Source organism: Rhineura floridana, chromosome 2, assembly GCF_030035675.1.
Source record: "Rhineura floridana isolate rRhiFlo1 chromosome 2, rRhiFlo1.hap2, whole genome shotgun sequence".
NCBI lineage: Eukaryota > Metazoa > Chordata > Lepidosauria > Squamata > Rhineuridae > Rhineura > Rhineura floridana.
The window spans coordinates 4,426,946-4,670,738 of record NC_084481.1 but is presented as its reverse complement, the minus strand read 5'-3'; the positions used below and the strand labels follow the sequence as shown (position 1 = coordinate 4,670,738).

The 243,793-nt window shown below is 41.2% G+C and overlaps 1 protein-coding gene across 5 annotated transcripts; it reads right to left on the bottom strand.

Annotated features, from left to right (window-relative positions):
• Positions 1–1,915: 1,915 nt before the first annotated feature.
• On the bottom strand, positions 1,916–156,782 carry IQCA1 (IQ motif containing with AAA domain 1). Of its 5 annotated transcripts, XM_061607656.1 has the most exons (19): positions 156,047–156,781; positions 153,933–154,260; positions 147,419–147,538; positions 145,139–145,330; positions 143,229–143,300; positions 130,779–130,984; positions 91,279–91,363; positions 86,419–86,556; positions 83,147–83,222; positions 78,587–78,693; positions 70,009–70,101; positions 56,561–56,631; positions 55,076–55,158; positions 47,280–47,387; positions 42,893–43,092; positions 23,191–23,277; positions 17,079–17,256; positions 8,273–8,511; positions 1,916–2,766 (listed from the first exon to the last, which is right to left on the bottom strand). In XM_061607656.1, the coding sequence occupies exons 1-19, from the start codon at positions 156,055–156,057 to the stop codon at positions 2,605–2,607; spliced, it is 2,556 nt and encodes an 851-aa protein (XP_061463640.1). In that variant the 5' UTR covers positions 156,058–156,781; the 3' UTR covers positions 1,916–2,604. The 5 variants fall into 5 exon arrangements, with proteins under 5 accessions (XP_061463640.1, XP_061463641.1, XP_061463642.1 ...); XM_061607657.1 differs by lacking the exon at positions 143,229–143,300 and having other exon boundaries at positions 156,047–156,782; XM_061607658.1 differs by lacking the exon at positions 23,191–23,277.
• Positions 156,783–243,793: the final 87,011 nt, after the last annotated feature.

Sequence of the window (243,793 nt, the reverse complement as noted above, 5' to 3'; positions counted from 1 at the left end):
TTAGCCTTGCTGACTGGGGCTGGTGGGAGTTGGGAGTCCAAAAACATTTGGAGGACCACAGATTCCCCATCCCTACCCTAGAAGGTAGAGATGAACAAAATGTTTATTTTTACCACTGTTCTGGTGTAACTGCATTGGCTCCCAATTTGCTTCTAAGACCAATACAAACTGCTCAGTGTTACTTTTGAAGTTCTTAATCGTTTGGGTCCCAGATCCCGTGCGTATCTCTTGGTTCATTCAGGTCATCTGGAAAGGCTTTCCTCTGCAGTCCTCTCTTTACTATCGTGAGAACTTACACCATGTGTAATTTCCTCCCATAAGAGATGTGACTTGTCCCTCACTATAGCTCAGCACTTAATTGGAAAGGCATCTCATAAATATTATAAAGTTATGAGAGTAGAAGTTGGGCAGGACCTAATACAGGTGCAGTGAACTATGAGTGTCTATTAGAATGGTGAAAGCTGTCTCTCCACCTATGCTCAATCCATAAATTTGTAAATAGGCATAAATATTATGAAATGCCAGAAAGCTCCCAATGACCTCATTCCAAAACCAAACTTGTGCCTCTGGAACTTCTTACCGCTTGGAAAATGTAAGTATAAAAAATAAATACAGATAATTGCCAGAGCTTGTGCAGGGGAGGTACAATTTGGGATCTCTGACGAATGATGCTTTCTCATACATTATATATAATGTCCCATTCTGAACTGGCTTGATATATCTTCTTATATAATATTTTTTGTAAGTGTCATGCTACATGCTTCTCTGCAGGCGCAAGTGCTTTAAAAACTTGGCTCTTTGGACAGGCCTTTGGGATCTCCGGGGTGGGCTAATTTTTCTGTGATTGTTTATTGTTCTGTGACAATTATTTATTGATTGCCCTACATAGTTTTACGGCTGCATTAGTGTTGACTGCATTGTATTTTATTCTGTTTTTATATTGTATTTTATTGAATTTTATATGTACGTCGCCTAGAGTGGCTTCGGCCAGATAGGCGACACAAAAATTAAATTTATTATTATTATTATAAGTGTGATGCTGCGAGCAAAGCAGGATGGGTGTGAGTTGCCAAGTGGCAGAACAGCACAAGTTGGGGGAGTTGTGCAAGGTGCCCAGTGGTGGTGGCGCCAGTGCCCATGGCAAGCAGGTGACTGAGTGGGGCAGTGGCAAAAGTGAGCAAGGCACCTGGTGGTGGCTGGCCCTTGCTGGTTGGTGGGGGGAGGAATCCATGGAGGGGAAACCCATGGGGGGGAGGGAGGGAGACCCGTGGGGGAGAGGATGGGCTGGTGACCTGTTGGAGGAAAGAGAGGGGAGTGCTGGTGACCGGTGGGGAGGGAGGGGAGTGCTAGCGACCAGGGAGGGGAGTGCTGGTGACCGGTGGGGAGGATTGAGGGGTGAACTGGTGAACAATAGGGGAGGGGAAAGTGCTGATGATCTGTGTGCAGGGAAGAGTGCTGATGACCTGTGGGGGGGGGAGAGGGAGCACTGGCAACCGCTGAGCGGGAGGAGCACTGGCAATCTGTGTGCAGGGGGAGGAAGGAGGAGCGCTGGCAACCCATGGGGGTATGCTGGCTACAGCAGGAAGGGTTGGTGAGCAAAGCAAGCAGGGCAGAGAGCTGTCTTTTAATATTATTGGAATCTGTATGCAGAGTCATCAGTTTTTGTATGTAAGTAACTCCAGCCAATCCAAACACATTTGGACTTTGGGCCCATTGGTTCTGGAATATGTGGAACCTGAGACCCAGACACCTCTAACTTTAAATATAATTACCAGGTTTTTGCATCAAATATTCAGTGGGGTGATGGGATACAATGTCTTGAAATGGCACAAACAAATGAAAATAGAAAGCAGCCTTTTGACTTCTAAACATTTTATTGAAAAGCAGAATGCATTAAGACATACACATACTGAAAACATTTTGCAAGGCATAAACTGATAGCATGCTCCTTCCCAACACAAGAGTGAAGCACCCACACACAGAAGTATCCCCCCCATAATGCTCAAATGAGTTTCTGTCCCTCCCACTCCGCATGCCCAAGGAATGGGAGTTTGTGCCTCGCCTATCTCCATCCAGCTTGCTTGCTCTCTCTCCCTCCCCACATGGGAAGTTTCTCAAGCTCAGAATACAGGGATCTGTGGCTTCCCATTCTTTGGACTGTCCTAGTGAGTTGCTTATGTGCTGATCAAGAAATAGGGCTCTGTTGACCCCAATGGAGATTCTCTTGTGTGTAGAAGCTGCATCTTCATTTGGTGAAGCCAAGAAATGATAAAAAATGAGTCTAAATATGCAATTACATTTTAGGTAGATTACCATTAAAATTCATCTATCCTATCTGAGCTTAAGTAGCTTTATAAGAAATAGCCTAAGTAATAATAATGAAATTCAGTGGTCACTAATTTTACCTTTAAGGAATTCAGTGTCACACTGATGCCTTGTCCTACAGGTTTCAAGGAACACTTTTAGATATCAGCCATTCTGGAATCAAGCAGAGACTTGTGCGTTTAAGGAAAGACTTTCCCCCCAACAGCTGCTCTCCATAGCAATAGATTATAACTCTAGAACAGTGCTGAGTATTAAGAGGGCTTTTCAATGGAATCATTACTACTTTTTCTTCTTCTTCTTCCCTTTTTTCCCTTCCTTCTTTTTCTCTTTTTCCTTCCCCTTCTCTTTTCCTTTCCCTTTTCCTTTCCCCTTTCCAGTATCTTCATTCACAGTCAGTGACTTGATTCGGGCTTTCCCCAAAGGAGTCTTTGCATACCAAACCTACAAAATCAGATGGAAACATTATTTTTAAAAGAAGCTTGAAAGTATGCAAGTGACATTTCTTTTTCTGTCTGCAGTAGTCCTGTTCTTACAAGAATCCTAATTGTGGGTGGCTCATGAAGAAGCAGGATCACAGTCTTTAAATCTCCCGAGAAAGAAGAGTGGCAATCATCTGCTTGAAGTGGCTCATTAACATGGATACATAGCTGTGGTACTTAAGTTGCTATAGTTATGATACCATTACAATCTCTGTGATCAACCCTATTTCCCAGGATATATAACTTTAGTCAAAAATTCTGTTCTTTGAAATTCGGCAACGTAGCAAGATGCACAAATGAGCTTGGTTATCTGATTTCAGTGAGAGAAAAAAGTTAACTGCTGTAGGTTTTCCTGGCATTTTGTCTTACAAAAATTAAATAGGGAATGTCAACTAAGAATTTTAATAGTGTGAAAACCAAACTGAAAGTGAAGGGGGCTACAATTGCAATTGGATGACTGAAAAATTTAAAAATTATGAAGGTTCTTATCAGATATTATAGGTGTGAGACTTGGTATTAAAATATTGTCTGGGGATATTTCAGGCTTATCCTTGGAACATTGCCACTATCCGAACAATTATGGAATGGTTGGTTTTTGAAATTGCTGAAATGGAATCTTTCTTGACAGCCAAAATTTGTTGAATGAATGGCATATTCATCTCAACATGCTTGGGATAATGGGTATCTTTCATTGTGTACCGGAACTCTTACTATAAGCATGTCATGAAATACTTTTTCTTTTGGTAATCTTGCTTTGTGAAATAACAATAAAAACTCCTGTTCCTTGAGGGACTTTTGAAAGAGGGATGCCTGATCCCATAGAAGGAATGTACATTTGAAATGTGATGTGACTGAATGTTGGACTTGGACTAAGGAAAATCAGAAACTCTTGGAAGAAAGGTAGGCTATAAATGTAAATAAAAAGATGTGTGTACATGTACTGATGAGACATAAACTAGTATCTAGATAGCTGGTTTAGGTGCATGCATGGATATGTTAAGTAGGATATTTAAATCTTAATTTGAACAGTAATCTCCCATATCATTTTGGAAGACCCCTCAGGTTCAAAACCGGTGCCATGTGGCATGGGGTGGAGACTGTTTAACAAGCACAAACCTAAAGGCCTCTTGGGCATATGGAACTAGTTGTGTGATCTTTTGAATCCTAGACACGGGGTACAAATGATGGGTAATGATAACTGCCTCACATTCTTCCAGTACAATAAGGAAGATTAAATGACACGGGTGAAGCAGGCATTAAAAACACGGAGATGGAATGCAGGCGCTATCAGTGTACAGTATATTATAGGATGCAGTGGCTATATGTCGATACCACAAGATGAAGTGGGGAGCATAGAGAGAATCTGATCCTGCTTGCTTATAGTTTCTGCATGGTTTGACTCTTTTGCCTATTTTATTAATAATTTATAATACTGAAACGATGGAGCACAATGTAAGGTAGGCAAGGAGAAAGGTTAAGTTCCTCACACTGTTTCATGTTAAAATGAGGACCTCACCATGAAGAATCACCTTCATCTAAGCACTCCATAGTGCATAGTCCTTCAGAATTTTATTATATCATTATCATCATCATCTTGAAAGAGCCCTGTGACCATTATTTCCATTTTAGATTTGGGAATTAAGTGTTTAAATGTTGCTTTCATAGTTGCCAAAAATAATCCTCCTCTCCATGTGGGCAATCCACACAGCTCAGAATAAAGGTTAAATACCCCCTATTATTATTCTTGTCTTTATTTATCCCCCGCCATTTTTCCAAAACTGGAACTCATGGCAGCTTCCAGATAAAAAATACATATAATTAAAAGCATACAAAGTCTACATTGAAATAAGATTAAACTATTTCCAATATTAAAACCATACACACATATAGCTAAAAAAGTTCAAACTAGTTTAAAAATGATATAATAGACATTAGCAATGCAGCACCCTTCGCGCCCTATCCTTAGCCTTCAATTCCAAAGGCTTGTTGGAATAGGAAGGTCTTTGCTTGTCGGCGGAAGGACTGCAAAGAGGGGGTCATTCTTACTTCACTAGGAAGGGAATTCCAAAGCCTAGGGGCAGCCACCGAAAAGGCCCTCTCACACGTCCCCACTAGTCGTACTTGAGAAGATGTGGGTATTGAGAGAAGGGCCTCTCCTGAGGATCTCAGGGCCCGGGCAGGCTTATACAGGGAGATACGGTCTGATAAATAGCCTGGACCTAAGCCGTATAGGGCTTTATAGGTCATCACCAGCACTTTGAATTGTGTCTGGAAACAGACTGGCAACCAGTGGAGCTTTTTTAACAGGGGGGCAGTATGGCCCCTGTAACCAGCCCCAGTTAACATTCTGGCTGCAGCATGTTGAACCAACTGAAGTTTCCAAACAGTCTTCAGAGGCAGCCCCACGTAGAGCGCGTTACAGTAATCTAAACAGGATGTAACTAAGGCATGTGTCACCGTGGCCAGATCAGACGGCTCAAGGAACGGGCGCAGTTGGCGCACTAATTTTAATTGTGCAAAAGCACTCCTGGCCACTGCAGAAACCTGGGACTCCAAATTTAACGCTGAGTCCAGGAGCACACCCAAACTGCAAACCTGTGTCTTCAGGGGGAGTGTAACCCCATCCAGCACAGGCTGTATCCCTATTCCCTGATTCACCTTACGACTGACCAGGAGCACCTCTGTCTTGTCTGGATTAAGCTTCAATTTGTTCACCCTCATCCAGTCCACCACTGACGCCAGACACTGGTTTAAAACCGAGACAGCTTCCTTGGAATTAGGTGGAAAGGAGACATAGAGTTGGGTGTCATCAGCATACTGATGGCACCGAACCCCAAACCCCTGGACAACCTCTCCCAGTGGTTTCATGTAGATGTTAAATAGCATAGGGGATAAAACTGAGCCCTGAGGGACCCCACAGGTCAATGGCCAAGGGGTCGAACAGGAATCCCCCAGCACCACTTTCTGGGTTCGTCCCTCCAGGAAGGAATGGAGCCACTGCAAAACAGTGCCCCCAAATCCCATCCCAGCAAGGCGGCCCAGAAGAATACCATGGTCGATGGTATCAAAAGCCGCTAAGAGGTCCAGCAGAACCAACAGGGATACACTCCCCCTGTCCAGTTCTCTGCGTAGGTCGTCCACCAAGGTGACCAAAGCTGACTCCGTCCCATAACCAGGCCTGAAACCAGATTGAAATGGATCCAGATAATCTGTTTCATCCAAGAATCCCTGGAGCTGGGAGGCCACCACACGCTCTATTACCTTACCCAAAAATGGAATACTGGACACTGGCCGGTAATTATCCATTATGGAGGGGTCCAGGGAGGGCTTTTTTAACAAAGGTCTTACAACTGCCTCCTTTAGGCAACCTGGAACTCTGCCTTGGTGTAAGGAGGCATTAACCACTCCCCCCCACCCACTCAGCCAGTCCCTCTCTGGCACTTTTTATAAGCCAGGAAGGGCAAGGGTCTAGCAGACATGTGGTGGCTCTCACCTCTCCAAGGATCTTGTCCACATCCTCGGGCTGTACAAATTGAAAAGAATCCATCATTATTGGACAGACAGGAGCCAAAGTTACATCCCCTGAAACTGTATCAATTATAGCGTCTAAGTCGGAACCTGTGGTAGTCTGAATGCCTGTAACATTAGCACTCGAGGGTTGGCTGCACCTAGGACTATGAGAGGTTGGCATGGTAATGTACATATTCTGTAAAAAGCACTTATATATGCTCAACCATACATGTTACCTGCAAGGTGAGGCGTTACTGGCATCAACTATGGGTTGGGAGCTGCAATCCTAACCCCACTTACCTGGGAGTAAGCCCCATTGAATTCAGTAGGACTTACTTCTGAGTAGAAATGGTTAGGATTGTGCTGTGAGTAGGTTCTTTGTCTTAAGGAGTACCCCAGCTTGTAGTTATTTGTCTCTTGATAAACTCCAGAAAGATAGTTGATGTAGCAAAAACAAGGTCTTGTGAAACCTCAAAACCGTACAGATTTGTGGTATAAACATTTGTGAACTCTGCTCACTTTGCTACATCTGCAGTTATTTCATATATCTGATGAAGTGGGTTCTTCTAACCGATGAATGTTTGTGCAACCATAAATAATTACAGTTATGTTACTCATGAAGGTGCCATGAGACTTTAGTTGTTCATAGTGCAATAATTATCCTTCAGGAGCTTAAGTGTAGTATCAAGGGACTAATGATAGTAAAACAAAAAATGTAACGTCTCTCTCTAACTGGAAGAAACAACCAAAAACTTGATGTGAGAAAGATTACCAAAAAAAAAAAAAAAAGCCCCTAAACCATGCAGAGATGTTGCTGTGCCTAGAGAAGACACTTCGTAGTTCTGTTCAGTCTGAGCAAAGATAAAGATACACTCTTAAGAACCTTGCATATTATCTGAGGTTTGGGTGCTGCTGGTTGTAAAAAGTTCTAAATCTGATTATGACAGGTGAGTACAGGTGAGCCATATTTTGAGAGAGGAGCCTTTTCTAATGTATAACTGATACATAAATATCAAACTGGCCCTATTAAAATGTGATCTTTTGGAGCTGTTTAGAATTGAGTTTGTTTGTTTGTTTATTTATTGCATTTGTATACCACCCCATAGCCGAAGTTCTCTGGGCGGTTTACAACAATTAAAAACATTAAAAACAGATATACAAATTTAAAAACGCATTTTTAAAAAAGCAATTTAAAACACATGCTAAAATGCCTGGGAGAAGAGGAAAGTCTTAACCTGGCGCTGAAAAGATAACAGTGTTGGCGCCAGGCACACCTCGTCAGAGAAATCATTCCCCTGAGGAAGAATGAAAATGTCTGAAATCTGCTGTAAATACTGGACAACTGTATAACCAATTTCTCACCAAACCATTTTCTTGCATCAACTGGTTTTGCCTTCTCAACCTTTTACCAAAATGGATGCTACAGAATATCAGGATGCATTCTCCATTATTGTATTTACTTCATTTATTTTTAAACTTGTATCCTGCTCTTTGTTGGAAGGCCCCTGGGCGGTTTACAGCAAATACATACATAAAACACAATAAGGGCTTATTCACATATTTGGAAATGTATGTAGACAGAATGTACGGTGGGATAGCAGGACTGGCTCTGATTGCACCGTTTAACTTCACCCCAGTGGGTGAACACAGCATCTACCTGCGCCGTATATTCACTGATTGCATTGCAGGTATGCTGGATACAGTGCAGTCTTTATCCCCCCAAATCAGGATGGTTTAAATATCACAGACATCAGGCATATCTGCATCGCAATCACCATACACATATTGTATGCAGGCATTATGCCAAACCTCTGGAGGTGAAGTGAAATCAGAGATTAACACACATTTCCAAATGTATTATCAGGCCCTGGGGCAAGCCTTACTTTTGAAAGCGCTGTGCAACACGCTATTTTTCTATTTAACTAAGGTTAAAAGAAATATTATCAGGCCAACTTAACCTTCAAAGTTTCTTCTTCCTCCTTGTATACTGGATTTTGCCTAGCTAGGCAAGTCAGGAATTCAACAGCAGTCAGTGGCTTCTTGTTCAGTTGCATCAGGCGTCGTTCCGTTAAGACTGATCGAACAGTGTTGATTATATGTCCCTGAGTGTAACCATCAGAAACCTGTGCCAGGCAACTGATGTTCAGTTGTTTGGACAATAACCCTCCATACTGTTGAATGATGTGCTTCCATAAAACTGTCCAATAATAAAAAATGTAACCAGAAAGTTATGACCTAAACGTTCAGAAACTGCTTTTGTTACTATACAAAAATTAGTAGTAGCATTAATAGTAGCTGTCAGAATAATCAGTTTGAGGATCTGATTTTATTGCATGCCTACTTGTTCAAGAAACAACTAAAATGTTTGGTACCCCATGCTAATTTTGCAGAAGACTCTGGAGTGATGGACTCTACAATGTCAAAATTGTAGTTCAGCATATCCTGATGCCATCCACTTTTTTAAAATAAGCCACAAACTTTGTCTGCATGTGTAGGATCATTCCCAAGACTGGCTCACCCTGAAAAATGCTCCCAAACGCTCAACTTACAATGACTTCACCACAGGTCATATGGTGTATAAATCTGCTCTGCGTGTGGCCATTTTGGTTGGTATCAGATGGCATTATTTTTGCAGATTCTCTATAACCAGAAATTCATAGAGTGCCTCAAGGTATATTAAAATATTCTTGCTTTGAAAATGAAGATGACCAGCTCTGTGGTAATTCCATTCGATAATGCCCTCATCGCACTACACTATAAATTGTAGCTTGCCTAAAACCAAGTAACCTTGGAGTAAATATGTCTGTCCATTTTTCCATATTTGACTAAGATCCTAGTGTACTATACATCATAGAGATGAGAGTGATCAGTCTTTTTATCAGTATACAAATGCTGCACAAAGGAGAATGCCCTGTGAAACATATTCCAAATGTAGTTCTTGCCCTGCTTTGCATGTGACATAAAGGATAGTTTATGGTTATGTGTGTAAGCCTCAGGGTCTGCATGCTCCCACTCCCTTCTTCTCCTCTGGAGATTGGAAGCTTCCACGTCTGTTTCAATTAATTAGGGTTATTCATTATGTCTGAACACAGACAAACTGTAGTACATCTACAGGATGTTAACTTAGGAGCTGACTTCTTGGGGCAGAAACCTAGTTTTCAATGCTACCCAAGCAGGAAAGCTTGAGGGGACACAGTAAACCAGGCTAAACTCCAGTTTTGGAGAAGGGGTAAAAAGGAAACCCCACCAATATATACAGTGGGAGAGTCAGCGCAGTTTTAAGAAGGGGATGCATACCCAACAAGCTCTGTTTCCCTAGCTTAAAAAAGGTTAGTTTGTTACAGGTGAAAAAAAGACTCACCTTGGAGGTTCCAGTCTCCTGTTTAGATTAAAAGCAGCTAAAAGCTAGGCTAGCTTGTCCAGGCTAGAGTGCAAGGAAACTATAGGGGAACTTGCATTGATAAAAGTGTGTTGTTGTCAGCAAATAAAACAATAAAGGCAAAGCTAGTTAACTTTTCTTAGTATCATTAGTAAAAGTTCTTAAACAGGCCTCTCTCTCAGGAAGAAAGGCTGAGTTAACAAGATTGTTGTTGATTGTTGAAATATCAGCCTCACTTAATCCACTTCCTTGGTGCACTTTGTTGCACTCCCCAACAACAAAGGCTAAACTGCCTAACAGCAGGGATTTAAACCACACCCCCTGAACTCACTGACTGGCAGCAATAGCTGGAAGCAGCTAGCCACACATATAAATTTAGAACACCCTAATGAGGGAGCCTGCTCTAGCTGATCCTCTAGCTCAGCCTTTCCCAACCAGTGTGCCTCCAGATGTTGTTGGACCACAGCTCCCATCAGCCTCAGCCAGCATTGACAATGGTCAGGAAGATGGGAATTGTGGTCCAACTACATCTCGAGGCACACCGGTTGGGAAAGCCTGCTCTAGCTGATGAAGCATCAAGGCCCCAGCTGACAAAGCATTATTAAGGTGAGTTAAGCGGCAGAGTGAGTTAGGCAGCAGGACAAGGAGGTCAGGGCACTCCACTCTGCCCCTCTGTCCCCTGACCTGAACAAAACCTTAATTAACGGAAAAAAACTACAAAAACAATTATGCAGGTAGGAAGCCAGCCGGGGTGTGGGGGCTTTTGAGTGCTTGTACTATCTGTAACATGTACTACTATCTACTTATTGGACAGAAGTCATGGGTGTGTCCTTGGTGCAATGAGTTCCTGGCTCTCTGAGAAAAAGTTTGTTTTCTTGAGGCCAAGATGGCTGACCTGGAGTGACTGAGAGAGGCAAAGAGCTTTGTGGATGAGGCCTTTAGGGACATTATAGCTGTGTCCCACTCCAAGAATAATAGCTCTTCTGCTATCATGGAGAATGAGGGCCTCAAGGAAGGAGAGTGTCTATCTGAAGAAAAAGGAAATGATCCCTTAGAAGGACCCATTCCTTGGGGGACAAGCAGCTATCCTCTTGTGTCGATACTTCTCTGAGGTGTGAAGGGATCCTCGTAGTGGGTGATTCAATCATTAGGAACATAGATACTGGGGTGTGTGATGGGCATGCAGACCGCAGGGTGATTTGCTAACCTAGCGCGAACGTTGCAGATATCACCCGTCATTTAGATAGCTTGGTAGGTAGTGCTGGGGAGAGTTAGTAGTCATGGTGCACATTGGCACCAGTGGCATGGGGAATGCAGCCATGAGGTCCTGGAAGCAAAATTTAGGTTGCTAGGTAGGATGCTGAAAGCCAGGACCTCCGAGGTGGCTTTCTCTGAAATTCTACCAGTTTCACACAAAAGGCCAGCCAGATAAGCACAGCTTTATAGTCTCAATGAGTGGATGAGACTATGGTGTCAGTAGGAGGGGTTTGCATTTGTTAGGCACTGGGGAACATTTGGGAAGAGCTGGGCCTGTACAAAGGGATGGGCTCCACTTGAACCAGAATGGAACCAGACTGCTGGCACTTAAAATCAAAAAGGTGGCAGAGCAGCTTTTAAACTAATTGTGGGAGGAAAGCCAACAGAAGCTAAGGAGGATCCAGTTCAGAATAAATCTCCCCCCGGGATAAAAACAAGAAAAGATGAAAATGTAGGCCTAGAACTAGGCATTGTGAGTGCAGGGGTACAAGACAGCAATTCAGAAATGCAAAATCACCACAGGCCAAACCTAAAGTGCCAAAGATATTTGAAGAGAGACACTGTATATAAGTGTCTCTATGCTAATGCTAGAAGCCTCCAAACTAAGATGGGAGAACTGGAGTGCTTGGTCTCAGAGGAGAGCATTGATTTGGTGAGCATAACGGAAACCTAGTGGAATGGAGAAAACCAGTGAGACACGGTTATTCCTGGATATAACTATATCGGAGGGGCAGGGTAGGACATACCGGAGGTGGTGTTGCTCTGAATGTGAAAGAGGGCATTGAATCCAGCAAGCTAGAAACCCCAAAAGAGGCAGACTCCTCCACAGAATTGTTGTGGGTTGTGATACCACATTCCAAGAGTAACATAGTACTGGGGACTTTCTATTAAGAACATAAGAACATAAGAAGAGCCTGCTGGATCAGGCCAGTGGCCCATCTAGTCCAGCATCCTGTTCTCACAGTGGCCAACCAGGTGCCTGGGGGAAGCCCGCAAGCAGGACCCGAGTGCAGAACACTCTCCCCTCCTGAGGCTTCCAGCAACTGGTTTTCAGAAGCATGCTGCCTCTGACTAGGGTGGCAGAGCACAGCCATCATGGCTAGTAGCCATGGATAGCCCTGTCCTCCATGAATTTGTCTAATCTTCTTTTAAAGCCGTCCAAGCTGGTGGCCATGACTGCATCTTGTGGGAGCAAATTCCATAGTTTAACTATGCGCTGAGTAAAGAAGTACTTCCTTTTGTCTGTCCTGAATCTTCCAACATTCAGCTTCTTTGAATGTCCACGAGTTCTAGTATTATGAGAGAGGGAGAAGAACTTTTCTCTATCCACTTTCTCAATGCCATGCATAATTTTATACACTTCTATCATGTCTCCTCTGACCCGCCTTTTCTCTAAACTAAAAAGCCCCAAATGCTGCAACCTTTCCTCGTAAGGGAGTCGCTCCATCCCCTTGATCATCCTGGTTGCCCTCTTCTGAACCTTTTCCAACTCTATAATATCCTTTTTGAGATGAGGTGACCAGAACTGTACACAGTATTCCAAATGCGGCCGCACCATAGATTTATACAACGGCATTATGATATCGGCTGTTTTATTTTCCATACCTTTCCTAATTATCCCTAGCATGGAATTTGCCTTTTTCACAGCTGCCGCACACTGGGTCGACATTTTCATCGTGCTGTCCACTACAACCCCGAGGTCTCTCTCCTGGTCGGTCACCGCCAGTTCAGACCCCATGAGTGTATATGTGAAATTAAGATTTTTTGCTCCAATATGCATAATTTTACACTTGTTTATATTGAATTGCATTTGCCATTTTTCCGCCCATTCACTCAGTTTGGAGAGATCTTTTTGGAGCTCTTCGCAATCCCTTTTTGTTTTAACAACCCTGAACAATTTAGTGTCATCAGCAAACTTGGCCACTTCACTGCTCACTCCTAATTCTAGGTCATTAATGAACAAGTTGAAAAGTACAGGTCCCAATACCGATCCTTGAGGGACTCCACTTTCTACAGCCCTCCATTGGGAGAACTGTCCGTTTATTTCTACTCTCTGCTTTCTGCTTCCCCCCCCCCCGATCAAAATGCTCAGGGAGATCTTGAGATGACAAATGAAATTAAGGAAGCATTCAAACTAGGAAATGTTGTAGTAACGGGTGACTTCAACTATTTTGACATGGAACACATATGTAGCCAGTCTAAGACAAAGAAGCAAAATTTCTAGATACCCTGAATGACTGTGCCCTACAACAGTTAGTCATGGAACTGACCAGCGGGATGGTGACCCTGGAGTTAATCTTAAGTGGCACCCAGGATCTGGTGCGAGATGTAAATGTTGTTGAATCTATTGGGAACAGTGACCGTAGTACTATTAAATTAAACATACATGTAAATGGCCAATTGCCAAGAAAATCCAACATGGTCACATTTGACTTCAAAAGAAGAAACTTCTCAAAAATGAGGGGACTGGTAAAAAGAAAGTTGAAAGCAAAAGTCCAGACAAAACTCCAAAATGCTTGGGAGTTGTTTAAAAACACAATAATAGAAGCTCAACTGGAGTGCATATTGCAGATCAGGAAAGGTACCACCAGGACCAAAAGGATGCCAGCATGGTTAATGAGCAGAGCCAATGAAGCTATTACAGACAAGAAGGCTTACTTCAAAATGGGTCTTGTCTGAATGAGGAAAATAAAAAGGAACACAAACTCTGGCAAAACAAATACAAGAAGACACTAAGGGATGCTAAAAAAGAATTTGAGGAGCACGCTGCTAAGAACATAAAAAAACAATAACAAAAAGTTCTTTAAATACATTCAAAGCAGGAGACCGTCTAGGGAAGCAATTGGACCCTTGGATGAAAAGGGAGTAAAAGGTGTGCTAAAGCAGGATAAGGAGAAGCTAAATGAATTTTTTGCATCTGTCTTCACAGTTGAGGATTTAAGGCAGATCCCTGAACCTGAACTAACATTTGCAGGAAGGGAGTCTGAGGAACTGAGGCAAATAGTGGTGACGAGGGATGAAGTTCTAGGCTTAATAGACAAAATTAAAACTGACTAATAGCTGGGTCCAGTTGGCATCCACCCAAGTGTTCTCAAAGAACTCAAATGTGAAATTGCTGATCTTCTAACAAAAATATGTAACTTGTCCCTCAGATCTACCTCCATACCCGAGGACTGGAAAGTGGCCAATGTAATGCCAATCTTTAAAAAGGGATCCAGGGGGATCCTGGAAATTACAGGGGAGTTAGCTTTACACCTGTCCTGGGAAAACTGGTAGAAAGTATTGTTAAAGATAAAATAACCAAACTTATAGAAGAACAAGTCTTGCTGAAGCAGAGTCAGCATGGCTTCCGCAAGGAAAAGTCCTGTCTCACAAACCTACTAGAATTCTTTGAGAGTGTCAACAAGCATATAGATAAAGGTGATCCAGTGGATATAGTGTACTTAGATTTTCAAACAGCCTTCAACAAGGTACCTTACCAAAGAGTAAGCTTAGCAGTCATGGAATAAAAGGAGAGGTCCCCTTGTGGATCAGGAATTGGTTAAGCAGCAGGAAGCAGAGTAGGAATAAATGGACACTTTCCCCAGTGGATGGCTGCAAAAAGTGGAGTCCCCCAAGGATAGGTATTGGGACCTGTGCTTTTTAATTTGTTCATCAACAATCTAGAATTAGGGGTGAGCAGTAAGGTGGCCAAGTTTGCTGATGATACTAAATTGTTCAGAATGGTTAAAACAAAAAGGGATTGTGAAGAGTTCCACAAGGACCTCTACAAACTGAGTGGATGGGCAATAAAATGGCAAATGAAATTCAGTATAAATAAAAAGGTGTAGCACCTGTGAAAAAGGCAAATTCCATACTAGGGATAATTAGGAAAGGCACTGAAAATAAAATTGCCGATATCATAATGCCATTGTATAAAAGTGGATAGACAAAAGTTTTTCTCCCTCTCTCGTAAGACTAGAACTCATGGACATTCAACGAAGCTGAACGTTAGAAGATTCAGAACAGACCAAAAAAAAAGTACTTCTTCACGCAATGCATAGTTCAACTGGCCACCAACTTGGATGGCTTTAAAAAAGGATTAGACTGGTCCTGCTTGTGGGCTTCCCAAGGGCATCTGGCCGGCCACTATGTGAACAGGATGCTGGACTACATGGACCCATGGCCTGATCCAGCAGGCGCTTCTTATGTTCTCATCTTATCTACAATTTAGGGAAACAAGCCGAAGTTGACTTTTATTGTTCAGTCCGCTACTGATGGTATATTTTTTGGGTGGGGGGAGAGGCACATGTAAAATCATACAAATTCAAGAGCATCCATTTGAGTTCTACTGGATCCTACCAAGATCCCTTGGAAAAGCAAAGAATTTCGATGTGTATTTGCTCTCTGCCTGTTAGGGGTGGGGAGAAGCAAACAGAGGGGTGATGCCCATGGCATTCTCTCAAATCCAAGTTTGTCCGTAAGTTCAAAAAGGCTGGTGACCCGGAGAACTCCATGTTTTTTCTCTGACAGTAAAGCCTTGTTCCTTCATTTCTTACTCCCTCACTTGTGCATCGTCCATGCACATTAGCTGGAATTCCTTTCTCTGTCGCCAGTTCTATCTTCCTGGATTGTTGAAAGGTGCCAATGGTCCATCTTCCCAGGGTGTTCCCTGCATACATGCAGATTTGCCAGGTCCCTAATATAAATTCTCTTCCTTGGAGGTGTACCCTGTCCGATTGGAGAACTCTTCCTCCCCCTGGTCCCCTCAGGATCAAAAATAGGAATTATTTTGAAGAAAAATTGTCGTCTTCTGAATACCATGGTTAATCCTTGCTCCTTACAAGAAAGTTTGAAGATCCTTTTTAAGATTGTTTAGCTTAGGTTCTTTAGAGAGTTTTGTTTCTTTTTTATGCTGCCTGTCTGTTTTCTCCATCTTCTATTATATATTTTGGAAAACTGTTTTCTGTTCTCTATGCACCTGGACACCTTTTAAGATATCATAACCAAATTTTGCATGTTGGTTCCTGAGATCAAGAAAAAGGTTTTCCATCAATACAACTGGACATCATCTTGAATCAAGATGGCGGTCTGAATCTTTCAAAACTGCACTGATTTTTTTGGTTTCTTATAATTCCCAAGTAATGCCAAATTCAAGGCTACTAATACCTTATAATTCCTTCCCTAACTTCATAGAGCTTCTTAATTTGGACCCTGTAGTTTGATAAGCCCTTACATGTTTTCCCATTCTTCCCATTGCTGGTTTATATTGGGGGAAGGTAAAGGAAATGGAGGAATGACTCATCCTGGTTACCCTGCCTCTGGTTGGAAGTCAACTTGAGCTTCTTAGGGTGCTTGACCAAGCACAAAGTAAACTGAGAAGTGGTGGCAGTTTCAATGGGGGTCTGAGGAATGAGCTGACGGCCACAGCAGTTTTGATACATCCTCCCACTTGACACCCACCCCCAATGATTTATACATGGACAGCGGTTATGTGAATAAGCAAAGGTGGCTACTATCTTCATGTTTAACTTGGAACTCAATTAATTTTTAATGTACCTCACAAGTGAATTTAGCCTAATTGGGACCTGAACAACAGTTTATAATCCAGAAATGAAAATTAGTAGCACTAGAGCCATGAATTATCTAAGGGCTCTTTTCCATGTTTTGCCCCCTGTCAAAACTTTGATTAACAACTTGAAGGTGCAAACAAATCTGAAATTGTAATGAACTGAGGCATTTTTTTAGGTTTATAAGGTCTGTTTTTTTTTTTAAAAAAGTCTTTAAAAGTACACTAAATTTAATGGAAAAGTGCTACATTATGGACAAAGGCTGGGATCCAAAGAGCCCTGTGTACTGAGTGGAAATGACTGTTATGCATGCATAGGGGAAGGCGGAAGAGGTTTTCTTCCTGAGTGCATTCTCTTGTGCCCCAGTGCACACCATTCTGGAGGATGTACCAACCTCAGGAGTCACTTTGGTGGTGGCTGAGAAACTCTTGTGTGCACCACACATACACCACAACCAACCTAGCCCATTCCTTATAATGCCTATTTAATATACTGCATTTTACAAACATTTTGAGCATATGCTTGCATAAATTAGCTTTATGTAAATAGCACTTTCATCATGTGTTTTCATATACTTGCCAAATCTTGAAGCGTAGTCTGGTCTTGGAACTAGAATGATTTTCTTATAAACCCTGCAAAAGGGCTTAAGGTCTGCATCAAAGGGACGTTTAGTGGTTCCTACTATCAAGATTCTGTCTTCAATTTTCAGGGTTTTCAAAATTTTAGTAAGTTGCTTTTTCAAACGTTTAGGTTCCATCTTCCAAATAAAATACAAGTAAGTGAAATGTTAGATAGGACTAGGCATCATGGGAAACTTTTATTTTGACCTATGCATACATCTGGCTCTACTCTTCCAGAACAATCTCACTAGATTTTATTGTTATGAACATTTACCTTTGGTGCTCGACTTCACATATATTTATAGGAATAGAGTCTGGGAGTCAATGTTATATGTAGGGATGGAAAGATCTACCAGTTTCAGTTCTCTCAGTTTCTCATTTTTCCAATCATAAATTCAGTTTTCCACATTTCCGCAATTTGTAATTTTTTAAAAAAATCATCATAAAATTCAACATTTTAGTATGAATTCCTCCTAATACACAGTTTGGTAGACAATTTTGACTAACATACATATTTTGCCATTTCTCATCACAATAATACAGTTTTGCATACTCTTTTCGTATATTCATTTTTATGCTTGCTTTCCACTAATATATTTATTCTTGCAAACATTGGTTGGTGTACTGCCAAAAACTTTTGAATAAGTGCGAATTTCTTAGGACGGTTGTGTTTTGGCTCTCATATTGTTTTGGAAAGTACAAATTTGATAGATTCAGCTTGAAATGTGAACTGAATCAAAATTCTCACCCATCCCTAGCTATATGGCAGGACTGTTTCTGATTACAATAAAGCACAGGTTTTTTGATAGGATGCACAATTTTCAGAGCACAAATATGTGACATATTTGTCAGGATTTGTCATGGTGACTCAGTACTTTCTTTTACTGTCTAGACTCCTTTACAGGTTCAGATCAACCCTTATTAAATTTATACATTAAACGCTCAATCCTGAGATGCTTGCTTGCTAAAGCTAAGACTAATATCTTTGGAATAATTGCAAGATTGTTATCGTGGTTATATAACAGTTGAGCCACACTATATCTAACTTCAGTATCAAAGTAATGTTGCTATACCATTACTGTGATGCTCCAGGGGTGCTGTAATACATATGTTATCCTGCATATATAACAGTTGAGCCACACTATATCTAGCTTCAGTATCAAAGTACTGTTCCTGTAGCATTACTGTGATTTTCCAAGGGTACCATAATACATACGTTCCTATTTCAACAGCTTCTTTCCTGATGTGTCAGACTTTGGGACAAAGCTATTAATGTACATTCTTACCACAAGAAACTGTATGTAAATACATACATTTTTTACAAATTATGTAATAATTCATACCACCAGCTAGCCATTAAGTTGAACTGCAGTGGTATACTTAGGAGTAAAAGAAAATGGAAAAATATAATGCAATGCTTTGAATCCTGGGTTCTAGCCTTGAAATTTTGTTATGCAAGACTTATCTCAAATCTAAACCAAACTTTCCCCAGATTCAGCAGAAATCAAGTGTATTCTTTTGCAGATTGGATTTTCACCTGTTAAAGTTCTCTGGTCCTGTCCATGCTAAAGAAATGGTTATTTCCAAAATACATATTGAAAGCTACTTTTTGACTCTGATAAATAGCAACTTTGTAAAAATTGCAACTCAATTTGACAGATGTATTGGTTAATGAATTGAATGCTGCTTTAGTAGACTGACCAGGATCTGGACTGGAATAAGAGCTACTCTGTTAACACACAGGGGTTTTAAAAGTCCCCCCTTCAAGCTGCAGTCCCATACCAGCAGTAAATCCTGCTTACGGTTAGGGGCCCCATTAGAATGGCACCTCATTAAGGTACAGAATAAACTTTTGTGCATCTTGCTATGAACAAGCAGTCTGCTTGTGGGTGCATTTCTTACAATGCTATGTGTAGATTCACCCCCTTTCATTATTTCAAACTGAATAACTGCTTTGGAGAGGAGAAAGGGCATAGCTCAGTGGTGGAACATCTGCTTTGCATGCAGAAGCTCCTAGGTTCAATCCCTGGCATCTCCAGGTAGGCCTGGGAATGATTTCCTGCCTGAAACCCTGGAGAGCCACTGCAGTAAGTGTAGACAATATTGTACTAGATGGACCAATGGTCTGACTCAGTAAAAGGCAGCTTCCTGTGTTCCTAGGGTTAGGACTTCACTAGTTCCCAGCCAATTAGTGCTGTGCACGCAGCTTCTGAAAACAGGAAGGTTTACTCTGGAACTTTGATCTGCACTTGATATATAGGAAGATGGCATGTTTGATCAAAATGCAGGGCCACCACTCAGTAGACCCTTAGCTTGAAAATCTCAGGCAAGTAGAATTTTCTCATTTCAAGAATGGCACAATTCAGCCAATGATAACTAGTCTCACCGATATCAATGGTGGAGATGTAATCATTTGCTAAATTCTCCCTTTGAAATCAATGAGATGTACAAAAAGGCTTTATTTTTACTGGATACTGGAATCACCAAATGGTTACACAAAGGGTAAAAAATCCAGACTTGGTCACAGTTCACTTAAGTGTCTATGTGATCGCTTTTTGAGGTTAACAGTCTCTTTCAGTTTAGGACAAGAGATATAAACATTTAACAGCATACCTACCGTTGGAACAATTTCTGTTGCTATAAGAGTATGTAAAAGACCTAGTAACACATACAATTTTATCTATTCAGTGGGATCAGTGTGGCAAGCTGTTTAAACTAATCTCAACCAGCAGAGGGCATTAGTCACCTCATAGCTAGGTTCAATATTTACATGCAATTTTTGAAAAGGTTACATTTATTACACCTGGGACCAATCAAACTTAGAACAAAAAACAAATAACATCTGTGGGACTATAGCTTCTTTTCAACTGATATCCAACTGATACGCTGCTAAGCAAATTTGCTGTTTTCATTTTATCATGAAACCAATCATGAATAGAGTAACATAATTAAAATAATCAGAAGATAAAGAGTTTCAAGACCTGAAGCTTCATACATTCAAAAACAGCTGTGCTTGGTCAAGGCCCAAGTTTTTCTGTAGAATTTGAGCATTTTACATGACTTGTAAGTACTGATTTAAAAAATAAATCCAGATTTCAACATTTTTAATAAGAATTTGGCTTCAACTTTCCCTATAAAGTTACCATTGTCTCTATTTTAAAATTTGTTTCTGCCCTCTTGTTTGCCTTTTACACCAATTTGACTTTTCCATTTCAATTATGCCCAAGGGAAGAATTCTGTTAAAGAGAAGTTAACTTAAGTTTCATGATAAATTCATAGAGGATAAGGATGTCAATGGCTACTAGCCACAATGGCTATGTTCTACCCCCCACTGTTGAAGGCATTATGTCTCTGAATACCAGTTGCTGGGAATCACAAGTGGAGAGAGTGCTATTGCATCCAGGCCCTGCTTATAGGCTTCCTGTGGGCATCTGGTTGACAGTAGGATGCTGGACTACATGAACCATTGGCCTAATCCAGTAGGACTCTTCTGTATTTACACCAAGAATATATGGTTCTGATAAAAGATATGATCTGTTTTGGATTTCTCATTTTCTAAGATTACATGACAACAATATAATTGTGCCACAGTGGGCGAGTGGTTCCCAGGCCTGAGAAATTGGTCAACTGCCTGGATGGGGCTGCACTCCCTCCAAAGGAACAGGTATGCAGTCTGGGGGTGTTTCTGGACCCAGTTTTGTCACTGGAGGCTCACACAGTCTCAGTGGCTAGAAATGCCTTTTCCTAGCTGGTGCATGGTACGACAGCTATGACCATTCCTGGACCAGGAGAGCTTGGCCATAGTAGTTCAGGCATTAGTGACTTTAAGACTGGATTACTGCAAAACACTCTACGTGGGGCTTCCCTTGTGCTTCACCCAGAAACTGCAGTTAGAGCAGAATGCTGCAGCATAGTTGCTGATAGAATTGAGACCCTGTCAGAATATAACACCTCTGCTCAGAGACCTGCACTGGTTGCCAGTTTGTTACCAGGCCAAGTTCAAGGGGCTACTATTGGAATATAAAGCCCTTAACAGCTCAGGACGAGTTTACTTGCGGGATTGCATAACCCCATATGTGCCAGCTTGCCTGCTTCGATATGCAGAACTGGCACTGTTACATGCGGCACATAATACTGGTTCTGCGCTTGTAAGAAATTGCAGCAGCTCCTACACTTTGGAACTCCCTGCCTATTGACATCAGACAGGTGCCTTCACTGTATTCTTCTGAGCACCTGCTTAAAACATTTCTGTTTACGCAATCCTATCCAGACACATAGATGTTGATGTGTTTTAATCTCTTTTTAATTTACTGCTGTTTTAATTGTTTTTTAATTTTTTAATTACTTGTTTTTAGCTGCCTGTACTGATAATTGTAATGTTTCTTGTAAACCACTTAGAGGTTTTTTTTAACAGTCAAGCTATATATACATTTTGTTAAATAAAAAGGCTATTGAATGCAAAACTGGTTTATATATATGACAGTTTTGAAAGCAACAAACAGAACTTCACTCAAGCTTGCTCTGGATCACTACAAAGATTCCATTAATCACCTAAAAATGAAAACTCTTGTTTGGTTAATCACAATTACGTTCATATATATATACACAAAAGGAAAAAGCAAGACTAGTCACTTAGTGTTGTGATGTGGTGAAATACTCTTATTTTCACCAGTTCCAGTTCACGCCTGGCTATGGGCCTGAATTGACCTTGGTCCCCCTGAGGAATAACCTTTTGTCGAGGACAGGAGAAGTGTGACCCTGTTATTTTTACTTGACCTCTCAGCAACTTTTGATACCAGTGACCATAATATCCTCCTAAACCAGCTCTGTGAGATAGGTATTTGGGGGGCACTGTTTTAGTGTTTCTGCTCCTATCTCCAGGGTCAGTTTCAGAGAACAGCATTGGGTGATTATCTCTCAGCCCCCTAGTAGTTATGCTACGGAGTGCCACAGGGTACCATTTTGTCCCCGGGGCTGTTTAATATCAATGTGAAGCCACTGGGAGCAGTCATTTGGAGAGTTGGGATGAGGTGTCATTGGTACACTGATGATACCCAGTTCTATTCCTCTGTAACATCTATATCAAGAGAGGCCGTGCAAGCTCTGGACTGGTGCCTGGAATTGGTAGTGGGCAGGAGGAGGGCCAGTACACTGACTTTGAATCCTGGCAATATGGAGTCGCTGTGGGGGGGCAGTTCCTAAGTCTGGATAATTGGTCAATTGCCTGATTTGGGTGGGGTCGTACTCCTCCTGTTGCTAGATGCCCAGGTCACCTCAGTGACTAGGAGTGCCTTTTGCCAGCTTTAGGCTGGTAAGACAGCTATGGCCATACTTAGAGTGTGATAGCCTGAGCACTGTTGTCCATGTCCAATGTGCACTATGAGGGGCTACCCATGAGACTGACCCAGAAGCTGCAGCTAGTGCAAAAAGTGGTGTCTCAACGGCTCACTGGGCTGGCCTATCATCATTATATTCATTCAATGCTGAAAGAATTGTACTGGCTGTCAATTAGCTACTGGGTTAGGTTCAACGTGCTAGTATTGCCATACAAAGCTATATACAGCTTGGGACTAGGATACTTAAAAGGTCATCTCATCCCCCTACAAACCCAACTGATCATTGTGTCCTACAGAAGACGGCATCCTGCAGATACCATCCCTTCAAGACGTTCATTCCACATGATGTTGGAATTGGGCCTTTAGTGTGATGGCACCAACCCTTTCAGACAGGCGCCTGCTCTGCTGCCTTTCTGGCGCCTGCTAAAAACATTCCTCTTTCAACAAGCCTTCTGCAGTCTTTATCCCAGTTGATATCTGTTTTGGAATTGAATTGATTTTATGCATGCTCTATTCTTTTAAACGTCTTTGAATTTATAATTGTTTTTATAATTGTTTTTATTTATATGCAATTGCCTTAAATGCTTTATACAGGTAACCGTTTTACATGTTCTTATATTATAAATGGCTTCAGGGTGCCTCATGAGAAGTGATCCATAAATGAAATAAATAAATAATACTCATTTGTCCGTCAACTTGCGATTCTGGTACTACAATATGAAAAACTGGATCTACCTCTTTTTCAGCTTTAGGCACCCTTTTGTAGAATGTTTTCTCTGTGTCTCCAATCCAAATGACTGAAGGCTGTAGCTGTTTGGCAACCTGAGAGGTGAAAAATCGAGTTTCAAGTCATAGCATGTGTTAAGTACAGTACAGATGGGGTTTCTTCCTCCTAACCTAGCAACATGTTCCAGGTATGGGAGCTTGTGACTTCCCAGACCTGGAATATCTTCCTCATTAACTTCAGTCAAAGGAGCTAAGCTGCGTGCACATTTCTTGTATGAGTGGATCAGCTCCCACAATCCCCAAGTGCAAGATTGCTTTACAAGCAAGAAGAACAAAGGGTTTTGTGGCACCCGAAATACTGTCTGACTTATTGTGGCATAAGATTATGTAGGCCAGAGCCTACTTCATAAACTGTATGAAGTTGTCTCCTCAGTGAGGAGTACAGAGAGAAAACGGAGGAAAATATATGTGCATCTGACAAAGTGGGCTCTGGCCCATGAAATCTTATGCCACAATAAATGTGTTAGGCTACTTGCATACATTTTATTCTAGAATCAATGGAGAATGAGTTCTTGTTTTTTCCATCTAGTCCACACACAGTCTAGACCTATTGCATTTTTATTGTTATTTTTGCCCCTGAACAGCACTTGACCATCGGGTTCAATCCGAAAATAAAAGCTCATTACAGATTGCTTCTGCTTGAAAACAGATGGAGGTGGTCCCAGCAACTGGGAGGGGGGAGTATATCCACACCTGCCTAATTATGTTGTGGGTGGGCGTATACCAAGATAGCATAATCTCATGAAGTGGACGGTTTTCAAGCACTTATCTGGTAACCACACCCACCCATCTGGATGGCAGGATCTACCATCAATCTAGATTGAATACAGAATGTTGAGGATGACCATGAAATGATTGTTTTGAGAAAACCTATATTTTTGTTCTACAAATGCATAAGTGTACACACGGCTTTAGTCTTTAATGTGCCGCATAACTCTTCATTTTTGCTGCAACAGACTAACATGGAATGTATTTTTGGAAAGGATTGACCCCAGATTGAAACAGATGCTTTTAGTCAAGTACAGAAAGAATAGAAGCAACAGAAAAGGAGGGGGAGTAGCGTTATACGTCAAAGACAAATACACCTCTATGGAAATCCAAGAGAGCGAACAAAGGGGTCCGGTAGAGACCATTTGGGTAAAAATAAATGGAGAAACAAATAAAACCGACATGGTAGTAGGTGTCTACTACAGACCCCCTGGCCAAGAAGAGGTGGTAGACGAGGCCTTTCTCAAATAAATCTCTGAAATCTCAAGGAGGCAAGAAGTAGTAGTGATGGGGGACTTCAACTACCCGGATATCTGCTGGGAGACAAACTCTGCGATGCACAAAGCCTCCAACAAATTCCTGATGGGCCTTGCTGATAATTTCCTCTTTCAAAAAGTAGAAGAAGGAACAAGGGGATCGGCAATCCTGGACCTGATCTTAACTAACACAGATGAATTGGTCACGGGAATTAAAGCGGTCGGTATCTTGGGGGAAAGTGACCACATAATGCTGGCATTTGTGATTCTGGGGAAAGCCAAAGAAGAATATAGTCAAACATGGACCTTGGATTTCAGGAAAGCCGATTTTAGCAAGCTCAGGAAAATGATGGGTAGGATCCCGTGGCTAGATAGACTAAAGGAAAAAGGAGCCCAAGAAGCATGGGAGTTCATGAAGAACGTATTACAAAAAGCGCAATCGCAAACAATTCCAAAGAGAAAGAAAAATGGAAGACATCGGAAAAAGCCAATGTGGCTACACGGAAGACTGGTGGGGAAGGTAAAAGTAAAAAAGAGCATGTATAAAGAATGGAAGGAAGGACGCATCACCAAGGAAGAGTACCGACGAGCGGCTCGGGCTTGCAGGAATAGCGTAAGGAAAGCTAAAACCCAGAACGAGCTGAGGCTGGTGAGGGAAGCGAGGAACAACAAAAAGGGGTTTTTCAGATATGTTCGAAGCAAGAGAAAGACCAAGGAAATGGTGGGACTGCTGCTCAATGAGGATGGCAAAATGTTGACAGATAACGAGGAAAAAGCAGAACTGCTCAACGCCTATTTTGCCTCCGTTTTCTCCCAAAAAGGGAACAGTGTGCAACCTCGCATCAGTAGCAATCTCAGTAAGGGGTCAGGACTGCAGTTCGAGATTGATAAGGAGATAGTCAGGAAATACCTAGTTAACCTAAATGAGTTCAAATCTCCAGGGCCTGATGAACTGCATCCCAGAGTATTGAAGGAACTTGCGGATGTACTCTTGGAACCTCTTGCCATCATCTTTGAGAAATCCTGGAGAACGGGAGAGGTGCCGGAGGATTGGAGATGGGCAAACGTCGTCCCGCTCTTTAAAAAGGGTAAAAAAGAAGATCCGGGGAATTACAGGCCGGTCAGTCTGACTTCAATACCGGGAAAGATATTAGAACGGATAATAAAAGAGTCCATTGGCAACTATCTAGATGACAATGCTGTGATTAGTAGGAGCCAGCATGGGTTTGTCAAGAAAAAATCCTGTCAAACTAATCTCATCTCTTTTTTTGATCGGGTCACTAGCCTAGTAGATGGTGGAAATGCTGTAGATGTCATCTATCTAGATTTCAGCAAAGCGTTTGACAAAGTCCCCCACGACCTTTTGATTAGCAAACTGGTCAAATGCGGACTACATGGAAATACTGTCAGGTGGATTCACAACTGGCTGGAAAACCGTACTCAAAGAGTGGTCGTCGGTGGCTCTGCTTCGGACTGGAAGGAGGTTTCGAGTGGAGTGCCACAGGGTTCTGTCCTGGGGCCGATACTCTTCAACATTTTTATCAATGACTTAGATGATGGGGTGGAGGGAAGCCTTATGAAGTTTGCAGATGATACGAAACTGGGAGGGATAGCTAACACAATGGAAGACAGGAATAAAATCCAAAGGGACCTGGATAGACTAGAAAATTGGGCTGAAATTAATAAAATGACATTCAATAAAGACAAATGCAGGATTCTGCATTTAGGCCACAAAAACAAAATGCACGGGTACAGGATGGGAAATACCTGGCTTAGCAGTAGTGTGTGTGAGAAGGACCTTGGAATTGTACTGGATCGGAAGTTGAACATGACCCAGCAGCGTGATGCTGCGGCAAAAAAGGCAAACGCGGTTTTGGGCTGCATAAACAGAGCTATAGTTTCCAGGTCGAGGGAAGAAATAGTCCCACTATATTCTGCATTAGTCAGGCCTCATCTGGAATACTGCGTTCAGTTCTGGGCGCCTCATTTTAAGAAAGATATAGACAAGTTAGAGTGGGTTCAGAAGAGGGCGACGAGGATGATAGCTGGTATGGAGAACAAGTCTTATGAGGAAAGGTTGAAGGAACTTGGCATCTTCAGTCTGGTGAAGAGAAGGCTGAGGGGTGACACGATTGCACTCTAAGTACCTGAAGGGCTGTCACATAGAGGAGGGTACAGATTTGTTCTCTGCTGCCCCAGAGGGTAGGACTAGGTCTAATGGTTTTAAGTTGCAGGAGCGTAGATTCAGATTGGACATTAGAAGGAACTTCTTGACAGTAAGGGCAGTTCGGCAATGGAACTGACTGCCTAGGGAGGTGGTGGGATCCCCTTCGCTGGATGTCTTCAAGCAGAGGCTGGACAGCTATCTGCGGGAGATGCTCTAGCTGTGGATTTCCTGCTGTGAGCAGGGGGTTGGACTCGATGGCCTACAAGGCCCCTTCCAACTCTATGATTCTATGATTCTAAGTAGTATTCAGAATTTTATTTAGAAATATTTGCAAATAGTTAATGAATTACACAATGGTCAGAAATTAGAGAATGAACTGAAATTCTATTTCACTTTCTAATTAGGTAGAGCACACATTTGCACATCATGGTAAACCACAGTTTAGCATATTGTGCATGAACAAGAATGAGCCTAAGGTTTGAGTGCTCCCTTCTTGTTTTACCATGTGGATGAGAGTAGTACTTTGGAAGCAGGGGCAAGGAGTTTGGACTGACAAACTGAGGTTCATATTGAAAATGAAATGAACTGCCTTCAAGTTGAACCCGACTTATGGGGACCCTATGAATAGTGTTTTCATGGTAAGCGGCATTCAGAGGGGGTTTACCATTCCCTTCCTCTGAGTCTGAGGGGCAGTGAGTGGCCCACGCCCACCCAGTGAGCTTCATGGCTGTGTGGGGATTCGAACCCTGGTCTCCCAGGTCGTAGCCCAACCACTATGCCACACTGGTTCTCAAGGTTCATATTAAGTATGGTTAATTTCAGACAAGCCAACTTCAAACCATACTTACTGAAGCTGGCTTGTTTAAACTAACCAGAGTTAAGATTAACCACAGTTCTTGATCTTGACATGACTATCCATGGCTAAGCAAAAGCAGAAGCTTCTGAACTCCTCCTGTTCTGCAGGAGGAGGATGGGTGGAGGAAATGAGCCTGAGGTTTCCCACAGCTCTTTCCTGCTCGTGCACATCATGCAAACTATGTTTTAGTCTGATGTGTAAATGTCGCTACCAATGTACCCCAAGGAAAATTTACAGTATCCACATATTACAAAGGCTTTTTTTGCAACTGTAAAGTAAGGTGGTATCTCTATCATACTGCAAACTAGAAGTGAAGTATATTGAAGCAGAAGCTAGAAAGCTGGCAAAAGTGTAGTAGCTAAGAGGATGAGCATACTTTAAATCTTGCAGCTGCTATGGTTTCATGCCTGAGGCAAACCACTTTTGCTAAGCCTCAGTCTCCCATCTGCAATATGGGGATGACAGTACTAACTTTTTTTTATAGACTGTTGTATTTTAAGTGACTCTGACGTGCTATTCAAATTATACGTATTATTATGAATAAAGATGTACCTCTTAAGGCATCGTACGTGGGTATATCCCAAATCCATCACTTCATTTGTCATCAGTTTCATGAAAATGTACATTGTACACTTGTTCACATTTGTTCACATGGTATTTGCGAAGAAGGTTTAGAGATAATCATTCTAATTAATCTTCACCACAAATGTGTGTCATGTATGAACAAGTTCTCAGGGTCAGTGTATATCCTACTGAAGGCATTGTCAAATCCGTAGCCATAAGGAATACCTTTTTTAGCTGCTGCTTCAAATGCACTAGGGTTTTAGATTGCAGCATGAGAAACGTGGACTTCAAGATTTTTGCTTTGCTTGCTAAGTGTAGCTATGGATGGACTTGTATGATTATTTTTTCCATCGTCTAGTCACTTCTTGCAGTAACTCCTTAGTATTGTCTGCAGGACATTCAGCAGACAAGGCTACCAGCAGAAAAGTTCCTTATCAATCCTACCATGTAATGAATGTAAAAACTAAAATAAAAAATCTCCCCTTCATGGAAAAAACTGAGCTGCATAAAACTACCCTGAATAGAAATTCTCTGAAAATTTCGACTGTTAGTACTAATCACAAAGTGGCCTTATAGCTGTATCTGTTAAGTAAAATAAGTTCTGAATAGCCTGGTTCATATGTCACGGTAAGCTAAACTAACTGTGACTTATTGCAACTGTGCAAAAGTGCTGGCTCCGGGATAGGAGCCCACACCTGCTTTGCTCCTCCTTGGTCCTTTTAGATCAGCTCAGCACAGCAGCTAAGCCAAGGTTTGCTTAGCATGTTGGCTGAATCCAGTATCATGGTAAAGCTCTCTTGTCCTTAACCCTGATCTGTAGCCAAGAATAAACCTTGACTGCAGAAGAAGGCTTAACCACATTCCCAGGTTTGAACAACATGCTAAGCCAGACCTTGGCAACTAAAAGGACCAGGGAGGAACAAATATGCTGTGATCTCCTTCATGGGAGCCAGCAGGTTCTTGCTAAACCATGGATTGGTTTAGGATTATTTGCAAAAATGGTCATTGTACAGATAAGCATTTTGATTATCATTTTTCTGCTGCTTTGGTTTTTAGCAGCTGTTGCAAGGAAAAACAACAAACATTGCTACCATGCAAAATAATTATGGATTTTATTTGATCAACAAGCACATCTGATATGCTTAGAAAAGCCTAAGAGAAATAAATCTCATTTTGAAAACACTGCAATTTTAAGCTGAAGAATGTCAGCAATCCTAAAATGATGAGAAAGAAGGAGATGAAGTCTTTGACTTCGAGGTGTTTCTACGTATTTCCCACTCTTGTTCAGAAAAGCATGTAAATGTGACATGAGAATACCTTTTGGAATATCTGTTTTGCTTTGATACATTAATTACTTGAAAAATAATCTTAAACACATGACCTAAAAACAGACATCAGTGGCATTCTTTCTCAACACAGAAGAATCTAAGGAAAATCCACATTTTAGCTTATACATAATAAAGTCACTAATTATTTCACCAATTTATTTGATTAATAATTCCAGTTCAAATTAGTGATTTTAAAAATATATGCTGTTGGGAGTCCTATTTTTCATTCTCTTCCTGCAACAATTTTTGTTTTTTTAATTAATTTCTTCTAAGGAGCTGTTGAATTATACACACTTTCTCTACAAGGAAGCTTCTTCAGTAGTCACTGTTGTTAGACAGGTGTAGATCCAAAAGATTACTGTCTGATCCCAGGTCTTTGTATTTTTTGTTAGGTTTGTATTTTTCTTCAGAGGGATCATGTTAAACGATTGGGGAAATGCATGTATCTTAAAACAAAATAGGGAGTGAGCTCACTTTAAATTAACACTCGGATAGATCATTTATATGAATGACTTCTGTTTCCTAGTTCACAAGGAGGAATTGTGAATGAATAGATTTGCCTATGTACAGAACAGGGGTATTCTGTTGTCTTGACCTGATCAATATCCTGCAATTTTGCTACATTTTTTAACCAACTGAGACACCCATAATCCATTGGTATCTGATTGAAATTGTTGGCAGATATGTAGCAGACTGTATGTTCCAATGAAAGTACTTCATTTGAATTATCCACGGGTAGTTTGAATCTATGGATAATTAAATGGACTATGCAATTAATTTATAATTGAAATTTTATTAGTAGTGCTATGCTCTTCATTTTGTTGAAGTCACCAGCAGATGGCTCCTTAACCTTTCTAATACTGCCTTAAGTGAAGACTGTGACAGCATTTCATGACAGATGAGGCCTGTTGTTCTTAACTGCTTAGTCTTCATTTCCAGCATGTGTTCTGTAAAACCAGCCCTTTAATGCTTGTTAGCAAAAGTTTATTCCTTTGTTGCTTGTACTTAGGTTGTGATTGCAGTCTGTTTCTAAATTGCAGCAGAGGGACAGTTGCAGTTTGAGGCTTCTATTATGTGTGAGCAATTTGTAGCCTCAAGACTATTTCTGAAAATCCTAGTGTTTTATTTGTAAATTGACTTTATCTCAAAGTTGCAGAGAAAAACTTAAATATCAAGGGATATAGGCCTACTTGAAAGACTCAGAAACTAAATGAGAAAATAATACTGCTTTTATGTAGTAAGTTATCTCATGCTTTGCTCAGTAATCTCAGAATAACATTTATATTGAAAATATTGGAGAGGTAGCTGTTTTCAGGAAAAACAAAACAATGAAGAGTGTTGTGTCTAACATGTATTGTAGCATACATTTTCATAGGGGAAACCCTACTTCATCAAATGGTGATAATACTGAATTTTATTCAAATTATTTTTATATTATTATATACATTATAAGCACACAGTAATACAATGAAAGGACTGCAAGTTATGAGGTAAAAATAATCATCTGCTTATACAGATATACAACTATAGTGACTCAAGATTTATCCCACAGATCACTTCTTTCTACTTGGTGCCTCTTAGATATTTATACTGAGTATTCTTTGTTCCATTTCCTTTGGTGCAATATATATCTGTTCTCCAGTGTCTTTGATCTGGCCAACTAACACAATATAAACATTAGATTTGTTCGTTTACTCAGTGTTTATAAAATAATGACATTAACTAAGACATTCCTATGTAAATATTCTTCTATCTCAAGATAATGTAAAACCACCTTTTAATTGCGATAGTAATGAGTTTCTTCTACAGTTTATTTAAATTAAATTTAGCTAGTATGCTAACTGATATGGCCAGCTGAAAACCAGATGATTATAATCATCTGTAATAATTCAGCACACATCATCTTAGAGCTACCAGTGCCCCAATCCCTCTGGAAGAATTAGTTAATTAAAGGAACATGCCACATTTTCCAACCTCATAAGGTTAATACCTCTGTCCCAAAATCTAGGGGTATGAAGACATTCACTATCTATTCTTTATCCTTTCTACAGTAGTGTTATCTCACACTTGGCTCAACACTCATTTATACTAAATACTGGCATTTATACTGAAGTGTTGGTAATATGCAAATTTATTTACATTTAATTAATTTGGTACTCAATCAATTTAACAGCATACTTATGAAATTTAAATGTATTTGCATATTACAAACACTTTAGCAGAAATGCTTGTATTCAGCATAAATGAATGACAAGGAAAGTGTTCATTAACACAAGAAAAGTTACCACACTTTGGCAAAGATGCAAAAGACCACAGTCAGGGTGTGTATATGTGTGTGGAAAGTTTTAAAAGCACTTTCTGAGCAATCCTAATCCCCAACCTGCAATGCTGGAAGGAGTTATGATGAAGCAGAAGTTTTTGTCAGGGTGCAGAAGTCAGGTGACGGAGCCAAGGACTGCAAATCAGAAGGGGAAGGATGCAGGGCCAATCCCAGAAGTGCTGCTACCTTTTGAGCCTGTAGGACCAATGTCCCTCCAGCCAGAAGATGTAGGACTGCCATCCTCAGACTTGGAAGATTCTTAGAAGACCAGAGGCTTCCCTGTTCTGTCACAGTAGGAAACTACTACGATAGCTGGGCCCCTTTAAGCAAAGTAGTACCTTCCAGTACAGGTGGAGCTAACAATTAGAAGGCAACTGTGGCTATAAGGCTGAGTCGCGGTTTGTTCCTTGTTAAGGCAATACTGGAGCTCTGCTTTCAGCTTGAACCCTTCCCTACTTTGTGTTGCCTCATTTTGCCCTTTATCTAGCCTGAACCTCACCCTGCTCCCAGCCTGAGTTCTGCCTTGCTACGTCATGCCACAGTCTCTCTCTGCTGTGGTCTGCCACCATGGAGACTTCCTACAATCAATGAATGCAGAACAAAGCTGGTGATGGATCTTCTGGATCCAAAACTGGCCATTTTTTGCTGATGGCCAAATCAAGCCTCCTCTGCTGCACCAGCATAGAGCTGAAGCAGCAAACAATTGGAAAATTACTGTTCCCTCACCTTCCACCCTGGCCGATAGGGCTGTGGATGCAACAATGATCCCATCATTCCATTCCACTCTGTCCCTAGTTTGGAATATTCTGCCCATGATATGGCATGGAGGGAAGATTTCTTTTTTTAAAAAGTGAAAGCCCTGTAGATATTCTTGGGTGTGCCTAAAGCAGCTACTTGTAAGAAGAAAACATTGCTTTTAATATTTTATTTTTGGTAACTGTCCTATAAAAAAGACATTTGGTCTTACCGTAAAATGGTTTTCTCTGTGCATGTTAAAAGTTGATCTCAGGTGGGTAGCTAGCTCCACCTAGTGGTTGAAGGCAGAAGAGTGCTAAAGAGGTTTTTTTTACAAGGACTTCCTGCTCTGTGCAGCTCCTTATTTCAGTTTTTGATAACAAGCCAAACAACAGGAGGAAAGAACAAAGAGAAATAATAGGAACCATCAACATGAAACAGGAGACAACAGCACTCATACGCTCTCTACTGTAGGCCTAAGATGAAAAAGACAGTGATGGCAGCCCAGCTCTCCTAGGGAGTGGCCCTGAGATCAGCTTTTGACATGCACAGAGAAAACCATTTTATGGTAAGACCAAATGTCTTTTCTCCTATGCATGGAAAAGCTGATCTCAGGTGGGGCATACCAAAGCTGACCCGTGTAGGGTGGGAACATTGCTGGGCTGATTATACTAGTGATCTGGGAGAAGGTGCTGTAGCACTCTCCTCTCAAAAGCTGCCTCTGTTGATGTATATGTGTTAATCTTATACTGTTTATTAATTAACGTATTAGGTGAGGCCCATGTAGCTGCTCTACAAATCTCTGTGATAGATGTGTGGTGTGAGAATGCTGCCAATGTGGCTGCTGTCCTAGTTGAGTGGGCCACTATCTTGGCTGGCTGGGCTAACTTTGGAGAGGCATAGGCCAGTGTGATACATGCCTTGATCCATCTAGTGAGCATGGACGAAGACACTTTCTTCCCTAAAGATGATGGGGAAGGAGACAAACTATCTGTCTGATGGAAATGTTTTGTTTTAGAGAGATACACTTTCAGGGCTATTCGCACATCCAGTTAATGCCACACTTTCTCTGTGGGGTGAATGGGATTAGGACAAAAAGAAGGAAGTACCAGGTCTTGCTGACAGTGGAAGGTAGACAGTACTTTAGGATGAAAAGAAGGGACAGTACGCAGGACTACACTATCCTTATGAAACACACAGAAATTCTTGTCAACAAACAGAGCATTCAACTCAGACACTCTCTGGGCCAAAGTAATGGCCACAAGGAACAAGACCTTAAAGGATAGGAGCAGTAGGAAAATTTGACTAAGGTGTTCAAAGGGGGCTTTTCTAGGGCCGTTAACACCTTGTGTAGATCCCAAGTTGGGTAACGATGGATCATAGGAGGTGCCGATGCCATTGCCCCACGTAGAAAACACCTGAGTAACAGATGAGATCCCAGAGGTTTCTCCGGAGATGTAGACAGAACCGCCCAAAAGGGCTGAAGCCTGGCGTCTGGGAGTGTTCGGCCTAAGACCCAAGAACAAGCCATCCTGTAGGAAGCAGAGAATGTCGCCTCTCAATCTCCAGACATGAAGTGCCAGTCATCCCGGGTCTGGCTGAAGAAGCTGTCCCTGCGATAATAGACCTTCCCTGAGGGGAATTTGCCATGGAGGATCAACAGATTGACGAGTTCCGGGAACCAGGGTCTTCTTGGCCACCAAGGAGCCATCAGTAGAACTCTTGCCCTTTCGGCTCTGATCTTTTGAAGTACCCTGGGAATGATCGGAAGAGGTGGGAAGGCGTAGAGTTGTCCTTGGGGCCACTAGGACATCAGAGCATCTCTGGCTTCAGCCTCTGGTGTCATGTATCTGGAGAAAAATCTTTTCACCTGGTGGTTGAGGTATGTGGCAAATAGGTCCACCTCGACTCTGCCGAAGCATCTCACTGTTTCCTGAAAGGCCAACAGGTGAAGCTTCCATTCTCCCTGATGCACCTTTTGCTGAGCCAATCCACTTGGCAGTTGTCCTCCCCCTTGAGGTATTCCATGAGGATCGAGTCCACATGTGTTTCCGCCCACTGGAACAGCAGGGAAGCTTCCTTCTGTAGTTGTGGGGAGCATGTGCCTCCCTAACAATTCAAATGTGATTTGGCCAATATGTTGTCTGTCCTGACCAGCACCACCCGCAACCGTTTGATCTCCACGAAGTGCCTCAGGGCTAGCCTAATTGCACGAAGCTCCAGAAGATTGATTGGAAGTACTGACTCCTGTGGTGGCCAAGTCCCTTGTATCATCTGACCATCGCAAATGGCTCCTCAGCCTATCAGGCTTGCATCTGAGGTGATCAGGGTCTGTGGAGGGTCCTGGAACAGCACTCCCCTTAGTAGACTGGGTTTGTGCACCCACCATAGCAGGGAGCGATGGACCACTGGTGAAAGTGTTACCTTCTGGTGACGCCTGGCCGCAATGTCATTTTGAAAAGGCAGTAGCACCCACTGGAGTGGTCGAGAGTGGTGACGAGTCCATGGAGTAGTCTGATAGGTTGAGACCATCAATCTCAAGATACCTGCCAGATGCATAAGATCCGCTGAAGGCGAAGATAGGAGCAGTGTGACAGCTGTTATTATCTTGTCTACTCTGTCTTGAGCTAACATTATGAGTCCCTGCTGCGAGTCTATGGTGGCCCCCAAATGTGTTATGCAGTGGGCTGGACAAAGCTGGCTCTTGGTTGGTTGACAAGGAAGCCGTGATCCTTGAGGCATGCTAGGGTGATGTGCAGATCTTCCCAAGCCTTGTGGAGGGATGGAGACTGGAGCAGAAAGTTGTCCAGGTAAGGAAAGGCATGGACCCCCTGGATCCTGAGGTGTGCCACCAGAGCAACCATGATCTTTGTGAATACTCTGGGGGCAGATGCCAGACCAAAGGGCATGGCCCTGTACTGAAAGTGATCCTCCCCCACCGCAAACTGGAGGCAACGTCTGTGAGGAGGAAAAACAGGGACATGCAGAAACGCCTCCTTCAGATCGATAGATGAGAGGAAGTCTCCCTTTCTCAATGCCTCCTTGATGGACAATAAAGTTTCCATGCGGAACCTGCGGTATTTTATGAACTGATTTAAGTTCTTCAAATCGAGTACCGCCCTGAAAGATCTGTCGTTTTTCGTGACGGTGAAGAATACTGAGTAGATTCCTGAGAACCTCTTGCCTGTTGGAACGGGCTCTATTGCCGCAATCTGCAGAAGGTGGGCAATTGCTTAAACATCTCCGCTTGTCTGGAGATGTTGAGAGGGGAGAGGGGATAAACTTGGTTGGAGGGAGGGAGATGAATTCCAGTCTCAGTCCGTATCTGAGGTTGTGCAGTATCCATTGCTTAGAAGACGTGTCCCTCCAGCGGTGGGCAAAGTGCTGAAGGCGTTCTCCCACCTGAGGGACCCTGGTGTCAGAACTGATGCTTATTTCCCCAAGACTGGGATCCAAAACCCAATATATTGGGGAAACGTTGTTGGCTTTCAGACTGGGTACGTTGCCTATTCCAGAAGGGACGGCTGGTACGGGACTCCTTTGCTCTTCCGAATGCCCTGGAGCCTAGAAAGGACTGGGAGGGCAAATAAGGATGGAAAGGTCTATGGAAGAATCTTTTGTTGTCTCGTTTTTTGGCAAAAGGCATAGCTTTCTTCTTTTCCTTCGACTCCAAGACCCCAGATAGGACGTTGTCGCCAAATAGTTTGCCACCCATATAGGGCTCAGATGTGAAATTAGTGTGGGCTTCAGTATCAGCCTCCCAATGGCGTAACCATAGAGACCTTCGAGTGAAAACACTCGCTGCTAATGACCTTGCCAAAAACTGCATGGCGTCCATGGATGCATCTGCCATAAAGGTCACTGCTCTTGAGATTTTCAGAAGAGACTTCTGGATTCGAGCCAGATCCTGCTGTGGGCCGTCCAATAGGTCCTCTAGCCACAGCAGAGATGCTCTTGCAAAGACCAAGGAGGCTGCTGCTGCTCTGATAGAGAGCGCACTGGACTCATGAATCCTCCTAAGGCCTAGATCCAATTTGCAATCTGACGAATCCTTGAGGTGGGCATCTGAGTCTTTCGGGTTCAAGGACAGAGTTAGTAAATTGACTGTGGGAGTGTTGACCAGAGGAACCTTGAGTTTGTCCATGATGTGTTGTTCCAATGTATAGTATTTGTTGGCAGTTACAACTGATTTCTTGAACCACAGTGGGGCATCAAATTCGGACTTGATCACTTTAGGCAACAGTGATGGAAGTTTTAGCACCCTTGACTTGGGTTTTGGGTCTGGACACACAGCTGAAATTCTAGATGCTGAGGGAGCTGGAGGATCTTCTGGAGAATTTAGGTTCAGAGCTTCCATTGCCTTGTACAGGAATGGAAGGAAATGAGCCTCCTGGAAAATCCTATTGGTCACTACTTCCTCTGACTCCGAATCTCCACTCCATTCTTCCTCATTGAGGACCATCAGCTCATTTTCTGGGTCCACTGTTGCCTCCTCCTGAAGTTGAGGACGCCTGCCCTGTCAGGCGGCATAAAGGTCCGGTGATGCCCTGCCCGGTGTTTGGGGCACATTTGAAGAAGAGCAGAGTGTAGTGAGGCCGTGCGCCACTTGCGCTCTTGAAGGTGGTGGAGTGGGTGCTGTGGCTGGTGTGTCCTGTGTGGGGTGTGAAGCCTCAGCTGCTGATGTGGAAACATCTCTGGCTAGATCCATTAGGAGAGAATCTCTTAGCTGTTCCTTTAATTGTTGTAGCATGTGCTGTGATAACTGAAACTGTAGAACATGAGTGTGGGTTGTGCACCACCCCCTGAACTTGGAGTTCCTGACGTGAAGAGGGTGAAATGAAGGATGCTTCACCCCTCATCTCCTGTACTGCTTGGTGAGATGTAGCTGCCTCGAGGAAGCCTTCAAACTCCTCAGGAGAAGACGATATAGAAAAATGGTGGGCTGGAATTGGGTGCCTTCCTCCTTAGTGTCCGGTTCAGAGCGGGAAACACGAGTCGGAGACGAGGGTGCAAAGAACTCTTGCTTTATTAACGTAATGGATATATCAAAGGCTGAGCGCCTCATAGAAAAGATCCTATGCTAACTCACTACAAGTCCCTAACTACTCTCTAGACATGCTCTGCAACGTGTGATGAAAGTTGACTCAGCGCCCCATTCACAGCACGGCAGTCTTAAATAGGAGAGGTCTTGGAGCGTAACCCCTCACTCCGTCGCACACACGCCCTCTGCCCTGTCCACTTCTCCCTATGTTGTGAGCGCGGTGAAGGGGGGCAAGCCTCCACGGGCTCATCTGACAGAACAGGGTCCTTATCTGCAGGCGGGGAAGCATCGGGCGGGGAAGCATCGGGCGGGGAAGCATCGGGCGGGGAAGCATCGGGCGGGGAAGCATCGGGCGGGGAAGCATCGGGCGTTTCTAGGATACTGCTTGGCACAGGAGGAGTTACTGCTCTTTCGGAATCCTCCCCTAACGGCTCTGTGGGGGTGCTTGATGGCTGAGCACTGTCCCATTCACAGGCCTGATGGCTGAGGCGCCTGCAACTCATGCTTTCCCCCTCCTTGATCCTAAGGAGAGAGGCTGGGCTCAGCACCCTTGGGCTCAACACTTAGACAGGGATTCCAGTTCCCTCTGTGACCTGCACATGTTGCTATGAGCCTCCTTTGGTGCACAGGGGGTGCATCACCAGGCCGTTGCTTGTCGTGACTGGTTCCCCTACTTCTCTTAGGTGCTAGTCATTGTGGAGCTACCCTGCCCGCGACAGTACACCCCTCAGCCACCTTGTGCCTGCTGGAAGAGGAGCGGGCTATGGTTACCTCTGCCTGGGATTCAATAGAACCTAAAGGCCCTAGGGCCTGGTTGGATAATGGCGGAGGCACGACTTCCATTGTAGTGTGAGGCTGAAGTGACCTAGGTTTCTTTGGTCTGATTTGCGTGTTGCCTTCCCCTTGGGTGCAAACCATGCTGTAGGTTTTATGGGGGCTAAGGGCTGTGATAATAGCAGGGCCATGTGCTGACGAGCTGCAGAAGGGGGCAAATACACTTCCCCCATGGCTGGAGCGTCCTGCTGAGGCCTTCCATGGGTGAGAGGATGGAGGAGGGGGTGGCAGGCACTTGGCATCCTAGGGAGCACGCTGCAAGAGGCGTCCCCGCTCACACCATGAAAGGAGGAAGCCATTCGGGTGATTGCCGGTAGACAGGCACAGACGTGCCTGAGAAACGAGGCTGGGGGGGCAGAGTCCAACAAAGAAGACAGTGGTCTCGCAGCTGAAGCAGTGGGGTGGCTGCTTCGCAGTTGGCTCAGCACCGTTGTGAAGTCTCAGGGGGAGGAGAAACATAAAACGACAAGCCCCTTTTTGTTTGTTTTAAACAAGACACATATAGGAAAACAGTAAAGGAAGGAAAAGGTACAGACACACAATAGGAAAAAACCACCAAACTATACAGGCCTGAACGCAGAGAGCAGTTAGATCAACCGTTCTTGGTGGAAGGCAGAAGAGAAACTGAAATAAGGAGCTGTGCAGAGCAGAAAGTCCTTGTAAAAAATAAATAAACCTGTTTAGCACTCTTCTGCCTTCAACTGCTAGGTGGAGCTAGCTACCCATCTAAGATCAGCTTTTCTATGCACAGGAGAATTTCCTATTTCTGTGCTTTGGAACTCCCTGCAGGTGCCCTCATATTGTTTTATATGCTTGCTGAAAACTTTTCTTTTTCAAAACCCTATCCAGACACATGATTTAGGTACCTGTATTTGTTTAATTTTTTTATTGTTTTTGTTCTCAATTATGATGGTTTTATGTATATTGTTTTTAATTGTTTTGGGGATTTTAGCTATGTTTCATCTATAATGTTTATTTGTACACTTCTTGGTTAACTTTTTGATCAAGCAATTTATACATTTTCTAACTTTCGCCAGAGCCAAAGTAGCTTCAGAAAATGAACATGTTCTAATACAATTAGTATTGTGGCTATTGAAATATGTATTGAAATTAGTTCGAGAACCATCTGCTTCAAATCCCTATCATTCCTATTCAGAAAGCTGTATCGGTTCAACTTAAGGGTTAATGTTATTGCGTAGATATGACAGAACTTTAACTGGTTAGCTGACTAACTTTCTGGTTAAATTTACAAAAAAATTGAATATTACCAGCACTTGCTAAATATGAATATTTAGCATATATGAATATAGCAGATCCCACCTATAGGGAAACCTATGAACACGAGTATAGATATTTGTGGTCCTTTAATTTTTATATTTTATAGTCCATGGAACTCCCAGCCACGATAACTCCAAGTTCCTCAATGTGACCCTTTTCTGCTGCCACCATTCCCTTGCAATGCCTTTAAAGCCTCTTAGTAGCTTGGTAAAGTAGGTTTAGGAATGAGATTGACACCAACACTGGAGACAGAACCTATTATCAATGGGATATTTTGTAAAGGGAATGCCAATATTTACACTAGAAACTGTCATCAAGCACATTTAAGATACCAGTGTAAATATTGGTATTCCCTTTACAAAATATCCCTTAATTAATAGGTTCTAAATTGCTTTTACCTCAGGCCAAATTCCCCAACCTCCACACCACCCTAATTAACTCAGTCCTGTCCAACTACTGAGGACAATCTGCCTCTGACCCTAAAGCTGCTTGGACAGTTTAGCTAATTTTGAAAACCCACTTGTCTAACCTCCTTCTGGTAAGACCTTTGTGCAGACTCAGCCTAACACAGACATCAGCTCCCTTTTTCTGATCTTCACTGGCAGCAAGGTATAGATTATCACACTGGGAAGGATTAACTTAATATTCAGGCATCAGCAATCCACTTTCATCTCAGCTGTCTCTGGTTTTTGCCTTGCACCTCCCTCATCAACTGGCTCTCCTCCAACTGACAGTTATTTTTATCAACTGACAAGTGAAGTGTCCTTTTGTACTCTAGAACTTCTAGCCAATCAGAGTCTGTTGCTGCTCAAATAAATCAAAATGAATTTACCTAATCTAGATCCCGTTTATAAATACTGGCAGCAGCCTATATCTAATATAGCTTTCTCTTCTCTTGATTTCATTGGGAGTGTTCAGCATGTGCTCAAATATTTTTCATAGAGATGAACCTTTGTTAATGTTAAACATGCACACACCTTTGGGAATGGGGGGCTCATGACACTCTTCCTTTTCTGTATCATGAAAGAAGGTTGCCTTCATATCTAGAGTATTGCTCAATTCTACTTGGTTTTTGACAAAACTTGTAACTTTGAATAGTGTTTACAAAACCTGATAGGAAAACTTATTCAGATATCCTACATCGGAATAATATTAGTTACATGACTTAAGGATCTACCATGAAGTAATAACCACCAGCCAGTGGCTTATTTTTGGACAAAAATTTGCCTAATGGTCAAACTCTGCTTCCCGTGGATAGATTTAAATCAAATCTTAGATCTTAGTTACCTCACCATCGCTGTGAATTCGAAAACAATACTTGGCAATTCTCATGGCTCTCATGACACAGAGTGGTAAGCGGCGGTAACGCAGCCGAAGCTCTGCTCACGGCCGGAGTTCGATTCCAATGGAAGAAGGAAGTTGAATCTCCGGTAAAAGGGGTCGAACCTTCCATCCATCCGTGGTCAGTAAAATGAGTACCCGGCAAGAAAGGCCGGGGAAGAAACTGGCAATCCCACCCCATATAGACGGTCTGCCTAGTAAACGTCGCAAGACGTCACCCTAAGAGTTGGAAACGACTCACACTATAAGTGCGGGGACACCTTTACCTTTACCTTTAGTAAGAATTACTGGAATCATACAGTATGAGTAAGGTCTACCTTTGGGTCTTTTTGAGTTCTTTTTATGTCCGAAATCTGGACTTTAATGGGTTTGCCGAAGGAGTCTTCTGCCAGCGTGGGAACGTTTGGTACTTAGAGCACAGTCAGATGAATAAGTCTTTCAGTTGCTGGCCATACACACTATATCCAGAATAGTCAAATGAGGTGTGGTATGTGCCAGATGCTCATGCCTAGCTATCATTAAGGGTCTCAGCTGTACTGCTCTAAACTGTCATAGGTAGGTGTTCTTGCATGTGTGTGATGGGGTGCTGTGTGACATGACTAAATGTTCCTCCTTCCAAAAATAGCCATCTACATAGAAAGCTAGATGTTAGGGAGAACATTCCTGTCTCCTAATTGAGCAGAGCAGAGGGAGCTGTCTCCTCTGGTCCAGACGACATACAAGTGAGCCAGTTCTCAGATAGAGAGTGAACAGAGCGAGGAACAGGGAGAGCTAACAGGAGTTTGGCAGGGAGGTCAAGGGGGAAGTCCCTAACAGAAACCAATTCTTGTAGCGCGCACCACATACCAATGGGACTCTTCTGTTAACCTTCAACAAGGACAGGAGAAAGCACAGGCCGTTCCAATACAAGCAGAAAAAAAGAAACAAAAGATAATAGACTATGGATGGAAAGGACACTCCAGTGGGGGTGATCTGCAGGATGTATGTAATGTTTGTTTTCTTACTTGAGAACAACATGGCATACACATGCAACAAGTGCAAGCTGGTGGCACTGTTGGAAGAAAAAGTGAGAGGCCTGGAGCGGCAGGTGGCTATACTCAAGAGTATAAGAGAGGACAAAGAATTCTTGGACAGAATGCTGGAACAGCAGCAATAAAGAGAAGTACAGGAGGTGGAAGAACAGCAGCATGTTGAAGCAGGAGCAGAGAGTGTTGAGGAGAGGAACAACAAAGTAGAGGAAATTCCATGGAAAAGGGTGACAGGAGCAGAAGAGCCAGAAGACAGGCTGCACCAGTGGAACTACGGAACCAATTTCAGGCACTTGAGAATGAGGTTGGAGGACAGCCTGCTGAGGAAGAATTACAGGAGACCCCATATGACAGCGACACTGATTTTATATTTTGGAACGACAATTTCTAATATGCAGTTGTAAAGCATATTTTAACTTTCTGATCTGTTGAACGTTGCCTTGACTAGTAACATAGCATGGGTTAGAATATTGTACTGATTTGGGTGATACATTGATACAATACAGATTCCTCTGTGGGTTTTCTTTTGAAAATTAAAAAAAACTAACAGTTAAAACAAAAAGGTATAATAAAGACCTATCAGGCAAGGTAGAAAGACTGAAAAATGTGGGTATATTTACCTTACAATAATAATTAAATCGTTTGTGTGTGTATGGGATGAGCTTCAAATATGTAAAAGATTCAAACAAGATGAATGAGAGATAACCTTTTAGAGGCTCCTGTGAGCATGATACAAAAAATAATTTATAACCGTATTATTTATTGTTTATTACAATACTACTACTACAACAAATCAAAATGAAATACATAATAAATGATCTATTAGAACATGAAATAAAATACTATATAAATAAAATATAGTTTTTTGTAAATTTACAGAGAAAATTTTTAAAAAAGGGAATCTCTATGTCCTACCTTAAACACCATATGAAGCATCATTTGCAGACCAGCCTTGCCAGGGTATTTACCAGCAATATTAGCTGCAGATAAATTGAAGAAGTTGGCTCCTGTTTCAGTGCAGACAGCATGAATAAGCATCTTTTTTCCTACTCCTGCAGGTCCAGCCAACAGCAACGCTTTCACCAGAGGGGCTTTCTCATGTACAGACTGAGAACCTATGGAAGTAAAATGTAGACAATATATATATATATCCAGTACATAATTCCCAGGTTCTGTGGGATGGGAGAGACACAGCAATTAGCATAGCTGAGAAAGACTTGATAATACCGTAAGTCAAACAAGAGTTTTTGCTTTGAGGTCAGGAGCTGGATCATACAGGGTTATAACTAACATTAGACATACTCAGAAAAGACCCACTGAACTTAATGGATTTAAGTCCATTGATTTCATTGGGACTATTCTGAGTATGATTAGCGCTTCCATCCTTACCACACTTTCCTGAGAGCAAGCCCCATTAAATTCAATGGGACTTACTTATGAGTAGACACAGTTAAGATTGCGCTGTTGGTTGGATATCACCCACAAACTTTTTAAAAACTAGTCTTGTTTCTAAATAGTTTAGAAAATTGATAAGCATAAGAAAATCCATCCATCTTTCTACAAATAATATGTCTAGTGATGTTATCTCCAGAAAATCAGGCAAAACACTTGGCAAGTTATGTACTTGTAGGCCCCATTAATTATCTCATTGAAATCAACAGGATTTACGAGTGTTTAACTTTGACTAGATTGTGCTCTTGCTATTTGGGGGTTTCCAACCCTAATCAGCCCTTTTCTGGTCATGTCTTATGCACTCTGTTAACCTGGATCTGCTCTAGAAATGTGTAAACTGGCCCAGTTTGCAGTGTGATAGGATGTTTCTTTCATACAAGTGAGTGGGTCAGATTCAGAGAAGAGTGGATGGTACTCTGCTTGCAGAACAGGACATCCCTGGACCCTTCTCCTGCTGTAGCTCCCTGTCCTCTCCAAAAGCCACTCAAGGGATTCTACAGAATGGCGTGGGAAGGGCAGTGAAATCCAAATAACTGAGAAGGAGCTGCTTTGTGCAAGCGGAAGTGCCTTGTCACTCACACAAGACACCTTTGGATCCAAGCCTATATATTTTGAAATGTGGGTTTCAGAATGCATGCCTTGTTTCTCTGATACAAGAAGAACCGATTTCTTTCTTAGTATATTTGAACCAGGTCATAGTGCAACTTGAAATTGGAGATAACTGAAATTAAGATTCTCAGCTATGTGTAGGAAATAAATCCTAATCATATGTACATGTGGTGCATACTTTTCTCCAAAGACATTTGAAATATTTATTGACTTGTTCTCATCTGAAAAATAGCTAAGAGGTAAAGTAGGTAGAGCGATTCCTAACTTTATATATTTTATTTATTTATTTATTAAATTTATTAGTCGCCCATCTGGCTGGTTGTCCAGCCACTCTGGGCGACGTACAAGATAAAAAACAATACATTAAAACGTTAAAATTTAAAACCATAACAGTAGAAACCTAACCCACCCCAAAAGCCTGCCTGAAGAGCCAGGTCTTCAAGGCCTGGCGGAAGCTCATCATAGAAGGGGCAGGAATAATATATAAGAGCAGGAAATCCAGATCACATATTAAAATTAATTTATGTAGCCCAATCCTATGCTTGTTTATGTGGAAATAAGCCAATTAAACTCAAGAGTAAGATTGGGCTGCAAACGTCATAGAAAAATGATGTCACTGGGTCTCCCAGTGCTTTAGGTAATGAATTCCATCACAAAATTTCTTAAGGAAGGATTTACTGAAATTTTGATGCAAAAGAACTCTCTTTCTCACAAGATTTTGATTTGGCAAATTGTTAATGTGCTTGTATTTACACTTTACATTATAGATTCTTTTTTCTGTTGTGTAAGAATATGAGCTTTCACATCACTCAGATCTGAATAGAAATGCGGACTTGTTGAGTGACATCCAACTGTGGCTGCCTATCCAGTCATGAGGACTTTCCCTTCCTCTTCTCCTCCTGTGGGGGACACTCCAGAGCAGATTTGTAGGGGGAGCGCAGGGGCTGTGAGGGGAAGAAAGGAAGAGGGCGTCCCACTGTGCAAGCAGAAGTCCGCTTGCATGACTTCAGATATCAACCAATGAAACAATTTTTTGTTGGACAAGGTAGTTGTTTAAAATGTTGCAAGCCTTTAAGTATATACATCACCAAGTATATGAATATAACATCTGCCTTTTTTTCTTGCTCTGAACATTTGCATTTAAAAATATGAGGGTTAAACTTTAAAACCTTTCAGATCTTTAATACATCCTACTAAAACATCATTTTCTCTATCCTATAAGCCAATCCTAGTGTAAAACATGATGGACATGGGTCTGTATCACATGACAAATGTTATTGGACTAGATCAACCACATAACCTTTGTGATCAAGAGATTTGGGTCTAATACACATCCCAACTGCAAAATTTCCATTAACAAAGCTTGATTGCTCAGCTTATATGAACTCTGAACAGTAAGTAAACTGATAAATGGCATCTGTACTCATTTCAGGCCAATAGTTACTCATCATAATGTTCCAGCCACTTCAAACACAAATAAAAATGTACAAAAAGTGTTGTTATAATTTCTTTAGAAAAGATCTGCATTAATAAATAACATTCTGTTTCCTGACTCCTGAGCAGGGCAGAGGGCGCTGTCTCAGCTGGTCCACAGGAGGGGAGAGGAGATGCAACAGAGTGAACAGAGCGAGCGAACAGGGAGAGCAAACAGGAGTTGGACAAAGGAGCTGTAGCGAGGAAAAGAAAAAGGCCAAGAGGGCTGTGAAGCCGTGTGCTCTGAAGGGCTCCATAGCAGCTTGATTGGAAGAGGTGTGGCCTGACAGCTATTGGCTGAAGGGCGTGGCCTGAGAACTGCTGAGGGCAACAAGCAGCAGCTGTATGTGCTGGGACTTTCATTCTGTTTCCTGACTCCTAACTGAGCTGAGCAGAGGAAGCTGTCTCAAGAAGGATGCAGACAAACTGGAACAGGTTCAGAGGAGGGCAACAAGGATGATCAGGGGACTGGAAACAAAGCCCTATGAGGAGAGACTGAAAGAACTGGGCATGTTTGGCCTGGAGAAGAGAAGACTAAGGGGAGATATGATAGCACTCTTCACTCTTCCAAGTACATGAAAGGTTGTCACACACAGGAGGACCGGGATCTCTTCTCAATCGTCCCAGAGTGCAGGACACGGAATAATGGGCTCAAGCTGCAGGAAGCCAGATTTTGACTGAACATCAGGAAAAACTTCCTGTTAGAGCCATACAACAATGGAACTAATTACCTAGAGAGGTAGTGGGCTCTCCAACACTGGATTCCTGCATTGAGCAGGAGGCTGGACTTGATGGCCTTATAGGCCCCTTCCAACTCTACTATTTTATGATTCTATGATCTCTGAATGAAATTAGCTTCCTTGCCTATAATTCTTGCTTTGTCCTGATTATGATTCCTAAACTTGGGACTGAATTTAAACCTGTTTTAAAAAGCTCCCTCTTATGTACAAGTGATACTAGATAATAATTTCTGCTTCTTGGTATATGTTTGGGCGGCTGTTGGCTTCCAGTGCACAAACTGTATTAGTATTTATTTTCCTTTCATTTCTGGCCCAGTCACAGTTTAGGACTGGAATGGATTATAACTGCCAGCATCTGACTATAAGCAGATAGATATAATGACAATAGTTCACTTCTGAAATCTCTCAAACAGGGAAGTAGTGAAATATTAGAGCTGAAGTGAAAGGGCTTTTTTAGACCAAGGGTTTATGCTTAAGGTTATCCTGCAATAATCTTATACTATGCAGATTGTACTTTTAAGAAAACAACCATATTAGGTTATTATTAATAATTACTGTTTTTTAAATTGACAAAGAGAATTAAAAGTGTTTTCTGCGATTTATGAAATGAGCTCTAATTCCACAAATGCTTCCATTGTTTAATAGCAAGACGTATTAGGTGGCTTGTAAAAGGTAAATGGCAACCTTAGCCCTTCCCCTAACTTGATTAAATTTAAACACTGGAGCTTCTATTAGCTATTACTTTCCCCCATGACTTCCTTTATATGCTACAGTTCCCAGACTGTTAACATGTAAACAAAAAACGACAATGAATTAGCATGTCAAACACAGTAGAAGCCACACTGTTCTTTTAAGTATGCTATTAAAATCATCCTCTCTCAGTTCAGAATACTTAATTGAAAAAGAATTCTGTAGAATGTTTGCAACCAAAATCAATCATGCAGTGGCATAGCTAGTAAAAATATATGAGGCTGACAAGAAGCAAAGCATGGTATTCTACCCTCTGGCAATTTCTGCTGTGATCTTACCTAATGGCAATATACCATACAGTGCTATGAGCTGTCTGACATCTGTGAGAGAGGGCATTGGCTCTACGTCTACCTGTCGAAGTGTAGTCCCCAGATAGCTGTACTCACCTACAGGGAAGAGACAAAGGCTTAATATGCAATATTGTATTATTACAAAATGCATAACTCCAAAAATTAGAAACTACTAGGGAATACAAATATAACATCCTGTTAAGCCCTAATAGGTTTTGGAATGCATCCCCCAACATGAATACAAAAGAAATATAGAATCAAGATTTCCCTGCTGGATGGCTCAATTAACAATGGCAGTCACTATGGTCCCAGAGATAGCATGTTGGATGTCCTCTGGCTTTAGAGACTTGCCAAGGCCACTCGCAATCAAACCTTTGTTTTTGACCTCAAGTGGGCTCAAGTTGCAGGAAGCCAGATTTCGACTGGACATCAGGAAAAACATCCTAACTGTTAGAGCCATACAACAATGGAATCAATTACCTAGAGAAGTAGTGGACTCTCCGACACTGGAGGCATTCAAGAGGCAGCTGGACAGCCATCTGTCGGGAATGCTTTGATTTGGATTCCTGCATTGAGCAGGGGGTTGGACTTGATGGCCTTATAGGCCCCTTCCAACTCTACTATTCTATGATTCCATGACCTATGAAATCTCACAGGGGTGCTGTAAGGATTAAATCTATCTATAGTCTGTTTGTGAATTCTGCCTACTATATGATATCATTTTGATGTACTTGCCAATTGATGATGCACTTGCTTATTGTATTGTTAATTGAAAGAATTCATAGATTTCTAGAAAAATACATGAGGGTCAAAATTCAAGCCCAAACTCACTAAAATTGCAGGTTGAATACTCCCTCTTCTAGTTGTTGAGACATCACAGAGTATGGAACCCATGGGCATAATCACAGGGTCAAGAAACAGTAACATGGGGTGAGGAGAAATGTCTTAGAGTACTATTTATTATCAGTAGTAGGGATGTGCTAAAATGTTGCCCAATTCGGATTTGGTACCGAATTTCCCATTAATTCACATTTTCTCTTTCATTGCGGATGGGATTTTTATGTAGGGATTTTCCATGGATATTTTTGAAAGTGGATATTTTTTTTAAAAAATCAGCCTCTAAAATACTGATATTAAGAATGATGATTTTATATATATTTCCTTTCATTTATCAATATTTCCTTTCAAAATATTGACATTTCCTTTAAAATTATGTTTTGCGAGGGGAAAAAATTGATCAGTAAAAGCAGTGGTTAGTGGACAAAGAACAAACTGAAATCAACATAGGCCTGTTAGGTCAACAGAATGCTTTCAAACCGGCACCAGCCAACAGATCGCATTCCTAATCAGTAACAACATAATCTGTACTGATACCAGGATATATACACTGTTATGCAAACATTTTTAGTATTTATTTATATGAAAGCATTTTTAAAAGGTTTTTCTTTTACAACTCTTTAAATAAATGCAACTCTATAAACAGTATATTAAATCTGTTGGATCATGATAACAGAAAATATAAGGGTTTTATTTACAAGCCCGTATCACGGAATTCATATAATGGCTAAGATAATGAGGTGTGATCCAGACGGTTATTAATTCAAATCTCATCTCAGTTACAAACTCACTTGGCATCCTTAGGCAAGCCACTAGCTCTCAGCCCCCTATCTTCAATACGGAGAGATGATACTACAACCCATTCATGCAGATTTGTTGTTAGGATATTGTGGCAATGTGCATGAAGCACTTTGAACATTGGAAATACCATATAAATGCCAAGTATTCTGACTGGTTTAGCTGTCCTTTAATACTAAGGACTTGTATATTTGGCCGATTTTTTAGTGTTAAGAAAACTTAACCAATGGAGAAACTTGGCAAATGCTGGCATCCTGTACAATAGCAAACCCTTTCTCTGAATGTGGGTCGTTATATCACCAGAAGGTACAAACTAGAGCAAGGTGAGGAACCTCCAGCCCATGGGCCAAATTTATCCTGCCAGGCCTTCCTATTTGGCCCATGAGCCCATTTTGGCCAAGCCATGCCCAGCTATCCTACCCGATATGATGTCATAGGCTTTGTACTTAATTGGCACCCAACAACCAGCTGATTGTCAGGGAAGAGGCAAGCACAGGGCTTGCAAAGCTCCTTGCACTGCACTTCCCAAGTGCCTGACATGGATGTTTGGGAAGTGCTGCACAAAGAGCTTTGCAAGTGCAAGAAAAAAAAGCTCCTTTCTTTTTTTTACAATAATTTTTATTCAAATTTTCATAAAACATAGAAAACAAAATCATAAAACATTCAAAGACAAAAAACAAAACAAAACAAAAATGATTAAACAAAAAAATAAAATAAAATAAAATGTTGACTTCCCATTTGTCACATATCAAATCAGTTATAGGTCTACAATATATAACAATCCTGTCTCTTAAATCATATTATAAAATCACTTTCCTCCAGTAGTTATCTTAATTAATCATCAAATCTCATAAACATTACTTTATTCTTTCCACAAAAAGTCAAAGAGAGGTTTCAATTCTTTAAGAAATATATCTATCAATTTTTCTCCAAATAAACATGTCAATTAATCCATCTCGTTAATAATTATAATAATCTTATTGTCATAACCATAGTCCAAATAAACATTTCGATTAATCCATCTCATCAGAATCTGTTAGGTCCAATAATTTCAATAGCCATTATTCCATTATCCCTATTAGTTCCATCTTCCATCTTCAATAGTCCTGTTAAGTCCAGTAATTTCAGTGTCCAATCTTCCATTATCAGTATTCCATAATAATCTTGCTGTTGTAGCCATAGTCATATAATAAGAGTCTGATGGGAATTTCCTCTATCCCAAATATTTTCTTGCCATCCATTCTGAATAAGTTGCTGAAATACTGTTGTAAAGTCATATCTGTGTTCTTCTTTTTTACAAAATGCACTGGCTCATCTCTTAAGAGTTTTTCCATTGTCACATGGCTGCAGTTAATTCCATAGATTTTCTCTATATCAAGCTCCATCACATCATTCCAGTCCAGAAGATTATCCAAGCCATTGATAACTTTATCTCTAATATCTTCATTAATTTCTTCAGAGATAACGTTAAATTCCAAACAGTAGATTTTATTTCTAAAATCCATAAACTCCAGATCTTTTTCCAATTCCACATTTGTTCCAATCTCCAGGGCTTGTATCTTCCCTTTATTTTTTCTTTTCTCATCTCTGATCTCATTCTCCTCTCTCACAGGGTCCCCTATTTCTTTAAACTCCTGCGTCATTTTGCTCAGTTCAATTTTCAGCTCCTTACTACCCTGTCGCAGGGTTTGTTTCGTTATCTCAATCTCATCCATTATTTTCTGAAACATAATTACTTCCAGATTCTCAGCCACTTTCTTGATTGCCATTTTTAAAACCACGAAAACAAAGCAAAACAAAAATAAAGAAGAACCACTTCTTATTTCAGCAACAATTGGGTTAATATTCCAGGCTTGATGACATCACAGTATAAACAGAGCAACCTGCCTTATCTCTCTTGTGCAAGAATGCAAAACAAATTTAGTTCCCAGCATCAAAACAGTTAGTGGCGTCGTGAAGAAGCAGATTCGTCAAAGTAAAATAGACCAAAAAAAGAATAGTCCCAGACAATATAATATTCCTCGGAATAGAAATCAGGAATAGAAATCCCTCTTCTGTTTATTATCTTTAGAATGCACTTCCAGGACAGCTTTTTGCGACAGAAACAGAGATAAGCTGTTAATTTCGTGAATAACAGAGAAGAGCTATATCTCACCCAGAAGTTGTCCAAAGCCAATCTGACAAATCTCCTTTTGCTGCAACAATTTAAACCAAGTAAAAAAAATAATAGAAAGAAGGGTGCTTGCCTGTTAGTCCGTTCTCTCTTTGAAGAAAAGATAAACGTATCGCTTAAGCAGATAGAGCTTGTTAGAAAGTCCGTCCGGCATTGTTGGCTGGACCTTATCTCATAAATTAATGAAATCCAGTCCTCCCAACAAAAACAGGCTTTGAGGTTGATCTCTACGTTTCTCCCTGCCCGGGAGAAATTTCATCAGTCAAAAAAAAAAAATGTTCTGACTGATTTATATCTGAATAAGCTTCTTTTGAGGCGGGAGCCCGTCCCAAAAGCAGGCACAAGCGAAGTCACCCTTCCCGGAAGTCGAAAAAAAAGCTCCTTTCTAAAGGAACCCGTTTGCCTTCAAAGTGCTTCCCTCAGTGTTTTGAATACAAACTGCTTAACTGCTTTCTTTGCAAAGACTTCAATGGGGCTCCCTCTAACTTAGCATCCACTTATTGTCAGTCAAAGGAAGCCTCTTTGAGATGCTCTTAAAGAAAGCTGTGCTGCAGCGATCTCCTTTGAACTTTGGCAGGTGTCAGTCACTTGATGTCATTATGCTATCCTATGATTGACAGGTGGGCGGTCCTACCCACCGGTCAGAGTTAGCCCACAGTGTGTAGGGAAAATCTGGTCTATTGGGCTAAAAAGGTTCTCCAGCCTTGCATTAGAGGAAGGTATTAGCAGGCTGGATGGAAACCCAAGGTATCTTTAGAAAACAAAACAACCCCCTCAATAATCCAATGTTCAGTGGACTGACTATACTGACTGATTATTGGGAGGTGGAGGGAAGAGAACAGAATGGAGTATTTTTGAAAAAGACATAGCTGGCTGGCAGGAGCCCTGAACAGGAATACTCCACACTCCAATGTTTTGTTGCCAGTTCCATTTGTTGCTAATCTTATACCTAAATCCTAAGGCTTGCCACTTAAAATAGCAGCTACTAATGCAGGGGTGGCCAAACTTGCTTAACGTAAGAGCCACATACGATAAACTTCAGATGTTTGAGAGCCACAAGACATGAACAAATATTACACACAAATATTACACGCACATTTTTATTGTTACATGCACATTTTGTTACAAAAAGTTTATATAAATATTAAGAAATATATGTACGTAATAATATTTATTCATGTATGTAGTTTTTAAACTGTTAATTTGTATTAGTTTCAATAATCACAAAGTACACACATATATATATCAAAATCCTGAATGATTATTGTTGTAACTATACTGAGCATATTTAATATGGTAATGAACTACGGAAACATCTAAGAAAAATATGCAAATTTGCATTTCATTAACATAAAACGAGACCGCCAAAAATAAAAATAAAAGGGGTAAAAACAGATTTTAATGATACTTGTCTTATAATTATAAAGCTTGAAAACTTTTTAGTTACCTTTTATATTAATTGTGATGCAAAAAGGAACTCAGCCAACATATTTCCGCGAGCCACACATTAGACGTCGAAGAGCCGTGTCTGGCTCGCGATCCGTGGTTTGCCCACCCCTGTACTAATGCATCAGTGCAAAGACCTTGACTGACATGATAACGCTGATGCTATACAGAGGCAGTCCTCAGGAATATTTTGAGTTTGGTACTGAGATGGCAAGTACATAAATGCAAAGTCCCAAAACAATACGAACATTTAATGTAAGTTGTAAGTGTTCACATAGCCATGGGGGTCTACCTTGTATTGTTTTCAAATATATCTGTTATTTTCAGTGTTGTTTTAAGCTGTGTTTTAGCTGTTTTTATTATACGTTGTACATCACCTTGAGATGCATGTGTGAAAGGTGATAAACAAATAAAATTTGGTGAACAGTCTATTTAGGCTGTCTGTTCTATGAAGTTGGGATAAACAGAGATACAGAATCTTATGCCGGGAGCCATTGTGATTGTCCTTAACTTACTAAGTGTCCTCAGAAACATTTGTTGGATTATTAAATACCAAATATTCTGTAGCAAACTACAGTAAGGGCTTAAAGGGATAGATGGCAGAGAGAGAGCAGAAAGCTCTCTTTTTAAGTTAACAGAGAAAGGGGAAAAGTGGGGACCAGTCTAACTGACACACTGGCTAAGCAGTGAAGTGACCAAAATAGAATATGACTCCCAATTCAATATTCCAAGTAGATTATAAAGACCTGCAAAATGAACTCTCCAAATTAGGTGAATGGGCAACTAAATAGCAATTATTTATCGATGTAAATGAGAAAAAAAGACCCCTAAACAGTCTAGAAAGGACCTATAAACAGTGACTTCCAAGAACCTAAGAATATTGAGCATGTCAGTTAGTGCAGGGAACAAAAATGGCGATGGGAGAGGACTAGCCTGCTTGAACCCTTAGCAATGGTTCCTGGGGGGTGGCAGGTGTGCCCTCCTAGCAGTGGGAGCACTGCATTTGTTAGGATGGGGAATGGCAGAGCTTCTCTGAACTCACCTCACCTCACCCCATCCCCATAAGCACAGCAACGCCGCCGGGCGGATGCCACTGCTGCCACCCCCACCCCCTCAGGAGCCATTGCTGCTAAACCTCTAAAATCTTACAGCAGCCTGCAGGTGGACATTAGGAACAGAATGATGTGCGCCACGAGGCTGAAAGCTTCCTCTCCCTGCACCATAAGATATTTCAGGACAGAAGAAAGGGAAAGGGAACCTTTATCCTTTTCTCTTCTCGAAACATCTCCTCCCAGCAACTATATAGCAATAAAGTGCTGAACCTGAGCCCTTTAACGTAAGAATAGTGGGAAAGAAAAAAAGAGTCCCTTTTTCTTTTTTCACTCCTTAAATTGCATGTTCAGAGTCAGTATACCACTAATACCAGTTGATGGAGTGGAGTCTGGAAGCTTTCCCTCAGAGATCATCGCTTTAGTATTCCCTCAATCTTTCTATTCTTGGGATGGTAATGGGGACCAGCTTTAGTCCTTCCTGCTTTTCCTCTCTTCCAAGAGTCATTCTTCCCAGCTCAGCAGGAAGAGCTAACAGTATACACAGCTCAGCAGCTCCATGCCAGCAAGTCAGTCTTATTACCCACTGAAAGTTTGGGAATAAGTTGAGATTGCTTCGGTCCAAAGATGTCTACAATCATTTGCTTTACCAAATAAACTGCAGGAGGGTTTGGTTAATGAGTGCCAGCTGCCCAGAGAGAAACTTCCGAGGAAGCCAGCAGCTAGTCCATAGCTTGATTAGTCTTTTGCCTCCATACCCAGGTCGGATGACTGATTTGCACATCAGGACCAGAAGTAGTTTGCATGATTGGAACACAGTATAAAAGAGAGCCAGCAAAGTGGCACCAATAGTGGAATCCACTTCTACTTTCTCAAACATTTCACTTGATTTGAACCATGCTTTTAAATGAATGCTGACATTCTTCTACGTTTAGAGCTGATTTGGATGTTACTTTTCTCCACCCAGGTTTTAAAAGCATGTGAGGGAAGCAGCCTGGAGAAGGCTGGTGTCAGGACCTTTGTAATGGCAAAGGGGTCACCTGTACCATGCTAGGTTCCTGCGACATTCTCTGAAGTGTACACATCGCCTGCATTTATCTAACATTTGAAGCCTTTACTCATTGCTTCTCAGGAAACATTTTTAAAACACTATTAGGGAAACATTACTAGAAGTAACTATTAATTTACTGTTTGCTGCCAGATATACGTAGAAATGGCAAGGTATCAGAACTAGAAAATACGAAGATTATATGCTGAAGAGCTTTATTTTAACTTGCATTTTGAGTCAGCAGTTCAGATTAACTCTCCTATTTTGAACCAGCTAAATTGGTATGAAGATGCTGTTGTTTATTTATTCATAGACTGCTCTATCCCAGACATTCAAGGCAGGTTGCGTAACATTGTCATTTATAAATACTATATGTAATTCCAGAGCAAATCAAGGTGTTTTTTTTTATTGGCATATAAAGTTTATACTTTACCCACATAATCGCTGAGTTTCACTTTCCTGGCTCTTATTAATATCCCTTCTTCTACCAGCTCCTGGTAGAGAGAATCAATGGTCCTACACAGAGATACATAATTTAAGTAGACAACTAGATTTGCAGAAAAAGTTCACAAATCTTCTCTAAAAACACTGAGTAGACATTTGTAATGTCTGCATATGGCTAAAATGAACAATAATGACATTCATTTTTAATGAAAACATGCCCATTATATACGTTGTAACTGTAACAGTATTTTCTAGCTATCAGGGGTATGAAATATTGGAACACTAACAATATACAGTAAGGATTAAAATATTTCATAGAAATTTGGAGTTTGAACATTTCCCCCCACACAGGTTGTCTCACATTACTTCAGGGCTGCTTCAAACATCACAATACTGTTCAACAGCACTGAAGAATTTATGCTAGTCGTTCCCATTCCTGCAAACACATTCATAGAACAAGACACGCAAGTTCTTAATGAGGGTGTTTTTTTTAAAAGGAAGGATTGTGAATTTTGAAACTCTGGAGGCAGCTCTGCAGAGCTAGTTAGTGGTATAATATCACAGCATTCTGTCATGCATATGAGTGAATCATGGGAGCACTCTTATGTTCTTACAACGTAATGTTGGCAGTAGTAGCCAGTGATGTTCAGAGCATGGGATGGCCTCCCTTCACAATTCAATGTGGCTACAGAGGCAAGCAGACTGTGGCATTAACCATTTGGTAGGGAATTGAATTTAATTATGCTGTTTGCCTTACCATGTGGCGCTTTGGAAAATCTCAAGGAAAACATTGAAGGGCGTTCAGATTTGAAAAGCCAGATAATTGGCAAAGGTAGTGAAGCTATATCTATTTCTTATTTATTTATTTTTGAAATTTATAACCCACCAATGTTGCTTCAAAGAGCCTCCAGAGCAGCAGGTAATATTATGTACACTAAGCTTCCCACTGTCAGCCCAGTATGCAGCAAATCTATAAGACAACGCCAAGGGTTTCTACTAGTCTGGATACTTATGATTTGTTTTATATCATGAAGAAATGCTGCTTTGTTCAATTATTACAGAAGGATTGGCTCGTGTCCTATTTCAGGGATGTTAAAAACAGATGGAAAAATCTGATACATATCTGAAACTACCAGGTGTTCCTGCACCTGCCAAAAGGAATAAAATTTAATGACAATTCTTCAAAGAACCATTAGTGATACGATGAAAATACACGGAACTAAGGTCAACAGTACATATAACCTAAAATGAACTTTCTGCAAATTGGTGGTTAACATTTCCTCATCTAAATTTCTTTATATTTTACATCCATTTAAAAAGAATCCTATGTTAGATTTTCCATAATTGCCAAAGAACTGGAGGTATCAGGTTCACACTTAGGTATACCAACTTTGACTCTCTTTTGTGTTTGAATAAAGCAAAAAAAGAAAGAGATGTGTCAATGTGAACCTCAGAGGAGCAGGTGCATTTTTACCTGTCACGAGTCAGATCTTTCTCCTTCTTAGGTTTTTTCTTCCTTCCACCCTTTTTTCCTTTTTTCTTTTTCTAAGAATCATAAATGGAGACAGTCAGCAAAGGCAGTATTTCTACATCGGGTTAAAAGTTTACACGAGATTTTGAATTGTTTTAGTGGCTTCTTTAGTGATTTAATGTGTAGAGACAGGATATATCTGCTGATTATACAGCCACAAGAGTGGCTGTATACTAGAGCCAGCATGGATTTTTCGCATTCCACAATGTTAAGTTGAAAATACCCCCATGCCATTCTGATGCTTCCCATAAGCTCATTTCAAAACAAAACCTTACAAAACTTATAGTCCTGAACTCAGAAACGCTTGCTTAACAGCACTCTAAGTTTTCATGGTGATACACAGAACACTCGGGGAGAATTGAGAGTGAAGGGTGCTGAGAGTTGTTATTCCCCTGACAGAGCTCCAGTGGCCAGAGTGGTTTAACAGTCTGCCCCTCTTCTGGGGATTGTAGCTCTGTGAGGGGAATAGGGCCTCTCCTAGCAACTCTCAGCACCCTTCACAAACTACAATTCCCAGGATTCTTTGGGGAAAGCCATGACTGTCTAAAGTGAAATAAAGGTCTGGTGTGGATGTGGCCAGGGACAGCTTTGGTTTAAATTTGGGTGGAAGACTACATGTGCCTGCTGTAGAATAAAAAGGTGGGGAAAACGCTGAAAAACAATGATACTGTCCACAGTGTTTTCTTTTAGAAAGGAAAGGGGCTCTCCCTCTGCCCATTGCACACCCACCCAATCTCCTCCCCCTCCCCCCTCCCCCCTCTGTCTCCTCCCTGCCCCTCCGCCAGATCTGTTTTACCTATCCTAACCATGACTGTACAGGAGTAAATCCCATTGAACTCAAAAAGCATGTAAATAATCAAACTTGCCCTCCTCCTCTCTCCTATCCCCTTCCTCTTGCCCCTTCCCTCCCCTTCCTTCCCTCTTCTGTCCCCTCCCGCTCCTTCATGGTCAGTTTTGCCTATTCTAAGTATGATTGCATGGGAGTAAATCACACTGAACTCAATAAGCATGCAAATGATCAGACCTGCCTTTTCCCTTCCCCTCCCCCCTTACCTTCCCCCTTCCCCCTCCCTCCTTACCTTCCCCTCCCCCTCCCTCCTTACCTTCCCCCTCCCCCTCCCTCCTTACCTTCCCCCTCTCTCCTTCTTGTCCCCTCTTCCCTTTCCTCTTCCTTCTCCCCTGCCCACTTCAGCACTCACTCACTCACTCTTCTCCTCCTCCCCCATGGTCAGTTTCACCTATCCTAAACATATTGCAGGTGAATAAATCCCACTGAACTCAATAAGCATTCAAATGATCAAACCTGCCCTGCTCCTTCCCTACCCTTGCCTTTCTTCCTCCTTTCCCCCCCCCCATCCCCTGTGGTCAGCTTCACCTATCCTAAGCATGATTGCAGGGGAGTAAATCCTCAATTAAATTGTTTAATTGACTGAGTAAATTATTGACTGAACTCAATAAGCATGCAAATGATCAATCCATTCTTAGCAATCTTGCACAGGATCCCATTTCTTACCTCCCAGATTAAAAAGCAGAGAAATTCACTAATATGCAAAAATCCTTGCGGTTTAAGAATGTACCTATAGCCAACAGATATTTCTATCAAACTTTAAAAAGCAGGGAAATTGGGCAGCTATAGTAAATGCACCAGGGGAGCAGGAGACCTGACCTCCTCTCAGAGATACTGTACTGCCTTACAAATTTGTCAAAATGCAAACACAATTTGGGTTGGTCTTTCACAGTCCAATCCACTTCCTGTGTAGCTTGGAAGAATTTGGTAACATGTGCCTCTGAGCATATGGTGAGTGGTGGCAACACCTGCACTCAGCCCAAATAACAGAAACAAGGCATGTGCTGTGCTGATCTTGTTTTAGCAGGGAGGAAGCAACAATATTAAGACAGCTGATAGTTCAGATAATCACTTTAAATATGTTTGATTTACTTTACCATTTTAGTGAAGTTTCCTATAGTAAATCATTTTCTTTTGCTTCTGTTTCTATGAATATGTGAAGTACAGCAACACTTTGCAAAATTTACACTAAAAAACCTCAGAAAACAATTGTGGAATAATGGCACTGATTATTCTGCAGAATAGTCTCCAATGGACATGAGGAGTGTCTTAGTCTGCACAAGATAAAACAGTGGGAGATGAAATATGTTCTAGCAAATTTCTAGGTTTGCTTTGTTTTTAATTGTTCATGCCCACCTTTCCTTAAATGGAGTGCTTAAACATAGCACACTGAAAACATGCATCTTGGGCAGGCCAAGTTTGTCTTTTCCAACAGCTAGATTCATTGCCTAAGTAGCAACATATTGTAATCAGTCTGATTTTATATCAAACTGCAGTTTCATATTCAACTGTTAATGCACCCAAAATAGAAACAGAACATAACCTCCAGTTTGAAACACAAAAGGCTGACTTCACCATCATATGACATTGACCAATAAAAAGGCTTTGAAATTAATAAAAATAAATTTGACATAGATTTCTAGGGTGATACCACAGCATTCTGTCATGCATATGAGTGAATCATAGGAACACTCTTATGTTCTTAAAACATAATGTTGGCAGTAGTAGCCAGTGATGTTCAGAGCATGGGATGGCCTCCCCCCACAATTCAATTTGGCTACAGAGGCAAGCAGACTGGCATTAACCCTTTGGTAGGAAATTGAATTTAATTATGCTGTTTGCTTTACCATGTGGCGCTTTGGAAATCTCAAAGAAAACACTGAAGTGCATTCAGGTTTGAAAAGCCAGATAACTGGCAAAGGTAGTGAAGCTATATCTATTTCTTATTTACGAAATTTATAAGGATTTCTAGGATGAATAATGAGAGCAACATAATGTTCTAGGTTAGATTCTCTGTAGAAACAATAGTAACACAGGAAAGAAAGTAAGAAAAACACCAGCAAACATACAAAAATATAATTCTCCATCTTTGGAGATGGCAGGTGTTACCACCACTCACCATATGCTCAGAGGCACATGTTACCAAATTCTTCCAAGCTACACAGCAAGTGGATTGGACTGTGAAAGACCAACCCAAATGGTGTTTGCATTTTTACAAATTTGTAGGGCAGTACAGTATCTCCGAGAGGAGGTCAGGTCTCATGCTCCCCTGGTGCATTTACTATAGCTGCCCAATTTCCCTGCTTTTTAAAGTTTGATAGAAATATCTGTTGGCTATAGGTACATTCAAACTGCAGCATGCCAACTTTTCACATTTTTATGTATATAGTGAGACAGAGAGATAATTGTTCGAGTAACCAGATATTTAGCTGAAGTATCAGGTAATTAATGTGTAGAAGCTCTATTGATGCATCATTGGTTTGAGCATTGCCAGAAAGTACATCTTATCAAAATCAAACACCAAGCTTTTTTTTTTAAAATAGTATATTACAATATTACGATGCATACATCTGGTATAAGTAACAAAGTTTAATACTTGTGGGGTACATAACACAATAGCAGACTAAAGACACTGAAGATCTACATTGGTTTCTTCCACCCCACCCCAGATTTTTTTCTTGAGGGTCTCTAGAAATGGCCCATTATCTTTTCCCAATTTAAAAATGATCACATTGTGAAGATTAGATCATTTCTACTTATAGAAACAATGAGCATATGTTTAGCATATGGGCCAACTGTTAGCTTCCTCAAGGCAATTTCTCCACTAGAGTAATTTGAAAGTTTTATATACAGTATTATTGCGGGGAAAATCTTTTTAATTAACATCAAGATTTACAGAAAAACTGGCATGTGTTGAGTAGAGACTAAGAAAATATTTTATTTTGTGTTTTTCCTATGTGCTCTACCTCATGGAAAAACTTTAATCCCCCTCATGAATCTAAATGACATATTTAATGAAAATAATAGTAAGTAAGTAATTTATTGTTACAGCCCATTGGCCAAGCATAGATAAAAACAGTACAAACATTAAAATCATATTAAAAAAATACATTGGTCAAGAATAACTTGTTAGTTCTTCAAATTCTAGATTGGGTTCAGTATCAGAATATACACTATTCTAAAATTTATTTAGAAGTATTATTATTATCAAGTCTGGGTATATTTTGTGAGTTTTTCATAATATTAGATCTAAGAAGTATAGCTGCTGCAGAGAATTTTGCTATTGAGAGTGATATTTTTGGAGAGTGATCTTCCAGAAGGTATTGATCCAAAGCTATCCATGGTTTATGTTCTATATTTGTGATTAAAGGTAAAATGAATTGTTGTCGAATAACGTTATAGAACAAACAGTAAAGCAAGACATGGATATTATTTTCAACCACTCCCTCTCCACATGGGCAGTGACGATCTATGTAAGGGACCTTCGCATAGCGCCCTTCTAGGAGAGCCGAGGGAAGAACATTTAATCTTATCATGGTAAATGCCTTACGGTATTTGGGAATATTTAGATTGGACAGATATGGCATTGGAACATAACATCTGGGGTTATATCTTTGATTTTTAACTAATAATAATTGATGTTGAAAATCGGTATCTTTCAAACGTTGGCGTATATTTCTTGAGGCATTTTCGAAACCAAGTTGTTGAACAGTATGGAATGAAAAGCCTAATTTTGAAAGTTTATCAGATATTAATTGCGCCCATGGCGAATGAAAGTTATCTATTAAAATATCAGGGGATAAACCTAGTGGATTGAAAAATAATTTTAGCCATGTATTAATTCTATAAAACCAAATCTTAGATTCAATAGTTTGAACTCCTGCCTCAAGTCGAAGTATGCAGTTAGGTATGCATTTAGGTAGGGCCATTATTGTTCTTAAAAATATATTTTGGACTACCTCAAAGTCATTAAATTTTATGTTTACACTTGCTTGAGCGCCATATGTCATTTGAGGGATGATCTTATTATTAAAGATTTTGAGGGCTGGGATAAAAGCTTGCCCTCCTTTAGTATAGTAGAATGTTAGAAGCGCTTTCATAGTTCGATGGGCATTGAGAGTCATTGATTTGCTATGTAGGTGATGCGAGCCAGAGGATTGAAATACTAGGCCAAGATATTTGTACGATTGAACTTGCTCAATCGGCTGACCTTCAATTTGCCATCTATGCTTTGATTTTTTCTTAGTAAAAGCTATGATTTTAGTTTTTTGGTAATTGATTGTAAGGTATTCAGCGGAGCAATATTTTACTAGATTCGCTAAGAGCCGTTTTAAATCTATTGGTGACCTAGATAATAGTGCCACGTCATCTGCATATAGTAGAGTGTTTCTTGGTTTGTTGGCTAACATTGGGGGGTGGGAAGAACCTGGGGCTAAATTTGAAACTATATCATTTATGTACAGATTAAAAAGCATTGGAGCTAGGACACAACCTTGCTTGACCCCTTTTGTTGTTGGAACAGTATTAGAAAGATGCCCCTTAGTACTACATCTGATCTGAAGAGAGGTGTTTTTATAAAGACCTTGAATCAATATAAGTAATCGTCTATCGATTCCCATACTATTAAGTTCACCCCATAAGCGAGGACGTGATATAGAATCGAAAGCGGCCTTTAGATCAACAAATGCCGTGTAAAAGGCCCCTCCTTTTTTTCCAGCATATTTGGCTATTAAATGATGTAATACGAGGGAATGGTCAATTGTCGATCTTTTTCGTCGAAAACCCGCCTGTTCGATTGCTAGGATGTCGTTTTGCTCTATCCAGGTAATTAGTTTAGAGCGGAGATGCGCTGCATAGAGTTTACTTATTATATTGATGAGACTAATTGGTCTATAATTAGCCGGGTCATTAGACAGTCCTTTTTTATAAATTGGGACAATCGTATGAAAATAATAAAAACATGGTAATTCTATCAAAACAGTTAATTAGCAACAGTCCTCTTTACTTGCACATTTATTTGTATTTTTCTTTGTGGCTTTTCCTGAATAATGAAATGACATTATTTAAGGAATCCAGGTTAGCAGGAAAATTTGGTGGACATATACGTTTTGCATTCTTGAAGACTGCACTTTAAGCTCCCAATTGTTATTTGCAACTGTGTCTTTACCTGCCCCACACCTGACATCACATATGACATCAGGTGTGGGGCAGATGGGCATGTTTGTGGAAACTGGCCTTGTGGGTCAAATTATGGCCCATAGGCCAGAGCTTCCCCATTTCAATTTGTTGGGCCCCAGTAGTCTCTAGGAATGTAATTTTCCAAAGGGCTATTGGTTGCAAAACCTAGGAGCTTGGTACGCCAGGAGCTGGAAGGGGAAGGAGGAGAAACTTCCCACCTTTCCCTCTCACATGTCACTGTGATATGCTGTTACTTCTGTGAGATTGCCAGCATGGTAAACTAAGGTGGGAAGGATAGGCTTTGGGGATGAGTCAATGAGTTGGGTGAAGGGGGCTGGATGGGTGAATGGAAGTTTTGGTCTAAGTGACAGGAGAGGTAGGAGGGTATTCTTCTATATGCCAGGTTAAAATCCAAGCCACATAAGAATTTGGAGGATTATAATGTTCACCTTGCATCTGTGGTAAGGATTACATCCTGAGACTCATATTTAAAACAGCTGCATTGGGCCCAGTTCAAGGTGCTCACACTAATGCCCTAAATGACTTAGGTCCCAAATATCTGAAAGACCACCTCCTTCCCTACATACCCTCTCAGGTGTTGAGATCAGCAGACAGGGCCCTTTTTGGTAGTTCCACCACCATTGGAAGCTTGGAGGGTGGTGGCCTGGGCATCTGAGCAAGGCCTCTATGGCTCCATTTATGCCCCATGCAGATTCACACAAGTGTAGGCAGCTCCTGAAAGAATCTGGTCCCAAGCTGTTTAGGGCTTTACAGGTAGTCATCAACACTTCAAATAACTAGAAATGCACTGGCAACCAATGCAACTGATACAGAAATATTGTTACATATTTTGATCACCTAGCAAACAAGCACCTGGATTCTGTACCAGCTGAAGCTGCACCATGTAGAGAAGGAGTGAGGAACTTCTTGCCTGTGAGCCTAATTACATCTGCAAGGCCTCCCCAATTGACCTGTGATGCCATTTTAGGCAAGCTACATTTGCCTTCCCCTACAACTGGTCATATGACATCATATGCGGGACAGGTATAAGTGGGTTTTGCAGGCACTGCCAATCAGCTGATTGGTGCTGCCTGCAAAGCTCCTTGTGAAGCATTTCCCATGTACCAACTATCAGTGCTTGGGAAACACTATGCAAACTTTTTTGCCCATGTGGCTTGATTTCAAACTGCACAGGGGTGTTTGGAGATAAAGATCTGGCTCGCTGGCCAGATCCAATTTACTACCACCTATCTAAACTGTCTTCTCTCTATTATCCATATTAGATCATGCAAATACTCATGTTTTGAAAACAGGCTTATTTTTTCTATTATAGCGAGCTCTTTAGTTGAAAGATGATGACATATGGTTGAGATATCAACACTACTTTATCCTTTCTGATTTCTTTGAAATGGTAGTTGACCAGATTTCCTAAAGAATAATTTTAAGATAATTCAATAAGGTTTAATCTTATATTTTTTTAAAAACCATGATAGGCAGTATCCATGGTCCTTCCCTGACCTTCTGTCCTGGCATCAACAATTCTCTCCAATACAGAGATTAAGATGTTTAGATGTTTTAACAGCACAGGCTACATACAAATTTAGTGGTATGCTTTCACCTCTCATCTTCTAGCAGTTAAGTGCAAGGGGCTCCCTAAGCAGCAGGCAACCTCTGTGAGGTTTTGGATTCCTATTTTGAACTCATATTGTTGGTCATTATTACTACTAGGGACAAGGTTCAATATATCAGGTTTTTTAAAAATAATAAAAAGTCAAATGTTTCTTTTCCTTTCTTTGAGAGATACTATAACCACTGCTCAATTTTTGTTTTAGACTTCAAAGACATCAAGTGGTTGTGTCTTTTGGAGACCATTAACTTATCCTTAGACCAGCCTTTCCCAACTAGTGGGCCACCAGATGTTGTTGGACCACAATTCCCATCTTTCCTCACCATTGGCAATGCTGGCTGAGGCTGATGGGAGTTGTGGTCCAACAACATCTGGTGGCCCACTAGTTGGGAAAGGCTGCCTTAGACTAATTTCCTTATTGCAGGAAACTCCTCATTAATATTGCTTCCTCTAACAGTCTCATCCAAATTTTCATGGTTAGAAAATACAATTATTTTCTGTTACAATCCACTTAAAAATATTTTAGTGACAAGATAATTACATTGGCTCCAGGCATGTCAGCACTAGTTTATTCTTTCACACAAGGGTTTCTGAATTCTTTGAACTGGTAGTTGACCATGCTTCCTAAAGAATATTTCTAAGATACAAGGTTTCAACAGGTCCAAATTCTCAGCAAAAAAAGTAGTAACCAGGTGCTTTCATGACCATCCATCCTGGAAATGTGCCCTAACCACCTCATAGCCTTGTAACTGTTGTCAGAACTATTTTTTCATCTCCTACAACAGAAGAAAAGGTAGATGTGTCTGACAATAGCTACAGCCTAATGGACATCATGATGATATATTTGGATGCACTACTAAGCTGCAGTTTAGTGTCATGAAAGCAAGCCTGCTTGAACCTCAGGCCCCATGACTCTCATAATCCATCACAGCCATGAGGAAGAGATTGGAAGCATCTAACTGCAGTTTGCTATTACACCCACACCTGTAAAAACAATTACTTTACATTATGGCTTGTTGAAACAAGCTGTGATTGGAAACCAGTTCATGGTCTGATCTTGGTCTGTTTCAATAAACCATATTTAAATTTAGCACAGTTGATCCAGCTCCAACGTAAAAATAAACTGTGATTAGTTTAAACTCGGAAGTGAATGGGTTGTATTCAACTAAATCCTACACAGAGTAGACCCAGTGAAATTAATAAACCTGTTAGTCATGTCTATTAACTTCAATGAATCTACTCTTAGCATTTAATATCACCCAATGCTGTCAATCTCCTTCTCATGCTATACTGGAGGAGAGGTGAGCACTGAAGCCCAAAGCTTCAGTAGGCTTGTTTCTGTTAACACTAAACTATTGTTTAGCATGGCATTTGAACTGGGCCTATAAAGGGGTAGGGAGAGATTATGAAGTAGCTGCAACATTCAAATACAACTTTGTCAAAACAGACATGTTTTCCTACAGCAGTATAGGAAAAACGTTACCTGCGAAGTAGTCCTCTCTTAGCTATAGCCAACCTGATTTTGCATCATTGTAATGTCTCAGGCTAGACCTGTTTCTAGATCCATTGAAATAAATGATAAATAAAAACCACGACATGCATCCAATCCACTCTGCCTGGCTGTATTGCTGCTTCTTCAACCTTATCCCCATGCTTTCTTGTTTTCTGTTATCTCTCAGTAGCCTTTCCTTCGAATCTGTTTGTTATGGGAAGGTTTCTGGCTAGCTAGAATTCTTTTATTTGCTATCCCTGTTGGGAAATTGTGTTTCCTGCTGTCTAGTTAGTGTGACTGATGACTGGGCACCAGCGAATCAAAAGCTGCTGTTTTCTCCTCTCTGACTAGGGGCTTGTCTCTTTGTAATCTCAGTTTGATCATCAGGTACTCCCCTAGAGTTATTTTCTGCAGATTCTACTACACAGTAAATGTGAGTGGATGTTAAAGAATCCCCCACCCTCAAAAAAAAAATGGCCTGTGCAAACTGAACACTTTGCAAAGAGGTTGTTATAAAAATCAGGAATATAATGTAGCACTCAAAGCTTGGAGGGTGGGGGAATGCCTGCTTTCCTGGCTTTTTGTGTGTGTTTTCATTTGCAGTGTCTCATTACCCCATTGAGTGCAACAGGATTTACTTTTCAGTAGACATGGTTAGGATTGTGCTGTAAATCAATGGGACTTTTGAGTAGACACATAGGATTGTTGTAAATCCCCCCTCCTATGTTTTAAGCAATTAGGCAGGGCTTATTTAGGTGTCACTGCTGTTATTTGGCAGGAAACTAATACTGATTTTTTTAAAAAAAATGTTCTGCAATGACCAACTGGTTTTGACAATAAACTATTATATGGGGTGTATGTATTTTTACATCTCCAGAGTGTGTGTATGGAGTCTTTCCAACAACCCTATGATGCAGGTTAGGCTGAGAGTTGGTTCAGTCAAGCTGCACATGTTTAAAGCTCTTTTTTTGGTTGATAGCCGCTCCTATCTTTTAATTTGCTGTAAAATATCAGGACTGTGGAATGTTTCAGTTAAAGCAATGGGGGGGATGCCTTGGTGCATGTTTGTCCCCCCTCACTGCATGGACTGTGAATATGTCTTTTTTTTGTATCTCTGTTTTCTTCCTGTGTCCTTCCTCCCCCTTTTATTTTCGCAACAACCCTGTGAGATGGGGAGGCTGAGAGGGGATGAAAAAACTTTGTGGATGAAAAAACAAGAAGTTGGTACTGAAAAACATGTTCCAAGTAATTTATTCATTATATGATGCCATTTAATTTAGGGCTGCCATATGGATATTGTTCTTTTTCAGAAGCATATGGGTATTGTTGAATACTGTTTTTGTTCGTAAAGAACTTAGACTGTTTATTTCCCTGTTTGAAATTTGTTTGAAAAGTTTTTTTTAGCTGCTCCCATCTTTTAATATTATTTTAACATTTAAATGTCATTTAATGATTATGATGCTTGAACTATTTATTTTCCCTGTTTGAAATGTGTTTTTAGCGGATGCTATCTTTTATATTATTTTAATATTTAAATGTTATTTAATTATTATCTGTTATATGATTATGGTTTTCCAACTATTTATAACTGTTGTAAAATGCCTTGTGAGGACAGGAACTCTGAAAGGCAGGTTAAAACATGTTAAATAAATACATCTTAAATCAAGCCTGTGGGTTCAAAATAACTGTCCATATTGGTAATATATGTACATAAGCAGCAGTTCATGCTCACAGAGGTGGGCTTCAATGGTGCTAGAAGCAGCTCCAAACATAAGTACTGCAACCGTTGAGCCCACTACTACTCCCACATCATTCACCATTGAAAGTGAGGTCTGAGCGGGACTTACAGGGACCGATGATGCCTAGCATTGTGGCACGGTGGTCCTCTCTGAAATGTTGCTGATGGCCAGTCAATGAACAATATCTAAATAATCTCCACACTATTTACTGTCTGCTCTGTGTCTCAACCTGTTGCCTATGAGGGATATGGGAGGGCAGTAAATCTACTGACACAGAGAAAAAAGAAGGATCTTTTTAGGAAATATTTAAAAGAAACAGCAGGACATCTCGGGAGAAATTTACTTAGTGATCAAGCCAGTGTTAATATACAGAACAGGAATGGGAAAACAATAAGGCGCGTAGCTAACCCAGAGAAAGACTGACTAATGCACACAGAAAAATTGAAGTAAAAAGACCAAACACATAATCACCCACATTAAATAAAAGCAAACACAAGCCTGTGATGAAGATGGACAGAAGTGAGGAGTGAAAAAACACATGTCTGCTCCGGACCTACACAGGGAATGGACCGGGGGGACATGCCCAATGGACAAAGACTACTGTGTTTCTAGTCTCTGGCCACAAGAGGGCAGCATAACCCACCATGTCATGTGTTCACCACCTCTGGAGAAAAAGTTTCTCACATATGATGTGTATCCTATTTATATTACATTTGATGATCAAGTATACCAAATACTTTTTCAAAGTTCTGCTTATTTTCTTTTAAAACACATATTACTGCTTGCACATGGTCATTTGATACCTGGATAAGTATTTCAGAACTGCACACATTTCAGTTACTTCTTTTTACCAGGGAAAGACCCTATTTTGTTGTTTTTTTCTCCTTGGCAAATCAATGGTCCTACTTTTGTTCCTATCGTTGACATGGGGGTGCCTTGTTAAAGTTTTGTTACTCTGAGTTGCTAGCAGAGATCAACTCTCTACACAGAGTCTCTTGAAGTTAAGTCTCTAAATGGGTGTGTGTGTAGATGTATCTTGTGTCTATTACACATGTAGGTGAAGATGTATCAATAAACCCTAAAGTATTAAAATCAACAAAAAGTCTTCTGGCACCTAAAGAATCAGGCCTGCCATTTCACACACACTAACTACAACAGCATATTGTCAGACAATTATGTTTTTGTAATACATCTTTCACCAAAAGGAACAAACATTATGCTTGGCTTTTAAATCAGTGGAGGAGCAGCTTCTGAAAAGTAAATGCATACAGCACACATAGACATATTCATCCAGACGGGAAGGCTTTTCAGAACAAAAATGTCTTCAGTTGTTTGTTTCCGGAGAACACAAGAGTGGCATTCCATAGAACAAGGGAGCCACACTGAAAGCCTGCTTCAAGTTACCGTGCAGCAGCTGTATAGAGCCATATATGTTAGTACCAAGGCTTTAAACTTGGCCCAGTAGTAGATTGGCAGCCAGGGCAAATCCTGCATGCAAGGTGTTAAATGCTGGTGGTAGTTTGCCGCCACAAACAACTTAGCTGCTGCATTTTGCATCAGCTGCAACCTCCAGACCAACCTCAAGGGTAGCCCCACATAGAACACATTGCAGTAATCCAACATGAAATGTGCTACATGATAACTATAAATACAGCACAATCGGAGTATGTTAATTTCAGTAGTGTCTTTCATAATGCAGATGAGATATAAGTGGTTCACTTGCATCATACTCAGGCTTATGTATGTTTTACTTCCATTCTTTAACTTGCTCCATTCCCAAGGGCGTACAATTTAAAGGTCTCCAGGTACATCCATAAGTTTTGTATGTCTTCATGTTTCACGGACATGAAGTCTGTACATGCAACTTTCATTATTTGTTCTTACCTGAACTGCTTTAGGTGTTGGGTTCAACCTATTTGGTGGGCTAACAATGCTTCCCAGGAGCTGTCTTATGCATTTGCAGTAGAAAGCTCTTTACTACAAACTGAATTAAGATTTTTTTTTCTGAGAAAAATTACTTAGCAAATTAAACTTGTATTTATTGTCCAGAACAGAAATGGTTCTGGAGGACAGCTAGCCATACAAATGAAGCAGGGGAAGAAGACAGGCAGTGGACACTAGGAGAGCAAAACAGAAACCTTCTGGAAGCAATATGTTTGGTATAAAGGCATGCAGGAAATTGCAAAACCTTTATCTTTATTCCTACCCCATGGATAGCTGTGAATTATCTCAGATACCATCAGTTTGCATGTAACACTGAGTAAAACCATGACCAAACTTGCAGGTACTTACAGGAAAAATCACAGTCACTTATGCCTTAACCGGGTCTCATGGTTGATCTCGCTCAGACAAACCACAATCAATAAAGCCAAGAACAACTCTTGGCTACAGCTTATGGTACCAATAGAATAACTGCTTGTGGTGTAACTTGGCAGCAGATAATGTCTGTACTGGTTCCTAGTTAATTAGTAATTCTGCTTCCAATAAAGACTATAAACTTCTACTTACCTTTCCTTTTTTGCCTTTTCTGCCTATTTTGTCTGTCTCTCTGTCCACAGCTAACTTTAAATTCTTTAGTTCCTGACGCATTAGCTCATCAACCTGTTTGGGCAGATACATACAAGTAGTCTGGAATATCATGCTTCCCCTCCTCGTCCTTTTTTTCAGCCAGAAAACACAACTCTTGTGCTGGAAATAAAGGCCAACAAACATAATGGTTAAACGAACAATTTTGTTCCTGTATTGTATTGATAACAAATACAGGAACAAAATTGTTCATTTAACCATTGCAAAAGTTCATTATCCCCTGATGAAGGCCTGTGATTACGGGCTGAAACGCGCTGGGCTTTTTTGAAAAAACCTTACAATAAAACCAGTTTTCCAAAAAAACCCTCAGCATTCTGGTCTTTGACCCCTTTTTCTACGTTATATTGGATGCTCACCACCCCTTATCGTCAATACCACCTGTGATGGCCACCTCCCAACCACTTGTGGGTCCCATGCTATCTGAAGGAAGGGAGTTCTTGGCTAACAGAATGTACTCCTCTACTCACCCACCTTTAGATACTTGCTGCCACCAGATGGGGGGAATTTGACTTCAAGGTGGCCCATATCAATCAGTCTAATTTTTTTTTACATCTTCCTTGGGTCTCTCCAAAGCCTTCCAAGGCAGCAGAGTTTTATGGCCTCTAGGGGTCAGGGTGTTAAAATAAGGAGAGCCACACCAGCTTTATGAAACAAGATCTAAAGTATACTAGAACAACAGCAACAACAACAAAAAAAAGGAGTTCAAGAGATATATAAGCAATGCAAAAGTTACAGAAAACCAGTATATTCCCTTTGGAGCAGAACAGCAGCAGCAGCAACAACAACAAAACCCCCCCAGCATTAAACACAATCCTCTGGCTCTATCCTTAAGTACTTTCCCTAAAGATAAATAGACCATTGGTCTCACCTGAAGGGTGATTTTCCTATGAGGACGGACATCACAGCGGGGGTATTAGCTCCACCTATCGTACGAAGGCAAGAATGTCTTTGAAGTCAAGACTAGGGGCGTCCAGTTCATTTGCAGCGAGTCTAAGGAGAAATATCTAAAAATACAAGAACAAGGCCAACAGACCTGGCAGCAGGAAAATAACACAATAGTACCATGCATAGTAACATGACTCCAACATAGCGGTATAACAGAACTAGAAGTCTTGACTTCACTCTTAAATTTAAATATAATAGCGTAACAGTAATATTTAACACATTAGAAAATATATAGTCATCCTCCAACTGGGAGGGCCGTGATGTCCGTACTCATAGGAAAATCACCCTTCAGGTGAGACCAATGGTCCATTTTCCCTATGAGTCCGGCCATCACAGCGGGATGTACCAGAGCAGCCCATACAGGGTGGGACCACATGCTAGTCCTGATTAAGAACCTGTTGCAACACTCGTCTGCCAAAAGAAGCGTCAGCAGAGGCATAGCGATCAATTTTATAATGCCTTATAAACGAGTGTGGGGTAGACCAGACTGCAGCCCTACAAATATCGGCAACAGGAGCATTAGTAGCAAAAGCAGCCGAAGTGGCAGCTGACCTGGTAGAATGAGCCGTTATACTAGCTGGAACTGACAGCTTCAGAGACTCATAAGCTAAAGTGATACATGCCCTTAACCAACGGGATAAGGTAGAATTGGATACTTTATGTCCCATAGACCTTGGATGAAAGGATACAAACAGAGACTCCGTTCGTCGAATCTCTTGGGTCCTAGACAGGTAGGTCTTGAGAGCCCTCCGGACATCTAACGAATGCCGAGCCTTCTCGAGAGGATGGGTAGGATTCGGACAAAAGGAAGGCAAAACAATGTCCTGGTTGCAATGAAAAACCGAATCAACCTTGGGACGGAAGGATCAGTCTTCAGCACAACCGAGTCCTTATGGAAGACGGAGAGGTGTCGAGCAGAAGACAATGCGCCCAACTCCGAAACACGTCTGGCAGATGTGATTGCGATCAGGAACAAGACCTTGAAGGACAGTATACGGAGGGGCACAGTCCTGATGGGTTCAAACGGAGGGCGTTGCAAGGCCTGCAGAACTTTCGGCAAACTCCATGAGGGAAACCGATGGACAACAGCCAGAGAGTGTAGGGCGACTCCCCTCAAAAAACGTTTGATGAACGGATGTGAGGAAATAGGAGCTCCAGTAGAGGACACTGAGAGAATGGACGACAGAGTAGACGCATGTCGGCGTAGAGTGTTGGGTCTAAGTCCCATCATGAAGCTGCTATGGAGATATTGCAGCACCTGTTGCATGGTGGCCTGGGAGGGATCGTGGTGGTGGAACTGGCACCACTTGGAGAAAGCCACCCAAGTATGTTGATAAATACGAGTGGTAGATGGTCTTCTCGAGGCCAAAATAATATCAATCACAGCGTCAGACAGGCCAGCTAACCTCAAGTGTCCCCGTTCAAATGCCACGCTGTTAGATTGAGCCAAGTAGGGTCCTGGTGCCATACTGGACCCTGGGATAGGAGGTCTGGCCTGACTGGAAGTGTCCAAGGCTCCATCATTGGTATTGCCAGAAGATCTGAGAACCACGGTCAGCGTGGCCAAAATGGTGCTATCAGAACCAGCTGTGCCCTCTCGGTTCGCGCCTTCCTCAAGGTTTTGGTTAACAATGGTATTGGAGGAAAGACGTACAAGAGACCGTCTGGCCACGGTATTGTCAGAGCATCTATTGCTTCCGCTGTTGAATCCAGGTATCGGGCAAAGTACCTGGGAAGCTGGCAATTGCGACTGGAGGCAAACAGGTCGATTGAGCATTCGCCGAACCGACTCTGAAGACGATGGAAAATGGCTGGGTGAAGTTTCCATTCCCCCAGAAAAACCTGTTGTCTGCTGAGCCAGTCTGCTGTCACATTCCAAATCCCTCTGAGATGTTCTCCTTTCAGGGATTGTAGATGATGATCTGCCCAGACAAAGATGAGGGAGGCTAGGTCCTGCAGAGGACGAGACCTGGTGCCCCCGTTTGTTCAAATGTGATTTTACACACGTGTTGTCCGTTCAAATGAGGACATGGTCCAAAGGGAACAGAGACTGAAAATGAAGTAGAGCTAAATGTACAGCCTTTAGCTCCAGCCAGTCGATGCTTTGAGTCTGCTCTGTGGTGGACCAAACCCCCTGAACGTACTGGGAGTTGCAGTGGGCTCCCCAGCTGATGAGACTGGCATCTGTGGTTACAACAGTTCTGTGTGGTTCTCTGAACGGCGTGCCCTTGGAGAGGTGTTGGGACCTCGTCCACCAGCGGAATGATAGGCGCAGCGCGGGGGTCAAGTGAACTTTGCGATGGTTGGAGCTGGCAATGTCCTGTTGAAAGGGCAGTAGAATCTATTGAAGATGCCGAGTGTGGGCTCGAGCCCATTGCACAATATGGATTGTAGAAATGAACATTCCGAGCGCCCTGGCTAGAAGCATGACATCTGCTGATGTTTGTTGCATCAGGGACCTTGCGATGCTTGTGATGGCAGTGATGCGATCTGGAGCCAGGAATACCATTGCCTGCAGGGTGTCCAACATTGCCCCTAGATGTAGTAGGCGTTGAGTTGGTTGGAGATGGCTTTTGTCGAAGTTGACAAGCCAGCCGTAGGTCTCTGCCCTGGAAGCGTCGGTTCCAGGAGCCCCTGAATGAATTGGGGTCATAGGATCTGAAGTTGTGGCCTCGTCCTCCTGGCCGCGTTCCTCGAAAGGACTGGTTAGTACGGAAGGAAGGAAAGCGCCTGGAAGGCCTGTGGTCGATGTTCTGGACAATGGCCAGAACCGGTTTGTGGGCGTCTTTGGGATCAACCAGCACTGCCTTTAGAGCTTCCTTGCCGAAGAGTAACGATCCGGAGTAAGGAGCCCTGGACAGATTCATTCTGGCCGCCCTGGACAGATTCATTCTGGCCGCTGAATCAGCTTGCCAGTGGCGAAGCCAGAGGGTCCGTCGAGCGACTATCTGAGCCATCATGGCTCGTGCCCCCAATTGAGTGGTATCCAAGGTGGCATCGGCCACAAAAGCTGCTGTCTTACGCAACTTTACCAGTGACCTTCTGTGGGCGACAGGATCAGGGCTAGTGTCCTCTAGAAGATCATCTAGCCACATCATAGCTGCTCTGGAGAAAATGGAGGCTGAAGAGGAGGCACGCATGGAGAGGCAGTGGCCTCGTGATTTTTGCGGAGGGCGAAGTCTATTCGTCACTCAGTAGTGTCCTTTAGTTGGGATTCCCCTTCCCTGGGCAAGAGAGAACGTGAAACGAGGCGAGCGATTGGTTCATCTATGCCAGGGACGTCTAACTTGGTGGCAAAGTCCGGAGCTAGGGCGTAAAAACTGTCAGCCAGGTTCTTGAAGCGGCGAGAATGGAATGGGTGAACCCATTCTTCAGAGGCCAATTTGGCAATCGGGTCCGGCACCGGAAGGTAATGTTCAGTAGGTGCAGGGGATTTGAGAACCTTGGCCCCTTTGATGGCTGGGGTGGAGGAAGTTGAAGGCGCAGTCTGGAGACCAAGGGTATTAACCACCCTGCGTGCCAGGGGCTGATAGTCTGAGGCATTAAACAAGCGATACGATGTATCCTCCTCATGATCTGAATATTCGCTTCAGTCATCTCCTTCAACGTGGTCAGTGAAGGATGATTCCTCCGCATACGAGGCTTCGTCAAAAACTCTGCCTCTGGCTACATCAAAGGGGTTAGGTGAACAGGAAGGATGAGCTTCATGACACGCACGTTGGTCCATGTTGAGTTGGGGTATGGCAGGAACTTGTGGTGGTGACTGCATTTGGGTGAAAAATGCCAGCATGGCTTGAAGTTGGAAGGGGAAATCAGGGGACGGCAGCAGCCCAGTTGTGGTAGATGTTTGTGCCTGAGTGGCTATTGGAGCAGATGTTTGGGACGGTAAAACGGAGGGAGGCTGGTTGGGCGAAGGCTGAGTATGGAAGCCAGCAAAATCTTCCTCGTCAGAGGAAGCAGCAGGGGAATGAAGTATGTCGCTTATGTGTGCCTGAGTTGCTGTGGTAGTGGTGGGGGTTGGCACAGAGGCATAGCGTGGCCGCTTTGGTTTGCTATGGCTTGAAAGATGTTTTGTCTTAGCCATTGCTTTAATATGCTTAGGCTTAGTCGCCTTAGAGTGTTGCGGCTGGGCTGTTTGTGACATGCCTGGCTGATCTGGTTTGCTATGGCTTGAAAGATGTTTTGTCTTAGCCATTGCTTTAACATGCTTAGGCTTAGTCGCCTTAGAGTGTTGCGGCTGGGCTGTTTGTGACATGCCTGGCTGATCTGGCATCATATTGGCTGCTTGCGACATGCCTGGCTGTTCTGCCATCTTATATTAACTTGGGTGCAGTACACGGCCACAGAGGGGGCAGGATGTAAAGACCTGAACTGGCACAGTGTACGACCACAGAGGGGGTAGAATACACTGGCAGATGGCTAAGTGCACGGCCACAGAGGGGGCAGGATGCACTGTGGTATCAGCGTTAAAACAATATAGGCTGTGTAATATAGGCTGTATATTAGGCTTGGTACACGGCCACAGAGGGGGCAGGATGTACAAAATATAGTTCAGATTAGTGCTGTAGGCTGGATTTCAGGCGTGGTACACGGCCACAGAGAGGGCAGGATGTACTGAATATAATTCAGATTTATTAGAAGTCAGGCACTGATATTAAAGCTCCAGCCTTGATGATACTGAATATAATTCAGATTTAGTACAAGTCAGGCACAGATATAAAGCTCCAGCCTTGATAAAACTGAATATAATTCAGATTTAGTACAAGTCAGCCACTGATATAAAGCTCCAGCCTTGATAATACTGAATATAATTCAGATTTAGTACAAGTCAGGCACAGATATTAAAGCTCCAGCCTTGATAATACTGAATATAATTCAGATTTAGTACAAGTTAGCCATTGATATTAAAGCTCCAGCCTTGATGATACTGAATATACTTCAAATTTAGTACAAGTCAGCCACTGATATTAAAGCTCCAGCCTTGATAATACTGAATATAATTCAGATTTAGTACAAGTCAGCTCCAGCCTTGATAATACTGAATATAGTTCAGATTTAGTACAAGTCAGCCACTGATATTAAAGCTCCAGCCTTGATAATACTGAATATAATTCAGATTTAGTACAAGTCAGCTCCAGCCTTGATAATACTGAATATAGTTCAGATTTAGTACAAGTCAGCCACTGATATTAAAGCTCCAGCCTTGATAATACTGAATATAATTCAGATTTAGTACAAGTCAGCCACTGATATTAAAGCTCCAGCCTTGATAATACTGAATATAATTCAGATTTAGTACAAGGCAGCTCCAGCCTTGATAATACTGAATATAGTTCAGATTTAGTACAAGTCAGCCACTGATATTAAAGCTCCAGCCTTGATAATACTGAATATAATTCAGATTTAGTACAAGTCAGCCACTGATATTAAAGCTCCAGCCTTGATAATACTGAATATAATTCAGATTTAGTACAAGGCAGCCACTGATATTAAAGCTCCAGCCTTGATGATACTGAATATAATTCAAATTTATTACAAGTCAGCCACTGATATTAAAGCTCCAGCCTTGATAATAGTGAATATAATTCAAATTTATTACAAGTCAGCCACTGATATTAAAGCTCCAGCCTTGATGGTACTGAATATAATTCAAATTTAGTACAAGTCAGCCACTGTAAATTTGTGTGTAAGGAAGCCCTGTAAGTCTGTCTACAACACACATACAACACACATACAGATAACTTGCAGGGAAGGTATCCGTTGGTTAATAAAGGGGTAACAAAAAAGGCGGGAAATTTGAATTCAACAAAAATGGCGCCCGGAAAAAAGAGCGGGAAAAAATGATCCGAAAATGGCGGAGGGGGAAGAAGCAATGGCGGCTGACTGGTAACGAACTGGGGGAAGGGCTGCCCAGCACAGTCTCGCAGGGGGAGGCGCGGGGTCGATAGTCGCACTTGCGGCTCTAAAAAACCCCAAAAGGAGACTGCCGAGAGACGCCTGTGTTGGGAAAGGCAGCAGGAGGGAGGCCGCTGTCGTCGCCGAGTAAAGGGCTCTCCGTGGCGAAATTAAAGTCACGGAGAGAGAGGGAGAAAGAGAGGGCAGGAAGCCGCAGCCGCAAGCTCCCACCTGGGAGAGAACCGCAGCCGCGGTCTCTCCAAGAGCTCCTAAGAGCGCTGCTTGAGACAGCCCAGCAGAAGAAAAAAATAGAGCCGCGAGCTCCCGATGGATGCAACAGAGCCAGGGGGAAGCTCAAAAGCGGACAAAAACGAAGAGAACCGCAGCCGCGGTCTCTGAGGAAACCCTCAAACAAGCCTCAAACAAGTAAGGGAAATAAGCTTAAATAAAAAGCGGACAGAAACGAAGAGAACCGCAGCCGCGGTCTCTGAGGGGACCCTCAAACAAGCCTCAAACAAGTAAGAGAGATAAGGTGAAATAAAGGCTCAAAAAATAAAAGGCTTAAAATTGGCCAAGAAACGTAGAGAACCACAGCCGCGGTCTCTGAGGGAACCCTCAAACTTAAATGGAAAGTTAAACACAAACAGGGAAAGGAAGGACTTCAAACAAATACGCGAAACTTAGCTAAAAGCTACTTGCTACGCTTAAGATCCAATCTTGTTCGTACGAAGGCAAGAATGAACTGGAGAGTGGGAGGGGCCTGACGCCCCTAGTCTTGACTTCAAAGACATTCTTGCCTTCGCACGACAGGTGGAGCTAATACCCCCGCTGTGATGGCCGGACTCATAGGGAAAATCTTATGCAAGCTCTTTTGTTGTCTTCTATATGAACACTCTCTTTGCCAACTCTTTCCCCATCGTGCTAAAGACTTTGTTAGCTAGGAGTCTCACCTTGAATAAAGGCCTCCAGACTGTCCACCTATTGATATAACCTTAAACTAACTGCCCCCTGCCAATCACTGGCTCTGCCCAGCAGGCTACAGGAAGTCATGGTGCCCCTTAGACTGGAGACATGCCAGACTGCTTGCCTGTAATGAAGTCTGACTTCCTTTTCATTTGAGCCCCCAGGCTAGGTCATTTGTGCAGGTTACCTCTATAATCTCCAAACAAATGGACAAGAAATATATGTATTCCCATATAATACACAGCTGTCCATATAAAATCAGAGTTCACACTTAGAGTTTGCCTAAACAAAGCTCATTTTCTTCACACCACCTAAAAGCTCTAAGATCTTATTCTCACCTCATTCTACTTCATGTGTAGACTAGACCTGAGATAATGCACGTAAAATGCTATATAATTGCTAAAGAATTATGATTATTACTGCAACAACAGAGTGCTCAGGGCCTTAAAGAAGCCAAAAATGAATCCTTCCACGCACTATTGGTAAGTGACATGAAATCAGCCCCCAACTCCCCCAATTTCTATGCAGAGTCGCTCTCAAATGACTATACCTTAGCTACTCTATAGCATAGAGTTAATAGATAAAGGCACACTGATGCTAATCTATAAATATGCCTGACAGGTTTTTACTTCTGTATAGGAATCCTCTTTGGCAACAACCACTGTTTGTTATAAATGGCCTGCTAGTGTAAGTTCACCTGCACTCTGATCTCTTCTTCCACTTCTTTCCTCTTTTCCTCTTTGATCAGTTCTGGGTCGTACTCCTGTGAGAAGTTCCATCCTTCATCTCTGTTCTGCCAAACATCTATTATCCAAGAACAGAAAAGAAGGGAGAAAATAATGACTTTTTTTAAAAAAGTAGCTTTATAGTGATGCTTAGTGTGATACCTGGGTAACAGTAACAGGCCTCCGTATTCTTACAGCTCAATCCTATACATGTCTACTCAGAAGTTTTCAATGAGGCTTACTCCCAGGTAAGTGGGTATAGGATTGCATCCTTAATCAAGTTCAGTGCTTGGTCTCATCTCCTAAAATGGAAAATTAACCTTGACTGTAATGAGTCAATCCATTTCAGTTGCAATGGATTAGGTTGATCATTATATAGTTATTCCATTGTAAATATAAAATAAATGATGATAAAGAAAAAAACACTCCAGCTGAAATTTAACGTTTTTAATGTCTCCATGAGAGGAGGAGGAAAATGACATATATATCTTCTTAGTGAAGGTAGAACACCAGTAGAGTACTACTGCACAAGGCCTGCTTGAATCCTTCTAGGAGAAAAAGCAGGACATAAATTTAATAAATAAATAAAATAAAAACCACAAGACTTTTACAGCTACAAATTTCATACATGGAAGATGTTTCTTTGAAGGATTTATTTTTTAACTTTTGTTTCTATTTATATGATCATTTCCCCAGTTACAATTTAAGAATTATGATTTATCCTTGCAGAGTTGTTACTGGACAAGAGAAACACGGCTGTTTGTTGCCTGTGTGCCTACAAAGGAGAGGTGTATTGCTTGGAGCATGCTTGTAAATGACCTTGGAGCAATATGCCCAAAGAGTGCATAATTAGTCTCTCACCATTATCCTTGACCAAATTTACTCAAAATATTGGGGAAGGGGGAAACATAGCACTCCTAAATATACACAGGCCACTTCTCATGATTGTGCCATATGCGTCCTCTTCTGACATGTTCTCAGCTGCACTATAAAGAAGGACTGGCACCACATGACAGCACTGGACACACATCTCAATGTGGCTTTGGATAGGCAAACACTGTTTGGGTTTATGCATCACTTCTCGTGAGGACTGAATAGCTGATTTGGATCAATGTACTAGCAAAAACATTAATTTAAACAGCCATACTGCACTAAAGCATGAAAAGGACAACTGGTAAATGGCTAATTTTTATTTTTTAAAATAAAAAAATTGTTGTCCCTTTTGTAGAACATATGACTTGATCTGAGTGGAATGATAAACTGGAAGAAATGAATCACTGCAATTAACCTATGAAATTAGATTACTAAAATAGATTTGAGGGTGTGTTTTTTAAATCAAGTACTTTGATTTGGATAATTGAGGCTTCACTCACATTACAGTAACAAGATAGAATAAATTCTCTGAGTTATCAACCTTTGGCAATAAATCCAGATGGCATTTAATATGCATACTGAGAAGATCTTTCAGGTTTAAACTGAAATAATCTTTGACTTGTGGGAATTCACTCTGATTCTCATTGCAGTTTCATGGCAAATGTTTAGCAAGTAATTCTCATTTGCAACCAAAGATGGGAAATGTTGAAAGGCATTCATTTCTTTAAATTTTCTTAACCTTTTAAGTAACATGATGGATGCCCTGAAATATTTCAGCAGAGAAAGTTGACTTGCAATAGTAGCTAGAAAGACACTTCCATCAGGGTTACCACTGTTTGGAATTTTAGCCTGGGGGGAATAAGATGATTATACAGATTACTGTGATTTTTAAACACTTTCCTGGATGGGTCAGCAAATTTTAAGTGATACGTTTTCACACAGGCACTAGAATCTAGTTATTTATTATCCAAAGATGGACCACACTGAGTTTTAATGAAACAAATTATTTACTGTCCTTACCATAACTAGATTAATGATACTATTTCTCTAAGGACAAATCAACAAAAGGCTTTATGTGCCTGGCAATTATCCAAGTAGTTTTAAAGAGTCAGTTGGTGTACTGCTTCTTTAGTGTAAAAGTCAGGTAGCTTGTATGTGTTAAAAACCTTTCAATGAACCGTAAACCACATGCTTCTTCTCTACTTTAAACGGAAGGTCAGAACGTTAAAGTCACCATGTTTGCATGCAATAACTAGTATGGTGTGTATAGAGTTACTTTTACATGTATTAGCAAGGCCCTGCACTGTATTTAAATACATTGGAAATATGTTTACTATTCAACTGGCAAAAATCTGCAAACTCATTTAGTTTTATTACTTGAATCTCAGAAAGAATATTAAACACAGAACACACAGAATATACCACGGCTCCTATATTTTTCTTCCTCATTTCCCTTCCCAATGTAAATAATAATAAAATAATAGCAAACAATAAAGGTCACTGCAAAATAGTAAAAACACAAAACAAGGAATCTTGTTTAAGTAGGGTTCATGCACTTTTAAATGACCATTGTCATGTTTCTGGCTTTGGAGTAAAATCTGAACTACTTGTTCTATATCTGTTAGGCTGTTCAGAAGTCTGTTGTGATTTAGAGTAAGCAACTACACAGAGAACTCTCAAGCTATTGTCAGTCTTTAGCATAAGTAGTGAATATTCCATGTTTGATTAAGTGACCCTGGGATGGCTTCCAATAAACAAGGATCCTTTACAGATAACATATTTTTCCAATTTCCAGAGGAGTAGCTGTGTTAGTCTTGCAACAAAAACAACAAAGAGTCTTGAGATCTAACTATTTTTTTATGACATAAGCCTTCATAAACTATAGTCCACCATCAGATACACTAAATATTATCCTTAGTTATAGGTCCATATGCACATGGCCTGAAGGGGAGGGATTGTAAAAAACTGAGGTAAGAGGAAAACTAAATTCAGAAAAGTAGACAGTGGTAATTATGTACTTAACACTAATAATTCACAAAACAGTTCTTGATGACACAGATATTCTGGCATTGGTAAGTCGATTAACACATGTAATATGCCAAAAATTCTTTGTTTCGGTTCAGTCCAGAACAAGTGACTATTGGCTGTAATTCAGTGGTTTCATGTAATTGTGAATGACTTCTGCTAAATACTTATCACCATCTGTACTTGTCTGCTCTTTATTTCCTTCTGACCTCAATTATTAGAACCCCCCCCACTATGTGTATATATGCCTATATACAATTGGTATTAAACAGTAAGAGCTATATAAACATAGTATATTGCACCTGTAATCACCCAAAGACAGGAATAGTAGGTTTGAGACAAATGCACCAACTGCCTTCCTCTGTTCCGCCAAATAATTTCCCAGCTCCTAGCACAGGCTTGAAGAAATTGTGGCCCATAATTAAACCAAATGCCGCCTACCAGCCCTGCATCGTGGTTTGGCAACCCGCTTTTTTTTCAGTCCAAGAAAGGTTTATGGCACTCCTGGTGGGCTCCCATTAGGGAGGGAAAGATCTGCCTGTTTCGTTTCTCTCCGTTTCTCATTTTTCCAACGTTAAATTCAGTTCTCTACATTTCTACAGCGATCTGCGATCTTTTTTTAAAAAAAATCCTCATGAAAATTCTCCACCATTTTAGTGCGAATTTCTCCAAATAAACATATTTTGTAGGCAGTTTTGACAAAGGCGCACATTTTTGCAAGCCCTTTCTCATCATATCATGCCTTTTGTGTGTTATTTTCACTCAGGTATTCATTGTTATGCACACTTTCCCCTAATAGATGCATTTTCATAAATGTTTAGTTGGCGAACTGCACCCCAAAATTCTAACAAATGCAAGTTTTGCAGGATGGCTGTGTTTCAGTTCTCATATTGTTTCAGAAATTGTGAATTTGATAAAGTCTGCTTGAAATGTGAATTTAATCAAACTTCTCACCCATCCCTAGCTACATACATGACTGGTGGGTTGTATTTAGCATTGTGGATCACAAGTTGTCTAGGCCTCCTCTAATATATCTATGTTTTTATAGCAATGGAGTGGGAGTCCTTAAACTGGCAACTCCTGGAAATAAGCACACATCTGCTTTCACTTAGATCCCAAGAAATTAACACCACCCTTCTCTTGCCACAAAATCTACATGATAAATGGGATCTTTTGATGAAGAAATCCACCGTACCATATCCTGTTAAATAGCTCTGAAATCCCCAGCCACACATTTAAAACATAAATCTTTAAAATGCTATTAAAAAATATCTAATGGAGCATGCACCCTAGGCAAGACAGCATGCTAATTTGCCATTTTTACCTTTTGTATTTCCAAGGCCTTGCTTACATATTATGGCAAACAAGTCCTCTGGTAAGGAACCCACAGAAATGCATGCCACTTGCCATGTCTTGATGTTTGAATGCTCAGTATTTTCTCTTTACAAGTGTTCAGTTAGGCAGGCTAGTAGAGTGAGAGGCAAGAATATAATCTTAAGTATTCATATGCTAAATGGTTTTGTGTTATGATCTTGTCCAGCAATGAAGTATAGTTCAGGCCCATAGGCATGCCTGAATATCCATCATTTAATTTTATAGTCAGCATTTAAACAAATGATGCTTTCTCTACTTGCCTTTGTATTTGTTGTTTCCTTCTTCCATTACTGGGAGAAAATTACTAGGTGCCATTTTCCAACCTTCTTCTTCTTCCTTAATGTATAAAATAAAACCTTGATCTAAGTAATTTAGAAACACAGACAATTAAAATAAAAGCTGATATGACAAAACAGGTAATATTGAGAGTAGCTGGCATCAGTGATCCCCATATCTTCACAAGCAAGACTCTACTTGCTTTCTTCTGGACATCAGTGCTCCGATTTCAGCCACTTTGTAGGTGTTATGATCCCTCACCCACGTTGCCCATTATTTTATTGAGAGAGTCTCCATTGGTTTGAAGTGATATGTCATTGGAATTCTTCTATTTTTCAACTAATCAGGAAACAAAAGAGTCTGTTCTGTACTAACGTTTGGAAGCTATGGTTCCAAAAGCTAGACGTGCTGTTGTTTGGGAGGGGTGATCTGGTAAGGGGGATTAGGCGGATATTGTAGATGGTTCTTCCTTTCAAATTATAAGAACATAAGAAGAGCCTGCTGGATCAGGCCAATGGTCCATCTAGTCCAGCATCATATTCTCACAGAGGCCAACCCAATGCCTATGGGAAGCCTGGAAGCAGGACCTGAGCAACTAGCATTCAGACGCATGTTGCCTCCAACACTAGAGGTAGAACATAACCATTATGGCTAGTGGCCATTTATCATTTGTCCTCCATGAATTTGTCTAATCCTCTTTAAAAGCCATCCAGGTTGGTTGCCATCACTACCTCTTGTGGGAGCAAATTCCATAGTTTGACTATACTCTGTGTTGAAGAAGTACCTTCTTTTGAATCTCCCAACATTCTGCTTCATTGGATGTCCCTGAGTTTATATTATTTATCTATTTATAAAAATATTTATATATGGCATTCTAGTGTTATCAGAGAAAAAGAACTTTTCTTTATGCACTCTCTCCATGCCATGCATAATTTTATACACCTCTATCATATTTTCTCTTACTCACCTTTTCGCTAAACTAAACAGGCCCAAATGCTTTAACCTTTCCTCTTAGGGGAGTTGCTCTATCCCCTTGATCATTTTGGTTTCTGAATCTTTTCTGAATCTTTTTTAGTTCTACAATATTCTTTTTGAAGCAAGGTGACCAGAACTGTACACAATATTCCAAATGTAGTTGCACCAAAGATTTGTGTAATTTTCAGCCCTCAGGTACAAAGGCTGATGTTAGGGACAAATCACATATTTTTGTCAGTAGATCAGCAATTTTACGTTTGAGTTCTTTAAGAACTATCAGGAAGATGCCATCCTGACCCAGTGATTTGTTAGTTTTTATTTTGTCTATAATGTCTCGAACTCCTTTCCTATGAAAGGGAGAGGGATCTGTATCTTTCATATGAAGCCAGACGCAAAGAATTCATTTACCTTTCTACAATCTCCTCCTCTTTGAACTCACCTATAACTCCCTTGTTATCCAAGGGTCCAACCATTTCCCTAATAGGGAATACATTTAAATACATAAATTTAATGTATTTAAAGAATTTTTTTGTTGTTGGTCTTTTATATTTTTAGCAATGTGCTTCTCAAATTCTTTTCAAGCATCTCTTATTGTCTGCTTGCATTTCTTTTGCCAAACTTTGTGTTTCTTTTAATTCTCATTTGGACAAGACTTCCATTTTCTAAAGGAATCTTTCCTGCATCTAAAAGCTTATTTGACTTTCCTTCATCTCATGCAGAAAGGAGCAGCATATCTCCTGACATAAGTTGGGAGGCAAGGGCATATACAGCCCTTGGTTTCCCATTTGGTTTCCAGATGCATTTTAACTTGACTGTTATCACATATAAAGCATTCCTCCCACATAGGTCCTGGTTAAATCAGGGAGTGCCTGTTATGATATGAGCTCACCTGCCCCTTAAGAGAGGGTCTAGCTGTCAAAAATGTCAATTTAATGCACTGGGAATTACTTTCAAGTAAGAAAGCACAGGACAATACTCTTGAAGATCAATATTATGCACATTTACTTGGGAGTAAGTTCTAGTTAATGAAACTTACTTCCAAGTATGTAAGTTTAGGATGTGGGCTTTTCATCTGTAATGTGTCATTTTTCAATAACATTAGTGTGAAATAGAAAGTGAACAGCAGCTGCTTTTAAATTGAATGCACAATATAGAAAGCAGCTTTTTCATTTGGATTTTTTCAATTCAATAAATACGATGCTTGTGTGTTCACAAAAACAATTTCAGGGATGGAATGGAAGTTGTAGATGCTTAGTTGTAGTGGTTGTAACTGCACACCCTTTGGGAAGAATGTGTCAGAGATGCTCAGCGACCCTTGTTGGATCATTCACTTCTGGAAAACAGGCTGTGCTCTCTCAATGATATCATGCTGCCTCCATGTGTGTAGTTCTGTGGAAAGTCTAGTTTGGTATGGTCAGGGCCGGCTCCAGGCATGCCGGGGCCCTTGGGCATTAGCCTGTCCCAGGCCCCTCCGCTCCCCTTCTGCGATCCGCGGCAGAAGCCGCACCGTGGATCGCAGGACAGGAGCTTCCGAACTGCCCGCCATCTCCCCACTTCACCCACCTTTCTCTGCTGTTTTTTGTGGCTGCGTGCCCTGTGCATGCAGGTTGCCATCAATCAAGATGGTGGCCAAGGTTTCCGTAAGGGGCTGCCGCCTCTGCCACCATCTTGGTTGATGGCAGGCAGCATGCACATTGCTGCCATCAACCAAGTTGGCGGCAGGGGCTTCAGCCCCTTACGGAAACCTCAGCCGCCATCTTGATTGATGGCAACCCTGAATGCACTGCAAAAAACAACAGAGAGAAAGGTAGGTAAAGCGGGGGGATGGTGGGCGGCTCGGGCAGATAGCGGAAGGGGTGCGGAGGGCCCCTCAGGGCCGCACCTGGCCGCCCTTTAGAACCGGCCCTGGGTATGGTGGCAAGACAAAAGGCCAGGATATGGATTTAGTGTCAAGAGGTGGCTTTAGCCTCTGGCAATGGGACAATAATGAAGGTGATACTGGTGGTGGAACTATAAGGGATATGTCAGTGGAGGTCTCCAGATTAAGTTTTCCAAGACACAAGATTATCAGATAAGAATCCCAAACAGCTTTATGGATTAAGGCTAGATCCCTAAACAGAAGCACTCCTGTCAAGATGAGGACACACTGCAACATTTTGTTGTCAGTCCCAACTTCTGCACTCTATTAAAGTACAGTACACATAGTTCTCATCCAGATTCTACCCAAGATATATATGAATCAACACAATCTGATAAAAAGATGTGCATTATAATTTCTTGCCTCATCTTTCTTCTTTGGTTTCTTCTCGTCTTCTTTTTCTTTTCCTTTCTTTGTCTTTTTCCCTTTTTCTTTTTTGCCCTTTTTCTTCCCTTTCTTTTTCTGCGCTTCTTCTTCTTTAGCAGCTAATTCAGCAGCAACCTGGCAGAAAATAGAGAATCAAAGTTGTCTAAAACTTTTAAAATTTAACTGTAATAAAGGAAATTAGTTTACTGTAAAGACCGTTTTAAAGATTTTTTTGCTTTTTAAGATTCTTAAAGCTTTTCTAAAAAGATGTTTTAAAAGATGTTTTATTAATATTAATATGTTTTAAATATGCTTTGTTTTAATATACAGTGCCTTGCAAAAGTAATCAGACCCCTGACGAATGCTCTCATATTACTGAATTATAAATGGTACATTGTAGCTTCTTCAGCGGGAGATATTAATCAGACATTCTTGCTAAGAGTAAATTAAGTTTTGGCTCATTCACTATCCCAATCACAAACTGTTGACAGGACACTGATTCAGAACTTCCAAGATCTCCTTAAGATCAGGAGTTGGAAATGAAAAGCTAGGTGACATCCTAGCCCAAATATATGGATAATGTCTCACAGCAATGTAGATACTGAAAAACATGAGAGGCACACCATAAGCCAATGGCTATATAAACTCTAGCGGGGCCCAAAAGATCTTAAGAATAATTTCATATAAAATCTTACACAAGGGCTTGTTCCAGTGAAGGAACCTCCAGATTCAGGATCACTTTACTCATGCAACACTCTTATACTAAGCTGAAAATAGCGGAAGAAGCATTCCATGTATAGATACAACCCCAAAATATCATCTTTTGTTTTCTAGATTTCTAGAATTCAGTATGATAATATTAACTGGGCCCACCACAGATTGTGGCAGAGACAGAATACAGGCGGGCCCCGCTTATACGGCAGGTTCTGTTCCGGACCCCCGCCGTAAAGTGGAATTTGGAACTATTATGTACCGGTATTTCCTTTAGACTTGGTTTATGAGACATAGATGGTACATTGCATGTGATTTCTGAAAGCAAATGACTAACAGAGTAAATGATTGGATTTGCCTGATTACACTTAAATCTCATATGGGTTACTTAGGGATGCCAGGTCTCCAGTTGTCACCCAGAGACTCCAGATTTTTGGAGTCCTCTCTGGGTGAGTCACCCCAATCTCCAGATTCTCAGCTTTCATTAGAAAAAAAATTATGTATCTATGTGGTCTGGTTCAAGAGACATACACCAAAACTTCAGCCACCCCCCTGCAACTTCTGTTAAATGAACTTGTAGCTGGCTACTGTAACCCCACCCTTTCAGGTTTATAGCCAATAAGTGAGGTTGTGATTGACAAGGGATTTGTTGACCTCCAGGCAATAGCTAGAACCCATTGGAAGGCCAGAAAACTGTTGACCTTTCCTGCTTGTCTGAAAATCTCAATAAATGGAGTAAGTTATAGCTTTCAGCAGTAGTAAAAGTCCATTTGTTTCTGTGTTCAGGAGATGAAAAACAAAAATTCACAGCAGGATCTTGGTAGGCAATTGTTTACTGTAAACAATTTCACTTTTGATTATAATAAAAGTGTACATGCAGGGTTTTTTAAATTACTTGCAAAACTAGCATATTATACATTTTATCTTTCAAATAATTTTTGAACGGAAATTTTAAAAACTTATACATGCAGCTTATGATGCCATTACACTGTGTTATGCTTGTCTAATTATGAGGAATCAAAGGAGTTTATTTTTTCCTGGGCTGCTAAAGGGCGCAGTTTGTCTAATTCACAGCCTGTTTTGAAAACCTTTCCAATATGAAGCTTTAATCCTATACTTGCTTTTCTGTGAATAAAGCTGCAATGATAATCCCACATACCAGAAGTAAACCCCATTGAATTCAATAGGACTTATTTTTAAGTCGACATGGTTTGGATTGTGCTGTAAGTCAATGGGACTTTTGAGTGAACAAAGGACTGTGTTTGTGTTGTAAATCTTTTTCTCCCCCTCCAATCCTATTTTTTAAAGCAATTAGGCAGGGCTTACTTACGTGTCATTGCTTTTATTTTGGTAGGAAACTAATACTGATTTTATTTATTTCTAAAAAATGTTCTACAATGACCAACTGGTTTAGACAACAAACTATTATATGGGGGGTATGCATTTTTTACATCTCCAGTGTGTGTATATGGAGTCTTTCCAGCAACCCTGTTAGGTAGGGTTGCCGATTGGAAACCAAGGCAGCTCACGACAAGAAATAAATCCCTTTAAAATCCAATAACCATAAAAACAAGAATAACAGTTGCAAAAAGCTTAAAGTGGCATGATTCTGAATTTTGGGTTGGGTGATTGAAGTTCCTTTTCACTTGAGGTTGCAGTTCTGTGCACGCTTCCCTGTTTGAGTAAGCCCCATTGAATACATTGGGACCTGCTTCTGAGTAAACATGTATGGGATTGCACTATAAATATTTTTACTGGTTGTATAAATAATAAACATCTTTGACAGGCATGCTTATATAAATATTTCTTCACACTATGTCCTGAAAAGAATCCGATTTCACACTATGGTTGTGCATTATTATTTCCTCTACATTTCAAGTGTGGGGTGATCATGGTTCCCCTCTGTTATTTTCATTCTGCGGGGAAGATTAGGCTGAGAGATGGTTAGTAGTCCATGGTCACTCAGTAAACTGTGTAGCTGATTTCCATTAAAAAATTAATTAAAATGGAATACATGCAGGCAAAGTTTATGAAGTAGATCCACATAATACATTTAAAGCACATCCAACTCGTATTTAAACCACATGACTTCTCCCAAAGAATCTTGGAAAGTATAGTTTTCCCCTCACAGTTATAGTTCCCACCACCTTTAACAAACTGCAGTTCCCATGATTCTGTGGTGTGCTTCATGTGTGTTGAATGTACTTTAAATGAATGGTTGGATCTGCCCTAGGTATGCTGTGCATTCATTAGTGAATTGAAAAGAACCATTTAAAAAGATACTTTTTTTAAGCAGGGGAAGGACTATAGTTCAGTGGTAGGGCACATGCTTTGCATGCAAAGATCCAAAATCAAATCTCTGGAGAGATTCCAGTCTTATTGACTGGAATCCTGGAGAACCAATACTAGTCCATATCATCAGAGTTGAGCTAGATGGTACCAAATGACCTATGTTAGTATAAGGCAGATTCCTTTGTTTCTAAAAGAGGAAAGGGACCCAAGGGCCATAATGACTCCAAAATTTATTAATGTATTTACAACACTTATATACCACTTTATTGTAAAAAACCTCAAAGCGGTTTATAATGTTTTAATGAGTCAAGACATTTGTGTATGTGTTCTGGCTGTTGCTGCTCCTTTGTTTGTGCAGTTGCCCTTTTCCTTGCTGTTCTGCCTGTTCTGTTTGTGACTGCTGTCCAGATGTCTCACTTTGGCCTTGTTTCGAATGAACTGGAGTGGGACTGAAAGGAGCAGCTTGGGTCTTGACTCCTGTGCATTCTTGCCTTCAGACGCCAAGAGGCGCTATTACCCATGTGATGGCATGACACTGGGAAAACCACCTTTCAGGTGAGACCAACAGTCTGTTCTGTACTAACTGCAGCTGCTGGGTCAGGTTGTGCTGCATGGGGATTTCTGTGACCTTGGCTGACTGGGCGCCAGGATTTTTTTAGTTTTGGTTTTTGGTTAGGAACCTTGACTGGTTGTGGGATGCTGAATTTTCTGTCTTACTCACAGGAATCTTGTTGTGGTTGGTATGGTATTGCATTTAGGAAACCATCACTGTCTTTTGTTCTCCTTTTTTTATTTGCATTTCATTTACCTCTGACCTTACTCCCTTACATCCATAGAAGCAACAACAGTGGTTCCATGCGCTCAGCTCAACTCCCTTAAACCCACTGATGATGCACCTTGTTGCTTGCATGATGGTTTGTTTCTTGCTCAATAGTGGTAAATAGAATTCACATACCGGGAAGTGCGGCTTCAATTGCTTTTGTCCCAATCTACTGTCTGTGAAGGTAAACCACACCATGTGTATTTTCTCTTTGTCAATTATTATTCACTGGAACTGGGTTTGCTGTCAAAGTGAGTTTATGGCAGCCCATAGGGAAGGGAGGAAAGGGGAGATAATCTTCTTAACTCTTACTAATTTCTCAAACCTCTCTCTGCAGTGAAGGGTCAAGTCTGTAAAGACGTTTGGAGCAGCCACGTTAAAAGGCAGGCAGGGCATTCTAGGCAGGGGGTTGCCAACCCTGCTTGGATATGGATATCTTTGCAGCATTAGTCAAGCCTTAGAAACAGCACAATCCTAACCATATCTACTCAGAAGTAAGTCCTGTTGAGTTCTATGGGGCTTAGTCCCTCAGTAAGTCTGCTTAGAATTACAGCCTTCAGCGTCATCCATCTTCAGGGACATCCTGAGTTCTCCCATCTAACATCTCCACAACACTAGGCTCCTTTCTTCCTACAATGGTCTCTGGTGATTGGCCTCGCCTGAGGATTATTCAGCCCTCCTTGCCAAAAGCAAGTAGGCTAGATTACATGTTTCCTACCCAGGCTCCCTAAACAGGTGAGAAGGAATGATCCCATCACTTCAGCTGGGAACACCCTCATTTAGCTAAATGGGAACACCCTCATTTAGCTAAGATTTCTATCTTAATTTCCAATCAGAGAATTTTTGTTTGAGTGGTTGGTTGGTGCTTAATGTATCATGCTTAATGACATCACTAGGGCCCACCCCATGACATCACTAGGGCGCACCCCTGAAATCTCAGGATTTGGGATGCTTCTGAGCTAGCAACCCTTGGGTTACTTGATTTTTTTTAAAAAAATGCTGCTTTTTAAGATTGTGATTGAAACAAACTCTACCTCTTCTGGAGTTTTTTCAGCAAAAAGAGCAGCTGAACCACCTTGTTCTTCATCAGGGTAATCGGGAAACTTTCCTGTCATATGCCTGTATGTAATTAAAGGTTCCATTTTAAAAACAAGACATTGCCACACGTAATTGTAATTTTTCACTCTAAACATTTAAATAACGATATGTGGCTAATCAGTATAATTGTTTCTATACTTACAATGAGTTTGATGATGTGGGCAGGCAAGCTAGATAACTAGAGATAGTGATATGGTATACCCAATAGGTATAGACGTGCAAGACCTGGATTCAAATTCTATCTCAGCCACAAAATCTAGGGTGGCCTAGGCATGCAACTTTGCTGTCATCTCTATTCCAGATGTATACAATGGAGCAACCTATCTCATAAGGTGCTTGTTAAAATAGTCCCAATAACTATTTTAAACTATGTTGCATATTACAACTGCCAGTTAAGTGGTTTATATTAAGTCATAATCACCATTAATTTCATCCAATATACTAAATTATTGAGGAAAATTATAATAGTTAGATGTTAAATAATATTTTTATATAAGTTCATTTTTAAAAGGTTGATTTTATATAGCAGAGAAATTCTGATTGACAAGCTTAATTCCCATACTGCTCAGTAATCTTTTGTTGATAGGCTTTTCCTGTGTGGCTTCATTCCTTTAATACTAATACTAATACTTCATTCCCTTGACTTTGCAAAGATCTCCTTGTGCATAAATGTCAAGAGATGGACAATGAGCAGAATCTGCTTGATGTGATATATCTTACCCAGTCATGGATATCCTTCTCTTTCTTTAAACCTTTAGTATAGTAATTTCCAGGAAAGAGCAGCAAATGCTATCATTTTACTTTCTTTCTTTTTCCCCTTGATGTTTTTCAACACAATGGGGGAAATGGTCTTTGCATACAGAAATATTGCTAACAAAGAATGGATATATGACGCAGGTCCAATTTTGTATTTAACTTAAATATTAAAAGTTGTGCCAGATTACTCTTTTATGTTTTACTGCCTTTTATGCATCTATTTGAAAAATTGGTCTTGGCACTAAAACTGAACTTCAGATGATTTGGCTTGCTTCATGCTTAGGCCACATTAGAGAGAAATGTGTTTTTAAAAACAAGCATAACTAATGACTCACTGCAGCCCTTGATTGCCCTCAAGTCAATTCTTCAGCAGTTTCAGCTGTTCCAATTATTAATCTGTCATGTTCTCTATGGGGAAAGATGGTCCAGCATGAGGCATTGGTTTCAGGCTCTGCACATTTGTGTCATGCTCTATTGCACTGTGTCTCAACATTATGTAATTAGTCAATTTTTAAACATATGTACACCAGCTGAATCTCTGCAGTGGGAAAGGCTGACATGCTGTTCTCTGCTGCATCATGGCCTAACGAAAATGTTCAAAAGAGCTAGGTAGAGATCATAAGTTAATTCAGTGCAGAGAAAAAGTTCTCTGAAATGGGAATCTTTGGCACATCAAGAATATAGGGTACAAAGAAGGCCTCATCTCTCTTGGAACAGGAGTAACATTCAGGCTGGGATTCTAGGGAGAAGACAGATGCATGAATATATGGGAAGCACATACTGACCTCCCATTGTTAATCATTGTTGGTATATGTTGTTATCATTATTATTTATTATTATTTATTAAATTTATATCGCACCCTTCCTCCCAGTAGGAGCCCAGGGTGGCAAACAAAAACACTAAAAACACTCTAAAACATCATAAAAACAGCCTTTAAAATATTGATTGATTGATTGATTGCACTTGTATACCGCCCCATAGCCGAAGCTCTCTGGGCGGTTTACAGCAATCAAAAACATTAAAATAAATATACAATTTAAAACACAATTTTAAAATTTGAAACAATATAAAAACAATTTAAAACACATGCTAAAATGCCTGGAAGAAGAGGAAAGTCTTGACCTGGTGCCGAAACTATCTTGAAACAAAATCTTTAAAACATGTTAAAACAAAACATCTTTGAAAACACTTTTTTTTAAAAAAAAACTTTAAAAACATGTTAAAAAGTAATTCCAACACAGATGCAGAATGGGATAAGGTCTTTACTTAAAATGCTTGTTGAAAGAGGAAGGTCTTCAGTAGGCACCGAAAAGATAACAGAGATGTTGTCTGTCTAATATTTATGGGGAGTGAATTCCAAAGGGTAGGTGCCGCAACACTAAAGGTATGCTTCCTATGTTGTGCATGACAGACCTCCAGGTGAGATGGTATCGGCAGGAGGCCCTCACCTGCAAAGCACAGTAATCAACCTGGTACATAAGGGGCATGACAATTTTTCAGGTATCCCAGTCCCAAGCTGTAAATGGCTTTATATACCAAAACCAGCACCTTGAACTTTGCCTGGTAACTAATGGACAGCCAGTGAAATTCTTTCAGCTGCGGGGTATGTTGGCAATATCCTGCCCCAGTAAGCATTCACGCTGCTGCATTTTGCTGCAGCTTCCGGACCGATCTCAAGGGAAGCCCCACAGAGAGCACATTGCAGTAATCCAGCCTGGAGGTTACCAGCACATGGACAATAGTGGTCAGACTATCCCAGTCCAGAAATGGCTGAAGCTGTCTTACCAGCCAAACCTGATAAAAGGCACTCCTAGCTACTGAGGTCATCTAGATGCTAGCAATAAAGATGGATCCAGGAGCACCCCCAGACTACTAATCTGTTCTTTCAGAGGGTTGACAACCCCATTCAAAGCAAGTGATTTATCAATTATCCGGACTCAGGAACTACGTACCCACAGTGTCTCTGTTTTGGAAGGATTCAGACTCAGTTTACTGGCCCTTATCCAGCCCACCACCAAGTCCAGGCACTGGTCCAGGGCTTGCATAGCCTCTCCTGCTTCAGATGCTACAGAGAAATAGAGCTAGGTATCATCAGTGTACTGTTGACACCTCGCCCCAAATCTCCTAATCACTGCTCCCAATGGCTCCTACTGGGAGGAAGGGCTGGATATAAATATAAATAAATAAAATATAGATGTTAAACAGCGCTGGGGACAAGATGGTACCCTACAGTACCCCACTGTGAGGGGGCTGAAAGGCAATCACCCAATACTATTCTCTGAAACCAACCCTGGAAGTAGGAGTGGACCCACTTCAATACAGTGCCTCTGATACCCATCTCACCATGTCAGTTCAGAAGGATAACATGATCAATGGTATCAAAAGCTGCCGAGTGATCAAGTGAAAATAACAGGGTTGCACTCCCCTATCCTTCCCCAATAAAGGTCATCCATCAGGGCAACCCAAGCTGATTCAGTACCATACCCAGGCCTGAACTCAGATTGGGATGGGATATGAAATACATTTAATAGCCATCCTGATTTCAATTAATTGGAGACAACAGAAGTTCACCATGAATGAATGTTTGGCTCTGCCATGTATATATGTGAAAAATACATATACACCCTCTTATACATTCATTTATTTATTAGATTTATATCCTGCCCTTTCTCCCAGTAGGAGCCAGGGTGCAAAAAAAAAGCACCACATCATAAAAACAGATTTTAAAATATATTAAAACAAAATAACTACTAAAAACATATTAAAACAAAAAATCTTTAAAAACATTTATTTTTTTAAAAAAGGTTTAAAAACATGTTAAAAAGCAATTCCAATACAGATGCAGACTGGTCATAGAATCATAGAATAGTAGAGTTGGAAGGGGCCTATAAGGCCATCAAGTCCAAACCCCTGTTCAATGCAGGAATCCAAATCAAAGCATTCCCGACAGATGGCTGTCCAGCTGCCTCTTGAATGCCTCCAGTGTCTGAGAGCCCACTACCTCTCTAGATAATTTAGTTCCATTGTCGTATGGCTCTAACAGTTAGGAGGGTTTTTTTATGTCCAGTCGAAATCTGGCTTCCTGCAACTTGAGCCCATTATTCCATGTCCTGCACTCTGGGACAATCGAGAAGAGATCCCGACCCTCCTCTATGTGACAACCTTTCATGTACTTGTATCGTATCTCCCCTCAGTCTTCTCTTCTCCAGGCTAAACATGCCCAGTTCTTTCAGTCTCTCCTCATAGGGCTTGGTTTCCCGTCCCTTGATCATCCTCGTTGCCCTCCTCTGAACCTGTTCCAGTTTGTCTGCATCGTTCTTGAAGTGTGGAGACCAGAACTGGACGCAGTATTCAAGATGAGGCCTAACCAGTGCTGAATAGAGGGGAACTAATACTTCACACGATTTGGAAACTATACTTCTGTTAATGCAGCCTAATATAGAATTTGCGTTTTCTGCAGCCACATCACACTGGCTCATATTCAGCTTGTCTCTACTTAAACGGTTTGTTGAAAGAGGAAGGTCTTCAGTAGGTGCCAAAAAGATAACAGAGATGGTGCCTGTCTAATATTTAAAGGGACGGAATTCCAAAGGGTAGGTGTCAATACACTAAAGATCCATTTCCTATGTCCTATGTTGTTCAGAATGGACTTCCTGATAAGATGGTATCTGCAGGAGGCCCTCACCTGCAGAGCGCAGTGATCAACTGGGTATATAAGGGATAAGACAGTCTTTCAGGTATCCTGGTCCCAAGCTGTATAGGGCTTTATACACGAAAACTAGAACCTTGAACTTAGCCCGGTAGCTAATAGGTAGCCAGTGCAATTCTTTCAGCAGTGGGGTGATATGTTGGTGATACCCTGCCCCAGTTAGCAGTCTTGCCATTGCATCTTGCACCACCTGCAGCTTTTGGACTAACCTCAAGGGCAGCATTACAGCAATACAGCCTGGAGGTTACCAGTGCATGGACAACAGTGGTCAGGCTATCCCACTCCAGAAACAGCTGCAGCTGTCTTACCAGCTGAAGTTGGTAAAAGGCACTCCTAGCCACTGAGGTCACCTGGGCCTCTAGCAACAAAGAGCAGGAGCAGCACCCCCAGACTACAGACCTGCTCTTTCAGAGGGAGCACGACTCCATCTAAAGCAGGCAACTGACCAATTAATCAAACTCGGGACCCACCAACCCACAGCACCTCCGTCTTGCTAGGATTCTGATTCAGTTTACTGGCCCTCATCCAGCCCACAACCGAGTCCAAGCAGCAGTCCAGGGCTTGCAAAACTCTCCCGATTCAGGTGTTACAGAGAAATTGAGCTGGGTATCATCAGTGTACTGCTGACACCTTGCCCCAAATCTCCTGATGACCTCTCCCAAGGGCTTCACATAGATGTTAAACAGCATGAGGGACAAGATGGTACCCTGTGGCACTCCACAGCACAACTGCCAAGGGGCCAAAAGACAATCACCCAATGCTATTCTCTGAAAATGACCCTGGAGATAGGATTGGAACCACTGTAAAACAGTGCCTCCAATACCCATCTCACCAAGTCAGCCCAGAAGAATACCATGGTCAATGGTATCAAAAGCCGCAGAGAGATCAAGTAAGAATAACCGGGTCGCACTCCCCCTGTCCTTCTCCTGATAAAGATAATCCATCAGGGCGACCAAGGCCAATTTAGTCCCATAGCCAAGCCTTAACCCACACTAAAATGGGTCAAGATATTCTGTTTCATCCAAGAGTACTTGCAATTGCTGTGCCACAACCCTCTCAATCACCTTCCCTAAGAAGGGGGTACAGTAGGGCCCTACTCATACGGTGGGTTACATTCCAGACCCCTGCCTAAAAGTGAAACCCGCCGAAAAGCGGAACTCATTCAATAGAATGGTGCCCGACGCCTGAAAAACACGGTAAAAGCGGAACAAGAGCCATATGAGTGGAGCCTTACTCTAACTGAAATTTGCCGTATTAGTGGAACGCCACAAAGTGGGCCACAGAATAGTGGGGCCCTACTGTACTTGTGACCAGGTGGTAGTTGTTGCAAGCCAATGGGTCCAGGGCGGGCTTTTTCAGGAGCAGTCAGATCACTGCCTCTTTCAGAGGGGCTGGAACCACTTGAAAAGCACAGTGAGATGGAACAATAAAGAAACTCTTTCATAAAGATGAGGAACATTCAGACTAAAGAAAATGCCTCTTCACACAGTGCATAGCTAAACTATGGAATTCGCTCCCACAAGAGGCAGTGATGGCCACCTTGGATGGCTTTAAAAGAGGATTAGAAAGCCTTATCTTCCATAAACTATCAATGGCTACTAGCCATGATGGCTGTGCTCTGCTTCCATAGTCAGAGGCCATATGCTTCTGAATATCAGTTGCTGGAAACCACAGGAGGGGAGAGTGCTCTTTTGCTTAGGTCCTGCTTGTAGACTTCCCATAGGCATCTGGTTGGCCACTGTGAGGACAGGATGCGGGACTATACAGCCCACTGGCCTGATCCAGCAGGCTCTTATGTTCTCATGAGTACACTCCAGAAAATATCCCAAAGTATCTTGAAGCTGGTCATTGCAGGGAAAAATGGGTAGGGGAAGCAATCTTTTATGGAAATTTGCCCACCCTGATTGATCTTATTGATAACGCCCTGATAAGCTTCTGAGGAATGCCATGGCCACACAGAACACAGAATCAAAGAGTTGTTCAGAAGAGGCTCTTTCTATTTCACCTGTCACCTAGAAGATTTTCTTCTGAATAATCAATAATTGTACAGTCAGTACCTGTAGTTAGTGCTGACAAGCTTCCCCCTACCCACCTTTCTGCAATTCATTCTGCATTTAAAACTTACTCTCTGTACTATGCTGTTCAAAGTGCTGTATTGATGGAGATTTATGTTAGTACAACATTAACCTAAACATTTTTCTAGTAATGGACTCCACAGCGTACTACCTAATCTCTGTATTTCTACATGGCTTGACATATGGTGCTCCCTTGTCTCTTGCCATAATTCCTCTTCCTAATTGTCTAAAAGCCCCTGCCAGGAAAATAAAAAATAGTTCTTCTGAGGATAAGGATACTTGCACTCATTTTCAAGATTATAAAGAATGTCAGATTTGTATGAAATGAGAAATGAATAATTACTGTGCAAAGTAAGCAGCAGAGTCATGCGTTCAGCAAATAAAATAAGAAAACAATCTTTCTCAGGAATAATGACGTCTATGTTTTAAAACATCACCTGTGAGTCATTCTTTATAACCAGTTACAAGGCAAACTTGATTTTAGTTTTTATTGTATAATTTTACTGCATATTAAAATTTTGTTTAGGAAGTAAGAGATTGTTATAGCAGTGTATGTGTCAACCAATGTTTGAGCAACAAAATGCTTCTGAAGGGAGGGGCCACAGCTATTCTTGTTTGGTCAGAAAAGTAACTCCCATTGTAATTCTAGGTTTAGGATTGCAGCCTTAAAGTAGAACACTGAATATGTGTAAGAGTTTGATAGAGCCTCAGGCTTGTGTTTAACTTAGTGCTAAGCAGATCGTTCCATTCATGCAAGGGTTCCTCCTTGCATAGTGGAAAGATCTCCCCCTCTCCTCCCCCACGCATCCCCTAAATCTGTTCTGGGGGAATCCTCCAGAGCAGACTTAGGGATGATGAGGGGGCTCATATGGAGGGAGGAGAGGGGGAGATCTTGTTGCACTAGCACTAACACTTTTGCTAGCACAACTTTTTAGTTGAATACCGCTCTAAGACTCTGTTATCCACTCCCCCCATCTCAAATTCAGTCACTGACTAAAGGACCAACAGAAAAGCATCTCACGCATCCCTTATACATGAAAAGGAGACTAAATTATCCAATATTCCTATGTGAGAAACTGGAAAGTGCAGCAGTTATGATTTCATTCTGATATTAACAAAAGAGGAAGGTATACTGGGGAAATACCCTAGGGATCAACAACCACCGGATGCAGTCTCAAATCTGTCCCCTTGAGAAATACCAGCTGACCTCCCCAGCAGGCAACAGGGAGACCTGCGGGGCTGTAGCCGGTACTCGAGTCAGGTCTGAGGGCAATTAGGAGATCCTCAGGCCTGCAACTGCAAGCCCTGTGAAAGAGATGGAGAGGCCTGGGTGGAGAGGACTGGAGGGCAAAAGGGAGATCTGCGGGCTGTGGTGAGGGCTAGGAATCCCTGCTGGAGCTGGGATTGGGGCTTCAGCAGGGCCCAATGTAAAGAAAAATCACCCCCACAAAAACAAACAAAAGCAAACACTCTCTCTCAACTCCCCACAGCACGCACACCCCACACACAATCCTAAGCACACAAACCAAAACTGATTACAGTAAACAGATCAGAGTAGACAAGGATAAAGAGAACAGCCTAGGACAAAGGCAAGAATGAACTGGGATGGGACTGGAAAGAGCAGCCTGGTTGTTGATTCCTGTGCATTCTTGCCTTCGGACACTAGGAGGCACTATAACCCATGTGATGGCATGCAACCTGGGGAAAATGCTGCAGCACAATTGCTGACATGAGTGATATCATGTCAGCACGTAATACCTCTGCTCCGAAATCTGCACTGGTTGCTGATTTGCTATCAGGCCAAGTTCAACGTGTGCTTTCCATATTATAGGTGCCACATAGTACGTGTTCTGCTCTTGTAAGAAATCGATCCTTTAGTGTGGCAGCATCTTAGCTTTGGAACTCCCTGCCTATTGACATTAGGCAGACACCTTCATTGTACTCTTTTTGACACCTGCTAAAAACATTTTTGTTTAGGCAAGCCGATGCAGACATGTAGAAGCTATTATGTTTTTTATCTGTTTTTAACTCATTGTTGGTTTTATTATTTTGAATGTTTTTAAATAACTGTATTTTACTGTTGTTTTTCCCCCAATAATGTTATTGTTTTAATTCCTTCTTTAAACTGGTTTGAGGTTTTTTACAATAAAGTGGTACATAAATGTAGTGAATAAAATACATAAATAAATTTCGGAGTCACTGTGGCCCTTGGGTCTGTTTCCTCTTTTATACCAAGTCAGGCCATTTGGTACCATCTAGCTCAGTACCGATGACATGGACTAGCATTGGCTCTCCAGGATTCCAGGCAATAGTCTCTTCCAGAGATTGAATTTTGGACCTTTGCATGCAAAGCATGTGCCCTACCACTGAGACACAGCCCTGTTTAAAAAAGTATCTTTTAAAATTGTTCTTTTCAGTTCACTAATGAATGCACAGTATTCTAGGGCAGATCCACACCATGCATTTAAAGCACATTCAACATACATTTGAAGCACATGGACCCCACTACAGAATCCTGGGAACTGTAGATTGTTAAGGGTGGTGGAAACTGTAACTGTGAGGGGGAAACTACACTTCCCGGGATTCTTTGGGGGAGCTCATGCACTTTAAATGTGAGTTGGATGTGCTTTAAATGTATTATGTGGATCTGCATTAATTAAACTTTAAAATGGAAATAAGCTACAAAGTGTACTGGGTTACATGGGCTATGCACAATCTCTCAGCCTAATCTGCCCCTCGGGGTGAAAACACAAGAGGGGGACCATCACCACCCTAAGAAAGAAGGGCACACTTAAAATGTAGAGGAAATAATCATTTGTAAATAATAACTTACAACCATAGTGTGAAATCAGATACATATCAAGACATAGTATGAAAAAATATTTATATAAGCATGAATGTCAAAGATGTTTATTATTTGGGAATCCACCAAAGGAGAGACTGACGGACCCACGATGACAGGGCCACTCTGCGGTGACGCCTGGCTGCAATGTCATTTTGGGAGGGTAAAAGTGCCCACTGGAGGGTGTGGGAGTGACGATGTGCCCAAGGTGTAGTTTGGAAGGTGAAGACCATCAACCACAGAACCACCACCATTTGCATTATATCCGCTGAGGTGGAAGAGATGAGACTTGACACTGCATTGAGTATCCTGTTGACTCTTTCTTGTGCTAGCCGCAGAATTCCCTGCTGCGAGTCTATTGTGGCTCCCAGATGTATAATGCGGTGGGATGGAGACACCTGGCTCTTTGCTTGGTTGATTAGAAACCCGTGGTCCTTCAGGCAGGCCAAGGTGACATGTAGATCTTCCCAGGCTTTGAATAACAATGGGGAGCAAATTAGGAAGTTGTCCAAGTAAGGGAAGACGTGGACTCCCTGCAACCTGAGGTGTGTCACCAGGGCAACCACGATCTTGGTGAATACCCTGGGGGCAGATGACAGGCCAAAGGGCATAGCCCTGTACTGGAAGTGATCCTCACCCACCGCAAACCTAAGGTAATGCCTGTAAGGCGGGAAGATAGGCACGTGGAAGTAGGCCTCCTTCAGGTCAATCGAAGTGAGGAAATCTCCCCTTCTTCAGGCTTCCTTGATAGAAAGTAGGGTTTCCATGCAGAACTTCCGGTACTTTATAGATTCATTCAGGGTTTTTAGATCGAGTATCATCCTGAACGGCTTTTTTTCACAACAGTGAAGATTGAATAATGTCCCAAAAATCTTTCCTCTGTCGGGACGGGTTCTATGGCCGCAATTTGAATTAGATGAGAAATTGCCTGTAAGACTCTTTCCCTCTTGACTGGAGATGCCGATAGGGGGGATGGGATGAATTTCACTGGAGGTGGGGAAGTGAGGGTGAATAGCACCCATTGGTCCAATGATGTTGCTCTCCACTGGTGAGCAAAGCATTGGAGACAGCCTCCCACAAGAGGATTGTAAGCATCAGAACTGATGCTTGTTTCCTCATGACTGAGATCGAAGTCCCGATCGATTGGGGAATTGTTGGTGGTGTCCCTTAGGCTGGTTACGCTGTCTGTTCCAGAAGGGGTGGCTAGCCCTGGAATCCTTTGCCCTTCCTGATGCCCTGGAGCCTCGAAAAGACTGTGACGTGAGATATGGGTGAAAGGATCTCCGAAAGGATCTCCTGTCATCCTTTTTCCTGGAGGCATTGACTTTTTCTTTTCCTTGGATTCCAAGACGCTGGCTAAGGCATCATTGCCAAATAACTTGCCTCCCACGTAAGGCTCCGAGGCGAGATTTGAGCGGGCTGTGGAGTCAGCCTCCCAGTGGTGTAGCCTAAGGTTTCGTTGAGTGAAGACCCCTGCCACTAGTGATTTTGCTACAAACTGCATGGCATCCATGGACGCATCTGCCATAAAGGTTACTGCCTGAGGTATCTTCAGAAGAGACTTGTGGGTTCGGGCCGGGTCTTCCTATGGGCCATCCAGCAGGTCTTCCAACCAAAGAAGGTAAGCGTCTAGCAAACACCGAGGAAGCTGCAGCTGCTCAGATGGATAATGCACTAGCCTCATGGACTCTCCTGAAGCCCTGGTCCAATTTGTGCTCTGTTGCGTCTTTGAGGTGAGCATCCAAGTCCTTTGGTTAAAGGATGGATTCAGCAGATTAGCAACGGGGGCATGTACCAGCAGGACTTTCGGCTGGTCCATTATGTGTTGCTCTAGTGAATAGTACTTGTTAGCAATCTGAACAGATTTCTTGGATTGCAGTGGGATGTCAAATTCAGACGTGAACACTTTAGGAAGAAGGGAGGGCAATTTCAGTACTCTAGATTTGGGTGTTGGGTCATTAACAATACAATAAAAACAAAGGTCAATTGTTGCAAAAAAAAAAAAGCATGTTCTTAATTGCTTGCATAAGCCTGGGATAAGAGAAAGGTTTTCAGCAAGCACTTAAAAGTTAAAACTGAAGGTGCCTGCTGAATCTCTGTTGGCAGAGCATTCCAGAGAACTGGGCTAATGACTCTGAAGGCTTGATTTCGTGTTGATGTTAAATGAGCCTCTCCAACTTGGGGAACAACCAGAGCTGTTCCTGCAGAAGATCTCAGTGATCGAGCTGGGATATAAGTGTTCAGGTGGTCCCTAAGATACCCTGGACCTAAGTTGTTTAGAACTTTGTAAATTAATACAAGGACCTTGAACCTGGCTCAGTAGCAGATGGGCAGCCAGCTCAGATGTTTTAAAAATGGTGTCACATGTTGTTAGCCATACGCTCCCATCAGCTTTCTGGCCACCACATTTTGCACCAGCTGGAGCTTCCAAACCAGGGCCAAGGGCAGCTCCACACTGAGCACACTGCAGTAATCCAGCCTTGAGGTTACCAAGGCATGGGCTACAGAGGTCAGGCTATCCCTGTCCAGGAACCGCCGTAGCTGACGAACCAGACAAAGCTGGTAAAAGGCACTCCTAGCCACAGAGGATACTTGGTCTTCTAGTGACAAAGATGAATCCAGGAGTACCACAAGGCTTCGGACCTGGTTTTCAAAGGCAGTGTGACCCCATCCAGAACAGATAACCTGCCTATCTCCCAGACATGGGAACCACCTATCCAAAGAGCCCCCATCTTCCCAGGATTCAAGCACAGTTTATTTTCTTTTCATCAGTTCACTACAGCATTCAGACACCAATAGAGAGCATTCACAGCCTCTCCCGATTCAGATTTTATGGAGAAATAGAGCTGTGTGTCATCAGCATATTGCTGACATCTTGCTCCAAAACCTCTAATGACTGCTCCCAGTGGCTTCATATAGATGTTGGATAGCACTGGGGAGAGAATAGTACCCTGCAGAACTCCACAGCATAAGTGTCAGGGGGCCGAGGAACACTCATCTAGTGTTACTTTCTGGATGTGACCCTGAAGGTAAGAGCAGAACCACCACAATACAGTGTCTCCAATACTCATCCCAGTGAGTATATCATAGTCAATAGTATCAAATGCCACTGAGGGATTGAGCAGAAGTAACAGGATCACACTCCCCATCTCTTTCATGATAAAGGTCATTTATCAGGGCGACCAAGGTTGATTCTGTTCCGAAACCAGTTCTGAATCCAGATTGTGATGCATCTAGATAATCAGTCTCATCCAGGTATACCTGCAACTGCTCTACAACCACCTTCTCCAGTACCTTTGTCAAGAAAGGGGTATTAGCGACTGGTCTATAGTTGTTACATTCCACTGGGTTTAGTGTAGGCTTTTTAAGAAGTGGATACACCACTGCGTCTTTAAGGGCAGTGGGCATCACACCATCACACAAAGCTGTGTTTACTACACCTGTGACCCATTCAGTCATCCCACTCTGGCTAGCTTTAAGCCAGGATGGGCAAGGATCTAATGAGCAGGTGGTTAGGTGCATCACTGCAAGCATCTGGTCCACATCATCAGGCCGCATTAACTGGAACTGATCCCACAATACTGGGTTTGACATTGCATTGGACACCTCAGCTTCCACTGCCTCATGCTCAGAGTATTGATTTATAGTCCACAAATGTTTGTGCCATAATAAAGCTGTTAGTCTTTAAGATAAGTGTACCACAAAGTAAGTCTATTTCATGCATTCCTTTTTTGGGGAAGGGGACCCTATTTTAGGAACTGTAACAGGGTTCCCAACCACCTTAATCTGGCCTTGCTTTTATCAAAAACAGTATTGCCTTACAGCCTGACATCCACTGTTGTTGATGTCTCCCTTAAACTACAAGCGATAATCATATCTATGGGCTCACGGTGTCTTAGTACAGTTTCACCAATATCTATCTAAAAGGAAGGCAAACTCAAAATAGTAATAAATGATCTCACTATCAGGTTTTTGTCCATAGTATTCCTTTCAAAATACATTTTCTTCCAACACTACTTTGTTTTCTTTTTGTTTATTCCTTTCCAATTTTCAGATCACATTGTCAGTAAAACCTCTAGAACTTCTCTCTTTTCTACATTGGGTGGAGTCTCCATGAGGTGTGAAAGGCTCATATACTAAGCAACGCTATGAACTTACGAAGCTGCCTTATATTGACTCAGATCACTGACTACTGCTGCCTGTGATCATTTTAACTGGAGATGCCAGAGATCTGATCTAGGACCTTCTAATGCAAAACTTGCTGTTTCACTGAGTTAAAGACCTATAGGCATTTGATGGAGAAGCTGCCACACACATGCTGCTTGCAGTGGTCTCCAAGTAAAGGTCATATATAAATCTGTCCTAAATGTGTCTGTGTCATGAATTACACCTCCTACTATCTCATATAAATATTTGAGAATCTTACCTAGGCTGTACCTGCTCATACTAAGCACTGAGAAAACTATCATGACTAGGTATCTTTAGATTTTTTCTTTTTAAACAAACACATTTTCCTGAAAGGCTGTAACAGCGAGAACTGTTCAATTTCGATTTCTTTGCTTTTCAGTGACTAATATATAACCTTGGCTACATGCACGCTAGTTGCTTAAAAAGCATAGGGCCCATTTTGTCCCAGTGCAGTTTGAAACAAATTTGCACCCAGCTGTACACATCTTTTTTGTTTGATGGAATACATCCAACCCTGCTGATGTCAGAGCTTTTAGTATCACCCACTGCAAAGTGCTTCCATTGGGCACACCTTGGAGTCACAACGGATTGATAGAACAAACTGTTTTCAAGTCAGTGTGAGGCTAGCTTGAAGAGAAAATGCATCGCATGTCAAAAATCCTAGATTTTGGAGTAAAAATGGGTTGAGCATGATGAATATTGTACGTACCTGGATTCAAAAAACAGAAGTGGAGAAGCAGTGAAGCTAGCATAACCGCAAGTATGTCTGCAGCCGTTAGTCTGTGTACTGAAGAATTATTTTTCTACCACCATGTTCAGCCTATATTTGAATGCACATCAAGCAAATTTACTAGAAAATAAAGCCCACTGAATTCATAGTTTTGTTTAGTGCAATATATGAACCAGGCCAATTATGACAACTCTTAATAAGCTAACATAAATGTTAATTCAGTTCAAACTGCATATTATAAGAATGACTTTTTATAAATTTCCAGCACCAGAAACCACAGTTTATTTAGCAAATGTGAATGAAACCAAGAATCCATTTACATCACAGTTGGTTACAATAAGCTATCCTGCTATTGTTGGATTCTCTTGAAAGCTGCTGCACAGCTCTGTTCTAAATGGCTTCCTTTCTAACATTTTTGAAGAATCATTTAATGCTTCTAGATTATATATGTTCACAAATGATTGTATTTTATGCCAGGATTAAATCTTCTATAATCAGCATTTTGAGTTGCACAAGGCATTTTTTAGCTTCATGTCAGTGTTGTGCTAATGGCATTCCTGTTATGCTTGAGAAGGCACTTTGATTAAGCAGGGTTACAAGTGCATTTTCTACTCAAGAAAACTGCAACGGCAATTTACCATTTTAAAAAAATTACATGACTATCATAGCTATCCTTAATTTTTAGCATATACTAGACATTATTATAATACCAGAACATCATGCTACATGTTAAGAGATCTATATGTTTCCGGGCCAGATTCAAAGTGTTGGTTCTTACCTATAAAGCCCTTAACGGCATCGGACCGCAATATCTGATGGAACGCCTCTCTCGCTATGTACCTACCCGTTCACTGCGCTCGACATCTAAGGCCCTTCTCCGGGTCCCAACTCATAGGGAGGCCCGGAGAACAACAATTAGATCTAGGGCCTTTTCAGTGGCGGCCCCCGAATTATGGAATGCCCTCCCAGATGAGATACGCCTGGCGCCTTCTTTGTTATCTTTTCGGCGCCAGGTAAAAACCTACCTCTTTGCCCAGGCATTTTAAGCTTAAATTTAATTTAATTTTAAACTTAACTATAATTGTAATTTTTATTTTAATTTGTATTCTAATTTTGTTTTTAAATATGTTTTATATTGAATGCTGTAATCCACACTTGTTCGTTTTTAAATGTGGTTTTATCTTGCTGTACACCGCCCTGAGAGCTCATTGCTATAGGGCGGTTTAAAAGCGTAATTAAATAAATAAATAAATAAATACTATGCTTCATTCGTGTTAACAATGATCTTAATTGAACAGGAACTGAAATAAAAGTTACATATACAAAAACAGCTACAATGGTTTCCCTCTGTTTGGTTTCTGGGGCCTGCTCTAAATAAACTGATGTCCTTATATACTGCAAAAGAGAATCTAGACTGAATTGTTGTTCATCAGTTTAGTTATACAGAGATGTAATCTTTAATTTATTTATTTTTAAAGGATGCTAGCCAGTGAAGATCAAATACCTTCCAGCTTCCTCATACAAAGCATTAGCTGATATAAATTGGCCAGAACCTTGGCATGCTTTCTTTGACTTCTGAAGTGTGAAAGATGAAGAGAAACAAACCAGATATCTTCAATTAGAAGCTAGCTCTAGTCTAAAACTGAGAGCCCATTCATCAATGTTGCTAATTGAAAAACTATTAGCTTTGCCATCCAAGAACACGTAACATTGCCTTGGGATGCCAGTCTCATTAGTTTCCACTTTTCTGATTTGTGAAAGAGAAACCGGCAGCTTTGTATTTTTATCCACTTTGTTAGCATTTTTGTCTATTCAAAAAAGCAAACCTAGCTGGCTGATTCGGAATCAAAATAGGGATGCCTAAAATAAGGTAGTGGTTTCTGCATACTTACGGGACTCCCTAGGTATGCAGAAATACGTAGTATATCAGCTATGGCTATTCCTAGACAGGGATAGCTTGGCCACAGCAGTAAAGGCCTCGGGAACCTCTAGAATGAACTACAGTAACACCTCAGTTAACTATGTACATGCATTCCTGGACATTACTCTTTAACAGAAATTTTGGTACCAGAGGTAAGAATAACATGAAAGGAATAGGGATAGGTTCCTACACCACAAAAAGGAAGCATATTTCAGCAAACTTTTTCCCCCAAAACTAACAATACACATGTCTCATACAGATCACTTGAAGGCTTCTTCCAAAAGGGATGCATGCCTTGCCTTTTTTCTTTTATCATCTCACTATAGCAGTCTAAAGCTTTGAGCACAGTTCTCCTCTCCATATACTTAAGCAGGAAGCCAAGGGGCAACCACCACCCCTTTGCTTGCTCTCTCTCTCTCTCTCTCTCTCTCTCTCTCTGTCATCCTCTCCCAATCTCGAGCAGATGCGTCTGCAATAAACAGTGCTTCAAGCTAAGTGAAGCACTGTTGAAGCACTGTTTACTGTAGAGGTGCCCGCACCACTTGGCAAGGAACACCATTCCAGCTACGCGAGAGAGAGCTGCCTGCAGCAGCCACAATTCAGTAGGCAAGGAGCCACATTCTGACTATGTCAGAGTGTGCACACCCCCCCACATGCCCCACACACCCAAAAAAGACTGTTAAAAGGAGCTTCTTTCCTGGAGGATTTGTTAACTGAGGTATTACCGTTCTGCAATGTGCTCTATGTGGGGCTACCCTTCAGGTTGGTTCACAAATTACAGCTAGTGCAGAATGCTGCAGGCTGCCTTTTGGTCAGAACAGCTCTGCATCAGGATTTTACTCTAGTGCCAAAAGCTCTGCCCTGGCTGCTAAGACATTATCAAGCTAAGTTTAAGGTATTACGGTTGGCATATAAAGCTGTAAACAATTTAGGAGTGGTTTCCTGAAGGATTGCTTTCCCACCTCGTTCCTTATACACCAGCCAGATCATTCTAAATCATATGGAGGAGCTCTCCTGCCTGTGCCACAGTTGCTGTTTATTAGACTTGTCAGTTGCTTGTTACCCAAAGGCCTCCAAGCAACTTACAACATATTAAAAACATAAATATAAATACGTAGTACTGTAAAACCATAAAACAGAACAAATAGCCCCCATAACAGCCACAGGAAGCTTGGTAGCACACTAATAACAAAACAACATCATCTCAGTCTATCAAATGCCTGGGGGGAAAGATATGTCTTTACCTGGCACTGAAAAGACATCAACAAAAGGTCCAGGCAGGCCTTGCTGGGGAGAGCATTCCACATTCTGCCACAACTGAAAAGGCCCAGAGGGGGGACCTGGAGAACAGCTTCAGAAGAAGACCTAAGGGTCCAGGTAGGTTCATACGGAGGGAGGTGTTCCAAAAGATAGTGGAGCCCTAAGCCATAGAGAGCTTTATTGGTCAAAACCAGCTCTCTGAATTGGGCTCAGAAGCGTACAGCCAGCCGACGTTGTTGTAATAGAATCGGTGTTATATGATCTGTTCACCAGTCAGGCAGCTGCATTATGTATTAACTGCTGAAAAGCTTCCAAACCATCTTCAAAGGCGGGCCCATGTAAAGAGTATTGCAATAGTACAGCCTTGAAGTTACCAGAGCATAGATTACTGTAGCCAAGTTACCCCTGTCCAGACAGGTTTGTAGTTGGGCCACCAGCCTAAGCTGATGGAAGGCACTCTGTGCCACTGAGACCATATATACCACAAGTGATAGCAATGGATCCAGGAGAATCCCCAAACTACAGACTTGCTCTTTCAGAGGGAGTGACCCCAATCTAGAGCAACCTCTCAGAGGAACCACCCGCCAACAGCATTTCAATCGTGCCTGGATTATGTTTCAATTTATTGTCCCTCATCCAGTCCATTATTGTAACCAAGCATTGATTCAGCACATCCATTGCCTCACATACAGAAGATGAAATGGAGCAAGAGTTGTGTGTCATCAGCGTACTGATGACAATGCACTCCAAAGCTCCATTATGACTCCACTCAGTGGTAGATGTTAAACATGGGGAACAGAACTTGTTTAGTTTCTATGCAAACTAAGGCTTTTAGTGTAGTGGCACCAGTACTTTGGAACAGTGTTCCTATTGAAATCAGACAGGCGCCTACCATTTTGATATTCATTGCCTGCTAAAAACATTTCTGTTTTCAGAGAGTTAATTTGATTCAGTGTTGGTCATTCTTTTATATTTTATAATTTTATGATGTTTAATGCTTTTATTGTATACCATCATTTTTATGAATTCATGGTTTAGAAATACTGTTATAAAATAAATAAATAAATAAACTAGTCTTTTTCTAAGAAAAAAATGGCCTTCTGTGAGTTTCTACAATGTATGGAATGCTAAACTGTCTGCTGAAAAAAGAATGAAACTGGAGACTGGGAAGGACGGGTAGGGAGGAGAGAACTAGCCAGCTCAGGGAACGAGGGTTGCATGAATGTGTGCTTCAAAGTAAAAAATTCCTTCCTGCATAATAAAGGGATGTGCCAGGAGAGTACGCATCCCACCCTTTACCGAACCTCCCTCTCCCCACCTCAAAATGTCCAGGTTTGGAGCTGGCATGCCAAACATGAGCCCTCTTGTGCTATAGGAATGTAGGAACTACCATATATCTGGTAGTGGAATATGTGGTGAGAAGGAGCCAAGGAGCTGACCTCCTGATTATACAGCCACAAAAGTGGCTGTATACTATAGCCCTCTCCTCTCTCTCCTCCACCCCCATGGTCAGTTTTACCTATCCTAACCATGATTGCATGGGAGTAAATCCCATTGAACTCAATAAGCATGCAAATGATCAGATCAGCCTTTCCCCTCCTTCCCCTTTCCTCTCCCTTTCTCCTCCCCTCTTCCTTCTTCCTCCTCCCCTGCCCACTCCAGCCCTCCCTCCCCCCTGCTCAGTTTTACCTATCCTAAGCATTATTGCACAGGAGTAAATCCCACTGAATTCAATAAACATGCAAATGATCACATCTGCCTGCTCCCCTCCCCCTCTTCCCCTCCCCATCCCCTGTGGTCAGTTTCACTTATCCTAAGCATGATTGCAGGGGAGTAAATCCCACTGAACTCAATAAGCATGCAATTGATCGATCCATTCTCAGCAAACTTGCACAGGATCCCATTTCTTACCTCCTGGATTAAAAAGCAGAGAAATTCACTAATAGGCAAAAAATCTTGTGGTTTAAGAACATACCTATATTTCTATCAAATATTTGATAGAAATATCTATCTCAGATATTTCTATCAGACTTTAAAAAGCAGGGAAACTGGGCAGCTATAGTGAATGTACCAGGGGAGCAGGAGACCTGACCTTCTCTCTGAGATATTGTACTTCCTACAAATTGGTAAAAATGTAAACACAATTTGGGTTGGTCTTTCACAGTACAATCCACTTCCTGTGTAGCTTGGAAGAATTTGGTAACATGTGTCTCTGAGCATATGGCGAGTGGTGGCAACATCTGCAATTAACCTAAATAATAGAAAGAAGACATGTGCTCTGCTGATGTTGTTTTAGCAGGGAGGAAGCAACGTAAGACAGTTGACATAGTTCAGATAGTCACCTTAAATATGTCTGATTTACTTTGCAATTGGGAGCATCTCTTAGAAATCAATGGAGTAATCTAAGAACTTAATGTAGCTTGAATTGGGCATAAGTGTGCCCACCTCATCCTCCAACCCCAAACTTTCCAAAAACAGGCCAATAAGGACTGTTGAGTGTTAGAGAAGAAAAGAAAAAAGAACAACTGAGAAGAGGAATGGTGTGGTTGGAAACTTGAACAGAAGCACTCGATACTGCAACTTTTTGTTGCAGGGCCCCACTTGTATATTGATATTTTCAGTGCGGCTGGTTATTCTGAGACTATTTCTAATTTTCTCCCCTAAACAAGAAGTTTATAGTAAACAACTCTTACCAAATGGCATACATTGGAACTGTATTCACTCTTTGGGATATATTCCCTCTTGACTTTTACAAATGTCCCACCGATACAGATGATTGTAAAGTGTATGAAGATTGCTTGGTACTGTTCGGATACAGGGCTTCCTTGTGGTCCTTTGGATCTTGTTCTTCAACAGCCGCTTTCTTTAGACAAAGGGCTATCTCATTAAAGGGGAGCTGTCACAAAAACATCAATGAGGCCTGGGCTACACATACAACAGTGTGAGCAGACTGCAGACAGGCATTTTGTGTTTTGTAAAATGGATGATTACTCCTTAAAGGCTGTTCTTGACAGGAAATGGAAATGGGAGATAGAAACCTATTTATTATGGGAAACAAAAACTTAGCAACATTCTAGTCTTCCCACATTACCCAGTCCAGTCAGTTGGTTGGGTCAATAGGTATTTTACAGAGGTTAAAGGTCTCTTTTCGTGGAAGCCGCCAGGAAAAAAATATGCTCACTTGGCAGTAGCAGTGAGGACCATAGGAGGGGTTGAATCAGCTTGTGTGCCTCCCCTTCCTCTCTCAGTGCAGGTTACATTTGTCCCCTGTATGAAAAACTCCTTGGAAAGCTAACACAACTGTGAGAGGGCTGGGATAGAACCTTTCTTCCTGATTGTTACTTGCTAAAAATTTTACTTGCCAGGAATTTTTTTTACATGAGGGTGTACTCAAATATGTGACCCCTCACCTGCAGTTTGAAATGTTATAAACCATTCAACCAGTCTCAGGATCTAACACTCATTTTACTGCAGGTGTAGACCAGTTCTAAGACATCTCTGTGAAATCAAGATCCAGAGCTTGGAAAAGTTACTTTTTTGAACTACAACTCCCATCAGCCCCAGCCAGCATGGCCACTGCATTGGACTGATGGGAGTTTTCCAAGCTCTGTACAAGATCCCAGAACTTGATGGAAAGTAGAGCTGAAAAGGAGGGCATATTATTAATCTCAATTTCTCAATGAACTGCATAAAGATTTCCTCAAATAAAATGCTGAAGGGCGTTCCCTATATGCTAGACTTGAGTGGAAATATGCCACTCTGGCAAACTACAAGTAACAAGGTTCTATGTTAGATGTGCTTTCAAACTTATTCACAAATTATCAGGTGAACAGCAAAACTTGTGAAGCACACTGGAAAGAACTTGGCTGAAAATGAGATTCATTTTTTACACAGACACTGAGCAATCGACACTGGAACCAAGAAAGCTACAGTAGCGAAATCTGAACTGATAACCAATCAGAAAGGGGATGGGGCTGCAGTTTATGTCTCTGAAAATGACAACTAAGATACTTTTCACACCTTCAATATCATATTCACTGAATGTATGAAGAAGATCATGCCTGCTGGCCCTGGTCCTATTCAGCATACAGTGTGAAAGGGGCTTCTATGTATGTATGCATAGACTTTTCCTATCTGAAACCCTGAGTTGCCATGATTCCCCATCATGTGGTGCATCTGTACATGCACTGAAGTTCCTTTCATGCCTTCTGCTGAACATGTGGAGGTCAAAGGAGCAGGGCCAGTTGGCATGACACTGATTCCAACACATATTCTGCGCATATAGTATTAAATGTGTGGAAAGGGTTTCATTATGCTACTCTTCCAGGTTGGCTAGAATTATAGCAACTGTAATTCCTCTCTAGATATGTACTATTTCACTGCTACAGCACTGAATAAAGAAAATGGAAAATTAGCTATTATAATACTTGCTTAGAAAACTTTATTAGAGATTTGAAAGTTAAATCAACAGCACAGGGGTTCAGCATAGATCTGATTGTTACAGGAACTTCCCCAAGACAAAACAATGAAATGATGACACACTACCTTAGCTAAGCACTAACAACATGGAAAAGCACCACCTTTTGGATGGAGCTGCTGCTATAAAACTATTTTGCTATAAAAGCATAAAAAAAACTAAAATAGTAACTAATCCCCTCCTCCCCAAAAAACAGACTGACATTGTCGCAACTGACACTATTAAAGGGCAATTATTTATTAGTATTTATTTATTTATTAAATTTATATCCTGCCAGTAGGACCCCAATCCTTCCCCATGCTCATCAGGAAGCAATAACTAGATTTCCAGACTTGAATAAAACAGTGTTTAATAAAGCATAAAGAAGCAATTGAAAGTCTTAGCACTACTTTGCCTGCCCCAACTAGACAAGTTGGTGTTGCAATTGTAATACAATTCACACACACACACATGTATACCCTACACTCAAACTATAACTGAGGTCTGAAAACCCGCAAAGTCCACACAGAAAATAATGGAATGGAATGGGCTCACAATGACACTGCCTGGATGTTCCATAGAAAGTGAGTGAACAAAGGATGGCAATTATAGAGAAAAGGGCTGGTGTAGAAGTGTGAGGCAATCTAAGCCTCAAGTGACCTTGGAAATCTTGGATTTCCCCATGGGATGGACAGATCACTCTATTTCTGGTCCATGTCAGTTTCACTTCTGTTGGTTCACAGTATCCTCCTGTTTCAACATCCAAAAATCAATTCATACAAAAATTCATATTTAAAATATGTACATATAAATATGTACTTCGTAACAAAATACATTTTTGAACTGAGAACTATATCACAAAATGCAAAGAAGTGCAGAATCTGAACAATTGTATTCCAATCTGAATATTAGTCCAGGAGATATAAATTTGGTTTGCTTAAAAATGCAGATCTAACTAAATTCTCCTCCACTCCTAAATCTGTAGCTTTCCACTGCATTTATAATTTGGATTTTAAAATTTGCTCTTGAATATGAAAACTTGAGTATGCAACCCCCCAAATTAAGATTCAAAATTAAAATATTTACATTAATTAATAGCATTAATTTTGTTCCTGTTATTAATGCTAATTTCAGCTGCATCAACTAGTTTCCAGCAACTGTAGCATCATTTTAAAAGCACACTCCAAGAATGACTAAAAGATTGGTTTAGGGTCATATTGCATTATGAAGGGAAAACCCTGCAGGCCTGAATACACTGAGATGGGTAGAGCAACCTAAATGATGGGAAGCCGGCAGAGGGGGGTGGCGGCACAGGAGTAGCCAGCGGAAAGCTCCACAGCATCCACTTGCCCCTCGGGAGCCACTGGCCTGGCTGAGTGCCAGCTCCATTGGGAGCTGCACTTGGGAGCTGGCCAGGAAGAACCATCTTCCACAAACAGTCCTACCAGGGAGTAAGTGGTCCCCGTAGGCCATCGCTGCATTTTTTTTTACTGTGCTGGCCTATTAACTGGTGGAATTATCATGGGGATCGGGACCCAGGGAAGCTTTCCAAGGGGGACTTGGAAGTCGTGTAAGTCCCCCTGTGGCTCCTCCCCACAACACTACTGGCATCCTGGCTCAGCCACAGCGGGGGGGCTTCTGCTGGCGGAGCCTGCCATCACAGCTGGGGGTCCACTGCATCCAACTCCCCCAAGACCTGTGGAAATACGAGTCAGATTGCACCCTTAAGCAGCCTAACTTTGGGTTGCAGTCAAATAGTCTTGACTTTTTAGATTGTAGATTCTTGGTTTTTTAAAAGGGTTATATTGTTGAGATTATGAAGATAATTTAAATGCTAAGCCCAATACACATGTGCTAATTTTCAAATGCATAAAATGGACTGGCAAAATCAATAAACTTTTCATAACTGCCGAGGTGATATATTTTAGCATTTCAAACTTTGTAATCAATTTGTATGATAGGGAAAATACTGTATCTGGAGGCTAGATGCTAGAGTTCAACTGGCTATATTGTCCTAGATTCATGACACAGGGATTTATATTTGTTTCATCAAGTACAGAAAATATATGAATCAGGGATTTCCAGCTGATCCCCCCTCTAAGCCATCAAGCTGTCTCCATTTCTGTCGGCAACTCCATAAATTTCTGTATATACTAAAGTAGGCAACTTTTGCCACTGCACAGAAGCTACACCAGTGTCTCCAGACTCTTGTAAATCCAGGAGCACTCTATAAAACATATCGGCTACACATGAGCTCAATTACCCTCTTTTTGGAAAAAAAATGATTCACACCTTCAAAATAATTAGTATGAAAGAGTTATACATGAAACTAATGAAACAAAAATTCAGTGTATCTTTCAGGTTCTAAACTGAGTAAGAATTGTCTGCAAAACAATTCTTAAGATCTTTCCCTCTTCAGTGTGTTCATTCTTTACAGTACCATTAGCCATTTGCTTTGACTGCTTATCTATTTATTCAAGAAATACATATCTAGCCAGGAATTCATTCTTTTGTGATATGATTAATAACATATAATGATTTTGCTTGCATTGTTTTAGTATTGATGTGCTTGCCACCATGTGCTCCTTTGGAGAAATGTGTGGGATATCAATTTAACATATAACAACATCAACATCATAATCAACAGATTCATTTTCAAACTTTCTACATTTAGGGAACACTTTCCACACCAAATTGTCTGCTAAGAAATGTATCTTGGCCATGAATTCCCTCAGCATTGTAAAGGATCCTGGAGAATATTCTAGAGTGAATACTTAGTCAATATGAGACACAGCCTATCAGCAACAACTCCATATTTTTGGCAAAGGCTGAAAGTACAAACTCCAGATTTTGGGGAGTCTATGTGAAAGTGGGCTTCCTTAAAATATGGTTTCATATGCCTTCAGTGGGCCTCCTTTAAACATGAAGGATGCCATTGCTCACATAGCAGGATGGGACAATCTAGGTGCCTGGTGTTCGTTTTGGCTCTGCCACTTTGGGAAATTTGAGATTCGTCAATGTCACTGCAGGGACCTCTGGAAAGATCTCCATTTCCCAATGGGAGGGGTACCCAGCCACACCAGTGTAGATGTACACATCTGAGATGCATGGGCTGCAAGGTGGCCTCTTGTCTATAGTTAAGGAGTGACAACATGATCAGCCCTCTCACTGGTTTCTCTGGTGGGTCAATCCCAGTCTGGAGGCTTAATAAATACTTCACTATGCTGAATACTGACACCATGCACACTGGATTTCACAGTCACTCCACCTGAACTGAGAATGTTCCATAGAACAGGATTTCTAAAACAGTGGGCCTTGAGCTACTTTCAGGTGGGCCTCACTGCCAAAGTGCATCCTCACTTACCTGTCCCATCTCTTAGCTATGCCATAGCTTTTGACTGATCAGTGTCAGCAATCAGTATCAACAGTTCTTTGCATACTGAGCAAAAGTGGCCAGGAGGAGGGGGGGTAGAGAGGCAAAGGAAGGTCTCCCTCCCCAAAGGGGAAAGGCCCAGAGGAGGTGTTGAAGGAAATTAGAAAATGAGATAAAAGATGGTTAATAGGAATGTGAGATATAAGGTGATCAACAACAACAACTGGGAATAAAAAGAAAGAGATGAGAAGAAAGCTGTTATGGGAGGAAGAAGTGAATGAAAAGAACCAAGGAGGAAAAGAAAGAAGCTGGCAGTTGCGCAGCACGGTGAAATGGGAAATAAGGTAAAAGTTGAATGTGAAAGGAGAATGCGGAAAGAAATTATAGGAAATGGGTAAAAATATGTTGAGAAGGAAAGTCTTTATTCAGAGCTCAGAGTCAGCAAATTCTGCCTAAAATGGGGAGACTGAGTCACAGTACTCCCAGAGCATATGTCTGTACTGAGCTTGAGGAAAGGTGAGCTATGGAATTCCTTGCCACAAGGAAAAAGCTTTGATAAAGAATTTAGCAATTTCTTAAAATGGATTACATATGAGTAAAAAATTATGTCAGTAAACCGCCTCCTGATTATGCCAAACTCTGCCTCCATCTGCCAGTGTTGTGTGACTGGCTCCACCTCTGCACCACCATTCTGTTACCAGAGGGTATCATTAATTTTCAGGTGTCTCAAGTGGGCCCTGAGGGTGGAACGTTTGAGAAACCCTCCTCTAGCACACATTCAGTTTTCCCTGCAATTGTGTATTGACAAGCTGACATCTCATTGGTGCACTCCTAGGCGCTTCCCAAGAGTCCCACCACTGGTTTTGCAATGAAAGCTCAAAACTACACACTTTAAAATAAAAACTTACTCGAATTTATTTCACAAGTGTGATGCTATAGTAGTAAGAAGGGCTTATTTCCTAGATGAAATAAGGAAAACCAAAATATAGGTAAACTCTCTGAACTATAGAATTATTTAATCTGATAACCTCAAGCACCTATACCAAAGATTAAACTTATATTCCAACACAATATTGTCCAAGGAAGAAGAAAAGTAATAGAGAATTCACATTCATACACAAGCACTATTTTTAAAAAATTTTTAGACAACATTCTTTCATCTCTACCCTCTGCTTCCTTTCCCCATCTGAATCCTCCGGCTTTCCACAAAAAACCTCTAAAGCGTGTTGACATTGTGTTCGTCCTGCCTTACAATTAAACCGAGACTGAAAGGGCATCTCCCTCTTCTCTCTCTAAAAAAATTATTCTACATTTGTCAGAAAAATGCATAATGTCTACATGAAAGCTACTGTTACTTAGATCTTCTGTTATTAGGTCAGGAATGCCAGTTCAGAGTTCCCCAGGGCACTTTAGAAACACATAAATCTTCAATGAAATTCAAACTAATATGTTGTAGCCAGAGGCCACCAAGATGTAGCCTTCATTATATATCTGGCTCTGTGAGTTTATCTCAAAAAAGGCCAGTGTTTACTTGATTAATATTTTGATTTTCCTTCTGATACAGCTGAATTCTGAAAATCTACACAACATTTGTATGTTTTAACTACGATGGGAGCATCTCAATGCTTAACTGTTTAGGACTGACGAAGGCTGACCCTTTTTAGAAGAATAAAATATAATAACGCTGCAATTAAGATTCAGATTTCAATATGAATGAAAACATCAGTAGTATTAAACATCAATAGTATTATAATCAATTATTAATATTTTGGTGTTAGTTCTGGCTCAAAAAATTCTCACTTCTTCATTTAATATTACTTCCGTTTCAGACCCAAACATAAAAAAGGTGACTAATATAAAAAAATGATTTGGTGATTGAGCCAGTTCTAAACTAGTGGTGCTGACACATTTCAAACAATAGCAGTGATCATTTATGTTAACAATGTAATTTCTATAAAAGTTACACAGTAAGACAAATTTAACTAAAATATAAAAATGTATTTTTAAAGACACTATTTTCATACACTAACACTGGAACTCGAGTAGTCATATTAGTCCACTGAAAGAACTAAATGGAGTTCAGTCCCAAATATTGTTTCTGGTTTGACTTGTATTGTACAGATAGGAAACACAAATAATACACAGGTATTTTTTTTGTCTCTTTCATCAGCAAGAGTGCTTACATTAATGCTGTTTAAGACATCTATGCTGTGACCATATTTGGCATACTTTTTATAGCTCCTGGTACCTGGTCTCAAAAAAGCAGAGGTGGGAACCTTTTTAAGCCCAAGGGCTGCAGTCCCTTCTAGCCAACATGGGGGGGATGCCAATAGTCATGAAGTCAAGGGCAAATGTGGATAGAGCAATAGATGGGGCTCTTATCTTACATTTCAGCCATGTAAAAGTCTGCAGGTACACACATCTCTCCATCCCCCATCCAAACAAGCAATTATGCCAGTCCAAAAACACAGTGACTTCTGCAGCGGTATCCAGGGGGCTGTTGTTTTCTGGGAGATACTGTTGAGATTGAACTCCATCAGCCTGAGTAGCTACAGCTGCCCAGGACACTGTCCAAATAAGCACACCTTGCACTAGGTATTAACCAAGCCTGGGGGCAGTGGGTTGTGCTGGCAGTGACCCCAAACGGGAGCTCCTCTTTTGGTTGTGATGAGAACTCACCCCCATTTATTAGGGTTATAGGGCAGGATGTTGTATATGGTATTATTAGTTTGTTTGTTTTTTCCGGGGTGGTGTTGGTGTTGTGTTTTTCTCTAAGTTAATTCCAGGATGAGAGGTTGGAAGTGATCTCGAGTGGTGTATGTTAGAAGAAAGTAGTTTCATGCCCCTGGAGTGAGAGTTCAATCCAGCATAGAACTGTGCCCTTCCTGAGAGGGATACAAGGGGGAGTGGTGACTTTTTATCTCAGGTGATAGCTGGGATGTGAATCATGTCTAGTATTTTAACTTTATAAGCATCTCCTAGTTGATGTCCCCACATTATCCTCTGCTATATGCCTGTAGTTTGCTAGAGGTGGGTCAGGGAAATTATGTGTCTAGGCCAGAGTCAAGCAGGAGTGGCACAAAGGTTTTGAGGGGGGAGGGCTAGTTATATCAGATCCCTTGCCCACTCTGCTTTGCCTGCTGGATTTCAGAATCTGGGCGTATCAGTCAACCAACCCCCTGCCCTGGTGGTGGTGATGTTAATACCAGAATAAATAATTGGAACTGAAGGTTTTAAGGGTAGTGACTGAAGAGGATGCTGTATGTTATTGTTTTACTTGTATGCTCCCAAACTGGGTTGCAGTATTTTAAGAGTATATCTAATTGGTTTTAACATCTTAATAGTTTAATCCTGTTTTAATGCTGATTTTATATGTTTTATATTTTTATAGGTTCTTAATGATATGTACTTATTTTTATCTGGAAGCCGCCTTGAGTTCCAGTTTGGAAAAAGGGCGGGGTATAAATAAAGATAATAATAATAATAATAATTGATTATTCATTATTTGATTGTAGATGAGGGGACTGACTTGGCATGTGTAACTGGGATGCAGTTCGCTGCTTGGTTCCTCATTTATAATCCCGCAAACTGGGCAGTAAGTTCCTCACAGCATTTATTCCCCCCTTTTTTTGCCAAATCTTATCCCTTTTTTATCATTTAAAATAATTACATAATTGTCTCCATTATTTCTGCTGCTGTTATCATTCTTTGTAGGGATGGTCGGTTTATTTTTATGTTTAGATGTCTCTTGTAAACAACCAAGACAAGGAAAACTGTCAACAACCCCCCTCTCCAATTTAACTATTCTTGTTCTTTGGAATTCATTTTCATTTCTTCTGATTTAACAGTTGCAAATCAACTCTTACATTGATTTTGTCATATGTGTCACCCTCTGTGCAATAATGTTTTTAAAAGTAAAGTTCTCTCTTAAATTTATTTAATACATTTTCCACCTCATCTGTGTGGTGCACCCACCAGAAGCTCTGGGTCAAGCAGGATGCAGTGGCATCTTGTAGAAGACACCCTTCCTTTCTTGGGGTGTATGATTTTTCCTGGCACAGAGCAGATGTTGGGGCATTAACCCCCAGTTACTTACTTCTTATGATTTTATGACATCATTATGCATTTATGAGCTTTTTAGAAGTCTGATAATTTTGATCTAATAATTTTATTGTTGTGCTTGAGGGGAGAGCCTCCCAATCATGGAGATATATGATACAGGGTATCTCAACATGTATTTGGGGTCCAGGGATATGTAAACTTTACTTTGGAGTACCTGGTGCTGTGAACTTTCCTTCGAGCAAATAAGGAACTGGGAATTAGTAAAAAGCTTCAGCACTGTCAAACTTCAGCTTATTCAGAGGTAGACTACCTCTGTAGGCTGCAACAAAGCCATGCCTACACTGAAGTAAATCCTATTAAATTTAATGTCCTAAATTAATGAGGATTACTCCGTTAAGTGCTGGTTGCTTGCAGTATTGGCTGAAGTGTGGGTTTGACTTCTTTTGCAGTTCAGGAGGCATGACAAAATGTGGTCGAGAACTCCAATCTCTTTTTCAGAAGAAGAACCATGGCTGTTAATGGCTGCTGTTAACATCTCATTGACACAAAAGCAGTTTACAGCAAAGCTAATTATAGAGATAATTACATAAAAATCACATTTTTTAAAAAACCGATTTGCTGATTAGCGATGATGTAGAATATTCGCAAAATTGAATTTGGTATAAAATTCTGGTATAATCCACAACTTTGTCTCATCATTGAACAGGCTCCCACTCTGCGGCTGTTAGTGACAATATAATGTTTTTTTAAAAAATCCAGGATGAGAATTACATAATTACTTAATTTTTTTTTGTAATCTTCTGCTGATGTATACATTATATAAATATACAGCAGTATAGAGAATAAAGGAAAAAAATACATATTTTTTCAAAAATTTGCAATAACTAGCAAAACACAATTTATAGCAAACAGGAACTGGCAGCCCATTTGATGAACTGAAAAACAGAACGCAATCAGATAGCGAACCCCATCCCTATTGCTGATTTTATCAATTTTCAGTAACAAATCTGAAAATAGTGAAAATTCACATCTCTACTGGGTGGATGACCTTGGTGGCCTTATGCTAATTCAGCTGTGATTGCCTGGGTACTTGATGCAGCACCATTTCAGGTCAGCAGAAAGGGAAGTCACAATTGTCCTCACCGGAAGACCAATTTCCACTGTTTCTGGGTTCAAGGAATGGTTTGTGGTGTTGGGTCAGAGAGACAGAATGGGGATGCTGTTCGTGTACTGTCCATCCTGCTGCGCTACAATATCCCTAACCTACCTAGTAGAGGTAATCTTGGATGTGTTGTTGTTGAACCCTTTCATTCGGTGTTGGGGGCATTCAATATCCATGCAGAGGCTGCCTCAAATGTGCCAGCGTGTGACTTCATGGTCTCCATGACAACCATGGGGCTATCTCTGTATATCAATGGTCCAACACGTGTGGCATACCTTCTATTTGGCCTTTTCCACAGGGCAGAATGGTAATACTCTACTCATTGGGGGTCTCACTGTGATTCCATTATTATTTCCCGGTGAGATTTGGGCTGAATGTAACTACTCCCCACTCTGCAAGGTGGGAGACCCATTAAGATAAGTCCACCCTTGGCTTATGGAATCTGATGAATTCCTAAATGATTTGGGGGATTTTCCAACTGACATGGCTGGTGCTCCTGTCAAGGCTCTTGTCTCACTGTAGAATGGTGAAATGCAGAGCCACTGACATGATCACTCCTGAGTGCCCTTGCCATTGCTGTGGAGCATGTAGGTACACCAGTAACTTAACTGCAATGAAACAGAAGGGGATTCAGCTAGAGCGCAGGTGGCATAAATCTCTCTCCAAACGGGTGAGGTTGCACCATTGTGCCTAGCATCTGGCTGTAGTAACAAAGAAAGCTTATTCCTCTACCACCATTGCAACTGCAAGTAGCAGTCTGGCAGAGCTCTTCCAAGTTGTGAATGGACTTTTGACCCCTGGCCAAGAGAGCATTGCTCTGACACTAATGGAGGCCTGCTGTAACAACTTTGCAAGGTCACTTTAGGGATAAAATCATTCAGATTCAGACAGAATTGGATGCCACAGGTGGAGCACATGCAGTAGAGGCGTCAGAACATTGTCTCGTTCCATCTGTACTGGATCAGTTTCAGTAATTGTGGCCTGAGGATGTCATCAAGCTGCTTGAAGAAGTGTGGCCAATCACCTGCCCCCTTGACCTTTGCCCATCTTGGCTTCTTAGAATAGCCATAGGGAGTTGGCTGAGTGGGTCCAGGAAGTGAGTAATGCTTCACTAGAGGAAGAGAAATTACCATCTGCTTTGAAGGAGACAGTGGTGTGTCTCTTCCTTAAGACTTCCCAAGACCCAGAAGTGCTAAACATCACCGAGGGGTGAATATCCCCTTTTGGACAAGGTGCTCGACAAGGTGGTGGCAGTCCAGCTTCAGACATGCTTGGAAGAAACTGATTACTTGGATCCATTCTAGTCAGGTATCAGGCCTGGCCATGGCACTGAAAACATCTTGGTTGCCCTGGTTGATGACATTTGTTGGGAGAGGGATGGGCGAGTGCAACACAGCTCATTCTCCTTGATCTCTTGGTGGCTTTTGATACTGTTGACCATGGTATCCTTCTACAGTGTCTCAGGGAGGTGGGGGTTGGGGCACTGTGCTTCAGTGGTTCTGCTCCTACCTCCAGGGCTGTTTCCAGAAAGTAGTTATGGGAGGTCATTGTACAGTGCCATGGGAAACCCTCAGGGTTTCATTTTCTCCCACATGCTACCTAACATCTATATGAAGTCACTAGGAGCTGTAGAGGAGATTTGGAGTGAGGTGTCACCACTATTATTGTTATTATAATTTATACCCGCCTTTTGGCCAAGGGCCCTCCAGGCAGCTTACAAAGAAAAATAAACACAAGTATAAAAATACATTAATAAAAGCAATACCATTTACAAAAATTAAACTAAATAACAAATAACATTATTAAGAAAAACAAATGTTCAAGAAAAAGTTTGAACAAGTGAATTTAAAATGGATCACTCTCTGTCTTTCCCAGCACACAATATCCCATGCTTAGAGTCTCTCTCAGACACAGTTTACTCTGTTCCAGTCCCAGCAGACTGTTGGGATTGGACCCCATTTTTGAGACTTCCATTTCTAAGCCAAACTCAGTCAATGGATGCAAGCCGAACATAAGGTTCTTCCATGGACCTTTTTCTTGGTATTTGCATGCACGTGTACACTCACTCGCTCCTTTCTGTGTACTTTGCTTCATTATGTTCAAGGAAGTAGCCCCTTGTTAGTTCTGCATTGATGAACCTCAACAGTGAAAGATCTGAGGGCCCGCTGCGCTTCTGCTGTCTGTGACGATCGCTCTCGTGGAAGCCCAGAGTCTCGGTTCTGTGGTGTTGCCTGGGATTGGGCAAAGGTGGACTCGAGACCGAACATGCAGAACACACCATGCCGGCGATGGGTGAGAACAAGACTCTCCGCCCGTGAAACTACTCCATCGCTGTCCACTGTCCAGATGGAGGAGCAAATGATCCAGGGCACCCCATCGCCTGCCATTCCCGCTTACTGGGGCGACGACATCGGCGACACCCGCCATCTTCACGTGAGCAAATGCTACAAACTCCGCTCCTCACTGTTGTTGTTGCTGCACTATGCAGACGATGTCCTGTGCTCTGTTCCATATGAACTGGGAGAGGCAGTTGAGCTGTTAGACCAGTACTTGAAGGCAGTAATGGGCTGGATGTGGGCCAATACACTGAAACTGAATCCTGGAAAAACAGATGAGTTATGTGTCCCAAGTTCTCATATCTGGGAGGTAGGGAGATGGCCTGTCCTAGGTGGAATTGCACTCCCCAGGAAGGAGCAGGTCCATAGCTTGGGGGTACTCTTGGATTCAACACTGTCACAGGAGGCTCAGGTAGTCTGTTGTGGGTAGGAGTGCCTTTTTCAGCTTGGGCTGGTGTGCCAGCTATGGCCCCTTTGGACAGATAAGACTTGGCCACTGTACTCCATGCTCTGCTAACTTCCAGACTGGATTCTGGCAATGTGCTCCACGTGGAGCTGCCCTTGAAGATGACTCAGAAACTTTAATTGGCCCAAATTGCAGCAACTAGATTACGGTCTGGGGTTCCATTTAGATCTCATATAACCCATTTTAAAACAGCTGCATTGGTTTCCAGTTCTTTTCCAGCCCCAATTCAAGGTGCTCATGTTAGAGTTCAAGCCCAAAACCACTCAGGGCCCAGATGTCTGAAAGACCAAGTCCTTCCTTACAAGTCCTCTTGGGAAGATCAGTAGAAGTGGCCCTCTTGGTAGTTCCACCACCCTCAGAAGTTAGGGGGCTGGTAGCCCAGGAGTGGGCCTTCTCTGTGGCATCTCCTAAGCTATGGAACTTCCTCCCCACAGAGGTGCATCTGGCAACTTTACTAGACAGTTTTGGGTGAATAATGAAGACACTTCTGGCCTGTAATACTTGAGATGTATATTTTTAGGACCCACCCTATTTTTGTGATTGGAAGTTGTTCTAAACTGTTTTTCATGTATTTTAAATTGTTGTAATAAATTAAAGTAATAGTAACAGTAATAATTCCAGCCAGACAAATGCACTTGAGAAGGGCAAGGAACAGAGTCATTGAAGAGCATGGCCTGGAGATAGGGATGTGGCATGGGGAGGGGGTGTAGCCTAGGATAGTCCCAAGAGCTCTAGAGAGATCTGGAAGGCTGCATTTGGCCCTTGGGCTTGGGATTCCCTACCCCTGCAAGAAAGGATATCACAGAACTGTAAAATATACATTCATTAACAGGCAAAAAACCTTGCGGTTTAAGAACGTACTTATAGCCAACAGATATTTCTATCAAACTTCAAAAAGCAGGGAAATTGGGCAGCTATAGTGAATGCACCCGGTCAGCAGGAGACCTGACCTCCTCTCTGAGATATTAGACTGCCCTACACATTTGTCAAAATGCGAACACAATTTGGGTTGGTCTTTCACAGTCCAATCCACTTCCTATGTAGCTTGGAAGAATTTGGTAACATGGATGTCGTTTCAGAGATGATAATTGCCATCATCTGCAACTACTAATCCACCATCTCTCTCTTCTAGTGAATGCAATACACCCCATCTCTTGTCTTAATTATCAAATTTGGGGAGCCTTGCTTTCTCTTTTCCAGAGCCTGAAACTGTGCTGTGGACATGTGTGCCTCTGCTCCCATCCTTACTTTTTCATGTTATTTCCATGCTACGGAGAAAAGTGAATGCTAACAAATGAACCATTTAGTATTGGTTCTGTACTACACATGGTGATGATGGACTGCCTTCAAGTTGATTCCGACTTATGGCAACCCTATGAATAGGGTTTTCATGGTAAGCAGTATCCATAGGGGGTTTACCATGGCCTCCCTCTGAGGCTGAGAGGCAGTGACTGGACCAAGGTCATTCAGTGACCTTCATGGCTATGTGGGGATTCGAACCTTGGTCTCCCAGGTCATAGTCCAACACCTTAACCACAAACACGTAGGAGGCCCTATATTATAAAGCTTGGGAATTCCTGAATTAGAGCATTGGAAATCCAAATACTGTACTTTGACAAGAGACAATCCTTTTATAGATGGAACTAAATATTGCAAGATCATAGGGTTGCCATAAAAAATGGAAGCACTCATGACACACATTCTCCATCACTCTCTCTATATAACAATTAGTACAACTTTCCCTCTTCAGACAGCTGGTGGCCTCATTACAACGGACAGGAAGGAGGTTAGCAAGGAGTTTCATAAGTTTTACCAGGACCTTTACACATCTCAGAATCCATTAGTACAGGATATAGGTCGGTTTTTGGAGACTCGACATATCCCTACCTTTTCAGATTTAGACAACCTGGTCCTTAGTAGACCCATTAGAGAGAAGGAAATTATTTCTTATCTGAAGCAAGCTAATACAACAGGGTGCCACATCTGGATGGTAGTCTAGAGTTTTGCTCGGCCTACAAGGACGAAATTGGCAAGTTTATATCACTGTTGTTTTGACACGGGTCATCTTCTCATTAGATGGTCAAAAGCTAAAATTATTCTTATATTGAAGGAGGGCAGAGATACAGTGAAGCTTGAATCTTATAGGCCAATCTTACTCTTAAAAACTAACAATAAGATCTTGACAGGAATCTTAGTTAGATGACTAAGTGAGGTTACATATAGAATATCAATCATGATAAGTCTAGGTTTATAAAATAAAGACAGATTAATTTTAGTATCAGAAGGGTAATTAATATTATTAAACATGCCCAAATTAGTAGGACTCAACAGTGGTGCTTTTTCTTGACACAACTAAAGCTTTCAATAGAATGGAGTGGCTATATGTGGAGTGATCAAGGTAATGAAAGCTTTTGATACTGCACCCAGGTTTATCAGCTATGGTAAAGGCAATATCTGTGAGTCCCATTTGCAAAAATATTAGTGAATAAATGTATAAATAATACACTGAGTTTGAAAAGAGGGATTGAACAGGGATGTCCTCTCTCTCTACTGCTGTTTGTTGTAGTGATAGTACCGTTGGCTTGCATTATCAGGGAAAAGCCTGGAATTAAAGGAACTGAGGCTGCAGCATCAGAGGTTAAAATTACCCTCTATGCAGACAATATTATACTCTCTATTGTTGATCATCATGCAAGTCTTCTATTTATTTTTAGTATCGTTGAGCATTTTGGAAAAAATTCTGGCTTCAACAAACAGAAGACATAGATCTTGGTTGTTAAACTTGAACAGAATGAGTAAAGCTACGATTTGAGAATTGTTGATAGTCCAGTAAAATATCTTACAGTAAAATGAAAGAACATAAGAGCCTGCTGGTTCACCCAATCTAATCCAGCATCCTGTTCTCCCAGTGGCCAAACAGATGCCTATGGGAAATCCACAAGCAGGACCTGAGCACAAGAGCATTCTCCTCTCCTGCGGTTTCCAGCACTAGTATTCAGAAGCATACTGCCTCTGACTGTGGAGACAGAGCATAGCCATCATGGCTTGTAACCTTGGATAGCCTTCTCTTCCATGAATTTGTCTAATCTTTAAAGCCATCAGAATTGGTGGCCATTACTGCCTCCTTTGGGAGCGAGTTCCATAGCTTAACTATGTGCTACGTGAAGTACTTTATTTTGTCTGTCCTGAATCTTCCAGCAATCAACTTAATTAGATGTCCATGAGTTCTAGTATTATGAAGGAGAAAAACTTTTCTCTATCCACTTTCTCCATGCCATGCATAATTTTATAAACTTTTATCATGCCTTACTCATACTCACCTTTTCTCTAAACTAAAATAACCCCAATACTGCAACCTTTCCTCATAGGGGACTCACTCCATCTCTTTGATCATCTTAGTTGACCTTTTTTGAATCTTTTCCAACACTACAATATCCTTTCTGAGGTGTGGCGACCAGAACTATACACAGTATTCCAAATGCAATCGCATCATGGATTTGTATAACGGCATGATATTGGCTGTTTTATTTTCATTATCTTTACCTAGCATGGAATTTGCCTTTTTCACAGCTGCTGCACTGGGTCAATATCTTCATTGAGCTATCCACTACGACCCCAAGATCTCATTCCTGGTCAGTCACTGCCAGTTTAGACCCCATGAGCATATATCTGAAATTAAGATTTTTTTTGCCGACATGCATCACTTTGCACTTGCTCACATTAAATTGCATTGCCATTTTATTGTCCACTCACTCAGTTTGGAGAGGTCCTGGAACTCTTCACAGTCTCTTTTTGTTTTAACAATCCTGAACAATTTAGTATTATCAGTAAACGTGGCCATCTCACTGCTCACCCTTAACTCTGTATCGTTCATGAACAAGTTAAAAAGCCCAGGTCCCAATACCGATCCTTAGGGAACTCCACTTTCTACATCCCTCCACTGGGAGAACTGTCCATTTATTCCTACTCTCTGCTTTCCGTTTCCTAGCCAGTTCCTGATCCACAAGAGGGCCTCTTATTCCATGACTGCAAAGCTTACTCAGGAACTTTGGTGAGGTACCTTGCCCAAAAGCTTTTTCAAAGTCCAACTACACTGTATCAACCAGATCACCTCTATCTATATGTATGTTGACACAATCAAATAACTCTAATAGATTGGTGAGACAAGACTTACCCCTTACAGAAGCCATGCTGTGTCTGCTTCAGCAAGATTTGTTCTTCTATATGCTTGGTTATTTTATATTTAATAATACTTTCCACCAGTTTTCCCAGGACAGACATTAAGCTAAACTGGTAGTAGATGTGAAGAAAGTCACTAAGATGAATTATGTGGTCGAAATAATCAAAATGGAGCTTGCCAGATGGAAGAAGCTAAACGTATCCTGGCTTGCCAGAATAAACACAATTAAGATATCAACAGACCCATGATTTCTGTATATGTTTGTGGTATTACTCCTGTCCATTGACTTCAGAGAACTGAAAAGTGGGCAAAAAATGTAGACAGTTTTATTTGGCAGGATATATGTTCTAGAATAGATGTTAACACAATGCAGTGCTCAAGGCAAAATGTGAGACTTGCAGGCCCAAATTTGGGTCTGCATCATAAAGCAGCCCAACTTGCTTGGTTGTATTTATGGCTGTTTCCAGTGCAGAATAGGTTGTAATGTGATCTTGAACAACAATTTGTTGACACCTCATTGGTATCTGCTCTCTGATGCTCTAATAGGTACTTCAATCCAACAAACAAATAGCAGCTGTTGAGGATATGGGATAAATATAAATATATTTTGAGTCCTGTGGTCTCACAATGGACATCAATTATTAGACTCTCAAATTTTCTAAATAATGAGCAACTAGTTAACTTTCAGATCTGGGAACTTAAAAGTGTCTTGAGAATTGGAGATCTTATTGTGCAAGAAAAAGTGATGCCAAGGCAAGAAATTTCATCATCAGGATGGACCCCGCCTTGGTTTCAGCACTTTCAGATAAGGATCTTCTTATATAACCTATTAAGTCCAAGGTTGATCCTAAGGAAAGCCACGAATTGGGAGAAGGCAACAGGAAAAGGAAAATGATTGTTGTCAATGAACTATAAAATACTGCGGGAGTTGAAATTCAAGGAACCTGTCTTGAGGAAAAGATGAGAGAGAAAGATACGAAGACCAATCTCAGAAGATTAGTGGTCAAATATCTGGAGATCAAATGATAAGAGTTTGTGCTCTTACTGTCTCTCAATTTGAGAATCCCAGTATAAGTTAATGCTACGATGGTACCTGACACCAGAACGTTTAAATAAAATGCAGTCTGTTAAGCATTTTAGGTGTTAGAAATATAATACAATTAACATCAATCTTAAACATATGTGGTGGGATTGTCCTCTTGTGTCTCTATACTGGGCTCAGATTGCTCAAATTATTTCAGATATAATAGGTCATCCTATCAGACCAACTCTGATTATGATAATTTTTCAGATTAAACCTGATGAGATTCTGGGTAATCTTAGGTTATTGATACTTATAATGATAATGGCAGGAAAAATTACTTGGGCCAGAAGGTGGGAAATGCTGCAACCTCCTGCTGAAAATGAATGGCTCAGTAAATGTTTAAAACTTGTGATTATGGAAAAGTTAACTGATTACGTACACATGAGGGGAGGTACATCAAGAGGCACAGAGTTCAGAGATAGGTGGGCAAGATTTGTCTGTTTCTGGAAAGACAGACATGGGAATCAGAGGTTTGAAATGGTTTTTGTTTCAATAATTATAAGTTTATCTGTCTCTATAGTAAATATTTGATGGTACTGTGAGCTGAACCAATTATGATTCTGACCTCTTTGCAATTTCATGCTTAACTATACATACATATTCTTTCCTTTTTTCTTTTTGTGTTAGCTATGTATGCACTATATTATCATATTTTTTAAAGTAATAAAATGTAATTAGAAAAAGAAGTGACATGGTCTAATCTATAGACTGAATAACAAGTGTTTGTTCAAACCCTCTGTCCCTACAAAAGCAGCACATTGGTTCCAGTGGGATTAGTTAAAATGATAACTAGTCGTTTGTGGTTGCTGTAGTTATATATTTGCTAGTTCCTCACCGGCATTCGATGAACCACTGGCGGATCTGGTCCTGGAGGCTCTCTTTGATGTCAGGACCTTCAATTTCTTTCACACGCTCTTTGATGCTCACTAGAGCTTTCTGGAAATCTAACTCATGTTTCTCCTGAATTTCACATCTTAGATTATCCACCTTTTGGGCACGCAGCAATGAAATACTAGGTTTTTGGAAGTAAGGAGGTGGAATCTGAAAAAGAAGCAGGAATAAACATCAAAATTAATTTCATGTTGTACTCTTTGTTTTATTCTAGTATGAACATCAGAGTCAATTATTTCAAGCTTTGTCTGAAAGGTCACATCCAATCAAATATCATTGCCCAGTATGCATTAATATGGTCATTTCTGTGTCTTGTTTTGGATGACAGACCATATGCACTGATGCTGCAGAATAGCTCTATTTCCTCCATTCTGCTTTCATCTTTAGTGTCTGGATTGGGGATGAGTTCATATACTACATTAGTCACTCGTGATAATTGCAGGCATTACATTTAAAAAATTGTGAATGTGTGAACCACATTGATAACTAGGGGCCCGTAGTTCAGTGGTAAACAAAGCAGGATTGTTAGCTCAGTTTTTGCATGCAGAGGTCCATTGTTCTATCACTGACATATCTAGATAAAAACTAAGAAAGTATGCTTGAGAGAGTGCTACCCATCTGAGCAGATGTTGCTGAGCTAGATGGCTCAATGGCTGGCTCAGTATAGAAGAGATTCATATGATCAGCCGGACAGGGTGGATGAGTCAGCCCATAGCATTTCCTTTCTTAACACTATGTTGTATGTGTGACAGATTACAGTAGGGCCCCGCTTATACGGCGGGTTCCGTTCTGGACCCCCACCGTAAAGCGGAAAACACCGTAAAGCGGAACCCCATTGACTTTAATGGGCCGCATCGCGCAAAAATGACACGAAAATGGCGCGAAACGTCACAAAAGGGGGAAAAACCCTTTAAAATGGAAAACGAAAGCCGCCGTATCAGCGGAATGCTGTAAAGTGGGGCCCTACTGTATTGCCACTAGTTACTTTGAGCAGACATGGAAAAACAATTTCTGGTAGTCTTTGATAGCACTTTAAGCATCTGAAGTCACTTGAGTTAATTCGCAGATTGCTATGGAAGATCTTCTGATCAGTGTTCAGATTAAGCAAATTGAAATCACATTTGCACTCCATAAATGAATACAGTGAGAAAAGGGTGTTTCAACCAATTATTTCCATATAAGAGGACATGTCTCCCTGTCCTTGAACCAGTCACACTTACATTAGTTCCACTAAGATGTTTGGAACTGCAACTTGTTGTTCCCGTGTTGACGAAAATGGGTCCAGTTTCAAGTTGTCCCTAATGATAGTTTCTATCTTACAACAGTAGTAAACTGCCTATACTAATACATCTAAGCATGCATAGTAAATGACGCCTGGTTGATTTATTCCTAATCTTAATTTAAGTTCCTCAACATCAAGAAAGAAAAAGACCGGCTTCTTTAAAAACAAAACAAAAACCCTAGAGTTACACAATGGTTTATTATTAATGTTTCAGTGTCAATTACCAAAACTGTAGTACAGAGAAATGTTTTAAGTGTGGGGTTATGGGATGCTTTATGAAGGCAAGTGAGAATACTGCTGTTTAACAAATGCAATGTTTATCTGTATCAGAAGGGTGCCTAGGATTTTTAAATTGAATTTCCCAATGTTTGCACTTCCAATTGGTTCTTTTTAATTAGAGAAGTATTGTTTCTAATTTGTTCACTTAAATTTTATGTGCACTGTTTAGTCAGTTGTTTCCTGGCATTTTCTTGCAGCTGGTAAGAGACTGTTAAGAAATCCACTTCCCTTCAGGGGGAAAACTGTGGTAAAAATAGTGTATAAAATAAAAATTTAAAAGTGTAAAATACTTTAATAAAAAAAATACTGTTGAAGTTTCCCATTATTTTAATAGCCTCATCCAAGCATAAGTTTAGGTATTTGTAAACTAGCATAGGGAGCAAAAGCTTAGCTTTCTTGCTGCTTTTATTACTATATTTCCAAGAAAGGATATTTATTTTTACCTACCACTGTGATGGTAGAGGCTTTGGAAAAATTAAGAGCTAATCCTATGCTCACTTCACACTGGCTGGAGAGTTTCAGATTTGTTCTAAGTACCCTCTGTTGGCAGACTGCCAGTCCTCTGGACCCTTTATTGGCATGATGTCAAGATACGCTGTCTTAATATTATGCCGGCATATTCCCACTGTCAGGGCAACTCTGCCGACAAAGGGCCTGAAAATGCCTGTTGGGGGAGAAACAGGTTTGCCTTGAATCCTAACTCACTCAGATTTCACTCCTAGCCACTACGCCAACTAAATTACATGCCCCAAAAAGGGAGTATAAATCATCAACAGCCTCCCACTCAGTGCCCCTGATTTTCCTGCTCTGCCCTCGCTGCAGCACAGGATTTCAATCACAGCACACCGATATAAATAACTGAAGGCAGCCCATAGCACGAAAGACTGAGAGGCCAGCCTCATGTCATACACAAAAGGGAGAACTTTGGTGATGGCAACCACGGTGAAAGTGCACTCGGCACAAGAAAGCTTTATATAGGAACAGCCTAGCATCAGAAGAAATTCAGAGCACTGCCATCACTTTCTTCTAGCCACTTCCCCAAAGGAAGGTTTTTGCCTTGGGTAAAGAACAACTGTTATGGAGGCCAGAGGTGGGGTGTGAGCAGAATTGAGATGAGGGGCTGCTCAAAGAAGGATGTGCCCATCTTGATTCCACTTCAAGTCATTCAAGCAGAGGTGCTTGAATATTCAATAAACCCTGCTTTGGATACTTGCTCCATTCCTAGTCATAGAATCATAGAATAGTAGAATTAGAAAGGACCTATAAGGCCATCAAGTCCAACCCCCTGTTCAATGCAGGAATCCAAATCAAAGCATCCCCGACAGATGGCTGTCCAGCTGCCTCTTGAATGCCTCCAGTGTCGGAGAGCCCACCTCCTCCCCAAGTAATTGATTCCATTGTCATACCGCTCTAACAGTTAGGACGTTTTTTTTTGATGTCCAGTCGAAATCTGGTTTCCTGCAACTTGAGTCCATTATTCCGTGTCCTGCACTCTGGGACGATCAAGAAGAGATCCTGGCCCCACCTCTGTGTGACAACCTTTCATGTACTTGAAGAGTGCTATCATATCTCCCCTCAGTCTTCTCTTCTCCGGGCTAAACATGCCCAGTTCTTTCAGTCTCTCCTCATAGGGCTTTATTTCCCATCCCCTGATCATCCTTGTTGCCCTCCTCTGAACCTGTTCCAGTTTGTCTGCATCCTTGTTAAAAGTACGATGTCCAGAACAGTACTCAAGAGGAGGCCTAACCAGTGTTTCTTATTAGGGTCGCTTGCCATTGAACCTTACTTATCATTGTTCTGAGTCTATTAAAATTGGCTTTCCTGAAGTCCAGGGTACACGTATGGCTACTCTCACCTTCCGCTTCCTTTAAAATCAAGAACTCTAGTATAGCATGGTCACTTTCCCCCAGAGTTCCCATAAATACCATTTCATCCACCATATCATCTCTATTGGTTAGAACCAAGTCAAGGATAGCTGATCTTCTAGTTATCTCCAACATGTCAGGAATTTCTTGGAGGGGGCATGTTTGGCCAAATTTGTCTCCCAACAGGTATCAGAGTAATTGAAGTCCCCCATTACTACTACATCATGCCTCCTTGAAACATTGGCAATTTGCTTTTCAGAGGTTTTACCCTCACCTTCTCCCTCAGTGGGTGGTCTGTAGTAGACTCCAACCACCATGTTCCTTTTATTCCTTGCCCCATTAATTTTAATCCAGATACTCTCGGTGGAGCTACCAAGCTCATCCTCCTGTGTTTCTGTGTAGGGATACATATTTTTAACATATAGTGCTATTCCACTTCCCTTTCTATTCCTTCTGTTCTTTTTGAACATGATATATCCTTCAATTGTTATATTTCAGACATGGGAATCATCCCACCAAGTTTCAGATATACCTATCAAGTCATATTTACACCACCACCACCCCGTATTAAGAGTTTAAGTTCATCCTGTTTTGTTTCCCATACTCTGGGCATTAGTATACAGACATCAAAGACCATGTGATTTATGGCCTGGCTTTCTTCCTACATTTTTCTGAAGACTATTACTGGGCCCCATTAGAGCCATTCTCTCAGTTCCTGTTACCATGCACAAGCCTTTCTCAGTTATTACCCCAAGTTTACGTCTCCCTCCCCCTTAGGATTCAGTTTAAAGCTCTCCTGATTAAGTTCTCCATGCTGTGGCCAAACACATTCTTCCCAGTCCTTGTGACATGTAACCCATCACTTGCCAGCAGTCCATCTACCAGGAAGCGAAGCCAGTGGTCCCAGAATCCAAATCTCTCGTGTCGGCACCACCTTCGTAGCCAGTCACTCACACGGAATATTTTTCTTTCCCTTTCTATTCCTCTTCTAAGTCCCAGAAAGATGGATGAAAAAACTATCTGGGCTCCAAAATCTTTTGAGTTTCCTTCTCAGAGCTTAAAAGTCTAATGTGATTTCTTCATAGCTCTACTTGGCAGTATCATTTGTTCCCACATGGATGAGAAGAAAGGGATAACTGTCAATGGGCTTTATGAGTGATAACTGTCACATCTCTAATCCATCCACCAGGGAGACTGCATACCTGGCAAGTCCATGGATCTTCTCGGCATGCTTGGGTTTCAATCCCATGCAGTAGGGAGTCTTCCATTAGTACTACTTTTCTCCTTTTCTAGTTATGGGACTTGAGTTTATTGCCTCTACTTGACTGACCTTCAGCCTCTCACTCACTGTCACATGGGGTCTCTTGTAATTAGTCCATCTAGACCAGCATCCTAGTTCTCATAGCGGTGAGACAAAGGCGACAGCAATGCTTGAAGTCAATAATTCTCTCCTGCTTTGGTTCCCTAGTTAACCAAATTTGGAGAAATCTTTTTTAAGCTTTTTGAGTCCACATGGATTATTATCATCCTGAATACTTGGGAAATGTGGCCGCCTCACTGCTCATACCTAACTCCAGATCATTTATGACCTAAATACAATCTGTCCCAATACAAATCCTTAGGGGATCCCACTTCTTACTTCTCTCCATTGTGAGAATTTTCATTTATTCTTGTTCTTTGCTTCCTGTTCCTTGAACGGTTATGAATCCATAAGAGGGCCAATCCTCTATTTCCATACTGCTAAATTTACTCAGGAGCCTTAGGTGAGAGACTTTGTCAATAGCTTTTTGAAAGTTCAAATATACAAGTCTACTGGAACATCCTATCCCCATGGTTTCTGACACTTTCAAAGAACTCTTAAGTTTTGTGAGGCAGGATTTTTCTTTGCAGAAGTCATGCTGAGTCTCACTCGGCAAGACTTGTTCTATTCCATGCCAGATTATTTTATCCTTAATAATGCCAGTGTGGTGTAGTGGTTAAGGTGGTGGACTATGACCTGGGAGACCAGGGTTCGAATCCCCACACAGCCATGAAGCTTACTGGGTGACCTTGGGCCAGTCACTGCCTCTCAGCCTCAGAGGGAGGCCATGGTAAACCCCCTCTGAATACTACTTACCATGAAAACCCTATTCAGAGGGTCGCCATAATTTGGGATCGACTTGAAGGCAGTCCATTTCCATTTCAATAATGCTTTCCATCAATTATCCTGGAATGAACATCAGGGTAATTGCCCTGTAATTTTCCAGATCTGCCTCTTGATACTTTTTAAACATTCAAGTTACATTTGCTATTTTCCAATCCTCTGATACAGAAGCCAATTTTAGGAGCTAGTTTGTTGTTTTTGTTAGAAGACCAGTGTTTTCACATCTGATGTTTTAAAAAACTCTGAGATGAATGCTATCTGGACCTGGTGACTGATCAATTTTAATTTGTTGATAAGCTCAATAGCTTCTGTTGTCATCCCCTTTTCACCCAGTTCCCTGGCCTGCTGGTCTTCATGCTTTTGCAGTATGATCCTCAATATATTTTTCCAATTGTGTTATTGCACACTTCCATTTGTTTTGACAGAGTGTATGCTCCTTTCCATTCTCCTGGCTTGAGCAAGACTTCAGTTTTCTGAAGGAAACTTTCTGGCCTTATATAGCTCCTTAGACACAGCTCATGAAGAACTCTGGCATTTTCCTGAACTTGTTGATACCTTTCCTAATTTACAGTTATGTATTCTATCTGAGCTTCTATTATAGTTTTACAGAATCTCCACGCACCTTGTAGATATTTGGTCCTACTGATGTTCCTTTTCCTTGTCAGAATTTGAGGTTAAAAATGTAAAAACATATATGATAAAAAACCACTTAATGTTGTCCCCAATCGGAAGAAGACTAGGGCTGACAGACCAAACGAAAACGTGGCGGCTAGGTTGTAAATGAGCACAATAGGTAAGACAACAAAATGTGTCTACTTCTTACATGGCATGGAATTTAAAGTAAATTCCTTAATTTACCATTTTCCATGAATTCTGATACATGAGTGAATTAATAAGTGTTATATGAAATGAAATGGTTTTTTTAATTCCTAGAACTGAATGCTTCACTTTCTTCTGAATAACATGGTTTGATTTTGTGGTTTTCAATTGTGCCCCAAGCTCCAGAATGCCTACTAACATCTGTATGTACAATAAGCTATTGAGGGAACTCAGACCAAAGTGAATACTTTATTTTACATTTTACCAGTTATGTAGATTTCCTAAACCTGGGAGGTATTTTACTAGAGCATCTAACATGGTTTTCCTTTAGAGCTGTCTCTTGTTGCCACGTTAAAGTTTTTTTTTCTGGCCATGCAAATTTCAAATTTGTTAATGAGCAGTTACACATTTAAAAATAAATCTGTATGTATTCAATGTAGACAGCATATTTAGTAGTATGTGATGGTCATATCAGCAGTAGAATAATACATCTTAATGAATGTTTCCTATGTGAATAGAAACCATTATGTTTACAAGCTTTCTGCAGTTAATGACCCAAAACTGGATAACGAAATTCACATATTTAGCTAGGTCCTCTGTCAGCAATAATATGTCTATTAATAATTGATGTTTTTGTAAAAATAGGCTGCAAAATGCATTCTTCGTGTTTGTCAAATGATAGGACTATATGGTCCATTAACTTAAAATGCTTATCTAATGTTTGATGGGCTTTGTCTTAAACTGTTGTTTAAACTGATAGGCAAAAGTGGACATTTGTCTACAAAACAATCCCTTCCAGCCCATCAGTCACGAAGTACGTTTTGTTATCTTGTTCTCACAGAAACTCCTTATTTGTTTTTGTTTTTTAAATGGGCATTTGTTTGTTTTCATGCATGATGGTCACTGCTTCAATTCACCTGAAAAATACTAGAAAATAAAACGACACTCTACTATTGTCCTAGAAATCTGGAAGCTAGCTGATAATTAAGTTAGAGCAACACTTCTTTATATATGCTTTATACTGTCATAAAGAAATATTTTACCACTGTAATATTACAATGAAATAAGTGTTTTTACTATAGTTTTCTTGAAAAAGTTCTGGGTGTGTTTGCTCTGGGCATAATGCCAAATTGCTTTTACTAATGTAATTCTCTCATTCAAGGGAATTGTGGGAGACTGCTAATCCCGTGGGTGCTTAAAATAGGCCTACCACATGGACATCCCAATGAGGAAATGTAGGCGGTTCCTAATGTGTTACCCCATTGATAGATGGGGCTCTCTTTTCCCTTGCAATAGGTTCTTGCACACTCTTAAAAAATGCAAAATTTAAAAATAGTGGAGTCTTTTACCAGTTCCGTATTTTTTAAACTTGTTTCACAATAAAACTAATATAGTGGGCAAGTGATCAAGCTACAAAATTAGGAAGCCACCACTTTGATTCTCAGCTTTGCCATGACTCACTAGGAAGGCCTGAAACAAGTCTTTTTTCCCCTCTACCTTTTTTTTTAGCTTACAAATATATGTATTTCTACATGTACTTTGCATGTATTCTCCATGTAAGATGAAACCATTACTTTATTTTAGGGTATCCCTGTTTTGTTTCCAAACTGAAAGGTACTCACCACTGGAGTTTATTATTAGAAAGGAGGAGGATGTCTAATAGAAACTAAGTAACCATCCTAGTTTGCAACTGCAAGGTCAAAGGGGGCTCTTTGAGAGGCTAACCAGTTTATTTGGCACAAGCCTTTTAGGGAGCATCCTGCTTTTTTGTGAAATGAAAAACAGAATATATATATAAGTTCTTAATGATATGTACTTATTTTTATCTGGAAGCCGCCTTGAGTTCCAGTTTGGAAAAAGGGCGGGGTATAAATGAAGATAATAATAATAATAATAATAATAATAATAATAATAATAATAATAATAATAATAATAATAATATATAAGCAAAGGACAATTTATAGTATAAAAAGCATGCAAAGTAGTCAAAGTTTGGATTAATGAGATCATGAACATAACAAGGAACCCTAGGGAATAATTGTACAGTATAAATAAAGCCAAAATGGCATTTTTAGATGTATGCTTAATGAAACAGACATTTGACACCCCTTAGCTATCTTATTTTCCCATTTGCAAGAACTGAAGAATATTCACGCTCTACTTATTTATAGAGCTTGAAGTTTTGTTACAAGGAATCTAATTATTTCTTTAGCCAGAGTTTATATTATTTATAATGAGAGCCATTCTATGGAGAGATGAACTTTCCTAACTAGTTGAAACCCAATAGGATATAAAATACATTATTCAAGCCATGTAATTAAATAAACATATATACACATTAAGGGAGAGAGAGAAGAAAAATAGTTATTTGTGGTCAAATGCTGTCCTTTCACGTGAAAAAGCTGTATTTAAGTACACTCTAAAAGTGATATGAAAATAGTATGCTGCTGCAGAACATCCAACCCAAGTGAGGATATGTTTTAGCAACCTTCGAAAGTGAATTTTTAAAAAAATAAATTTATAATGCCTTGGATGCATTACAATCAAGAAGGGCTTGAAACATGACTTGAAATTTGAAGCCATACTTTAAATTTGTAGTTGAAGATGCCATTTTATTTAATTAGGTTGACTATACTTTTAGGCAGACAGTAACAAAGTCTGGCTTACTGTAGGAATATCAGAGAGCCAGGAAGAGGTTTTAATATCATGTACCCCTAAACATCACTTTTAGATCCCATCTGCATTATACATTTAAAGCAGTATCATACCACTTTAAACAGAGCTACAATTCTCAGAGTGGTTTAACAGTCAATCCCTCCTTAGGAAAAACTCTAGGAATTGTAGTTCTGTGGGGAAAAGAGGGGTCTCCTAATAACTTTCAGCACCCTTAACAAACCACAGGTGCCTGGATATTTTGAGGGAAGCCATGGCTGTTTAAAATGGTATGATATTGCTCTAAATGTATAGGGGAGATGGGGCATTAGTTACATCCAGTGCTGCAAAGAACCATAGTTCTGGAACAGCAGGTGAGGGGAAGCTATTTCCCCAAAGACTGCCAAAGGCTCATTAAGTGCAGCAGTAACAGACTACTGGGAAGAAGCTTGATCTTTGTACTCCCCCATGATCTCTTGTGGCCATCCTACCAAGAGCTAAGCTAATTGCTATGCATTGTATTGTTATAATCTGTTACGCACTGCCTTGAGGAACATATAATCAAAAGCAGGATATAAATTTTGTAGCTGAAAACAAATAAACCTTGTACACGAGGGTCTACAAGAATGGGAAAAGTGCCTTTCTGCCTTGATCTGAAAGTATATAAAGTTAAATCTTTCTTCTAACCTAAGATGGCATTTCTGACCCTCTCCAAAGTTAATGGGCTCCCTCCCTCCCTCTCCCCCTCCCTCTATCTCTGAGTGTTTAAGAAACCAAACAGAGATCCAAGCTGCATCTAATGGACAATGGCTGGACTTCAATACTGGTAAGGGAGCACATTTCCATCTAACTCAAAATGGTGTAAGCTTTCACCTTTTTTAGCTATGTGTTAAGGTAAAGTATAGGCCAATGAACACCAAAGTCAGGATCATTCAGACCATGGTATTTCTGATCTCTATGTATGGATGTGAAAGTTGGACAGTGAAAAAGGTGGATAAGAGAAAAATCAACTCATTTGAAATGTGGTGCTGGAGGAGAGCTTTGCACATACCATGGACTGCGAAAAAGACAAATAATTGGGTGTTAGAACAAATTAAACCAGAACTGTCACTAGAAGCTAAAATGATGAAGCTGAGGTTATCATACTTTGGACACATCATGAGAAGACATGATTCACTAGAAAAGACAATAACGCTGGGGAAAACAGAAGCAAGTAGAAAAAGAGGAAGGCCAAACAAGAGATGGATTGATTCCATAAAGGAAGCCACAGACCTGAACTTACAAGATCTGAGCAGGGTGGTTCATGACATATGCTCTTGGAGGTCGCTGATTCATAGGGTCGCCATAAGTCGTAATCGACTTGAAGGCACATAACAACAACAATAGGCCAATGTTTTCAAATGCCTTTCCCATTTTTCTATTTCCTACCCCACTGTTCCTCAACCTTGGGTCCCCAGATGTTGTTGGACTACAACTCCCATCAACCCCAGCCAGCTCGGCCAAGGGTGACAGAAGTTGTAGTCCAACATCTGGGGACCCAAGGTTGAAGAACAGTGTCCTACCCATTCAGAAAGTCACCTTCCATAGAAACTTGTGATATAATCGACTTGAAGGCACATAACAACAACAACAACAAACCTGTGGCAAACTAGGCTATTCAGTTGCAAGTTTTTATTTGAATGTCTCATAATTTTTATGTATCTCCAAGGCAAAATAATGTTTTACAGTTCATGACAAGTGTAACTCCCAAGCTACTGGTCTTACCATTCAAAAAAGTTGAGCACCCAGTGATATCCATATTCTTTTTATTGGATAATAATTTACTGACAACACAATGTGAGAGATAAATATGCAATATCTGAACTAGTATCCATTTCGCTAGTTCATCTGCTCAAATCAAGAGAGGATTAGGCAAAGTAGTGGAACACAAACCCGACAGTCTTCCTCTAACCAATGGAAAGGCATCAGCCTATGGTCCAACACACCCCTCTGCCCTTTCCCACCTCAACACCCTGCAACTACATACATGTGGGCATCTAAATATATTCTGTTGATAGAAGTATAATGGCAAGTAACTTCCTTTCTCACACATTTAGAGAATAATTTTTGTCACTATTTGCACAATTTGCTTCTGCTAAATATACAGAAACCCATTTGGTAGATGATGTTTTCCTTAAATGTTGGGCAGTAATATAAGCTAAATAAATAAAATTAATATGCAGATCATTTCTACAGGCTTGCATTGGGGGAGGGGTATGAATAACATCCGTATCAGCCTGACACTGCTTTACGTTTTTTGTTTTTATCCTTTACGTTCTTTTATTCTCACTCCCTCATATGTGTATGCACATATATACATGTATCCATGTTTGTATGTATGTGTATGTGTATGCATAATACATTTTATGCATTTTAATTGTAGTCTATGCAGTTTAATTTACTGTAATATTTGTGTTTTTATTGTGTATTTTATTATATATGTGTGCAATTTTACTGTAGCCGCCCTGAGTGCCCTATTGTAGGGTAGAAATATTTTAAATAAATAAGTGTCAGTGACACAACGTTTAACATGACCATCAACCTCATAAATGTAATTGACAAAATCTGTGCTATGCGCCCATTAAACCAATTATTGGTTTGGTATAATAATAAGCACATTAGTATTCTACAACAATAGAGGTAGAACTTCAATAATGGGTATTTTTTATTCTCAATCTCATTTATGTATACAGTACATGGGTGAAGTACCCATGCCTAGATTCCCACAGGGTTTAGCAAAACTCTCTTGCCCCTCTCTTCCTTGCTTCACATGCACAAACTATGCTTGGGTCATAATGGGGATGCAAGATACTCCCGCTCTAGGATGGAGAAAATGGCTACTGAGCCCTATGGGAATCCTCTGTTAGTGTTGCCTCTGAAAGTGGCTGGATTGCGTATTTGCATTTTCTCTCTCATATACGTCTTACGCACACACACATAATCACAGATATCAAAAGCAATTACAGTATTTATTCATTTAAAATATTCATATTCAGTAGTGGTATGGGAGAGAAGCTAAAGATCATACACCATCATCAATGCTAAGCAATCACTTAGGGGACAAAAATGCAGTTGACCACTCTGTGTTTCTCCCCTCATTTGCCACTTACATTGCTACTTTTTGCACATATTTTGGTCAGATGTACAGTATAAGTGTTCCTACTGTTTCAGATATCTGTTTTGTTATAAAGATTTGTTCTTTCTAACAGGTGACCTTTATAATACAGAATTTTAGAACACCCATTTTATACTATCTAAAAAGTTTAAATTATTTAAAATGATAAATTCAGGGGGGGGGAGTATGTGAAGACTCACCATCCCTAGAAATACCATTTCTTCTTCTCTAATTTGCAGAGTTTTCTTCCACTGGGAGTATCCACGCCAAAACTGAATTTTGAATAGAAACCTAATGAGATTAATTGCCCTTTTTACAATTTCCTGTACAGCAGCAAGGAGGAAAACAAATAGAGAAAGGAAAAAAACAGACTGTACAAATCTAGCAATGTATCATGAACAGTTACCGTCTGGAGGTTTTGGCACTGGTCTCAATCTTTCCATTTGTAGTGGAGAGAAATTTGGAGGTGATAATTCTGTAAATTCATTTGGAGTTTGTACACATTTATCTTTTATTCCAATTTAATCCTATTTTCCTCATCTTTTCAAACAATTTTGCAGAGCACTACATATACAGAAGCTTTGTACAAAAATAACTTAATTCATTCAAGCTGCATCTTTTTTCCACACAAGAAACATACTTTTCAGATGCAAAAATAAAATAATAAGGAATTATTAAGCTTACATCCAACAGCATTTACATTCATAAGGTGACATACAACTAATTCACACTCAGAGCAGACACGCTTAAGTTACTTGTCCACTGATTTCAACACGCCAAGGATGAATAACATTACATATCACCCATACATATTTGCATAGAGTCATGGTACTGAGATACATGTACTGGTCATATGATCCAATAGGAGATGAAGGTTCCTTTAACTCACATTGATGCTGGATTTTCCCCATCACATACTCTCTGCAAATATGAGGTTCAAATTTTATTTTTATTTTTAAATGAAAGCTAGATGATTCTCAACATTCTCCCACATATCCACTGGCTTTCTAACTGTTTTAGGGGCTGCATGAACTCCACAGGGTAGTGGCTGCCCACCTTTCTCCTATGCCTAAACCATCTTTGTTTACCACTTAATGTCTTGGGAAGCCTATTCCTCCATTATTATCACAACTTCTGTTTTTCATTGAAAAACAAAGGCAACTTAGCTTTCATTTAAAATATTCCCAGATCGTTCATGGATTACAAGGCTACCAGAAAGATTTGAAGACATGAAACCTAATGGCTCCAAGTATCATCCCTGACCTTTTATACATTCAATGACATGATTTCTTATGCTTTCCAGATACTAGGTATATTTGTTTACTTCAGATTGATAAGTGGACACAATGTTTTTGGCAATCCACAATTCTTTCCTATAGTTGTAAATGCCCCTATCCTGCCGAAGTAGATGCCATTTCATCAGAGAAACAAACAGCTCATTTAAACTGGAGATAGCACTGAGTCTCATAATTAGAGGGATCAGAGCGCATTACAACCCAACCCACAATCAAAGTTCAGGCCTGGCCTGTAATGAGCTTAACTCAACTCCAAACTTCCCTGGAGCATCTATGGTGCCAGATTCCACTTGTCAAACGTATCATTGCAATGTGGGGGAAAGGTACTTAGAAGCCTCACAGCACAAAGTTTCCAGACTTGTAGCATCCAAGCCAGGGAGGGTTTTTCTTCAGTTTCTCCTGTCTCGACTGAGCCCAGAGGAACAGAAAACTACAATACCTAAGCTTGCCAGGAAAGATGAATGTTCCACGTGTGCTCTGGAACATCACCATCCATTCCTTCCTCATACAATTGGGAACATGGATGGGGAGAAGCAACAACGGCAGGAGAATAGTGACAGCAAAATAAGGAATTTTCACAGATTCAGTCTTTCTAAGCTTTTTCTTAGAGAACTGTAACAAAAACCCTGAGCTTTTTTCCAAGAGCTCTCTGAGAAAGCTCAGAAAGACTGTCAATTAACAAAGCATACAAGGTTAAGAAGAGCTTATCCATTACTGATTTAAATACAAATTATCATATGTATCTTGTCCACAGTCAACTAAACACACATTCCATTTTCACAGCAATGTATTTCTGATGGAAACAGCTGTTTTACCCTTTGAATGCATACTGCAGCGGCTTCCAGATCTGGGCCTTTTACACCCTGAAGTCTGGCTAGCCTCTCTCTCTTTTCTTCGAGATAGATTTGCTTCATGAATGTAGCCCTCAGTCGACCCTGTCGAGCCCGCTCAGCTATCTGAATTGCTCTAACAGCTTCTTCTAAGAGCATGAGTTTCACACGTTTTTTCTGCAACATAAAATTGAAGAACGGGGGGGGGGGGGGGAAATACATTTAGAACATTGTCTTCATCCTTTCCCAGGCTTGCACAACTTAAAAGTCTGTGGGACCTTCCTTGGTGATTTTGACTCCCTAGAGGAATTCCAAGTACATATTGTTACTCTTTCCTATTTCTTTGGGAAACATTTATGATGCACCAAAGCCTATCAAAAATGCATGCAGGACTCCTGTTATGCTTCCCACTCTCTCTCTGCGAAAACTGTTATGGCAGCATGCTAGGTATCAGGAGTCACAGGAAACTTTTCAGCACACCAAAATCCTTTCAATGGATGCCAGACACTGTGGAAACTACATTTCCCAATGTCTCTACCATTTAGGAAAGCAGGAGGGAGACATGGAAAGAAAAGTCCTTTTGACTGAGATTACAGTCTGCAACAGAGTACTCCTCACAGGGCTGTAATGTTTGCCTCAGTTTGGAGACAAATGTTTCAAATAACAAAAGTTCATACTCACAAGAAAGATATTTTGAACTTCAGCAATATCACTAAGTACTGTATCTTCTACTACACCAGTGGAATTTATCAGCATCTGCCTCACAGGCCAGATCTGACAGGAGGCCAAGACTGCACAGGGCTTTAATCTTCGCTCAGCTGATGAGCAGGAATTAAATCCTGCTGCTTTGACTGTGCGATCTTGTTGTCTGCTGGGAACAGGATTGTACAGCTGAAACAGCACTAAACCCTGTCCTCCTGCCCATCACCTGATGTCACTAGTGATGTCAACTGATGGGTGGGTAGGTGTGGTTTGGAGAAACCTCCCTTGTGGGTTAAATTAGATCCCCTGGGGGCCATGACTGGCTCAGAGACTGGAGATTCCCTAGCCATGCACTGCACATCTTATTAAATTTATTACATGCATAAATTTCCTGCTTCTTCCAAACTCCAGTGTAAAAAAGGAGGTATAGGCACATTAGTATAAGTTACAAGAAAGAATAAAGCTCATGAATTCCAAGGTAATTCAGGGCGTAATCTGAACATATTATTTTAAAATATTGTATTTTATTGCACTATTTAAGTGCATTATATTAAAAGCAACAAGTCCTCTGATTCAAGGGGCTTACCCTTTGCAATTCAACAAAGGGGGAAAGATGAAATGCTAACACTAAATAGAAAGAATATCTGTCTAGTTTGCAATAAACATTGTACAACCAACTGGCAAAACTCTCCTTTGTCACAATCACAATGTTTTGTTTCCATCAACTCAGAAAACTGCAAAGATAACTTTTGCCACCTAAAAATCCCAATATTTGCTCTCTACCCAAATGTCCAGCACTTCTGCAGTGACAGGAATGCTGCGCAAAGTTAAGAGCCAGACATGGAGCTACATGTGTAAGGGGTGGATAGATCATGGCCCTTCCTTGTGTGCTCCAGAAACTATGGGTATCCCCAGATGCAGGGCTGATCTAATATGGAACAACTGTCTCAGGTGATGGGGTGCACCAGATTGATGCTTCCCTGGACCACCCACTCACCTGCCTCATTATTAACTGGTTTTCTCACCTGCAGGCCCTCCTGCTACTGTTGCTACTCCTCACTACCCAATCCTCCTAACAAAGCCTTACAATGAGTCCTTACTCAGAGCAAGATATTCTGGACAAGGTGGCCAAAAGAGTGCCTGTGGCACCACCATGATTTATTAGCGAAAAAGGCTATGTAAACTTATGAAAAAATTTAAGTTACTTCCAAGTAACTTTGTTTATTTTTAATAAGCTTAATCATGAATTCTAGACACTGCACAGGTGGCAGCACAGGCACTCTCCTGGCCACCTTGCCCAGAATGCCTTGCTGTGAGGAAGGATGCTGTCTGTCGTTCCTCAGTGCAAGTCTGGGAGGAGATGCATGAAGTGGAAAAGAAACCGCCACTGCAAAACAAAAAAGGGGGGGAAGGAGGAGGAGGAGGAAGAGAAATGGAGACAGCAGTGGCGCGGGGAAGGAGGACAGAGGCAGTAGTAGGAAGAGGAGGTGGGGTGGCAGCTGCTTCAGACAGAGCAATCTTTTCCACTGGCCCTGCCTGTATTGATTGTACAGATATACTCACTGGTTCGTCATCATACATTCCAGCATCAAACATTATCTGAGCAAGGATTCTCTCTCTCTCTTTCAACACCTTCAGTTTCTCCTTAATAAAATACCTTGGGATAGGAATTTCAATGTTTTCCTGTTGGAGAAGAACAGGTAATGAATGACCAATGTCTACAAATTAATACATTTTCTCTGCAGACCAGAGAATGTGCTCAAGACACATTTCTGGGTATGCTGAACAACTGATATTCATAAAGGTTGCCGTTACTCTATAACTTATTGGCAGAACACATAATCCTTGGAATGCTACAGTCTCAATGAAGAGACTCTGTATGCTGGTTCTGTTACCTGTCGATTGCCTTACACTGACTGACAGCTCAACTATGGAATGGGTGAAAAATCAACAAGATAACCTATGTGAAGTATGAACAGTTGAAAATGCTATGTAAATGCTAAAATTGTTAAGAAACAAATAAACAAATAACACAATTTCTCTCGTGCTGGTATTAGCTATGCACCTTTTTATCTTTTCATTTAATTTATTTATTAAATTTATATCCTGCCCTTCCTCCCAGGAGCCCAGGGCAGCAATTTGTGTATACATGTATGCACATCTGTACATGTTCTCACTGGTGTGCCTTCTCTTGGGTCAGTCCAGATACTTTCACCAGGGGATGGTAGTTACAGCATTTTTAAAAATGCATTTATATTCATTTATAGAAGCAGAGAAATTAAAGATAATTCAAACCCTTTCAGTGCCAGTTTTCAGGGGTGCTACATAACATTTTTTAAACTGTTTTTGGTGTCTCAATATGGATCGGAACCTTTTTTTTGGAATTATTTTTTAAATGGTGCCACAACCACTTACATTCCAATCTGGTGAAACCTACTGGAATGACCCTCTTATCAGTGCATAATTAATTAAGTGCAGAAAAGTAAAAAAAGTAAAGTAAAATTTAATTTTTGGGTCGCCTATCTGGCCGAAGCCACTCTAGGCGACGTACATATTAAAATTAATAAAATACAATATAAATACAGAATAAAATACAATGCAGTCAAGAATGATCATTTTAAATAGCAGCAGTATAGAACAATGTAGGGCAATCAATAAACAATTTAAAACAATCATAGAAAAATTAGCCCACCCCGGAGATCCCGAAGGCCTGTCCAAAGAGCCAAGTTTTTAAGGCTCAGCGAAATGTATCCAGGGAAGGGGCATGGCGGAGATCAAACGGGAGGGAGTTCCAGAGAGTGGGGGCCGCCACTGAAAATGCCCTCTCTCTAGTCCCCACCAACCTAGCTGTTTTCGTCGGTGGGACTGAGAGAAGGCCCTGCGTGGCTGATCTAGTCGGGCGGCTTAATTGGTGGTACTGGAGGTGCTCCTTCAGGTAAACTGGGCCGAGACCGTATAGGGATTTAAAGGTTAAGACCAACACCTTGAATTGGGCCCGGAAAACAACTGGAAGCCAATGTAGATGAAATAACATTGGCGTGATATGATCACGGCGGCGGCTGTTTGTAAGGAAACGAGCCGCCGCATTCTGCACCAGTTGTAGTTTCCAGACTGTCTTCAAGGGTAGCCCCACGTAGAGCGCATTGCAGTAGTCTAATCGAGAGGTGACCAGGGCATGTACTACCAGTGGAAGCTGATGAACTGGGAGGTAGGGTTGCAGCCTCCGTATGAGGTGTAGTTGATACCAAGCTGCCCGGCTCACTGCCGAAATCTGAGCCTCCATGGACAGCTTGGAATCAAGAACAACCCCAAGGCTGCGGACCTGATCCTTCAGGGGAAGTTTCACCCCATTAAGCTTCAGGTCAACAACACCCAACCTTCCCCTGTCACCCACAAGCAGCACCTCGGTTTTATCAGGATTGAGCTTCAGCCTGTTCCTTCCCATCCACCCACTCACGGATTCCAGGCACTTGGACAAGGTCTCCACAGCCAACTCCGGTGAGGATTTAAAAGATAGAGCTGCGTGTCATCAGCATATTGGTGACACCGCAGCCCAAAAGCCCTGATGATGGCTCCCAGCAGTTTTACATAGATGTTAAATAGCATGGGAGAGAGGATAGAACCCTGTGGCACTCCACAAGTGAGGGGCCAAGGGTCTGAAACCTCATCCCCCAATGCTACCTGTTGATGCCTGTCAGACAGAAAGGAACGGAACCACTGTAAGACAGTGCCTCCTATTCCTAATCTCTCCAGGAGATCTAACAGGATACCGTGGTCGACGGTATCAAAAGCCGCTGAGAGATCGAGGAGGACAAGAAAGGTGAATTCTCCCCTGTCTAATGCCCTCCTCATATCATCCACCAGAGCGACCAAGGCTGTTTCAGTACCATGTCCAGTCCTGAAACCCGATTGGTATGGATCCAAATAATCCATTTCATCCAAGTGTGCTGACAACTGGCTAGCCACCACTCGCTCAATGATCTTGCCCAAAAATGGCAAGTTCGAAATGGGGCAAAAGTTGTTCAAGACTTGGGGATCCAAGGAGGACTTTTTAAAGATGGGTTTTATAATTGCCTCCTTGAGGGCCGGTGGCATTACACCCTCCTTCAAGGATGCATTTACCACCGCCCTGATCCCTTCGCCCAATTTCTCCTTGCAGTTCATAAGGAACCATGATGGGCAAGGATCAATCAGAAAAGGATTAGGGAAGGAGTGAAGAGAAGGATGAGAAATCCTTAAGTGCGATCCACTTTTGGAAAGAGGGCTTGTAGTAATATGCTGGGCTGTCAGATACCAAAGCTGTAGTTATGTTTGATCTCCACCCCAAAATGCTCTCTTGGTAACTTGCCTTTACAGGTGAGAAAGAAAATTAAGGAAGACAATGCTACAACTTTACCCTGCTGTCTAGAAATTAGCTACACTGGTTCTTGGATGGAAAGCAGTTGGTTGGATTTCTTGCATGGATACAGCGCCTACATCGATCAGTGCTAACTAAACACATGGATATCTGTATTTCTGCATGTGGTCCCTGGCTATAGTCTGAAGACACATGAGGCCAAGCAGGATCAGGTCTGGTCAGAGTCTGGATGGGAGACAGCCTGGGAACCATACGTAAGCCACCTTGGGTTTCTATCATGAAAAAAAAGGTGGGGTATAATGTAATAAATAATAATAAATAATGTGGGGGAAGGCTGAGACATTACTTCATGAAAAGAGGCTTGCATCTAATCACTGAACTATTTTTGAACTCAGGAATGTTCAAGGAGCAAATTGAAGGTTCCTGGAAGCCATATTTTTAAAAATAGCTTTGTGCACCAAATGTGTACATGCTTTCCTTTACATGCCAGATTTATAGCTTAATATTTGCTTTAAAAAAGGAAAAGTTAGGCACAATTCCTGATGTAGGCAACAGGTGGAGCTACATGAGAGAAAGAAAATAAATCCATGATTCTCCCAGTGTCTGGTTTGTTGGGATATTAACTTCTTAAAGCCCAGTTTCTGTATGTGTGCCTTGATTACAGGTGACATGAAGGTGACATGCCTCTACTTAAGGCCCATTCTTACAATATTCTCTGCACTAGCCATGGTTTACAGTTAATCTGCTACAGGTTCATGGAATCATAGAATAGTAGAGTTGTAAAGGGTCTATAAGGCTATCGAGTCCAATCCCCTGCTTAATGCAGAAAGCCAACTTAAACTGTACCCAACAGGTGACTGTCCAGCTGCCTCGTGAATGTCTCTAGTGTTGGACAGCCCACCACCTTCGTAGGTAATTGGTTTAATTGTCGTACTGCTCTAACAGTTAGGAAGTTTTTCCAAATATCCAGCCAAAATTTGGCTTCCTGTAATTTAAGCTCACAATTCCATGTCCTGCACTCTGGGGCGATTGAGAAGAGATCCTGGCCCTCCTCTGTGTGACAACCTTTCAAATACTTGAGGAGTGCTTTCATATGTCCCCTTAGTCTTCTCTTCTCAAGGCTAAGCATGCCCAGTTTTTTTCAGTCTCTCCTCATAGGGCTTTGTTTCCAGTCCCCTGATCATCCTTGTTGCCCTCCTCTGAACTCGTTCCAGTTTGTTTGCATCCATCTTAAAGTGTGGTGTCCAGAACCGAACACAGTACTCAAGATGAGGCCTAACCAGTGCCGAACAGAGGAGAACCAATACTTAACAGAAGTATAGTTTCCAAATCATGTGAAGGCAGCCTAAACTAGCATTTGCCTTTTTTTGCAGCCACATCACACTGTTGGCTCATATTCAGCTTGTGATCAACAACAATTCCAAGATCCTTCTCTCATGTAGTATTGCCAAGCCAAGTATCCCCAATCTTCTTCCTAGGTGTAGAACTTTGCACTTATCCCTGTTAAATTCCATTCTGTAGTTTTCAGCCCAATGCTCCAGTCTATCACGATTTAATTCTATTTTAATTGTATATTTTTGTATGTTTTTTACCTATGAGTAGTTTTTATTTGTAAGCTGCTCTGAGTTCCAGTTTTGGAAAAAGGGAGGGGTAAAAATAAAGATTCATTCATTCATTCAATTTTGCCTTCCAGGATATTAGCTATCCCTCCCAAATGTTGTGTCATCTGCAAATTTGATAAGCATTCCCTGCACTTCCTTTTCCAAGTCATTAATAAAATCTTGAAGAGCAATGGGCCCAGGACTGAGCCATGCAGTATCTGCTTATTACCTCCCTCCAGTTTGAGAAGGAGCCATTGATAAGCACTCTTTGAGTACAATTCTGTAGCCAACTGTGGATCCAGCTGACAGCTGTTCCATCCAGCCCACATTTAGCTAGCTTGCTAATCAGAATATCATGGGGCATTTTGCTGAAGTCGAGATATAGTATATCCACAGCATCCCACAGTCAACCAGGGAGGTTATCCGATCAAAAAATGAGACAAGATTAGTCTGGCAGAATTTGTTCTTGGCAAATCCATGTTGGCTTCTACTAATCATTGCATTGTTTTTAAAGTGCTTACAAATCAGCTTTTTGCATGTTGCTGGCAGTGCTCGAGAATCTAAAATAAGGCAACACTTATTGCTGGGTGTCAAATAAGAGGTCACATTAGCTGTGAGAATGGTTTCTCCATTTGGGGGATATTGCTGCTATATGTGGCATGTGCTTCTCCCACCTCCCAAATTATACATTTATCTGAAACAATGTTGCACCATCACCTTGCTTTCATGGGGTCTTTGCTCTGGGCTGTAAAGTATGTTATGGTCCTAAGTGGTTACTATTCTTTTGTCTACTGAGCTGCCTTCCCGAAAGCAGATGCATGAATTAAAATGAAGTCATTTTGATTAAACATGGGGACAGCCAAGTTCTTTGTCAAGTGAGCATCACAACTGTGTTTTATGTCCTTTAATGAAAAAAATCATTTATCACTCAGTTCTTAAAACATCTCCTTTCAGAGCTACACCTGATGGCATTTTAGGTTGTCACATAAAAACCACATTTTCTCCACTTAAGGTAGGACATATTCCTATTTTGCAGTGAGAGAAGTGACACAATTTAAGATAAGTCAATTCAGCTTAAATATTTGTTTCAGAACCTTTTTAACAAGTACAGCTCAGGAGTTCTTAAACTTGGTCACAGCAGCCTACTTAAGATAGGAATTTGCCGAACCTTCTCCATATATAACCAAAACAAACAAAAAGGGTCAGACCAAAAGAAAATAGAAATGTTGCTGCATTCTGATCTTAAATGGAATCTGATTACGCATTGCACTCAGTCCAGCTAGAATTCCAAATCCACCATAACTGAATTACAGAATGATCTGGTAATAATATAGACCATGAAGTGTTAAGGCCTCATGCAACAACATGACATAATATTATTGTTCTGTTATGTACACAAGAAACGTCCATACGTGCATGGCACAGCTTTCATAGCTAAGGCCCCTGAAAGTTGCCAGAGTCAGACCTCCTGAGTTCCAATGAGTATGGTAAGAGAACTAAATGAATCCAGGTGGGGGGGAAAGGAGTTTTGTGGTTTTGCTGAACTGTGTTTAAAGCAAACCCAACCAAATTTAGCCTCCTATAACAAGAAGGCTATTTTGAGTCCACAGCATTCTTTAAGGTGTCAAGTGAGAGACTTCAATTGTGGAAGAATTCATGATTACTCCACCAAATCTCCACAAACTGATACATAAGATGAATGGTACACAGCCTCATATATTCTGCAGACAGAATGGGCTAACATTTTAACCTCTGACCCAATCAAGATGCAAATCTGTTAACTATCCACTAGTTAACAATCAACACCTTTCTGGATGGTGGTGTACATGGGGGATCAATGCCTGGTAAAAACTGAAAACTGCCATTCAACATGACACAGTGTGACACCTCAGCATCTCTACAGTGAAACTGAAAACTCCATATGTTATATATTTAAAAAGTTACAATGGAAAAACAGTTCTAGTACAGATGAGAATTACAATAAATATTTCAATGGAGTGGGACTCATGTTTTTCTATGTGGTTTTCACAAGTGAGATCAACAGATGTCAGTTATTAAAAAAATAAACATCTTCGATTTGATTTTACAGTATGAAAAAAGAACTTAGGACTATACTTACAGGGGCCAGCTTAAGATCCTGCAAAATATCATCAAAGTAATGATATTCTGAGTACTCGAGCTCCACCATTTCATTCTTTAATTCCAAGATTCGGCCCATTACACCATCCAGCACTTGCCGAATAATTAAGCGCTTTTGCGGGTGAACAATCTGGTCGTAAGCAGCTTCCAAATTGCGAAATATTTGTACATATTTGATGTAGAAAGTAGCTAGCATTTGAAACACTACTAGGTGATCTTTCGGTGGCCTTTGTGATTTCTCTTCAGTCTCCTTTTGTAACAGGCCGTTGAGGGATTCCTGAGCTTCTGCCCACATTTTATTGTAAGTGCTAATAAGGAAGGAAGGGATGGGGGGAGAAAACTTTAGTTCTTAAAAAGAGTACAGAACAAAGTACAGTTCATAGTGCAATCCTATTCATAATAGGGACTCAAAAGTACTTGGGTACAACTTATTCACAGGTACTCAGGTTCAACACCAGTGTTGAAATTCAGATGTGTAGTTTGGTGTTTATTGTGAACCCAGCCTTGACCATGGATCCTTTGCCCAGCTGAGGTTAATGCACCAATTATACCTGTTTCTCAAGAATGCATATCTGGCCATGATGATGCATGCCTCAGTTGCATCGCATCTTGATTACTGCAATGCACTTTATGTAGGGATGCATGTGAAACTCAAAAACTAGTTGGTCCAGAATGCAGCACCCACATTGTTAACAGAGACAACATTGGAGAGCACAATGACTCCCTTAATGAACAGCTGCATTGGCTTCCAATTTGTTGTGGGGCACAATTCAAAGTGTTGGTGATGACCTTTAAAGGCCTAGGTAGTTTAGGATGAGGGAATGTGAAAGATTGCCTCTTTTTCTGTACAAACCTGCTCAATTGTTGAGATCATATTCAGAAGCTCTCCTGCATATCATAACATCCCCTAAAGTAAGCTTGGTTAGGACTAGGGAGAGGGATTCTTCTGTGGCTGTGCCTAGGCTCTGTAACTCCCTCCTGAGAAAGGCATGCATTGCCTTCTGGAAGCTAGCAAAAACTTTCCTTTTTAAGAAGTCTTTTGATTTACAGATGGTTGTTTTGTTATTGTACTGGTTAACCTGCTGGTTCTGAATAATTTCTACTGCTTCTGGTTGAGGTTTTTTAAATACAGTTTTAGTGTCATTGTCCCCCTTTAGGATGCACTCCTTAACATGGTGAAGGGGTTTGAGAGGGCTGAAGAACCTAACAGCAATGCCGTCAGGAGTCTAGACCAAGAGGCTAAACTTCTAGCAGAGGCACCCAAGTTCAAAGCTGAGACACCAGACTCAGATGCATCCAAACTCAGAGGAAGGCAATGGTAAACCACCTCTGAATACCTATTACCACAAAAACCTTATAAACAGAGTATCCAAAACACAACACAAGATAGTGCTGGAAGATGAGACCCCCCCAGATCAGAAGGCACTCAACGAGCTACTGGGGAAGAACAAAGGACAAGGACAAGTAGCGCTGTGACTAATGATGCAGCTGGGTCAAAGCCGAAAGGAAGCCCAGAGGCTGATGCGCACAGATGCGAAAGGAGAGTCCAGAGTTTTATGACTTACACAATAGGAACATGGAATGAGAGAAGCATGAACCAGGGAAAGTTAGACACTGTCAAGCAAGAAATGGAACATACCAACATTACAATACTTGGCGTGAGTGAATTAAAATGGACTGGAATGGGACATTTTCAATACTGCAGTCGGGATCAATTAGAAGGCAGTCCATTTCCATTTTTAAGTCCCACAGATTTCACTGAGAGAGTTGGAAGCAGATTCTTATCACTGCCTTTGCAATTAATGGGACTTCAGTGCTTAACTTTGGATGGATTAGGTCCTATATGTCTCTATATTTAATACTTTTCTCTACCAGAAATACAACATGTGAGGCTTCTGTAGAAATAATAATGACTAGCTGTACCATAATCATATACAAGTCTCCCCTCACCTGCCTGGAGCTTCCAAAGCTGAAATCCTAAGCGCGCACTCACCCAGCTAGCCCCACTGAACAAAAGGGGCATTATTTAGGATTGTAAACATAGAATTTCACTGCAAATCTAGTAGCGCTGTTTCTGTTTTTATTTTTACTTACTTGTGGGACATGGTTGGGGGGGTTTTGCGCTCTCTTCTCGTGTATTTAGCTTTCCGTTCCAAGGTCCTGTTTTCTGAAAGGTGATGAACAAGGTGCGTCACCTAACCCTCTTTCAAGAGGGTTTTTTTTTTTGTCGGTGTTGTTACTCTTTTAAAAACAAAACAAACAATTGTGTCGCAAACACAGACACACACCCCTTCCCCAATGCTGCTTTCTGTCCTTGTTAAGGCCCAGGGCATGCTCTGAATTTCCTTGGCGCAGAGTGAAGCATTTGTCACGCAAGTCACTGAGGCCCTTAACGACAACCGCGCGTGCGGCGGGATGCGGGGCTGTTCCTCCCTTCCCTCTCCTTGCTCCGCCCCCCGGAGCTGGCCGCTCCTCATGCAGTTGCTGTTTGAGGTCGCTCCGCGGTGGAGTTCCTTAGCAACTGGACGCCAGGCCAAAACCAAGGCAAGCCTGCGGCTCCCTTCTCCTCCTTTCCCCGGGCGGTTGCTATGGAAGCCGGAGGGAGGCGGCGGCGGCGGCGGCTTCTGCAAACCGCGGAAGGACTTCGGCCTGTGGCTTGTTGAGGCAGTCCCTTCGCTGTTTTTCTTGCGGCTTGGCGTCTGTTTGAGGTCCCTGGGCCCTTGCTCTCCGCTCTGGAGAGAAAAAGCGGCTGGAAGGGAAGGCGCCGAGGTCCTCAAGCCAGAGCTTGGGAAAGTTACTTTTTTTGAACTACAACTCCCATCAGCCCCAGCCAGCATGACCACTGGATTGGGCTGATGGGAGTTGTAGCTCAAAAAAGTAACTTTTCCAAGCCCTGCCTCAAGCTGTACACCAGATGTGCTGTTCCTTGGGAGTAAGAACCCCATTGAACTCCCTGGGGCTTATGCAGAGCTTGGAAAAGTTACTTTTTTTGAACTACAACTTCCGTCAGCCCAATCTAGTGGTCATGCTGGCTGGGGCTGATGGGAGTTGTAGTTCAAAAAAAGTAACTTTTCCAAGCTCTGCCGCTTATGATATCTATTACTACCTGACAAACGTTTCATACGTTGTTATTTTTATTCACCGCATAGCATCATCAACGCGCCGGACGCATTACGGAAGACGAAACAAAAAGACAGGCCCGTGCCCCCCAACAGTTTGCTGCCCACAGAGGAACCCCCTACCCAGTCCCAAAGGAGAAGGGGAAAGTAGCGGAGGAAACTGCGTTCGCTTCAGTTAAGACTTAGGTTCCGGAGGAGCAAAGGATTAAAGCTCCAATCCTAACACCATTTATCTAAGAGTAAGCCGCATTGACTTCAATAGGATTTACTTGTGAGTAGACATGGGGCTAGGATTGCATTGTAAGTGCTTTGCTAGAGGGCTTTCACCTTGAAAGCAGGACTGAACTACCATGAATTTACGAATGGGTGTGAAGTTGAATCCGGCTTGATTTGGGTGCTTGAACAGTCCTGAACCGTGCAGGAAGCAAGACTGAACTCCTCACACATCAACAAATGGACAAAGAGTTCACTCTTGCTTTTGGGTGCCTGAGCAAGTTCCCCATGGGAGATTTCCTGGTGCACCTGAACACTGCAGAAAGCAGGACTGAAGCAGAGAATTGCAATCCTACTTGATTGCTACCTTCCCCTTGCACATACACATGCCAACTTTGACAGGTGAGCAGGGCCACCCACATGTCATTCACCTGATGTCATTTTGATGTCATATGACTGACAGATGGGTATTCCCATCTATATGTCAAAATTGGCCCGCAGGGTCAGAGAGACAGATTTAGCCCTTAAAGCCAGAAAGATTCCCAACTCTTCCATCAATGAGAATCAGGTGCAAAAGAAAGACATTTAACTTTATTTTATTATTTAAAATATTTGTAAACCACACTTTCATCTAAAATCACAAGAGAGTATATAGAAGAACACAGTATTATAATAAAAACATACAGTTAGCATGCCAGAGCAGGCTGCCTCCAAGCACATTCTGAATCTAGGATTGTGTTTTCATACCAGAACCAAACTGAGCTCATAGTCCTTTCACACAAATATCCACTCCTGGCTAGCTTTCTTCATTTCAGCAGCCAAATTTAAAAAGTGGTTTTATTGTTGCTATTATTAAGCAAATTGGGGCCAGAAAAAGTGGTAATATATATCACCCAGAGATACCCACCTATCTTCTGCCCACCCCTGTCTTAGATAAGGGGAATGAAGTAAAGGTAGCCACATTAGCCCATAAGAAAATTCCAAAATCCAAATTAGGCCAATACATAAACAGAGCTATAGTTTCCAGGTCGAGGGAAGTAATAGTCCCACTATATTCTGCATTGGTCAGGCCTCATCTGGAATACTGCGTTCAGTTCTGGGCGCCTCATTTTAAGAAAGATATAGACAAGTTGGAGCGGGTTCAGAAGAGGGCGATGAGGATGATAGCCGGTATGGAGAACAAGTCTTATGAGGAAAGGTTGAAGGAACTTGGCATGTTCAGTCTGGTGAAGAGAAGGCTGAGGGGTGACATGATTGCACTCTTTAAGTACCTGAAGGGCTGTCACATAGAGGAGGGTACAGATTTGTTCTCTGCTGCCCCAGAGGGTAGGACTAGGTCTAATGGTTTTAAGTTGCAGGAGCGTAGATTCAGATTGGATATTAGAAGGAACTTCTTGACAGTAAGGGCAGTTCAGCAAGGGAACCGACTGCCTAGGGAGGTGGTGGGATCCCCTTCGCTGGATGTCTTCAAGCAGAGGCTGGACAGCTATCTGTGGGAGATGCTCTAGCTGTGGATTTCCTGCTGTGAGCAGGGGGTTGGACTCGATGGCCTACAAGGCCCCTTCCAACTCTATGATTCTATGAAAATGGTAGATTTCTCCAAAAGCTTCATCGGGCTAGGTGGTAAATGGGGGAGGGGGGGAGGTAAATGGGGGAGGGGGGGAGAGATAGGAGACATTCAAATGTGGCTCTTTAGGTGCTCTTTAGGTTGCACCAAGGCCTGCTGGAAACAAACATAAAAATGGTTGCTACCCAGATCAGGCTTCATCTTTAGGCAAAACACACAAGTTCCTTGGTAGGTGGAAAATAAGAATCAAGAGAAACCAGACAGTCCTTATAGTAATAAAGTCAGAAATTAACTTTGGTAGTGGGCTAGGCAAAAAGTCAGTAGGAGTCACATTGGGTAGTTTTACCTAGCAGTTCCCTCAGAGAATATAAAAGGGCTAAATGTCAGGAACACTGAAAGGAAGATAGAAGGGGAGACAAGATCATTTTCATGGTAGGCATAGTACTACAGTACTTAGAATGAAAGAGTAGGCTGCCTCCAAGCACGTTCTGAACCTAGGATTGTGTTTTCAGTACCAGAACTGAACTGAGCTCATAGTCCTTTCACATAAATGGTTTAGAACCCCCTTTTCCCCATTTTAAAGAGTAATCTTATGCATGTTTATTGAGAAACAAATGCTACTCTGAATATTAAGACATCTATTAAGACACTAGGTAAGTGTCCATAGGAGTGCAATCATGTACTTTAAGCATGCGTGTACTAGACAGGAAGTTCCTTGAAGCTTACTTCCCAGCCACCGAGGATCATGCAGCTCACCAGGTTTTCTCCATTCTCTTCACCTCACCCCCTCTCAACATCCGTCCCTTTCCCTGCTCCCTCTCCTAGGACTTATACTTAAGCTCATTTAATATTTCTTTATTAACCACCACCTTTAACACCTTTTGTTGAAATCACACAGTGATAAAAATCATATCCACTCTTTCAACAGAAACCCTTTTTGATGTTGTGCTGCAAAAGACAAAGCCAGCTATCCTTCTGAAATTAAAGGACTGGCACAATATTTGTTGTTCAGCATGAGTGCTAATGTTTTAATGTTGGGTTCTTAACTGTCCTGTTACCGAAGGCAATATAACCTTGCCTAATAAGCTTTCATTACTACCTCATTTTGACTTGTAATGAGTCTGTAAACTATTGTCCATGGGCAGAGGTGAGGGTAAGGGGGAATAGCTGCCAGCTAAAGTGACATACAGTGAACCCTGATGCTCAATTCAAAGCAGGTGTGTCAGTAGTTTGGTTTGTTTGACTCTGTTACAATAGCCGCATGTTCATCAGGGCTGCACACAGTGCGTGAAGCAAAAAGTTTTGGAAGAAAGTTGAAATATATGAAATGCAAATTTAATTGGAAGAATTGTACTCTACACTTAGATTAGGGGGAAGTGATCCCATGGTTGCAGATATAAAATAAAATGTCATTAATAATAATGTGTGCTTTTAAAAACTCATATGGATATTAAATACCATACCACATGGCACCAGTTTTGCTACAAAGTAAAACCCTCAAATTATGTTTTTAGTGCAATTGTTTCAATGGAATGAAAGTGGGTTTTCTAAAAAAAAAATTAGGTCAAACTCTGTATGGCATTGATTGTACACTGTAAAAGGAAATATTCCCATGGGAAGACAATATGGTTTTCTTTCGTTTTTTTCATCATCTGTGTGTTCATGTAGGATGCTACTCCCAAAGAGATAATGTCACAAATCTTGCACACAATACAAATTGCAATTAATGTACACCAGATGTTTGGTGCAAGAAAGAAATACTGAACCCAGACCTCTGGCTATTAGCCAAATAATTTATTAGCAGAAGGTTTTAGAAAACTATTTAGCTTAACATTTTGCAAGGGTCAGTGTATATATTCACAATAAATCAACACCAGAACAGTGTCAAAGTTTAATCAGTTAGGAGGTTAGAGGTCATTTCTGTAGTATAGTAAAAAGTAAATATCAGGAAATTAGAAACTAAACAGCAATGGCTAGAACATGTGCAATGTTTAATATTTTCTACAACCTATAATCTGTCAGGTTTTAATGTTTTTCATATGAATGGAAATAGAACTGCCTCTGTACTGTACGTAGATTAAAACATAGCTAAATGATATTTTCCTGCTAGATTTTCTTACTGAATATAGATACAGGTGGTCAAGTGGACACTGTATATATAACTGGTGCTTTAAAACGTCTCTTCTACACCTGCATGGAAATTTGATTAAACCAACGGGTTACCAGCATAGCACCTGTGATGATAATGGTGCCCCTGAGGTCTTCCCCTGATGCCCATAAAGCCTCTGAGCCCCCCCCCCGCCTTCATCATGAGGTGATGAAAGTTCTTACCTCCCTTCCCTTGACAAAGTACATAAAACCAAGGGAGGAAGTTGGAAACAATATACTTATTCCCATTTCCTCTTTCAGCTCTGTGTACTTTTCAAGGCTGAGATTGGCAGCTAAACAGAAAGAGGAACCAAGAAGGTGGGAAGGAAACGGGAGAGCACAGGAGGGGAAAGGAAGTGATCTGGGAGGCACAGAAGAAAAACGGGCTGAGAGTGGAAGCAGAGAGTGGGTCCCACAGGAATCGGGAGACGGAGAATGGATTGCCAAAGGGTTGCATGTCTGTATGCTGAATCCACTAAAATGGATCCTCTTGAAATGGCATATTTAATGGATCCCCACCCTCATAGAAACATAGAATAGTAGAGTTGGAAGGCGCCTATAAGCCTATCAAGTCCACCCCCCTGCGCAATACAGGAATCCAAATCAAAGCATTCCCGACAGATGGCTGTCCAGCTGCCTCTTGAACGCCTCCAGTGTTGGAGAGCCCACTACCTCTTTAGGTAATTGATTCCATTGTCGTATGGCTGCAACAGTTAGGAAATTTTTCCTGATGTTCAGTCGAAATCTGGCTTCCTGCAACTTGAGCCCATTATTCCGTGTCCTGCACTCTGAGACGATCAAGAAGAGATCCCAGCCCTCCTCTATGTGACAACCTTTCATGTATTTGAAGAGTGCTATGATACCTCCCCTCAGTCTTCTCTTCTCCAGGCTAAACATGCCCAGTTCCTTCAGTCTCTCCTCATAGGGCTTTGTTTCCAGTCCCCTGATCATCCTTGTTGCCCTCCTCTGAACCTGTCCCAGTTTGTCTGCATTCTTCTTGAAGTGCGGAGACAAGAACTGGAAGCAGTATTCAAGATGAGCCCTAACTAGTGCTGAATAGAGGGGAACTAATACTTCACACGATCTGTAAACTATACTTTTGTTAATGCAGCCTAATATAGTATTTGCCTTTTTTGCAGCCACATCACATGGTTGGCTCATATTCAGCTTGTGATCAATGACAATTCCGAGATCCTTCTCACATGTCATATTGCTGAGCCAAGTATCCCTCATCTTATAACTGTGCATTTGGTTTCTTTTTCCTAAGTGTAGAACTTTGCATTTATCCCTATTGAATTGCAGTCTGTTGTTTTCAGCCCAATGCACCAGCCTATCAAGGTCCCTTTGCATTTTGTTTCTGTCTTCCATGTTATTAGCTATGCCCCCCAATTTTGTATCATCTGCAAATTTGATAAGCATGTTGTGTATCTCCTCATCCAAGTTGTTAATAAAAATGTTGAAGAGCACTGGGCCCAGGACCGAGCCCTGCGGTACCCCACTCGATACTTGTGCCCAGTTTGAGAAGGAACCATTGATAAGCTCTCTTTGAGTATGATTCTGGAGCCAACTATGGATCCACCTGATAGTTGTTCCATCCAGCCCACATTTAGCTAGCTTGCTAATCAGAATATCATGCGGCACTTTGTCAAAAGCTTTGCTGAAGTTGAGGTATATTGTGTCCGCAGCATTCCCACAGTCTACAAGGGAGGTTACCCAGTCGAAAAATGAGAGAAGATTAGTTTGGCAGGATTTGTTCTTCATAAATCCATGTTGGCTCCTAGTAATCACTGCATTGTTTTCAAGGTGCTTACAGATTGACTGCTTTATAATCTGCTCCAGAGTTTTTCCAGGGATTGATGTTAGGCTGACTGGTCTGTAGTTCCCCGGTTCCTCCTTTTTGTGTTTTTTGAAGATAGGGACAACATTAGCTCTCCTCCAGTCATCTGGCACTTCACCAGTCCTCCATGATTTCGCAAAGATAATAGACAGTGGTTCTGACAGTTCTTCATCCAGTTCCTTCAATACTCTAGGATGCAGTTTATTGGGCCCTGCCAATTTGAACTCGTTCAAAGTGATTAGGTATTCCTTGACCATTTGTCTATCAATCTCAAGCTCCCATCCTGCCCCTTCTATTTCATGTTTTCCGGGAGGGTCACAGACCTTTCTTTGGGAGAAGACTGAGCCAAAGTAGGAATTGAGCACTTCTGCCTTTTCTTTGTCATCTGTTATCATTTTGCCATCCTCATTGAGTAGCTGTGCCACCATTTCTTTTCTCTGTCTTTTACTATGGGCATACCTGAAGAAAGCTTTTTTGTTGCTTTTAGCATCCCTCGCTAGCCTCAGCTCATTCTCAGCTTTAGCCTTCCTGACACCATCCCTGCAATTCCGTAATACCTGCCTGTACTCTTCCTTTGTGGCCTGGACTCATTTCCACTTCCTGTATGTGTCCTTTTTTGTTTTCAGGTCATCTCTAAGCTTTTTGTGAAGCCACATGGGCTTCTTCTGCTGTTTCCTTTTTTGTTTTCAGGTCATCTCTAAGCTTTTTGTGAAGCCACATGGGCTTCTTCTGCTGTTTCCCCCCTTTTTTCCTTGTTGGAATTGCTTGCCATTGCGCTTTTAGAATTTCCTTTTTTAGAAACTCCCACCCATCTTGGACTCCTTTTCTCATTAGGGTGGCTTGCCATGGAACCGTACTTACAATTGTTCTGAGTTTATTAAAATCAGCTTTCCTGAAGTCAAGGGTGCGCATATGGCTACTCTCAGCTTTTGCTTCTGTTAAAATCAAGAATTCAAATATGATGTGGTCACTTTCCCCCAGAGTTCCCGTAACTGCCACTTCATCCATCAAATCATCTCTATTGGTTAGAATCAAGTCCAGGATAGCTGATCCTCTGGTTGCTTCCTCCACTTTCTGTAGGAGAAAGTTATCTCCAACACAAGTCAGAAATGTCTTGGAGGGGCTGTGTTTGGCAGAATTTGTCTCCCAACAGATATCGGGATAATTGAAATCCCCCATTACTACTACATCATGCCTCCTCGAAACATTGGCAATTTGCTTTTCAAAAGTTATATTCTCGTCTTCTCATTGATTGGGTGGTCGGTAATAGACTCCAAACACCACATTCCTTTTATTACTTGCCCCATTTATTTTAATCCAGATACTCTCGGTGGAACTACCAAACTCATCTTCCTGTATTTCTGTGCAGGGATATATATTTTTAACATATAGCATGACTCTACCTCCCTTTTTATTCCTTCTGTTCTTTTTGAACAAGTTATATCCTTCAATTGCTGTATTCTAGTCATGGGAGTCATCCCACCAAGTTTCAGTTATACCTATCAAGTCGTAATTGCCCTCCTGTATTAAGAGATCAAGTTCGTCCTGCTTGTTTCCCATGCTCTGCGCATTAGTATACAGGCATTGAAGACCATGTGATTTTTGGCTTGGCTTCCTTACTACATTTTTCTGAGGACTGTCACTGGTCCCTATTACAGCTGATCTCTCTGTTCCCGTTACTGTGTACAAGCCTTCATCAGCCGTTACCACCAAGTTTACGTCTCTCTCTCCTTTAGCATTCCGTTTAAAGCCCTCCTGATGAACGTCTGCATGCTGTGGCCAAACACATTCTTTCCAGTCCTTGTGAGATGCAGCCCATCACTTGCCAGCAATCCATCTTCCAGGAAGCATAGCCCGTGGTCCCAGAATCCATGCATTCACACGGAGTATTTTTCTTTCCCTTTCTACTCCTAAGTACTGGAAGGATGGATGAAAAAACTATCTGGGCCCCAAAGTCCTTGAGTTTCCTTCCCAGAGCTTCAAAGTCTGATGTGATTTCTTCATAGCTCCGTTTGGCAGTATCATTTGTTCCTACATGGATCGGGAGAAAGGGATACCTGTCAGTGGGCTTGATGAGTGATGGCAACCCTTTTGTCACATCTCTAATCTGTCCTCCTGGTAGACACCATACCTGGCGAGTCCACAGATCTTCTCTGCTTGGGTTTTGATCCCACGCAGTAGGGAGTCTCCCACTACTAGTACTCTTGCTGTTGTTGTGAGGCGAGGTTTCATTGGCCCTGCTTGATTGAGCTTCAGCCTCTTGCTCGTTGTCGCACGGGGTCTCCTGTAATTCTTCCACCTAAGTCCTCCAGTCTCATCCTCGAGTGGTTGAAAGCGGTTCCATAGCTCCACTGGTGAAGGGTGTCTTCTAGCTCTTCTGCTCCTAACTGTCACCCTTTCCCACAGAGTTTCCTCCACTTCGTTGTTCCTCTCCAAAGCAGTCTCATCTTCTGCTACCATCAAAGGATGATCATAGGAACATCGAAAGCTCCCTTATACCAAAAGAGACCATGGGTCCATGTAGCTCAGTATTGTTTACACTGACTGGCAGCAGCTCTCCTGGGTTTCAGGCAGGGAACATTCTCAACCCTACCTGGAGATGCTTAGGATTGAATCTGTGTGCAAGCAGATGCTCTACCTCAGCCTTTCCCAACCAGTGTGCCTCCAGATGTTGTTGGACTACAACTCCCATCAGCCTCAGCCAGCATTGCCAATGGTCAGGAATGATGGGAATTGTGGTCCAACAACATCTGGAGGCTGCTCTACCTGCTGAGCTACAGCCCTTTGCCATAACATTTGTCATCTTTGATTGACTGAACTGTAAAAACCATAGATCTGGTGCTTTCAAGCACTGTCACGATGCAAAAAATAGATCCATGGTACAGATCTTTATGGATCCGCATATTTTTACAGGGGATTCCCTCTGTGTTCACAGGTGTATTCTGTGATTTATTGTAGTTTTGTTGACATCCTATGTGAAAATCATGAACATCTGTGCTAGTGTTTTTATAGTGCTGGAAAGCTGACCATATCTCGCAGGCGTGTAGTCATCTAGGGTCTCAAAGGGTCTTAGATCTCTTACCTTTTTGGGGAGCCAGGTCCCAGCAGGGTCCCTATGTCTCCAGCATTCCTTGTCCTTTCCTGCTGATTGGAGCCAATCAGAGTGAAAGGAGGTGAGACAGCCTCTGAGAAGTCTCATCCCAGTAGCTAACACATACCCCTTTCATGCTGATTGGCTCCTAGCTACATCTGTTGTTGTGGGAGAAGGCGTCAACAAGGGTCTCATGCTCAACCCAGCAGCAAAAAAGGGGGGCAATATGTGTAGTTTTGTTCTAGCCCAAACGGGGGGGGGAGAGAAGAGAAAAATGCATTCAAGCAGGGAGGGGGAGAAAGTGTTTTGTGTGTGTGATGGTGTTTCAGCTTTTAATTATGTTATATATGTGTGTTGTGCATGGTAAGGTGAAATTCAAATGAATATGCAGAAGAATGTGTGTGTGGTGCAGCCAACACCAGAGGTTAGGATCAGGAATTTCCATGCTTAAGCTTCCCCCTAAAACACCTAAGCTTTTCTCAAATGCAGTTACTCTCTTCGTATGGCAGTCAAGAAAGGAAACTCAGCAAGGGAAGTTCCTTACCTTACAGCATGATGGTAATGATGAAAAACTGCCTAAATGGATTAAAACTTCTGTCTTTTTCTAACATTCTACGTATGTGTGGAAGGAGGAGGGGGTTATACAATTATATAGGTGAAGGAGGTGGAAAAATCCCTTCCTATCTTATAGAAGGTGGCAAAGTTCAAATTCCTATGCAAAATGAGTGCCTGGCCTGCTTGTTGTTTTTATGTGCCTTCAAGTCGATTATGACTTATGGCGACCCTATGAATCAGCGACCTCCAGTAGCATCTGGCATGAACCATCCTGTTCAGATCTTGTAAGTTCAGATCTGTGGCTTCCTTTATGGAATCAATCCATCTCTTGTTTGGTCTTCCTCTTTTTATACTTCCGTATTGGTCCAATCCCACTTTCCATATGATATGTTCTGCATATAAATTAAACAAATAGGGTGATAAAATATACCCCTGTCTCACACCGTTGCCAACTGGGAACCAATCGGTTTCTCCATATTCTGTCCTTACAATAGCCTCTTGTCCAGAGTATATAGGTTGCACATCAGGACAATCAGATGCTGTGGCACCCCCATTTCTTTTAAAGCATTCCGTAGATTTTTATGATCTACACAATCAAAGGCCCTCAGGCTACAGTCCTATATGTATTTAAAACAGTTACGCTATGCCTTTCCTCATAAAAGCTCAAGGCAACTTATAACAAATCAGGCCATAATTTAACCATTTAAAATATCAGTTACAGTAACACTTGTTATGTGTCTTCAAGTTGATTATGACTTACGGCGACCCTATGAATCAGCGACCTCCAATCGCATCTGTCATGGACCAACCTGTTCAGATCTTGTAAGTTCAGGTCTGTGGCTTCTTTTATGGAATCAATCCATCTCTTGTTTGGCTTTCTCTTTTTCTACTCCCTTCTGTTTTTCCCAGCATTATTGTCTTTTCTAGTGAATCATGTCTTGTCATGACGTGTCCAAAGTATGATAACTTCAGTTTCATCATTGTAGCTTCTAGTGATAGTTCTGGTTTAATTTGTTCTGACACCCAATTATTTGTCTTTTTCGCAGTCCATGGTATTCACAAGCTCTCCTTCAGCACCACATTTCAAATGAGTGGATTTTTCTCTTATCTGCTTTTTTCACTGTCCAACTTTCACATCAGAGCTTGTGAATTCCTTCATTTAGGAAAAACAGACTTTGTCTTAACCATCAGCAAAAAGCCCCCAGAGAAAGAATGGGGGGGGGGAGAGAACAGTTTTTTAAAAGTTTGTGATTTTCTTTATTGCTATAGGACTTTCTGAGACACTTATGCAGGCCCCAATGAGTGTCAATTGCAAGCAAGCCTTTATTAGTTTCTATGTCAGAAAGCTAAGGCAATTTGTGGAGAGTGACAATTCAGTAATTGCAGAAGAGACAGTGAATCCTGATCTGGAGCTTGTGGATGGTATTATATCCAGCCTTTCAGATGGATGCCCAGATGGTATGAAGTATTTTTAACGAATGTTGAATGGTCTGTCCTGGAAAAATACTGTTGCATGCCACCTCAATCTCTGAGCAGTGAGAGATCTCCAGAGCTTTGTGCACTTCCAGGGTTTGGTTTCCTTGGAAAGAAGATTAGTGGAGTCTGTGGTGTCTTTATGAAATATGGTTTATTTATTTACACACATTCCAACCTGAGTTTAAGATGCAGGGGTTCAAGCAGTCCAGTAGGTCTTGCTTTTCCATCAGGCTTACAGGAGGCACCCTAAAGCCGTAGCGCAGGGAGCCAGCCTCCCTGCATGTCTCCAGTTCCCAACCTTTCCTCAGACCCAACTAAAAACACAAGCCTCTCTTTTTGGTCTCAGGAGGTGGGCGGCTCTCCTGAAGTTTTTCAGTATCAATAGGATCTCCCTGGTCCAGTTAATGGGCACTTGATTAACCCATTAGCTCACCTGGCCACTCTACTAGACTAACAAAGGAGGCTCATCTGACCAGTGGAGCAGGTTTCTCAGCTGCAGAGCCCACCTCCAGGTGCAGGGTTCCAAATCAGAGGCTGGAAGGGGACTCATAGAAATCATCTATCTCAACCCCCAAACCTATAACATGATTTAGCCACTATTATCCATGTTATGATTTTAGACTACTGCAATGTGCTATATTTGAAGCTTCCTTGGAAACTTCAAGTAGTTCAGAAAAGGCTGTTAACTGGGATGGATAGGACAGGACCGATCACATTTCACTAATATTGAAAGATCTTCACCGGCTGCCAGTTTCAGGACACAATTTAAAGTGCTAGGTTTGACTTATGAAGACATTGGAAGGGTCTGGGAATGGGTATTCTGGAAGATCTTTTTAAAGACTTTCTTTGGAGGACCTGCTCTGGATGCACCCATATTTATAAATAAAGTAGATGGCTACTAGGCAGAGAGGCTTCTTGGTACTGGCACTCCATTTGAAAGATTTCATCCCCATATGCCAGGCATATTAAGAAGTAGATGCATTCCTGGACATTATTTCTTTAACAGAAACCTTGGTACCAGAGGTAGTAATCACATGAAGAGAATAGTGATAGGTTCCCACACCATAAAAAAGAAGAGTAGTTCAACATATTTCAGTAAACTATTCATACTAACAATACGCAAGTCTGAAATGAAACAACCAGGTCCAGTAAGTCTTGCATACAGGCCACTTGAAGGCTTCTTCCAAAATGCATCCAGGGATGCCTGTCTTGCCTTTTTTCTTTTATCACGTAGCATCTTGCTATGGCAGTTGAAAGCTTTGAGCACAGTTCTCTCTGTACACTCGAGGAGGCAGGCAAGGGGCAGTCACCAACACCACCCTTGGTCTCCCTTTCTGCCATCCACCCCACTCAAGCAGATGTGTCTGCAGTAACTTGTGATTTCAGGGCACCCAAAGCACTGTTTACTGCAGAGGTGCCTGCGCCATCTGGCAAGGAGCAATATTCCAGTCACATGTGAGAAAGTGGCCTGCATCAGCCACAATCCAGTAGGCAAGGACTATATCAGAGTGTGCACACACCCCCATACCCCTGCACCCAAAAAGACTGTTAAAAGGAACTTCTTTCCTGGAGGATTTGTTAACGGAGGTATTACTGTATAGGAAGCAGACTCTTTCTCTGTTTAGCCCAGCATTGCCTACTCTGACTGACCGCAGCTATGAGCATTTAGGTGCAACATGAAAACTACTAATTTCCCACAGACATTTAATGATATTTGATTAATCTGTATTTTCTTATGTTTTGTGTTTTTCTTGTCTGTGGATTTTGGTTCTGTTCTGTCTTTTTAATTTTTACTGTTTTATTATGTTATTTTTAAATAATGTATGTAAGCCATTCTAATGATCATATGGTCAAAAGGCAGGGTAAAAATATTTAAATGAATAAATGTGTAGTTGGCCCAAAGAAGGACATTGTTGCACTTTGCTAAGAGCTATGAGACTTACTTCCAGCAAAGGGTAAAGATGATAACCTATTTGCACTTGTGGGGATGAATTTACCTTTTAATGTTACATGAGTGTCATGGAGGTGTTTTCCCATGGGGTTGTTACGCTGCTGCAATGTTTAAAGGCCCAATGCCATAGGACTGTGGCTGATTACGTGGATCTTTCCCGCAACATTAAACCTTGGGTTGCCAATTCCATGGAAAAGATCTATATGATCATGTAGTTGCAGGCCTGTAAACATTACATGACCACCATGGGATGAACCCATATAAATATGTCTTCCACAGTGCTAGAGCTGCATTTACCAGGCATCTGTATGCTAATAGCAAGCACAACGGTGACACCTTACTTTATATCTTTACCATCTTTCCCAGTGATACATACACTTAACAAAATGGTAGAAGATGAAATCCCAACAATGGTCTACCATTTCCCAGCTCAATATACATAGCCAGCTGCTTCCAGCAGGTGCAGAAACAGCTGAAGGCATGGCTTTGAGCGGAAAATGGCTGGAGGGAATAGGGTTAAGCAGCCCCCATTCAATGTTCCTCTACTCCACATCTAGACTTAGTCTCAGTTTATTGGCTTTCATCCATTACCACATCTGGGCACTGATTCAAAATACCCACCTCACCTTCTGGATTTAATGAAAAATAAAGATGGAACTTGGTATCATTTATGTACTGGTGACACTTCAGTCTAAATCTTCAGATTACCTCACCCAGCTGTTTCATGTAGATGTTTAACAGCATGGTGGATAAGAAAGAATCCTGCAAGACCCCAAAGCACAATTGCTAAGAGGTTGATCAGAAATCCCCCAGCACCACCAGGAGAGACCATAGTCAGTGGTATCAAAAGCTACTGAAAATTCCGAAAGAATTGTACTCCTCCCATCTGTCTCTCAACAGACAACAAAGATAAGTGTGTGCTAAATTTGGTCTCTAGTGATAACAACAAAATACAAGTAAATTATATTTTCCCTTTGTTGAAGGGAAATTCTTCTTTTTGTTCTGGCAGTCCTTTTTCACTTTTGCCCATTACATGTTAAGCTTGGCAAATATGTAAAATACAAGTCAGCCAAAAGTAAGCAGTTTAAACTTCCTTTGGTTTCAAATGGAGAGATTTAAGTGCATGCTAACTGTTTCAAAAGTGACTAATTTGGACTGAATATATCCCAAATATCTCAATACATAGGAAAAGGGTTAACAACCTGGTTTGAGCTTACTAGAAAATAGAAAACTGACTTAGCAAGAGAAGGGCTTCCCTTTAGTTTGCTTCTGCATCACTTCCACATGGAAGTGAATATCATTTCCCCCTCTTTCCAAACAGACATGCTTTTATTTACAGGCCATAAATAAACTTTCCAGTGTGTGAGAAAAAACAGGGGGAAATAATAGCAACTAGGTTTGTGCCTCTGTGTGTTCTAGTGGCAGGATGTTTTTTATGATCCTGTTTCTTGTAAACACCAATGCAGCTTTTGTTGCACAGATGTGAAGGAGGCAGCTACTCATTGTTCTAACACCTGCTGTCCTTTAAAATGGACACAGTTTCCATAAGTCATTGAGAAGATGTAAACGAAGAAATCTACATTGCAGGCAAACTTTTTGGATAATTTGATAAAGCCATTGAGAAACTAGCACCTGTCCGGCTTTCATTATATTTTATTGGGGGAGGAAAGAGATTTCCTCCATTATAATGATTATACAGAACAATGGTTTCAATGTCCAAGGTGGCTGAGTGTGAGAAAAATCATAACAATATTGATGTTTAAAAAAACAGCTGGATGTATAAATGAAAGTCAAAACTAATTTGAGTTGCACTGTAAATCTCTAATATTGTAATATTTGAATTGCATTGCAAATCTCTAACAAAATATTTATAACTCTGCAACAGTATGTTTATGTACGTTAACACAATAGACAGAATTCTCAGTTCACTGGATGAAGTTGCCATATCAGTCAAATAATACTTCGGAGTTACACTATAGCAACAAGTTTGAAGATTGCAGCTTCTTTTCAGTTTCTCAGTGCAATTATGCCATACTTGTTACTTGCAAGTTGCAATTCAAGTTCAAAACTGTGCAAGCCAGTGGTTGTTTGTTAAGGAAGCTTGTTATTTTTATCACCTTAAAGATGAAATTCTTTTATGAGCATGCTCCCCCTGGCCCAATAGCCAGCAAGGTCCTCATTCCTCATCTCTTAACTATCTGTCTTCCTCACTTCCTAGAGGCTTGCTCCATCTCTGGTTGGGAATACAATATCCTTTGCTGGGTTAGTACTCTCTAGTAGATGGCACAGTGCCGTAATACACTAAGGGAAAAGACCTCCCTGCTCATCCTCAGTGCCAGGCACTGATGATCCACCTGTGCATAGAGAGCAGAAGGCTGAGAGTGGACAACGGTGTGAAACCTCAAACATTTCTCCTCTTGTGCTCATGAACCTCTGTGGAATGGGACTAGAGGGTGCCATATTGAATTGCTACAGTCGTTGCTAGAGGGCAAGTCCCCCAAAGTGCTGAGGGATTCCTGCTCTGCCCCATCACCATTGGAGCATGGAATGCTACAAGGGTCTATTGTTCCACACACAAACAACACAAACCAGCGTGATTTGGGCTGAAGTATCCTCAGCATACTTAAGATACTCAATTCTGTTTCTCTTTTTCATCAGATGATTGGGAGGTGGTGGAATAATACATCTGAGGACAATGAAGGACTGAATGTGGGTGAACAATGTGACACTTAACCCTGATAAGACAGAAGTACTATTGGTTGGAGGATCAGTCGATCCAGGCATAGGGATACAACCTGCCTTGGATGTGGTTGCATTTCTCTCTTAAGATGAAGGTTCACAGCTTAGGAGCGCTCCTTGATGTGACACTGCTTTTGGATGCTTAGGTAGAAGTGGTAAAATGGAAATCCAGCATGGTGTTGTAGTTAAAGCATCCTTCCCTAGCCTGGCGCACTTCAGATGTTTTGAAGTACCATTCCCATCACCCCAGACCATGCTGACTATGATGAAAATCATAATCGAAACGTGGAAGGCACAAGGTTGAGGAATGCTGGGTTATGAGGAATGCTGGGTTAGAGTGCACTGGTCAGAGTGCATACTTGGCTTTCAATCCCCATTCATCAAAGAAGCTCACCTTGGGCCAAACATATTTCAGCTTAACCTACTTCAGTGAGTTGTTACAAAGATAAAACCAGATTCATTTTGGGAAGAGAGATTGTATGCTGCATTGAAGATCCTTGGAGGAAAGATGGGGTATAAATGTAATAAATATACATTTTGGGGGTTGTTTGTTTTTTGCCAACAAACTGATGGGTCAGCTGCATTCATTTCCTAGAAAAACAGACCTGGACATGGTTGTGCATGCCTTGGCAACTTCCATACTGGGCTACTACTGAGGAAAGGTTTCAACATTTGGGGCTTTTAATCTTAGAATAAAGGTGAGTAAGGAGGGACGAGCTAGAGGTGTATAACTTTATGCATTCTGTAGAGAAAGTGGACAGAGAGGTGTGTTTTCCTCTCCGTCATAATTCTAGAACTAGGGGTCATGCAACGAAGCTGAATGATAATAAGAGATTCAGAACAGACAATAGGAGGTATTTCTTCACAGTACATAGTTAAGCTACGGCATTTGTTATTACAAGATGTGTTGATGGCACCAGTTTGGATGGCTTTACGGGGGAATTAGATTCAACTGCCAGTATCCAGTGAAGTTGTTTTAATAGCACATGGAATGTTGCCTGTGCACATAGAACTGTGCTGTCCCCACATACACCCTTAATCTGTTCTGGGGTTTCCCATAACCCTCCATAGCTGATTGGGGGAGGGTGTGGAGGCCGTGGGGAGAGGGAGAGGAAGGTCTTTACACAAGTGAACGTCCTTGTGCTAATGTAAACACTTCATTGGATACTACTGAAGGCATATAAGGCTATGAATGTTACTAGTCATCATGATGTCTACATAATACCTCCAGCATGCCTTTGAATACCAGTTGCTGCAGAGTGCAAGGGAGTTTATGGCATAGGCAACATTTGAACTGGGAGCTTCCTGACTGTAGCTCCATCTCTTCAACACTATGCTGCATCAGCAAGCATTTATAAAAATAAAATACACATGAAAAAGTAGAAATGCAAAAAAAAAAAAAATAACCCTAGCTACTCATAGGAAGCTGCCTAATACTAAGTCAGATCATTGGTCTCTCTAGTTTAATATTACCAGTGCTGACCCAGCAGCTCTGAGGGTTTTAGGCAGGCACCCTTCCCAACCCTAGCTGGAGATGCTGGGGATTGAACCTGGAACCCTCTGCATGCAAAGCTGATGCTTTACATTGAACCATGGCCCTTCCCCCACAGAACTAATTTTATTAACTAGATCTCCAAACTGTGTTGCACACGCACTCTGTAGATTGTGGACTTTCAAAATTTGCTCCTGGAAAGGGAAGCTGAAAACACATTGTGTGATCAGCAGGAGTGCTGGATCTTAACCTGACCTGAAAAATGCATGTGAATTCTATCAAATCTATCTATCAAATCTATTGCTTTGCAAATTGTTTTAAATGAATAAATGATGGCATTTCAAAGCATTTACTAAGTCAAACAATATGGGCTACATTTCAAAGGGACTGTAAATATTTATTTTTACCTGGTTTAGATGCCATCACTTAGGATGCAATTGCCTCTTCAAAGCAGTAATTAAAATCATAGAATACAATCATAATAATGATAAAGCATGACAAAATAATCATCTAGTTAAAGCCACATTATACACCCTCAAAAATGAACAATAGCAGTTTGAATATAATTGAACATCAGCAAAAATAAATTAAATATTCTGACATTAAAATGTCTTACATTTCCCCCTCCCCAGTTTTCAAATAAGGGGTCTCTCATATTTCCTGGGAATGAGAGTTCATAAGTGTGGCTGTCTGTAAAGCCTGGGGAGGCTTGAATGGGTGCTGGTGGTCCTTTAGGTAACTTGGTCACAAACTGTTACGGTAATATTTCTTTGTATATCTCCTTTCTAGAAATGATAGGGGAGGCCAGTGATCTGGGATGTTAGTCAAAACATTATGAGCCACCAGTGTCATGCAGATGGAAATCTTTCTATGGGGTGAATACAGACCGATTGGCAGCACATATTGGGTAGCACTGATACAAAGTACTGGAAGGTTCACCTTGGGAGTGCTGTATTTAGTAAAGAAATAGGAAAGAGTAGCCGATTTTATAACAGCATAATAAAAGGTAGTTTGAAAGTCAATAAAGTTGTACTCTAAATACAACAGATGCCTACATCAGTAAAAGAATACTGCCAAGATTGTTTGGCTATGAGAGTGAATTTTCTTACTCTTATAGCACAATCCCAAGAGAGACTCGTCTTGCCCTCTCTCCAGTAGCCTTCTGCCACATGGTGAAAATACAGTTGCCATCTCTATTTTAAGCTAGTGTTAATTATGTGGCTGTTTTTTGGTGCTATTTTAATGGAATATACTTTTATGGGATATTTTATTCACGCACACATACACATCTTTTTTACCCTGCTGTTTAGCTGAAAAAGGGTCCCAGCTGACTGGAAAAAGTCTTGCAAAGATAAATAAGATTTACAATGAAAAAGACAGGGCCCAAAAGGAGAGGAGGTTGGAAGGGAGGAGGAAAAAAGTAAACTCTGGCATGACTTCTTAAGTTCTCATAAGAGCCAGATGGGATGGAAGCAATTCAAGGAGACAAAGACACAAAGATGGAGAAATATGAGGAGGAATGGGGGAGGGAAGGGGCAAGGGGGGAATAGGAGGAGGGGAGGGCAGGTTTGATCATTTGAATGCTTTTTGAGTTCAGTGGGATTTACTCCTGTGCAATGATACTCAGGATAGGTGAAACTGACCTGGGGTAGGGACAGGGAGGGGAGGGAGGAATGGGGGAGGGGAGGATATTGGGTTGGTGAGCACTGTGCAGAGGAGAACCCCTTTCCTTTCCAAAATGAAAACATTGTGAACAGTATCATTCTTTTTCAGGGTTTCCCCCACCTTTTTATTCTACAGCAGGCACATGTAGTCTCCCACCCAAATTTAAGCCAAAGCTGTCGCTGGCCATATCCACACCAGACCTCTATTTCACTTTAGACAGTCATGGCTTCTCCCAAAGAATCCTGGGAAGTGTAGTTAGTGAAGGGTGCTAAGAGTTGCTAGGAGATGCCCTCTTCCTCTCATAGAGCACCAATCAGAGTGGCTGACTGTTAAACCACTCTGGCCACTGGACTTCTGTCAGGGGAATAGGACTCTCCTCTCAGCACCCTTCACAAACTACAGTTTCCAGAATTCTTTGGGGGAAGCCATGACTGTCTCAAGTGAAATAAAAGTTGGGTGTGGGTGTGGCCCCCTGATTAGCCAAGCAGCTGTGAGTCTGGCTTTTAGTACACTGACAGTTGGTTCTTACTGAGCATGCCTGGGCTTATCATTGACTCTAATATTAAATTTCTTAAAGTAATTAAAAATCTCGAGAGCCATTGTGGCCTAGTGGTTAGAGTGTTGGACTATGACCTGGGTGGCCAGGTTTCAAATCCCCACACAGCCATGAAGCTCACTGGGTGACCTTGGGCCAGTCACTGCCTCTCAGCCTCAGAGAGAGGCAATGGTAAACCCCCTCTGAATATCGCTTACCATGAAAACCATATTCATAGGGTCCCCTTAAGTCAGAATTGACTTGAAGGCAGTTCATTTCATTTTCAATTAAAAATCAGCCAGGCATTTTTTTTAACTTTTAAACTGCAGAAGATGAAGGTCAGAGTATGGGGCAAGGTCAGTAATAGGATTATAGGTACTCTGTGAACATGGCTGATCATTAATTAATTTCAACAAATTATGAGAATTCTGACAGAAAAAAGTCCAACAAGGGTCGGTTTTGTTTTCCACTCTTTTTACACTTTGAACTCTTGATTCTCTCTCACTGTTGTGTGTATCACCATGAAAATTTAGAAGGTTGTTAAGCAAGCGTTTCTGAGTTCAGGGTTATAAATTTTGTAAGGTTTTGTTTTGAAATGAGCTTATGGGAAGCATCAGAATGGCATGGGGGGTATTGTCAATTAAACATTGGGGAATGCGAAAAATCCATGCTGGCTATAGTATACAGCCGCTGTCATGGCTGAATAATCACTTGTGCTGGGATTTTGGAAGTCTGGCCTTCACGAATGAAATACTGTTATAGTCTTAAGAGGAATGGCTACTGCCTTCCTTAATATTTGGATTCTATGAGAGAACACACAGATCAGTAATGTGTTCACACATTCAGGCATCGTAGCACTTCCTGCTAACTATAACTGTCTATTGTGATAATTGTTGGCTCCATACTTTTCAAACTGGTGCTGTGAGCTGAAGTGTTACTGCCTTCCTGAGCCATAAGACGAATGAAAAAACATTGTTTTCACTTGCTGTTCCTAAGTCTTTCAGTGGAGACAAAAGGAGACCCACAAGCCAGACATTCTGAACTTTATGTGTGGAAATGATATGACCAAAGTGAATAAGTTCAAGTGTATTTATTTATGAAAAATATAATTTTTTAAAAAAGTTTAGATATTTAAAGGGATTTTATTTTTGTACTGCAAGAAAGGACAGCAGTTGAAACTACTGCATAAAGGACTTTGTGCTGAATTGTACTGAGGGTCCAGCCATTATGTCTCTTATTCTCCTTTTCAAGCACACTCTCAGGAGCCCAGAGGACAACATACCTACTTTTATATACAGCTATTTCATTCTGGTCCTCATCCGGACCAGATTACCAGTATTTTAGACATTTCCACAACAGGTGACATGGCCATTGTTCCTCTCTGCCATTTAAATAAAAGAAAAACATGATCTACTGAGGGGGGGGATGTTAAAGGAGCTCAGCACAGGGAGCAGAGCAGGCTCCCCCTACATTCAGCAAAAGGATCCACTAGGAGGGTCAGGGACCGGCCCTACCATTAGACAACCTGAAGCAGCCACCTCAGTTGGCAGATGCTGGGATCTGAGGAGGGGCAGTGATGATAACTGGGAAGCCATTCCTCTCTCTCTCTCTCTCTCTCTCTCTCTCTCACACACACACACACACACACGCACACACGCACACAGACATTGGACAGAGCTATGTGTGCCATGCAGCCTGCCCTGCATCCTCCTAAACCAGCCTCTTGTGTTCAGGAGCAGTGGAGGATCCTGTCCCATCTCAAGAGATGAACTAAGATTCAACTGCCTATCAATTTGGCTTCTGTCTATGGAATGGGGTTGGGGTGAGGGGATCTTTGCCTCAGGTTACAAACATCTTGGGTCAATTGTGGTTAGAGTTAGAGGGATTTCATGTGCTCTGCCCACTCAGAGTATTTGAGACTTGGAAGCCACTCTATGATCTGAGCTGCTTGGGGCCAAACTAAATGTGATGGTAGCATACCAGTGTGTACAACTGGATGTGCTGCTGAATCCCTATAAAGCACTGGCATAGGGTAAGAGATTTAAAGTGCAGCATGGGCTGGAGGGAAAGAGATGACCCCTTCCTACTACCCATGCTTTGGCCCAAAAATTCCTCTTTAAAGTTATTTCACATAACCTCTACCAGACAAAGAATTTGTTAGAAAAATCAATTGTTAGAAAAGGGTAACCTAGGGAGCATTCAGATCCCCTCTTCCATCTACCCATACTGATCTTTAAATTTCCCCCAGACCTATTCCTAATTTATTAGGACTCAGCAGCCACCAGATTAGGTCCTGCTGTCATGTCTCAATGTGCTTGTGCTGAGCTCTCCAGCGTCCCGCCCGCCCAGGACAATAGCAGAGCCATCACAGGTCGCACTGTCTGCCAAGGTCGACACAAAATTGTCCCATGCCACATTGTACTTGGCAGAGTTTTCCTGTATTTCTAATTTAGTGTTAAAAGCACAGTAATGGGAGAAACTCCTATGTAGACTTGCCTTCCAATAACTTAGTAATACATCCTGAAACAAATACACTGCCCCTTGAATGCAGCTGTAATTCTGTAAAGAAAACTACAAAAGTTTTTGAAGTGCACTGAAATCCTAGTTGGTGTGTGTTTAACCTCAAAGCTTCCTTGGCTTTCAATGCCAAATTGCACAAGCAGTTAACCTTCCCCTAGAGGTACAAGACTGTTTGGTGCAATGGATTCCTGTCTTAGAAGCTCCTCTTGGAAGATGAAAATTTAAAACAGGCTCCTTTCTAACCATGTGCATGCAACACTTGTGGGGGCATTTAATTATTTATACAAATGATGCAAAACAAGGCCTTGGGACTTTAATGGAAACATTTGGGTTATGGTTATTGCCTGCATGACTCATTCCAGGATTGTAATACAGCAGTGGGAGTGATTAATATGAAGCAATACAAAAGGGAGTTCCTTTCACACTTGTAAAGTTTGTGTTAAAAGGGTAATGTTCCATCATGGGATATCTCGGTTGGAAGTGATGGAGAGCTGCCCACAAACCAATAAACCACTTCATAAAGAACGATGTAAATTTCAGATAATTCACTAGCATTTGGGGAACACTTACTCAGGGTTCCTGCATATATAGTCACATGGCACCTTCTTTGGGAGGATTTGAGCAAAGATGTATTACACTGGAATTCTTTGTATTCAACAGCTTGTGGTAAGTATGCACTTAGCCTGTAGTTAGGGCTACAGAAGACTGAAAGAGCAATTTATCAGTCACTTGTACAAATGTGAGACATGTGAAGGAATGAGTGGGAACCCGAATCCAATTTAAAGTTCAAGAAATATGAACAATTTCCTATAAATGGGGAAACTGTTGCATAATAAGGGTGGTCCAGAAAATAAATCAGTATGTAAAGAGGCCAAAGGAGCTAGGAATGCTTACAAGGAACTGGGAGAAAAGCAAGCTGAAGCAGGAACAGGGCAACAGATTTAAATTTTTTAAAGAATACCAGGAAGCAGCAGGAGAAGTCTTTTATTTTCTTGCCCTTGGTACGGATGTTGAACTACTAATGATTTTCAGTTATAGAAAGTAGTATATAGTTTAATGCCTACTAGCTGTAAGAATATATTGTTGGTGGACAAAGCTGACAAATAGGGTGTGGAATTGCCTCAGTTTAATACCCTTTGAAGGTAAAAATGCTGGAGAGGCATCTCTCAATGATACTTTCAGTCTTAAGATTTTCTGCTTTCAGGAAAGGACTGGATTAGAGGACCCATCGTTTCTGCGATTGTATCATTTTTAAAAATGAAGGAAACAAGTAGCATTCATTGTATGAAGTCCCCCCTTCAATCTAAATCAAGTTCACAAACGTGTGGAATAGTTTTGCCCCTATTTAAAGTGTCAGCTTCTATCTTTATTCTTGTTTAATTTGTTAAGCAAACTAAGCAAAAGGTTTTACTAAAGATTTTATTTTGGAAAACAAAATAGTTGACATTGTTCTTATGGTCATGCTATCATGCAGCTCAAAAAGACAAGACGGGCCTGTTTTCAACCACTGCTACAATGCGAAGGCCAACCTTTTCAGTCACACAATTCCTACCACAGTATGCCACAGGTAAATAATAGATACACCCAAGGCTTTTTATGGTACTCACCAGTACCAAGTATTGGAACCTCTTTTGTGGCTGCCCATGACAACCATTTTTGTGCTGGCATCCATAGCACTTTTATCAAGGTATTAGTAGTGGCACCTCATTATTTTTTTCCAAGAAAATTCTGGATACACCATAGAAAGGCATTGGAAGAGAAAATAGTTTCATGTAATGCAAGGACATGAGCTAAGCCATATCTCTATGGTTTTTAGTAAGGAAAAACAGTAAAGCAGAAAAAGTAAGCAAATAAATGTTGTGCAGGCTATGAAAGAAAATTTCCTTTAAAATGTTGTGCATTCTGATAGTCATTTCCTGTAGAAAAAAGAGCCTGCTAATTTTCAAATGACCTGTTTGAACATTATATATTTATGGATTTGGTGTGTGTATTTGGGGGGCAGGGCAGCCATTCCTGTGCCTGTATTTGTCAACTCCAAAATGTGATCTGAAGTATTTGGTCTGAATAATTTGTGAGAATGGGATTTCTAAATTAGCCCTTAGTGAAAAGCGAGTTTGGAAAGGACATTTCCACAAATGTTGTTTAATTATTTGGTTTTGATGGTCCTCGAGCAGACTAGAGGCAGTCTTTCAAATATTCAACTTACCATCGGTTTGAATAAAAAATATTACAGGTCTGCTATAATTCAGCAAGACTTTTATTGGCTATGTTGTTCATTCATTAGATTTACATTATATTTTACAATCTATTTGCACAAGAATGTAATTAAAATGATGGATGTGGTATTCATTGTGGACAGCAGATAACATCACAAAAATGCCTGCCAAAGCTTTTAAGGGGATTACAGTATTTTTATCACTTGAAAAGGAAACTGTGAAAATGCCACTCAGCATGGAAAGATGTTTGGGAATCTATTTATGTCAACTACACCATTTCAAGAGAAAAATAATTGTATTGGCATAACTGAAAATAACCAAATTGTATGAGAAGCTGTTTCCAACAGCAAGCACACAGTTTTGCGGGGGGGGGGAGGTTGGTGCTACTATGCCAGGTAAGGAGAACCTTTGGCCCTCCAGATGTTGCTGAACTACAACTTCCATTAGCCCCACCAAGCATAGTCAGGAATGATGGGAGTTGTAGTTCAGCAACATTTGGAGGGCCAAAGTGTCCCCACACCTGTCCTATGCTATAAATGTAATGTCAGAAGCAGTACAAGAGTTAAGCAGCCAGCAGGTTTGCAGCTTGGGAGTGCTCCTGGATTTAGCCTCACCTCTGGACACCCAGTTGGCAGTGGGGGCGATGGGAAGGAGTGCCTGGCATTTACCAACTTCATCTTATACACCATATGACCCCTTTCCTAGAGAAAACAGATCTGGACTTGGTCGTTCATGCTCTGATCTCTTCTGGATTAGTTTACTGTAATGTACTGTATGTGGGAACGCCTGTCTAGAAACTGCAATTGATTCAGAATGCTGCTGCCAGAGTTCTGACTACAGCTGGTAGACCAGATCACTTTAAACCAATGCCTTATCAGCGTCATTTGCTTCTGGGCTCAATTCAAGATGCTGTTTTTAACAGTTAAAGCCGTGCACCTCAAGACTGGATTACTGCAGTGAGCTCCATGTGGGGCCCCAGCTGGTGCAGAATGCAGCTGCTAGACCAGCCTTTCCCAACCAGTGTGCCTCCAGATGTTGTTGGACCACAGCTCCCATCTTCCTGACCATTGTCAATGCTGGCTGAGGCTGATGGGAGTTGTGGTCCAACAACATCTGGAGGCACACTGGTTGGGAAAGGCTGTGCTAGACTGCTGATGGGGGCAGGCAGCATGTGACACTGTGATGTTTCCCCTGTAACCCATTGGTATATACTGTAAATAAAGTAATGTGTATGTATGTCCTGAGTCTGTATTAAAAGTATTATGGTAAAGAGAGGGAGGGGGAGGGGGAGTGAGTGAGTAGAATGGCTCCCATTGGGAGGAAGGGTGGGATATAAATCGGACAGATAGATATGATGTTGGAGTGTGCTGGTTGCTGATTGGCTGAGTGAATGGGGATGGTGTGTCTTAGAAGTGAGCGCAAGCAGTTTTGGCAGTTGAGCAGCTTTAGTCAGAGAAAAATAAGAAGTTGGTTTTGTTTGGGGAATAATCTGAGGGAGTTAGGTTTGAGTTGGTTAAGCAGGTTGTTATTCTCTGAGGAGAAGGTATTGAGAAACATATATGAAGCGCTATAAGAGCTGTTCTGAGACCATAAGCCTGTGAACAAAACATACTGATGGAACTTGTTTATATATGATATTAATATCTGTTCTTTAAATAAATGCTGTTTATTTGTACACACACCTGGTTATTGGCTATGCTATAAAAAAGGTAACAAGTGGAGAAAGAATTAGATACAAGTATCTCTGGTGGCAGCAAGAACCCAAAATAGAGCAACAGTATCAGGTTACAGGCGATCGATCAGCCTATAGCTGTGGTCTTTTAAGGACATGAAGATCCTTGATCCACTTCTTTGGGTCCTCCCACCATCAGAAAAAATGGCCGGTGGGTATCTAGATTAGGCCTTTTTTGCTGTGACAGGGAGCGTTTGGAACAGTCTGCCAAGAAACAGGTACCTGGCTCTCTGTTGTTGCTCATTTCTGAATGAACAGAAAAGAAAGTGTTGTTTCAGCAGGCTTTTATTTTATAACAATTTGACTGCTGCCTTTTAACTTTGCAGTAAATTTACTTGTAGAGTATTTAATTGTTTTTATTAGCACTGAGCCAAAATATCTCAGATGACATTGTTTTAGCAGAGAATTTCTGAGTTTTTTTCTGTTAGTCACATCCCTGGAAAAAGAAGACAACTTTGCAGATTTTTCTCCAAATATTCTCAAACATTCTTTTGTGGCAGCTGCCATTATTATTATTATTATTATTATTATTATTATTAGTAGTAGTAGTAGTAGTAGTAGTAGCAGCAGCAGCAGCAGAAGCAGCAGCAGCAGCAGCAGCAGCAGCAGCAGTATACAGCTTAATGCCAAAATAGGCTTCTCTTACACCCTCACACACATCCCACTTGGCACTAGGCCCAGAGCATTTTGAAGGTTGCAAAATGGTGACCAAAATGCCAATAGTGTTTCTGCTACAAGTACAGCAAACATACACACACACACGCAAGCAGACAAACAAAAAACCCTTAGGGAAAAAGCTGTGTTGCTGTCACTGCTGTTAGGTAAAAATTTAAAAGGTGCATTTAACATTTTGGTTATGCCTTCTGTCTTGCTTAAAGTGACACAAGCAATATTAGGAGTAGCACCAGAGTGGCTTCTAATTGACTTTCGATATAAAATGTCGGTATATTTCCTGGTGACCTGACCCTTTCTCATTCCAGTGGCTCAAAGAATAAAAGCCGGTTTAAGCTGGAGATTTCCCTGCCCACTATTCCCTGTTACTCTTGTATCACACTGAAGTTGATTGCTTCGCTTATAGTTGCAAATCATAACATGTATAGAAATGTTAAAGCTCCCCAACTACCCCACAATCTTCTCATGTAAGTCTAGCAATATTAATCTGTCGTCACTTGAGGGGTGCCTGGTTGCAGCTAGAGGCTCCTGCTCAGTAACTCTTTTGTTCCCATAGTCGCAGAGCGCTTATCTCAAGGACATGTGAAATACGCAGACCCATAGTCTAAAAGATATTTTGATGTTTCTACTTATGTTCTTCCTCTGCACCCCTTCACCTCCTCTACATGTTTTTAGGGTATGGTGACAATGAAATGTTTCGTTGTAGTTTATGACGCTGCTCCCCAATTTTGTAACTTTTCGGGGTAAAGGCTATATATTCTCTGACCTATCAATAAAATGGGTTCCCATGCTGACCTGCCTTTTGGCTTGTAAGTATTGGGTTCCCCTTTGCAAAGGAATTGTGTTGCGCTTACTTGATCTCTGATAGTGGGTTAAAATTGCACTCATCTCCGCACCCCTTCCCGGGTGAATGCGAGTTGAGGAGACAGAGATGGCTCGCGTGTTAAGTTTGGACCTAACACTGCTAATGGTGAGACCCAACCCCCAAAAGACCATTTCAGAATTTCTCTCTCCCTGGAGATATTCAGTGACATGGGCCCCAATCCAGTTTTCTGCCCACAAATATGGTGGAAAATTTCAAGAGGCCATTTTTTCACCGCTCTTGTTATTAGCCCTATTGGGCTGTTCTTAAAGTGTATCTGTGGAGGGATGTGGGGCCTACTTCATAATGATATCAGTACCACCTCTCCTCAGTTGTTCAAATATGAGAGTTCCATTAAGTGCAATGAAAGCCGTTCATCCTAAACTACTTCCATTGGGGCTAAAGATAAGCCAAATATAGCTTAACATGACAATTTGTCTTTCCTCCTCCTTGAAGCAAAAGCCTCCCGGAAGGTATAGGCATTATCACAAGCAAAGCGAATCCATTAATTCACGCTCTGCGTATCATTGCTATAAACAATGTAATTTATTACATCAAATAAAATCCATGCAGTAAAATCTATACAGACACTTAGTCTAAAGCCCCAGTCTAAAACATATGGGAAGCCAATGGTGCTTGCATGCATGCTGTTGGAATTATGGCTGGCATCTATTTTTCTTCAACAGTTGGTAGACAAAACCACATCTTGCTAACCTACCAAAATGTTTCTGCATTCCCAGTGTAAAATTAATTTAGGAGAGAAGATGAGAAAAACCTTTTTTATAGCAAAATACAAATTGTATAACATATTTTTCCATAGTTTTCTCTCTGAAGATGCTATCACACATTTTCTAAATATTGATGTTTTTGGTAATAGAGGTATGTAGATATAAATAGTTTGGGGTAACTCCTTCTAAAATAGGTTTTTCAAATCAGCAGCAAACACAAGGGTGGGAAAAAGCCATGTGCTGATTTGGAAATGAAGTGCCCTTGGCATTGTGACCTCTGACATTTTTCAAGAAATTAATCCATCACTGGCAATGAAAGGTATTGTGGCCTAGGGGAAAGGGTCCCCACTAGGGATGGAAAGATCTTTGAGTCTTGGTTCTCATTTTCCCATTTTTAAGTTCAGTTCTCCACATTTCTGCAGCAATTTGCATTTAAAAAAAAATCCTCATGAAAATTCTCCAGCATTTTAGCATGAATTTCTACTTATAAACACATTTTTGTAGATAGTTTTGACTAATGTACACATTATTCCAAGCAATATTTGTCATATAATGCATTTTTGTATGTTATTTTCACTCATATATTCATTTTTATGCACACTTTCCTCCAATATATGCATTTGTATAAACATTGTTTTGGTTGGCAAACTGCACTGCAAAATTCAAATAAGTGTGAATTTCAAAGGATGCCTGTGTTTCAGTTCTCATAGTGTTTCAGAAAGTGCAAATTTGATCTATTTGGCTTGAAATGTGAACTGAATTGAATTTCTCTTCCGTCCCTAGTCTCCACGTCACCCTTCTTGGGAGCTATTGCTTGGATGCAGTATAAAAGAGGAGGATGGGGCTCCAGTGTACAGATAGGGATGGAAGGATCTGTCAGTTCCCCTGTTTCTCAGTTTTCTATTCTCAAATTCACTTCTCTGCACCAATTTGCGATCTATTTATTTTTTATCATTAAAATGCTTTATTTTAGTGTGAATTTCTCCTAATAAACACATTTTTGTATACAGTTTTGACTATTATAATGCATTTTGTATGTTATTTTCACTAATATATTAATTACGCACACTTTCCCCTAATATATTCATTTTTGCAAACTTTGGTTGGAGAACTGCATCTCAAAATTTGGATAAGTGTGAATTTTGATGGTTGTCTGTGTTTCAGTTCTCATATTGTTTCAGAAAGTGCAAATTTGATAGATTTGGCTTTAAATGTGAACTGAATCAAATTTCTCTCCATCTCTATATCAGGCATGCAATTGTTGAATGGTCAGCGGTTGATACTGTAGAGTAATGATGTCTGGTGATGTAATAACCAGTCTCCTACCTTTGCTATGAGGGCATAGGTTCACATTTCCCATCAGTTATTCACTTACTTATTTAATAAATAAATATATTGCTACTCCACCTTTTCAGGCAAGCCCTTGCAAGGCAGCTTAAAATAAAAACGATGAAAACAAAACAACAGAGCTTAACCAAAAAAACCTAACGGATTAAAACATATATAAAATGTAAATGTACTGCCTTCAAGTTGATTCCGACTTATGGCGACCCTATGAATTGGGTTTTCATGAGGCTGAGAGGCAGTGACTGGCCCAAGGTCGCCCAGTGAGCTTCATGGCTATGTGGGGATTCGAACCCTGGTCTCCCAGGTTGTAGTCCAACACCTTAACCCAGCCTTTCCCAACCAATGTGCCTCCAGATGTTGTTGAACCACAACTCCCATCAGCCTCAGCCAGCATTGCTGATGGGAGTTGTGGTCCAACAACATCTGGAGGCACATTGGTTGGGAAAGGCTGCCTTAACCACTACACCACACTGGCTCTAAAAACATATATAGGGAGCCAGAAATAAGATCAATAAACAGTTTGGTGAAATTAAAAAGTCTTTAGGCACAGCTTAGAGGTATTGCTTAGAGGGACAGCAGGAGAGGCAGCCACATAGAGTTTTCAGGGAGGAAAGAGGGGCCACCACTGAAAGGAACCTGTTCAGCCTTAGTGACACACCATAGAGCAGGTACGCAAGACAGATGTTAGGGTCCAAGCAGGTTCATATAAGTGTGGGCAGTCCTTCAAATAACCTGGTTCAAAACCATTAAAAACGGAGGTTGGGCAGTCATCTGTCTGGGATGCTGCACTGCCAATCCTGCATTGATCAGGGAGTTGGACTAGATGACTGTCAAGAGTACCAGCTCCACGATTATACATGTTTGAGATCTTGTGCTGGTACAGTAATTCTGCTCATCCTAAGCATTTGTTTGCTGATGCAAAACATTTTGGGACTGGACTGAGAAGCTGGCTTCTGGTGAGAGGGAGGGGGTGAAGAACTTCCTCTGGATGTGGTAAAACAATTTTGTATATATTCCTGCTAATCTTCACATCAATGTGATTTAAACACTAGCTAAGAAAAAGATGACACCAATATTTAAACAAAAGCATCTGGCTTCAGACAGTAGGCCTTAATTTATGCTCTTGTGCTGTGATTGCACCAGCTGGAGCCAAGTGTTGCATTCTTGTGTTTAAACTCTCAAAGGGTGACAACTTCATTTAATTTGAGAATGAAAGAGGCACGAAACAGCCAAGAATTCAGACCCTCCTCAGAATGCATTCTTCTTGAGCCCCACCTAAGTTCTTCTCTCCATGACCTACAGATCAAACATTGCATAGTTTTTCATTTTTGAGGTTGCTTATTCTCATCGTACACTTCTGCTCCCACAGCTATTCTACGTGCATTCCCGAAAAGCCTGCCTTTTGTACAAACAGCATCCAAACTGTCTATATATCTTTTGTGCATCAATTTGGCTGTGGTTTGAATGCCAGGAAAGTACAAGGGCTAACTGCAGCCTGCACTAAACATACAAGAGGTTGACAACCTGAATCACAGCATGGTAAAGTACTAGAATTTAAGTCAGTTTTTATCTTGCCTTTAGTGAGAATTTGGCTATGATTCTAAGGGCACTCACTGAGTGCTCTCTCAGCAGAAGAGCAAGATAAAACAGTGATGATGATGATAAAAAAACACTCAGAACTGATTTCAAAGGGACTTGCTTCCAAGGAAATCAACAAACTTTGGCCTAAGTGAAAAAGGGGGTTGGACTGAGAAAAAGGAAACAATGGGAATATTCCATGTAATATTAAGCCCCTGTCTGGAAGCATATATTATGGTGCCACTGTGGCAGTGACTCTGTAGTTAAGGTGGAGTTGGTTTTTTAGCATTCTACACACCTTAACGTGGTGAGGGGGTTTAAGAGTGTTGAAGAAGCTGAGAGCAATGCTGTCAGGAGTCTAGACCAAGAGGCTAGACTCCTAGCAGGGTCACCCATGACGGAATGGTCAAAGCTGAGACACCAGACTAAGATGCATCCAAACTCAGAGGAAGGCAATGGTAAACCACCTCTGAATACCTATTACCACGAAAACCCTATGAACAGAGTATCCAAAACGCAACACGAGATAGTGCTGGAAGATGAGACCCCCAGGTCAGAAGGCACTCACCAAGCTACTGGGGAAGAACAAAGGACAAGTACAAGTAGTGCTGTGACTAATGACGCAGCTGGGTCAAAGCCAAAAGGAAGTCCAGAGGCTGATGCGCACAGATGTGAAAGGAGAGTCCGGAGTTGTACGATGCACACAATAGGAACATGGAATGTGAGAAGCATGAACCAGGGAAAGTCAGAAATTGTCAAGCAAGAAATGGAACATATCAACATTACAATACTTGGCGTGAGTGAATTAAAATGGACAAGAATGAGACATTTTCAATCAGGTAACTACAAAATATTTTATGCAGGAAATGAAAAATCAAGAAGAAACAGGGTTACTTTAATAGCGAGAAGTGATGTAGCAAAAGCAATTAGGAGCTACAAAGCAAGGTCTGAGTGAGTGATATCAATGAGACTAAACAGGAAACCTATTAACATAACCATCATCCAAGTCTACGCTCTAACGTCAAATGCAGAAGAATTGGAGAGATTTTACACAGAAGTACAGGAGGAAATTGATCACACACCAAAACAAGATATGATGATAATCATGAGGGGCTGTAATGCAAAAGTAGGGAATAGAGAAGAACTAGGAATTGTGGGGGAATGGGGCTTAGACACAGAAATGAAGCAGGAGAAAGACTTATTGAATTCTATGAAGCCAATGATTTGTTTCTTTCCAACACATTTTTTCAGCAACCAAAAAGACGACTGTACATGTGGACATCACCAGATGGTTAATATAGGAATCAAATTCATTATATAATTCGAAACAGAAGATGGAGAAGTTCCATACTTTCTGCAAAAACAAGACCAGGAGCAGACTGCGGTACAGATCATGAACTGATCATATCGAAAATGAGAGTAAAGCTAAAGAAGACCAACAAAGCAATCATAATGCCAAAATACAATTTAAATAACATCCCAGAATAATATAAAGAGCAAATAAGGAACAGATTTGAGGCTTTAAACAGAGAACCAGAAGACCTATGGAATAAAGTCAGGGACATTATCAGGGAAGAATGCAAAAAGACAATACCTCTAGTTAAAAAGAGAGAAAGACCTGAATGGATGACTGAAGAAACTCTTCAAATGGTTAAAGAGAGAAGGAAAGCAAAAGCAAAAGGAGATAGAAACACAGTCAGATCCCTAAATGCAACTATGCAACGACTAGTACTTAGGGACAAAGAAAACTATTACAATAATTGTATAGAAATAAAAAAGGACAACAAAATGGAAAGAACAAGAGCCCTATTATAAAAGATTAGAGAAATGAAAGGGAAATTTAAACCATGAGTAGGGATGTTGAATAATCAACAGGGGAACACACTGACTGACTGAGATGAAAAAAAAGGAAGATGGAAGCAATACACTGAAGAACTCTACAAAAGAGATGCAAGGATGACAGATTCATTCATGGAGGAACCGTATGATGAAGAACCAGAAATTTTAGAATGTGAGGTGAAAGCTGCTCTTAAAATACTTGGAAGAAACAAATCACCAGGAACAGATGGCATACCAATAGAATTACTACAAGCTACTGAGACTGAATCTGTCCAAATTTTGACAAAAAGCATTCAATATATATCCCACTTCCAAAGAAAGGGGATCCCAGAGAATGCAGTAATTATCAAACTATTGCCTTAATATCCCATGCAAGTAAAGTAATGCTCAAGATTCTGCAACAAAGGCTCTTCCATATATGGAGCAAGAAATGCCAGACGTCCAAGCTGGATTGAGAAAGGGAAGAGGCACCAGAGATCATATAGCAAACATATGTTGGATAATGGAACAGAGCAAGGAATTTCAGAAAAAAATCACCCTGTGCTTTATAGACTACAGCAAAGCCTTTGACTGTGTAGATCATGAAAAACTATGGAATGCTTTCAAAGAAATGGGGGTGCCACAGCACCTGATTGTCCTGATGCGCAACCTATACTCTGGACAAGAAGCTTCTGTAAGGACAGAATATGGAGAAACCGATTGGTTCCCAGTCGGAAAGAGTGTGAGACAGGGGTGTGTTTATCACCCTATTTGTTTAATCTGTACACAGAACATATCATACGGAAAGCGGGATTGGACCAAGATGAAGGAGGAGACGATACCATACTCTTAGCAGAAACCCGTAATGATTCGAAATGAATGCTGATGAAAGTTAAAGAGGAAAACACAAAGCAGGACTATAGCTGAACGTCAAAAAGACTAAAGTAATGACAACAGAAGATTTATGTAACTTTAAAGTTGACAATGAGGACATTGAACTTGTCAAGGATTATCAATACCTTAGCACAGTCATTAACCAAAATGGAGACAATAGTCAAGAAATCAGAAGAAGGCTAGGACTGGGTAGGGCAGCTGGGAGAGAACTAGAAAAGTCCTCAAATGCAAAAATGTTTAACTGAACACTAAAGTCAGGATCATTCAGACCATGGTATTTCCGATCTCTATGTATGGATGTGAAAGTTGGACAGTGAAAAAGGCGGATAAGAGAAAAATCAACTCATTTGAAATGTGGTGCTGGAGGAGAGCTTTGTGCATACCATGGACTGCGAAAAAGACCAATGATTGGGTGTTAGAACAAATTAAACCAGAACAGTCACTAGAAGCTAAAATGATGAAACTGAGGTTATCATACTTTGGGCACATCATGAGAAGACATGATTCACTAAAAAAGACAATAATGCTGGGAAAAACAGAAGGGAGTAGAAAAAGAGGAAGGCCAAACAAGAGATGGATTGATTCCATAAAAGAAGCCACAGAACTCACAAGATCTGAACAGGGTTGTTCATGACAGATGCTCTTGGAGGTCACTGATTCATAGGGTCGCCATAAGTCGTAATCAACTTGAAGGCACATAACAACAACCATTATAAAGCACAAAACTTATATTCCTTATATTTTGATAAGCAGAACACTTCATTTTACTATGAGGTTTGTAAACCACAGATCTTTGTAAAGCTGGTTGAGTTTTACCATGGAAGTTTCACATCTGAGGGCCTATGAAGGAACTTAACAAGTACCTTTTGATATTGCTGCTGCAAAGAGTGGCTGCTGGAGAATGGCAGGGAGCACACTTAGGTCACCCATTCTCCAGCTCATAGTCTTGCGAGTCCAGGTACTGCAGTGTGTGTTACACAATGTAATGGAAAAGTAAAAGGAGGGGGCTTAATAATGGAGCAGGGTGGCCATGTGTAACTGATGTTTTCAGCAGCTTTGCACATTAGTTCCAGCTTATTTTTACTCTGTTGAGAGAAGAGACCATGCTTTTTTGATATACTATTTTTAAAATATATTGTTAGTACATACCTTCTTCTTAATTAGTCTTATTTTGGGGTGAATTTGAAAGAAAATATTGAAAACAAGATTTGATTGTTCGTTCCAAGAATTAGCATAAAAATCTAACAGTGGGACTGGAATCTCTTAGATGCCCCACCAGACTGTTTCCATGGTAACCATCCTGATTCCATTAGTTCATAAATCAGTTTCTGTGAACTTTTAGCATTTGTCTCCTCTGATGACATCTGAATTTAAACCTATGACCTGGTCTCACAGAGGCAGTATCTCATTACTGGGTGCCTTTTAGCTAAAGACATTTCCTTTTCACAATGAAAATAAATGTGGAATTAAGCATCTCACATTGACTTACATTTTTTTAAAAAAATTAATCACTGCAAACATATGCAAAACATTATATGCGTACTACTTGGGATTGGCTCACTGGCAGACCAACAAACTGCAGCTTCTTGTCAGGATTGCCACATCCACATGCCCACAAACACAAAAAGCCAGCCAACTATATTACTCTGTGATACCTTTGTGCACATTAGTGGCTACTGATGGAAGATGCAGTGATCACCCACTGGAAAGGCACCCCCACTGCACAGAAAATTAGCTTTAAATCTTATCCACACCATACTATTATTATTAACACTTATTACTCGTCCTTCACCCAGAGGTCCCAGGATGGGTTACAACAATTTTAAAATACACAGCATTAAAAATAATTAAAAACACCCCACTGAATTATTGATATTGTTGTAACCTGTAACCTAAGAAGAAAATAAAAGCTGCTTTGACATGTAGACAGTGCTTTTCCTTCACTTAGGAACCACACTGATAAAAAGTATTTTAAATTTAGAATGCTTAAATTGTACTAAGTTTAGAACACTTATATTCTCAGCGTAATAAAATAAAAACATGCCATACGTGCTCAGTGGGGACTATTATTTCCTCACAGGTTCCAAAACTGAACATGGGCATTAAACACAGATCCCAAAGCTAAGCTCCAGTGATCCCTGGTCTAAATTGACCCAGTGGCATCATGTCTTTGCTAGGTATTAAAGCATGCAGCTATTTCCAGCTCTGGGGGTAGCAGTGCCACCATATGATGGCATGCACTGCAGTCCTGGTATTACCGCTGAAAATAAATGGGAAACGTCCATTAGATAGAGCGGGATGCAATGCATATATAACCCTGATTCTTTGGATTGATTTGTATTGGTTATCAGTTTGCAGGGGAGGCTGATCCACTGGGGCACCTGGGTATAGTCCTCCCAATGAGAAAGACAAGCAATTAACAAAAAACACCCCAAAATCTCAAAGCTACGCATTCTTTCCTGTCCTACAAATATTTCATACTTTTATTTCAACTCGGAGAAGCTTGCAAACATTTCTGTCAATCTACTTGTTACCTGACCAGTGAGCTGTCTGCACCACTTAACCAACCCAAAAGTGTAGCTATGGCAAAGAGGTCCCCCCCCAGGACTGCCTGCTTTATAGCCCTATTAGGAAGGCTCCATCTATGGTTATGAGGCCTGTCCCACACAGCCAGTATAGTATATTAGGAAGAGTATGGACTGCTTCAAGCACAGCCCTATGTGGTAGCCTTAGTCCAGTGGTTCTTAATCTTTTTTGTGTCATGGATCCCTTTGAGAATGTGATGAAAGCTATGGACTGCCTCCCTAGAAGAAAAGCACATAAACACATGCATACAATATTTTGCCTACAATTAATTTTATTACATTGGATTTTTTTTCTTTGCACCAAGTTCACGGACCCCTGGGGTCCATGGACCACAGGTTAAGAATCCCTGCCTTAGTCTATATCAGAATCATACATTAGTCCTGGGCATGCTCTGTATTAACCATTTCCCTGCATTCACTCATTAAAAGCTGCAGTAACTGCTCTGTGGAGCAGGGCACATTGATCTGAGCCACATTCAATTTGAGAATATTCTCCAGCCTATTTCCAGAAAAGGTGTGTGGATCTGCTTCTAGCAAGACCCTGCCCTGGCTTAAATTCAGAATATCTTCAGTGCACAGGAGAATGCATGGTGCTCTTACTTCTAGCTTGCTTTCTTGTCAGTGAATTTCTAAAATGAAACGTTTGGTGTCTGTGCCTGTCTGGCTTTGGTTCTACATCCTTTCCCAAACCTGGAAGATATTATCCCTAATCTCAGACATACCAGAGGCTGATTATGATTAGTCTGGTGTGGTGTACGCTGCTCATGAATTAGGCCTGTCGTTTCTGATCAAGGAAGTGATAAATGTTTCTGAGCATGGATCAGGTCAGAAGCATGGTGGGGTATGGAGGATGGAGGGTAAAAGGAGGAAACATTTTCCTTGGTCACCAGCCTGCCCTGAGCCTGCAGCGCCATAAGACCAAGCACCCCCACCCAATACAAGCAGCACAGGGCTTCAATAAGCTCATCTGCCCCACCTACCTGTTGCATCAGCACATCTGCGCACACATGCCTGCCATCACCCAAGATGGCAGCAGAGGCATCAACTCCTTAGGGATGCCCCATTGCATCTTGGGTAGTGGCAGACCAGCGCACAGAGTGTTTGCATTGATGCACTGATGTGACAGGTAGGTGGGGCTGATGGGATTATTTAAGCCCCACACCGCTGTATTGGGGGTGGGGGTCCATGGGAACTCTCGCTTTGTGATCCATGGTAGCATCGGGTCACTGAGTCCTGCAACCCAACTCTGCCACAGATTGCTGAGCGGCCCAACTTGGTTGACCGCTGGTGCCAGCCCTGAAGAAGGGGTGAAATACATAAAACTGCAAAAGAAGGTCACAGGTCAATTCTAGTTGTGTCAGATGTAGTTCTTGCAGGTATATGCAGCAGCATGCATTTGAAGTGGATTTATGCTGGACTGTCCACACATCATCCCGCTTTATCAGTTCTGCAATGCTTCCCCAATATTCCTGCATTGTTGATTCCATGTTTTACCTCTGCCCTTCCCGTTGGCCATGTTCCTGCCACCCCCAGTTCACACACCCCCTGCGCAGGCATTAGTTAATTGCACTATAATGTCATGCTGCAATACTCTCATTTGCACACTTTTAAAGTTTTTATGTTCAGGCTGTGATTCCTGTGCTAAACTGTCGCTCGTTTCCACAGAAAAACGCCCACAGAGATGCTGGTAACTGGCATAAAAAGGAAGTATGAGGAAGTGGCTATATCACAAAAAAGCAGATACATTCCAGCATATTGCCAAGGTGCTGGTGTGCTATAGCACATTAAGAGCAGGACTAAAAATGTTGGAACACTTCTAGCATTAAAAGTTATGGGATTTTAGCAAGGAAAGTACAGGACACACACCAATTGCAGCCGAAGCAGTATAACCACCCTGAAACAAATTCTGTTGAAAGTGTGTTCACGTATAACTAACCCGTTATGTCATGAGCAGACACCATGATGAAAGCACAATAAAAGGGATATGTGGAAGGGCCCTAAATTTCTTAAAAGACCAATCTTTTCGGACTTCCCGGAAGGAGTGCTGGCTGGTGGCTGTCTCTGAGGGAGCTCTATCTCAGAGAAAGCTTTTTTCAGTTTAAAGTCAGTCAAGAGGAATCTATGACTGGCGCAAATGTTCTCCAAGATAAAAGGAGAACCGAAGATTATCCACGTAACTTCGTTGAGTTGCAGATAGCTGGATTTGATCAGGAATCCCCTGAGATAAGAAGGCATACCTGGCAACGGAAGACGGAGCTTGGATTTCCAACATGCTGTGCTGAAAGTAAGCGAGACGGTTTTTTTTCTCTTTAAAAACGTTTTTAACGAGCTAGCCTCCATCTGTCTAAATCTTATCTTGGACTTAAATTACTACCGTAAAAGAGGATTGTTTACGAATCAGCTAATTAAGAAACTTGGGTGAGTCACACTTTTTTTTTTTGCATAAAGTCAAGGAAGAAGGAGCTATACAAAGAACTTGTTTTACTTTTTTTTATATGACAAAAAGCTGGCTTAAATTTGGAATTATAAAAATTAAAACGAATAAGAGGCAACCTATTGGACAAGATAATTTGATTATTTGAAGGAAATATATCTGAGACTATTTTTTATTCCTTTCTATTTTGGATTATGTTTTTTTTTCAACGAATCTGCTGTTCGTGTATGTTATTAACTGCTGGACGCTGAGAACTGGATTTGTTTTACATTCTTGAACGTGCCGGAGATAAGAACTGTGTTGGCTAAGATCATACTAACAAGCCTGATTATATTAACTCTTTTGTTGTTGAGGAAAAGTAAGAAACAGTTTGCCACTAAGTTTGGGAACATTGGTTAATAATAGAAAAAGTTTTACCTTTTAAAAATGACAACCAGGAAAACAGCCAAAGTTTTAGAGCAAAGAGTTTCAACTGATACACAGGAAGGAATAGACATGTTTCAGAAAATTATGCAGGGGTTTAATGACTTTAAACAAGAGATGAAACAAGAGATGAAACAGGACAGACAACAATTTAAAGATGAATTTCACAATATGAAAAAGGACTATAAAGATTTACAAGATCATATCAAAACAGAAGTGGGTGAGATTAAAAATAATATTGGGCAATTAACACAGGAAGTAAAAAATGTTAAAGATAAGGTGCAAACCTTAGAGAATAGAATTGATAGTGTAAATGTGGAATTAGAAAAAAATCTGGACTATTTTGCTGTTATGGAACTTAGAGATAAAGAATATTGCTTGAGATTCCGTGCAATTCCTGAGGAAACAGGTGAAGACATCAGAGAGAAAATTGTTACTGTCTTAGCAAAATCCTTGGAAATGAATGAAGACCGGATGGAATTTGAAATAGATACAGTTTACAGAATTAATTCCAGATATGCAACAATTTAAAAAATCCCAAGAGATGTACTTGTTAATTTTCTAAAAAAAAAGACTAGAAATATGGTATTGCAATATCATTTCAACAATGGCTTCAAAATTGACGGTAAAGAAATACTGGTGATGAAGGAAATTCCTATTAGACTTTTACGAAAGGGAAAAGAATATGCTTTCTTCACAGAAAAACTTAAACAATGTAAAATTCAATTTAGATGGGATGTTCCAGAGGGAGTGATTTTTACATTCAGACAACAGAAGTATCGATTAAATACTGTTCAAAAAGCAAGGGATTTCTTGAGAAAAGCTTCAAAAGATATGGAAGAAGATAAACTCAAAGACATGGATACAATTCCCGGGAAACAAAGTCAACAGAAACAGGTAGAAGAAGAAAAGGATGATGATGAATCAAAGGGAGCAACAGGTACAGACTTTTCTAAAATACATGCTTAAAAATGGATTACAAATATTTAACTTGGAATATAAATGGAGCTAATTCGGCGCAGAAGAGAAAGTATTTCATTATTTGAAAAAATTAAAATTGGATATAATTTGTTTACAAGAAACTCATATTAAGAAGAAAGACTCCAAATATTTAATCTGTAAAAATTTGGGCGAAGAATTTATTTCGGCAGGATCAAAAAAAAAAATGGTGTGGTCCTTTATATTAATTCACAATTGTCTCCTAAATTGATATTATTGGATGATAGTGGCAGATTTGTGGGAGTTGAAATTACCATACAGGGTACAAAAATTTTGATAGTGGGCATTTATGCTCCCAATGAAGATAAAACAAGGTTTTATACTGGACTTATGGAAAAAATATCAGAGTTTGTATATGATCATTGGTGTGTCATGGGCGATTGGAATGGGGTAATTTCACCAAAAATGGATAGACTTTCTGAGAAAAATATTAAAGAGACACAGGGCAAATTGCCGAAGATTTGTTTTGAATTGATGGAAAATTTGGAATTGGTGGATGCTTGGAGACATATAAATAATAATGCAAAGGAATTTACCTACTTTTCAGAAAGGCATAAAACATTTTCAAGGATTGATATGATTTGGATGTCTAAAAGTTTAGTGAAAGATATTTCCAAGATGGATGTATTACCAAAAACTTTTTCGGATCACAATCCAGTGATATTGACTTTAAAAAAAAAAATCTTGGATTTAGATGGAGACTAAATTAATCCTTATTACAGAATGATAAAATAGTGCAGAAATGCAAGAAGAAATTAAAAGAGTTTTTTGAACACAATTTACATAAAGGGATAACTGAAAATATTGTTTGGGATACAAGTAAAGCATTTATGAGGGGATATTTTATTAAATGTAATTCTGAATTAAAAAAGAAGAAACAACAGAAAATGCAATTAATCTTGGAAGAAATAAAACAAAAAGAGGAAGAATTGAAAAAGAATCCAACTAAAGCTTCTACTGTAAATCAAATTAAAATGTTACAGAAACAAGTGTCAATGTTGACAGTTAGAGAAATTGAAAGGAAATTAAACTTTGCTAAACAAAGGACTTTTGAATTTGCAAATAAACCGGGGAAATTGTTAGCATATAAATTAAGAAAAGAACGACAAAAAAATCTTATTTTAAAGATACAAGAAGGAGATGAGATGTTGACAGACAATGTAAAAATCCAAAAGGTTTTTCATCAATATTATTCAACTTTGTACAAGTGTCAGGAAATTCCCTCTGAAAAAATAGAAGAATATATATCTAAACAGAATTTGCCTAAAATTACAGATTTAAATTAGATTTCCTAATTAAATTAGGAAAGGCGCCAGGACCGGATGGACTATCAGCAATGTATTACAAATGCTTGGAGGAGGAACTTCTATTACCTTTACAGTACACAATGAATTCTATTTTGCAAGAGGGGAAGATATCGGATAGTTGGAAAAATGCCAATATAACATTAATACCTAAAGAAGAGCAGGATCTAACTAAAACAAAAAATTATCAACCAATATCTTTATTGAATAATGATTATAAACTTTTTACAACGATTTTGGCCGAAAGAATGAAAATAATACTGCAACAATTTATTCAGGAAGATCAAGTGGGATTTTTACCTAAAAGACAATTACGTGATAACGTCAGGAATGTTTTGAATGTGTTGGAATATCTTGAACAACGAAATGACATACAAGCAGCCTTGATTTTTCTGGATGCTGAGAAAGCATTCGATAACTTGAATTGGAAATTTATGTTTAAGGTTCTAGAGCAAATGGACTTTGGAGATAATTTTATAAAATGGATCACATCGATTTATACATCACAGAAGGTACAGATAATTATCAATGGGGATTTAACAGACTCATGTGAAATACAAAAGGGCACAAGACACTGTCCCCTCTTTTATTTATTTTGGTTCTAGAAGTGCTGCTTAGAGACATAAGGCAAGACAAAAGGATTTCGGGAATAAAGATAAAAAAAGAGGAATATAAATTGAGAGCATTTGCTGACGACTTGATAATTGTACTAGAAAATCCCTTGGAAGGAATCAAAATATTGCTGGATAAATTAGAAGAATTTGGATCATTAGCAGGATTTAAGATTAATAACCAAAAAACAAAGATGTTGGTGAAAAACTTATCTTTAAGGGATCAAAAAGAGTTGATGGAGAAGATAGATTTTAAAATAGAAGAAAAGGTGAAATATTTAGGTATTATTATGACAAATAAAAATTCAAAGTTGTTTCATAACAATTATGAAAAAATTATGGTCAGAGATTAAGAAAGATCTGTTAAGATGGGACAAATTACAGTTGTCATTAATGGGCAGAATATCTGTAATAAAAATGAATGTATTGCCGAGAATGATGTTTCTATTTCAAACAATACCTGTCATATCCTCTGATTTACCTTTTAAACAATGGCAAAAAGATATTTCTAAATTTGTTTGGCAGGGGAAAAAACCAAGAATTAAATTTAAATTATTACAAGATGCCAAAGAAAGAGGAGGATTGGGATTACCAAATTTGAGACTCTACTTTGCTGCTTGTTGCTTAGTCTGGATAAAAGAATGGATTGTATTGAGGAACAAAAGATTATTGGACTTGGAGGGTCATAACATGAAGTGGGGGTGGCATGGATATTTATGGTATGATAAAAGTTAATGTGGATTTTAACAATCATTTTATAAGACGTCCTTTGTTGAAAATATGGAATAAATACAAAACAAGGTTTTTTTCGAAAATACCACTATGTGTTTCAAGTCAAGAAGCATTTTATAGAAGAGAAATGGCTGGAAAAGAGAAATGGTTAACTTACCAAGAATTATTAGAAAATGTGCATGGAGAATATATAATGAAAGAGAGAGAACAATTAATAAAGGAAGGATATCGTTCACAATGGTTTGCCTATTTACAATTGTTAGAAAGATACAAAATGGATAAAAAAATGTATGGGTTTGAAATAAATAAATCTGATTTTGAAGTAGATTTGTGTACAAATGATGAATGTATAATTGCAAAAATGTATAAATTTTTATTGAAAATGGATATGGAAGAAGAACAAGTAAAAGAGTGTATGGTTAAGTGGGCAAAAAATTTTGGTTATAATATACAAATGGATCAATGGGAAAATATGTGGAAAAAAGGTTTGAAATTTACATTACGTTATAATCTTAAAGAAAATTTTTATAAACTGATGTATCGTTGGTATATGACACCAGAAGAGTTGTCAAAAATGTATAGTAATGTTTCTAATGTATGTTGGAAATGTAAACAACAAGAAGGATCTTTTTACCATATGTGGTGGTCGTGTAAACAGGCAAAATTATTCTGGGCACAGATAGGTAGGATGATGCAAAAAATTTTGAAGATAAATATTCAGTCAAAGCCAGAATATTTTTATTGGGCTTTATGGGTAAACAAAAAGAAAAGAAATATGGAAGAATAATATTATATATGATTACGGCAGCAAGATTATTATATGCACAAAAGTGGAAAATGGAATCAGTACCAACAATGGAAGAATGGCTATTGAAACTAATGGACTTAGTCGAGATGGACAAATTGACATGCCTTCTCAGAGAAAAAACGATAGATACATTTCTTAAGGAATGGAAGCCTCTTTTGGACTTTTTGTTGAAAGAAAAAAATGAAATGATGATAATGGGATTTGACGATTAATCAAGATAGACTATGGAAAAAAGTGAACTTTGTATGTTTTAGGGGTCAAGTTTGATATATATTATGTACCTATAGCTGATCTGTAACAAATCGGAAGTCAAGGTTTTTTTTTCGTTTTTTTTTGTTGTATTGTTTTTGTTGTTTGATTTTGTTGTGTTTGTTTTATAAAAATTTGAATAATAAAAATTATTATAAAAAAAAAGACCAATCTTTTCTTCCTAATTATTTCTCATGTTCAGGGACTGAGCACTATTAGTGGTTTCATGGCTAAGCCCCTTGTCCATAATGATGCCCTTCCCCATTATTTGTCCTCTTATTAAATATTTCTCTTACTTTTTTATCCTTTTCTTTTTTGCCTATATTTTTCAGCCTTCCCATCTGTTTTTCTCCTTCCCAGTTTCTACTACCCCCTAACTACAGTAAGGTTAGGGAATGATAGTAATGGGTTACCAAAGTATATTTAATGATGTGGTGGTCCTTAAATGTATCTATTGTATACTTGGCTGACATGAAAAGTGATTGGCATAAATTTGTAGCTAGTATTTGCAGTCAAAGTGGCAAATGGGTAGTTTTCTTTTCCTGTCCCTTTACAGTTAAGGAAGTAAACTAAGACCAGCTTGCCTCTTTAGCATGCCATAGAAATGTCTAAAAAACCCAAGACTGTCCAGCATTTCCGTGTTTTGTTTTTATCCTTCTCTCAAGGACAACCTGAGAACACATCAGAGAGCACTAACTTCCTGATTTTCTCAAGGAAAAAAATATCCTACGGATCATTATGTTTTATACACCCAAATGTTCATACAAGTGTACTCTACAACGTATATATAGACAATAGGTGATTATATAAATAACCCCATGGAAAAATCAATGTTGTGATATTTTAAACCAAATTTCAAATTATTTTGGCCCATAATATTGCAAAATGCACATAATTCAAAGTATTATATACAGATTTGAAACTTGAGCTCTTTCAGGTTTTTTAAAATCATTTTTTAAACCTTAAATTTAAATTTCATTCATCAAAATCATGCTTTCTGTATATAGCTACATATGATACTCCCTAACATTTTGTCAACTTCTTTGGATACCGACAATGATAGGAAGGTGGCATATAATTGTAACAAATATTTAAAAATATCTGTTTTCATCATTTTTAATTGAATTAAAGCCTTCTGGGCCAGATTAATGGCATACTATGGTACTAAAGGAACTTGCACATGTAACCTCAGAGCCTCTGTCTATAATTCTGGGCATTCTTGGAGAACAAATGAAGTGCTGCAGGAACAGAGACAAGGAAATGCCAGGTGGGTGGAAGGCCCTGATAAACACCTCTAAAATCAATAACTCTAAAATCTTTTGATCCTCGTAACAGATGCCCTAACATCCTCTAATCTAACTCCCTGTAACATTCCCTTTAACATCTGGGAGCAACATTTTTCAGTGTTGTTCGAGGATTCAAGAAATCATTTCTCGAACTGCCCACTTATTGTAGACGCTATTGCCTCCCCCAGAGCTTGGAAAAGTTACTTTTTTGAACTACAACTCCCATCAGCCCCAGCCAGCACCATGGCCTCCCCACGTTGGCCTCCCGTTACACAGAGCGAGATAAAATCTCTGCTCAGTGGCCTGAAGCCCAATAAGGCTCCGGGCCCCGATGCCATACCTCCTGAATTGCTGAAGACCCACCAAGCCTGGTGGGCCCCTTTATTGGCCAGCCTATTTACCCAGATTAACAACTCTGGTTATTTTCCCACGGCCTGGCTCGAGGCCATTGTGATTCCAATCTTCAAGAAAGCGGTCAGAGACAACCCATCAAACTACAGACCCATCAGTCTATTATCGGTAGTGGGTAAGCTGTATGCCAGCTACCTAAATACAAGACTGATCTCCTGTCTAGAGGAGGAGAATATTCTGGGTTGGGAACAGGCAGGTTTTAGAAAAGGTAGATCCACCCTCGATCATTGTATACTATTAAACCACCTGGCAGAAAAATATATGAGCCCCTTGGGAAATGGCCTATCTGTCGCCTTCATCGACCTTAAATCTGCCTTTGACTCCATTCCCAGAGAGAAATTATGAGCCAAACTTTCCCAAACAAATATGGACAGGAGACTCCTCTACCTCATTTGCCATCTCTATTAATCCACAACCCTCCGAGTACGATCTGGTGTCGATGGAACTTTAACAAATCCTATCCCTGCTACTAAAGGGGTTAGACAGGGCTGCATATTAGCCCCTTTACTTTTTAACCTTTTCTTGAATGACCTGAGCATAAGTTGTCACTCTCCCAACTTTCACCCCCCCAAGGTGGCCAATCAAAATTGTCCTCTGCCGCTATACGCGGACAATGCCACCCTCTTGTCTTTGACTAAAATAGGACTGAAACGGCTTCTCCGTGCTTTTATGTCTTACTGCGTTGCAAATTCATTAACTATAAACTTCAGCAAAACAAAAATCCTGGTTTTCTCCCGGCATTTATCTGTGTCTGATTGGACAATCAATGGCCGGAAGATAAACCAGGTTAGGCGATACAGATATCTGGGGGTTACGTTTCATTCCTCTCTCACCTGGGCAACATATATATCCTCTGCCGTCCAGACTGCTTGGACCACGTCAAAGGCCATCCTTCGTTACTTGTATACTAAGGGTGGGCAGTACATACCTGCTGCCATCCAGGTACTTAAGACTAAGATCTTTCCCCAACTGCTTTATGGTGTTCCCCTCTGGGCCCACTGCTTTAATCCCAAAGTCGAATCAATTTTATCAACTTTCTTAAGATCAATCTTTGGTGTGCCTTGATGCGTCCCTGCTGCTGGCCTCCGTTTAGAGTCTGGCTTGCCATCACTTGAATGCCTAGCCTGGTCTCTAGCTTTCAGATATTGGACCAAATTAGCTTACACAGGTTCCTCTTCAGGATACCTATATCTCCTCTGGAAAGACGCTTTTTCCAGCTCATGGTCCAAAACATTTCATGCTAAATTGGCCAGGCTAGGTTTTTCATTGGACTTCCTATCCTCATTAGATCCTGAATCAGCTAAATGGGTCATCGAGACCCGGATTAAAGATGTAGATCTCCAACACTCAATGTCAAATGCTGCTAAAACCTGTTCCCCAATCCATTCAGACCTAAGATTTACATTCCCTAACTCCGCCACATATCTGGAAAATTTGATTATACCCAAATACCGCCAAGCCTTCTCCAGGGCCAGATTCAACTGCCTTTTTTCTACACTTTTAGAAGGCTGTTACCAGGGTATCCCCCACGAATTCCGCCTATGTCCCTGCAGACATGCAGACGTTGAGTTGCTGTCCCATGTCTTTTTTGTCTGCATCTTTTATAACACCGAATGCGCTAGGTACCTAAACCCCATTACAAAAAATTTCCCTGGCCGGCCCGCAGACTGCCTACTGAAATATCTCCTGGCCGGTACAGATAAGCTAACCACCTTATCTGTTGCTAAGTTCATCTTTGCTGCCCAAACTATACGCAAGAAGATCCTTCTTTAGACATTCATGCTCTATTTTAGCGCTATACTATTATGAGCTTTATTACCTCCTATTTTATAGTATATGCTTTCTTTAACTTTCTTGCTAAATCAATTGTATATCGGGTCCATGACCACACAATAAAATTTGATTTGATTTGACAAGGAAATGCCCCCACCTTCAAAAAAAGAGGGGGGGCATCTAGGCAACTACCAATGGGTCAACTTGATGCTAATACCTACAACATTTCTAGCAAAGATCATTAAACAATCAGTCTGTAAGCATTTAGAAAAGAATACTGTTACAAACAGCCAGCACTAGTTTCTCAAGAATGAGTCTGACCTGAGACTTTTTTTGTAGACTTGCTAGCTTTGTAGATCAAGGAAAAGCTCTGTATAATGTATACCTTCCTCCTCTTAGATGCACACCTTAATGTGGTGAGGGGGTATGAGAGTGTTGAAGAAACTGAGAGCATTCTGTCAGGAGTCTAGACCAAAAAGCTAGACTCCTAGCAGGGTCACCCAAGGCAGAATGTTCAAAGCTGAAATACCAGACTAAGATGCATCCAGACTCAGAGGAAGGCAATGGTAAACCACCTCTGAATACCTATTACCATGAAAACCCTATGAATAGGCTATACAATATGCAACATGAGATTGCTGGAAGATGAGGCCCCAGGTCAGATGCGAGCTACTGGGGAAGAACAATGGACAAGTACAAGTAGCACTGTGATTAATGACACCACTGGGTCAAAGCCGAAAGGAAGCCCCGAGGCTTATGTGCACAGATGCAAAAGGAGAGTCCAGAGTTGTACGATGCACACAATAGGAACATGGAATGTGAGAAGCATGAACCAGGGAAAGTTAGAAATTGTCAAGCAAGAAATGGAATGTATCAACATTACAATACTTGGCTTGAGTATATTAAAATGGACGGGAATGGAACACTTTCAATCAGGCAACTACAAAATATTTTTTCAAGAAATGAGAAATTAATCAGAAACAGGGTTGCTTGAATAGTGAGAAGTGATGTAGCAAAAGCAATTAGGAGTCTAACGCAAGGTCTGAGTGACAGATATCAATGAAATTTAATGGGAAACCTATTAATATAACCATCATCCAAGTCTATGCTCCAACGGCAAACACAGAAGAAGAGGACTTGGAGAGATTTTATGCAGAAGTACAGGAAGAAATTGATCACACACCAAAACAAGATCTGCTGATAAGCATGGGGGACTGGAACACAAAAGTAGGGAACAAAGAAGAACTAAACATTGTAGGAAAATGGGGCTTACGAGATACAAATGAAGCAGGAGAAAGACTTACTGAATTCTGTGATTTTTGAGCAACCGAAAAGACGATTGTACACATGGACATCACCAAATGGTCAATATAGGAATCAAATTGATTATATAATTGGAAACAAAAGATGGAGAAGTTCCATACTTTCTGTGGAAACAAGACCAGGAGCAAACTGCGGTACAGATCATGAACTGGTAATACTGAAAATGTGAGTAAAGCTAAAGAACAACAACAAAACAATTATAATGCCAAAATACAATTTAAATAACATCGCAGAAGAATATAAAGAGCAAATAAGGAACAGATTTGAGGCTTTAAACTTAGTTGATAGAGAACTGAAGAACTATGGATTGAAGTCAGAGACATTATCAGGGAAGAATGCAAAAAGACAATACCTCTAGTTAAAGAGAGAGAAAAACCTCAATGGATGACTGAAGAAACTCTTAAAATGGTTACAGAGAGAAGAAAAGCAAAAGGAGATAGAAATACGATCAGAACCCTAAATGCAACAATACAGCGACTAGTACGTAGGAACAAAGAGAACTATTACAATAGTTATTGTATAGAAATAGAAGAGGACAACAAAAAGGGTAAAACAAGAGCCCTATTCCAAAAGATTAGAGAAATTAAAGGGAAATTTAAAGCAAGAGTAGGGATGTCAAATAATCAACAGGGAAACACACTGACTGACCGAGATAAAATAAAAGGAAGATGGAACCAATACACTGAAGAACTCTATAAAAGAGATGCCAGGATGACAGATTCATTCACAGAGGAACCATATGATGAAGAACCAGAAATTTTAGAATGTGAGATGAAAGCTGTTCTTAAAATACTTGGAAGAAACAAATCACCAGGAACAGCTGGCATACCAATAGAATTGCTACAAGCTACTGAGACTGAATCTGTCCAAATTTTGACAAAAATCTGTCAGAAATATGGAAAAGAAAACAGTGGCCCACAGAATGGAAGTGTGATGCAGCAACTTTAAAATGTCTAGAGGAGGGCAACAAAGACAGTGAGAGGCCTGGAGATCAAGGTTAAAGGAGGTGGATATGTTTTTCCTGGGGAAATAAAAGATTAAGAAGTGATATGATAGCCCCCTTCAGATACTTGAAGGGCTGTCACACAGATATTGGACCAAAATTGGTTTCCGGTTTCTTCAGAGGGTAGGATCTGAACCAGTGGGTTCAAATTACAAGAAAGCGGATTTCAACTAAACATTAGGAGGCATTTCCTGATGGTACAAGCTGAGAACAGATTGCCTCAGAATGTGGTGAACTCTCCTTCATTAGAGGCTTCTAAGCTAAGTGAGGATGTAGTACTGGGTTTCCTGCACTGGAAGGGAGTTGGACTAGATGGTCTTTGAAGACCCTTCCAAATCTATGATTACAATTTTTATTTAAGTTTAATTAATTTCCGAGTGTGTGATGTCACAGAAATTAAGTAAAAGTACACAGAATTTAAGCAGCCTTCAGAGAAGATAGAACCCTTATACAACATTTCAGACTTTATAATGTTTCTCATTATATCACCATGCTTTCCTTATCATTGGAAAAAATGTTTCATGTGTAAACATTGAAAAGCTCTGATTCATTCTCATTATAAACTTGTATAAGTCTCCCGTCCAATCATTCCCCCATACATTCTAGAACAACTCTGCTTTTCTGGTAATATACAGTTGACTAAATTCCTGTATTACTTGCAAAACATACTGTTGCTAATGGGTCAACGGAGGGGCTAAGATCATTCTGTTACTGAAGCTTTGCAAGCTCTCTGTGGAAAGGCTTTGGGATACTCCATGTGTGCTCCTGGACAGCATTCCTGCAAACTATACTTATACCAAGAGAATAGCAAATGGAGCTGAGAGGAGCAGATAGAGGAGAATTGGTGAGTGGAACTTGAATATGTCCATTTCTGTCTGAGTTCCAGTTCTGTTCATGCAGTCAGACAGGGAAAGAGATGACTACAGGGAGTTGATCTTTATCCGAAATATGGATTACAAGGGGAGAACATCCTTAGTTTTCATTTTTATACCTATTTTCATTCAGGTAGACAACAAAACAGACTATGCCTGTGTGCTTCACGTTTCATTTCTTTTCAAATTTACCATGGTGGCATTGTTGCTGCACATTTAACCATAGCAAGCAGTAAGTTCTCGTATACAACTTTGAAAAGATAATTGGCTTCCAACTTCTAGAACGCAGAATACTTCTAGGAGAGGGTACTCCACTATAACTAACAGCAATAAAAATTATAGTCTGGAAAGTCTCCTTTGCTGTTTCTCAAGTTAGTTAGACAGGATGGATGGTCGTGGTTGAAAGTAGGACAGATTTGCTTATCAGTCTGTACTTGTATGTGTGCTCTCTGCTTTTAATGTTAAGAATGCATTTACACTGATAAAGGTGAATTTCACAGGCTTCTGTTCTCAAGATACCTATTACTGCATGCAACAACTCTCTTGAACTGATTTACATTTGCTTTGCAAAAAAGTGTTTTGCTTTAAAGTTACTGGAGATTTATTGAAAGAGCTCTAAATTATTCTTGTAAAATTTTTAAAATGCAGCTTGGGAACATAGAACCCCTTAAGAAGGTTCATAATTTACTACTACTTGTGTTTTTAATAGCACTATGAAAGCATTTGTAAATGATGCATCCCAACAATGTCAACATCCACAGGATGTGGTCTGGATATATATATATATATATATGTCAAATCCATTCCACTCCACGCATATGGGCAACAGCATATTAAACCTCTACAGTTCAGAGTAATAGGAAGCCATAGAAATAATTGAGACACTAATACTGTAAACAAGCCATCGGTTTAGAAGCTTTTTTTTTGTTCCAGTGGAGTAAAGATTATGCATGACAAGCAGAACCATAAAATCCATGGGATAGGGAAAGCAGAATCTAGAAGTCATGCGGCCATGCAAAGTCTATACAAGTTATTGGTCCACACATTATTTTAATAGTTCCCCTGACCTTATCAGGCAATATGGTACAGTGAATAGGGTTGACCTTGGGTGATCTTGGACCAGTTACTATTTTTGGTCTACCCTGACTCACAGGGATGTTGTGGTATTTCAGTTATGAAGAATGGAATATTGTCCCAGTATATTCAAGGGGAGATTCCTGTTGTGCCCTTGGAATTTTTGTTATTAAAACAAATAGTGGTTGTGGGTATATACTATGTATTTTACACATGTCTTTTCTATGCAACATTTTTTCTGTACCTTATATTGTTTCACAATTCCATACATAACTGATTGTTCGAACCCTTGAATACTGTGAAATCCAACACGCCTTCTTTTTCAAGATTTTTTTTCTATTTTGTAAGCTGCACGTTTTTCTCTTCATTTTCCTTAAACATCAGGAAACATGATGGATATGCTCTGCCTTCACAGTTGGAAGAAGTATGCTTCTGAATACCACTTGCTGGAAACAGCAGGAGGGAAGAGTGCTCTTGTGCTCGGGTCCTGCTTGTGGGCTTTCCACAGGTATCTGGTTGGCCACTGTGAGAACAGGATGCTGGACTAGATGGGCCATTGGTCTGATCCAGCAGGGCTCTTCTTAGCATACTGTGTAAGTAGGATTGGTGAAATATAAAGTGAATAGAAGCCATGAGCAGCCTTTAAGAAGGCCAAATGTATTAGTAAAAAATAAAGAATCACTGTTGACTGGGACTGCACTGGGACTGCAGAACTGACGGGAAGCACATTCAGGCCCCATCCCTTGGTCAGGACTGGTGGGATGTGTACAGGTAAAGTTGGGATATTGTTGTTGTTGTAATAATGATAATGATAATAATTAGCAGTAGCAGTAGCAGCAATAGTAGTAAGTGCCATGAGAAGCAAGAGATTGAAAGGCAGGGTGTAAATATTTCAAATAAATAAATTAACCAGAAAGCAATATTGACACTCCTTCTATGGAACTCTCTCTCCATAGAAGTGCCCCTGGCACTATCCCTATTTAATTTCCAGAGTAACTTAAACACATCTTTTCACTCAGGCTTTTGAGAGAAATTAATGTGTTCAATATGATCTCCATAGCTGTACTGGTTTTAATTTGATTCTTAAAAAATAGATATTTAGTGCTTATTAATGATGTTGCTGGTTGTTGTATTTTATTATACAGTCACAAAAGTGGCTGTATACTATACTCAGCACGGATTTTCTGAATTCCGTAATGTTAAATTGAAAATACCCCCCCCCATGCCATTCTGGTCCTTCGCATAAACTCATTTCAAAAACAACCTTACAAAACTTATAGTCCTGAACTCAGAAACGCTTGCTTAACAACCCTCTAACTTTTCATGGCGATACACAAAACGGTCTGAGAGAATCGAGAGTTCAAAGTGTAAAAAGAAAGACAAAAAAACCGAGATCCCTTTTGGACTTTCTTCTGTTAGAGCTCTCATAATCTGTTGAAATTCATTAAAAATCAGCCATGTCCCTTCATTATAGTCACAGCCACACACCCTCTAACCTTTGCTTCTTTTTCTTTTTTTGCTTCTGGGTTGATAATGAGATCCTCTTCTCCTACAACAGAAAATGCCCCAGGAGTCAATAAGCATGAAAGGGGAGAGTGTTAGCTACTGAGAAGAGTCTTCTCAGTGACTGACTCACCTCCTTTAACTCTGATTGGCTCCAATCAGCAGGAAAGGACAAGGAAGCATGTTAGAAGACTCTTCTTGTTGGCTCACACACTCCCCTTTCATAGGATGCTGGAGACATAGGGACCATGCTGGGACCAGCTCCCAAAAAAGTAAGGGGTCTAAGACCCCCCAAGATGAGTACACTAATAGAAATCAAACTGAATGATGCATTCCAGTTCAGCAGTTTCAAATAGCTGAACTGGGAAATGTGAAAGGTGCACTTTCAGGTGGGCAGTTGTAGGTTGATGTTTAGGAAAGAATATTGGGGAGTGGGGGGTTGGACTAGTTGACCTTAGAGACACCTTCTGACTCTATAGTTCCTTGAGGGCATCCTCTCACACAGTGTTTTTCAAGCTGTGCACCTGAGCTTTTTTTTTTTTTTAAAGGATGAATGTGATAAATGGATGTTTGATATACTTGAAACTGGTACATTCTTCAGAGAGCTGGGATTGGCAACAGATCTCTTCTGAACATAATTGGTGACAAATCTACATTTGTGTCTGGGCGAGACAGGAATTTACAACTGGTGGTGCTCCAGATGTTGCTGGATCAAGTCCCATCAACTCCAGCCAGGATGGCCAATGGACCTGGATGATGGGGGTTGTAGTCCAACAGCATGTGAAAGGCCAGATCCTCTATCCCCTGGTGCAACACGTGAAATAACAGGACCTTTGTGTGAGTTCAGCTTCTGTGTGGGTAAAGTAGGTTCAATATTCAGGACAAGTGTTTTTTCTTTGACATGGTATTTTATTTCAGGTGAGAAGATTTATTGGGACAAGATTTTTTAAAAATTATTTTATTGACTCTCTCATGAACCATCTTGGGGAGGATTAAAAGTGAGACAAAAATGTCTATTTAAAAAAAAACGGTGAGCAGAGTTTGGAAAAGTTACTTTTTTAAAACTACAACTCCCATCAGCCCCAGCCAGCATGGCCACTGGATTGGGCTGATGGGAGTTGTAGTTCAAAAAAGTAACTTTCCCAAGCTCTGACTGAGAAATGGTGAGTGAGGGAGTGAGCGAGCAGGGAGAGAGCAGGAGTGGGGGTGGTAAGGTGAGTGAGCAAGTGTGGGAGCAAGAGAGTGGGGGTGGGGGCAGTAAGGTGAATGAGCGAGTGGGAGGGGTGAGAGGGGAGTGGGGGGTTGGTAAGGTGAGTGAGTGAGCAGGAGGGGCGAGAGCAGGAGGTGGGGATGGTAAGGAGAGTGAGCAAGTGGGAGGAGCGAGAGAGTGGGAGGTGGACAGCAGTAAGGTGAGTGAGCAAGTGGAGGGGCAAGAAAGCGGGGATTGGGGGCAGTAGCGTGAGGGAGTGAGTGAGCAGAGGGCAAGAGAGCAGGAGGTGGGGCGGTAAGGCAAGTAAGCGAGTGGGGTGAGAGCAGGGGGTAGGTGGCGGTAAGGCAAGTGAGCATGTAGAGGAGCGAGAGCAGGGGTGATGGGCGGTAAGGTGAGTGAGTGAGCAAGCAGGGGGTGAGAGAGTGGGGATGAGGGTGGTAAGGTGAGTGAGCGAGTGGAGGGGCGAGAGGGGGCAGTAAGGCGAGTAAGCGAGCGGGGGAGGGAGTGGGGTGGGGGTGGTAAAGTGAGTGAGCAAGTAAGCAAGTAGAGGGGTGAGAGAGCGGGTGTGGGGGCAGTAGGGCAAGTGAGTGAGTGAGCGGGGGGTGAGAGAGTGGGGGTGAGGGTGGTGGGGGGGTGGGGGCGGTTGGGTGAGTGAGGGAGTGAGCTAGTAGGCTTGCAGGCATGTGCATGGGGAGGGCAGTAGGGCGAGCAAGTGGAGATCCACCATCTGGCACTCCAGAGATCACCCCTGAAAGAAGGAAAGGGTAACCCTAATTCACACACACACACACACACACACCACCACCACCACCATCATCATTACTTACCTCCATAGCTCTTCTCCTCCATTCCTCTGCTGCCTCCTTCTCCTCCTTCATCCTTGCCCTCTGGTTTTCTTCCTTCACATCTTTCTTCTCCACCACCTTCCATTTTTGAATAAATTTCTTTTTCTCTCTCTCCACCTCCTCCCTCATGGCCTCTTAACACAGAGCATGGGGGAAGAGCAACTCTGTGCAGAAGCCCAGTGTGAGGCACATGTCTTTTGTCCACCAATCAGAGGAGCAGAAGACTTACCCTGCTCCCCCCCCAAGTAACACCCAAAAGTAACGCTGGAAACATTACAGTTCCTGCTCAAAAGTAAGGAAATGACTACTATTACTAGCAAAATGTAATGAAGTTACCCACTCGTTACTAAAAAGAGTAATAAATTACAAGTAACTCGTTATTTGTAACGAGTTACTTCCAAGCTCTGACTGGAGATTATGCTCTATTTCTATTTTGGGTGCATTAACAATTGAATCTGAAACTGCAGTTTTATGTAAAATCAGACTGATTACAATATGTTGCTACTTAAACAATGACTAGCTGTTGGAAAAAACAAACTTGGCCTGCCCAAGATACATGTTTTCAGCCTGCTATGCTTAAACTACTCCACTTAAGGAAAGGTGGGCATGGTCAATTAAAAACATAGAGCACACCTAGAATTTTGCTAGAATATACTTCACCTCCCACTGTTTTATCTTGTGCAAACCGAGACACTCCTCATGTCCATTGGAAACTATTCTGCAGAACAGTCAGTGCCATTATTCCACAATTGTTTTTGGAGCTTTTTTTTTAGTGTTGCATAGTTGTACTTCACATATTCACAGAAATAGAAGCAAAAGAAGATGATTTACTATAGGAAACTTCACTAAAATTGCAAAGTAAATCAAACACATTTAAAGTGACTATCTGAACTATATCAATTATTTCAGTATTGTAGCTTTCTCTGTGCTAACCAAACAAAGAAGTGTGCTGCAACAAACTAAAATGTGGAAAAACAAGGAATTGGGAACCCAAAAAACTCAAGGTTGCCTATCTGGATCCATTTCAATCGGGTTTGAGGCCTGGTTTTGGCACAGAAACAGCCTTGGTCGCCCTGTATGATGACCTTTGTCGGGAGAGAGACAGGGGGAGTGTGACTCTGTTGATTCTCCTTCATCTGTCAGCGGCTTTCGATACCATCGACCATGGTATCCTTCTGGGAAGACTGGCTGAGGTGGGAGTGGGAGATACTGCATTGTGGTGGTTCCACTCCTACTTGGCAGGTTGCCTCCAGAAGGTAGTCCTTGGGGAACATTACTCGGCACCCTGGACTCTCCAGTATGGGGTTCCGCAGGGGTCAGTTCTGTCCCCCATGCTGTTCAACATCTACATGAAACCGTTGGGTGCGGTCATCCAGAGCTTTGGAGTGCATTGCCATCAGTACGCTGATGACACGCAGCTCTATTTCTCCTTTTCATCTTCTTCAGGTGAGGTTGTCAATGTGCTGAACCGGTGCCTGGCTGAGACAATGGACTGGATGAGAGCTAATAAACTGAGGCTCAATCCAGACAAGACTGAGATGCTGCTAGTGGGTGGTTCTTCTGACCGGATGGTGGATGTCCAACCTGTTCTGGATAGGGTTGCACTCCCCCTGAAGGAGCAGGTTTGTAGCTTGGAGGTTCTCCTAGAATCATCTCTGTCACTTAAGGCTCAGGTAGCTTCGGTGGCACGGAGTGCCTTCTACCAACTTCGGTTGGTGGCCCAACTACATCCCTATCTGGACAGGGATAACCTGGCTTCAGTTGTCCATGCTCTGGTAACCTTCAAGCTAGATTACTGCAATGCGCTCTACGTGGGGCTGCCTGTGAAGACGGTTCGGAAACTGCAGCTTGTGCAAAATGCAGTGGCCAGATTGGTAACAGGGACTTTCCTCTTCTCCCAGGCATTTTAGCATGTGTTTTAAATTGTTTTTATGTTGTTTTAAATTTTAAAATTGTGTTTTAAATTGTTTTTAAAATGTGTTTTAAATTGTGTATTTGTTTTAATGTTTTTGATTCCTGTAAACTGCCCAGAGAGCTTTGGCTATGGGGCGGTATACAAGTGAAATAAATAAATAAATAAATAAATAAATAAATATAATAATAATAATAATAATAATAATTTAAGGTGGTTGAGCTGACCACATGGAACCACTGTTGTTGCTTCTATGGATGTAAGGGAGTAAGGTCAGAGGTAAATTAAATGCAAATAGAAAAAGAAAAGATAGTGATGATTTCCTAAATGAAATACCATACCAACCACGACAAGATTCCTATGAATAAGACAGAAAACTCAGCATCCCACAACCAGTCAGGGTTCCTAACCAAAACTAAAAAAATCCTGGCAGCCAGTCAGCCAAGGTCACAGAAATCCCCATGCAGCGCAACCTGACCTGGGGGCTGAATGTTGCAGCACAATTGCTGACGTTAGTGAGACCATATCAGCACATAATCAGCACTGGTTGCCGATTTACTACCAGGCCAAGTGCAAGGTGTGCTTTCCATGTTACGGGTGCCACTTAGTACTTGTTCTGCTCTTGTAAGAAATCAATCTTTTAAGTGTGGCAGTGCCTATGCTTTGAAACTCCCTGCCTATAAACATTAGGTAGGCGCATCATTGTACTCATTTTGGCACCTGCTAAAAACATGTTTGTTTAGGCAAGTCTACCCAGGCATGTAGAAGCTATTGTGTTTTTTATCTGTTTTTAACTCATTGTTGGTTTTATTATTTTGAATGTTTTTAAATACCTGTCTTTAACTGTTTTTGCCAATAATGTTATTGTTTTAATTCCTTCTATAAACCGCTTTGAAGTTTTTTATAATAAAGCAGTATATAAATGTAAATATAATACATAAATAAATTTCGGAGTAACTGTGACTTTTGGGTCTCTTTCCTCTTTTAGGCACAAAGGAATCTGCCTTATACCAAATCAGGCCATTTGATATCATCTAACTCAGTACTGATGACATGGACTAGCATTGGTTCTCTAGGATTCCAGGCAATAGTCTCTTCCAGATTGAATTTTGGACCTTTGCATGCAAAGCATGTGCTGTACCACTGAGCTACAGCTAGAATTGCCAGGTGTCTGGTTTTCGCCCAGAGACTTTGGATTTTTGGGTTCCTCTCTGGATAAGTCACCTTAATCTCTGGACTCTCAGTTTTCACTAAAAGTGTCTAGGTGGTCTGATTCTCGAGATATACACCAAAACATCAGTCACCCCCCCCACAACTTCTGTTAAAGGAGCTCCTAGCCGGTTGCTCTAACCCCTTCCTTTCAGGTTTGTAGCTAATAAGTGTCAACCTCCAGGCAGTACCAAGACCACATTGCAAGGCCTGAAAACTGTTATTTCATAAATTGAGTAAGTATATAGTTTTCAGTCTTTTTATCTCTTGTGTGCAAAAGTCAAATAAGTTTACATTTACCTGGGCTGTTGGAAAGGGCAGGGTTTTGAAAACCTTCCCAATTTAAAACTTTAATCCAATACTTGCTTTTCTGGGAGTAAAGTTGCAATGTTAATCCCACATACCCGGAGTAAACCCCATTGAATTTAGTACGACTTACTTTTGAGTAGAAATGGTTAGGATTGTGCTGTACATTAACGGGACTTTTGAGTGATCATAGCAAAGAACTGTCTTTGTGTTGTAAATCTGTCTCTCCTTCCAATCACATTTTTGAAGCAATTAGGCAGGGCTTACATAGGTGTCACTGCTTTTATTATGTAGAAAACTAATACTGATTTTTATTTTTTTTAAAATCTTCTGCAATGACCAATTGGTTTTGACAATAAACTATTATATGGGGTGTATGTATTTTTATATCTCCAGTGTGTGTGTGTTCATGGAGTCTTCCCAACAACCCTGTGAGGTAGGGTTGGTGACTGGAAACCAAGCCATCTCACAACAATAAATAAGTCCATTTAAAATCCAGTAACCATAAAAACATGTATAAACAGTTGCAAAACAGCTTAAAGTGGCATGATTATGAATTTTGGGAATGGGTAAGTGAAGTTCCTTATCACTTGAGGCTGCAGTTCTGTGCATGTGTCCCTGTTTGAGTAAGCTCCGTTGAATACATTGGGACTTGCTTCTGAGTAAACAAACATAGGATTGCACTACAAATATCTTCATAGGTTGTGTAAATAATAGACATCTCTGACAGTCATGCTTATATAACTATTTCTTCATTTAAAGCACATGACGTCCCTAAAGAATCCTGGGAAGTGTAGTTTCCCCCTCACAGTTATAGTTCCCACCACCCTTAACAAACTACAGTTCCCATAATTCTGTAGTGGGATTCATTTGCTTCAAATGTATGCTGAATGTGCGTTAAATGCATGGTGTGGATCTGCCCTAGTATGCTGTGCATTCATTAGTGAACTAAAAAGAACAATTTTAAAATATACTTTTTAAAACAGGTAATATGCTTTAAATGTGAGTTGGGTGTGCTTTAAATGTATTATGCGGATCTGCATTACTTCATAAACTTTACCTACGTATAAATCATTTTAATTAAACTTTAAAATGGAAATAAGCTACAAAGTGTACTGGGTAACCATGGGCTACACATCATCTCTCAGCCTAATCTGCCCCTCAGGGTAAAAACAACAGAAGGGGACCATCACCACCTCAAGGAAGAAGGGCACACTTAAAATGTAGAGGAAATAATCATTTGTAGAGAATAATATACAACCATAGTGTGAAATCAGATACATATCAAGACATAGTATGAAGAAATATTTATATAAGCATGAATGTAAAAAATGTTTATTATTTACACAACATGTAAAGATATTTATAGTGCAATCCTATGCATGTTTACTCAGAAGCAAGTGCCAGTGTATTTAATGGGGCTTACTCAAACAAGGAAGCATGCACGGGACTGCAATTCAGTGAAGGAACTTCACTCACCCAATCCAAAATTCAGAATCATGCATGTTAAGCTGTTTTGCAACTGTTTTATACTTGTTTTATGGTTATTGGACTTTAAATGTCTTTATTTCTTGTTGTGAGCTGCCTTGGTTTCCAACCCTCACAGGGAAGTATACCATACACACACTCTGGAGATGTAATTTATTTATTTATTTATTTATTTTATTAAGCTTATATACCGCCCGACTAGCAACAGCTCTCTGGGCTGTGAACATTAAAAATACAATAAAAATAACACAATACAGTATATCACAATACAAAACTGTACAAAAAACTGTACAGTCTAAAATCAAAATATAATAATTTAGAATTAACAGGAATTAAAATGCCTCAGAGAAGAGAAAGGTTTTAACCTGGCGCCGAAAAGATGATAGTGTCGGCGCCAGGCGCACCTCCTCGTGGAGACCATTCCATAGTTCGGGGGCCACCACTGAGAAGGCCCTAGATCTTGTCACCACTCTCCGGGCTTCCCTATGAGTCGGAACCTGGAGGAGGGCCTTCGTAGTAGACTGTAGTGTACGGGCCGGTTCATATCGGGAGAGGTGTTCCGACAGATATCGTGGTCCCGCGCCGTATAAGGCTTTATAGGTAAGTACCAACACTTTGAATCTGGCCCGGAAGCATATTGGAAGCCAGTGCAAACGGGCTAGCACAGGTGTTATATGCTCAGACTGCTTAGTTCTTGTTAGCAGTCTGGCCGCCGCATTTTGCACTAGCTGTAGCTTCCGAATCATCTTCAAAGGTAGCCCTACATAAAGCGCATTGCAGTAGTCCAGACGCGAGGTTACCATAGCATGTACCACTGATGTGAGGTCCTCCTTACTCAGATAGGGACGTAGCTGGGCTACCAACCAAAGTTGGTAGAACGCATTCCGGGCCACTGAGGCTACATGAGCCTCAAGTGTGAGGGAAGAGTCTAAGATGACTCCCAGACTACGCACCTGTTCCTTTAGGGGGAGTGTAACCCCATCCAGGACAGGGTATATATCCACCATCTGATCAGAGAAACCATCCACCAACAGCATCTCAGTCTTGTCAGGATTGAGTCTCAGTTTGTTAGTTCTCATCCAGTCCATTGTCGCAGCCAGGCAATGGTTCAGCACATCGACTGCCTCACCTGAAGAAGATGTAAAGGAGAAGTAGAGCTGCTTGTCATCAGCATACTGATGACAACGCACTCCAAAACTCCTGATGACCGCCCCCAGTGGCTTCATATAAATGTTAAAAAGCATGGGAGACAGAACTGAACCCTGCGGGACCCCACATTGAAGAACCCACGGTGTCGAGCAATGTTCCCCAAGCACTATCTTCTGGAGACGACCCGCTAAGTAGGAGCGGAACCACTGCCAAGCAGTGCCTCCAACTCCCAACTCCGCAAGCCTCTCCAGAAGGATACCATGGTCGATGGTATCAAAAGCCGCTGAGAGGTCAAGGAGAATCAACAGAGTTACACTCCCTCTGTCTCTCTCCCGACATAGGTCATCAAACAGGGCGACCAAGGCTGTCTCAGTGCCAAAACCAGGCCTGAACCCCAATTGAAATGGATCTAGATAATCGGTTTCATCCAATAGCGCCTGGAGCTGGTCAGCAACCACACGTTCCAGGATCTTGCCCAGGAACGGAACATTGGCTACTGGTCTGTAGCTGCTGAAATCCTCTGGGTCCAAGGAGGTTTTTTCAGGAGTGGTCTCACTGCCGCCTCTTTCAGACAGCCAGGGACCACTCCCTCTCGTAAAGAGGCATTAATCACTTCCTTGGCCCAGCCAACTGTTCCTTCCTTGCTAGTTTTAATTAGCCAAGAGGGGCAAGGATCCAGTACCGAAGTGGTCGCATGAACCTGTCCAAGCACCTTGTCCACGTCCTCGAACTGAACCAACTGAAACTCATCCAACAAAACATGACAAGACTGTGCTCTGGACACCTCAGTAGGATTAACTGCTATTAAATAGGAGTCTAAGTCCCAGCGAATGCATGAGATCTTATGCTGGAAGTGTTCAGCAAATTTATTACATCGAGCTACCGATGTATCTGCCGTATCTTGTAGGCCTGGATGGAGTAGGCCACGAACCACTTTAAAAAGCTCCCATGGGCGTGAGAGAGATGACTGAATAGAGGCGGCAAAATGTTGTTTTTTTGCCGCCCTCACCACTCCTACATAGAGCTTAGTAGAAGCATGAACCAGCTCATAATTGCATTCGTCGGGAGTTCGTCTCCATCTCCGCTCAAGCCGCCTCCTGTCTTGTTTCATCGCTCTCAGCTCTGGAGTATACCAAGGAGCTGTATGAGCTCTACATAGGAGAGGGCGCGCAGGAGCGATCGTGTCAACAGCCCGGGTCATCTCTGTATTCCACAGTTCGGCCAGGGCTTCGACAGGAGCGCCAGTCTTATCAGCCGGAAAAACCCCCAGAGCCTTTTGAAAACCTTCAGAATTCATTAGTCTCCGGGGGCGGACCAATTTAATAGGTCCCCCACCCTTGCAGAGAGAAAAGGCTACTGAAAGTCTAAACTTCAGCAAGCAATGATCTGTCCATGACAAAGGGAGAGATGTAAAACTCCCCACATCCAGATCACTATCCCCATGTCCAGTAGCAAAGACCAGGTCAAGAGTATGCCCCGATGTATGTGTTGGGCCACTAACATATTGAGACAGCCCCATGGTTGTCATGGCGGCCATGAAGTCCTGAGCTGCCCCAGACAAAGTAGCCTCAGCATGAATGTTGAGATCTCCCAGTACTAATAGTCTGGGGGATCTCAACAGTACCTCCGAGACCACTTCCGTCAGCTCAGTTAGGGAAGCCATTGGGCAGCAAGGTGGGCAGTACACCAAAAGGATTCCCAGTCTGTTCCTCTGGCCCAGCACAAGGTGCAAACACTCCAGACCAGTGATTGCATGGACATGGTGCTTGGTGAGTGAGATGGAACTCTTATAGACCACAGCAACCCCACCTCCCCGACCCTCAGATCTACCATGATGCTGAACCAGATACCCCGGTGGGCAGAGCTGGGAGAGACTAACTCCTCCCTGTTCGCCCACCCAGGTCTCGGTTATACATGCCAGATTGGCCACCTCGGCCACAATCAAATCATGGACGAGGGAGGTTTTATTATGTACCGATCTGGCATTAAAGAGCAGCAACTGGAGATCTGAGAGTGGGCTGATAGGACAACCAACAACCCTGCGGGTATGAGAAGGACCAGAATGCAGCACAGCCACTACATGTCTGGGCCACGTTCTCCTTACCTGGCACGTCCCTCTCATATCACCATACCTCCCTCTACCCGTCACTACGGCAATTGGGGCCCCCTCAGGTCTCCCCTCTTGATGATAAAATCTCTTCCCAAGGCACATGATAAACTATAAATACAAAAAACTCATACACATAAAAATACACATTCACTCACAACATACACTCATATAACACCCATTCATCCACTTCAAACCCACACAGAAGACACAGTCCCGTATTCTGTGCGCCCAAACGCCAGCTCTAAGACCGTTCTTCCCACGTAAAACGCCACCTGGGGCCTGGTCCTGCAAGGTGCCCACATGCAGAGCAGGAGCCCAAGAAGGAGAGAGCAGAGATGTTGGCCAAGCAGCAGCAGCAAAGCAGGCAGATGGCTCTCCCTCCCTGGGCGGTGATGGCCCTCTTCCCTTGCAGGCACTGCATATATTAGTTTATTGTCAAAACCAGTTGGCCATTGCAGAACTTTTTTTTTTAAGTATTAGTTTCCTGCCAAATAAAAGCAGTGACACCTAAGTAAGCCCTGCCTAATTGCTTTAAAAAAAAGGATCAGAGGAAAGATTTACAACACAATCCTTTTCTATGTTCACTCAAAAGTCCCACTGATTTTCAGCACAATCTTAACCATTTCTACTCAAATGTACGTCCTACTAAATTCAATGGGGTTAACTCTCAGGTATGAGGAATTAGCATTGCAGTTTTACTCCCAGAACAGCTTCATATTGGGAAGGTTTTCAAAACAGGTTATGAATAAGACAAATAAACTGTCCTCATTAACAGTCCAGTAAAATTTAAACTTGTTTGACTCCTTAATTAGAAAAGTAAAACACTGCATCATGTACACTTTTTAAAACTCCTGTTCAAACATTATTTGAAAGATACAATACAGAATATGCCATTTTTGCAAGTAATTAAAAAAACCTGCATGCACACTTTTATTATAACTAAAATTGTTTACTGTGTATGCCCACCAAGATCCTGCTGTGATCTTCTGTTGTAGTGCAATCCTATGCATGTTTACTCAGAAGCAAGTCCCAATCCTGTACAGAGAAAGTACTCTTTATGCTGCTGAAAGCTATAAATTTACTGAATTCCTGATGTGAGACAAGCAGGAAAAGGAAACTGTTCTCACAACTTGAAATGGGGTTTAGGTATTGCCAGGGATCAACAAATCTTGTCAATCATAACCCTGACTTCACTTATTGGCTAAAAACCTGAGAGTGTGAGGATTAGAGCAGCCGGTACTAACAGAAGTTGCGGGAGAGGGGCAGCTGACATTTTGGTTTATATCTTTTGAACCAGACCACCTAGAAACTTTTTTTTAAAATGAAAGCTAAGAGTCTGCAGATTCAGGTGAACTCACATAGAGACAGAGAGAGGACCCCCAAAAACCAGAGTCTCTGGGTGAAAACCAGGCACCTGGCAACCCTAGTTCCTCCTCTTTTCCTCCTTTTTTAATCATTCAACACTGGCAAATTTAGATTGTTAAATCTTTGGGAAAGAGATTTTTCTTATGTTACTCTGCAAGGCATCATACATTTATGGTGCTATATAAACAATAAGTGGTGGTAGTGGTGATGATCAGGGGGGCAGCACCCTCCTTTTTGACACTGAAGACAATTCTCTGATGATCTTGGTCAAGAAGAGGGAAGTTTTCAATAGAGCTCAAGGAGATAGGCAGTTTTGTAAAAATGAAGCCTAACCCACTTCAAGTTTTATATCTTTTTCCTTTGGCAAGGTTCCCCAGAGAGAGAGTTTCCTTGTCTCTGGGAAAAGGTGCGAGAAGAAAAAGCTGTAAAGTTTGAAATGCATCAGGCCATGCTGTAAAAATAAAATCAGCCTCTTGAGCGGTGCTGGATATTTTCCTTTGGGTTTCAGCATGAATTTGTGCAGCTCTGTTGTTTCTAGATCTCTATTAGTGTTCAAATATATTTCCATTTGTAGAGACATATAGAGTGGTTCTGGAAGGCACAGTGTGCCTTTTCTGAACAGTGACTCCAGGGCAATCCTGCATAGTTGACAACATTTGGAAAGAGAGGTAGCTGTCTCTTTCCTGCCCTGCAACATTTCATTCAAATAACTTCTGTAATGCTAGCAGGGAGGAACGTGAAAAAGGGTTTTTTTGTACCGCAAGGCCTCAGGTTTCTTTTTTAAATTTAGCAGAGTATACCCTGGTGGTCTTTGACAAAACAGATCTAAAGGGTTTCAATATCATCAGCATGCCGCAGTCTGCTTATATTAGTTTATGCAGCACTGGCAGAAGTTACATTGCAGATGGCATAAAGTAAATAGCAGCTTCAGTGGAACATTAATCTCCATCCTGAGGTTATTCTTCATGGCACATTGACCTGTCTTGAACTTGCAGTAAATCAAAAAGCATTATTGATAGCACATCTCATTCCCAAGACACAGCATAAACATGGTAAGTGGCACCTTCTCCTCTGTGTAAATAGACCGCACAACACTTTCCGTAACAGTTACAACCCACATCCAGGCTGCTGCTCTAAATTCCCTCTGGTATAGTTTTTGACGGAGAAGGGGCCCCACGTGTATAGTGTTAGAAATGGACCCAAGTAGTCATTTGCTCCAGATGTTTAGCAGACCCTTAACAGCACTCATCACTGCAAGACTATCACTGCAAGTCAAACGTACACTGATGCTCATAAAAAATTATTTCCAACTCTTTAAGAAAAAGATGCCTCCCTAGGAAATGAGTATTTATTTTTTTTAAAGGCATGTTTGTTTCACAACAGCTGCATTAGTGGGGCCTTGGTTGCCTTTAGTGGTATGTACTTGCCCTGTTGAGATCTTTCCATTTCTTTTGCATTTGCCTTTCGACCTGTGACCCAGCTTTCTAGCAGTAGTTCTCTCAAACCGAGTCAAGAACCTGAAAGATACACAAGAAGGCAGGGAGGGGAGGTATGAGCTACTTGACGATGTCCTGACTTGTCAGTTTGCATGAGTATCTGAATTACATCTTTTTGTTCCATCTGCCAAACAGGGTAATGAAGATGCCTACTTCTGAGTTTGGGGTGAGTGTGAGAAAGAGTGACTGTGAACGTGAGTTGCCAATTGAGCAATTCCTTAGTTTTTAATTCAGTTTTTGAGTTCATCTTCCCTTCTTTTGTCAGGATGATCTTGAAGTGTACCACAGGTGCCTGTGAATCTAGTCTACCCTGATCTGTGAGGGATCATCAAATAAACAGTTTGACAATTAAGGGGCTTTTGGGAGAGGAGGAGCATTTTCTCCTCATTCACCCACCCACTTTTTACTTCTGTTTCACAGTGATGGCTTGGCCACATGTGTACTAAAGGATCCATTATGGTATTATTTATTTAAGATAAAACCCTGAATGCAAATGGATCTTGCTTTACATCATTTCCAGTAGTTCTTACTTTGATATTTTGTCCTCTATCTTTAGTGCAGTTTTAAACTAGTAAATATGAGTATACTGAATGACATGTTCTTGTTTTCATCTCTGTGTCATATGATTCAAATATGATTTCCCCCCTCGCTTGTCTTCAGTGCGCTGTTGTGATGCTCAGACGCACTCATAGAATTGACTGTGGGTTTTCTTCTGGGAAATTGCCGTCTTGAAGGTTGCAGCTCAACTGGAATTTGTAGGACTTAGGAATTCTGTAAGCTTATTCTGATCTTTAAAATTATTTGAACAGAAATCTGAGAAATGAAAATAGTTTTTAAAATTGTTCAGGATTTGATTAAATCTTTTTGAGAAGGCTGCTATTGATCAACTCATACTTTAATTATTAATTAAAATCAACTCTCTTTCCTATTTCCAGTTCAGTGAAAAGGAACATATAAAGATCCCCCCCCCCCAAAAAAAGCTAGCAGATCCTTTGGTTTCAAAGGAAAGCCGTTATAACTTTCCTTCTAGGAAAAAGAAGAGCCAAACACAATTGAAGTAATTTTAAACAAGTCCGTGTACTTTTAAATCTGAATCTGCTGTAGTTTTAGCGAATTTGTACTCGTTTCTTGTGAAAACCATTTTTAGCTGGAATGCCACTATAATAGCAATATATTATATTTCAGATTCCCAAATGGATGAAATAATAAAGATATTCTTTCCTTCTTCCACTGAATGGTGATTTTTCATGATAACAATTCAATTGTTTATCTAGTCTATATCCATCCTCTTCACTTTCTCTTCTTTAAATATTTTGTTCTGTATGTTGTATTAAGTATTTTGTATCTTTTAGGTATCTTCTACCTTGTGTCACTGCTAATTTGACTAATGAAGCATCGTTTGTGTGTACGTGCACATGTGTAATCCTTTTCCAGATAAAAATTGTCATTCCCTGAAGCAGCTATTATCTCTTATCTCTTCTGTGGAACTAATAGCAATTTTTGTTGTTACGTGCCTTCAAGTCAATTTCGACTTATGGCAACCCTATGAATCAGCGACCTCCAAGAGCATCTGTCATGAACCACCCTGTTCAGATCTTGTAAGTTCAGGTCTGTGGCTTCCTTTATGGAATCAATCCATCCCTTGTTTGGTCTTCCTCTTTTTCTACTCCCCTCTGTTTTTCCCAGCATTATTGTCTTTTCTAGTGAATCATGTCTTCTCATGATGTGACCAAAGTATGATAACCTCAGTTTCATCATTTTAGCTTCTAGTGATAGTTCTGGTTTAATTTGTTCTAACACCCAGTTATTTGTCTTTTTCGCAGTCCATGGTATCCGCAAAGCTCTGCTCCAACCCACATTTCAAATTAGATCAGGGAAATAGCTTAGAAGGAAAGCATTAACACACAAGCACACCACTATACTGTCATTGAAGAAAAACTACACTTTTCCAATAGGAATATCAAAATGCAGAGGTTTGGTCATATGTATGTTTACTTAAGTTCAACCAATTTTGTTATTAACATTTTACTTTGATAACTTTGAATTAAGTTCCATTGGGACTACCCTCTGATTACAAGCATAGGATTGAGCTGCAAATAGCCCAAACGATCTTGAACTGGTTGAGCAGCCAGTTTTCAAACATGCAGACTCTGACTCTGTAATCCTTAGGGGAGATGACAAGTGGGGCTGTTAACCCTTCTTGCAGAAATGTTGCCAATGGAGCTGAGTACACGATGAGGGAGCTTCACTGGCTAAATATATGCTTGTTAGGTGGTTAAGAGTGGTATCCCTAATTAGAAAGTATCTTTTGTGAATGCCCCGCCCCACCCCAAGCCAGCTACACCCACTATATTTACTGGTGTGCTGGAAGTGGGACTTGCTGCCATTGCCACTGCTGCTGTGTTTCCTGACAGGTTTTGTTTTCACAATTCTGTGCCACCTGAATTGAAATATACTCCTTTTATCATTTTGTGGGTTGGTTATCAATTCACCTACACGTGTTGTGTAGGGTGAGCTTTACTTGTTCTACTCCTAAATATTTTAACAGAAGCCTGGTGTGCAGAAATAAAGGAAGCAGAGTTTTCCCCATCCCTTGATCTCCATGCCATTAAAAACACCAAGTATTGAACTTCTGCCTGTCATGCTGCTGTTAAAGGCAGAGAAGCAGTGCTAGTAAAACAGATGGCAGGAGTGGTGAGCTACTCACCAGTCAAGAGCCAAAAATCACCCTGGGTGAGATTGGAAGGCTAGGTGATTTTTATGAGGAGGTTCTAAGGGCCAAACTAGGTGCAACAGTCATGTTGCTTGTTTATGTATCTGCCCTGTTTACATATAAAAGGGGATGAAGGTTTCTAATGCTTATATCAAAAGGGGAGGGCAGGTGAAAGGTGCCAAACCCTTCTCCGTTTTATCTCCCTGTGTGGTATGTTGCTTATATGTCTTCCCCCTCTACCCTACCTTTGGTAATGGAACTGAGCCAGGCTGGAAGAAAAAGTGCACAAAGTGACAGACTATGGGGAGTTAAAGTGGGGGAAGGTCCAGCTCTCTTCATCCAGGCATCCATGTTGATGTTAAGATTAGACCTGGCCACATCCTCTGTTCTGACATGGCTTGAAATCTTGAAATCCTTTATTTGCATTAGCTACAAGCCATTGCAATTAAAATGTATTCAGTAAAAACAATAGAGAGCAAATATAAAACTTATTCAGATTTCCTGCTAAGATTCTAACATTTCTATAAGATACCAATCAATAGAATTAGTGTATCCACGGTGCCACTTAAGAGAGATGGATAAGTAAAACTAGCAATAAAAAAGAATTATATCATGATAAAACTCAAGGAACCATTGTAGATCTTATTCTGATGGCACCTGCTAAAAATTTTGCCACCATTTCTGTAATGTTTGGAGACATAGCACTTCTTCACTTGTTTTATTAAAAGACAATGTAATTTTCGCCTAGGTAAGTGCTGAATAAATTATCTTGATTAAGGCAATCAAAACACATTATGAAGTACATGTTTACATCATAATTCCACCTTGTCTCCTGTTACTGCGGTCCCATTTTTTTGCTGATTATTTCATATTGTCGCTATGTAAGTCAGCAAAATCCTCAAGAGGCTAAGATTGTGACTAAGATTAACTGAACACAGGTAATGGCAAAAAGCATGCTGTCCTCATCCTTTTGTGTACACGGTAAAGAACTACCAAAAACCTAGGCTTGGGTTATAGTGTTTTGTTTTATACTGCTAAGATTAATTTTCTTAGCGGCTTGCATTGTTAAATTGTTTGTGTCATCTTCATCTTAATGTGCTGTCAACTGTTTTGCACAGAATAGGTATTCAGAATGTTTCAAATGCCACTTCAAATGCACCTAAATGCCCATTTGCAACTTATTTACCTTAATGTAAGAAATGGCACAAAAAGGGACCACTTGGGCATAAACAGCCTAAGCTGACGGTAAAGTAGGAAAAGCAGACTGCTGACACTTTTTCCTCAGAACCCTTCTGGCATTCTAAACACTCCACAGATGACATCTCCCCAGCAAGAGATCCTGTTTGAGTGGGGGTTTTGGGGGGGGCATAATCAGTTAAGCAGCTTGGTCTTGGGGGATTCTTAATCCAGCACTGTTTTAGACACTCAGGTGGTGGTGGTGGTGGTGATGGTGATGCATGCCATTTACTGGCCTTAGCTGGATCACCAGCTGGATTCTTTCCTGGATATGTTGGGTATCACCATGCTAATTCATGCTATAATTTCCTCCAGGCTTAATTATTATAACACATTCTACATAGGGTTACCTTTAGAACATGGTTGTTAGACTCCAGTTCCCATCAACTCCACCCAGGATATTGGTTAGGCATGATGGCAATTGTAGCCCAGCAACATTTGAGGTCTACAGGTTCCCCACTGCTTTAGAAAGTTCAGCTGGTACAGAATATTTCCATCAAGTTGCTGCCTGGAATTAGCATACTATCCCAACCTTAATTCAAGCTACATTGGTTACCTGTTTGCTTCTGAGCTTAATTCAAGGTGCTGGTTTTAACCATTAAAGCATTAAACAGCTAAGGACCTGAGTATTTAACAGCGCAGTTCTATATATAGTTACCTGCGAGTAAGCCCCACTGGATTCAGTGGAACTTACTTTTCAGTATGTATGTATTGCAATTCTTCTCCAATATGTGCCACTTTATTGAATGTCGCAGATTAAATTAAAAACAAACTACAATTTTACAGATTGTACATAATCTACAGGACATCACACTTTGCTGAATAGTGGTCCCAATTCCCTCCCCCGGAACCCTAAAATTCCCCCCTTGTTGAGAACCCATGGTTTAGTGCATCAGGTTTATGCCTGCAGTTCCAGATCAAGCAAATTATATGCATGCAGAAGCCTGCTTGTGCACACAATCTCCTTAGCTAGTTCACAGTGTGCTTATATTGAAGAGGGAAAATTGCTGTTAGAACACCTCAGTCCCCTTGCTTTCCAGTGGGGGTTCAGTGTTACAGTGACATTTTGGCCTTTGAAGCTTGCTACTTGATTGATATGAATATGAATATTAAGTACTTTAATTAACAAAGCGAAGTCTGACCTTCAGTGCTTTGTGAAACAGCAATAAATCATCTTCTTAGTCGGTCTGCCTAAAATCATTGAACAAAATATCAGGCCCTGCCTTTTGAATATAGAGCTCAAGTTTTCATTTCCTCTGACTGCAGTCTACAAGTGGTGACATCACTGGGGGCTGCTCGGTTGCCATTGATCCATGACAGGGCTTTTCCAGTGGAGGTTCCCCATTTGTGGAATGACCTCCTTGGTGAGGTATGTGTGTCTCCCTCATTATAGATTTTCAGGAGAAATTTAAAAACATTTCTGTTTCCTAGTCATTCGATGACTGAAAGACACTGGTCCTCACCACCCTGAAATTGCTGGTTGAATACTGTTAACTGCTTTATAATGTTTTTGACTGTTTTTAGATTTTTTAAAGAGTTGTTTAATGTTGATCTGTTTGCTACCTTGCACTCTTTCAGGAGGAAGGACAGGATATAAATTGATTAAATAAATAAAACTCAAATGATAACTGATTGTTTAAATCTTAACATGCACCCATGTTAAGCTGTGTTTAAGAACATGCAGAAACCTGCTGGATCAGGCCAATGGTCTGTCTAGATCAGCATCCTGTTCTCACAGTGGCCAACCAGATGCCTATGTGAAGCCTGCAAGCAGGACCTCAGCACAAGAGCATTCTTCCCTTCCGCAATTCCAGCAACTGGTATTCAGAAGCATATTGCCTCCAACTTGGGCATGTTTAGCCTTAAGAGAAGAGGGGAGATATGATAACACTCAAGTATTTGAAAGATTGTCACACAGAGGAGGGCCAGGATCTCTTCTTGATCATCCCAGAGTGCAGGCCATGAAACAGCTCAAGTTACAGGAAGCCAGATTTCAGCTGAACACCAAGAAAAACTTCCTAACTGTTAGAGAATACAATAATGGAACCAATTACTGAGGGAGGCAGTGGGCTCTCCAACACACTGGAGGCATTCAAGAGGCAGCTGGACAGCCACCTGTTAGGTATGCTTTAAGCTGGATTCCTATACTGAGCATGGGGTTGGACTTGATGGTCTTATAGGCCCCTTCCTACTATTCTTTTATGCTATGAACCATGGTGGCAGAGCACAGCCATCATGGCTAATAGCCATTGATAACCTTTTCCTCCAGGAATTTTTCTAATCCTCTTTTAAAGCCATCCAGGCTGGTGGCCATCACTGCCTCCTGTGGGAATGAATTCCATAGTTTAACTATGTGCTGCATGAAGAAGTACTTTCTTTTTGTTTAGAGCTTGCCTTCTCGTTTCTATGTAAAAAGTATGGCTATAGAAATGACCTTGGGAGTATCATAAGAGGCCTTTTATATTCATGTGGACCAATGTTTTCTAAGTTTCAAAAGCTGGGCTCATTTTGGGAGTAAGATTGCAATAGAATTTTAATCAATCAATCAATTATTTTTATTTGTTTGTTTATTTATTCAACTGCCAGGCTGAATGATGCATCAATAATATTCAGTACCTGTCAAGTTTTTTTAAAAAAAAATTGAGACTCTGAAGTTATTTGTAAAAGATGCTTTGTACCTTTGAGCCCAGTTTTGCCCAGAAGAACAGGGTTATTTTTTCTTTGTAGTACATGAATGTTGTTCTTGTGCTCTCTTTGGATATATATATATATTACCCTGGGTCTAACTAACCTTGATCTTTGACTTCATCGTGTTTCAAGCAGTAGTCAATGGGGTCATTGATTTAGCTCATCTGGATTTGTTTTTAAGGTCATCTCAACTCCCTGACCTAATTCTGAACCAAAAGCACATTCCCAGAAGGCTCCCTCATGGGATGTAGACCCCTGAGATGTGTTGACAATGTAATGAACTAGCAATCTGTTGTCTGTATTTGAAAAAACAAAACAAAACATCTCTTATGTATCAAGCAAGACAGCACCTCCCCACATTTTCTCCCCATGTAATACATGGTCTTGGAGTTTACATAGACTTGGGCATGTACTTGTTTAAGAACTATTTTACAAATGTATTTGTATTTTTTAAAGTGCAGAATATCTAGTGCTATATACTTTAGTATTCTATGGAAAAGGGGACTTGGTAAAGGTGGTATGGGTGATTTGAGAGCTGGTGCCAGCGTAGTAGCTAAACCCCGGAGGTATGGATCACAGAGTGACTGATTTAAATCTCACCTCTGCCATGGACTCACTAGGTAGCCTTAGGTAAGCCTCAGACCCTTCTGCCATCTGCTATATGGGGAAAAATAACACGGACCTACCTTCTAAGGTTGTTATAATAATAATAATAAAATTTTATTTGTGAGTCGCCTATCTGGCCGAATTAACGGCCACTCTAGGTGACGTACAACTTCACAGTAAAATACAATAAAATACAATAAAAGCCGATGAGGACCGCAACAATAATTAATATTACCATATTAAAAAATTAACCCACCCCAGATGTCCCGTAGGCCTGCCTGAACAGCCAGGTCTTTAAGGCTCGGCGGAAACCTATCAAGGAAGGGGCATGGCAGAGGTCAAAAGGAAGGGAGTTCCAGAGGGTGGGGGCCACAATCAAAAATGCCCTCTCTCTGGTCCGCACCAGCCTCGCCATCTTAACTGGTGGGACCGAGAGAAGGTCTTGTGTGGCTGATCTTGTTAGGTGGCATAATTGGTGATGCTGGAGGCACTTCTTCAGATAAACTGGGCCGGAACCGTATAGGGCTTTAAAGGTCAACACCAACACCTTGAATTGGGCCCGGAAAACAACTGGCAGCCAGTGTAGATCTATTAACACCGGAGTGATATGATCACGGTGGCGGCTGTTCTTAATCAAACGTGCCGCTGCATTCTGTATCAGTTGTAATTTCCGGACCGTTTTCAAGGGTAGCCCCATGTAGAGCGCATTACAGTAGTCTAAGTGGGAGAAGACCAGGGCATGTATCACCCGTGGGAGCAGATGGGCAGGAAGGTAGGGTTGCAGCCTCCTTATCAGATGTAATTGATACCAAGCTGCCCGGTTCACTGCCAAAACCTGAGCCTCCATGGACAGCTGGGGGTCAAGAATGACCCTGAGTCTGTGGACCTGGTCTTTTAAGGGTAATCTTACCCCGTTGAACACCAGGTCTATATCCCCCAACCTGCTTCTATCTCCCGCGAGCAACACCTCGGTCTTGTCGGGATTTAGTTTCAGCCTATTCCTTCCCATCCATTCACTTACGGATTCCAGGCACTTGGACATGGTATCCACAGCCAACTCTGGTGAGGACTTAAACGAGAGATAGAGCTGAGTGTCATCCGCGTATTGGTGGCACCGCAGCCCATATCTCCTGATGATGGCCCCCAGCGGCTTTACATAGATGTTGAATAGCATGGGGGAGAGGATAGAACCCTGTGGCACTCCACAATTGAGAGGCCAAGGATCTGAGTCCTCATCCCCCAATGCCACCCGTTGGCATCTGTCTGAGAGATAGGAATGGAGCCACTGTAGAACAGTACCCCCTATTCCTAATCCTTCCAGACAATCTAAGAGGATACTGTGGTCGACGGTATCGAAGGCCGCTGAGAGATCCAGGAGGACGAGGAAGGTATATTCTCCCCTATCCAACGCCTTCTTCATATCATCCACCAGGGCAACCAAGGCTGTTTCAGTTCCATGTCCAGTCCTGAAGCCCGATTGGAATGGATCTAGATAATCCACTTCATCCAAGTGTGTCTGTAACTGTTTGGCCACCACTCGCTCAATCTCCTTGCCCAGAAATGGTAAATTAGAGACTGGGCGGAAGTTATTTAACTATTGGGGATCCAAGGAGGATTGAAAGGATTACAAGATAATGTATGTGGTATGTTTTGAACACCTGACAGAGCTATATAAATGCTAAGGACTATTATATAAGCTAAAGATTTTTGACAAAAATCTTATCAACCCCACCTCCTACCATTGCTGAAGTCAGGAATTAGGATGAAAACCCCTTCCTGGCAGCAGTGGGTAGCCAGTATCACCCTTCTGCATTGTAGATACTTCTCCTTAGAGTAAAACAGGATGGGCAGAGCACAGGCAGCATGTCAAAAATGTTGGTTTAAATTCTTGTGAGGTGACTCACATTTTATTTTTAATTGGATTTATATCCCACCTCAGTGCATGCAACATGCAAGGCTCTCATGAAGTACTTGCGCTCCTTCACTCCTGTTACCATGCTTGCTTGGGGCATGCATCTGTATGCATGCTTGAAACTTGTGTGTGTTTAGGAAGTGAGTCCTTCTGCAGTTGGACAGAGCAACCCAACTCATGGGAAGCCAGCAGAAGTGCTGGCGGAGGAGGAGCTGGTGGGAAGCTCCTCGGCATTCATCTGCTGTTCGGGAGCAACCTGGCCGGCTAAACATCAGTTCAGCCAGGAGCTGCAGGCACGAACTGAAAAGAAGCTGGCTCTCAAATACCTCTGGTGGTGAGTAAGTGCTCCTCACTGATTTCCATTCCATTATTTTCTTAGACCAATCTTTCCCCGGCAGGAGCGGTCTGAACGGGAGTTGGATGTTGCATAAGTCCCCCCCGACTCCTCCTCTGACACCCTCCCCAGAACGTCCCTTTTTGGGGCCTTATGCCGGCTTATGCTGACACCCTTTCCACCCTGCTGGCCTTCCCCGGCCGACCCTCAGCTGAGTCACCAGGGTCCCAGCTCTGCCACAGTGGAGGGGCTTCTGTGGGGGGACCAAGACCTCACCTGCTCATCCGGGGTTCTGTCATATCCAATTCACCTCAGCCCAGCATAACTACAAGTTGGATTGCGCCCTAAATGGCTGGGGAGAATTTCACTAGGTGCTATGGAAACTTGTTTCTCCTGCACTCTGGCTATATTCTACCAGATGACAGACTGATGAGAGCCCCCAAGAGCTAACCCAGAATCCAGCATGTTTCACAAATTCAAAGGGGCCACAGAGTGGGTAGCAGTAGAAACTTTGGTTGGAGTAGTTGAGTGCCTTTGTAAGGTAGGCAGGGGCAGAGGGAGAAACAGAGTGAAGATCAGACCTTTTTTTAAAAAAGGATTTTTAAAAAAATTGATAGAGCTAATTAAAAAAAAGTTCAGTTTACAGTTACGGTTTACAGTTCAGTTATTGAAGTCTGTCCTAGGTGAAGGGGGATGAGGGTAGAGAGGGGGACAGTGAGCCAAATATAGCAGCACAGTAAGATGGAGCATCAAAAGCTGCCTTAGACTGAGTCAGCTCAATAGTCCATCTAGCTTAGCATTGTCTACACTGACTGATGATAGCTCCATGGGGTTTCAGACAGGAGTCTTTCCCAGCCCTAGCTGGAGATGCTAGGGACTGATCCTGGGACCTTCTGCATGCAAAGCAGATGTTCTACCACCGAGCTATGGCCCTTTCTCAAATACAATGCTTGTAAAGTAATGTTTCAGTGTACAGGGGGAAAGGAGAGTGTGGAAACTGGGCAAGCTGATGAAAGAAAGGGGGATTGGAGGGAGAGAGGAAGGGTTTACCTATCTTTCATTGATCGGTTGAAAGCGCATTGGAGCAAGGGGTAATAGAGATCCACAAGGCAGGCTAGATCCAATGTGGGTGTATCTGGCTTCCTAGGCCAAGGCAAAGCTTTTTCATTCAGAACTACAGGGCAAGGCAGGATCAGGGCTCCCAGGAGTGAGCTTCCAGGATAAATTTATCTGTGAGACTTTCAAAGTGGCTGGCAAAATATTCTTATAATAAAAACTGCTTTCAAGTCTGTTTATCATGAATGGAAATATGGTTTCCCTCTGATACTACTTCCCAAAATGAGTTTGGCAAAATCATAATCCTGGCATGTGGTTGTAGAGCTATCTCAATTCTCTTAAACTTGATCAATCCCAGGTGCTCAAGTGCTCCTTCTCACAATACTATGACCTATCTTAATATTTAAAGGAAAATAATATAAAGTTGTTATTATTATTTATTAGACTTGTTAGTCACTTGTTACTCAAAGGTCTCCAAGCGATTTACCACACCTTTAGAAACATAAATAAAAACATTATACCATAAAAACAGAACAAATCAACCCCCCATAGCAGCCACAGGAAACTCTGGCAGTGTACTAATAACAAAACAACATCACCTCAGTCTGTCAAATGCCTGGGAAAAAAGACACGCCTTTACCTGGTTTCGAAAAGATGTAAATAAAAGCTCCAGGCAGACTTCACTACCGAGAGCATTCCACAGATGGGGAGCCACAACTAAAAAGACTCTCACCCTTGTCACCACCCTCCAAACCTCCCTTTGGTCATTTTATGATTAAGTGAGCACCTGAAAAAGCTTTTGCTCATATGACTGAACCACATAGGTATAGGAAGTAGCTTAGGCAGGCCTGATCTTAGAATCTTTAATCTGCTCTAGTTCTACACTTTAGAATAATTTTGTAAATTTTGTTTGCTGTCTTTCTAAAAACACACACACACACCCTTATGATGACAGTATTTGCATTGTTGGAACTTTTTTGTCATAGGATGTTTCATTATACACCCTTGGATTGGCATGATTCTGACAAAAACTATAATTAGGATTTTAGACCCAATAATCCTGGAGGACCCTTCTAGCCCTAACGTTTTCTGGTTCTACACAATACGACAGGTCACTAATTGGGGCCTCTTTCCAAGGTAATTTTGAATGGCAGTGAAACCTTTTAGAAATAATGATTATATTATAAACTGGTTACTCTAAAGATTTTCTTAGCTAAGTGCAATAACTGCTGATGACAGAATTTCATGCTTGCTCAGTACCCTCCTTTATCCTGTGCTGTCACAGTCCATTGCCTTTTCTAGTAAATTATGTCAGTGACAGCAGATTATGAAAGTACCAATGACATCCATAGGTTACACTTTTATTTAGAGGGCAAAGGCTTAGATGGGGGGAATGGATTACAAAGTGGAGTCATCTACAATAATTAGTTACATGGGAAAGATTTCTAATTAAACCAAAGGCACTGGGCTTTAGCAATTCAAGGAAATGGTTTGTCTGTTTCTCTCCTTTTGCCCTTCCAGAAAGATATGCTGAGGACTGGGATGGATGTGGCTCCTGGTGCTTGTCTTGCTTAAGCAACATCAAAGCAATTAACAGAAGGGACAAAAATATCATCTGGATATATCCCTGTTATATAATAGCTTCCTTACTTCTGAATTGGTCCACCAACTTCAAAACTGACCATTTGGACAGACAGCTGCTCTTCAGGATCTCATGCCGGATTCCTTTACACTGGAGATCCTTCCAACAGCATGAATGTCACCAATTGAACCTGACAGGTTTTTGCTTGTAAACCATGTACTCTTTTGGTGGGCTATAGGCACTGTCCCAATACTAACCCATTTCCATGGTGCATAATGGCTTCCTAATCAGCAGAGTTCTTTTAGTTACAGGGAGAAATATTGGAAGCCTACAAGTGCAGCCACTTCCAACATGAGACATGACACCTTCCACACTCTTACAAATTATATGGATGTTTGTAAAAAGTAAATAGCAGGGGCAGATCAGGCCCCCTACATTTGCCATTTACACTGGAAGGAATTTTCCATTGCCACTAATGGGGGCGTTCCTTCTGATGTACATTGCAGGGGACCTTAATGTGTATTGGGACCAGAGCAAGGGATAGGAAGCTCTTCTATCTCCCACCCGCTATTTCCCTTGTTAGCGCTGCTAGTTTGTGGCATTGTTGATTGCTGATTGCAGGAATGGTGTGTCTTGATTGGCCCAGCTGCTTCAAAGCACGTACAACAATTTGCCAAACAATGGGTCTTATTTTCCCCCCCAGTCTTGCAATGTGTAACACTAGACTATTGCCGCCCTGGGATCTTACTGGGAGGAAGGGCAGGATATAAATTAAATAATAAATAATAAAATAAATAAAAATAATAAAAAAATAAATCTAATAAATAAATAAATAATAGACAATAGGTGACAGCAGGACTCTCCGCTCAGTTTCCCACTGTTCTTAGCATTTCTTCTGCATTGGGGTGTTAACAAGCTCATTAATATTAAGCCCACAGAGACTTGAACTCTTTTGGTGGGCTTAGCCCCTTTCACCCAGTCCTCTTCTCAGTATCCAAAACATTGTTATCATGTCTTGGCTAAGGTCACATGTTCAGGCCATATTTTTTAGTATGAGTTCTTCAGCTCTAGATCTGTTAACTGTGATTGTCTTATGAAAGAAAAAAAGAAAGAAAGAAAGAAAGAAAGAAAGAAGCTCCTGGCTCTCCGGGAACGACTTCATTTCCTTGAGGCCAAGGTGGCGGACCTGGAAAAGCTGAGAGAGGCAGAGAGGTATGTGGAGGAGGCCTTCAGGGACGTTATAGCTGTGTCCCACTCCAACGATGATAGCTCTCCTGCTATCATGGAGAACGATGGTCTCGGGGAAGGAGAGCATCCAGCTGAGGAAGAGGGAAACGATCCCTTAGAAGGGACCCATTCCTTGGGGGATGAGCAGCTATCCTCTCGTGCCGAGGATATATCTCCAGGGGGTGGAGGGATCCTTGTAGTGGGTGATTCGATCATTAGGAACATAGACAGTGGGGTGTGTGATGGGCGTGTAGACCGCAAGGTGATTTGCCTGCCTGGTGCGAAGGTTGCGGATATCGCCCGTTGTTTAGATAGTTTGGTAGACAGTGCTGGGAAGGAGTCAGTGGTCGTGGTGCACGTTGGCACCAACGACATGGGGAAATGCAGCCGTGAGGTCCTGGAAGCAAAATTTAGGTTGCTAGGTAGGATGCTGAAAGCCAGGACCTCCAAGGTGGCTTTCTCTGAAATGCTACCGGTTCCACGCGCAGGACCAGCCAGACAGGCCCAGCTTCGCAGTCTCAATGCGTGGATGAGACGATGGTGTCGGGTGGAAGGGTTTGGATTTGTTAGGCACTGGGGAACATTTTGGGACAAGCCAGGCCTGTACAAAAGGGACGGGCTCCACTTGAACCAGAATGGAACCAGACTGCTGGCACTTAAAATTAAAAAGGTGGCAGAGCAGCTTTTAAACTGACTGAGGGGGGAAACCCGACAGGAGCTGAGAAAGGTCCGGTTCGGAATAAACCTCCCCCCTGGGATAAAAACCAAAGAAATGATGAAATTTTAAAAGGGGTAGGCCTAGAAGTAGGCATTGTGAGAGCAGGGGCACAGGATATAAATTCAGAAGAGCAAAATTACCACAGGCCTAACCACAAGTGCCAAAGACACTTGAAGAGAGACACTGCTTACAAGTGCCTGTACGCTAATGCTAGGAGCCTGCGAACCAAGATGGGAGAACTGGAGTGCTTGGTCTTAGAGGAGAGCATTGATATAGTGAGCATAACGGAGACCTGGTGGAATGGAGAAAACCAGTGGGATACGGTTATCCCTGGATATAAACTATATCGGAAGGACAGGGAAGGACGTATTGGTGGCGGAGTCACTCTATACGTGAAAGAAGGCATTGAATCCAGCAAGCTCGAAACCCCAAAAGAGGCGGACTCCTCCACAGAATCGTTGTGGGTGGTGATACCATGCCCCAGGAGGGACTTAATACGGGGAACGATCTATCGTCCCCCTGATCAAAATGCTCAGGGAGACCTTGAGATGAGATATGAAATTGAGGAAGCATCCAAACTAGGAAATGTGGTAGTAATGGGTGACTTCAACTACCCGGACATAGACTGGCCACATATGTGTTCCAGTCATGACAAAGAAGCAAAGTTTCTAGATATTCTAAATGACTATTCCCTAGACCAGTTGGTCATGGAACCGACCAGAGGGACGGCAACCCTGGACTTAATCCTCAGTGGGGACCGGGACCTGGTGCAAGATGTAAGTGTTGTTGAACCGATTGGGAGCAGTGACCACAGTGCTATTAAATTAAACATACATGTAACTGGCCAATTGCCAAGAAAATCCAACACGGTCACATTTGACTTCAAAAGAGGAAACTTCACAAAAATGAGGGGATTGGTAAAAAGAAAGCTGAAAAACAAAGTCCAGAGGGTCACATCACTCGAAAATGCTTGGAAGTTGTTTAAAAACACTATATTAGAAGCTCAACTGGAGTGCATACCGCAGATCAGAAAAGGTACCGCCAGGGCCAAGAAGATGCCAGCATGGTTAACGAGCAAAGTCAAGGAAGCTCTTAGAGGCAAAAAGTCTTCCTTCAAAAAATGGAAGTCTTGTCCAAATGAAGAAAATAAAAAAGAACACAAACTCTGGCAAAAGAAATGCCAGAAGACAATAAGGGATGCTAAAAAAGAATTTGAGGAGCACATTGCTAAGAACATAAAAACCAACAACAAAAAATTCTATAAATACATTCAAAGCAGGAGACCATCTAGGGAGACGATTGGATCCTTGGATGATAAGGGAGTCAAAGGTGTACTAAAGAACGATAAGGAGATTGCAGAGAAGCTAAATGAATTCTTTGCATCTGTCTTCACAGTGGAAGATATAGGGCAGATCCCTGAACCTGAACTAACATTTGCAGGAAGGGATTCTGAGGAACTGAGACAAATAGTGGTAACGAGAGAGGAAGTTCTAAGCTTAATGGACAATATAAAAACTGACAAATCACCAGGCCCGGATGGCATCCACCCGAGAGTTCTCAAAGAACTCAAATGTGAAATTGCTGATCTGCTAACTAAAATATGTAACTTGTCCCTTGGGTCCTCCTCCGTGCCTGAGGACTGGAAAGTGGCAAATGTAACGCCAATCTTCAAAAAGGGATCCAGAGGGGATCCCGGAAATTACAGGCCAGTTAGCTTAACTTCTGTCCCTGGAAAACTGGTAGAAAGTATTATTAAAGCTAGATTAACTAAGCACATAGAAGAACAAGCCTTGCTGAAGCAGAGCCAGCATGGCTTCTGCAAGGGAAAGTCCTGTCTCAGTAACCTATTAGAATTCTTTGAGAGTGTCAACAAGCATATAGATAGAGGTGATCCAGTGGACATAGTGTACTTAGACTTTCAAAAAGCGTTTGACAAGGTACCTCACCAAAGGCTTCTGAGGAAGCTTAGCAGTCATGGAATAAGAGGAGAGGTCCTCTTGTGGATAAGGAATTGGTTAAGAAGCAGAAAGCAGAGAGTAGGAATAAACGGACAGTTCTCCCAATGGAGGGCTGTAGAAAGTGGAGTCCCTCAAGGATCAGTATTGGGACCTGTACTTTTCAACTTGTTCATTAATGACCTAGAATTAGGAGTGAGCAGTGAAGTGGCCAAGTTTGCTGATGACACTAAATTGTTCAGGGTTGTTAAAACAAAAAGGGATTGCGAAGAGCTCCAAAAAGATCTCTCCAAACTGAGTGAATGGGCAGAAAAATGGCAAATGCAATTCAATATAAACAAGTGTAAAATTATGCATATTGGAGCAAAAAATCTTAATTTCACATATACGCTCATGGGGTCTGAACTGGCGGTGACCGACCAGGAGAGAGACCTCGGGGTTGTAGTGGACAGCACGATGAAAATGTCAACCCAGTGTGCGGCAGCTGTGAAAAAGGCAAATTCCATGCTAGCGATAATTAGGAAAGGTATTGAAAATAAAACAGCCGATATCATAATGCCGTTGTATAAATCTATGGTGCGGCTGCATTTGGAATACTGTGTACAGTTCTGGTCGCCTCATCTCAAAAAGGATATTATAGAGTTGGAAAAGGTTCAGAAGAGGGCAACCAGAATGATCAAGGGGATGGAGTGACTCCCTTACGAGGAAAGGTTGCAGCATTTGGGGCTTTTTAGTTTAGAGAAAAGGCGGGTCAGAGGAGACATGATAGAAGTGTATAAAATTATGCATGGCATTGAGAAAGTGGATAGAGAAAAGTTCTTCTCCCTCTCTCATAATGCTAGAACTCGTGGACATTCAAAGAAGCTGAATGTTGGAAGATTCAGGACAGACAAAAGGAAGTACTTCTTTACTCAGCGCATAGTTAAACTATGGAATTTGCTCCCACAAGATGCAGTAATGGCCACCAGCTTGGACGGCTTTAAAAGAAGATTAGACAAATTCATGGAGGACAGGGCTATCAATGGCTACTAGCCATGATGGCTGTGCTGTGCCACCCTAGTCAGAGGCAGCATGCTTCTGAAAACCAGTTGCCAGAAGCCTCAGGAGGGGAGAGTGTTCTTGCACTCGGGTCCTGCTTGCGGGCTTCCCCCAGGCACCTGGTTGGCCACTGTGAGAACAGGATGCTGGACTAGATGGGCCACTGGCCTGATCCAGCAGGCTCTTCTTATGTTCTTATGTTCTTAAAGAAAGAAAGAAAGAAAGAAAGAAAGAAAGAAAGAAAGAAAGAAAGAAAGAAAGAAAGAGACACTAGGTGCTCCGTGGGCCAGTTTAAACAATGCTGAAAACTTGTGTGGTCTGGCTGCCACAGCCTTTGTTCAGGGAGATTGGTGTGTGCCAGAGGTCGCCATACCACCAGTGGTCTGAATACAGCCTTCCCAGTAGTCTTCAAGCAAGTCCATAAGAACTAACAAAAGGCAGGAAAGGTACTCCCACCTTCCTTTCATCTTCACAGCCTCCTTTCCACCCCAAAAATAAATCGAGTGGCACAAATGACCCTGAATAAGAGGATTTCCTGACGTTTGTGGGAGGTGCTTAACTTGACTTAGACCTGAGGCAAGAGTTAAATTCCTCTGGTCATTTTGTATTGTAAGGCCATGCAGAACAGAAAGACAGCATAGCAGGCATTAGCCTAGTTGAAATCTAAAGCTTATGTTTTCCCCTGTAATCAAACATTTTCACTAGACTGTCAAGAAATCTTTCACCTTTCTTTTATTTTCTTCTCTTTAATACAAGCTGAAGAGAGACCTAAATGCTTCAAGAGAGAATACTGGAGATTTTTGGTAGAACCATTCTGCTATAAAATAGCAAGAAGCTGTTTACTTGGCTGTTTTTACTGGAGAGAGGAGCTGGATATTCAATTCGCTTTTGTGTTTATGAGACTAATTCTTTGTATGTTGATCTGAAGTAAGTGCCTCTGAGTTAAACAAGGCCGACTGTCAGATAAACCCGCAGTAGGACTGCAGCTTTGTCCTTTGAATTGCAGCCTTAATACCTGCTCTTTTTTGGTGACGTTGTGGAAGCACCGTACAAACCTTGTCAGGAGAAAAGGAGTCTGTATAATCAATAGCATTTTCACTGTGAAAACTGAGTTGTTCTTTCTTTCCTCATATTCATGGAAACTGGTCAGACTTCTGCATTCATGCCATCTCCACATCATTCCATTTTCATCTTTGCATTTCATACTAACTTTAAAAGTTTGACACCAATTACTCCTTCTTCTGGGTCAAATACTTTTATTTATGGGATGTATATATTTAAATTCAAGTTTGAGTCAATCTGTTTCATGAGGATGGGCAATATTTCTTTTTCTGGTACAAACTCAAGACAACCAAGTAAGAAAGTTCCTATTACCATTTTTGGAACAAGCTAAGGTGTGTGCAGTGATGGAGTGGCAGGGTGAGGCTCTGCCCACAAGATGGTCACCAGTCATAATCCACAAGTCTGCAAGTGTCCTTTCCTTCTGCCAGATGTATTACTGGTGGGATGAGGAAGGAGGTATTTAGAATGCATTTCTGATTCCAGCATCGGTGAAAGGTTGTCCAAAGCTGCTGTGCTTCCAGTTTTGTGGATTGGAATATAGGAATCTGCCTCATGCTGAGTCTGACCGTCGGTCCAGTAGATCAGTGTCATCTTCATTGACTGACAGTGGCTATCCAGGTCTTTCCCCTGCTTGGAGATACTCGAGATTCAGCTTGGGACCTTCTGCATGTAAAGCATGTGGTCTGCCACAGACCTCCTCCTCCTCCACTTCTACATATGTAAGTGGGAATATTGGAAATACATACCACTCCCACACCTAGTAGCCTCTTGGATGTTGGCAGAAAACCTCACCCACTCGGTAGCCTCTTCTGCACACAATGGGGTGATACATGCACAGAAATATGTTTTGTTTCCTTACATGGATTAGCTCTCTCTGGAGCAGGGCCTGTGACATCCCTAATTCATCACTTTGTGAAGCCACAACTAAACTAGGATTTGAATGATGGTCTTTTAGAATGACAACAATATATCACTGTAAACAGGGCCAGCAGCAGGCATGACTGGGCCCTTGGGCACCAGCCTGCCCTGGGCCCATGGTGCCATAGCCCAACACCTCCCTATACAGGTGGCATGGGGCTAATAAGCCCACCTGTGCATGCCACCTACCTTTCGTGAATGATATGTATGCATGCATAGCGCTTATGCCTGCCATCAACCAAGATGGTGGCAGGGTGTCATCTCCTTAGAGAAGCCCCACTGCCATCTTGGGTGATGGTAGGCATGTGCACACAGCATTCAAATTGACAGGAGAGCTAGGGGGCATGCATGTAAGCTTATTGAAACCCACTTTGTCTGTATTGGGGGCAGTGCTTGGGAGCTCCCTCTCCGACCCTGCTGCAGATCACAGAATGGGAGTGCCACCCTCCTACCCTAAGGAGGGGCTCTTTAGGAGCCCCTCTGGGCCACAGGGGCCCCCAGCCAGGGCCCAACCTGGCTGTCCTCTGGCGCCAGCCCTGACTGTAAAGGCCAAAATTAACGTTTTTGTAGCACTTCCTGTTGTCATGATGTATTTTTGTTTGGTCATAACTGAGATTTTTTTAAATCTCATTTGGTCTTTTAGAATGGAGAAGGATAAAGAGAAAAATGAAGACTGTTCAGGATGGATCTTCCCCCACAGAAGAATTACAGTGTTGGAGTCGATAAAGTTTCTCCACTTCACAATTATGCCAAAGCTTCTATGGGAATGTGCTGTTCGGTGTGCATTCTGTAAAAAAATAACTCATGAGCATAGGAATGAACTAAACAATCATCCCTACTAGTCAAGCTTATGTAATGACTCTAACATTTATGTAATATTTCTGTACAGCGTCAAGTATATTTAAAACATAAGGCTTTCCACAGCTAGTCAATGTTATTTAAAGTAAGTATAAACACAATGCTGATTCATTCTTAAAAATAGGTTTGTTAAAATGTGCTAAATAAAAAAATTTAGCTTCACATTTCAAACCAAGATATTTAACTGTTTTTACTCCCACATCCTTCCAACGTGTTTTGAAACAAGTCTAAAACTATGTTAGTAGAACAGAATTGTATTTTAGGTATGCGTTCCATTGTGTGGGTCGGGTAGTTTATAGCTGTCACCACTGTTTCAAAAGCTTCACTATGTAGGTGTGCTTGGCTTGCGTTGTACAATTTATACTCTCACTAAAGTGAATGGATGTTTTGCTGGTATTTTCCCTAAAGAGGAAAATATTAAGTAATCAAATGATGTCTTTGGATATCATTGTAAGCAGAAAGTGTATAAATGTTGACATTTTTATAAGATGGTACATTGCAAAATTCTTTCTTGTTATGTAGGACATTTTAAATGTTCTGGCTTCATTCCCTAACAGCCAGCTGAGCACTGAGCTGATTGTAACTGGCAATGCTCTTTTTCATGTTGCTTTCCTTTCATTTGGTGCAGGAGAACAGGTGTGTTCATCCATTGTAGAATATTTTCACAGATTTTGGTGCCAAGGGAAAATAGTTAAACCTCACC

Coding starts and splice junctions, on each gene's coding strand:
- IQCA1 (XM_061607656.1), bottom strand. Junction 17,257..23,190: donor TGCCTAAAGCTGAAAAAGAG/GTAGATCCAGTT, acceptor TTTATTTGGAAG/ATGGAACCTAAACGTTTGAA. Junction 8,512..17,078: donor AGACTACGCTTCAAGATTTG/GCAAGTATATGA, acceptor ATTATTGGACAG/TTTTATGGAAGCACATCATT.